General features: G+C 37.0%; 3 protein-coding genes across 13 annotated transcripts; all 3 read right to left on the bottom strand.

The window, feature by feature from the left end:
- Positions 1–20,321: 20,321 nt before the first annotated feature.
- On the bottom strand, positions 20,322–68,300 carry SLC9B2 (solute carrier family 9 member B2). 6 transcript variants are annotated; one of them, XM_082603731.1, is made up of 14 exons: positions 67,881–68,300; positions 67,489–67,681; positions 59,028–59,149; positions 55,447–55,575; positions 54,609–54,786; positions 48,947–49,117; positions 43,608–43,750; positions 42,645–42,772; positions 41,255–41,430; positions 37,617–37,723; positions 34,920–35,069; positions 26,982–27,090; positions 23,590–23,726; positions 20,322–20,681 (listed from the first exon to the last, which is right to left on the bottom strand). In XM_082603731.1, exons 4-14 carry the CDS (start codon positions 55,534–55,536, stop codon positions 20,460–20,462), a joined length of 1,611 nt encoding a protein of 536 aa, XP_082459857.1. In that variant the 5' UTR covers positions 55,537–55,575; positions 59,028–59,149; positions 67,489–67,681; positions 67,881–68,300; the 3' UTR covers positions 20,322–20,459. The 6 variants fall into 6 exon arrangements, with proteins under 6 accessions (XP_082459857.1, XP_082459856.1, XP_082459858.1 ...); XM_082603730.1 differs by lacking the exon at positions 67,489–67,681; XM_082603732.1 differs by lacking the exon at positions 67,489–67,681 and having other exon boundaries at positions 59,089–59,149.
- A 4,789-nt stretch (positions 68,301–73,089) lies between these two features.
- Positions 73,090–93,815, bottom strand: BDH2 (3-hydroxybutyrate dehydrogenase 2). Of its 2 annotated transcripts, XM_082605171.1 has the most exons (10): positions 93,725–93,815; positions 90,537–90,654; positions 90,062–90,153; positions 88,939–89,044; positions 87,276–87,372; positions 85,454–85,562; positions 79,961–80,021; positions 78,213–78,326; positions 73,959–74,017; positions 73,092–73,370 (listed from the first exon to the last, which is right to left on the bottom strand). In XM_082605171.1, the coding sequence occupies exons 3-10, from the start codon at positions 90,131–90,133 to the stop codon at positions 73,203–73,205; spliced, it is 786 nt and encodes a 261-aa protein (XP_082461297.1). In that variant the 5' UTR covers positions 90,134–90,153; positions 90,537–90,654; positions 93,725–93,815; the 3' UTR covers positions 73,092–73,202. The 2 variants fall into 2 exon arrangements, with proteins under 2 accessions (XP_082461298.1, XP_082461297.1); XM_082605172.1 differs by lacking the exon at positions 90,537–90,654 and having other exon boundaries at positions 73,090–73,370; positions 93,725–93,771.
- Positions 93,816–98,084: 4,269 nt separating this feature from the next.
- Positions 98,085–170,785, bottom strand: CENPE (centromere protein E). Of its 5 annotated transcripts, none has more exons than XM_082603686.1 (51): positions 170,665–170,785; positions 169,073–169,164; positions 166,926–167,015; positions 166,691–166,809; positions 165,196–165,315; positions 164,669–164,750; positions 164,443–164,510; positions 164,302–164,367; positions 158,569–158,620; positions 156,995–157,082; positions 156,526–156,655; positions 155,451–155,570; positions 154,418–154,576; positions 150,853–150,997; positions 150,103–150,191; positions 149,332–149,499; positions 145,496–145,570; positions 145,152–145,271; positions 143,386–143,508; positions 143,138–143,303; positions 142,595–142,749; positions 141,781–142,095; positions 141,395–141,667; positions 141,082–141,240; positions 137,609–137,812; positions 135,729–135,887; positions 133,599–133,889; positions 133,315–133,473; positions 132,126–132,416; positions 130,604–130,888; positions 130,296–130,454; positions 129,783–130,070; positions 129,528–129,680; positions 129,064–129,351; positions 128,337–128,495; positions 127,885–128,166; positions 127,052–127,210; positions 126,081–126,371; positions 125,312–125,470; positions 125,047–125,115; positions 122,521–122,628; positions 120,328–120,546; positions 118,153–118,350; positions 117,280–117,483; positions 114,966–115,184; positions 112,481–112,666; positions 106,819–106,931; positions 105,791–105,888; positions 103,464–103,647; positions 101,551–101,837; positions 98,085–98,630 (listed from the first exon to the last, which is right to left on the bottom strand). In XM_082603686.1, exons 1-51 carry the CDS (start codon positions 170,718–170,720, stop codon positions 98,539–98,541), a joined length of 8,334 nt encoding a protein of 2,777 aa, XP_082459812.1. In that variant the 5' UTR covers positions 170,721–170,785; the 3' UTR covers positions 98,085–98,538. The 5 variants fall into 5 exon arrangements, with proteins under 5 accessions (XP_082459812.1, XP_082459813.1, XP_082459814.1 ...); XM_082603687.1 differs by having other exon boundaries at positions 122,521–122,625; XM_082603688.1 differs by lacking the exon at positions 125,047–125,115.
- Positions 170,786–222,008: the final 51,223 nt, after the last annotated feature.

Raw genomic sequence — 222,008 nt, 5'->3', positions numbered from 1 at the left:
CTGAAACCAAGCCCTTCCCTTAAGCATACTACTTCCCTTACAGTCCTCTTTCATAATAGCTGTTTATTTGCTTACTTCCTTCTGACAACCGCTCTTTATATACATTATTTTTTAAAAACCTTGCCTCTTTGAAGCTTGTATAGTTTGACAATACCGCTTTCTCCCTCTTCTAGTCACTGTTATTTACTGGCCTTATCTTGGTCCCATTCCATTATTCACCAAAGACATGAAGAGCTGTCTCCCAAGTTTGTAATCCTTCTGAGTCTTAAACATAGACTTGGGTAATTCATGTACTACCGTGGCTCCACATATAACCCCTTATTCTCAGTAGATAACCTTACCTCCAACTTCCATTACAAATCTTTCTCTCCCTCTTACATTAAAGGAAGTGTCCTTCCTCCTAAGGCAAGCAGAGCACTTGTATTTTGGATTATATTCCTTCTTCTATTCTCAAGAATTTTATATCATCAATGATCCTTCTCTGCCTGTATCAACTATTCCTCCTCTCCCACTTCCTTTCAACTAGATCCTTCCCAACGACGTTTAAATGAGTTCATCTTAATAAAAGTTTCCTAGAAACTCACATCCCCATTCAGCTGCTCCTTCCCTTTACTAATAAACTTTTTGCACAGTTGATGGTTCCCACCACAGTCTTCTTTTCCTCACAAACCACTCACTCATCAATGTTTGCCACTTGAGGTTCTACTCCTTTCACTCCACAAAATAATTCTACTTAAGGGCATAAATAATCCACAAGTGAACATATGACATGATGAAACATTCTTCTTTTCACTCTTATTAAACCACTTTCTTACCCCACCCCCCATCTTTCTTCTTATTCTTTTCCTGTCTTCTTTGCAGACTCATCTTCTCTCATCAACTGCTAAAAGTTGGGGGTCATGAAGGTTCTGCCCTCAATCCTCACTTCAGTTCACTGGTTTAGTGCCCCAATACCCCTTACTGGCTTTAGGATAAAGACAAAAATATTTAACATGGCTGTGTTCACTACTACAACAAAGTACCAAATACTGGGTGGCTTGTAAACAACAGAAATTTATTCCTCACAGTTCTGGAAACTGGATGTCCAAGATCAGCATCCCAGCATGGTTGGGGAAGGCCCTCTTTTGGGTTGCAGACTGTTGACTTCTCGTTGTGTCCTCATATGACAAAGAGACAGCTAGAGAGCTCTCTGGAGTCCCTTTTATAAGGGTACTAATCCCTTTTATAAGGACTCTATCATCATGACCTAATTATCTTCCAAAGGTCCCACCTCCTAATACCATCATTTTGGGGATTAAGATATCTACACATGAATAAACATCCAGTTAATTGCAATGATAATCCTACAGGATTCTGCACAATGTAGTCCATGGGTCCCTGTCAAGCCTAAATTCAAACCATTCCCCATTCATTTTTTTCATTCCTAGCCACTCTGATGTTCTTACAGTTCCTTGAAGTTGCTAGATTCCTTCTCAGAGCCTTAATACTTGCTTTTCTCTCCAACTGAAATACTCTCCACCAACCTCCCCTTCATTTGGCTAACTCCTTTTTAATCCCTCAGCTCAAGGACCTCAGAGAAATATTTATGACACCACCACTGTCCATAGACTAAGTAAGGTCCAGTTTTTTATGTTCTTAGAGAATGTTGATCATTTTTTTCAGAGCAGTTATCTCAGTTTGTAGTCATGTATTGATTAGAGTGACTGTTTACTGTGTTTGTCTCATTAGGCTGTAGACTCCATAATAGTGTCCCACAGGTCCTTGAGGCTCTGTGCATTTTAGTTTTCAGTCTTTTTTTTCACTCTGTTTTTCAGTGAGAATGATTTCTATTTATCTATCATCAAGTTCATTGATTCTTTCCTAGTTCATTTCCATTCTGCTATTGAGTCCATCCAGTGAATGTTTTATTTCAGATACTTTTTTTTTTTTTTTGGCGGTACAAGGGCCTCTCACTGTTGTGGCCTCTCCTGTTGCGGAGCACAGGCTCCGGACACGCAGGCCCAGCGGCCATGGCTCATGGGCCCAGCTGCTCCGCGGCATGTGGGATCTTCCCGGACCGGGGCACGAACCCATGTCCCCTGCATCGGCAGATGGACTCTCAACAACTGTGCCACCAGGGAAGCCCCAGATACTGTATTTTTTAGTTCAAAAATTTTTACTTTTTTTACTGTTTCTATTTTTCTGCTGTGAATGAGTATCTTTCCATTTATTATGACTATGCTTATCTTTACCACATGAAACATAGTTGCTTCAACATCTTTGCTGATAATTCTAGCACCTGTGTCATTTTTTGGCTGGCACTGTTGATTTTATTTTCCCTTAAGACAATCATTTCCTGGTTCTTTATATGTCAAGTACTTCTGGAGTATATCATGGATATTTTGCTGCATAGACTCTGGGTCCTACTAAAATCCTCTGAGGAATATTTATTTTTTGTTTGTTTTAGCAGGCAATCAACTTGAGTTGGTGTAGATCATAAGCTCTCTCTTAGTTTCTGTGGCCATTGGTTCCAATTTCAGTTGTTTCCAAAGCCTTTGCTATCCTGCCTTTGGTTTGTCCCATGAAGCCACTGAGGGGTTAGTGACTTGCGCAGTGTTTTGTTTTGTTTTGTTTCTTAATATTACTTCAGTTTTTAAAGCCATTGTAATGCTGCTTTGGGCTTGTCTCATGCATGCATAGCTGGAGGTGACCCAAGACACTTGGTTGGGTTCATGCACAGAATTAAGGAACCCCATTCTTCAGCTTTCTCCTTTCCTGAATCCACACCTCCTCCCAACTCTATTTCTCTCAAGGTCTCCTTCTGTGGCTTCTCTAGTCAGAAGATGGGGCTTTTCTCTGAGTTTTAGCTGTCCATAATTCCATAAACAGTGCCAGCCCTTGGGGAAAAGCCACAAAAGGAAAACAACAGCAATAACAATGATTCCTCACATTTGCTTTGGACAACAGGGTCCATTACCCCAGATCTTCAGGCCAGAAAAATAGGTTTTCTACTGTAGTTTTTGGCCTCCTGTGTGGGCCTAGCATGGCTGAATGACTGGGGCCTACCTTCAGGTTAAAGCCACAAGAGCAAGAGAAACTCATCCTCATAGTTTTGACTCTCCGTCACAATCTACCTGCTTTTGTTTACTTTTCTGAGTCCTCAGGTAGTTGCTGTTTGCATTTTATCCAGAGTTTTGGGTTGTGAGCAGTGAAAAAGATGCTGTAGTGGGTTTATTCTAACTTGGATGGAACTGGAAGCCTGTGCTCTTCAGGGACTATATGTGTTTTCTTTGTTGTTGTTTTTTTTACCCTTGATCTACACAGTACCTCATAAATGGCAGGCACTCAATAAATATTTGTGGAATAAACTGAGAATAAAAAAATGCCAGATACTCAATGACAACAAAAACAAAAACATTCTGCATGGTTAACAAGGGCATCTTTGATAGAAAAGTAAGAGATTCTAACATCTAGCATAAGTGTTTCAAATACGTTAAGAAAAAGGAAACAAATTATAAAATGAGTAAGATCCTTAATGATTATGCTGTAAAGACAGATAAGAAATTAACAGGATAACTTAGAAAACAGTTCTGCTCCTATAGAACAAAAATTTAAACGGTGGAAGTTTTGAAGAACTAGGACTCTGACTAGGATAGATTTTTGGGCATAACTTTAATGGGGGAAGTTGAAGAGGAAAAACCAAATACTTGAGTAATGTAGGTATTAGAAGCAGACTGGGCAGAATATATATTGGCCTTAGCTCTCTCCCCACTGCCCCTTTCCCCCCTTATTAATATTGTGCCTGTCTGCTTTCTTCTTTGCTCTAGATATGTCCTTATCTTTATTTTCCTTTGGACTTCTCGCTCTCCCTGGACACCTCTTTCTCTCCTATCTGACTAATTTTTAAATGCCTATTTCCTTAACATAATATAAATTTTGTAATTTAAAATGTAGATTAAATTAAACTAACAAATTGTATCTTTCTCTTAAGAATTGGTTTTTTGGGGCTTCAATTTCTTGATAGAAAAACATCTTGTTAACAGCTCTATACAATTACTTGAAATATACTTGATATAAGCAAAAGCCTTCCTGTGTAATTCAGGAGTAACTGTGGTAATCCAAGTGTCCAATGGTTACAGTGAATGTATTCTGTTAGGAGTGAAACCAAGCAGGACCCTGTGGGGCCTTCCCAGGGGCAGACCACCCCCTACTTCTTGTTTGTAGAAAAGCTTTAGCCTCCTAGGCCTTCCCCAAGTTCCAAAGAGCATATTTAATCAGAGAAGTGAGAAAATGCAGAAACAGAGGAAAACAGCCAAGCAAGACAAAATAATCATAGTTTAGCCATAAAACAAAGTCAAGGACCCTTAGTTCCTCATCAAAGGCTATAGATAATATTCTGAGCCATATCCTTGAGTTGTTTTGCAGATACTAAAGGCCCCACCAGGTGGAAGAAGTTAATAGCATGCTGCCCACAAGCTCGTAGACCCCAGATTGGTTGGAACCAGAAGGTTGATGATGCTGACTCCCAAAATACCACCGTTACCTCACCACCAACCAATCAGAAGGATGTACATGAGCTGACTATGCACCCGTTGACCCTTCCCTCACCTTGCCTTTAAAAACCCTTCCCTGAAAGCCATCAAGGAATTTGAGTCTCTTGAGCATTAGCTGCCTGTTCTCCTTGCTTGGTGCCTTGCAGTAAACTTTGTACTTTCTTTCACCACAACACTGTGTCAATAGATTGGCTTTACTACACGTCAGGTGAGCAGACCCAAGTTTGGTTTGATAACAGGAGTCCTCTCATTGTATGTCTAGATAGCTGGCATAATGGAAGGAATGGGGGCTTTGAAATCAGAAATATACTACTTGTATGATCTTGGGTAAATTACAGTCTCCTGTCATCTTTTAATGGGTATAGTACTATCTACTTTTCTTACTTTGTGCTCACAGCTGGAGAAAGCAGAATAGTTATCCAAATTTAAGTTTACTGGACATCATGCTTTCTGTATACTAACAAAAAGAAGACTTCATTGTGATTTTTATTCCAGTATCTTACATTTATGATCACCTCAGTATTGAAATAAAATTTTATGCTGTATTTATTGAAATAAGCTTCTTAAAATCCTTTTTGGAATGAGGCAGAGTATAAATACATACATACTACATATCTTGCTATTAGGGGATCAAGTGAGATGTTTGTACAGTTCATAGCAAAAGCTATGGTATTCAATTGATAATTTTTTATTTTATTTTATTTTTTTCTCAATTGATAATTTTTATTACAAGTATGTACTATCACCATATTGCTAAGCTTTGCTTTTAAAGTCATGGAAAATTTTGATTGATTTAGAGGTTCTGTTTTCACCTGTTTTTATTAGATTGTCTCTGTACATATAAATAATGGACACAGTCTGTATTATAGAAGAGCTGGGCAATCTAAGCTCTATGCTTTTAATCTGCTACATAATATTGAGTAAATTTCTTGTCACTTCACCTCCCAGTACCTCAATTCCAAACCTATAAAATGGGGTAGGGAGGATGTTAGATGATCTAATGCCTTTATCAGTTTTAAGGCTCTGCTTCTATTCCCTTACGGACCCACTGTAAAACAAGCAGGGTGACAGAATACCGATACACACTGCTTGGAAATTTCACATTTTACATAAATATCATGTATGTATATATCACTTAATAGAAACAACTTCTTGTCTTTCCCCAGGTGTGTGTTCTTGTAGTGTATACTATAATTTGGATTTACTCTTTTAAAGCAATGTTCAACAATAGTGACGTCTAGTGACTACATGTTACATATCATTCAGCAAAAGTTTATGACCAATTCTTAGTCTTCTAAATGTGGACGATTTACTTTGTGACTTAGCTAATATCTGAAATCCTTCCTCATCTCTCCTTCCTATAGATTTAAGAAATATGAATTAAATTTGACAGTTGCATTAACAATTGGATATATAATAGCTGAAAATGTCTTCAAAAAATCATAATGCATACACGATTTAAATATTAACGATTCTAAGGGAGACTGCAACTTTTTTCCTTCCATTGAGAGTGGCAGAACTGGGAGTTGAGTTCGGGTGTGTTTCAATATGTAGTCCATGCCCTTAGCCACTATACATCACTGACATAATACATAATAGCCATTTAACATATATTTGTTAAATGAGAGTTAGGTAAAGCATGTATGTTAATGTCTGGGTTTATGAGTATGTATTCCTTTAGAATCTTTGGAACTATTGCTGCCTTTCAGACAGAAGTCTCGTTGAGTTTACATCAAAAATCATCAAGTAACAACAACAGTATAATTCTTTCTGAACAAATGAATTTGAGAGTTACATCCACTGAGAATACTCTTTATAAAGAGCATTGAATCTAGATCATTTCTTTTAAGACAATGACTAGCTGACATTACTATTTAATTAGGACAATACAAATCTGGACACTACTACTCCAATTCAAATGGACTCTGCCACTATTAAAATTACTATAGTATTTAGTGTTTGTTCTCATTAATCAGATATTATCTTGAATTTTTATTCTTTTCAGGTGCCTCGATTTTGTTTCCACAATAAAATGGTAAGGTGTTCCACGATTCGGAGTATGTTTTATATTCTTGTCTTTTTCTTAGTACCAAACGCAATGGCTTTTCTCACCCACAGAATAAAGTTACTAACAACTTGTCCAGAATCCAAGGTTTTCCACAACATGGCATCAAACCATCTTGTCAGCTTCCTCTGTAGCTCTCTTGACCCTGTATTTCAGTCAAACTAAACTGTTAACTGCTCTCCTATGCATTATTTGTTTTCTCTTATTTGCTTGGAATACCTTCCCACTGCATCTCTTCTTTGCAAACTATATCTGTTGCTTAAAGGTATTTCAGGAAAAGCTTCCTGCAAGGTATACCCAAAAATGGAAGTCCTCTTCCCTTTTGAATTCTCACATCATTCTGTCACTTGCTCTACCTTCCTTCTCCCTCTTTAGTTGTCTATCCTTGGCCTTCTTTACAAGCTTCTTTTCCTTTATCTCTCCCTTAAATGTTGAGGTTCCTTAGGATTCTGCCTTCTGCCCTTTTTTCTTGTCACTCTCTCTCTATATTTTTTAAGACATTTATTTTACTCTCAGTGACGAATAAGCTGATGAGCCTGGCCTAGAGAAGACCTCTTGAGATTCTAACTAGTATATTTACCTAAATATTGAATATCTCTACTTGATCACCTTTATAAGCATCTTAAGCTAAGCTCAATGTATGTACAACTGAACCCAAGACCTTTCCCCACCAAATCTATTCCTTCTTCAGAGAATTTCCTATCTCAGAGAATGAAGCTACCATCTACCTAGTTGCTCAAATTAGAAACTGAGGAGTCATTCCTTCTTCCCCCTTTTCCTTTCCTGCTGACATCTGGTGAGTTACTAAATCATGATAACACAAGCTCCTAAATATTAAAAAAATTTGCCCTTTTTCCTCCATATAAATTGCCACTATCCCAGTCCAGGCCATAAGCACCTTTCCCTCTAAACACTATAATGGTCTTTCCAACTGTTTTCCCCACGTCCAGCCTTGGTCCCCCACCCCCTGTAATTTCCATAATGCATCTTCTAAAATGTGCAGTGATTACAGCAAGTCCCTGCTTAATATTCTTCAATGGCATCCCATAGAAGAGAAACGTCCGAACTCCTCCAACTCAGCTTACAGAGCCCTCTGTTATAAGGGCTAACCTTGTCCTTGTGTATCTCCTCATTCTTCACTTGGCATTCTAAACTTCAACTGTACTAAACTGTAGTTCTTCAAACTTGTCATGCCTCACATCCCCAAGACTTTATACATCCTGTATGTTGCCTCCTCACCCAACACCCCTGCTTTTTTCCCAGCTAATTCTACATAGTTTAAGAAGTCATTCTTGTAGAAGCTCCCTTCAGTATGCATTCTTATTGCAGCATCCACCCCAGTATGGTAAGTGCTTGTTTAACTACCATCATTCTTACTTGACAAATATTAATTGAGAGTGCACTATGTAACTGGTACTCTATTCTTTATATAGAATTTAGTCAGTATAGGGTATTGTGGAAGCACGTATGGTACATGGGGTCCAAGAAATGCTTCTCAGTGACTCGCATTTCCATTTATTTTCCTCGTAGATTGAATCAGTGCTGATTTCATAATCATTTCTGGGTTCTTTGAATTACCTAACACAATAGATGGTAGATAAATATCTAATCCCATTAACTGTTGGATTTTAAACACATACAAACGTTTTCACATTGTAAGTGGACTCCAGCCAGCCATTACTTTCTACTTAGCAGAGCTTTTCTTTGTTATCACTTTGGGTATAATGGAGTGTAAAAAGTGAAGAGGCAAACTACTATAGTGAAAGATATGGGACTTATTGTCAGAACACCATGGTTAGTAATTCTGCCACTTTCTAGGTATGCGTCCTTAGTCAAGACACTTAACCTCTCTAAGCCTCAGTTTTCTCATCTGAAAAAGGTAGTTACAAAATCACATGAGATAAGAGAAAATAAAAGCATAACATAAAATATAAAGGGGTATCCAAATGCAATTATTATTATTGTTATTAGGGTGACTACAGATCAGGTCTCCCTGTTACTTGTCATCCCAGCTCTATAGGCAACAGGAGTTCCAAATCTCATCCTTCACCTTCCCTTTACTATTTATTTATTTATTTATTTATTTTGCATTACGCGGGCCTCTCACTGTTGTGGCCTCTCCCGTTGCGGAGCACAGGCTCTGGACGCACAGGCTCAGCGGCCATGGCTCACGGGCCCAGCCGCTCCGTGGCATGTGGGATCCTCCCGGACCAGGGCACGAACCCGTGTCCCCCGCATCGGCAGGCGGACTCGCAACCACTGCGCCACCAGGGAAGCCCCCCTTTACTATTTAAAAGGTAGGCTTTTGTACTTTAATAAACACATACTCATGAAAATGTTTAAAAAAACAAAAACAAAAGACAAATATTGTATGATTTCACTTATACGTGGAATCTAAAAAAATAAAACAAGCTAGTGAATATAACAAAAAAGAAACAGACTCACAGATATAGAGAACAAACTAGTGGTTACCAGTGGTGAGAGGGAAGGGGGGCCAATATAGGGGTGAGAGATTAAGAGGTACAAACTACTATGTATAAAATAAATAAGCTACAAAAATATATTGTACTGCACAGGGAATATAGCCCATATTTTACAATAGCTATAAATAGAGTATAATCTTTAAAAATTGTGAATCACTATGTTGTACACCTGAAGCTTATATAATATTGTATATCAACTATACCCCACTTAAAAAAAAAGTCAGATAACAAGTGTTGACAAGGATTTGGAGAAATGGGACCCTCATATACTGCTGGTGATAATGTAACATGGTACAGCCACTTTGGAAAACAGGCTGGCAGTTTCTCAAATGATTTAACATAGCTACCATATGATCCAGCAATTCTACACTTAGGTATATTCTCAAGAAAACATATGTCCACACAGAAATTTGTACACAAATATTTATAGTAGCATTATTCATAATAGCCAAAACGTGGAAACAACCCAAATATTCATCAATGGATGAATGGATAAGCAAAATGTGGTATATCCATACAATGGAATATTATTCAGCCATAAAAGAATGAAGTACTGATACATGCTATGATAAACCTTGAAAACATAATGCTAAGTGAAAAAAGTCAGTCACAAAAGATCACATACTATATGCTTCCATTTATGTGAAAGTACAGTATAGGGAAATCTATAGAGACAGAAAGTAGATTAGTGGTTGCTTAGGGTAAGGGGTGGGGAGGACATAAGGGTGTTAGCTCCAAGGTATGGGGTTTCTTTTTGAGGTGATGAAAATATTCTAAAACTGTAGTGATGGTTATATATATCTGTGAATACACCGAAAGCACTGAAATGTATACTTTAAATAGGTGAATTTGGTATGTATGGTATGGTATGTGAATTATATCTCAAAAAATCTGAGTTAAAACAAAAACAAAACACACACACACACACACACACACACAGTCAAAATATTTAACAACTAAATATTAAAGGGACAAGAGAGTCAGAAACACCAGCCTATGAAAGTCTAGAATTTAGGTGTATTGGCCAAAAACCATCAGGCCACAATATTTTAAAAAATGTTAACTGGAAGGGTAGGTGGCACAAAAGAGTAATGATCTGAACCATTTCTCAGTAAAATAGTAACCCATTGAGCTGGAAAGTCAGGGTATCTGGGTTCAAGGACTAGTTTAGCTACTAACTTAACGACTTATACCCAGGTAGTCTATCCACCCACCACTTTGGTCTTTCAGTTCCTTGATCTCCTTGGCTCCTACGATCTTTTTTCCACCCTATCTCAGCCACTCACTCACAAGGCCACAAATATGAAATGGCCACTCAATTCTGCCCAGCTATGCTACTATGTTTCTCTAGTATTGCTACAGACTGAATATTTGTATCTGCTCAGATTCCTTATGTGGAAATCTTAACCCCCAATGTGATGGTATTAGAAGGGGGGCCTTTGGTAGGTGATTAGTTCATGAGGACGGAGCACTCACGAATGGGATTAGTGCCCTTATATGAGACCCAGAGAGCTCTCTTGCCTCTTTTGGCCATCTATAAACCAAGAACTGGGCCCTCACCAGAAACTGAATCTTCTGGCACCTTGATATTGGACTTCCCAGCCTCTAGAACTGTGAGGAAAAAAATCTGTTTATAAGACACCCAGACTATGTTTATTTTTATTGGTTATAGCAGCCTGAATGGACTAAGAAGTATGACTGCCTTCTATCTTCGAAATGACTATTTTATGTCTTTTCTTCACTCCTTAAACCTCTTATCCAAACATTCCACCTCTCTTCTACTGATCCTGCCTCATACTTTCTTTATGCTCATTGAGAAAAAGAGAATTAACTTCAGGCAGAAACTCTCTCATCTTCTGATCACTGAATCTACTCGTGTATCTGCATCTCTGCCTATACTCTCTTTCTTCCCATTACTATAAATTTTATGTTCATGTTCCTGAGCCAACATTTCTACATATTCCCTGGATCCCATCCCCTCTCACTTTCTCAAAGACTCCACTCCTAAGATATACGTTTTCTCTCTTATACTATATTTTTCCCCTCTATACTGGGTCATTCCCATTAGGCTAAAAACATACTTAAGTATCCCCATCTTTAAGAATCCCACTTCGACCCCATATATTCTTCTATAACCTCCATTTCTCAGTTCTTCTTCATAGTGAAATATCTTGAGATGTCTACAGTGTTATGTCCATTTCTTCACATCACATTTACTCTTCATTATGCTTGTCAAAATTCAAGTCAGATTTCTTTATTTTACCTCACCTCTCATCACACTTCAGTACCATTGGCCATGCTTTGTAGTCTTGGCTTTTTAAGTCACCACACACTTCGGACTTTCTTCCTACTTCACTGGCTACCCTTTCTCCATCTCCTCTGCTTGCTTCTTTTCCTCTGCTTTACCTCTAATCATTGGAATGCTTTCTATGAACACACTATCCCTAGGTAGTTTTATCTACATCCTGATGTCTCTCAACTTTATATCTTTGGTTCCATACACAGAACTCAAGACTCAGAACTTACTTTAGATTTTTAATAAGCAGACCAAACATAAGGTGAGCAAAATAAAAAGTCCCCCCTCTACACATTTTCTTCTCTAGTCTTTTCCATTTGGTAAATGGCAAAACCATCCACTAGGAGCTACTCTCTTTTTCTCACCCCTATATTTAAAACATCACCAAGTCTGTAGGCTCTGCCACCAAATATATCTCACATCCATCCATGTTTATACCACTTTAGCCAAAACTATGGTCATTCCTTCCTGGATTACCACAAGGGTCTCCTTCTCCTAATGTTGCTTCCCATTCCCTATGACCCATTCACCATGCAACAGGTGGAACAAACCTTTATACAATAAATCAGATTATATTACTCCCTTCCAAAACACCCCCTACTGGTTTCTTATCATACTTTAAATAAATTCCTAACTTGTCCCGTGGGTAGAGCCCCATGGCCGATTCAAAGCCCTTTGGCCCCTACCTATGCTTTGGCTCCTCGCTATCTCTCCAAGTCCATCTTGTCCCACTTTCTCTACATCCCAGCTACAGCATTCTTTATGATGTTCTTTGAAAGAGTCAAGTTCTTTCCTACCTTGGGCTTCTGTAGTTGAAGTTTCCTTTACCTGCATTGCTCTGGTCCCAAATATTTCCATGGCTGGCTATTTTATTTTTTTATTTTTATTTTTTTGTGATACGCGGGCCTCTCACTGTTGTGGCCTCTCCCGTTGCGGAGCACAGGCTCCAGACGCGCAGGCTCAGCGGCCATGGCTCACGGGCCCAGCCGCTCCGCGGCATATGGGATCCTCCTGGACCGGGGCACAAACCCATGTCCCCTGCATCGGCAGGCGGACTCTCAACCACTGCGCCACCAGGGAAGCCCGCTGGCTATTTTATATCACTGAGGTCTCAGCACAAATGTCAGCTCTTCAGGGAGGCCTTCCCTAACCAATCAATCTCAAGTAACCCCTCCCTGAGGTCCTCTCACCTCACACTGCTTTACTTCTTCACTGCACTCACCATTATCCAAAATTTCTTTGTTCACATATTGTTTACCTGTTTATTTTCTATCTTCATTACAATTTAAGCTCCATGAGAACAGGAATCTTGCCAGTCTTTTTAACCGTCGTATTCACAATGTCTGGCAAAATAGTAGATTCCCTAAAAATATGTGATGAATTCCTGTCCCTGAGCGAGTCACTCGACCTCTCTAACTCACATTTGTGGGCCTACTGTTGCTAGACTCACCTCTGGGTCTGGAGAATACAAAAGTGAGTAAGACATGGCTTCTTCAAAATCTCATCCATTTATCCCTTTTTTAATATTTACTGAATGTATATTGTACTATGTTCCACATGCTGCTCTATCTCAGTGTTTAGTTCCTTCTTCAGTAAAATGGAGTTTTGTTAACCAACTCTATCTCATAGGCTATATAAACAGGATGAGTATGAAAATAATATACAAAATAAGAAGTGCTATAAAAATATTACTTTATATATTGCTATTGTTGCACCTGCCTCTTTCCTTTTGTCTGGTACTGGCCAGGAGTTTATGACAACAGAGAGTCAACTGACAAAACCAGTAGTATAAATTCTAGTACTCACGGAAGGTAATAAATATGAATATCCATTTCATAGGATATTCTGGTGCATGAATGTCTGGTGCATGAATTCTAAAATGTGATAGTAATAAGTGTCACTTTCCCACACTTCTGTTGCAGTAACAGAATAACAATAACAAATAACAATACTATTTACCCCTATGAAAAATTACAGAGTGAGGTGTGACCTCTCTCGGTGCCACCCAAGCCAATCTTCCCTCTCCATCACCCCATCTGATCTTTCATAGACTACAGGACACACACAGAGGGGCATCAGTGACCAGTTATGGGCCTGCAGAGCTCTTATAAGGACTCCTACATGATAAGCCTGACACGTGGTACCTGTGCAACAACTGTCCTTAATCCTTCAAAAGCACTGATCTAAAGGGCTTGTCCACTGTGATAGAACAGGCGGAGTGAGGGGCGTGGGAAGAGGGAGGTGAGCCCTCCCAGGATCAGCAACCAATCCTGGAAGACATCTCCAATCACAGGAGCTTAAGAACGTTCATTTGCAGATATGCACCATTTGTACAGTAGTCTGCACTTAATAAAATTAATTTTTCAGTCAGTCCTGACTGACGGACATTTTCTTACTTGCGAGTACCTGTAAAATGAAAGAAACGCAGGAGGAAGGGAGAGAATAAAGAAGAGAGATGTGGGGTGAGGGAGTAAAGACACGAGTCAGGGAGAGGAGAGAAAGAGGTCTGTGACTGTTTCCCCAGTGCCGGGCAAAGAAGCCCCCTAGAACTACGCTCCCTAGAACTGAAGGGGACGAAAAGGCGTTCCTGGGGGCTACCAGAGAGGAAAGACCGCGGGAGACAGGGGACTAGTGTCAAAGGGGAGAGGAAAGACAAATGGGCCGTACATACAATTCCTTTAGCATCCGCCGCTGCCCCGGGAGCGGCCCTGGCGCCCAGCAACCGCCGCAAAGCCCACGCGCTGCTCTGGGGTACAGGTGGCGGAACCTCGGAGAGCGCAACAGGATTCGGGACAGCGGCATCTGGGCGGGGCTGACGACGGTGGGGCGGGGTTAATGGCAACGAGGCGGGGCTCATGGCAACGAGTTGGGGCTGGCTGTGGCGGGGCGGGGCTGGCGGCGGCGGGGCGGGGCTGACGCGTTTAAGTGGCGTCATGGTCTCCCCAGGCCCCGGCGCCAGAGGGTTCTGGTGTTCTCCGCGACCGCCTGGTGTGTTTTCAGTCTGTTCAACCCTTTCCTTTCCATGTCTCAGAACACCGACATATTGTGTTGTAAAAGTCAAGGGACGGAGTTGACTTCGGAGGGGCATTAGCCAAAAAGCAGCGCCAGGGGCTGCGCGTGCCAGAAGTAACTTGTCAAAACTCAGATCATATTTCCTCTTACGTCAACTTAAATATAGTGCAGTCTTAAAAGAACATGGTCTCTGGGGTCAGGACTGCGCTCAAATTTCAGCACCGCCACTTTGTAGCTTTGGGACCACAGGCAAATACATAATCTCCCTGAGTTTTGGGTTTTCTTATCTGTAAAGGATGTGGTGGTGTTGTGAGACTAAATGAATTGATGCATGGTAGGTGTCTGCAACAGGGCTTGATACAAAGTAAACAGACGATATTCTGTTATCAGTGTAAAACCTTTGTTTTGTTTTGTCCCCGGCACCATGAAATCTTATGGGGAAATCTTCATATGCAACAAATGAAAGCAGAACTGCTCTGGTTTAAGGTGGGCCCAGAAGCTTTGGGTTCTCAGTGCCAAAGGTGGACTTCAAGTTTCCTCTATGGAACCCCCAAGCTTCCTACAATATAGACGAAAACAACTGTTATTGGAGAAAGTCTAAACTTCTTAGAAAGACAAACTGATCTTTCCTATTTTTTTCCTCCTGATACCCCAAACAACTTTTTCTCCTGCACACGCTGTATTCCTTTTTGACCCCATGTTTTTTCTGAAGTCATTCCGTCTACGCGGAGTGTTCCCTCTCTTCTTTTCTTATTTATCATTTAAGATCTCATTCAAATTACAACTCTTTCTGGGGCGACTGAGTAAAAATTCTCTTTTTATTGTAACCCCTTCCCACTTTCAGCATGGTGTAGACAGCTCAGCAAGGATTTAAAGTCATTTTCTTCCTTGTTTTAGGAGAGTAGACAAGGTCTTTTGTGATTATAGGGTTAAGGAGATGCTTTGTTCTCATGGTAGGGAAGGAAAAAGCAAGGAGATCCCCGAGGATACTGGGATGAAGAACAAATGGTAGAGCTGGGAAGAAGGACCTTTGAGAGGAATCTGCTGGCCTCCAGGACACTGCTCTGTGCCCCAGATGCAATGGACTGCTGGAGGTCAAATGCCTTAGGGTCTATTTAAGGAAGACGGAGGGCACATCAACAGAGTTTCGGAATTCTCACCAGGTCAGAGGGCTCAGGCCATATTTAATTTGAGTTAGTCAACTAAAGCATGTGATATCACTTGCTCCCAAAATGGCATGAAGAAATTCCCATCTGTTACAGAGAACTAAGTTATTCATATAGAAATAGAATGTTCTGAAACATTTCAAAAATAATGTCCTTCATTTACTTAAAGACAATATAATACAAATTTAATAATAATCACTTAAAAAGCAGCTAAAGAAACATCTGAAGCTTTTTTGGTAAAAAAAATCAATAGTAAGTTATAGTAATTAAATTGGTTATATTTGCAGCAATGCCATTAAAAGCAAAAAAAAAAACTTTTGAGGAACAAAGAGAACCTTATTCATTACAGTTTTTACTAAATTTGATATGAAAGTAGTTTCAAAAATATCTTCTGTATAAATGGTCTGTACTTCTGAAAGCATTTCAATAAAAACAGAAATTTGGCCAATGATCTATTTGGTATGATTTAAGTGCCAATTTTCTTTTCCAGTCTTACCTCTCACTAATTCCCTTTATCAACCTTAAGTGTTGGCCATTTACCCCAGGCTTTACTGTTTTCACACTTGGCTAATATGTCAGCCCGGTACCTAGCTATTCCCTTCTTCGCTTTACTCCCTAATGTCAACTCATCAATCCAAATCATATCCTTTCTTCAAGGTCTGGTTCAAGTATCACCTCCTTTAAGAAGTTTTCCTCACTGAGAACAGTTTTGAATCATTCATTTGGATTACAGCTATTTGTACACATCTTGCTTCCTTGTAAGGTTCTTGAAGGCAAGTATATTATTCACATTTGTATTCCCCTCAGAGTCAATCTCCCACTAGAATTCGAGTTCCATTAAACAGAACCCTTGAATATCTTCTTCATCACTGTATTCCCCAGCACCTAGCAAAACTGGCACATAGTAGCCAAGTTACAAGTGTATTCTGAGTGAGTGAATGAATGGATTTTAGAACATAACTCCATAAAGGCAGGGATTTATCTGTTTTATTCATTGCAAAATGAATATTTGAATATTAACAGGTGAATAAATTATTTTTTGGAAGGCTTAGGATTCATTATATACAACAAAAATTCTTCAATCTATATGCCTTCCCAGAGGTCAAATGTATTTATGTTGCCTTTCACCCAACCAATTTGGTGGATGATATATCGTTCTGAAAATAAGACATCCCCCAGAACTGCAAGAGTAAAATTTAAAAGAATCAAAATAAAATGGGTGTTTACATTAGTTTGTTTTCTTTATTGTGCTTTTCTGTGTTCTAAATTTTCTGCAATGAAAATGTATTATTTTGTAACCAGACAAAAATAATCAGTACTATTTTTAAAGAATGTAATGGATGAGATCACTTGCAAACATAAGACTGAGGACATTTTGAGAACATTAAAGTCCAATCAATGTTTTGGAGTTAATACCAGAGAGAAAAACACTGGACTGTGAAAATAACTTGAAGAGCTGAAGCCTAATCAGTCTGCCTGAAGACAAACAAACAGACAATAAACAAACACTTCTCAAAGGGGAGATTGATGGCAGCAACCCTAGGAAAAATCGGCCTCTTGAAGAACATGAATTTATAGTGTTTGTTTAGCACTGTCCTTGGAAGTATGACACCCTTGCTGTGCACTGAATTGTGTCCCCCCGCCAAATTCATAAGTTGAAGCCATAACCCCCCAATGTGATGGCATTTGGAGATGGGGACTTTGAGAGGTAATTAGATTGGATAAGATCATGAGGGTAGAGCCCTCATGGTGGGATTAGTGACTTTATAAGAAGAGACACCAGAGAGCTTGCACACTCTCTTCCATCCCCATTTTTTCACCCCACCATGTGAGGACCCAGCGAGGAGGTTATTAGCATGCTACGAAGAGAGCCGTCATTAGAGCCTGATCATGCTGGCAACTTTCACATTTGACTTCCAGCCTCCAGAACTGTGAGAAAATAAATACCTGTTGTTTAAGCCACTCAGTCTATGGTATTTTGTTGTAGTAGCCCAAGCAGACTAAGATAGACTAAGCAGACTAACATCTAAACTGTTATGTGGCAGGTAGTTTTCTGATACTGGAAGAGAATCTCCTCACTGACTCAGTTAATAAAAATTTACTAAACGCCCACTGTGCTCCATGCCCTGTGCAAACTGCTGAGGATTCAAAGATGACCAAGATAAGGTTCCCACCCCTCAGGGGTTAATTTAATAGGAGACAAACATATAAACAAACTGAAAAAAGGACTATAAGTACTATGACAGAAGTATGTATAGGGTACATACACCGTTCTTTCAGCCACCCAGAGGTTAGAGTAATGGTTTCTATCTGTGGTTGGGTGGGTGGAGTAAGTTTGGTTGGCTTGAGTCAACACTCTGTATCAAGTTAACTCCGAGTTCACCAGCCAAGTCAAGAGCTGTGACTTACAATGTGGTGACAAACCTGAGACTCCATGGTGAGCCCTGCAGAGACCAATACTGGACAGAGAGCCATAGAGATTCGGGTGTAGAGTAGAGGTAGGAAGTAGCTGCATGCTCTGAAAATGGCATAGGCTGTGGCAGTGGCTTACTGTGCCCTTCAACGATTTCTACATTCTGTAAATTTCCATTTCTAATTCTTCTTTGGGGCCTTGAATATTTATAACAACATCTCATTTACTTATACTAACCGTATTTTGTATTAGTTAAAAAGTATCCAAAGCCTGTTACATGGAGAAGAGCTACTGGTGAACATGGGAACCAGCACTAACTGCAGCACCCTTGGGCCTCACATGCCTTTTGCTAGGTCTTAATCACCCCCATGTCCTAACCCTAGTCCTACTTTCTCTGGAGGCTGTGTCTAAACTGCACATCCCCCTGGATTGATAAGGTGCTCCTGCTATGAGCTCCCTGGCACCCCTCTACTTCCTGCATCATGGCACGTATCATACTGTTTTGCAATCTCTTGTTTAATGGTTGCTCTCCTCTATCAGACTGTCAGATCCTTAAAGATGGAAACGATATTAGTCTTCATGATGTGCCTGGGTCACCAAAGGCTTCCAGTAAGTATTTGTTGGATGAATCTAGTTTCAGAGCTTGTGAAAGTAGAGGACCAGGTGAGCATTAAGTTTATGGTGCTACCACCAAGGTGCACCTGGCCAAGGAAGTTCATCCATCTGAACCTTGGTATACATTAATCCAGTCCAAATTGAGAACATAAACACTAAGGGAATACAGTCCCAGAAAGTAACCAGAGTCAGGCTGACATAAAAATGAAGATTCTATGGCTTCGTAGTATGTTAGCTTAATAAAAATTAAGCTAGTTTTGAACAAAGATGACTGTCATGGTGGAAGGGGCTGGAAGAGTAGTCTAATGATAAGATTATTTCAATATGAGATGTTAGTCTAACAACTAAATGAAGGGTATATGTACCCTATTCGCACTTCTGTCAGAGCACTTATATCCCTTTTTACAGTTTGTTCATATGTTTGTCTGCTATTAAATCAGACCCTTAGGTAGTCTAATGACATGTTTATTTAAACATGATTATTCTAACAACTAGGCAGGAGTTGACCTAGAGTAGAGGAACTTAATGGGTGACATACAAAAGCAGAGACGTTCTGTTGATTAAGTGGGATAAAATGTGACTTTTGCAGATAAGCCTTTCTTCTTATCTTCTCTACTAGCATGTTGCAATCCCTGAAATTTCTGCCACAGAAGTCACTCTTTCGGTTAAAGTTACTAACTTTAGATAGTCCTTGTTAACCTGCAAGAATATGCTATTAGGTGATGGCAACACCCAACACAATGGTACTTCTGGCTCTCCAATCTGACCTTCCCATCTCCCAGGAATGTGAATGCTTAGTGAGAGACACTTTCTCAGCCTCCTCACAGCGGGGTGTGGGGGTGTGGTCTTCACTAACATTATGTAAGAGGAGAGATGTGTCCAACTCCACATCCCTTCCTTAAAAATAAATTGCTTGCCTTGGACTTTCTTTTTTCCTTCTTCCCGAGGATTAGAAAGGGGACAGACACCTTTAACCTTTGTCCTAAGCTAGGGCATGGCAGAGCCTCAAGACAGGACATGGGTCTCTGAGTAGACTGCATGAGCAGAGTAACCCTGTCAGCTGGTTTCATAAGAGGGAAATAAATTTCTCTATTTAAGTATTTCATTTTTTGTTTCTTCATTATAGCAGCTTACCTTACCCTGATTAATATGATATCCACGAGGCTGGTGTAGAGATTGATAGAAATTGATGAGGGATTGTGTTATGGTATTTTAAAAGAAGAAAAGAGGAGGGCTTCCCTAGTGGCGCAGTGGTTGAGAGTCCGCCTGCCGATGCAGGGGACACGGGTTCGTGACCCGGTCCGGGAAGATCTCACATGCTGCGGAGCGGCTGGGCCCGTGAGCCATGGCCACTGAGCCTGCACATCCAGAGCCTGTGCTCCACAACGGGAGAGGCCACAACAGTGAGAGGCCCGCATACCGGAAAAAAAAAAAGAATAAAAGAAAAGAGGAGCCCAAAACAATTCAAGACATGAGAGGCTAGGTGACCATGAATCGTGAAACTGTGATGGTAATAGTAAGTCAGAGCAAGCTGTTGGCTAGCAGAACAGGACACTGAAATTAAATTGTGGTAGTACATTCAAGTGTATATGTCCCTGTAAAAATTAAGATATAATGATGAATAAGTGTGTGGAAAAAAAAAAAGGTAGAGATCATGTTGGAGATGTAGAACATTACCCCCATCCCCCCCCATATGGAAAGGGTAATGGTTAAAATGCTGTTTAAAGAAATAGCCACACTCGATTCTAGTACATTTTAAGCTTAAACATTACATATGTCAATATCCATATGGATAAAAGTAGCCTCTGCTAGTTGATAAAAGTAGCCTCCAAGAGCAGCTTTCTGATGCCTATATTCAGCATTCTCTCTTTTCACCTCTAAACCTGTATAGAAGTCTCTCCTTGATCTTCTTCATCTTTATTTTGATGTTCAGCTTTCTGGAGAAGTCTGGGGCCTAGCAAACCAATAAGTAGACTTCCAATTGGGGCTGTGATGAGGATGGCCAAAAATGCCACTGTCAACACATCCATTCCATATCCTTCTAACTGTTTCTCTCCATGTGATCTTGCTGTGTCCAAAGCCACAGATCCTATTGCAGCCTGTAAAAGTTTAAAGGTAAAGTTGGAAGCATGATAAGACAAGCACATAGAAAAAAAGGTTAATTATTTTATCATTTGCAAAAACAAATTTCTTGTTCTTTTGCTCAACTGACAAAGTTCTATTAGTCTTCTTTCAAAGTGTACTACAGTTGATTTTAATGATTTAAAAGCTCTGCCTGCCCTTGCACAGGGAAAGAATGATGATTCATATATACCTATTTGCATAAGGTAAACTTACAAAAATATCAGGCAAATATATTTCAGAACACAAGGCAAATACAGACTTAGGATATTAATTAACTATAACAAGATTCTATATACTAAATTCCTCCTGAGTAAAGTTGAAAGTTACTGAAGGGTTATCTCATTCTTTTGTCTTTAGGAATTTTGAATTAAGAAAGGACAAGATGAAAAAATGCAGTGATACTTACTGGAAGATGATGAAATTTTACATGAAAAAACATAAGAATATTGCTGTACAGCCTAAGCTAATTGTTAAACATCAAGAAACTTGAAAGTGGTAGGTACCTTTGAAACTTGAAGTTAACCTTATTAGGAATTTGATTAACTCTTTGCCTTAGGAGTTGGTGAAATGTTTTGTTTAAAATTTATCTACTGGGAAGTATTATGAAAACTCTTAGAGACAAAATGCAATATTATCAGTGCACATGGGGAAAATACATTAATCAATCTTGTTATCCTCTTATTGGCACAGAACATAGCAATGAAACAGAAGAGAAAATATCAGTGTGGATGAGACACAATGGCAGAGACTACTAATTGCCCACAAATATCTGAATTCCTCTTTTCCCTTCTATAATAGAACTCCTGAGTTTAGCTGGTCACATTGCTGTCCAAATACAGACTTTTTTTCCAGTCTTCTTTGCAACTAGTTGAAGCTATGTATATCTAAGTTCTGGCCATTAAGAGGTGAGCAGAAGTGATAAACGCTTCTTGTAACTGTTCCTTGAAAAGAAATGGACACTTGTACCTTATTCTTTCCCCCTTCCCATTGGATGACAAACAGTGAAAGTTGGACTCATGGATGAAAGGCATACGCTGAGGACAGCAGTTACCCTGCCAGCTCTGGAATTCCCATGCTGCACTGCTGGTTAGAGAGAAATAAAAATCTATCTCATTTAGTCCTCGTGTTTGAGGGCTCTTTGCTATTTCAGATCACCTCGTGCCATAACTAATTCAACATTTCATGAATTCTCAGCAAGAACTGCACACATTATGAGGTATATTTCTGTTTCAGCTCTCTGTCATTGTGTATATGTGTATGTGTGTGTACGTTTGGGGGTTTGTATGTTTGCTAAGTTGTCATTTAAAATATATTTCTGGGACTTCCCTGGTGGCCTAGTGATTAAGAATCCGTCTTGCAACTCAGGGGACGCCAGTTTGATCTCTGGTAGGGGAACTAAGATCCCACATGCCGCGGGGCAACTAAGCCCGCGCACCACAACTAGAGAGAAGCCCACGCATGGCAACAAGGAGCCCGCGTGCCACAATGAAAGATCTCATGTGCTGCAACTAAGACCTGACACAGCCAATAAATAAATAAATAAATATTTAAAATATATATATATATATATTTCTTATAGTAGGTCATAGACAAAAAAGTTTAAAGAACACTACTATGGAAAAAATATATAAGAAAGTCTTGTTTCTTGTGCAGTGGCAAAAGAAGAAAAAAATTGTATACAATACTTGCTTTGAAAACATGCATTACTCAAGACATCCTAGATAATTTTAAAATTTGTTTTCATAGCAGGAAAGTGCCGTCTTTCAGATTTTGATGTTAGAAACAAATCTTTCATACTAAAGCTACTAGAGCGATTATTTTGATATTTACCTACTAAAGTTACTGAAAGTAGAGTGGAGGCTGGAGAACTGTGAGGGAGAAACTGTTCTACTTACTGTGCTCTATTAACCTCACGGCATTCTTAGCCACTATGTCTCAGACACCTTTGAAAGTCTGATGGAAAGAAAAACTTCTCTGGAATAATGCCCCAATCCCATAGCCACACAAAATCTGGCATATAGTTACGCACACTTCACCCCTCAAAGCTTCCTAAATTAAGAACAACTAATTTTCATTTCATGAAACAGAAATTTACACATTTAAATAATTGCAAGATAATCAAGGATGAAACAGTTCAATCTTATTTGTTGTAATTAGTTGGAGAATACACAATACAATCAGGGATATATTACATTTGCAACAAATGATGATCTATACAGTTCTAATTTAATGAGCAATTATAGGTACGCTACCAAATACCTGGTCAACCCTTTCGAGTACCTATTGGTTACTGCTTTGTTTATTAGAGTGCACAAATTTTGGGTCATGTGATTGAGACATCTGTCAGGAGGTTCAGGTGGTTTGAAAATTTAATATCAACCAATAATCTAGGAAATAAAGCATTTTCTGAGTTATTTCTCAATAAACCTTTCTCTATTAAAGACTGTGGTCAAGCATAACTGATCATCAATCATATAGACATTGAAGTATTTCCAAATACTAAGATAGGCTATGCTATTTCTGTTTCACTCTCTTCTTAGAAGATATTGAAATGAATAGAGTTAATAACTATCTCTTTGGGTTATTTTAGAGAGCTCTGACTGACAAAAATTCCAACTCTTCCCTCCTGCTACTTACTACTGCTTTCTAGTAGTGTAGGGATTTATTGGATTTTGAGTTGCACCCTGGTGATCTAAGGAAATTTAATGAGCTGTCATATTTAATGAATCAATATACCAAAAATAAAACTTTTAAAGAGTAAATTAGTATAAAATCTTATCATAAATCAAACTTCAATTACTTATTTTCACCAAATTTGAACAAGCCCTCTTATTAAAAATTTCAAGGTATCATATAGAAATAGGAATTAAAATCCATCATTACCTGGACTGTGGCCTTTGGAAGCCATGCAAAAGAAATAAATATCTTTTCCTTAAAGTTAAAACCAGCAAAACACACCATCAGATATGTAGCCAAAATTCGTATCACTACTGCAGTGCCCAGGGTGGCAACACAAAGGCCTGTAAGAAATACTCAATTTTTAGACATAATAAAATACTGGGGGAAAAATTGAATCACATGGTTACTGATTCAGAACTCTTTCAACAGAAGTCTAAAAACATTCACAAAATTAAAAAGACAAAAATGGCTAGGCATAATTTATCAAAACATCAATATTAAGGATCAATCAGATCACTTGTTTAAAAGAAGGTATTTCCCCTTGATTTTTTTTTTTAGTAAAATGCAAAAGATTTATTTGCTCTGAGAGAAACCAGAATATTCCCTTAAACTGAAATCAGAAATTAAACATATTTTAATTTCTACAAAGGAGATTTGAATGTTCTTTTAAGCTTTATAGCAAGAAACACACTTTCTTCCATGCATTTATTTAACAAGGATTTATTCAATAACTATGCATGGCAGGGTCTGGACTAGGTACTAGTATCCAAAAATGTATAATGTACAGACTCTGCTTCTATGAACTTCAAAGACAGAGGAAGACAGAAACATAAAAAACTATTAATATACTCTAAGGTAAGTACAGTATAAACATACTGGTAAGAGGGCATAGAAGAGGAAAAAATTATTATTTTCATCAAAGTGGTTGAGAATTCTTTACAGAGAGTATAAGACCAGAGGCGATATTCAAAATATTTATGAGCCATTATGGAGGCAATCAGCCAATCAGAACAGAGCTCGCTGGGCAGTGACCAATCAGAACAGACAGTGGCAGTCTACGGCTGTTTCATCATACTGGTGTGCACACTGACAGCCCATTAGCCCCGGTTTTCAGATACAGCTACTGCATTCAGTCAGCATTTAGAATCCTTTGCTGGTAAAGGTAAGTTCATCCTGAAGTGCAAAATAAAGGATTGTGACTTGGCCGCTGCAGGCTACTGGAATCTGAGAAAGGCACAGCTAAAGTGACTGCTAAGTTATAGGGTGATTTTTTTTTAAGTAACATTTGTTGAGTATTTACTCTGTGCCAGGTTCTGTACTAAGCTTTAAGTGCATTACTTTACTTAATCCTTACAACCTGTGGGGTAATTCCTGTCATTTTACAGTTGAAAAAAGTGAAGTTCAAAAAGGCTAAACAACTTTGTCAAGTTCAAAAGGCTGGGTAAAAGGGACAGACACCGCAGGAGGCTCTACTGTAAATCTGCAATATCTTTTTTTACCGAGAAGTTTTGTGGCTTTTTGTTGGAGGATATTTTTCCCAGGTTGGTAGATTTTCGAAAATATTTGTTGCTGAAGTACAAGATACAAAAGAGATGATCCCATTCCCAGGAGGGGACATTGAAGGTTTGGGGAGAAGATGAAGAGGAAGTTTTAGACACACTGAGTTTTAAGTTTTGTGGGATTTACAAGTGGTGATGTCCAATCAGCCACTGGATTTATAGATTTAGAGATAAGGATTTTGGAATTACATAGTTTATAATCAAAGTCACTGAGTGTAGATGAGCTCAAGGAAGTGATAAAGGAGCGAGAAGCATAGAAGGTTTTGGAAAGAACTTTGAGGAGGAGCAGCACTTAAGCCATACATACTGCAAAGACTCAAAAGGCACTGGAAAATATGAAATTTCAGACTTCAATGTGAAAGTGTTTTAAAGAGGCCAGTAGTATCAAATGCTGCTGAGAGATCAAGTACAATAAAGACTGGTAAGTATTCAGTGGATTTAATAATATAACCTTGGTAAGAGCAGGATTAGTTGTGTGATGGGGCAGAAGCTAAACTGAAATGTACTAAGGAAGGGAATGAGAACTGAAATGGAAAAGGGAAATATAGACACCCTTTTGGAAAAGTTTGAAAAGAGCAATAGATAGAGTGGTAGGTGAGGGGGGAAGTGAAATGGAGGAATGATATATACATATATATATTTCATAAATATATGTGTATTTATTTAAATTTTGATTGTGATAAAATACACATAAAATTACCACATTAATCATTTAAAAATGTGCAGTTCAGTAAGCATTGAGTTAAACATTTACATTTTTGTGCAAAAAATATCCAGAACATTTTCATCTTGTAAAACGGAAACTCTGTACCTATTAGACAACAAATCCCCATCTCCCATCTCCCAAAACCACTGGCAACCATCATTCTACTCTCTATTTCTATGAATTTGACTCATATAAGTAGAATCACACAGTAGCTGTCTTTTTTTTTTTTTTTGGACCTTGTTAATTTTCTCTATTGTTTTCTACTTTGTTGATTTCTTTTTTTTTTTTTTATTGAAGTAGAGCTGATTTACAATGCTGTGCCAATCTTGGCTATACAGCAAAGTCACTCAGTTATACACATACACACATTCTTTTTTTTATATTCTTTTCCATTATGGTTTATCACAGGATAACGAATATAGTTCCCTGTGCTATACAGTAGGACCTTGCTGTTTATCTATTCTATTTGCAATAGTTTGCATCTGCCAACCCCAAAGTCCCAGTCCCTCCCTCCCCCTTGGCAACCACAAGTCTGTTCTCTATGTATGAGTCTATTTTTGTTTTGCAGATAGGTTCATTTGTGCCATATTTTAGATTCCACATAGCAGTTGTCTTTCTATGATTGGCTTATTTTACTTAGTGTAATGTCTTCCAGGTTCATCCATGTTATAGCATGTATCAGAATGGAAGGATATTATTTTAAGATAGAGATTAAAGTCTGTTTAACTTCTGAAGAGAAGAACACTGTGACAAGGATATTTGAGGATGTATAAGAAAAAGGGAAGAATCTATGTGTAAGATCCAGAAAGAGGTGGCAGGGGATGGGATCCCTAGTATGGACGGAAGAATATTGTGATGCAAGGAAAGGAGGAAATAATGAGTATATGTGTGTAAATTAATTTTTAAATGAAGTGCTATGAATTAAGAGAGTTTTAACATAATGGCTTTCAAATGTGTGAATGAATAAAAGAATGAATGAACAAACATTTTTATTCTATGGGTACATATTATAGAACTCACTAGTTATCTTTAAAATTCTGGCTCTTGATCAGGGTAAGGCTAGATGAACATTTTTATCCTTGGAAAAACATTTTAAGGCCTGCATTTTATTGATGGCAGTCAGCAGTGTCACTTTTCTTTACAAGGAACAATATTTAAAGGTATAAAATTTACTGTCTTAGATTGACAAACATTATTTTCTAACGAACTGCTCTAAAAGACTTAGCTGGTTACTTTTTTATATAATTGTGACAGTGGGGACCACTGAACACATACCTACTAAAGATATTTCAACTGAATATAAGAAGAGTTGATTTTAGCAAAATTCTTACCTACAGTTTCTGGTCTGAGAGCTGTAATGGATACCTCTGCTCCAATCAGTCCAAAAAGAAGGGGCTGAAAGATGAACCAGGCAACTGCTATAACCTTTTCAACATCTGCCTAAAAGAAACACACACACACCCAAACACAGACTTTCATTATATGAATTTAGAAGTTCTAAGAATTTTACTAATTTGAAATTTGAGCCAATTTGACCTGAGATAGGCTTTACCTCTGTAGCATCTATAAATAAGAAGTTAGCTAGAAGAGAGCAAAAAATTGCGCAAAGATATTTCTAACACAATTAAGATATATGAGGTACTTTAGTGTTGGTTTACAAGTAAATGTTAATTATAAAGAGTTTTACAAAGTAATCTTAGGACTTCTGCTTCTGAATACACAATCTGTGTGTGTATTATAATGAATAATATTATATTAATTATATTATTATTACATTATTGTATAGTTTAAAATTTTGTTAATTTTCATTCAACAATATGATTTAAAGACCTTATATCAGTGCATATATCTAGATATTCACCTCATAATTGCTGCATAGTAATCTGTGGTATGGAAGTACCATAGTTTATTCAATCACTTCTTTATCAATAGGCCTTTAAGTTGTTTTCCAATTATTTCTTTATAAAAAAATACTGTTTGTGGATATCTCAAATCATGCACAAAGATAAAATCCAGGTGTAACAAAGTGCTGTGCCAGTTATTAATTTATTGCCCTTTGGCTCCATATCTGCCTTTCCTTGTTTCTCTGCAGAAAATGGAGCTGGGCCTTTTAAGCATTTCACCTTTGCCAGCTGGTACCATATTAAATATTGTCAGTAGAAGGTGCTGAAATATATTGCAAGAGAAGGAACTCTTCCTGGTTTCTGTGGCTCTTCCCAGCAAGATCTTCCAGCACAAGGCTCCTGCAGTCCAGGTGGCTTCTCCAGTGCCAGGCTCTTGCAGTGCATGGTGCCAGCAGCTTTCCCCAGCCTACACCTGGGGTGGTTTCGTAGCCACCTCCCTTGGGCCATATACCTCCCCATGCACCCTAGAGGGTGGATTTCCTATGTTTGGAGAGTAGATTTCTAGTAAATTTTGTAGGTAGGGCACCACGGTGATTTCTGTGTCACCCAGTGAACCAAGGCTCTAACAAGGTCTGGATTCTCAGCCCTGGGGGAGGGAGTAGTGAGGTGAGGAGGAGAGGTGGAAGGGTGTGCTTTATCTCAGCCCTAGGAGTTTATAGCTGTTATTCCTATATTATTTAGGGGTCTCTTTACATCTTACAAGCCAATCCCTTGTTAACTGATCCCCAGGATGGTTAATAATAAACTTCCCTATTCCAGTTACTATGTGATTTCTCTTTCCTTAGAAGACCCTATTTGATATAAGCATAACTTTATAAAACATAATGCAAACATCCTAGGAAAAGACTGACACAATTGACCATGCAAAACTAAAATGTCTGTGGCAAAATAAACCATAACAAAGACAGTGACAAACCAGGAGAAAATAACTGTACTATGTGTAACAGAATAAGGAACAATGTCCAATCCATAAGAAAAAGATAGAGACCCTAGTAGAAAAATGGGCAATGCATATGCACAACTAATTGTACAAGAAGAAACACAAATGGCCAAAAACCCTGAGACACTAAAACTCAGTAATCAGAGAAACACAAATTAAAATGATATACCATATTTTGGGGGGAGGGGGTAATCACATTAAAAAAACACTAAAAAAGTTTTAACAATGTAAAGTATTTGTAAGATTGTAAGCAAACTGAATAACTGGTAGGAGAGCAAACTGACAACGCTTTTTTGGAGGGCAATTTAGCAGTACCCAGTACAGTACCTAAGAATTTACATTTAACAGATTTTTTCAATCAACATTAAGAATCTTTATTTTGGGGGACTTCCCTGGTGGCACAGGGTTAAGAATCTGCCTGCCAATGCAGGGGACATGGGTTCGAGCTCTGGTCCGGGAAGATCCCACATGCTGCAGAGCAACTAAGCCCATGTACCACTACTGAGCCCATGAGCCACAACTACTGAGCCCGTGTGCCACAACTACTGAAGCCCAAGTGGCTAGAGCCCATGCTCCACGACAAGAGAAGCCACCACAGTGAGAAGCCTTCACACCGCAACGAAGAGTAGCCCCAGCTCGCTGCAACTAGAGAATAGCCTGCACTCAGCGACAAAGACCCAACACAGCCAATAAATAAATAAATAAATAAATAAATAAAATGTTTTTAATCTATATTTTTGGACCACATTTTTACCCTTACAATTACATGTTCTTAAGGATATGCACTTCCATATATGTATGGAACTCTGACAAAGGAGGATTACATTGTTTCTCTGTTTTCTTCAGTTATTATTTCTGATATGTTCATTAGGGTGAAGATTCTATTTCCTCTTAGCTTATAAAGACAGCATCTGTGAGGGGATTCGTTGATTTATTTATATAATTCTATTCCTCTATCACGAAAAAACAGTTATGTTTCTACATCATAAGGAATCAGATGATGAATGAGGTTCAAATTCTGCCACCCACTAACTGCAAGCCACTTGCCCATAGCACCTCATTTTTCTCATCTGTAAAATGAGAGGTTTATATTAGAAAACATCCAAGATCCTTTATCATTTAATGACAATGACTAGTTCTGCCCCAACAGGTCCAGTTGCCACCCTTCCACGTATCTTTAAATTTTACTTTTGAATTTAATTTTTAGAGTATATCATAGCTAAAACTAGGACTTTGGTACCCACAGTTGTAAAGAACAAAATTCAACTATATTAACTTTAGGTTACTTAGCCTTTTGTTGCCAGGACTAATTGTTTAAGGAAGGTCCTCAAAGATATTTCACGTATTCAGAACTCCAATGAGAGCAGAAGTCCTAAAGAGTTTTCTCTATCAAATTATTTTTACTTCTAAACTGTAAGCTAAAGCCATGATTTGTATTTTGACTGTAACGTTTTAGACTAATTGAACATCAGATATAGGCTTACATATTATATAATTTAAGAAAGGGAGAAGAGTCACAATGTATCTTCTTGTGGCTTTTTCATAACTTCAAAAACAAAAGGAATTTGTTTATAAAGAAAATGGAGCCATAGAATAAGCTAAGTATAACAGATGAGCCAAGGGGAATGAAGACTGTGTTGTCCATTGAAAGTTAAGGCCACTTTATACATCTCTATGCATCAATGGTAAGAATCTTCAAAAATATAAATCACTTTCAAGGATGGACAAAAAGAGAAAGTTAAGAGAAATGAAGGTTTCATCATGGGTTATATATCTATGTAAGCGGACACTTCTCAGACAGATGAATAATTCAAGATTCAGAGGATCCAAAATATAACAGAAAACAAAATCCCATAACTATAAAGGTCATCTAGAAGCACTGAATTTGAAAATAGATGAAAAAATAGATGACAGGCTTAAAAAAGGTGAGTGCATTTGAATAAAATAAAACAAATGAAGAGATTAATGATTATATGGAAAACCAAGCAAGAAATAACATCAGAAACTACAGGCACAAATGAACTCTATAAAATATTTTAGCTTTTCAAAGTATAACTCAACAACAGTATTACTGTAGCACTATTGAGTTTACAAGTGCTTCATTTCCATTTCCCCAAATAACAGCCACAATTCTTCAGATGTTATTATTAGTCTCTTCATATTACAATTGAGAAAACTGAGTATTAAAGAAGGTAGGTGACATTTTTGGGATTATACAGCTTGAAGCAGGATTGGAATCCCAGTCCCCATAACTTAAATTTTATGTTCTTTTTATAATGTTGTGCTGCTCTGGAGACTGCCTGCCACATAATTGATTCAATGAAGATTCTTTTGCTTTCCTTTCTTTAGGGAACCAGTTTGATGTATTCAAATTGTGTGTTCTCATCCTGACTCTGCCACTTACTGGCTTTGCGACTTTAGGCAGTCTATCTAGTATCTCTAAGCCTTGGTGTCCTCATTTGTAAAATGGTCTGCTATCTACCTTTCAAGGTTATTGTAGAGAATACATGAGAGGACGTATGTAAAACTTTACAAGAAAGACATCTTTAAGGAAAAAAAAAAAACTATTGAGGAAAGGTCCTAATAAGAGATTCATAGATCTGATCACATGAAAGTATATGATATTTGAGTGTAAAAAATGAACAATATAAAAAGGCACAAAAATCTAACTTCATATGTATAGATGTGTGTATACACCACCAGGTGGTTCTGATGCATTCTCAAGTTTGAGAAACACTATTCTAAGCTGATGAGGGTGTAATGAGATAGGTACTTCATATATTACAGTGGAAAAGTAAATGGATACAACTCTAGAAAGCCGTTTGGTAATGCATGTCAAAAACCTCAAAATGTTCATATTATTTGACCCCAAAATTTCACTGTTAGAAATCTGGCCTAAGGAACTGATCAGAAATTGAATTTCAGCATAATTAAAAATAGCAGAGACTAGAAATCACCTAAATATTTAACTATAAGGAAATGGTTTAAAAAAATTGTGGGGCATCCCTATGTGTGTGTGTATGTGTGAGTATGTGTGTTGTGTTTTTTGTGTGTGTGTGTGTGTGTAGATAAAGAGATATACACAGGAGAGTAACCAGAGGTAAATATGAAAACAAGGTACCTAGTTGTTTCTCTGGGTTGTGGATTACATTGACCTTCTACGTAATCAACCAGGCTGCAGGTAATTCAGGCAAAGTTATGACAAATGCATTCAAACAGATGCTTTGTTTCGGCTTTAACAATATTTTCTATATAACCCACACTATATTCTGGAGAATAGCGCAACTGAAACTCATCAGAGTTTCCTTTTCCCTCTTTGTCTTTCTATGCCCACAGCTAGTAACCACTTGTCGTAGGGATCAGTCTCCCCTTTGATTTCCCTGTTGCTAAAACTATTTCCCTATTCCAAATGACATGACTCTTTTTTGTTGTTTTTTAAAATCCTATCATTTATGAACTTAATTTTAAATTGCACAGTGTAGAAGTATAACTTTTTAAATATATGTGATATGTGTTATTCAAATAGATGTCAAAATATAGGAATGTGTCCTGTGTAATAATGCTACAGTTGTATTATAAGGGTAGTACCAGTCGCTTTGGAATCAAACCTGAGCTTAAATCCCAGTGCCACTTTTTAATTTTGTAACCTTGGACTTGTTTTAGAACATGTTAAGGCCTTCTGATTTACAGTCTCTATAAAGTGGAAATGGTAATACTTTTTCAAAGTTTCTTTTGTGAAAATAAGTGAGAATACTCACTTAGTGCCTTGTATAAGGCCTTACAGAGTGGCAATAACATTTATTAGTTCCTTTCCCTCCTTTTACCCATGACAGGATAATATGAGCTGGTTGTTAATTTTTGAAAATTTTTAAGAGGTGACAACAGATAGCATTTTCCAGTAAAATTCAATTTGAAGAAACTTACTATAAGTGTATTTGAAATTTTTCTGTTGAATAAATGAACGGAAATAAGCCAAAATATTTAAATAGTTTACAGAGCTGTTGGCTTTAGGTAGAGGAATTGTAAATGATTTTTTCTTTCCTTTGCTTTCTGACTTTTTTTATTTCCCAATATTTTAAAATGAGCGTATAGTACTTTCATACTCAGAAACAAAACTAATTTTATTTAAAAATTATTCTCTTTAGTAATTTATTTCTTTTAATACTGACAAATGTTTACAATTAAGAAGTTAAGGGACAGATTCCAGTCTCAGTCACTATTTGGCTGCAACCTCATGAGCAACTCCAAGTAAGAATCACCCACCTGAGCCAAGTCTATCCACAGAAATGCAAGACAAATTAAAACAAAACAAAATTGTTGTTTTAAGTCATTAAATGTTGAGGTAATTTGTAACCCAGCAACTGACAACTGAAATAAAAAATATTTACAACAGCAAAAAAGAAACCAAACAATATACAAAAAAAAAAAAAAAAAAAACAAGTTAAGGGACAGTTTGTAGAATGCTAATGGCTGGCAAACTTCCCAGGTGTCGGATAAGGGGTCACAATGCAACTTTAGTTGCATCCCTTTACTGAGTGAAAACTGTGTTCTTGGTCCTGGGGCAAAGGAGTAGATCAGAGTGCTTCAAGGAGCAGGTGTATTAGTCTGCAGCCCAGATTAGGGTGGAAGACAGACAGTGGTGAATCCTCCGAGAGAAGCAAGGGAGGCAGCACAGCCCTTTGTCCCAAGCTGAGATTGGACAGAAGACTGCCCACAATACGGGACAACCTTGCCTCAGCCCTCAAGAAAAGGGAAGCCATGGAAAAACAAATGTTTGATGAGAGCAAATGCTTATGAGAGATGAGGGATGACAGGAGTACCCGATTTATACGAGGAAGTTTGTTTACTTTTTAGCTTTGTTCTTGTTCGATGTTATATGAAATCAGAAAGTAGAACTGAATAATGTAGGTGCTGCTGAAAAGAAAAAAATTAGACCACCTGAAAGCCTTACAGCCAAGCCTCTGACAGGGCAACAAACCTAGGTGCCCATCTAGTGTCTAGAGCAGGGTTTCAAAGGGGCTCTCTCCTTTTCCTCCAAGTCCAATCCATCTCAGCACACTTTCTTGTGCCCTCAGTACCCTTGCTCACACAAGCCTCCAGGAGCCCCTTCCAATCCTTCCCTCCTCTAAAGCAAGATGATTCATACTTATACTTATCCTAACTTTATAATCACACTGTTAGAGAATGGAAGCCTCCTATCTGAATGCTATTTACCCACAAGGAAATTCTATCTCTAGTATACCTCTGCAGAGATTCCCATAAATGAATATGATTATTTATCTAATCTCAAGATTTATAACCTTCACATGTTTCCATATGGCATCTTATTAAGGTTAATTATTTTGAGCAGTTGTCTTTAGGTTTTCCAAAAGGATATATCTTCATTTAGTTTAGGTCACATACATCTAATTTCTTTATTAAACAGAATAGCACATGATCCTGTCAAGTTCAAATCTACAAAAATGTATTTTAAAATTAAAATAAATAAATGGCAATCAGCTAATTTCCATAATACATATTAAGAAAACAGATAACCTTAATGATCTTGAAACTTGGTAAGGAAAACCAAAACAATCTTATGAAAAATAGGCACAAGCTTTTGAATACACTGGCAAGTAAACATATGAAAAGATGATTAGTTTCACTCATAAAGAAATGCCAACAGATCAGCAATGAGATACATTTTTCACCCATCAGATTAGCACAACATCTGAAGACTGAAAATAGATCAGAGAAGCAGATTCTCTCACATACTGTTGGTAAGAATGTACATTGGTACAGTCTTTTAAAAGAGCAAATTGATATTATCAAAAGTATCAGTGTGCACAGTCTTTCAAAGAGCAATCCTATTTCTAGAAATGTATCCTATAGATAAACTTGATAATATGCTATAACTTATTAAATTTTTTCTCATTTTAATATTTCTGAAATTAGGATATCAGTTTAATTGGCAGCATTCTTTTTCTTTCTTGATAGCATGTAAAATAATAATAAGACTGGATAGTGCCTTAGAGTTTACTGAATATAGTATATGTAAGGGCATTTTATTGAAGCGCTTTTTGTCTTAGCAAACTAGAAACAATCTAATGTCTGTTAGTAGGAGACGGATTAAATAGAGTATAGTACATCTATACAATGCAGTACTCTGCAGCCCTTACAAAGGATAAGGAAGGCAGCATGGAAATAGAACCATGGTATGTTTTAAGTAAGTAAATATGTTTTAAGTAAAGACCTTAAGTTCTAGATTCGTATGTAAGGGGAAAAGGATGTGCACGTGTGAACTTGGACATACATTTACAAATGTATAGAAAATAGCTTTTATGATTAAATAATTTCATTAATTTGATGTTAAGAAAGTATCTGGAAAGAAAAAATTAATCTGATCAGAAAGTGATCATGAGCAGAAGAACTTAAAATGAATTCACCTTTGCGCTGGCCCATCCCTTGCCTGCAAGGAAAGCCAGGACCAGTGTGCACAGTCCTCCTGCCCCAGGGAAACCAAAATACATGCTGCTGAACACAGCCAGCACAGACAGCCCCAAGACCAGGAATGCTCTCTTCCACACGAGCTTGTCCTAGAGGAGAGAGGTTGGTTAGCTCAATTATTTCATATAACTGATTTCTAACTATTGGTTTTTCCATATTCAGGACTTAGTAGAAAATAAAAATGTCTGTGTCTGAGCATATAAATGCATGACATAACATTTACTTTCTTTTCCTTAGTAAAATTAGAGTTAGCATACGTACAAATGTTAGGTTCCTCTCCCAGGAATACCCATTATCCTTCTCTGCAGTTATCAAAGCAGAATTTCACAGGGCTAAATGCAACAGCAGAAAAAAGCACATAGGCTTTGGGGACAGAGAGACCAGGGATAAAATTTCAGCTTTTACACCACTGACATATGTAGTTGGCCATATGACTTAAACTCTTCAAGTCTTCTTTCCTCATTCCCTAAAGCAGTTACATCACAGGGATTCTGTGAAGGCTAAAGATATGATATCTCTATTATTTTTAGGTTCTCTGTTCACTCTTTAATTTGATACTCTCCTGGTTTTTCTTTCTAAGTCCTTGAATACCAAGAAGCTTTAAGAGGCTGTAGACAGAGTAGTTTTTCGTTGTTGATTTTTTTCAACTTTTTGTTTTATATTGGAGTATAGCTGATTAACAATGTTGTGATAGTTTCAGGTGCACAGCAAAGCGACTCAGCCATACATAGACATGTATCCATTCTCCCCCAAACTCTCTTCCCATCCAGGCTGCCACATAACACTGAGCAGAGTTCCCTGTGCTACACAGTAGGTCCTTGTTGTTGATTTTTAAAGTCTCAGAAATGTGTACCTCTTTCCTTTCACTTTTCCCTGTTTGGCCTTTTAAACTTCTTGATTGCTTTAGAAGGCAGGCAGGCTTTTTAGAAGTGCTTGGCTTGGAGGCGTGCAGGCTCTGGAGGTGGGTTACCTGAGTTCATTCCCAGCTCCACTGCTTTCTAGCTATGTGACTTTGTTTAAATCATTTCTCCCTAAGCCTCAATTTCCTCATCAGTAAAATTCTCATATTAACAGTACTCTTTTCATGAGTTATTGTGTGGAGTGCACTAGATCAGCACTTTCCAACAGAACATTCAGTGACGACAGAAATTTCTGTATCTGTATTGTCTACGGTAGCGTTCTATATCTGCGATGGCCACATGTAGCTAGTGGCTGCTATATTGAACTAGTGGCACTTTATTGTACATACCATATCATTTTATACACGGTGAACAACAAAATGTAAGCTATCATTTTTCTCTTTACTTTTCTGTTTAATTAGAAAATCCTATAACTTTCTATTATGCATTCATAAAATCTACAATCTACAATTGAAGCTTTTTGCGCACAGTAAAAATTCAAACCAACATACATTCAAGTAATGTTAATATTAATGTTCTTACGTACAGTTCTACTCTAGTTAAGTTTCTAATTCCATTCAAAATGCTCTGAAATCTCAAAATAATGCCAGTTCTTCTAGGAAAAAAAAAGACTTTTATATGTTTATCTAATAGACGAGGGGGGTAAAGAAAAACAAACAAAACCTTTGTTTATTAAGAAATCACTGTGTACAGTAAAGGACTTTGATATCTTTGGTGAGAAATGGTGAACTATATGATATGAGATGATAAGGTCTGTCTATTTGATAGTATTAGAATCTAAGGTATTTTGGGACTTCCCTGGAGGTCCAGTGCTTAAGACTTTGCCTTCCAATGCCTGGGATGTGGATGTGGGTTCAATCCCTGGTCGGGCAGCTAAGATCCCACATGCCTCATGGCCAAAAAACATAAAACAGAAGCAATATTGTAACAAATTCAATAAAGACTTAAAAAAATGGTCCACATAAAAAAAATCTTTAAAAAAAAGAAAAAAAGAATCTAAGGTATTTTGATACTAAAAAAAGAGGCCCCCAAAGCCATTTTATTTATTTATTTATTTATTTATTTTATTCTTATTTTTTTATGATTTACTCATTGTTAATTGTTCGTATCAGTTTTTTTGTTTTTTGTTTTGTTTGTTTGTTTGTTTTGTGGTACACGGGCCTCTCACTGTTGTGGCCTCTCCCGTTGCAGAGCACAGGCTCTGGATGCACAGGCTCAGCAGCCATGGCTCATGGGCCCAGCCGCTCCGCGGCATGTGGGATCTTCCTGGACCGGGGCACGAACCCGTGTCCCCTACATCGGCAGGCGGACTCTCAACCACTGCGCCACCAGGGAAGCCCCCAAAGCCATTTTATATCTTGATTTAGTTGAGTATTATGAGTAATAATAAAATGAAAATAAATAAAAATATTAAACTTAAGATAAATAAAAAGACATATTGTATAATTTTAGAATTGATGTTATTTGTTTTACAGTGAAGTTTGAAGTATACAGAATATAAATTAGAGAAAAAAATTCCAGGACTGCATTAAAAATCTTATACATCCAGCCCTCTTCATAAATCTCAGGGACAGCACTAATATTGCAATGAGCAGTTTTAAAATGGGGGGCCATTTTCTAAATCACATAATTCACATCAGCTTTCAGGGGAGTGTTCTAGAATGCTCCTCCAATGACATGTTAGAGCACGACTTACCCACAGATTATTTATTTTACCTGGTCACTGCTTGGAAAATACTGAATAAAAAATCCAAGAAGCAATCCAGTTGCCATACCAACTACCACCTCCAAAACTCCTTTGAGGACATTAAAAACTGTGGAGCCTTAAAAAAAACATAAAAAGAAAAAATTGAGACAGAATTCTAAATCCATAAATGCACAGAAGTTAATCATTAACATAAAGAGTCTAATTATATAGAAGGAAAAATGTACAGATCTTTCCTGATTTCCATATTCTTAAAATGTCTAATAAAATGTGCCTACATTAAGAAAGGTATGCATATTATTGGAGATAAATTTAAAAATAGGCATAAGCTATGATTTGTATACTTTTTTCTATGTTTACTTCAGTATAAATTTACATAATTTATTATTTACTAAGAAAATATGAAAGATAAAATTCATAAATCAGGTCTAATTTGTTCTACTGTATTATATGCATAGGCTGGGTGAGCAGACAGATCTAGTATTCAAACTGCCATTTAAGAGCCTGATTTTTTAATAATAAATGCATATTGATTTTAGTAGCTCAAATATATACAGAATACAGTAACTTAAGAATTTGGCAATAAAAGTAAAATCTTTTCTTACTACAATGAATGTAGGGGACTTACTCCTTCTCAAATGTTATTTCTAAGATTAAATCTGAAAATAAATTATTTTTGAAACTGCTCTTGGAAGAGACTTTATTTGTTGCTTAGCTTCTTTGAAATATCACAATATAGAGGTAAGTAAACTATATTTTCCCCCATAGCAAACAGGATTTAGGAAACTTTAATTTAAAAAAATCTTTGCTAGCACATTGTGCAGAAAATTATATTAAAATTGCTCAATATATAAAGCCTTCCTCGCAAACCGTTTTAAGAAAATATGTACTAACCAGTTATGTGGTTTCTTGTTATTATAATTTCGGGTACAGCATATGCCACCCCCAAGGTATGCCACTTTGGCATAAGGATTATTTTGAGCTGAAGGCAATTGAGAAGAAACATATACAAGATAAGCTCTCTGTCATCTCCCTATTTGCTTTTAAAAGAAAGACATAAATTTGTAAAGCTGTCCCTCTCCCCTCTCCATCAGGAATGACAGAAGTTAACCACTGAGGCAACGTGGAACCCTAATCAGCCCAGGGACAGCACCAGAGAAATCTACATAACAAAGTGCTGAAACCAGCCCTTATCTAACAATAGTTTGCTCATATATCTGCCTTTCCACAATTTGTTGCCTCTAAAAGCTCAAAGTCCTTTTCCTTTGTCTTGCACTTCTCTACAAAATTATTGTTCTCCGCTAAGATGCTTTATAAGCCCCAATTCTAACCACCCCTTGAGTTACTCACCACTGCGTACTCCAGTGTGTAAGCACGACGCACGCACATGCTAGTAAACCTTTTCTCTTGTTAAGCTGTCTTTGGTCAGTCTGATTTACAGGGTCCCAGCCAATGAACCTAAGGTGGGTAGAGGGGAAATAGCTTTTCCTCCCCTACGGTTTCCACCATCTCTCTTATTTAAAAGAATAATTACCTCTGTAGTAATTTTACTTAGCTAGGATAGCTCTCTGTTAGGTAATGGTGGGACTGTCAAAAGCATCTAGCTGTGATAGTAGCCTATGTCTTGAGCTAATACGGTAGATAATTTACTATAAATGTGTAGAAAGGAGCCAATTAGTTTCAGTCTCTGATATAGTAAGGTTGTTTTAAAAAAAAAGACTTCTTGGGCCCTACCTCTGAAAATTCTGATTCAGTAAATCTGGCAGGGCTTGGGATCCACATTTTAAAGAAGCTCCAGGGGCTTCCCTGGTGGTGCAGTGGTTGAGAGTCCGCCTGCCGCTGCAGGGGACACGGGTTCGTGTTGAGAGTCCGCCTGCCGCTGCAGGGGACACGGGTTCGTGCCCCGGTCCGGGAAGATCCCACATGCCATGGAGCAGCTGGGCCCGTGAGCCATGGCCGCTGAGCCTGCGCGTCCGGAGCCTGTTCTCCACAACGGGAGAGGCCACAACAGTGAGAGGCCCGCGTACCGCAAAAAAAAAAAAAAGAAGCTCCAGGTAGTTCCATCCAAAAGGCCCAAGGGCCACATTTAGTGGGGCGGGGCAGAGGGAATACAGCACTGCTGACTGGGAAGGTTCTGCAGGCAGTCTACAGCCGGCAGCCCTGCAGACCCTCCTCGTTGCCCTCCCTGCCCTGCTCTTCCCCATCCCCTGTGATTCTAATGCAAACTGTTGCTCTAAAGCCATGGTTTCCATTCCCAGAAGTTCTAATTTAATTGGCCTAAGGCAGTGCCTACAAGAGAATTTTAAAAAACTCCCCACGTAATTCTAGTATGCAGCTGAGGCTGAGAGCTATTGTTTAAAAGGTGTATATCAGGAAAACAGTGCAAACATACTTCTGGATAGGTAGAGCAGAGGTTTTTTTTTTTTTTTTATCTGCAAATAAGCACTTTATTATCAAACAGTTCAGCATCAGAACAAGGTTTCCAAAAGAGAAAAAAGTGTAGATTTGACTTAATAGGTAAGAGGGAATCCTCACTGGTTCTTGAACAAGAAGGTAACCTTATGAAAGCCATGTTTTTGATAAGATTAATTTAACCAGTGACATATGGCAGGGACTGGATGTAAGGCAACTTTGGGGCAACAGGAAGAGGCGAAGTTCTAGGTACTCAGCAGAAATCATATATAACCCCCCAAAACGGGACAATAACTACAGCAGGGTGGAGAGGCTAAAAGTACATGACTTTCTATGAAGGTGTGTTCCCACTAAATAATCTGAAGCTAAATTTAAGCTACAATTACATTTTTTTTTCTTTTTTTTTTTGCGGTATGCGGGCCTCTCACTGTTGTAGCCTCTCCCGTTGCGGAGCACAGGCTCCGGACGCGCAGGCTCAGTGGCCATGGCTCACGGGCCTAGCCGCTCCGTGGCATGTGGGATCTTCCCGGACCAGGGCACGAACCCGTGTCCCCTGCATCGGCAGGCGGAGTCTCAAACACTGCGCCACCAGGGAAGCCCTACAATTACATTTTGTCAATAATATGAAATTGCAAATCTTATTTCTAACTCTTGGACATGGATTAAAAAATGAACTTAAATTTATGCTGTGCCAAAGGGGAGTAAAGGTACTGAATAATAGTGGGAGAGAAAAAAATGCCTTAAGTTCTTTTTCATTACTACTTAAAACATAATGCATCCATTTCAAACACTTGGTAAGTATGAAAAAGATACCCATTAAAATCATTGCTGCTATTACCAACCAAATGTTAAAACTGTTCCTATTTTAGAACAGTGCTGTTTCTCCCACTTGGCCTGCTGTCATGGTGCTCATTGAAAATCTACTCATCCCTTGTGTGAAGTCTCCAAGATTAAACTTACCCAGAGGCTCCATGTAGAAGCTGTTTTAGTCCTTCTCTAAATCTTCTTTAAGTCCTTTGAATCTCCCCTTACTGCACTTACCAAACTGCTTGAGCAGTCTATGTCTAGAGGGTGAAGCTACTGGTCCCTTCCTAGTATGGAACTAAATCTTGGGAGGTGACTTTTTCCATTTTAATTTGCCTTAATTAATTATCAAGCAACTATGCCATGCTTGTAACACCATAATCGATGTTTCTAGAGTGCAAGAGAACAGCACGTTGTGAACGGATCCCTGTACCTGTGGAAAAGGCCATGCCCAGGCAGGTGTTGAAGCCAGTGATGGCCAGAATATCATCGAAGCTGCCAGCAGCCATGAGCAAGGTCGGGACACCTTTTTCAACACCATAGCCTCCTTCCTGCAAAAGGAGCATTGAAGGCACCACGACAGCTGGAGATACAGCACCTAAAACAAAACTAAGCAGGCAGTGCTTTAGGCATTTATGACAGTATCTTAGTCATTATTATTATTGTTGTTGTTGAAAGTATAATAACCTCTACTCTTTTAGAGGTTACACTTTGGACAACTAAAGTCTTTCAGATGGGAGCAAAGCACCAACCCAGAAACACATACATATATGCAAGTTCTATAGAACACTTTTTTCAAAGTATGGCCATGGATAACCTGTGTTAGAACTACTTAGGCTGCCTAAAAAGTTATATTTATGGGTGGTATAGAAGACCTAATGGGCTTAGGCCCCAGGAATCTGCCTTTTTTTAAAAACAAAACATTATGGTATGAGGTTTGAAAAACATGGCCATAGACTTTTTGGATTGGAACCCAGTGACGTTAGGCCTTTTACCAAGATTGAGTATGTAAAATAAGACAACAGATTAGAAGGAAAAGACCATAATGACATTGACAGTGACACTCATAATGGCAGCAGTAGTAACACCAGAAAGCATTTTATAGTGCTTACTACATGCCAAATACCATTTTAAGCACTTTACATATATTAATTTAATCCTCACAATAACGCCATGAAAAAGCTACAATCATTATCTTTGTTTTGCAAATGAGTAAACTGAGGCACAGAGAGATTAAATAACTGGCCAAAGATTGCATAACGCAAAGTCATAGAGCTGGCATTTGAATCCAAGCAGTATAGCTCCAGGGTCCTAACCCTGAAAAATAAGAACTTCTTACTTGTTGCATACTCACTAGTACTAAATTCTAAGTACGTTCATATTTAGTTAATTCTCATGGCTTTAACCATTAGAAATAAGAACTGACGGTGGAAGGAAGAGACAGCAGAACCATCTAATCAAACAGTCTGGTGACAAAAGAAGGAGGAAAACAGTTCTGGGTGTTGATGACTGTTGATATATTTATTATCCTTTATACCAGACTCTGAGGTGAGATCTGGCATCTCTCTCACCAGTCTGGAATCACGTATAGGTAAAAGATCATTACTTCTTCAATAGTTTAAATTATTATAATCACTGCAAAAGCTAGACATACACTATACACATATACTATAATTTGAAGTTATAATATTTAGATTATGCTGATATCGATGTTGTATTTTTTGATGTCCTTAAGAAAATGCTATTATGTTTTCTCTTGTAAGTAAACAGTGAAAACCCTAAATGTCTGTGCATATTTTCATACAATAAGGAAAAACTCTTACCCCAGCATAAATCCCCATTGCCATGGTAAACCCATGAGGAAGTGGGCAAGAAGAGAAGATGCACACGCCTCCACAAGACAAGGACCCAAGGATAATCTTACACAAACACCCTTCAACTTCTTCAGGGCCTGCAATAGAAAACTAGACATACTAAAATAATTCTCTAAAGACATGCAGAGATTATGACATTAAATGCTTTTGCTTCAATATTCAGCCCACATCTGGATCATCACAAATCTTCCAGGAATGTTCCACTTAGAACATCTAGTGTTCTAAGTGTTTAGAGCTAGCTTATTTATTCCTCATAGCAGCCCTACGATATAGGTAATATTATGCCCATTTTGTAGATGTCCTCATCTAAAAAGGCTCAAGTTAAAGTGACTTGCCTATGATCATGCCATTGGTGAGTTGTGGAGCTAGGTTTGTACCCAGGCAGGCTGCTTCCAGAGTCTGTGCTCATAATCCCCGCGCTAGCTGATTTAACCCTCTCAGTGTTAGCTTTATTTATAATTTATGGTCCCAAAATGAGGCTTGGGTGAAAACCTCTGTCCCCCAAAACATGCATTTCTAAATCAAAACATTCCAAAAATTCATTCCTAATGAAAAAAAGCATTTAAAAAAACTCATACTTGAGACTCATTCTATATAGGAGGCAGTTTCCTGAGCCAGTACAGTTAGCCCTAAACTCTTATATAGGGCTTTGCATGCCAAAAATATGATGTCTTCTCTCTCATGACCATAATTTATAACTATGGTCCATATCTCTGTCAGAGAAAAGGGGGGGGCTTTATTCTTGGTGCTGTCCCCACATAGTAACTCCACCTTTCTCCAAGAAAGAGTATGGGAACATCGTCTGGGGAGAGTTCTGCATGAAACAGATTCTCTTCTCTTCTTGAGAATGTCATGCACAATGCCCACTTCCACAAAATTCCTAGTCAATAAGTAGAAATTTGTACTTCATACATTTGAATCAAGCCCAAGGCCAGCGCGAACCAATATGACAGCCAGGGCTATGCTTCTCAAAGCAGAAGACCACTTGTGCTTGATCTGTATGTTATCACTGATGACAGGGATATTTCTGATGAGAAACCCAGCAAGCAGCATGCCTAGAATGGAAAAATCAAACAACTCTTTAGTTAGTTTTCAAATACAGGCAATAGGTTTTGGCACTTTAGCTGTGAAAGAGACTACCCTATAATCTTAGGAAATACTTCCTTTTTTGCTTATTCGTTAGGTGAAATTAGGTTAAGCTTTTAATTAAAATAATATAATAAATTAGAGGAGCTAAGACAAGGCTTTAATATGAAGATAAAAACAACAGATTAATTAATAATTCCTAAATAACTGAACCTGAAAGGGAGAAACAGGATGCAGTATTTGGATAGAAAGTGTGATCAAATTCTAAATGTAAAATGTTTTAATAGAATGTCCAGGGACTTCCCTGGTGGTGCAGTGGTTAAGAATCTGCCTCGCAATGCAGGGGATGTGGGTTCAATCCCTAGTCGGAGAACTAAGATCCCACATGCCACAGGGCAACTAAGTCCACGTGCCGCAACTACTGAGCTCACGTGCTCTGCAGCCCGCGCACCACAATGAAGATGCCGCGTGCCACAACTAAGACCCAATGCAGCCAAAAATAAATAAATAAAATAAATATTAAAAAAAATACAATGTCCAATTTAGTCATCCCTTTGTGTGCAACTAGCAAAGAGCTCCTGACATTACTGACTATGTCAGATTACCTGAAATGTCAATAAATACCTATATGGATTCCATTTTACCTTCAAACAGGATAATTTAAGAAAAAAAAAACCCACATAACCTGCTCTGCAAAGGCTTAAGGTGAGTTATGATGAAATGGACATTGCTCTGTCATGTCAGCTGGTGACTCTTTTTTCATTCAGCCATTCAACATTCACCAAATGCCTTCAGTATTTTAGATACTATAATAGGCACTAGAGATATAATAATGGACAAAAACTGGGTACTACACCTCAACAAGCTTTCAGCCTCTAGGGGAGCAAGACAAATTGACAATCTGAATTTTATGGAAGCATGAGGAGGCATTGTATGAGTTGAGACGGGAGGGGTGAGTCAGAGGGGTGCAAAGAAGGAGAAAAGGGGTAAAGAGGCCGGGGAGTTGAAAAGTTTCTGAAAGAGAAAGCAGTTTCTTCCAAGGTATGAAAAAGAAGTGTGACATTCTAGGAACTGCAAGTAGTTGAGTGTGACTGAGGAAACTGAGTAGTTTGTGAGGGAATCCTGTCCTCAATGATAATACCACATGCCCATGCAAAGGGAAGGACTTCTCCGGCAGATACTGTGAGGCTTCTACCCTCCGTTCTCCAGCACTATCCTCTTCTCACCATGTCCTTATAAGCACCACCCCGTTATATGACTGGACAAATTTACTAGTGTTGGGATGTTTTGAATTAAGCTATGAGAATAGAAAAGAATTACCTGTGTGGCTTTTTGTGACTTGCTCCAGACACCGTTAGGTAAAGGAGCATCACTCCCAGGCATCTTTCATCACTGCCATTTAATCTGGAAGAAGGTCTCTAAATTCTGAATTCTGCAGTTATGGTCTTTCTAGAATTTGTGAAAATATAAACTAGCCTACAATAACTATTTTTAAAAGAATAATGAGAAGAATAATATATGCTTATGGTAAAATTAAAAATTACTGACAAGTGTAAAGTGACAAGTATATGCCCAACCCCAAGGCATTTTTTTTTTTGTGGTACGCGGACCTCTCACTGTTGTGGCCTCTCCCATTGCAGAGCACAGGTTCCGGATGCGCAGGCTCAGTGGCCATGGCTCATGGGCCCAGCTGCTCCGCGGCATGTGGGATCTTCCCAGACCGGGGCACGAACCCATGTGCCCTGCATGGGCAGGCGGACTCTCAACCACTGAGCCACCAGGGAAGCCCCAAGGGCAACTTTTTATCTTCATTCCCCAAAGGTTTTCATTGTTAAGGATTATTTGTGCCCTTCCAGAAAGTTTCTATACCTATTTAAGCATGCCTGTGTGTGTGTGCTTTTGTGTTTGGTGTGTGTGTGTGTGTGTGTATGTGCTGGACACAAATGAAAGCATGTTTATATACCATTGGATAATATTTCCCCATTTAACAATATAGCCTGGATATATTCCCATTGATATATATATCTGCCTTATTTTATAATAGTTGCAATAGTATCTCATTGTTTGGAAGTACCATAATTTTGGAACCAATTAATGGACTTTAAGATTTTTCATTACAAACAGTGCTGAAATGAGCACAGTTCATACATCAAGTATTTATTAAGTGCCTACTACATGCCAGACCCTTATGATACCCTGCTAATACAGATAGCAGCTAGACCAACATGGTCCTTGTCCATATGGAGCTTACATGTTTGTAGGTTTGTGTAAGTATATCCACAGGATAATCCCTACCAGTGGAAGAGTTAAGCCCTAGAGTACAGGCATATTTCATTTTCATAGATATTGATGAATTACCAAGCCCAAAATGCTGCACTAACCTTATATTTTATTAATACGTCAATAGTTCCTTACTGAAACTTAAAATGTGGATCTAAACCAGTCCTAAATTAATTACAGCATATAACTACCTGGAATCAAAAAGATTAATAATCTAACAAGAATTCAAAAATATGTTAAGAGGACTTTTTTTTTGGAGTTTTAGAGGGGGAAGGGGGCATTTTTTTTGTTCCCCAAATGAATGTGAAAATTTCCCTGGGAACCAGTTTCCTTTGCCAATGGTCTGGGTTGCTCTGGCCACCTGATATGGACTTGGCAGGCATCTTGCCTCTGAGCCCATGCTGGCCTCTCCCTCTCACGTAGGTTGTGGAGGAAAGAACACCTCCTTTGATATAGGACTATTCTTCTTTTTCTCTTAATTTGTATTATGGAAATTTTTTTCAATTATAATGTGCTTCAAAAACACTTGGGAGTAGATGAAATAAGATTGGTCATGTATTGATAAATTTTGCATATTTAAAAAGATTTCCATAACACAAATTAAGAGAAAAAAGAATAATACCCCTCTATTAGGAAAGGTGTTCTTCTCCCCACAATGAAAGGAGAAGACCACGTGGGCTCAGAGGCAAGAAGGGAACATCCAAATCAAAATCAGGTGGCCGCATCAGCTCAGACCATGAGCAAAGGAAAGTGTTCCAGGGCAATTGTTTTCACGTTTATTTTGGGAATAAAAAATTCTCCTTCATCCTCTATCTCTAGCAATTATTTCAATGAGCTTATGAAAATATAGAACAGGCAATCATCACACATATTCTGTCTTAACAGGTCTTTATGGGTTCAGATAATGTTTCGGTTTTAGTTACTGGCCCTACTACAATAAAAAGTGGTAAACTTTTTTCTATCACAAGTGCAACACTACAAAAACGGGATGCTAAGATATATAACGTATGTGATCTTTCAGAATAATTTCAGTTACCCCAGGAGATTTCATGAGATCTCAAAGCCCAAGTCTGTACCACTTGGCAATGTGGTATACTTAGTTTGTTGTAATAATAAGCATAGAATGGAAAAAAAAAGGATGAGGTATAAAGGGTAATTTTCATGAAGTCTAGAACAGCAGTTTCAACTTAGGCTGCATATTAGAATCACTTGGGGAACTTTTAAACATTCTGATGCCCAGGACATATGCCACATCAATTAATTCAGAATCTCTGGGCATCAGCTTTTAAAAGACTTCATGAGGTGATTCCTATGCACAACCATGTTTGAAAACTTATGATTAGCTTATTAAAAATGCAGAATCTCAGGTCCCACCCCCAGATCTGTTTAATTAGAATCTGCATTTTAACAAGGTCCCAAGGTCATTTTTCTGCATGATGAAGTTTGACAAGCACTGATTTAGATGCATGAGTCAGCAAACATTTTCTGTCAAGGGTCAGATAAGAGATATTTTAGCCTTTGTGGGCCACAGGGTCTCTTTCACAACTTCTCAACTCTGCCATTGTAGTGTGAAAGCAGCCACAGACAATATGTGAATGAATGAGCATGGGTGTGTTCCAATAATATCTTATTTACAAAAGAGGTGGATTGCCAACCCTTTATCACAGCATACAGGCATATTTAGAAACAACTCATTTTAACAATAATTCAATTCATAACTTTAGAGAACAAAAAGCACTCATGATAAATAATATGAATTGAGCAAAATAACTTTATTTTTACCTAAAATTGAAAAGTATATTGAGAAATAGTACATGGTCAAATGTAAATAACTCTACTTCTTTTTATACTTAGCTTCAACTGCTGACCACAAATTCAAAAGCAAGTAATTTTGGTCTTTGTTAGCCAATATTGATTGTCCTCACTAACATAAAATAACAGGAAAAATTTTTACTCAGGAATTGTGTGCAAATATATATGTGTGAAAGATATGTGATTTTTAAATAAAACTTAGTGACATAAATCTGTTAGAAATGGACACAAAATGCCTTTTGTGGTATAATGAAAGTGGTAAAGTAAAATTTTGTAATATGGAATTCTTTGAAGAAACATTAAAGATATGATGTCCAGTGTTAAGACTAATTTTCATGTGTTTCATGTTTGGACAGTTCTCATGGCCTCTGGAAGAATATTTTTGGTTAAATTATTTCAATAAGCATGATAATACAATACAGCCAATGGTGTGCTGGTAAATGCTTAATAAGTAGCTGGCCAAAAAAGTGTGTGTGTATTTATATTTATATATTTACATATTTATTATAAATTTTACTGATATAAAGGATGTGCAGAATACAGTTTATAAATATGCAACAATCATCACTGTAAATTCTATAGAGCCAATTGATTCTCATAGAATGTTTTCATTGTTTTTCAGTGTTGAACTCCATATCCATAACCAACTATGGTTGCAGTTCAACAATGAATTGACAAAATCAGATTACAACTAAATGCTTGACTACTATCTGGCTTAGCAAAGAAGCCATTCACATTATGACGAGCAAGTATAGTGTCACCATGAATATCGGTTGATAATTTTGTTTATGTTAATGAGTAAGATGAAAATGAACCAATGAAAATGCATGTTGGAACTTCACTTGTTTGTCAGTGATGTGAATGACTAACAATATAGTAAGCCCTGATTTGTAGCACTTGCTGAGTTCTGTCTTAAAGATACTTCCACCATGGCTGATGTTAAGCTACCAACATGGTGTCAAAGAATGTGGATTTAGGAAGAGGGCATGAGAGGCACACCATTATATATTATTTCCATAGTATGACTTAAATATGACTTACTCTGAAGAAAACAGGATGTGTTTAGCACTTACCCAGAAGGGGAGGCAGTGGAGGTAATGTAGGTAACTTAATGAGCCCCAAAAGTTTACCTCCAAAGATGGCACAATAGAATAGGATTATAATTCCAAACAGGTTTCCTCCAGGAAGACATTCAGGGCCGGTAATTGACCAAACTACAGCCCACAGAAGAACCACCATGGTAACTGAAATAAACGAGGAAAACTAGTTTCTATCAACGAGTGGTTATCTGCAGGTAAATATAACCTAAACATTAAAAAAAATGAAGACACATACAAATATTTATAATCACGTGTAAGTTTTAAAGAACATCAGTAATATAAAAAACTGGGTAATTTCCAAGCACCTTAAAAAGTAGGATATTACCACAGTGCCTTTGAATCCACCTGTGTGCTCTTTCTAAGCCCATCACCCATCTGCTTTCACACTGCCAGAAGAAACTACTATCTTGGATTTTTTTTTTAACTATTCCCTTATTTTTCCTTATAATTTTTTTTTTTTTTTTTTTTGCGGTATGCGGGCCTCTCACTGTTGTGGCCTCTCCCGTTGCGGAGCACAGGCTCCGGACGCGCAGGCTCAGCGGCCATGGCTCACGGGCCCCGCCGCTCCACGGCATGTGGGATCTTCCCAGACCGGGACACGAACCCGTGTCCCCTGCATCGGCAGGCGGATTCTCAACCACTGCGCCACCAGGGAAGCCCTCCTTATAATTTTACCATAAAAATTCATTAGTTAATAAAAAGAGAAAGAGTCACTATCTATATCCTCTTCTCAGAAACATGAGAACACTTTAACAATCACACTCCTGTATTTTAGTTCTGCCTTCAATTAAGCATTATTGTTTATTGTTTAACTATTGCTTCTTTTCTTTTTTTTTTTTTTTCTTTTTTTTTGCGGTATGCGGGCCTCTCACTGTTGCGGCCTCTCCCGTTGCGGAGCACAGGCCCCGGACGCGCAGGCTCAGCGGCCATGGCTCACGGGCCCAGCCGCTCCGCGGCATGTGGGATCCTCCCAGACCGGGGCACGAACCCGTATCCCCTGCATCGGCAGGCGGACTCTCAACCACTGCGCCACCAGGGAGGCCCGCTTCTTTTCTATTGTCGACATTTGTTTAGAATTACCCACATACTTACCTTTTTTTTTGATCATCATTCATTATGGCATCTCAAACCTTTCATCTCGACAATTACTTTGTTGCCTGAAGTATTTCCTTTAGGAGAGGCATGTCTGTTAGAATGTGAAATATGTTTCCCTGTTTGAAAACCTTGTGTTCTACAAAATTGTACACTGACAATAGAAAGGCACATGGAAAAAAGAGAGTTGGGCAGACTACTCACAACTCAAAACTTGTGACCAAAGCACTAACTGAAGCAACAACGATCCTAATAAAAGTACCAGCACAGTTAAATCTCCACTAATATTTGTATCCCCCATAGTCAACCTCTTCTTTGCAGACTTCAACACTGGAACTACACTTACTATTTCAAGATGCAGAATCTTGAGAGCATTTGCTCTAAACAGAGAGTAGTTCCATCAAATCCTATCCAGACTGTAGCCTTCTCCATCAATAAAATATTTTGTTGTTGTTAATGTTTTGTTTTGTTTTGTTTTTTAACTGAGGTAAGTGTTGGCAGCTTCTTCATCACATGTGGCTTCATTAGACAGCTTAATGTCATGGAAAGCTTAAATCTTTGACGTTCCTAAGAGAACAACTAACCACCTCAAAAGAAGGTACTTACCCAGGGTGCTCAGCTTTTTAAAAGGCTTTATCTTTAAAGTTAGTAAGTCTTTATCTTTAGTTGTAATAAAGTATATACCTGATCTTTCTTGGGGGGAGGGTTCAATTCACTTTGTACTTATCTGCTATTGCTCGATGATGTTAAATATTAATATGCCAGGAAAAATTAAGTACAAAAATGCAAACTCCATATTACACTGACACAGTTCCCTATTTACCATCGCATATAAACTAAATCATGGTACAGAAACACTCTGTAGCAGAGCATGCTATATTTCTCATGAAGATCTGCTGGTAGCAAATTTTTAGTTTTATTTATCTGGAATCATCTTTATTTTCATTCTTAAAAGATAGCTTATCTATGTATACAATTCTAAGTTGAGAGTTATTTTCAGTTTCTTGAAAATATTATTCCTTGGTTTTCTGTCTTTTGTTACTGTTTTGTAAGTCTAATTTCAGCTCTTTTAGGGAATTCTTTTTCTTTGGTTGGTTTTAAGATCTTTCTTTTCCTTTGGCTTTCTGCAAATTCAGTATATGTTTAGGAATGGCTTCCTTTTGGTTTGCTTAGGATTTATGCTTTTTATAAATTCTGAATTTCTTCAAATATTTTATCTCCCCCATTTTTCCTATTCTTTTTTTTTTTTCTGGAACTATGATTAAACAGTCACACTCTCCTCTCTGCATTGCTAACCCTAGTTTCATATTTTCCATCTTTGTCTTTGTGTATTGCATTGTACATAATCTCTTCAGATCTATTTGCTAGTTTACCAATTTTCTTTCCACTTACTCTGTTGTCTATTCACTGTTTTAAATTTCAATTACTGTACTTTATTTTTCATCTCTAGAACTTCAATTTGGTTCTTACTAAAATCTTTTCATTTTTATAAAGAGTTGTTTTGTACTCATACTTGCTATTTCCTCTTTAGCTTCTTTATAGATATCAAAAATGTTTTATATTCTATTTTCTGATAATGGAAAATGTTGAAATGTTTCCTTGTGCATTTATTTGTGATTTTTTGTTTGTTTTCTTGCAACAGTGAGCTCTTCCTTGCAACTGTATCTCTGGGAATTTCTGGAGCCTTAGGTTGAGTCTGAGTTTTTCCAGATAGGATCTGATTTTGCTTCTACCATGTGTTTAGACGCTTACAAACTGGGACCACTTTTAGATATATTTTCAGTTTGAGTTATTTTTCTGTGAATTTGGAGCACAAATCAGAATGAGGTTACCCATTTTTAGTGGAGACTCTCCCCTCCTCCAGCTAGCACCACAGTTTAGACAGACAGGTTTAGTTACTGGGCCCCTCTGCAGGGCAGGTTTACCTCAAATCCACCATCACATTGGGTTCCAACTTTGTGTGGGTGAGGGAGAATGACTTCTCCTATGATACTTCTCCCAACCTGGGCAGCTCTAGCAAAGCCTCCTATACTCTCATGGTTCTCAGAATAAATCTCAAGTTCACTGGTATTTTGCAGAAGCCTCTGGAGAAAAGGCCAGCTTGAGTGTTTATTTCTCTCTCCTACTTACACTTTGTTTTTGGTGTCCGATGACTTCCTGTTTTCTTGACAGATAAAAGGTATATTTAAAAAGTCTTAAACTATTTTCAGATGTTTTCACTGGCATAAGTGAAAGGATTATTCATTGTGTCTCCTCTACATATTGCTAGAGATCACATCCAATGTCCCATTTTTTAAACCCTTACAGAATTGTTCCAGATTTTCTAGGCTTATGATGGTATTACAACAAAATAACAAAGGGGCCTTCAGTATTTCCCAATTGGCTATAGGGGCTGAAATTTCTAACAGGGGCTGAAATATAATGGGAAATCAGGAATTGCCAGCTACTAACTTGTATCTTATCACAGCATAAACCTAGTTTTATACTAATTCAGAAAGGTAGAATTAAGGGTTTTCCACTTCAACATTACTTTTTTTTTTTTTTTTTTGCGGTATGCGGGCCTCTCACTGCTGTGGCCTCTCCCGTTGCGGAGCACAGGCTCCGGACGCGCAGGCCCAGCGGCCACGGCTCACGGGCCCAGCCGCTCCGCGGCACATGGGATCCTCCCAGACCGGGGCACGAACCCGCATCCCCCGCATCGGCAGGCGGACTCTCAACCACTGCGCCACCAGGGAGGCCCCTCAACATTACTTTTTAAAAAAATTGTATTTATTTTTTTATACAGTAGGTATCTATTTTATACATATTAGTGTATATATGTCAATCCCAATCTCCCAGTTCATCCCACCTCCACCCCACCCCTGCCACTTTCCCCCCTTGGTGCCCATACGTTTATACTACTTTTTTAAAAAAACCTCTAACTTTCCTTTTCCCTCCTCATACTCAAAATGAAATTCTGAATACATAGTGAGTGTACATGCATAAGGTTTCTCTAAATCATGTTTAATTCAATTAATAATTTATTTCTTATCTACAATTTTGAAAAATAATATTTTCACATGTAAGATTTACTTCTTAAGAAGAATATTTTGCATGATGAATGGTCACAGGAAACAGTACAGGGAAAAAAAGCAGTCTTGTAAGCCTCAGAAACGGAAGTATAAGAAAACAAGTGAGAGGTGTTTATGTATCGTGAGTCCCCATTTCTCAGGCAGCTTTAAGGACAATGATTATAGAATTTTATAAAACTAGTCTCCAAATCACATCATTCTTTTATACCCCTTTCCTTAATGCAATCCACATCCACTGTAGTGTACATGTTTTAACGAGAAGTGTGCCATAACTTGAACGGTGAAAGTTTAAAAAAAATAAAAAGAACAGAAAAGGTATTAAATTATCTGTTGCCTTCTCAACTAGTGTATATACTAGAACCTGGTTTTCTCTACATGTTTTAAGTAAAGTTTGAGATTTTTTTCTCATGCTGGTTTAGAAACTTACCTAATTTCATTAAAAACATATCTAGAGCCTGAAGTATAATATAACGTATCATACTTGGCTTCCATTGTCCCAGTGGCGAATGATAAAAATGTTTTTCAGAGCTCACAAATGAATTACATGTATAAAGAAGTGAGCCTGATTTTTCAGTAAATATAACTTCTAGATCAAACATGTTACATTCTTCAACATATTTACTGGGGGAGGCCATATATTTAATGATGCTGTCATTCCTCAACACAATTTTTGAAACTGTCTTTAAATTTGCCTTTATAGAGAAGTTTCAACCCCATTCTCCTTTTTCTTACTGTATTACACATCCTCCAATATACATGCACACACACACTTCCTTTTTGAACAAAAACAACATTACTGAAATTGAACGTCCATTTATTCATCAAATTGATATCAGAATAATGTTGGGATGCCTCCAAAGACCAAATCCATTCCTAAAAGACAAATATATCCCAACCCTAACACATCAAAATAGTGTAGAGATAAATTCCCCCTCCTTAACCCCCCAATTTTAAGTAATAGCAGCAATAAGTTGAATTGGAAACCAGGATCTTTACTTACAAAATGATGGATTTGTTTGGAAGTATAAATTGAGCTGTGTTTGCTCAAACATTAGTGGCATGACTTAACAGTAATAACAACCAACATTTATTTGGTGCTTTTCTGTTTATAAGTAATTTCTCAGTCATTTTTCTCATTGGAGGGCTAACGTAATCCTATGAAATTACTCAGATACAGAAAAGGAAAATGCCCTTGACCTCTGCTCTCTCCCTCTTCCTGCTAGCGGGAATGGTGGTGACAACACTGCTCTTGGTAGCCCTGAGTTGAAAATGGTGGAGCCCTGTCAGCCTGGGACCCTGAATGACTATGGAGCAGAGCTACATACTGTTATGAATTGTTCACCTTGTAGTTTTTATGTGAGAGAGAAGTAAACGTCTTTTTGTCCTTTAAACCATATTACTTAGGAATCTCTCATTATAATAACTTCATCTTTTACCCTCTTGTTCTGAATTCATCCTTATCATTTACATACCATTTGTTATTACTCTATCCAGTAAACCACGTGGAGGGCAAGCAAATGTCTGTCTTAGTCTTTGCAAATGATTTGGTTCAGTTGGTGTTTCTTGCATTTTTTCATTGCTATTCAGTAGGTTACTTCCTTCTGTTGGTTCATTTCCATCTATACCTCTGGGGTTCATAACTGTTTCCTCCTGTGTTTAAAGCAATTAAAAAATCCTTAAAACTATATATTTGCTGTACATTTTTATAGTTACTGAGCCATCACATCACAAATCAAATTTCTGTTGCTAGAATCAAGGCTAACACTTTACAGAGGAAAAGCACAGCTTTATTACTAGCTAATTGGAGAATGCTCAGAATAAGAATGAACTATGTGAGGAGTATTTACCATTGAGTCACTATTTGTAGCATTATAAATGCTTGAGTCACATAAAATTTCATTATGATTTTCAATACTGGGTTTAAAAATTAGCCTATTTAAAATATGATTCAAGGCCATAGTTGGTAAATATGTCAGAGTGATTCAGAAAGAGATAATCATCTGTGGCAAAAACAAATTCACATTCATTCATTTACTTTAATTTAAGCAATAAAGAGGGAAGAAACCAGAATCATTCTAGGGCTTAGGCTGGGAACACAAAGCACTTCACAGGCTCTCAATGTAGGGCCAGCTGCTAATGACTATCTAGGAAAACTGGCAGTCATACCTACTACACCAGTTTGGGGATTTAAGAATGGGGAGAATTGTTAATTGAGTGATAGAGAATGAAGAGAACACAATTCTGTCATATATTTGGAGATGTAGTCCCCTCCTTAAGGAAATGGTTGGGATGTTCTACATTTGATCATACCTGTATTACTTGACACCTGGAGGCTGTGTGATTCACCTCTGTGGATGGTTCTGAATCTTCATGCTTAATTGTTTTATCTTGATTCTCCATGATTTATAATTAAGAATATGATAGAGGGAAGAACAGGATCTGTTTTGAAGGAGAAAGAGTATAGATATAGGACAGCAATTTGAGATTTAAATGAATGAATTGTACTTATTTTTCCCCTTAGTGGCTAAAATATTTTAAATTAGACTGTTCTTAATTTTCAATTGTTAATCTTTTCTTTGATTACAATATATAATCCTAATTCTTACCTACCTTTTTACCTTTCTTGAAAAAGCCCTCGTTTACCATATTTTTATATGATTTCCTTCCCACCCTGTTTTCTGAGTTATACTGCAAATAATCCCAGCAATATTACTGTTAAATTGTCCTCTCTAATGGGCCAACTTGAAGCAGGAAAGCCCCAGGTAATTTTCCAATGTTGATATGAGGAAATGAGTCACCAAAGAGAAATCTATGGATTCCATCATATTCAGAGAAACCAGAGTCACTAATTCCTGACTAGTTCTTATTTCAAAATTGAAGCTAAAAAAAATACAACAACAATGATGGAGCAGCCACAATGTCTTAGACACTGTGATAAGTGCTGTGACAGACTCTTGGTAGTCACTGTGGGTAATTCAAAGATTACCAAAGCACATCCTTTGTTCTCTACAGACTTACCATACACCAAGAAAAATACATTTGTATGAAGTAACTAAAAAACCTGTAGGGCAGACCTGTAGGTTGCCTTCCTAAACACCCACTTGAATCTCTTCTCCCTTGGCTTCCCATGCTATATGGGCTGAAAAGCCAAATATTCCAATTCTTAGCTACTTCTGCAGCTAGAGGTGGCCATGTGTCATAGTTCTATGTAATGAGATATAAGTGGGAGTCCCTGGGGAGGGCTTTCATTCCCAAACAATAAGGCAAGACCTTTCAAGGATCACACTGTTTACTCTTTGCCCTCTCACGTTTCTTTCCCCTTCCTAGATTGTAGATATACCTCCTGGAGGGCCAACAGTCATCTTTTAACCATGAAAATAAAAACCCCTATACAAGGACAGTAGACAAGAAAGAAGGAGGAGCTGGTTCCTTGACGACATCATGAGTTGCTGCGTCAGTCTTGGACTGCCAAGCTTTGGAGTAATTGTATAAAACACTATTAGCCAAGTTTTCTTTTTATTAGTAACCAAACTTATTCCTAATGCAACAAGTACGATGAGTATTATAATAGAGGTACAAACTATAAGCGTTGGCAGAACCAAAGAGAAAATTATGTGAGAGAAGGGAAAATCTAATTCAATACACATTTGAGTGCCTAATATGTGCCAGGCACTATGCTAAACCATAAAGACAGGGATAAATTAGCTAGGACCCCTGCCTCAAGGCATCATTTTCTGTTTAACAAAATGCCAAGATGCTTGCATTTAAAATTTCAATGAAAATGATATCCTTTCCACCACCACCATCATCATTTTTCTTCCTTGAAGAATACATTGTTGGCCAGGGTGGCATCTCAAAAAGCCTTTAGTTTGATTTTTATTATATATTATATAAAATAAATACAAGTATATAGAATGATACATTACATATGTATATGTGTTTATGTATATGTATATATAGTTTTTAAAATTTAAATACTTCAAACTTTAGACCCATGAAAAAGAATGCCATTTTGACTGGAAAATGCTGGGTTCAGAGAACCCTTGTCTTAAAGGCATCGAGGCATGAAAGCCAGTGCAGTGCAAGGGAAAACTCTGTTAGAGCCTGTGGTGGGAGGCTATGGATAATGAGAGACGAGGCTGGAGAGTTTGGACATTGTATCCCAAACCATGGCACTTGGCCTTCACCCTCTGTAGAGACTGACCCCCTAATATAGTAGGTGACAAAGTCTATTGGCTCTGGATTTGGACAAACCTGGGTCTAAAGTCCAGCTCCATCATATACCAAATTTCTTAGGCTGTTTGTAAGTAATTCTCCATCTGTACAATGGAGACAAGAGTAGGTCCAACCATGGATATGGTAGGCATTCACTAGTGTTGGTTATTAGCCACTCATACTCCTCCTCCCTAATTATCATAAATCTCTGAGATTCTTTTTGCTTTTCCTCTTAAAGCAGGACAAGTTCTCCCCAGTCTTGAAGAATTTACTACATAATTCTGTTCATTTCCTTTGATCATGATTTTAACCTCTTTCTTTCAAGGCAAACTTCTTGATTAGGCGATGTAACACTACTGGCTAAAATGAATTTGAGAATTCATTTTATTAATGTTATTCTAGTCCTTTTTAACATAAAAAATAAAAATTGGGCATGTTGCACAATATATGCTATTTTCGAGAATTCATATAGTTTTGTGTTTAAAAAAATGTCCTTATTCTCCCATAGTCTCCACCATGGATACCAAAGTACTATTTGAGATCAGAGAGGTATTGCAGAGAGAAAAGGTAAAATAAAATACCAGTATTTTAATAAGTCCAGTAAAACAACTTACAACTGGTCAGCTCTGTTTGTTTATACTCTGCTATGTTTCCATTTCCAAAAGAATACTTAAACCACCGGTCTCATTTCAAAACCCAACTTAAATTTAGAAAAATCACAAAAATGTAACTTAAAGCAACCATGTTCATGGCATTTATTGTTCATAGTTACTGGGTCTTGAAATGTACAATATTTACAAATTTACAATAGTATATCCCCCATTAAGAAGGCAGAAGAAGGTAAAGAAATCAGAAAATATGGAAAAATGAGCTTTTTAAGGATAAGGACTGTAAGAAATATCATGAAGTCCATTAAAAAGTAGAAAGTTTATACTCCTTACTCATAGAGAGGCTCTCAAGTTCTCATAGTGCATTAACTCTTATTTTGAAAACAATTCTAATGATTTTGCTCATCTGACTTCCAAACCCTCTTATGATGTTGTACATTAAAATGTAGGAAGAGATTGTGATAGAGACAAATTGAGAGCAGCGTGAGTGACAGCTGACAATGAAAGACATGGAAAAGATTGCAATCTAATGCTACAAAATGTGGGAATAAATGTCTTTTTCATAGGGGATATTTATAGTTTTGGCCGGCCAAGCATCATTCTCCCCCTTTTTTTTTGGTGATAGCACACTAATTTTCTTTTGTGGAATCCATGCCTCCTCTATTCCCCATACATATGGCTCATGTGAGACTCTTATCCCCATGCTCCACCAATGCTCCAGAGATGAGGACACGCTTGGCCAGCGAGGGAACTCCTTCCCTGGTCACCTTGACCAGTTCAGGCATGAGCATGTGACCCACAGCTGGCCAATGAGAGTCAGGTTTAGGGTGTTTACTGGAACCATTAAGAAAGAGTTTTCTTTCTGTCGGGGTTGCTAAGCCCAGACTTGCTGTTGACAATCATTGTAACATACAAGAAAAGCCTTCTAAAGAATGAGGTAACTAACCACAGAACAAGCAGAGTCTTAATATGGAAAGACAGAAAGAGAAAGCTCTAAATTAATAATCACATTGCTGGTACCGCTGAAAGCAGCTCCTTTTCAGTTAGGTGAACCAATAAATTTCTTACCAGTTTGAGTTGGGTTTCTGTCACTTGCCACCAAATAAATCCTTAGTAAGAATTTTCATACCTGAATTGGTCTTGAAGGAGGCCCTGTATAATAACAGATGTTTAGAAAGGTGATTCTACATCTTTAAGAAAATGAAAAGAAAAAAATTAGGTGGAAATATTTTGTTTTAAAAGGCATTGAAATATACAGTACAGTTTAGAGCTTCTCTTTTTTTTTTCTCTAGAATTTGTTTATTTATATATGCATCAAAATGTGAACTCAAAAACTATACTCTTTAACAAGAGCACTTTAATTCTTTTCAAATTGCCTGGATGGTTCATAAATATTCAAACCTAGCATTCTGTGTTGGCAAATTTTTAGAGCTTTTCTTTAAAGCGAATGTTAAACAAAAATGTTGCATTCAGTAAAATAGGTGTCAGTTACCAATAAAATCAAGTGAAATGCTTTGTTTTTCAACAATGCTAGTTAAATGATATACTATAGTTAATGGACCCTAATTAATTTCTTTATTGTGTTCGTGGAAGTCTTTAAAAGTCTTTGGGTCCAGTAAAGGTTCAACAGAGTTAAGAATCGATGTGAGATGCTAGGTGTCTGAGATGGAAAAGTTAAAAAGTGAGGAAATATGGAGAAACTAGATGGCTTCTAAGCAGCTAAAAGTCACTCATAGTTTAATGGAATAATAAAAGTTGGAAAGGCCTTTAGAAATTACCTTGTCCAATCTCTTTCATATTTAAATAAGAAAGCTAAAACTTAGAGAAGCTAAATAACTTTTCTCAGTGAACACAGCCAATATCAGCCAAGCCCCATAGTAAAACTATAAATTTTGTGAAATGATATAGTTCTTTAACCTATATCTTTGACTTCATGTCCTTTCTATCAAGTCACTGCATTATAATTTTACATTTTTGTTATATTTTGTTTAAAATTCTACTTGTATATACCCATAGTTAATTATAAGTTTGAAAACACATTCCACAAGCAAATATAAATATTAAAATTTTCTATCTTTTGTTCAGCTCTACTTTTTTCCATTGTTATCAATGTTATAGAGTTTATTACAAACAAAAAATTCTTACTAATCCATTTAAGTTGCACAACATTGGTAACAAAATGAATGAAATAAGAACTTTTATTCTATTCTCTTGACAAATATTGTTAACATATTCTGAATTATCAGTTAACTGGCTAGGTGACAACTTGCCACTTAAATATGACTTAAGATTCTAAGAATTAAGAAGCTTTTCATTTAAAAAAATCCAGTTAAACTTAGATGGTTTGAGAGATTTTTGTATATCAGAAAATTATACTGAGAACTAGGAAGGCAAGGTACATTTTAAATAAACAGTAAAAGGGCCTATACACAGAACCAAGTTTTTTCAAGTTTTTTTTCCTGCCTCTCAATCAGGATATTGCTTTATTCAGACTGATACCCAACCTGTAAACCATATTAGAAAAAAATGTATTTTTTTCAAATGGTGAAATTTGATAGACTTCATAAATTCAGTAAATAATGTGAGTTTAATCAAAGTTCTCTGACTCAAGTACAGATTTCAATAGAAGAATGAGGCTTGACATAAGCCCACGGACATGGCTGTTAAGACTGTTGTGACTGCCCACTTGCTTATAAGTTAGTAGGTCAAGTATTTTCTAAAAACAAATGCAAAGGCTATTGGCCAATCATGCCTCTCTTTAGCATTCCCAGTATACGGAATTTCCTACAGGACTGATACACATACTTAGAAACTATCTTGATTTAATTTGAGCTTTATTTTACAGTATTAGGCACATATGCCACCAAAATCATAGAGCTGTGGACTTCAAAGGAACAGTCTGCTTTGTCTTTCCTCTAAACTTGAGAGAAAACTGCAGATCAAGAATAATAGATCAAGAATATGAGCAGTTCTGGTACGTATATATACGTAAATAAAGAGGAAAAAGTCTGTTAACATTAGTTGCCTTTGGGGAGGGAAATGGAGTTGTTGGAATTTCATTTTTATTCTCTATGTTTCTTTATTGTTAGTATTTTTACAATAAGAAGATTTTCAGGGGCTTCCCTGGTGATGCCGTGGTTAAGAATCCATCTGCCAATGCAGGGGACACAGGTTCGAGCCCTGGTCCAGGAAGATCCCACATGCCGTGGAGCATCTAAGCCCGTGTGTCACAACTACTGAAGCCCGCATGCCTAGAGTCCATGCTCTGCAACAAGAGAAGCCACCGCAATGAGAAGCCCTCACACCGCAACAAAGAGTAACTCACCACAACTACAGAAAGCCTGTGTGCAACAAAGAAGACCCAACGCAGCCAAAAATAAATAAATAAAATAAATAAATTAAAAAAAAGATTTTTAAATGCAATTTAAAATACATTTAAAAAGAATTTACGCAATTCTTAGAGCTTTAGAGAAAAGAAAATGACACAGCTTTCCTTGGTAATAATATTTTTCATAGACTCTGGTAATTTGATTTTAGGTAACTTAATTCCACCTCTCACAATTTAAGTCATTTTTTTGTTTTTGTGGTTTTCAAAGAAGATGGGGGAACTGCCTAGAAGCTTCTAGAGCAATATTCAAATATTTTTTTAAGCCAGAAATCTTCTGTTAAATGAAACCTTATCCTGAAATCCAACAAATGGGACAGATAAAGGTGGAGCTGCAGAAACCCTGTCCACTCACCCCTGTTCCTCCTGGCAAGTGAAGCACACTTTGAAAACAACTTCCATAAATATGCTTTCATATATAGAAAGAGGTTTGTTAAATCAGCCTTCTCTTTTTCAGGTTATCTTATTAATCTAAGTGTTTAAAAGTGCTTTCTGTAATATTCCAGAGGAAATGAAAGAATTATCAACTTGCAAATGTCCACAGGCTCTTGGGCAAGTAAAATACACTTACTGCTATCAACTGAATTACTGCTGAAAGATCATTACATGGATAAAGACTGGTTGTTCTTGTTATTTTCTGTCTTTGGTAGGACGGGCTGACATTTAATGGGTTGACTGTACTGAGAATTTACATATATTGCTGGAGTACTCTATGCACTGTATTCATGCATTTGAAAAAGCATCTCCATGAGTGTTCATTAAGTACTCTATAACAATTATAATAAAAATCTCCTATCTTTGGTGTTCATCCATTTATGTGTTAAAAGTGTAGGGTTTCCATACCATACGGTATTTCTATGTAGAACATATTGAAACTTTCCAATTTCTGGATTCTGTTAATCAACTCTGATCTAATACTCATTTCCCAAAAGAAGCCCTATTCCATCAGTGAGGAATTCAGATAAAGTGAAGAGTAGGGCTTAAAATTTCCTCAATAATTAATTACTGAAATGACTAAGAATGTCTCCTTGAATGAGAACTACCTTATTGGAAAGTATTAAGTGTTCCAACTGCATGCAATCAAATTATCAAAAGAAAACAACCACTATTCTATTTGGTGAATTAATATAGTGATTTGACTGAATCACTCATGAAGTAAAACACTATGCAATAAGATAGGAATAAAAGGAAATTATCCCTAGGTAAGAAGGGACCCAATACTTGCTTCTCTTTGTAAAATATCTCTCCCCCCCACCCAAAGGCAAATATGTTTAATTGAAAGTTTAAAATATTACTTTTAGGCTTACTAAAATCAGAATCTCCAGAGACTGAATCTCCCCAAGTGTGGCAATGTGACTTATTACCTACCTAAGAGCCACTGCTCAGGTATGCCAGTGGGTCCCTTCACCAGCCCTAGGAATAAATCATGACTGGTCTAAGTCAATCTCTGTAACATCATTCCTCTTTGCCAGCTGTTGGTTTAAGGATGAGCATGATTCATTTCTTGCCAATGAAATTTGCGGGCAAGGCTACTGCGGACAACTGGGTAAGATTTTCCTTCCTAATATAAAGAGAGAGAGGCAAGAGGAGAACCCTCTTCTCCTTTTGTCTTTGTGTGTGTGTGTGTGTGCGTGTGTTAGCAGGGGAGGGTGAAGCTGTGGATGGGGACTGTGTTTCTTGGAATTCTAGCAGCCATCATTTATCCATGAAGAAAAAGTCAAGATTAGCTAATGGAAAGCAACCTGGACCTTGATATCAACGTGCTACTGAACAAACCTTGGATCTACTTACCTTAGATATTTCGTCGTATGAGAAAAGAAGCTTGTATTTTTGAAGGCAATTTTGGCTGAATATCCTGTTACTTATAGCCAAAAGCATCCTAACCAATACAACAGGTGACTCTGATGCAGAGCCGTCTTTGAGAAGCTCTGATAAGGAGCAGTGATGAAGAAGCTTTGGCTTACACATGTCTCCCTAGCTTCTTGACATGGGGCAAAACCTTCACAGAGGATGAACAGATATTGATAGAACACTGCCTTCGTATCGAAATTTCTCAAAAATGTCCAGAAAAGAACATTTGAGCAGCTAAAAATCAGTGCCAAGGTTTTTAGCACCATTCTTTTAGTCTTTAGAGATTGCATAGCTTGTAAGGTTATATATTTTTTCTGCCCTATCCCTGAAGTTTAGTTGTAATATTTGAATATTGAATTTTTAAAAGTTGGGCTTATAAACATATGATTGTTTTGTTACTTTCTACTCATGAAACAAAACTACAAGAACAACAAAACACAACTACCATCACTGCCTGGGATTACATGTTTTACTTCTCTACTTGGTAAAGTTCTACGAGTCATTCAAGATCTAACCCAAATGTCACCATCTCAGTTAGTATTTCCTAACTCCATGTAGACTAACTCTGTCCCTCTTTTTTCTCTCTAAGGACTCATTCATTCAACAAACCTCTATTAAGCTCTTATCATGTTCTAGCCCTTGTGTTAGGGATTTGAATGTGAACAATCTGACACAGTTCCTATAGTCAAAGGTTGCGACCTAGTCAGAGTATGACAGATCATTCCCTTGGTAACCATAATAAAGTGTGGTTAAGTTTCAATTTAAGGCACATGAGATAAGCAACCCCATCTTTTCACAATCATTGAAGTTCATCAGCCTTTTACTGGGTTTCTATGGTGTGTAAACACAAGAGACAGAAAGATGACTGAGATGCAGTCTCTGCTCTTTAAGAAAGGGACAGAGATTGCTATGTGTTCACCAAACCAGTTTCCTCTGCTGCCTAGACACACAGATAGTTGACATTCCCAGCCTCCCTTGCAGGTCAGTGTGGCAAGTCCCTGAGTCTGGCAAAGGGATATAGGCATAAATGATGTGTTGTACTTCCACTGCTGTAAGAAAGCTCCCATGTTTTACATTATGCTCTCTCTTTTCCTGTCCATTGCCCGGAAACTAAGGACTCCAAGGTCTTAGGGGATGGCAAAACCATAATATAAAAAGAGTTAGTGTTCCTGAATCACTGAGGAGAAGGCCACCAGCTGAACACCTGGTTGGACTTTATACGAATGAGAAATAAGCTTCTACTGTTTTAAGTTACTGAGGTTTCAGAGATTATCTGTTACAGAAGCTAGTGCCACCTTAAGGTAATTTAATTATAATGTCAGAAGTGCAGGCATAGAGTTAAACAGGGGAGAGGAGATAATGCCTTACGTGGCTGATACTTGAATCAAGCCTTGAAAGGTGACTTAGTCTCGAAAAGAAAATAAAGACCATTACAGGCAGAGGAACCACATGATTAAAGGGTAAGGGGTAAAAAGGAAAGTGCAGGTAGGGAATTTTGTGCACATCCATGTCAATGAGATCATAATGAGCATCATATGCAAGCTATGTGGAGTGGTCAGAGGAAAAAGGACATGAAAACCCTGAGTGTAAATCCTTCTCGTGTCATTGCCTCCTAACTGGGCTATTTGGGGCAAGTTACTTAGCCAGTCTGGACAATTTTCTTCAACCGCAAAATGGTGATAATGCCTACATCACAGAAAACCTTAAACTAGTACTAAGTACATCAAGGAGTCCCAAAAAAGTCCCTCAGTGCGGGCTTCCCTAGTGGCGCAGTGGTTGAGAGTCCGCCTGCCGATGCAGGGGAAAACGGGTTCGTGCCCCGGTCCGGGAAGATCCCACATGCCGCGGAGCGGCTGGGCCCGTGAGCCATGGCCGCTGAGCCTGCGCGTCCGGAGCCTGTGCTCCGCAACGGGAGAGGCCACAACAGTGAGAGGCCCGCGTACCGCAAAAAAAAAAAAAAAAAGTCTCTCAGTGCTTTATCTTCCTTTCATGAGATTTTCCTTGAGAAAGAAGCATACATGTACTGTACTGAAGAGCACAGATAAGGGACACTGGTAAGCTCAAATCTTTCATCCCTCCTTATGAACCACAGAAACATAAATACTAGATTCCTAAAAAAAACACATAAAGATCTTTTACTGTATTGGCAAGGTATACTTAATAACTTTATAAGGCCCTTCAAAACTCTTTCAAACTTATCATCATTTCACTTTCCTTAACCTGTATGACCCAAGACTACAAAGAATGCTCCCTCGTTACACAAGTGCATATACAGGGAGCTCCATCTCCCCACATACTAGTTTCCTAGGCTTTGTGTGAAAAAGATGTAAATTCCTTTTCCCCAGAGGAAAAATCTGTTCTATCATTAGGGTCTGTGTGCCAACCAAGAGTCAGTGGCCTCCCAATTATCAACAGGACCCGTGAACAGTTAGTCATGAACCAGACAGTCAACAATCTCTTGTGATATACTCTGAGAATGTTTTAAATGAAGAAATGTTTTACATTATGCTTGTAGAGCAAGAGACTTCAGAGATAATCTAGTGTATGGGTAACAAACTCAAGTACCTTCAGAGGCCAACTCAAATGTAGGAGTCTGTAGCAACTAGAGAGGGCAGAGCCCAAATGAAGGCATTCAAATCACTGCCAGGCCCTGGATCTAATCTCATGGTTTCATTTCCCATCTAAAGAAACTGGAGAGATTAGGTGACTTTTAGAGGCTATGCAGCAAACATATTACTCAGAGTCAATGCAGAAAACAGACACCATGCCCAATAGTTTAAGCAGAAAGAGATTTTATACAGAGAATTAAGTGAATTGTTGCAAGGCTAGAGGTTGTTGAAAGGGCTACAAGTGCAGGGTCTTCGCTGGGCCTCTAGGAATGACTTCTAGAACACTACTAGACGAGCCACCAGGGAATATACTAGTTTTGCCACAATCAGGAGGCCTACAGGAACCAAGGAGTTCAAGAACATACTGTACCTGTGACCCTGAGAAGCTGGGATCTGGAAGCTGTCTGGACAGGGAACTCAGAGTATGTTGACTACCTCCCTCAGCTGCCTCTTGACAGCCAGAGGGCTGGTGACTCAACATGGCATGCTGAGTCTGGTTGCTGTAAGTCCCTCCCAACACCCACAGTTCTAGAGCCTGGACACTGGCACCTTGTGCACCTTCCATGCTAACAGAAAACAGCCAAAATCATCAGGGAGGAGCAGGGGGGCTTCTGCCTTATCTCTGCCTTTGAAATCTCCGGCAAGTCATCCAGAACTCTTATTTACACCCAGAACTCTAACTGGAAGGGAGTCTGGGAACTGTTTTTAGCTTTCCTGTTCCTCCTGTACAAGAAGGCACACTAGTCACAGGTAGGAATGAGTGTGAGTGCCAAACTTCCATATCCAGCACAGCAACTTTCTGTGTAGGCCCCAGGATTCAGACCTACATCACTGATTTTCCCTACTTATTCTATCATGCCTTCTATGGAAACCCTAAAAAGGCAAAAATCTAGTCAATAGGACTGTAATTCTAAAGACCTTAATATGCTAGAAAATATGTGAACCGGTCATTTTGCTCACATCATTAGTATAGGGTAAATCACACTACCTAATTAATCGTTAGGTATATTCCGATCCATTGGATTTTGAGCTCCTGAATTGTATTCCATTCTTATTTGTAACTCCTGTCCCCAGGTCTGCTTGGCCCACAGAAGATGCACAGGTATTTGCTGAATTGAAATGTTTCACTCTTGACTTAGAGAGAAACAGTAAACCAGAATTTCATGAGATACTGTATAGCAGCAATAATATCAGGTGGAGGGCCCATTATAGACGAATGGGGAAAGGGGGTTTTAGCCTTTCAGAGGTAGATCTGGCAAAGTAAAGCACCTGCTCTGTCTCTAGCCACTGGTGTCCTGGATTTCTTTCTTTTTTAAAGTTAATTAATTAATTAATTTTTTGGCTGTGTTGGGTCTTCGTTTCTGTGCGAGGGCTTTCTCTAGTTGTGGCAAGCGGGGGCCACTCTTCATCGCAGTGCGCGGGCCTCTGACTATCATGGCCTCTCTTGTTGCGGAGCACAGGCTCCAGATGCGCAGGCTCAGTAGTTGTGGCTCACGGGCCTAGTTGCTCCGTGGCATGTGGTATGTGGTATCTTCTCAGACCAGGGCTCGAACCCGTGTCCCCTGCATGGGCAGGCAGATTCTCAACCACTGCGCCACCAGGGAAGCCCGTCTTGGATATCTTGATGGAAGGCTAAAGTTAGTGGTGTCTTCCTGCTATTGATCTTTTGGGCAACAAAACACACCAGAATCCAGGGTGAGATAACAAGGCTGACATAACAAGCTGATGACTGGTAAGTAAAATAAAGCCACAGACTCAGCGTGCGCTTTGAGCAGGGGCTTATTTATATTCCCCAATCAGGAGGAAGTGATGAGTCTTTGCACATGAGGGGTGCTAACCCAGGCCACAGTAGCAGCAACGTATGATGGATTTGAGAACTAAAACAAAACGAACAAGAAAAACCTACTCCAATAACAACTAACGACAGGAGACACACACACATCCACACCCACCCACCACTCTGCGTACAACCAGAAGGCGCTGGGCGCCAGCTCCCAGCCTCTGGCCCGGCACTAGAGGATTGCCGCCACGGCCGCCGGTTTAATTTACGCTCAGTGCTCTCCGGGGGCTACTCACCTAACGCTCTCGGGCTCAGGCAGCCGGCTCAGCCCCATGGATGCGAAAAGGGGCTCAAAGGCCTGCGGTAGAGCCCGGGGGAACCGGTTTCCGGGTGGCGCATCGCTCCAGGCGGCGGCGGAGGCTGCAATTATTGCAGATAGCGGGGCGCTGGGCGCGCCGCCGGGTGTCCGCGGCCCCGCCTTGCCCGCGGCGTGGGCGGTTCCGGGAAGGCGGCCGGGTGCGGTTTGTGTGGACCGCTCAGGAAGCCCGGGCGCGCTGGGACCCCATAGCGGCCACCCCACGCGCTCTCCGCGGGTTTGGGGCCTCAGAGGGCGGGCGCGCGGCTTGAATTGGGGCCCGGAGAACCGCGGGTCCACTTCCCGGGACCTCGGGGCGGCGCCGCGCGGTGGGCGGCCTCGCCGGCCCCTGGGGACCGGACGAGCGTGTCTCCCCGGGAAGCTACCGGGATAGTTGCCCAGCGCGCGCCGACCCTGGCGCCGTCTCAGCCGGCGATGACGAGCTCCTGGGCGAGAACGCGCAGCACTGCCTCTTGCGGAGCCAGGAGTGCGGCCCGGGCAGCAAATTGCTGGCTTTATCGTTCCCTTCTACATTTTGGTTTTTCACTCCACCTTTTTAGTTGTGCTTTTTAGACGTGTCTTCTCAGGTGGGGCGGGAAGACCTCTCTTCAGGTGACCAATTAAGTGGGATAAAAGACTTGTTCTTCTCCCTTTTATCGCTTAACACTTGCCCTTCTTGCGTTTATGACTTTTTTCCCATCAGCATTCATTTAATTCTGCCTTCCATTTCCGTGTCTTCCTTTCCTCTATATTTCCCTCCCCCTCCCCTTTCAACTAAGTGTGTGTATATGCACGTGTGCCCCTTTCGAGGTAATTTTCATTTCCTACAGAAATAAAAATTTTCTTACCTGTTTTTCACTCCTTTAAGCAAGTGCCAATTTTAATCGCCGTTTTGCAGGCAAGAGGTACAATGTCACGTAAATGTCTCCACCAGGCAGAAACCACTCATTCTTCTCTCTTAGGTCCTCCCTTGTGGAGAGAATGGATGAACCTAGGTTCCGTCTATTAAGCTTCTTCAGAGCATCTAAAATGAGTATTTTCCTAAACGGAACTCTTCCTCTCCTAAAGCTCGCAAAAGTTTCTAGTGACATCCAGCTTCCTCTTATAACAGGAATCAAATATATTTTTCCATTTCTTTCAGTCATATGATCATTGATACATCACATGATTTGATCAACACGACTTTGGAGAACATTGAACTTTTTGGCTAGTTTTTACTTTGTTTTTATTGTTTATAATGTTTTATAGTTTATAGTTATCTCTGAGAGAACTAACTCTGAGGGAGCATTTGTTAATATTTAGAGCCCATTTTGCAGTATTCATCATGTGTTTATTTATTTACTTGGCTGCGCCAGGTCTTGGTTGCTGCATGAGAGATCTTCTGTCTTCCTTGTGACATGTGGGCGCTTTAGTTGCGGCACGCAGGATGTAGTTCCCTGACCAGGAATCAAACCCGGGCCCACTGCATTGGGAACGCCGAGTCTCAGCCACTGGACCACCAGGGAAGTCCCATCATGTGTATATTTACAATTCATTTTTTCATAGCTTACATATACATGTATAATGGCTCAGAGCATGAAGTACTTCATAAAAGCTTAAAAGCTTCAGTGTTCCATTACTTCACTTGATAAGAAGTTACAGCATTTTGATAATGATACATCCAAAGAAACCCAAGTCATTTGGCCCAACACCCTAATTTTACAAAGCAAAAAACTAAAATGGAAGAGAAATTGGATGACTTAGGTTCTAGGTAACCAACCAAACTGTATGTGGTCCAGTAGTGGAATACCTGGTCCAGAACCCTAAAGCAAATCTTAAAATCAATGGACTCTTCAGGAATGTTAGTCAAAATATCCTTTGCTGCCAGATTTTATTTTGTTTTATTTTTTGCTGTCGGTTTTAACTTACCTTCATCAACTGCATGTTCTTTCTCATACATATAATTTTAAACTTTCATTGTTCACTTCAAAATTTTCCTTTTTAATATTACAGTTCTGAGATGAAAGATTAACTGCTCATTTACTGAGTATCTACATGTGCATCATACCATTTGGTCTTTTGAGGTAACAACAAACAAAACACAAACATAAAACCCTGAAACTAAAAGAACAAGAAAAAACTTCTCCCTAGTAATCTGTTATGGAATTATTTTCCATGAATTTAAATTTCTTATTGAAACTTTTATTTTCTTTAATTTTATTTGTTTGCTGTTACATGATTTATTTCTGTTTCTTCATCCAGAGACTATTTCTAAGTTTCATGTTCTCGTCTGTTATCTCAGAATTTGGTGAGGAAATCTATACTTAATCTAAAAAATATTCTTCAAACTGACAATACTGTAAGGTAGTTAACTTATGTTTCTTATGTCCATGTCAAATACTGCTTATTTTAATAAAGACTTTTTAGTTAGACTAAAAAAAAGTATTTACTTATAAGTGATGACATCCATTAAGTATAAACATCTGATGATTATTTTTCTTTTACATAACAGATCAACAATATATAGTCCTGAACCTAAACCCCTTTAAGTGTAAGTTACTGAAGCCAAACTCCTTTATACCTTTGGTGTTCATTTATAACCCTGTAAAAATTTAAAATTAGTACCCACATACAGACCAATGCAGAATCGTACAAAAATATTTGAATACTGAAAAACAGAAGTAAAACAGAAATGAATAGCTTTTTTCTTAAAAAAAAAACTTCCTTTTTTCTTCATATTCACATTTTAATTTTATATACTTAGAAACTGAGGTTTATTCTTAAAATGTTCTTTTTGCAGTGAGTTCATTATCTCACCTATCTACAATGATTTCAGAAGAGATTAGAAAGAGATGAATATATTTAAAGAATCAGACTCTTATGAACAATGACATCATCAAAAAGGTCTTGTTTTCATTAATATGCCATTAATAGGAAAGAGAGGATGGGTGAGTTTTCTTCATAAGCAGGTTCACTGTAGACAGGAACGGCCTGCCTTCCCAGCAAGAAGATCCTGAAATCACAAGCTCCAGCCTCCATCGATGATAATAGGATTACCTGTTACATAGGCAGACTGCAGTGATAAACACAAGGAGATAGAACAATTAACCAGGTTGTGTTTCTTCAGTTTTCCAGACTGAGATAGCTAAACAGTTTATCCTCATAGTACCAGGAAACCACACTTTTAACAAATAGAAATTAGGAAAATCTGAATTAAATTTCAGATGATTTAAAACTGCTGAGTGTTCTTGTGATCTGGATCTGACTGGCCTCTGGCTGGTGTCTGAGCACATGTCACATCATTCTAAGAGTGTCTGGACTCAGAATCAGAAAATTAAGAAATTTTGTGATATAGAGCCATTATCCGAATTAGGATAAAGTATAGACTAAAACAGTACATTTTCATTTTGAAACTCAGAATTATTCTAACTAGCTGAGTTTTATGCCACTAATAAACCTTTGAACATAATCAAGCATGTAAGTAACAAAGTAGTAATGTCAATTACCAAACAGAATTTTTTAAAAAAGATGATTGATTTTTTAAAAAAGATGATTGATATATTGATTAAATATACATGGGTAATTCTAGGAACTGAAGCACACTAAATGTCTTTTTAAAATTTATATGAGTAATAATTATTATAATCTATTAACCAAAAAAAAATTCTATACTAGTTTCAGACATCCAAATCTGTACAAAACTAAAGGAGTTTAAAAATTACTGATTTTTTTCCCCATAGAATTTTTCATTTTCCAAAGAATTAAAGCTGAAGTGATTCTTGTGGTAGAGGTTTAAAAATGTTTTAACTTAAACATGGATAATAGACTCAAATTTGTGTTCCTAGTTTTAAATTCACCTAAAGCCTGAGACAATGGAAGAGGCTGGAAGGAAAGACATCATAACAGGAGTACAGAGTGTTTTAAAGTTCAATATATATTGTATAGCACAGGGAACTCTACTCAATACTCTGTAGTGGCCTATACGGGAAAAGAATCTGAAAAAGACTGGATATATGTATACATATAACTGATTCACTTTGCTGTACACCTGAAACTAACATAACATTGTAAATCAACTATACTCCAAAAAAAATTTAAAAAAAAAGTCAGTATATGAAGACTGATCATATAAAGTAGATAAACTAGGGGGTTATTAGACACTCTACCAAGAAACAACCCCAATTTCTCCAAGTTTTTTTTAAAAGGCAAGCTTTCTGTTTTACATATGGACTCTTCTGGATCTTTCCAGAAGAGTCCATATGTTGGACTTTCGTTGAACATTTCAAGCCAGAACATTCCCAAATATTTGGTAACCTAAGCTCTGGCTAAACCAGGGCAATTTAGCTTAACAGCAGTACCCACAAATCAAATGAGCTCTTGTGAAGATACAGATTCAAAGAAATCAGAAAGGTTAATGTACTCAGTCATTCATAATCTGCCTAGTCATTTCCTCAGTTATGAACAACTGTTGTTAATAGCTCTGAGAAGTAGTAACTGCTCTGTAACTAAAACATTTCAACCTCTCTGTCACATTCACCACCACCTGGTGTGCACCAAGTTACACTGAAGAGGGGCTAATTGATCAGTAACACATCTCCTCACTCCCGCCTACTCCTCTTTCCTTCTCTCTTCTCTCTTCCAGTTAGTTCCCTGGTCGTGTACTATTCACAGACATAAAACAGAGGGGATGTCCTTGTGCTTTACACCTTATAAGAAATATCTCTTATGAAAGAGTTTCTGCTTTCATAGCTGTTTGCCATTAAAAAATATACAGTAGCCATTAAGGAAAAAACTGATTACTAAATAGGTGCAAAATGGAAAGAGACAGAATTAGGAATTTCCGTACGTGATGATAAATAGGTAAAAATTCATAGGGAAAAAAAAAGAGGTACTGGTATTGCTCTAAACAAGTCACCAGTAAAACTGAAAACACCAGATGCTAATTCTGTGTCTCCTGTGTCAGATGCAAATCTGGTTAACCCTCTCCCCATTTCACCAGAAGCTCTCATAATTTTGGAGGTTCACTGGTTTGATTTACAAATCAAATTTACAAATGGTTTCCCAAATTGTAATTTTTGAAAGTAATTATAAAATTGAGCAATTTAATTTTTTTCAATCCTCCACCACTTCATTTGCTATCAGATTCAGTGACATGTAACGCTGAATGAGGAAGAATTGGTGGTGGCTCAGATCAAAGTGGCCTTTCTATGAGCAACTTAAATCAGAACTTATTCCTATCTTGTAAAAGCAGCATCTTAGCACCTACATGCCATCACTCCCTAAATCATACTATTTTGATGAGCAAATTGTGGCCAAATGTGATTGAGGATAATGAACCCCTGGGAAGAACAGTGCTTACTTCATCAGAGGCCAGGTACACGCAGAGCAGGGCTATTTCTTCTGCAGTTGCAAATCTTCCTGTTTTCTGTCTCTTTAGGAAATCGCTCAGTGCCTGGAACCAGAAACCATACTGGACATCAGTGATGTGAGCTGTCACCTGCAACACCTTCAGAAGGTCAAGGCAAGAGGAATCTACAAAGGTACCACTGGCTTGTTGCCTTGATTAATTATACATGATACAAGATACAGGAGAATATCATTAATATCATTAATTGTGGACCAAACAGGACTATGGTGACTCCCAATCTACTCAAATTATTTGTTTTATACTAAAACCTACAGAGACTGTGACAGATCAGAAGATAATATTAAAGAAGAGGGCATTTTCATATTTTTTGAAGATGTGGTAAAATGCACATAATATAAAATTTACCATCTTAACCAATTTGAAGTGTACAGTTCAGTAGTGTTAAGTCCATTCATATTATTGTGCAACAAATCTCCACAATTCTTTTCATCTCGAAAAACTGAAACTCTATACCCATTAAACAATAACTCCCCACTCCCTCTCCCCCAGCCCCTGGCAACCACCCTTCTACTTTCTGTCTCTATGGATTTGTCTACTCTAGGTAAAGAAGGGGCATTTTTTTTTTCTTTTTTTAACCAGAGGATTTAAACACATTTAAAATAGCAGATATACCTCTTCAGGATTTGGTCTGGCTTGTATTCTTTCCTGCAGAGATGGGGTATCAACCGTTCCTAAATCAAAGGAGGGCATTCAGCTTGGTTACTTACTTAGACTGAAAAAGAAATTGCTGATTAAATTTTAAACTTCCTTTCCATATGATACAACCATCAGTGAAAGCCTTCTCCATGACTTGGAGTGACAATTTCACCTCTACCTGCCTGCTTTTTATTTAATAGGCTTATAAATTCTTTAATAAATTTCTATGATTTTCAAAAACACAGACTATACTTCTTTGTGAAGTATATTAGGCAAAAAATGACACCCAGCATTCCCAGGACATACTTTAGTCACATCACATTGATATGATACTTTATGGATTTTAAGCACTGTTATAGGTATTATCTCAGTTAATTCTTGCAACAACCCTGAGATGTATTATAGATAAAATCATACAAGGACTATATCAGTATAAGGCCCCAGACTACCTAATGATCTCAAAAACATTCTCTGCTGTCAGGTTCACTCTGGGGGGTTCTCAGGGACAACTCCACACCCATGATAGTCCTCGATAACTTAGGTGGCTCTTAATTTTCCTCATTATCTTGCCTATTTTCATTGGTTTTAAATTCCTGTTTTAACCATTGTTTCAGATTTCTCATCGAAAAAATATAACTTTATTTTACTTAAAAACAAGAAAAATAATAATGACACTAAAATTTTTAAAATCCCACTTAGTTCACATTCCTTACAGAGTAAGTTCCCATACATTTCTGTTAACTTCTGTGATCTGCAAATTCTCTTCAGAGGGCTTTCTTCTGCTGACCATACTCCCGGAGACCACATGATCTTTATGGTCACATGATCTTTATGATCTTTAAGGTCATAGCAAGTGATTTTACAGTCATACTCTCAGCTCCATACCATGCTCCTGGGTGTGCCATAGATTTGATGTTTGCTTGGAAATCATCTTTCTTTTTTTAAAAAAATTTTTTATGGGGGTATAGTTGATTTACAATGTTGTGTTAGTTTCAGGTGTACAGCAAAGTAAGTCTTTATACATATACATATATCTACTCTTTTTTAGATTCTTTTCCCATATAGGCCATTACAGAGTATTGAGTAGAGTTCCCTGTGCTATACAGTAGGTCCTTATTAGTTATCTATTTTATATATAGTAATGTGTATATGTCAGTCCCAATCTCCCAATTTATTATCCTCCCCGCCTCGGAAACCATTTCTTAATTTTATTATCATTTGCCATTTCTCTGGAGAGACTGGGAATCTTCGAAATCTGCAAATACTGGATCCTTTTTGTTTAACAGCCTTTTCCTTAGCTTGTCTCTGTGCTCTCACATTTCACTGTAAGCAGGCAGCACTTTCAATAGGCTGGGTGGGAGTGGCCTTGGCTACATCACCTGGTTCATCAGGAACATTTTCTACCCTCCACAGTTACCACAGGCAATAGTGTTGATGAAATGTCTTAAACCATAAAGCAAAAATCTCTTTGTATCCAATTTCTGGTGATATTTTCCTCACTTGCCTCATCAATAGCCTCCTTAAAGTCCACAATTCTACCAACAGTGTGTTCAAGGCACCTTAAGCATTCACTTAATGCCCTCCTCAAAATCCTTAAATCTTTAACAGCTTCCTCCTGCTGAGGCAAATGCTCAACGACTCTTACATATGGCCGGTATTAACGACTATTACATGAAAACTCTGTAGCAAGCCTATGCCTCGCACTTAATTCCACTGTCGCCTGACTCTGCTGTGTCCCTGGCACAGACTGACACACCATGCCACTGTCCACACCAGTCTGGTGTTAAAGTGTTGTGACTATATCATCAGCACCAACCCAGACACACTCATTCCTTGTCACATTTTCTTTGTGACTGGCTCAGTGAGTCACAGCTAGTTCCTTGTTCCAGACAGTGGGAGAATATATTTTCCAATCTTCTGAGAAGTCCAGCTTCAAAACAACCACATTTCCAAATCATTTTGCCATTTATTCCACTGGGAAAATGGCACCAAGAATAGCTAGACTCAAGTATCACCAACGTGTATGTTAAAACCCAGTGAAACTCTCCTGTAACCTCCTCTTTCTTGGTGTTACCTATGTTTACCGTTCTAGTCCAAGAAAAATTAAACAGAACACCTCAATCATGGAAATTCTGTCCCTTGAAGGTTATTTAGTAGTTTCCCCCTTTCATAAGTCAGTGGTTTTCAACCTGAGGGGTGACCGTGATGAATTACATCAGAATTTCCAGTGGCACTTTCCAAACTACACACAGTGTTCCCCATCAAGCCCTTTTCCAAATGCTGGCATGCCCTTCAGGTTTTGAAAGGTCCCACAGGTAACTGTGAATTGCTTCTCCTCCCCAAACCCACAATACCAGTTGTGAACTACTAAGAGAAACCTTGATTCTGGACATGCAGTATTGAATTTCTTTTCAGAGAGGAAACTGATAATTCTTCTTAGGCAGACCTCATGTTACTCTACTTTGCCTTGCTGAGCTTCACAGCTACTACATTGTTTTACAGATTTCAGGGTTGTGCAATGCTTCTTCGAGCAAGTCTATAGGCACCATTTTTCCAACAGCATTTATTTGCTCACTTCATGTCTCTGTGTCACATTTGGTAATTCTTGCAATATTTCAAACTTTTTCATTATTATTATATTTGTTATGGGGATCTGTGATCAGTGATCTTTGATGGTACTACTGCAAAAGGATTATGACCCACTGAAGGCTCAGATGATGGTGAGCATTTTTTAGCAACAAAATTTTTTTTTTTTTTTTTTTTTTGCGGTATGTGGGCCTCTCACTGTTGTGGCCTCTCCCGTTGTGGAGCACAGGCTCCGGACGTGCAGGCTCAGTGGCCATGGCTCACGGGCCCAGCCGCTCTGCGGCATGTGGGATCCTCCCGGACCGGGGAACGAACCCGTGTCCCCTGCATCGGCAGGCGGACTCTCAACCACTGCGCCACCAGGGAAGCCCTAAAATGTTTTTGAATTAAGGTATGTACATTGTTTTTCTAGACACAATGCTATTGCACACTTAATCGACTACAGTACAGTGTAAACATAAATGTCCTTTCTACTCATAATAAGTTCTGCTTTTTTCCTTTCCTTTATATGAGGGGCCAGCATACTTTTTGGTCAAAAGCCAGACAGGAAATATTTTTAGGTTTGAGAACCATTTGGTCTGTTATAACTACTCAACTCTGACTGTAGCATGAAAGCAAACTTAACCAATATAAAAGCAAACTGGGTGTGGATGTACTCCAATAAAACTGTGTTTACCAAACAGGTGGTAGGCCGGATCTGGCCTGCAGGCCATAGTTTGCTGACCCCCTCTTTACAGCATAAAGGAAGGTATGAATCCCTCCTTTTTGTTTATGGGCCACCCCAGGTGACGGATATGACTCAGTGGCTCCCTGTGTCTGAGAGGTTCCTCTTTCTTCCTGCTGTTCTGTGAGCATGGTCTACGTTTCAACTTTCCCCTGACGAGGCCATCCTGGGCTTGCTTCCAAAACACCAAGCCCTGGCCAGTTATGTCTCTCAACCACAGGGTTTGGAATTGTCCCCATCCACACAAGTAGCATTTAAACCTTTTGCATCTGGTAAATCAAAATGGCATCACTTGTGCTAAAGCCCGTGATACAAAACCTATATTTAATGCCTAATCTAATTGCAGTTTCAACCTTTACCAGAAATGTAATCTTAGTCAACCAGTCTGGAATTTTCTTGTTAGCACCAATGAGGTAATTGGGCCCCCCGTGGGCCCTCTCTATCCCCCTAGAGGAAGAAGAGGCAACCTGTAGTATAAAACCTGTGCCATACCCTCCCCCTTAAAAAAGAAGTCTCAGCCCAGAATAACCTTTTCTTTTCTTTTGCCAATGACCTCCTTGCCCCACCCTTCTTTCTATGAAAAACTTCCATTTTTGTATATGGCTCCCTGAAGCATCTTTCTAGTTGCTCGATGGGATGCCACTTGATTCATGAATCGTTGAATAAAGCCAATTAGGTCTTCAAATTACTTGGTTGAATTTTGTCTTTTAACACATCTGTGGGTTATTCCTAATGACTTAGGATCTCTCTCCCAACTTACCATTGGACTGTTATCTTAATAAGCCTGGACTCTTTTTTCTTTGGAGCTTTTTCCCAATGACAATACAACATGTGGTAAACAAACTTACATAGATACTTTTCATAGTGGCAGCCGGGAGGTCAGAAAGGACAAGTTCATAGTCCCACAGTACCCAACTCACCTGGACACACACAGTTGCACCGGATACCCTGCTGGATGAAGTCTGCAGCAACAGACTTTGTGAGACCAATCACAGCTGCCTTGGTTGTGCTGTACACACACCTGTTCACAACTCCTGAGAATGAAGGGAAGTTCAACCGTTGAAGGAATAAAAAAACACAGTCAACTTTAGGAAGCAGGAGACCATTGTCATGCTTCCTCACACTCCACCATTTTTAAGATTTTTTTTTTTTTTGATGTGGACCATCTTAAGAAGTCTTCATTGAATTTATTACAATATTGCTTCTGTTTTGTGTTTTGGTTGTTTGGTCTCGAGGTATGTGGGATCTGAGCTCCCCGACCAGAGATCGAACCCATACCCCCTGCACTGGAAGGCGAACTCTTAACCATTGGGCCACCAGGGAAGTCCCTGCACCCTTTATAAAAATCAATATCAGATTTTCTCCTTTAATAGAGCTAGTTTCTGAATCTGGGAAAATAATATCATTATTGGCACAATTCAGTTGAGACTTCAGTGTTGAGATGCTGCACCTAAGTGACAGCAGTGGCTTTAGTTTTTCATCATCAGTTGGTAGAACAAAGAAATTTAGGGTAAAGCAAAGCAAAACAAAACACAACCCAAACAAACCCAGAGGCTTAGGCATTTCTTTGCATTCCTCTCCTGTGCAGGTTTACTGTGTACATCCTTGCTAAGAGAAGGAATGTTATCTCAGCAGTAACTACTTCATTTTCAACTCGAAATCCATCTGTGCCAGACTGTGACATTGTCCATCATCTCCACTTAAAAAAAAAAATTTTTTTTTGTCACAATCAAAGTAGCTTTATTCTAGTAATGCAAGGTTTGTTTAATGTTCAAACGTGAAACTGATCCCAGGAATGAATTAGAGTGGGAAAACAAGTCATTTAAAACAGAGGTCTTGGGAATTCCCTGGTGGTCCAGTGGTTATAACTTGGCGCTTTCACTGCTGGGGCTCTGGGGTCCAATTCCTGGTCAGGGAACTAAGATCCTGCAAGCCATGAGGCAGGGCCCCGAAAAAAAAAAAAAAAGGAAAAAAGGAAAAAAGGAAGTCTTAACCAGGAGAAGCACAAGATCGAATAAACATAACAGATAACACCTTATGAAAAGTAGGTGAAGATTATAGAATGTTCTAAAATTTAAAAAAAAAAAAAGAAACTTTTAAAGATTCAAGAGGACATCATCTCCACTTTTGCACTGCAATCTGGCCCTTCAACTTGACTTCTCATTTAGGGCTGGATCAAATGTCTTTGTGAAGCACTCCCCCAATCCACAGGCAGAGTTATGTCCCTGCTATTGTAACAGCACTTTGTACAATGCTCTGTTAGAATCTTATCACACTGTAGAAGATGTGCATTTGCCTGACTCTCTCCCCCTTTTAGACTGTGAATTCTTTGGGGTCAGGGACATACATCTAGTGGGTGTTTAATACATCTTTTTTGATTAATTAAATGTATAAATGTTTCCTTCTCCCAGTTTGATCTTCATTTCCATATCCATTAGAAGGAATAAAAGGTAGAGCAAAGCAAACCAACTTATATTTAACTTTATGACTGGTTCACATCTAAGGCAAAAGGACTGGTACTTAAGAAACTTTAGAGCAATTTTTAAAAAAAGCAGTTTTGAAGTTATGTGTGGGTTTTATGATCTCTGCTATGCTTGCTCCCCAAACCCTTAGCTCTTGAAGGTGTGTGAGGACATGTGTCATGATGCCCAGAGGAAGACACACCTACCTTTGATGCTCGATGCCACAGAGGACATGTTGATAATGTTGCCAGATTTCTGAGCAAGCATCTGCCAAAACAAAACAAAGACCAAAAAAAGATGCTATTCTGCAGGCTAAAAATACTACCTCTTTAAAAGATGCGCATTTACTTATGGTTTGCAGGACCATCTTATTAGCTATTAACATTAAGCACTGTTAAGCAGTCTTTTTTTTTTTTTTTTAACGGATTTTCTTTTCTTTTTTCTTTTTTTGGCCATGCTACACAGCTTGTGAGATCTTAGTTCCTTGACCAGGGATTGAACCCGGGCCCTTGGCAGTAAAATCACGGAGTCCCAACCACTGGAACACCAGGGAATTCCCTGTTAAGCAGTCTTTTTTTTTTTTTTTTTTTTTTTTTTTTTGCGGTATGCGGGCCTCTCACTGTTGTGGCCTCCCCCGTTGCGGAGCACAGGCTCCGGATGCACAGGCCCAGCGGCCATGGCTCACGGGCCCAGCCGCTCCGCGGCATATGGGATCCTCCCAGACCGGGGCACGAACCCGTGTCCCCTGCATCGGCAGGCGGACTCTCAACCACTGCGCCACCAGGGAGGCCCTGTTAAGCAGTCTTAATGGTCTCACCCAATCATTGCTGGGAATTGACGGCTTGTGTACACATTGGCAGGAACATTTCCCAGGGGTTTACTGCCTTCCTGTGGCACAAAAGCATCAGCAAGACCAAGAAGGAACTCTGAGCTAAATGAAAGGCTAATGAATGTTAATGTTACTGTATGTTCCTGATGGAAAATTCTTTCTCCATTCATCACATATTCAACATATAGTTGAATACCAACTGTGGTCAGGTACAGTGGTAGGTCGAGGAGATTCAAAGAGAAATGACTCAGTCCCTGCCTGCCTATAGAGCTGCCAGTCTGATTGAAGTGGCTGATATAACCTGAATCCAGCAAGAGGAAAGACTGTCATTGGTGAGGGGGCAGGCGTGGAAAGAAGGGACCAGGCTGCAGGGCACTCAGAGGAGGGCTGATTTTTTGAAAGCTAGAGCGTTAATCAGAAAAATAAAAGAGAAGCGTATTTTCTTCCCACGGAAGTGGGAAGAAGGGATGGGTCTGGCTGGAAGACAGAATGTGGGAGGAATAAAGCTGCAGAGGCCAGTGGGGCTAAACTTAGGAATTTTGGCTTTACCCTGAAGGCAATGCGGTGGAGACGATGAGGGGTTTAATGCAGAGGGGGAGTGGCATGTTCTGATTTGAAGATTACAAAGATTACTCTGGCATCTTGTAGAGGAGAGCAGTGGAAGCTGATGCAGGGATTTAGGAAAGGAGTAATGAAAGCAGAGAGCAGAAATGTCTGTGGGTAACAGAGGTGGAGACAGCTGAGGTACCTGAGCAGGACTTGGTATATGGTTACATGCAGTGAGGGCTGCTCCCCATCTAGGGCAGTGTTTCCTAAGAATACGTCCTTCAGAATCCCACACGGAAAGTGTGAAAGTCTTAAGAGGAGGGTCTGTGGCTGTTCTGTCCTCCTAGACAGGGTACACAGCAGCCAGTCAATACGTTTCAGTGAATCAAAATCTCTTGAGGTGCTAGGTTCAAGTGCAGATTGCTGAGCTCTGCCCCAGACCTAAACAAATATATCACTGAAAAAAGCTGCTATGAATTAAAAAATGTTTTCAGATGAACTTATATTTAATTAAAAGATGTATGTATGTTTTCAAGACGATATAGGTATATGCAAGGGCATGGGTGTCCACCCATCAATGTTTGGGGGGAAGAAGCAAGAGTTGGAGAGAATTCCTGCCTCGTGGGCACTAACTTACTGAAATCAGAGGCTGCCGGGACGACCATAAAGAACAAGGAGGAGGTGGTGAAGAGTTAAAATAAGTGCTGGGGGAGATGGAGAAGAGGAAGGAGAACCAGGATATGCTGTCATGAAAGTCAAGTAAAGAGCTTCTAAGAGGGAGGAGTCTCCGTAGGCAGTGTAAAGGGTCAAAGAAAAAAGTCACTTCTGCTGGGATGAGTTTATCCAGCAGCTTTCAAGGAGGTGTAGGAATGGAGAAGGTGAATAACTGGAGGATCCAGGGATGAGTTTGCCAAGATTCTATTTTGCCTTATAGTATTCTTACTTTCTGTTTTGATACTTAGCTACTAATCGTACCTAAGAGCAGAAAGTCTAAAACTACCCTAAGGTATTATGTTGAATGGATTAAAAGGATAAAAGGAGAAGCTTAGGTGACCCAGTGAAATCCAGAAGATGGCAGGGAAAGAAAATATTGAACCCAACTTGTTTGTCTATATAATAGAGAGGATCATAATGAAATGGGGTCCTCATAAAAAAAGACCAGGAAAATTAGTAAAATATAACAGTGTTGAGAACTAAGCCTTAAAATTATTCTTTCTTATCCAGTTTAGCAAGTAACATAACCCATTTAAATTAATTTATTTTCCCAGTTTCACTGAGGTATAATTGATAATATATACAATCCATTTTTAATACATATGGAATACATGTAGCCCAATTTAATATATAAAGATGGGCTATTAAATAAGTTCAGTCTCCGATCTTCTGAAATGCAATAAAATCCTCAGGCAGAACTTTAGAAAAGAGTCACCTGGGAGATGCTAGTGCTGCCCCCTAACTCTGGGACTGTCCATTCAGCCCAGGTCTAGCTGCTGATTCTAGAGCCCACAGTCCTTGCGTCCTTCTGTGCTGCCTTCTCAACACCAGCTCAGCACCTGCTGTCATGGTGTCAATGCTCTTCTTGGCTCTGCATGCAACAGCCCTCTCTGGCAGGTACAACAATAAAGTGAAGTGCCTGGATGTAGTAATGCTGTCTAGGATTGATCTCCCAGAAGCTGAGGCGGATGCTACAAAGAGCTCTGAAGATTCCCTCTAGCTGCATCTAGTTAGTCCTACTGTGACACAGCTCTTCTGCCCCAACTGACCACAGCCCAGCTCCTAAACTTGGCAGACCTTGGCTTCTTGGGTCTTCAGTGATTCCATGCCTGACCTCCACCTGCACTGACAACCTAGATTCATTTCTTCATCCAGCAAATGTTTGCTAAGCAGCTCTATGTGCGAGAGACTCTTCTAAGATACAGCAAAGAAGGAGAACACCCAAATATCCAAGACCTCCCCAATCCCTTGTTGTAATGGATCCTCTCTTCTGGTGGACCTTGGATTCTACACTGACCTCTTTTCACAGTATTTTAAATTTCTTCTCTGCCTTCTGACTGCTCTTCCAGTCTTGGAATGGTTTTCTGTATGCTTATCCATGAACAAAAATTTCCTACAAGTGTTCCTATGTTTTGACCATCTGACCTTTCAAATCTGCCTAGACTCTAAATCCTGGCTTCCCCTGGAAAGTTCTAGCTGGTATATGTGCGTCATGGTTAATGAACCTAATTAGGGCCGGAAAGGACTGTGTAATCTATCACCCTCATTTTAAATAGAAGAAATAGACACCGAGAGAGCACAGGTGCCATCTCCCAGGTCCTGTGGCGAACTTAGGGGCAGAGCTCAGGCTGTTTCTAAGGTCTTCCAATGCCAGATTCCAAAATCCCAGGTGAGGTCGGTTAGGGTCACTTTAACAAGTGGCACCAACTCATTCTGACTCCCCATCCCAGTCATTAATAACTCTTAGGATTTCTTACAGATGAGTTTCATTGGCTCATATGGATTATTTTTAAGATGCTTTAAATCACAGACAAACTCACTGATTTGCAAGTTAACGTTTGATATTTTAAAAGTTAACACTTAACAAGTTTAAATCTCAGCTCCACTGTATCTCACACCTACGTCCTTTCCTGATATTTGTCGAGCATTCAGTACTGCAAATGAGTCTCATATATGTGTAAGTCTTATTCACTTGACCTGAGCTTTCCTCTTTTACCACAGCCTCTGCTTTTCCTCATATCCTATGCTAAGGATTAGTCTTCAAAAAATACATTTAAGTTCCAAATAACAGATTCTCATGAACTGCGAATAAGCAAAAAAAAGGCAATTTATATTTTAAAAAAATGTGCTAGTTCAACATTCCATGAGCCAACCCAAAGATTCCTTCTAGGGGCTAAACAAGTAGATTAAAAAAAATTTAGTTTTTTTTAGTTACTAAGTCAATTTCTCTAATTTTCCTTTTAGCATTCATCTGTATCCTTCTTGACATTAGGCTGAATGTCCAGAGCAAAGTATCTGCCCTGCCTTGCCATCAGAAAACTCTTCTCCTGCCCTGGGTTGGGCAGCATTCAGTATGTCAGTCATCTAATCCAGCTGGAATGGAAGAGAAGCATGGCTCGTCTGCATTTCACTAGGGTTCAACTTACAACCTTGACCTGAGCTGGTCCTGTACAAAGTCAACTTCGTTCATTGTCTGAGCCTGTGTTGTCTGCTACTACTGGCTTATAAGCTCATTTGAAGTCAATGTTTTTCATATTTATACCCGCCCCCCCCCCGCCCCCCGCCCCAGAGAACCTAGTGTGGTGCTTTCCATCAAAAGGCACTTAATGCTTGTTTGTAAAATAAGATGAAAAACAGTCAGGAGTTGTGTGAAGGCTGGCAAATTCAAGGGTAGCAGACTCAGGAGGAATACTGTCTCCTTAGCACACGCTGTCTCTCACCTCTCTGGTACCTCTGTGGCTCAGCTAAAAGCAGGAGTGCAAGGAGAATACTCGGGGTACAGAAAAGCAATGGGGTACATCCACCTTGAGATGGGGGGCCTAGATGCTGACATTCAAGAAGGGGCCCAACTTCAAGGGTTCAAATCCTGGCTCTAACCACTTGCTAGTTATATGACCTTGGGCGAGTTATCCAACCTCCCAGTTTCACCCTTCTGCACAGTGGCTGTGATAGTACCTACTTCATCGGACTGCTTTGGTCCCACATGCCCCCTTGCTGTTCCAATCCCTGGAACCCTCTTCCCAGATACCTGAACGGTCAGCTTGCTCACTTCATCGGGACCTCTATGAAAATTTCACCTTATTAATGAGGCCCTCCCGCTAGACCTCACTGAGAGCCTAGCTTCTTTTTTTTTTGGCCATGCTGCGCGGCTTGTGAGATCTTAGTTTCCCAACCAGGGATTGAACCTGGGCCACCGCAGTGAAAGTGCTAAGTCCTAACCACTGGACTGCCAGGGAATTCCCTAACCTAGCTTCTTTTAAGTTCACTGTACTTATAACCACCACACACATTAGAGTTTATTTGATTACACATGATCGTATCTCGCCCCTCACAATAGGACCTCCCTTATAGAAAGGACTTTGTTTAGTTCTCTGAGGTTCCTTCTGCACCTGGAAAGCAGCCTGGCATATGGTGCTTAATATTCCTTGAATGAATGAAGTGGAAAGTTAAGTGAGTTAATTTCTATTAAATGCTTTGATATAAATGTTCAATACAGGTTAATCAGTATGTTAGCTATTATCACTCTTCTGAGTAGAGATGCTCTCTGGATGTCCAGTATGGAGACCTACTTATCCAGTGGTACTTATCCTAGCGGTGGTGGTCACCTTACTTTAGGAAGAAATGCCTTGATCATCAGGTACATGCTGCGGATGTTGAGATTCATTGAGAAGTCCCAGTCTTTCTCCCCACAGTCCAGGATGGTTCCATGATGGACGAAACTGGAAGTGTGATTAAACCGTGGGGAAAAAGATGATCATATAAAAAAATTTCTATTCAATTTCCTGATCCTTTTTATTGTCATTTATGGCCTTAGACCATTGTCCTTTCCCTTAGCAAGATGAACAATTCAAACACAGTATCACTTAGTACATTAGGTGAGGAAGTATCCCAACAACATAAGCTAAAAAAATTTATTTGAAGACAAAATCCTTCTTTTAAAAGAAGGCAGGAGTTAGAAGCCACCAAACATAAGAAACTCTATACCTACTGCGCAGGAAACATCACTGCCCTTAAAAACAAACAAATGAGAACAGGGCGCTTGTCTTAACTCCTATTTCAAGAGCAAGAGTGCCCTCAGGTGGCAGAGATTTAACATTCTCAAGGGAAATCAAAACTGCAAGGAAAAAAAAAATCTGCAAGGAAAACCAAGTGTCTCAATATCTCAGGGTAGCAAAGTAATACCCCTACTGTACAGTTCTAACATACTGAGTAAACAACGTAGAACAAGACAAAACCTTTAAAATAAACTTCACTCTTTTTGAAGTCACACTTCCTCAAGGAAGCTTTCTAAACACTGGAGTCCTAACTGATTTCACTGTCCCCTAGACCAAAATTACGTAATTAATTATGAAATATTGTCGGTTGTGATCCCTATGCACCACTGTATTTCTAGTTCAACTGAATGACAGCAAGAACCACGTCCTCTATTTCTGTATCCCTTACATTGCTGAAAATTTAACAGATGCTCAAAAACTAATTTTGCTAGTTATTTTTTTCATGGCTCTGGGTATATTCTCATATGAGGAATGAGCGGGTTATTTATAAACTAGATCAGCACAATCGTTACTTTAATTTCCAAACATTGTAACATATGATAAACTATGGATAAACTGAGACTTTTTTTTTTTTTTACTCTGAACCATGACTGGGAAGAACCACAGAAATATATTAGAAGGCTCTAGAATTTTTCTACCAATGCAGCAGTACAAATGTAACACGACACAAGAAAAGTGGGATATCGGAGGTATCTACTGATTTCCTGGTTCCTCACATCTACTGTCATGTCTGAGAAGGGACAGTGGGTACCAGTCCTCGCTGTATCTACATGTAGCTGCTCCAGGTCCAGCTTTCCATCATTCATGCAGGGTTCAGCAAGCTTGGTACCACCCTAATAAGTTTAATTAAGCCATTCTCTTTGTGCCGTGTATAAAGGTACAACATGAACCTACTTTTGCTGGGATTGATTGTCCCAGTAAGAAACACTGAGCTTGGGAGGTATAAAAGACTTACTAGAATATGCCAAAGAATTGGCAACATCTTCATTTCAGTAAACTGAGTACTTGGCTTCTGGTGTATATATACGTCCTTTTAAAGGCACTCTACTGGAAAACAGTTTTTCTTCTTATTTTATAAGTCCTGGTAGAGCATCAGCAACAAGTCCATTGGCATGAGCCTGTTACCAGCCCTGAGGAGAGCAACAGCGTTAGTGCTGGTTGCCTTGCGTGACCTTAACTGCCTTTAGGACCCAAGCCCATGTCAATGTCTATGGCTGTCTTACTTGTAATAAAATTTCTGTCCAAAATCTAGCCATATTCCCCAAGGAATATATTATGGTTCACAGTGAATAATTTTGCCATATTATCAAAATTCTTTTAGTGAAAGTTGCAGAAAGCTTTCTGTAAGGAGAGTGAAATTAAAAAGTTATGAATTACCCAGCAACATTAAAGAGAACATCAAGTCTCTCAATGTCATTGGCGAACTGATCAATTTGTTTCTTCTTTGTGACATCAAGGACCCGAGTCTGAATACCTGAAAAATAAAACAAAGGACACTCTTTGCCTATACTCATAAAGAATGGTTAGCCTTGAAGATTTAGCTGTTTCGAAGTGTGAAGATGGCAATATCTGCCCAGTTGGGCTTTGTAGGATTGCTGATCATGCGTAGGGTCTTCACAGTCTGAAGACTCTCAGTAAAAATCTTGAAGTCCTACCCACTTTGACCACCCAGTAACACGTCTCTTTCTCCCTCTCTCTCTCTCTATTCTCTGAAACGAATGATACAGGTCTTTTCTGAGTAAAGACTTCACAGTGAAGTATGAGTGATCTACAGCAGATGCTTCTCAGTAAGCCAGCAGTAATGGCTGAGAGTTGGCTCATTTTAGCCCATTCTTTCCCCCAGAGGTTGAGTCAGTGCTACAGTAGTGCTGAATTCTGTCTGTTGGAGGGAAGGGCAGGGGCGGTGGATAAGGGATTGTTTCTACTTGCGCACGTTACCTTTACGTTAATTCTATTATGTTTTAGAAATGACTCTGTTGGCCAAGGGTACCGTCACTTACTTCTGGACAAAATTACAAGTAGAAGAAATGAGAGGCCAGAAGAGGGGATGAACTACTTGAAAGCCAGACATGAGAGATCCGGCATGGGGTCTGAGAGATACATAATGTGCTACCTACAGAAAACCCCTGAACATTCTCTAATGAAAGCAGCAATCATTATTTTTATGCTTTGAAAAAAAAAAAAAATATATATATATATAATTTATTATTCTCTTTTGGATATAGAAAGAAAAGGTTATAAACAAAGAAAGACAAGACTGAAATTGAGTTTCAGAAAGACTGCTTTTCTTCTGTGCTTTTCTATTCCAACAGTTTGACTTTGACTTATAGGAATTATAATTCAGTGTAAGTCTAATGCAGTTAACTAGGTCAGTGAACTGATTTGTATTTGATCATGGAACCTGTTCTATTTTGCTGGAATAGTCGACTTCCAGGTAAATTCTCTGTTCTGCTTTCTTTCAGAGTAACTCAAACTGAAGTCTTCTGGTGTTGGAGTTAGGTTCAGTGTGGTGCTGTAAGGGGTAATATACACCTAAATAATCTGGGTAATCTCTTAGGGTTTCTCGTCATGATATTGAAACCAATATTCTTAAACTTAATTTTCGCCTGTTTCTTTTAACATTTTAAAGGTCAAGTTTAAATGTAAATTTTACTAGATAATTTAAAATTATGCATATGGCTCACATCATGTTTCCCTTGGACAGCACTGCCCTCAGATGAGGGGGGCACAGTTGTCATCAAAAGTTAACATAACGACTGTTAAATGTTCACATATGATTTTGTAATTAGCTACTGAATCCTTCGACATGTTGGATAAATTAAAAATTTTAAGTATACAGCTTAAATACTTTGTTTACATTTAAGTGTACAGATTTTTGTCTCTAGGTTCACAGAATACAAATTTGATATCAGAGAATCAGGCTCTAAAAAGAAGGCCAGTGGAGCGGAACAGCTAAGGAATTTCCTTTCAACAAGTAAGTACTAATGCTTTATAATCCCTTGTAGACTGAATCCCAGATTCAAGCTGCGGAGTTGCTTACCTGGGTACTTTTCCAGTTCCTGAAGTTTGGACTCATTGATATCTGTGGCTATGACTTTGGCGCCTTCTCTTGCAAAAGCCTGGTAGACACAATGCACAAATACATCCTTTGTTTACATGGTTAAACTGCTCTCATGAACTGAAAGTCATTTAGCCTTTCTCTTTTTTCTTATTTTCACTGTTGTTTTCCCTATAAAATGGGTGGAATTTCAAACTATCTAGTCTCACCTCATTCTTCCCATTGTTACTATTTTTATCATTATTAGAACAACGTGACGTACATTGTGCTTGTCAGCTGACTTTGTCCCTTTAATACCAAATAAAATGTTTTTTTTAAAAAAATAGGATTCTGTTATTAAACGCCTCTCAAAATACTATTATTTTTTGATTTGATAGCATGCATTCTATTTCTGAGCAGGTGAGTAAACTCCAAATAGTAAGAGAAAAATGGGTTATATCAACACTTTTCCTCCTAATAACAGTGCATTATTAGCTCTGGTGGGGGGTTTCATGTGTGAGAAGTTGATATAAATTAGAAGGCAAAGGTAACTTGATAGTCTCATAACTATGGAGTCCTATATCTGAACTGACGTAATTTCAGAAAGCCATGCACTTCTGTAGGGTCCCTGCAGTAAATTTTTTTTTTTTTTTTTTTTTTGTGGTACGCGGGCCTCTCACTGTTGTGGCCTCTCCCATTGCGGAGCACAGGCTCCGGACGCGCAGGCTCAGCGGCCATGGCTCATTGGCCCAGCCGCTCCGCGGCATGTGGGATCTTCCTGGACCAGGGCACGAACCCGTGTCCCCTGCATCGGCAGGCGGACTCTCAACCACTGCGCCACCAGGGGAGCCCCCTGCAGTAAATTTATTACGGTGCAGAGGAACTGAGGCAGGGAGAGAAGTTTCTCAGGTCAAAGGTTATCAGTGATGTCACATAATAAGCATGTGAGGTATTCATTCCTTTATCTGCCTGGAGTTAGGAGTAGCCACTTTTCTTTTTGTAACTTAAGACAACAGAAGCACTAAAGAAAAAAAAAAAAAGAGCAGAATTAAATACCCATGGAACCCATCCACATAATTCAATACCTCAAAAGTTAGTAAGCAAACAACAAAAGATAATAACTTACTAAGGTAGCTGCCCGGCCAATCCCCTGAGCAGCTGCTGTCAGGACGATGACCTTCCCATCAAGTCGACCCATAATGGAACCTGTGGTTTAATCTAAAGACATGTGTATTTAATGGCTTACACTGTAGCACATGGCCTTGTGCAATAATGTCTAGAAGGAACGGTTCAATGCAGTCCTTTAAGAACCTGACGACAGCACCTCTGTACAAATACTACTACAACTTGAGAATATTCCCATCATTCTCCAAGAATGATTACTCTAAATACCTAGCTTTGCATATGAAAAACATTTAGCAAAAACCACTGAAGTGATAACTAGTGACAGACAGACATCGGACTTTAACCCATCTTCAGGTTTTTGCAGTACCCGGAGAAGTCAGCCTCTGATGCTGATACAGCAGCATCCCCTCACTACCACCCACCCTCCCCGCTGGCCCTCCCTGCACACACTGCTATGGCACTGGGTGGGTCCTTACTACTTGGGGCTGCTTCTTGCTTCCTCTCTTGTAAACTTTTCTTGGGGTCTGCACTATTAATCATCTGTGTTTTTTCCATGTCCCTTGGGAAGATTTCACAGTTGGCCTCAGAGAATCACTGAAAAAAAAGAGTTGGAAAATCAGATCATGTCCAATACCCCCATTTTACAGATGAGGGAACTGATTTGACCTGCTCAAGGTCATAGAACTGGTCAACGGCAGAGCCAGAACCAAACTCAGGTCTCCTGACTCTTTTGCTATGTGAACATTCTACCCCACAACGCTGCTGATCCTGTTTTAAAGTTTAAGCATTCAGCAGTAACACTTTAACAGACGCAATCAGTAATTTTTAAAAGGGAGGACTGAGAAATTCCGACTTAGGGGAAATGTGATGTGCGGAAGATATTTGGTCAGTGCTTGGATTGTAGATCTCAGGGTGAGAGTAATGGCTAGTGATGAGGTTGGGGGTAGTGAAGAGTCAAATGATGATTAAATGAGGGTGTCTGCAAGGAACCAAGTCCCTTCTCTTACCCTGCTGTTCTTAGTGTGTGCCTCTGACCACACACCAACCACAAAATGGCTGCTTTCTCCCAAGACATCGTATCTGCATTCCAGGCAGAAAGAAGGAAAGGAGCAAAAGCCTAAAGTCTTTCAGAGGCCTCACCTTTCTATTCAACGAGTAAGCCTTCCTCAGAAATTCCAGCCTGTGTTTTACTGGCCAGCTCTAGCAGTGGAGGCTAAGAATCTGAGTTTGTTTTCCAGGCTTTACAAAGTAAAAAGGTGGGGGTGACGGCGTGAGCTGGGTGGATGTTCAGTGAACTAACTGAAACAGCACATGCACAAAATAACGCCCACAATCAGTCTGCTCAATTACCTGCCTGATAAAGAGTACAGGTAGCTAGCTAGCCTTGCCTGGAGGGCTCACATGATCCAGTCATTGCTTTTTGAACTTATCTCTGCTCTCTTCAGCCAGACTTGGCTTTCTGCTGTACCCAACGTGCACTCCCCGGGATTTCAAGCCTCCACCCTTTGTGCAAGCTCTCCTTTCTGAGGGCTAGTTACTCCTGTGGGCAATGGGCAATGAGGCTTTTAAGAGCATGACATGATCAGATGTGTATTCTAGAAAGCTCACAGTGGAGAACAGACCTGGGGAGGGAGTGAGCAGGCAGGGGGTTTCCTTCGGAGGTGTCGGCAGTGGTACAGAGACAGTGGAGAAACAGCAGGGACGGAGAGCTGGGGTGGATGAGGGAAGTGTTTAAGAGTTGACATAGGGCCTGGTCACCAGTGCACAGACTTCAAAGAGATTACATGGCTTGCCCAGTGTTTCACGGCTATGAATTCAAACCCAGGCCTCCTGATTGCGGGTCCAAGAGAAGACCTTGTGGTTCTGAATCCCCACGCGGCGCCAGGGGCCTGCGGCTCTGCGTACAGGTGCCCGGTAACTGACCACGAGGCCGGCGCTGTGCTCTGAAACCCATCGGTGAGTTTGTGCAGAGGCCACCTCCCCCTGGCCTTTCCCAGCAGGTGCCTGAGTGCGGCACGAACGCTAAAGCAGGCCCACTTCTGGGACACATCGAGCTCCTCCCGCCGGCCTTGCGGACCCTCCCGCGCCGTGAAGGATGCACCCACACCGCCCAGCCCAGAGTCCCTCGCTCCCTCCCTTGCAGGCAGACTTCCGTCGTGGTCTGCTGGCTCTCCCAGCCTTACCTAGTTCCCTACTCATTTTCTCTCGCACCAGCATTTCCCCTAATAAATCCCGTGCGTGTTGAACTATCGGAGTCAGCTTCTCGGAGGGCTAGACTAACAGCGCGTTTTTATAAGAACTGACTCCAGGGACTAGCTTACGACTTCACTGATGGTCTCTGAAGGAGAGCTGGGCTTTCACAATGCCTGACCTACTCTGATGCAATGAATTTTCAGCTTTTTTTTCCTTCTTACATGAGTGATACGTTTTTACTTAAAACATGGTTAAGAGTCGAAACTCCAATAATCTTTACCCTCCCCCAATCTTGAGCATGATGTTTTAAAAAGCTGCTATTTTATACTATTGGCATTAGTGACTTCTGGCCCATGGCACTGTGAAGGCACATTGCAAATGTTTCCCTAGGAGGCTTTGACACCCACAGAAGCACTTACTAAACAACTGCTGAAGCACAGGGCAGCTGTTTTGCTCACTATGAAAACCTCCCCCGAGCTGTCCTCCCTATTTTCTGGGACCAGATTTTCGAACCAAAGCCTTACTACTAGACATAACTGCACGATTATATTAAAACGGATTTGTTTGGAAAAATGAGTGCAAACATGGGCTGAAATGGTGAAATGAGGCAACTTTCAATAAATCCAACGTGAAAACCAGACATGATGGATTTCTTACTCTAAATATTGGAATCAAAGTGTTAATTTTTTTTTTTTTTTTGCCGCGCCGTAGGCCTTATGTGCTCCTATTTCCCCCACCAGGGATTGAACCCGGGCCCCAGGAGTGAAAGCACCAAGTCCTAACCACTGGACCACCAGGGAATTCCCTCAAAGTGTTAATTTTTGATTAGCAGAGACACAGAGCATTTTCAGGAACTCTTTCTTCATGAGCCAGGAAAACAATGTCGACTTTGACACTGTAAAATCCTCTCCTTTGGCTATTTTGAAAAACCTACCGGAGTTTCAAACTTGTTAAAAACCAATCCTTATCCTGAACTAACTGCTAAGCTTAATCCTGAAAAAAGGTAATGTGCAAAACTAACATCTGAAAAGAAAACCTCTCCTTTTCCCTGGCCAAAGTTTCATTTAAAATGTACTGGGAGGGCTTCCCTGGTGGCGCAGTGGTTAAGAATCCGCCTGCCAATGCAGAGAACATGGGTTCGAGCCTTGGTCCAGGAAAATCCCACATGCCGCGGAGCAACTAAGCCCGTGTGCCACAACTACTTAGCTTGAGCTCTAGAGCACACGAGCCACAACTACTGAGCCCACACGCCACCGCTATTGAAGCCCGCGCGCCTAGAGCCCGTGCTCCGCAACAAGAGAGGGCACCGCAATGAGAAGCCCGCGCACCACAACGAAGAGCAGCCCCCGTTGGCTGCAACTAAAGAAAGCCCGAGGGCAGCAACGAAGACCCAACGCTGCCAAAAATAAATAAATTAATAAAGAAATCTATTTAAAAAAATAAAAAAATAAAATATATTGGGAAATCTTACTTTACAGCAGCAAGTTGATGGCGTCCTCCAGAACTGCGCGGGCAACAAACTTAAGACCTTTGTGCAAAAGCAGGTCAGGTGCCTAATGCATGTTGGGATTTGTAGTTCAGGTTCCTCCAGTTTTTAGAAAATGATTCGCACATCCACATACTTTATATGTAATGTGCTGCCATCTAGTGGAGCTGAGGTAGAACTGTTAACTCCAATTACGTAGAAGGTGAAAGGTAGAAAAGCATCTTACTTAGAATGTTGAAATCATTTCCTTCACTAATTTAACCGAAGTCCTTCTCTTTAATTAGCACCTACTATGTGCTGCTCTGGGAGCACTCAAAGACTGAACGAGCCAGGAATTGCATGTGGAAGTTAGCAACAAAATAGAAGGAATGCAGCTCATTGAAGATACTGGAGCCTTCCTTCCTGGACCCTGACCTAGATAGTTCAGAGGGAGGGAAATAAAAATTCTCTTGTGCTTTTTAAGGTATAGGTACAGTTATTTTGGCACACGCAGTCTATTGTAACACTAATATATACTTAGTGGCAGAATGCAGGCATCCTGAGTACACTGAGGGGGTTGAGTCTGGGGAACTTCAAAGTGCATTGTTGGGTAAGAGCAAAAAATCAGGTTTGGCTGAAGAGAACAGAAATATCAGATCAAAAAGAATGGACTAGATCCTGTGAGCCCTCTCTAGAGGCTTAGTATCTCATCACTTTATCAGGTGTGTAACTGAGCCGAGACTGTTTAGGCTATTTTGTGCATGTGCTATTTAAGTAGGGCTCACTCAACACCCACCCAACTGACTTCCCCTGCCTTTTACTTTGTAAAGGCTGGAAAACAAGTATCAAATTCCTAGCCTTCTTTGCTACTAGAGCTGGCCAATGAAACATAGGCTGCAATTTCTGAGGGCTTCCTTCTTGGATAAAAAGATGATGCCTCTCTGAAAGGCTTTTGACTTTTGCTCCTTCCCTTCTTTTCTCCTGGAATGCATCTATGATGTGTAGGGACATGGCAGCCATGTTGTGACTTGGTGTGAGGTCAGACGCATAAAGACAGCAGGGTGAGAGAAGGGACCTGGTTCCTTGAAGACAGCCTCAAGACAACAGCCCTAGACTAACTCCTCTGGATTTGTTATGTGAGAAAAATAAACTTCTTTCGATCACTTTTTTGCTACGTGTATTTATAATAGTCACAGTGGCTCAGAAGAAAGACTGTGAAGTCAGAAGGATAAAGGTAAGCCCCACATCTTTCCCTCACTAGCTAAGTCACTTAACTATAAATCTCAGTTTTCTCATCTTTAAAATAGTCATAGCACTTACCTCAGGGATGTTGTAAGGAAGGACTCGGCATGTAAAACGATCAGTACAATGTTACATTTGCACTTAATGATTATTACAAATTCAGTTATAATGGATAGCAAATATTACCCTTTAAAAATTAAAAAAAAAAAAACCCAAAGTACCTTTTGGTGCCTAGACCAATGAGTTCATAGTAGATGGTCTTTTAATATTCACTGAATATGAATGGTAGGCTCTCAGTCATAATTCTGCCAGGCTCAAGAACATGTTTCTTATGAACAGTAAATATATTTTGTCTTCTCTGGTCCTAATTTTGCTTCTCAGATCATTTTAGTATTGTCTGACCATATTACTGCTTTTTAACCTTCTTGCAAGTTTCCATTGTTGATTTTCACTACCATTCCTTCACAGACACTCATCACAATATTGAAACTCAGATCATTAGAGGTTAGCAACATTCCAGCATTGATGGAGGAACAGAAGTGCCAGCTCTCTTTCCCCGACAGACACCGACTTAACAACCATATATGGACCGAAATACTTTTGTGAGAAATTCAGAAGCCCATTAAGAAATTGCAGTACCCTGGGTGAGAGCAAAGCTGAGGACAGCCACACTGAAGCGGGTGAGAAGAGCCGTTTTCTGCTACTACCCCTCTCCCAGGCTAGTACAGCTTAGCCCCTGGCTCAGTTTCCCCATCATGGGGACTAGGGGGAAAGAGGAGAGTGGAAGATTCAGCCAAAGTTCCAGCCTTTTGAGGGCTGCTTGAGTGACTGGTCACGCTCCCCTACTTGGAGTGCTGATGGAACCGGCATGGTTTGGCACCAGAGAGCCTGCCGTGCCATCAGAGGCTGGCGTGGCTCTGCACAATCAGGACAACGTGCCCAGCTCGAAGCTTCATCCTTGAGAGGGAGGAAGAAGAGTAGAGTGTGTGTCTGGTTTTCCAGCTTTTTGGATGGCTGCACAAGGGACTGGTTTGTGTTTCGCCTGACTTGGGGTGCTGATGTACTTTGGCTGCCTGGGGGCCAATGAGAAAAATGGGCAGTGGGGTGGCTTCCTGTTGTAGCAACAAAGAACCTGCGGTACTGCAGACAGACACCAGAAGGAGGAAGAGGTTATGAGCTCCTGAAAAAGGCACTGGCAACCCTCTGGAGTTGGCAAACCACACACACAAGCCCAGAGAAGTTGCAATCCCACCAAAAGGTTTCAGAGGACCCCAGCATCTATAAATGAGCTCACTGATGGTGCTCCCCTGTACGAAGCTAGAAGAGGTGGCTGTTTTTTACAAATGCATAAAACCCAGCAAAAAGTCAGAAGGCATTGGCTTCCCTGGTGGCATGGCGGTTGAGAGTCCGCCTGCCCATGCAGGGGACACGGGTTCGTGCCCCGGTCCACGAAGATCCCACATGACGTGGAGCGGCTGGGCCCGTGAGCCATGGCCGCTGAGCCTGCGCGTCTGGAGCCTGTGCTCCGCAACGGGAGAGGCCACAGCAGTGAGAGGCCCGCATACCGCAAAAAAAAAAAAAAAAAAAAAAAAGTCAGAAGGCACACAAAGAAACATGGCCCATTCAAAGGAATGAAATAAATCTCCAGAAACCAACTCCAAAAAATGGCAATCTAAGAATTACCTACCAAAGAATTAAAAATAATAGTTTTAAACGAGCTCAATGATCTACAAGAGAATGCAGACAACTAAATGAAATCAGGAAAATGATGCATGAGCAAAATGAAAATATTAACAAATAAATAGAAACTATAAAAAAGAACCAAACAAATTCTGGCACTGAAGAATATAATAACCAAATTGAAAAATTCACAAGAGGGGTTCAACAGCAGACTTGATCAAGCAGAAGAATCAACAAAGTGGAAGACAGGTCATTTGAAATTATGCAGTCAGAGAAACAAAAAGAAAGAAAAAAGTGAAGAGAGCCTAAGGTGCTTATGGGACACCAGCAAGTAGACCAGAAGAAGAGAGACGGGGACAAAGAGCTGATTTGAAGAAATCAATAATGGCCCAAAATTTCCCAAATCCAAGGAAGGAAACTGACATCCAAATTCAGAGAGTTAAGCAACATTCTGCTAGACTGGAAACCTGATGACTGATTATATTTTTAATGGCCTTTAAACTAGTTTTATTATTCAAGTGAACGTACCTACTAGACATCGTCAAGAATCAAACCTGCAGTGCTGTTATAGTGTTCTGTTTGCGTAAGGGCGAAAAGGAGAAACAGGCCCAGGGGAGAAGATTATAGGAGGGGACACTTTCCCCTCAGCCCTAGTGAACCCCTGTGACAGTATGTTAAGGTAAGGGAAAATCCAATCCAGACTTTAGAATGATGGCTATGATGCAATTCATAATCTCTTCCTTTAAATAAATATTCTAACCAAAGAGCCAAGAATGCCTTGAAATCACTAACTCTGTTCTGAACCTTAAGCATCTTGCTGTTCTATGTGGTTTTTCAAAGTTATATGCTATAAAATATCAAATACTCTTGAAAACATAGTTCATAACCTCTTGTAGGGTCAGAGACCCCTCTGGGAGTATGATAAAAGCAAGTATGGACCTTAGTACCCTAGAAAAATGAATCCACACACAAAAGTTAACATTAAATTTCAGAGGTTTTACAGCCTACATGAAGTCCACCTTAGAATGCCTTACATATCTGTGGGGACCCCAGGTTTAGAAAACTTTGATGGAAACTCTGGTTGCTGTTTCCCCATGTCTAAAGTGAAAGGGTAAAATAAATCTATGTGGTTCTTCCAGTTGGGAATAAATGTGCAATCGAGTACAAAGTCTAATAACAAACCAACCAATTTAGGGTGCTTGCATAGGGAGTGGGGTAAAACACTGAAAAGTGAGAAACAACTTTTGTAGCTTGTTACAGCAAAAGGAAGATTAAAACTAGAAAATGAAGAGGTCATATTACTTGCTATTCCTTAATAACAACCTAAGTGTGGAACGCATGTGTGTATTTTTACAGCAGAATTCTGAAAGTCAACAAACAAGAAGAGAGCCAAATATACCCTGAGTACCCCACCGAGAAACCATCAGTTAATATTACATGGTGCTGTCATTCAGAACTAAGCAAACGTTTATTGAATGTCCAAGGTACTAAAAAGGGAGTCTGTAATTTTGTTAATTAAATGATATTTCATATTAATTTATGAATCATGCTTTGGAGTTCTCTACGTCACATGTGGATAACTTTACATTAATGAAAAAGTATACATTTTATGTATACATGGAAAGATTGGAAATTTCCTTCAATAATGTTTATTCTTTACAAAACATATAAATAAATAAAACTATTCAACTTCTAAAGGATTACCACATTCAAGAAGAAGGTATTGCTATCACCATTCTAAATAACGGGAATGAATCCCGTTCCTTCACCTTCCAATTCTACCGGCAAAGTGAAAACTGAACTGAAATTAAGTTGGACTGTGACATCATTGCCAGGGATAAACACAGGCATTTTCAAACATGGAACGCTGGGCCCCCAGAAAAGTGACAGAGAGGAATCTACTGAGTCTTGCACTCGGGCACATCTTTTCCAGAGGAGGCATGCCAAGGACCTGGCTGGGGATCCACAGTCTCTGCTCCAGCAATTTGTTCTTATGATAGGGAAAAAAAAAAAAAAAAGGAAAAAAAATCAACAACAAAAGTAATCTTAGTAAAAACATACACGAATCCCAAATACAACTAAAGTGAAAAGGATGTTTGGAGTAGAGATATAAGAAGAGATGTAAGAAGAATGAAACACAGCGCTTAAACATGGTTCATTATTTTGCTTGTTAAAAAACTATATTTCACTTCAGCAGAGTTGAAGTTTTTTTTTAATAGATCTTTATTGGAGTATGATTGCTTCACAATAGTGTGTTAGTTTCAGAGTTGAAGAAGTTTATTCCCCATTTTCTCATAAGATGAATTGTTAGAAAAACCATATTGTACATAAAACCAAGAAGTAATAAAGTCTTATTTGGAATTCATCAATTTGAGATTCAAAGTGAACCAAACACAGATTAACTCAGATTTTCTCTAGTCCTATTTTTAGGGGAAAAAAAATGGTGAGCTGTACAAATACTATGTATTTTAGAGAATATTTAGCCATCTTTAAAAAGTTTTCTTTGAGCCTTTAAAAAGCAATTCAACTGCATCTATTTGTTTATAAACAATATTTATTTTCAAATTATTATATTCATGAAAGTAAATCTAGAATAACTGGTCTTGGAAATTATCTTAGGTGTTGAGATAATATAAATTTCCTTTTATAATTAAAAATTTTTGAGACTGATATTTTACTAATTCAAGCTGAGACTATGTCCTTTAATTCTGAATTGGTCAGTTTTTGATTTATATATCCCTCCAGACTACTCTTTTATTTTACTTAAAAATTGTACCAGGGCTTCCCTGGTGGCGCAGTGGTTGGGAGTCCGCCTGCCGATGCAGGGGACGTGGGTTTGTGCCCCGGTCCGGGAAGATCCCACATGCCACGGAGCGGCTGGGCCCGTGAGCCATGGCTGCTGAGCCTGCGCGCCCGGAGCCTGTGCTGTGCAACGGGAGAGGCCGCAGCAGTGAGAAGCCCGCATACAGCAAAAAAAAAAAAAAAAAAAAAAATTGTACCAGAGAGATCCATGTATTGATAAAAAGACTTAAGCATTTTTATTTGAGGTTGGATTACTTCATATTATGCATGTGCCTTTGGCACTGTCAGATAAAAATCAAAAGGTGATTATAAAACTTTATCAGTGTTTGAATAGACCCTTCTAAAATTGTGTGTGCGTGTGTGTATACAGCAAAAGTTCCACAGAAGTGTTAGCTAATGGAAGGTCCTCAAATGTTTGTTACATACTGTTCAATGAAGTGAATAGTTCAAAATTTTTTCCAAATTGCGTTGTTCCTTCGTATATCTCTAACAGCACTGTCAGAGTGCTGACGTGATCCAATTTTGACATGTAGTTGATGAGAACGGACTGATTCCTTCTTTGTCACAAAGTAGAGTTCTCATAAACCCCGGTAACCTTTGCTCAGAGCTTTAAATGATCTCTGGCAGCTGCCTCTCTTAATGTACAGTTTTGTTGCTTTAGGTTTCTACAAGTGCATAACTACACTGTCACAAAGGGCTGTGGCCATACACATGTGGGCACACGATAAATGCTATGTGGTGAGAAAGACTGAGAAACGCCATTATTAACAGAGCTTCTCCTGACATGTTCCCCACCTCTGTGTATACCACCTCCGCAGAGCTGGGGGCGATCCCTGACTCCATCCCAGTCCATCCGATCAGGCACCTAGCACTGCTCATTTTGCCCCCAAATCTCTCCCATTTGTCCACGTCTCTCCATCCCCATTGCACCTGCCCAGGTGCATGCTGTCACCCTTGCCCAGGCAACTGTCAAACTCTTGCTCCTATGATTTGTTGGTTACCTAACATCTGAGATAATGTTTTCAAAATTTACAAGTCATCACGTTCCCCTGCTATTGTTTAAAGTCTTCCAACAGCTTCCTCTATATGCCTACAGGATCAAGTTTAAATTCCTTTACACTATCTACAAAGTCCTGCATGTCTGGCTCTGAGCTCTCCCTTTGGCTTCACTGACTACATCCACAGAAGCCTGTGTTCCTTGTGCTCTGGCCACAGCATATTTCTTTCAATCCTTCCCCTGACTGTGGTCCCTCCTACCCCGATGGCGGCTGTCACTGTCCCATATGCCTGAAACGCTTTTCCCTCCCCTCTTTGTTAAGCTAACTCACATTAACCTCCTAGATCTCAGTTCCCTTTTTCAAGGAAGACTTCTGTAATATTTAAAAAACAACAACCTATTATAAGTCTCATAGCCTTTTGCACTCTAGAATTTTACTTTTTTTTGTTACTTGATTACTGTCTATACCTGTTAGACTGTAAGCTCTAAGAAGGCAGGGACCATATCTGGTTTTGCTTATTAATGTACCACTAGGGTCTAATAAGTGACACAGAGTTGAAATTAAAAATCCTGTTGATTAAATGAATAAGTAAATGATACAAGTCTATGATCTGGCTTGTGTAAAATGAATATAACACTATTGGAAATACTGGCCCATTGAATTGATAAGAAAGTCTTTTTCAGTAAAACTGGTTTTGTTTATAAGGTAGTATCTTTATGGCCTTGGGAGAGTTGCTTGTCCATTCTAGGGAAAAGCTGAGGGTTTAAGAGGCAAACTTCACTTGGGATTGTTTTCCTGCATTTCTAAGGAAATATTTTCAGATTTGATTTGCTAAGCAATGACTCACAAGTAGAATTTTTACATACCAAAGGAAAGAAAAAAAAAAAGGCTTCACGTGGGGTAAAAAGTGACAACTGCACTTCAGAGCTGTGCTTTGGAGAAACTTTCTCCCACAGAAACAGCAATGAAGTCTGTGCTCTGTGAGCCCGATCAACGACATCCTCTCTTGTCTACACTTGCCCTGTGGGGACCACATATTAAAGAGAGGTTCCAACCGTTATCCGCCCCCCGTCCCCGCCCCATTTCCAAGCAACCAGTATATTTACCTACCTGGGCAAAGGCCTAAATTTGAGTTATCAAAATAGTGAACTGGAGGAGGTACTGGCAAAGACTTTGATCGGCTATCAAAAAACCAAGATTTTGGCGATTCCTTTGGCACAGGATCTTGTAAATTCCATTCCTTGCACTGAGATGACATATGTTGTCTCTTTTTAGAGGCTGTTCCAGTCACTTTAGGAGACTTTGGAGAATTCTCACAAGTTACTTCTTTGTGAGCCTCTCTTTTAAGGGTTCTCTCCTTCCACGTTTTGACCTCATTGGAAAGATGATGATTATTGCTTAAATGTGAGGGGTCAGGGCGGGGCAGGGGTGGGGGTGGAGGTGGAGAAAAAAGGAGACCATAAGACTGCAATTCCTGCAACATACTCACGTTTAAGTTAAAAAAAAACTGCTTTAAATTGTGGTAAAATATACATAACCTATAATTTACCATTTTATCATATTTATAGTTAAGTTTCAACCTAATGCTTCCTGTTTGGACTGTTTCCACAGTTCAGAAAATGAAATGAGGTCAGTATAATTTAAGTAATTGTAATAAACCTCCGTAATCATGGAGTTTTGAAAAGAAAGCTCAGAGCATGACATCAGGTTTTTAAACAAATCAGTGATATCGCCCAGAGGTTTATCTGTTGATAATTTGTGGCCATAATTTGATAAATCAGTCTGGGTAGATGATTCTAATGTACCTTTGTTATTTTAAAAGAAATAATTCACGGTGCTTTTCTGGATTAGTTACAGTCTTGCTTCTCATAGGAAATGCCACCAGCATTTATCCAGTTTCTCCAGAGAGAACCCTGGGCAACCATCCTAGGGGCCCTTCTCTCCTTTGTGAGCCAAGTCTGTTGATACAACCTCATACTTACTTCTCAAATTCTTTTCCTTATTTTTATCTGCATTGGCACCATTCCAGTCCATGCCAAAATTATCTTTTGCTTGGACAATAATAAACAGATTCCTAAATTGGGGCCTCCTATACTGTGATGCTACCTGATCTCATCAGGCCTTGGCTTAAAATCCTCCAGTGGAGTTAATCCTTCCATTACATTTAGGATACCGCCCAAACGTCCTCCCAATGACCTTTGGGGCCTGTGTAACCTGGATCAGTTACCTCTGGCATCTCATCTTGCACCTCACTGTCTCAGTCTCTATGCCCTGGCCACAGTGGATGTCTTTCAGTTCCACCAGCTGGTCACTCTTCCTGACTCAAAGCCTGTGCACATGCTGTTCCCTCAGCCTAGAAGGCTTACCCACCTCTCCTTTCACCTGGCTTAATTTCTAATCATTTTTCACATCCAGTCTTAAAGATCAGTCTCTTGATCACCACCCCTCCCCATACCTAGATAAGGTTTGATCCCTCTGTGATATACCCTTTCATAATGTCCTATTTTTTGTTGTTGCTGTTTGCTCGATAGCACTCATTACAAAGGATTAGTTATTTGTGGAATTATTTGTTTAATGCCTATTCTTTTCCTCGTCTCATTGGTAGAGGTTAGCACAAGATTCTAGTCTTTGGTAGAAGCCAAATAATTAAATTTGTCAGAATTGTTTTTAAAGTAAAACTAAGTAGACTACGATAATGGACCTAAGGGGTTCCTCCTTGAGTAAGAGCCTCATTGACTTGGGTATATGGACCTGTGGTATATTTAAGCTGTTCCCTCAAAGATCTTTCTTTACTTCCTAGTTCTTGGCTTAGTTAAAAATAGGTCAGTTGACAGATAGCCAACATCTGGAATGGTGCTACCATATTCTTATGCCTTTTAAAAAAGACATATTTTATGAAACTTAAAAATTACTTTCTCCATATGTGTAAAGGATTGCCAACTGCAAAAACTATTTATGTATGTGTCTATATCATCCTACCCGACATGTAACTATAATTTCTATATCGTGTGAGCAGATCTTACCTTAACAGCTCATTCTTTTGCTTTATTAGCTGTTCATTTTGCTGCTTTAATTTGGAAACTTCCTTTTCCAGCCGTATATGCTCACTCTTCAGGATAAGAGCTTTCGTGCTTTGTACAATGCCACTGCCACCTCCACAGGTGAAGGGTTTATTTGAAGGCTGAGGATCAGCATGTTCTGATACCACTGTGGGAGGCAAAAATACAGACAGGTGATAATTTTAGTAGTTCCAAATAAAGAAATAAAGAAAACATTATGAAAGGTAGTAAGTCGCTATAAAAACCAGTACACCACCATCTCCCTGGAAGTCATCCTTGCCCACCTCCTTCTCCCTTAACCTCACACGGCTATTTGCTCATCAATTCTAAACAGCTCTCGAATCCTCCTGCTTCTCCCCACCCACCAATTCCACTCTCATAATCCTGCTGAGATCATTCACCATCACTGTACTAGTAACAATCCTCCCCAGAGCTGTCCTCCATTGATCTATCTTTCTATAGCAGTAGAATCACCTGGCGGGCTTCTTCCTACAGTGTGTGTGGGGTTCACCCCCGTCATTCAGTGCATCACAAGTATTCAACACATACCTGTTCACAAGATAAACCTTAGAATGATATTAGAGCATATATTATTAAGTATTCTACACTGTGTGTGTAAAAGTAATGTAAGGAACTGTTCTGTAAATTTTAGATAAAACTGCATACAAATGTGAGGTGCTTATGAAATAGAATAATCCACTGGGTCACTGACGATTTATAAAAGGGGGGTAATGTGTGTGTGGGGAAGATACTCAATGTCCATTTCCTTTTGAATTATTCTGAATTCAGGGACAATATGTACCTGAAAGTCACTTACAAATCAAGAGTAATTATCCTGACCCTTCTGTAACAACAAGGAATCCTCAGTTCTAATTTTTTTTTTTTTGGTATGTGGGCCTCTCACTGTTGTGGCTTCTTGCGTTGCAGAGCACAGCCTCCGGACGTGCAGGCTCAGCGGCCATGGCTCACAGGCCCAGCTGCTCCGCGGCATGTGGGATCTTCCCGGACGGGGGCACGAACCCGTGTCCCCTGCCTCGGCAGGCGGACTCTCAACCACTGCGCCACCAGGGAAGCCCCTCAGTTCTATTTTTATCCCTTGAAGTTGTCCAGATAGGAGCTGTGATCATCTTTAACACTATCTCTAATTCTTTTTTTTAAATGAGTGGACAATAATATACACAAATATCATCTTACATTTGCTTGACCTTTAGAATTTTCAGTGTGCATGCACACACAACTTTTAGTTTGATCCTTATTAAATACACTGTCTTCAGGATTTCACACAGCCCTTAAGTGAGGGCAATCAGTTCAGAGGCCTGTCCCTGACTGCTAGTTCAATGCTTGTCTTACTATACAAAGCTGCCCCAAGTACTGTTCAGCATTTTCTCTTTTCAAATGAAATATAAGAGACAGAACTACAGAAAAAGGTATAGTTTGAGAGATATATATGCAGAAATTTGATCTTTAAACTTGAAGACTGTTCCTAAGATAAATTTCAAAAAGTTTGCAAGTATGCATCAACTCTATGTTTTCAGTATTAAGAACAAGTAGGATAATATCTAGTTATTTTTACTGTGAACTGATAATATTTTTACTGTGCACATGGTTACAATCTATTAAGACATGTGCTTGTATTTTTATTGGGAAGTGTACTTCTACCCTGATAGTTAAGTCATTCTTTTACAGTGCTGAAGATATCTTCACTAATAGGTGAAGATCTGATTAGGCAAAAGTAAAATTTGTATTTTCTAAAAATCTATAATGGATAGACAGTTAAGATTACAGTAAACTAAAGAGATGTCACAGGATAAAAATGAGCCCAATGAATTCATTTTAAAAATAGTCTTTTCTTGGGGCTTCCCTGGTGGCACAGTGGTTAAGAATCCACCTGCCAATGCAGGGGACATGGGTTCGAGACCTGGTCTGGGAAGATCCCACATGCCACAGAGCAACTAAGCCCGTGCACCACAACTACTGAGCCTGCGCTCTAGAGCCTGTTAACCACAGCTACTGAGCCCACGTGTCACAACTACTGAAGCCCGTGCGCCTAGAGCCCGTGCTCCACAACAACAGAAACCACCGCAATGAGTAGCCCGCGCACTGCAACCAGAGAAAAACCGGCATGCAGCAACGAAGACCCAACACAGCCAAAAAAATAAAAAATTCTTTCTAAATCAGTGATTAACTTAGCTTTATTTTTGACTATCATACCTATAATAGCAGTCTTCAAAATATGTAAGTGTATTGAAGTAAAATGGAAAGATCGGGAAATATCAGCATTTTCTACTTACTTGAGGTATCTTGGGCCTGTTGATTTCTTCTAAGATTTTCTCTCAACAGCCTTATAACTTCTTTTTGATATTCCACTGTGGCTTTTGTCGAAGAGATTCTATTAAGAACAAGAGGAATATGTAAAAGCCCAGAAACTAATTTTTAATGAAGGAATAAACACAACTGCTGTCAAGAATTTTCTAAGACAACACATCACATGAACACAATGTCCTGGTAGCAGTAGATGAGCCCTCATGATACCCTCCTGATATCATGCACCTCACAGCTATAACACCACTAAATTGGAAGTATTCTGTTTGGTTGCAGCAGCAATTTTTTTTTAACATTGAGAAATCAATTCTTTTTAAATTTCTGGAAGCCCAATAGCTATTAACCAGATATTGTGTAAAATTATATCTGGGGGCACCATAAAATAAATAATTGGTCTGTTACCATGAGGTCCTAGAAATATCTTGAAGGTACAACAATTACAACATATTTCTAATTTAGTTTCCCTGACACTGGCTAATGTTCTTTTCATTATGCTATACCACAAAGAACTTGAGGCATGCTATTACGTATATAGTACTATATATAAATAAATCAGTAAAAAGAGGATATGCTCTTGGGTATTAGGTATTATAATTTAAAAGGAATTACAACTTTTTCATAAAAACACAATGGGAAGAACACATAAAATTAAGAGAACCAACAGAGACCTTAGTCAAACTGCTAAATACACCACAGGTTCTTAACATTTACTTTCAAGCATAAAAAGGATATTTTAAAGCTATTTAAATATGATTGAGCAAGAAGCTTCCAAAGACATAGTGTGTTAGTAATCAGAATTGTGCTTATTTTAAAAACTTTGCATATGTAATGAGAATTTAATAGATTTAAAATCTGTGAATGTTTGTATTTATTTTTTTTAAAAGCAATAACAATATTTTCATATATTTAAAAAAGTTAACTAATGCAAAGAAATTTATATAGTTTTGAAAGGAAATTTAAGCTTTTAAAGTCATGTTCAATTAAGGCAAAGACATACTCCTTTTCAAAATCCTTGGCATTTTTCATCTTCTCTAGGTCTATTTTCACCAGCTTTGTTTTGAGCTCTTCAATTTCTTCTTTATAGGGCTTAGCTCCTAAAGCAACTTTGTCCTAAATTTTTTAGAGAAAAGAAAAATAAAATAATTTTAGAGCAGTTCTGAAGAGTTGTTAACTGCCTTGATCTGGTAGAAACATTTTAAAACAGCAATCTTCAAATATATCAAAAAGCAAGGAAGGCACAAATTTTAACACTGAAATGAATAACAAATAGATATATGATGTGAAGTATAATTTGAAGCTCTTGGAAGCTAATACATACTTAGAGAACATATAACTTTAGTTTCTTAGAACAATTTTTTTCCCAATTAAAAAAATCTACCTAAACAAATGAAACAAAGGTTGAAAACAATGAAATGGGCAGATGAAGGTTAATCAGGAAAATGAAAGAAAAAGATGTCAGAACAGCAATATAAATATCAAACTAGAACTGAATTTAAGGCACAAAGTATTATGTAGCATTGTTGAGGATATTTTGTAGTCAGATGGTTCAATCCAGTGATATACCTACTTTCTACTCAGAGAAAAAAAATCCATATATAAATCTTTTTTTTTAATGAATAGATTTCATTTTCAAAGTAATTTTAGGCTTATGGAAAAATTGAGCAGAGAGTACACAGAGTTCCCATAAACTGTACCCTCCCCCTGCCCCAACTCTCCTGTTATAACATAACATATTAATGTGGTATATTTTTTACAAATGATGAGCCAATATTGATACGTCACTATTAACTAAAGTTCATAGTTTACATTAGGGTTTATTGTTTGTATTGTATATTCTATGGGTTTTAACACTTGTATAATGACGTGTGTTCATCATTACTCTACCATACAGAATAGTTTCACTGCCTTAAAAACCCCCTGCACTCCACCTATCCATCCTTCCCTCCCTCCCCTTAAACTGTTGGCAATTACTGAACTTTTTACTGTTTCCCTAGTTTTGCCTTTTCCAGAATGTCATATGGCTGGAATCATCCAGTATGTAGCCTTTTCGGATTGGTTTATTTTAATTAACAATACACATTTAAGATTCCTCCATGTCTTTCTGTGGCTTGAGAGCTCACTTCTTATTACTGCTGAATAAATTGCTCTTTTTATTGCTGTACCACAGCCACACAGTGGAATACTATTAGATATTGAATACAAAAATAAACCCATCTAAATAGGAACCCAGAGAGCTCTCTATTCCTCTAGGCTTTCCCACTCCAACCCCTATAAAAACATCTGTACACACACAATGACTAGCAAAGACTAAAAAGATGCAAAGCTTCTAAAAATGACAGATGCTCAGCTTAAGGAGGTTGATGACTGGGTCAGATGAACCCACTGTTTGCTCAGTCAGAGCACCAGTTCAATACCCAGGCCTTCTGGACCAGACACTGATATCAGGGACTCCCTGGGCATGTGTCTGGCTGAAATGGTGTCAGTTTCCTAAGAAACTGCCAAAGTTTCCTCTGAAGTAGCTGTACTATTTGCATTCTGCCATGATGACTGAGTATTCCTGTTGCTCCACATCCTCACCAGCATTAAGTGTTGTCAGTGTTTTGAATTTTGGCTGTTACGGTATTTTGAGATACCATAGGTATGTAGTGTTATTCTTGTCATTTTGATTTTCAATTCTGTAATAACATGATATTGAGCATCTTTTCTTATGTTTATTTGCCATGTGTCTGTCTTCTTTGGTGGGGTGTCTATTCAGATTTGTGGCCTGTTTTTTAATCGGGTTGTTTGTTCTCTTATTATATTTAGTTTTAAGAGTACTTTGTATATTCTAGATAACAGTCCTTTATCAGATATGTTTTACAAACATTTTTCTCCCAATCTATGGTTTGCCTTTCACAGGGCTAATGTTTTTAATTTAAATGAAGTCCAACTTATCAATTTTTTCTTTCACGGATCGTGTTCTTGGTGTTGTGTCTAAAATAGTCATTGCCAAACCCAAGGTCAGCTAGTTTTTCTCCTATCTTATCTTCTAGGAGTTTCCTAGTTCTGTGTTTTATAATTAGGTTTATGATCAATTGAGTTAATTTTTGTGAAATGTGTAAGGTCTGTGTCAAGCCTTGTTTTTTCTCTTGTGAATGTGCAATTGGTCCAGCACCATTAGTTGATAAGATTATCCTTTTCCACTGAACCACTGAATTGCCTTTGCTCTTTTGTCAAAGATCAGTTGACTATATTTGTGTGGGTCTATTTCTGTGCCCTCTATTCTATTCCATTGATCTATTTGTCTATATACTGTTTTAAAAATTCAAAGAACTCCAAAAACAATTATCCATTTATGATATCAAAAAAAATTTTAAACATATTCTACAAGTGCAGAAGTTACAGTAACTTTTTACCACAATATAATGAAATAAATTAGTCATACACAACATTGTTTAAAATAATTCTTACGTAAAAAAAAATCAAAATTGGAAATACTGCCTTAGAAATGAAAGACAATAAGAATTCCATATTTCAGACGTTTGGCATGTGATGGAAGCTGAACTCAAGACATACCGATCACCTTAAATAGTTTTTCTAATAAACTGAAAGTATAATTTTTAGTTAACATGATCTATTTATCATCTATATTTTAGATGGATTCTGTTAAGAAACTTTCCTTGTTCTACCAGAAAAAGAATTCCTTTGGGAGTATGAATTAAATTACATCAAATTTAGAAATTAATTTGGGAAAAACTGATGGATGTACAGTATTTAGGTTCCAAAACAGGAAATGGCAAGTTTCAAATCTTAAACCACACGTTCTCCTATATTACTCTTTGAAATTCTGTTGTTCCTTTCATATATGTTTTCCTCATCTTTTGTTTACTCTTCAAACACTTTATTTTAGATTCTGTGGCCATTATAAGATTTTTTTCCTATTGTGTAGGATGTCCATAAAGTTCTAGTGCCGTTGAAATTTTTAACAAATTCACTGCTATTTGACATAAACAATTTGTAAAGATACAACACAGGAAAAATATAAAGATTTAAATGAAATTGTTAATGATTCATTTGTTCAAACTACTTTCTTCCATATTCCATTAATAAACCCTACATTATATTGGATAGGTATTTTCAAATAGTGGTAAATAGTTTTTTATTTTTTTATTATGCCAACTCTTGAGTTACATGCAAAAGATTGTATTTCATAGAATATTTATATAATACACAGAAACAAATTTTTCAAAAATTCAGACTGTACAAAGGTTTTTATGGATACCCTGTATTTTGCTTTCTTTCCCCAAGGGTGCTGTACAAGCCCCCCCAGACCCCGCTATATTATCTAAATGGTTACTTCTGGTATGCAGTAAAGATACTTGTCTCTCCATAATATAGGTATCAATCTATACTGAATGTGAAGTTTGCTGCTCACTCCCTCTTTCTTTATGCCCTTTCTTCACTTATATGAGGAAATTAGAACCACTCTCTCTTGCCCCCCACCTGCCCCTTTCTCTCTTACTCACGCCTGCTCCATCTCAGTATCTTTTAATTACTCCACATCTCTTCTCCATATGTTCATGCTCCCATCTAGTCTCATGACTTTTATATGCTGACAATTCCCCAAACTTACACCTCAAGTTTAGATCTCTCTCTCTCTCTCTCTCAGACTCACATATCCAACTGCCTAAGACATATCTCATATCTCAGCTTGGGTGTCCCCAGTAGGCAGTTCAAATTCAACGTGCTCAACACTGAACTCTGAGTCTGCTCCCACGTTTTCAAACTTGCTCTTCTGGCAGTCTTTTCTATCTCCATAAACGGCAAGTCCTTTTTCCAGTTGCTCAGGCCAAAAACTAGGGAAATCATCTCCGACTCCAAGAAATATGAGAGGAAGAGATGTGTGCCACTTCTGGGCTAGAGCCTTTGAGAGTAGAGATTTTAAGATATTTTAGCTTCTCCATCTTGTCCCTTTCTTGTTAGCCCAAGCATGGACAGCTTACAACCTGGCTTTAACCACTAAGATGAAAACAGCACCCAAGGGCGTGACAGAGAAACAAGATGGGAGAAATGTGGGCCTCTGATTGATCATGTGGAATGAAGCCATCCCCCAACCTGGAATTCACGCTTTTATATGAGTTAGAGAAATAACCTTCCATCTTATTTGAGCCATTGCATTTTTGGTTCCCTTTGCTGTAGCAGCTAGCATGTCACACTAACGCACCCTTCTGTATTCTATCTTCAAAGAGCAATTTTTAAAAAATTAAGTAAGACCATAATATCCTTTAGCCAAAATCCTCTGATGATTTCCCATCTCACCCAGAATAAAAACCAAAGTAGTCTGCAAGACCCTTTATGAGTTGATTCTCTGCTACTTCTCACCTTATTTCCCACCTCTATTCTCTTGCTCACTCTGCTCAGGAGACAATGGCTTTCTTGTGGTTTCTTAAATATGTCTAGACTGTTTCTGTGTTGAAGCCTTTGTGTTTGCTATGTCCTTTGCCTAGAAGGCCCTTTCCCTACCACATCACTCACCCCATCACTTCATGTCACCTTAAAGGTGTGGCTCTCCTCAATGCCCTTTTATAAAGTCACATCTCTTTCCCTTATACCCCAACTCTCACTCAGTATCCATGTACCCTTGTCTGGATTAATTTTTTTCCATTGCACTTTTCACCATTTGACACACATATATACTTCATTATTTTCTGTCTTCCTGAACAAGAACATAAACTCCTTAAAGGAAGAGAGAAACTTCTATTTTTTTTCCCATTGCTGTATACATGGCATCTAGAACAATGACCAATACACAGCAGGTACCCAAAAATATTTGTTGGAAGAATAAAAATGTGGTCATTTAATTATTTGAAATATTAAAAAATTACTATCAAAAATTCTAACGCCTCACAGTTGATTTTCTTGGTTTTTAGCTATACCAACAATTGTTGAAAAACAAAACTGAGATTATTTTCTCTTGCCTCTCTGTTTCATGTCTCACTGAATGAATCAGAATTTTTAGAACAATGTTAAATAATGGAAAGAACAGACATCCTTGACTTATTCCTAATTTTAACTGCAATGAAGAGACATTGGAGCAGGAATAGCACAAACACTTATTAGGGCTGGACTCGAGTAGCAGAAGTGTGAGAAGTGGCTGGGCTAAAACAAAAGGGAGTGGTAAGGATATGATGAATGAGGGTGCAAACTGTGTAATGGCATTCATGGTCAAAAAGATTTATACTACTGCTCTTTATAAAGAAAATAGGTCAGAGTCAGCCGAAAGGCTGGGACTCAATAACAAGGGATTAAGCAGAAGAAAAGAGAATTTTAAAATGCACTTATCTAATAAAGAATGTTAAATATTTAGATAGCAAGCCTTTTTTTAAAAAATAAAAATATATACATTTTAAACTATAAAGAATAATATTTATATCTCTTAAAAATAATTTTTCTAGGAAGATAAAAATCATTATATTGAATGAAGATATACTCCTGCATTTCATTTCTAAGTTGTCACTTGCTTTTTAAAAGTTTGAGTACTGAACTTCAGATATTCATAAATAATAGGAAGTTGAAGTAAAAGTTGAGTCCTAGATTATCTGTCAAATTCAACAGTAAAAGAAAAAAAAAACAACAACCAAACAAACCCTTTTATTTATAAAATGAGTTTGTTAAATTACCTGAAGTACTTGGATCATTTCTTTTGTTTTTTCAAGGCAATCATTTGATTCATTAACTTGCCCTTGAAGTTTTTTTATTATGTCATTAGTCATCTCAAGTTCTTTCTGCATCTTTATAATCTTGCCTTCCTCATGCATAGCGCTTTCTTTAGCTTCATGGAGTGACGTTTCCAGCTCTTGAGTTTTCTATTAGAAAAAGTACACGTTTAAGGTCTGCCATATAGACAGAGTCACAGTATATAAGTTTAAGACAAAAATAATCATATATAGGAATTAATTTTCACAGATTTCACTAACAAAGGATAGAAAAGAAGAGAAGCCAATGTCACTCAATTTACACATGTATTTCTTTTTATTTATAAGCTGATGTCTTTTGGATTAAAAAATGCCCACATTTTACATTATAAGGTTTAGTGTTTATTAACTAGTTAGCATGGTGCCAAGCATATTAAATAGGTACTCACATTTTAAATTAACACCACTTAGAGAAAGTACATTTGATAATTAGCTTTTTAAAGTAATACATGTCTTTTCCTTTATTTTTATTACCTACTTTTTAACTTGAAAAATACAAGCATATGGAAAAATTCAGAGGCATTTGATGAAGAGTAAGTTTCCCCACCTCAGAACCCTAGCTGACCCTGAATGAAGCAATGACTAAACTCTTTCAGGTGTATCCTTCCAGAAGTTTCCTATGTGTATCTAAGCGTAAGTGAATATTCAGTTCATGAAAACAGTCATACACACAGTAGGAAATAAATATATAGTTACTAAATATATAGTATACTAAATATATAGTTCTGCATTTTAAAAAAAATCTAATAATATATTTTTCAGATCTTTCCATTATCGATACATATAGATCTCTCATATCTGTTTTCATGGATACATACATCTTGTTTCACGGAGATCATCCACTAATGAACACTTAGGTTATTTCCAGTTTTTTCCAAGTACAAAAATACTGGAATTTAAATACCTGAATTTGTTCATATTTATAAGATTATTCACATACATATATATGCAGGTTTTCCTGGAAAATGTGTTTTTTGACCTACTCAGAATTTATTTTTGTTTCATGAGTGGGGTAGAAATCCAGACTCTTCCCCCAGATAGCTAGGTCGTTGCTCTGAAACAAACATTAAGTAAATCGTCTTTTCCCCACTGAGCTGACTGTTACCATTATCATATACTAAATTCTCATACTTATCTGAGTATGCTGCTGAACTCTGTTCTGTTCCAATGCTCTGTTTACCTATTTCTGCATCATTACCAAGCTACTCTAGTTATCTATTCCTGTATCATTACCAAATTACTCAAATTTGGCATAGTTACCAAACTAATGGCATATTATTTCTTATCTGATAGGGCACTTCCTGGGTCACTAAAGACGTAATCTCCCTCTGCTTCTTTATCTTATTGCTTTGGTAGATGGGTTTCAAATTTCTGCTATTTTATCTCTGCCAGCTGACTGAGGTAGTGTAGTGCGGCAAATCAATCAATTGTATACTAGTGACCTTCTAGTTTCCACTGGTAATGATTAAACTAGTGGTTGATATTTTATTATAAGTATTTATTTTGGTAAAAATGATAAGTTATAAGTTATATAAGTGTATAAGTGTATAAGTTATATACACTCTTGGGTGCCCTACTAAGTCATTTTGTGTGCTAACAAAATAAAATAGCATGTTTGCTTTACAGAGTCCCACGTAAGGGTAGTTAATAAAGTAACTGAATTATTCAAATAACATACTGATTCTTGGACACAGGTTAATCTGCTTAAGAAATTTGTTATATTTTTGGCCTCTTCCATTTTGATCTTGATTATAACACTAACCAGTATGAAAGACACTGATGATAATTAGAGAAAAACTAAATTGCTCTTTCCCCCTAAACTAGTTCTGTATACAGACACAGATTATATTTTAATAGAAAGTCACATGATTTAGGAAACTTACACTGTATGGTAATAATACTTTAAGTGTCTGTATCTAGTAATCAAATTAAGCTATGAGTTACTTCTGTTTTATAATCCAAAGGGAAGTTCTTATATAATGTCTAGCTTCATAATTAGTTGAGTGATAGCCACGATAGAACTATATTTAAAAACAAACCTGGGCTTCCCTGGTGGCGCAGTGGTTGAGAGTCCGCCTGCTGATGCAGGGGACAGGGGTTCGTGCCCTGGTCTGGGAAGATTCCACATGCCGCGGAGCGGCTGGGACCATGAGCCTGCGCGTCCAGAGCCTGTGCTCCGCAACAGGAGAGGCCGCTACAGTGAGAGGCCCGCATACCGCAAAAAAAAAAACCAAAACAAGCCCATCACATGGACACAAAGATGGTCCATGTTCCTTAACACACTCAATACTATAATTTTGCTCTGAAGTGTTATATAAGACATGTTATATATAAATGTTATATAAGATGTTAAATGCATTTTTAAGTCTTTGATGAAGTTGCAAATTGAAAAACATAAGAAAGTACATACCTCTGTGGCTTGTTGTGTAGTTCTTGATGTAACACGAAGATTCTTATTGTCTTGTGTAGTAGGATTAACAAGGGCACCAGAGGTCAGGGAGATCTTCAAAGTTTGGTAGATTTTAAACAGTTTTTCATTGTTCTCTCTCATTGATTTCAGATCATGTTCCCATTCTTTGGCTATGGTGGCATTTCTTTCTTCGAATTCTGTTGATTCATTCATTATAGCCTATTGGATAGTAAAAACACCATTATAGCTCTAAGATGAATTACATTAAAAAAAAACCCACTATGAAAATAATAGATTTCTAGGACAAGGCATATGCCAAAATTATTCAGGATATTCCAGAACAGCACTTTAATAGAATGTGAACATTCTTTGTGGTTTGCGTCAGGTCCTGAAATTTCAAACGATGTTGGATGTTGGTGATGAGAATAAAAGAATAAAGGCTGGGGAGCATTCGTGTTGATTTGCAAGATGATAATCTTACCTTATTAGATCAGTACTAATGTATGAAGAAGAATCTGAAGAATTGTGCAGGTTAAAGTTATTATGTATGTTATGACACATATCATGTCATATATAAACATTAACTGATATCTAATAGCAGAGCATAACCAATAAACTTAACAACAAGCTATTTTCATTCCAAACCTCAGTGGTTCCAGGGAAAATCATTCACTGACTTTTGGTAATTAATCTGAAAACCTTGTATTTCTGTGTAGGGAATAATGATCAACCAATGTCTTCTTTTACATCAAAGCCTAACTAACTCTGAAATTAGTCATATCATCTTTTTACTTCCTAATTCCTAAGGGATGTACTTTTTTTGCTCTCATCATGGATGCCTTATTGGTCTTACCTATAAATTTCTTTGTGGTTTTATGGCAATTCTGTCAGACTTGGATCCTAAATTAGCTGTGTTCTTGCTGGCATCCTGGACCCTCCATGGCTCTAGACTATGGACCTCTCACCATACAGAATTACCAGTTCCTTCTTTCAGGGTGCTGGAAGAAGCCACATATCCATGCTGATCCATGCTGATACCCACAGCAGGAGTCCCTACTTTCTTTTCCTTTTTATTGAAGTATAATTGATTTACAATGTTGTGTTAGTTTCAGGTGTACAGCAAAGTGATTCAGTTATACATACATATGTATCTTCTTTTTCATATTCTTTTCCCTTATAGGTTATTACAAAATATTGAGTATAGTTCCCTGTGCTAAACAGTAGGACCTTGTTGAAGGAATCTCTACTTTCTAATCACAACTGGGCCCTCAACATTACAGAACAACATGGAATTATATGGAAATTATCTTATCCAAACATCAGTTATGCTTATCTCCATTGACTGTGGACTTTTTTTTTTTTTTAAAAAGCTCATTTACTATTTTGCTTGGGGTATTCAACAAATGGATGAACAATCTAGCCACAGGAAAACATTTTTTTTTAAACATTATCTATATTTCAATGTGATTTTAGTTTCCAGATGAAGTTAAATTCTTTGTCTGGAAATAACTACCCAAACATAGGAATATAAAACCAATATTAAAAGCTGTAATATTAATCCAGGTCTCTTTGTTCCAATTACATATAATAACAAGCAACTTTCTGATTACTGCATATTTTACTAGGTATATGAGATAGGGATTACTTCAGAAAGTAGAATGAATATTCTGATCAGTGGAAAGTAAAACAAATTAATAAACTGGTCGTAAGCAATGTTGGTTCTTATGAATCTGTCCACTAGGGCTGATCACCTTGGGAACAATGATTACAAACCACATTTTTGAACATCAAAGTTGAAGGATCAGGGCATGTGACAGTGACACCGCTGAGACAAAAAGCATGTGAGTGAGGCCTTATTAATAACGCAGCTGGCTAGGCTTGTCCAGGGCTTTCCTACAGTTGCTGCCTGTAGCCCTGAAACAGGCTCATGCCTCACCTTGTCTGAGCCTACTTGGGGAAAAGGCTCAATTCCTACAGAAGCAGTGAGAAGTGAGAAAAGAAAGAGGAGAATCGCAAGAGGATTCCGGATTCCACAGATTCCAAATCTGTGTGTAACAAACTGATTACTACACACCAAGATTTTGTTATCTTCTTTACAAGTATAAATATATATTTAATTATTCTAAGGAAGCATAATACATTAGAGGCAGAAGATGTTTTACATAGTCAATTTTTTTTTCACAAAGCATATACAAATAAATTTTAAGAAAATACTTAAAATTAAGTTGCTCTAAGTATTTTTACAAATGAAGTATAAAAATTAAAGCAGACAACAACAAAAAAAATGAGGTAGCACAAGAAAATTACTACTTACAATTATTTTGTTATTATAGAAGTTATTCACTTGAAAAATACTATCAGTTTCTTTCTGGATGCCATTTTTAAGCTTTTCTATATCAAAACGAGCATTCAACCACTCTTCCAAAAACTGGGTCATTTCTTTTCTATTACTTAGTACTTGCTGAAATTCAGTCTCTATGCTATGGCAATCACTTTCTGAAAAATCCTTGAGAATTTCCTGAGAAAAATAAGCATTGAATCACATGAACATTAGAAAAGTTTTAATCTAAATATCATAAAAAGGGGAAAACACCTTATTGAACTCTTATTCTTAATATTTTGAAGTACTGTAAATATAATTCTAATTTAAAACTTTAGTTATTTGATAAAAAAATTTTAGTGTATAGCCTAATGGAGGCACGTCTACAAATCTGCATGTTAGAATTAAAATCCCTCAAAACTATAAAACTGTGACTAATAATCACAAAATATGAATTGTTTCTGGATGTAGTTTTTCTGTGCATAAAACAGGCTGTACATGGTTTTGGGAATTGAATGCCAGCCTCATACTGCTGAGAGGGAGCAGGACACTTCATGCAGAGTTGTTGTATGAAAAATGTTTCTGACTCCCAGTCACAGATCTAGGAAGTTTTAGAAGGCATTCGGAAACTTATTCTGGGGTTCCATGAATTCCCACTTGATGATATTACATCTATTTTCTGTATCTTTGGGGTTCTGAAAGGAGGTTAGACTATTACTTGGCACTCTTTACATCTGACCAGCTGTCATTCTGCAACTGACTTTTAATTTTTGGTAAATAAAAATGACTCTAAACATATGAAAAGGTACTTTTCTACTTGATAAAAAGGCTTGAAATCTAATTAAACCCATTTTAAACAAATTGTACCTTAATATGCAGATCCATACTCTGGCTCAATTTGAGGTCCCTTAGTTCTTTGGGCGGTACATCATAATCTTGTTGAAGGTGCCGTATTTTAATTAGCAGTTCATTTTGCTTTTCCACTTCATCAATAAAAGCCACTTCAAGTTTATTGATGGATTCATGTTGTTCTTCCTTTATCTTTGTAACATGGCTTAACACATACTTGCAGAAAAACATTAAACAAATTGGGAAATGAAACTTGTACCACATTTAGATGAAGTTTTAAACCCCTGAGACTATGAGGCAGGATGGCATCTCTTATTATCTATATCCTCTGGTAAGTGAGGGAGAAGGAAAGAGCCTCTCTCTATCCCCAATTTTCTCTTCTCAGCAACTTGGGAGAATAACTTCCAGGCCTCCATCTAGTTCCATATTTCTGACTTGCCCCTGGATATACCTCATGGCTGTCCTACAGTTACCTCAAATTCAATAGATTTAAAATGAAAAAAAAATAAAAAATAAATAAAATGCACATGATTCCTTTCCCTAGAAACCCACCTTTGCCTGTTTACCCGCCTTTTGGTTAATTATGTCATCAATCACCCAGGTCCCAGCTAGATACCTGAGATTCATTTTCAACATCTTCTGCCTACCTCGATTGGGTAACCAAAATGGGTATGACATGTCCCCAGATTTACTTGTCAAGCATATTTAGATGTGTGGCTTTAAGGTGACAATAATTTGAATGCCATATGCTTCACGGATCTCCTCAATAAGTTCTGGATATCTGATTGCCAGGGTTTGTGGAAGAATATCAGGGCGTAAGGGGCAATTTACCTAGGAAGGGCAGATACCAGCTCCCTACTTCCTTAACACCCACCATTCCTTAACTCTTATAATTTGGCCTTTTCCTTAACTACTCAACTAAAACTGCTCTGACAGATGTCACCAGTGAGCTCTATGATCAACAAATTGAGGAGATCTCTTCAGTCCACATTCTAGCTGACTGAAGCATCTGCCACTCTTGATTACTTCATCTTTGAGGTACTCTCCTCCACTGACTTAAGTAATAGCACTGTTGCTTGACTCTTTCCTGTCACTTTCACTTTTCTAACCTTGAACCCATGAGTTGCTCTTTTCTGCTACTGTCTCTTGGAGAACTATCTTTTCTGGAGTTCGGATCTTATCCGAACTTATCCCCCAACTCTTATTCCTCTCTTATGTTTTCTGGGCGACCTTACACATGTTGTGCAATCTACCATCTATATGAATACCAAATCTTTATCTTTAGTCCTGACTTTTCTCCTGACAAGCCTCAGACTCTTGACTAAATGCCTGCTTGGTCTCCCTTCTTAGACATTCTGTCTTAGGTATCTCTCTCTACCTCAAAACATCTCAAACTAAACACCTAATCTCTTTTCCCTCTCTATCTCAGTTAATGGTACCACTCTCCACAAACCTGGCTAAGCCCAAATCCTGGGACTCAGTCTAAACTTCTCTCCCATACCTCCACCACCAATCACAGGAACTACTATGTTAAGCTGCCAAATGTTTCTTTAATCTCGTCTGTCCTCTCCATTCCTATGAATCCTTCCTTAGCAGTAGAGTCGCTCACCATAGCTCATCTGGACCACTGCAACTGTCTCTTATCTCCTCTCTCTGCCACTAGGCTTATCCTCCACAAACTCACTTCTTCTTTGTCTGCAGTGAAGTATCTAAAATGAAAATCTGATCATGCTACAGCCACCACCTTAAAATAACTGTCCAATGGCTCTGCCTCATTTACAAAATGAACTCCAAGCTTTATCATTTGAGTCTGTCTTCTACTACAGTCTTATCTTCTTTAACTTTTTATCTGGTATGTCATATAATCTAAACGTACTTCTTTCACTACACTTATTACCTGTTTATATGTCTGCCTAACTCACTATGAGATCCTTGAGATGTTATTCATACTTGTCTCCTGAACACCTGGACAGTGTTTAGGCCCATAGGCAAAGCTCAGGTTTTGTTGAATAAACAGGTCCTAGGTGCACTGAGGACTTGCACACACTGTTCTTAGACCCAAATAATCTTTAATTCAGTTGTAAATATACTAAATAACAAATATGTCAACTCTCAAAGCAGGACTTAAACACTAAAGTTTGTAATGGAAATTTATAATGATATTTACAAAGATATTACTAAAAAAGATGGTACCTGAAGTTTCTTCATGACTCTATGAAATTCCATGGAACATCTTTGGTTTGCAGTGAGAAGTTTTTGAATTTGCTTGCTTTGTGGACATGGAAGTGAGAGGTTTGCTTTTACTCTAATTGAGAGCTCTTTTTGTGTTTCGATTTCCTTCTTCAAGTCAAGAGACAATCTATTTAAGCACTCATAATGATTATCCATCTCTGAGTATCTCTTAAGAAGCTCCTAAAGAAAATTAGAATTTATTCAATTTACCAATTCACTCTAATTTAATAAGAAATAGTCTCAGCCCTAGAATTGCAACAAAACTTAATTCTTTAATACTTTTTGTAGGAGAAAAATAAATTACGACCTTCATGTTTATAAACAAAAGCGAACTCTTATTGTTGATTTTGGATTATAGAAATTATTGTGGAAATTTAAAAGAATTTAAACAAATATAACAAAGAAAACCAGAAGCAACCATTGTTATCATTTTGCTGCATTTTCTTTTGGTCTCTTGAACATCCATGATTTGAAGGAGCATTTATTTACAAAGTCTGAAGAGAAATGTGAGTGAATTCAATCTAGTATGTATTGTAGCTCAAGGCTGAATGCTGGCTTCTATGTACAGAAGGAAGTGTAAGTGAGCAGATAGGTGACTAAGAATCAAACTAGTTATATGTCAACTTGGTGGAGCCTCTTCACATATTTCTATTATCTGCCTAGAATCCAAGTTTTCTAACCTTTGATCAGAGTTTGTGTTCAGGTTCTAGCTCTGCCACTTGCTGACTGGGGAAACATTGAGTCATTTTCACCACTACAAAATGAAGACCACAATAATTGCCACAAAGTTTTCTAGGGGATCAAATATTAAATAATATCTATATCTATGCAATCTATAAAATACATAGACATTATAGTTTAAAGGAAATAAAATTATATTTGTAAAAATACTTCTATGCCCAAGTTTTACTTTGTCAGACCTGGTTTCAAATCCTGAGTCTACTAATTTACTACCTATGTGACCTTGGGTAACCACTAAACTTCCTCTCTGAGCCTCAGTTTGTTTGTTTATAAATGGAACAATAAAACCCATCTCATGAAGTAAAGCACCTAGTACAGTGCCTGCATGTGGAAGGCACTCAATGAGCCTAGGCCCATCAACACAAATGACGAGAGGCTAGGCAAGTGACCCCTTGGTCAGAGTACAGGTGGAAGAACAGATTAAGTTCAAGTTGTTACAGTCATGTAATAAATAACATGTTTAGTTCAGGGTGTTAAATTATAGAAGGGGCTTCTGACAACAACAAGCTCTCTTTTTTATAATTTAAGGAAAAGCTAGATAGATGTTCATTAATGTGGGATGTTGGAGGGGGGATTCTTCCTTTAGTCTTAGAATGAATCACATTATGGCATGGAACAGCACTGTATGGTCATTCATTTGCACTTTTAAGAAATACGTACTGAATGCTGATACCTGTCAGGAATTTTTCTAAGTGATATAGCCATAACCAACACAAAAAAGTTTTTAGGGACTTTGCATTCTAATAGGGGTGAGAGTAAATCCTGTTGGCTTTACCCTCAATATGTATTCAGAATTCGAACACTTCTCACCAGTTCCGCTGCTACCTCTTTGGGCTGAGCCACCATTACCTTTGCCTGGGCTACTGAAATTAGTCTTTCAAATGGTCCTCCTGCTTCCACACATTTTCAAAAACATTCCTTTAAAATGTAACTCAGATCATGTCTCTCTGTACTCAAAATTGTCCAAGGGATTCTCCATCTTACTCACAGTAAAACCCAAAGTCCGCTTAAGGCCCCACAGCCTGCCTCTTCCCCATTAACTCCTGACCTCACTTCTAACTGGCTATCCTCCTTCTTGATGTTCCTGGAACCCACCAGGCAGGCTTCTGTCTCAGAAGCTTTCTACTTGCTGTTCCCTCTGCTTATACTACTCTTCCCCTGTATACCTGTGTGGCTTGATCCTTTACTTTTTTCAGGTGTTTGCTCAAACATCACCTTTCCAGTGAGGCCTGAAAATCACAAACTCCTTTGTTTTCTGTGTGTGGTGTATGCACGTATATATGTACACATATACATATTTGTACTAGATTATAAAGTTTAGAAAAATATTGAGCATTATCTATTCATTCCACATTAGGCCTTTGGAAGGGTATTACAAATAATCATTTGTAATATTAACAGGAGAGCACTTACTTTTATCCTGAAGCACTTTTCTCTCAGGCTGTCTATAAGGTGTTGGTTTCCATCACACAGTAATTTTTTTTCATATTTTACTACCTCTTCGTGGTTCTGTTGATTCTGCTTTGATACAAAGAAATAAACAAGGCTTCAGCTATAACTATATTAACATATAATGTCTAATCATATACTTTGATTACATTTTTATCTTTTCAATAATGGAATTAAATATCACACATGTAACTCAAAAGCAATGTTAAAAATGCTCAGAAAATGAATAACAGTAACACTAAGTCTTATGCTGAGTGACCTCAACTCATTGGAAAAAGTGGGAAAACCACATATTTTTTGAAGATAGGATTTGTTGCTTTACTATCTATAGTTGCGAATTGGATTTTAGATATATCTCTGGTTCCTACTCTTACAAATCTCTGTCTTAGAATCACTGCTGCCAACTCATATATGCTAGCAAAATCAAGTATACTACCTATGGTGTTCCAAGCCCTGTTCATATATTCTTTCCAGCACCTTGGAACAGAAAATTCATATCCTGTTTATATTTTGTATTTCTGATTAAAAGTGCAAAATAAAACATTATTCAATAAATATTTGTTGAATGAATTAAGCCTATAAATTTAGTTAGAGCCCACATAAAGATGATTTCCAACTGTCTGAAATTTCTACTGAGATTACAAATGGTATTGCTTTCCATTTTATTATTTCTTTACTATGAGATAATGATGAACATGAGAATGAAATATGAAAATAAGATTTTTATAGATTTCATACAATTTATTTGTCTGAATTTTATAGAGGGATTCAGTTCAGTTCTTTAAGATATGTGATTCTGAATATCTATAAATATTAGTAGAACTTCCTTTTTTATACTCATCTTGCTTTTCTTCCTTCTAACTTCACTAACAAGAGCCTATGTTTAAAACTCTATCGTGTAGAGGTAGAGAAATGAGATATTTAATCTTTTACAAATATTTCTCCACTGAGAATAATGTTATTTCCTGGTTTAAAAACCCCTTTAAAAATTACACTGAAGAAAATAGTCTGCTTTATTTAACAATTTTTTTCTTAAAACTAAAGAATTGGGAGGGGAGTTTGGGGGAGAATGGATACATGCACATGTATGGCTGAGTCCCTTTGCTGTGCACCTGAAAGTATCACAACATTGTTAATCGGCTATACCCCAATAGAAAATAAAAAGTTAAAAAAAAAAAAAAGGTATTTTCTGAAAAACAAAAACATTAATTCGAAAAGATAAATGTACCCTAATGTTTATAGCAGCATTATTTACAATTGCCCAGATATCGAAGCAACCCAAGTGTCCATCAACAGATGAACATATAAAGAAGATGTGGTATATATATATATATATATATATATATATATATATATATATATATATATATATACACACACATACACATACACAATGGAATACTACTCAGCCATAGAAAAGAATGAAAATTTCCCATTTGCAACAACATGGATGGACTTCTAGGGTAATATGCTAAGTGAAATAAGTCAGACAGAGAAAGACAAATACTGTATGATATCACTTACATGTGGAATCTAAAAAATATAATAAACTATGAATATAACAAAAAAGAAGCAGACTCACAGATATAGAGAACAAGCCAGTGGTTACCAGTGGGGAGACGGAAGGGGGAAGGGACAATATAGGGGTAGGGGATTAAGAGGTACAAACTATTATGTATTAAATAAGCTACCCGGATATACTGCACAACATGGGGAATAGACAATATTTTATAATAACTATAAATGGAGTATAACCTTTAAAAATCGTGGATCACTATATTGTACACCTGTAACATATAATATTGTACATCAACTATACTTCAATTAAAAAAAATGTTCTTACCAAAAAAAAAAAAGTGGTAATATCTGAATAACATCGTTTTGGCTTCTTTTAACACTATTTTCTATTTGTGTGAAAAATTATAATTAATAGTTTCCCTCGGGCTTCCCTGGTGGCGCAGTGGTTGAGAGTCTGCTTGCCGATGCAGGGGATATGGGTTCGTTCCCCGGTCCGGGAAGATCCCACATGTCGCAGAGCGGCTGGGCCCATGAGCCATGGCCGCGGAGCCTGTGCGTCCGGAGCCTGTGCTCCACAACGGGAGAGGCCACAACAGTGAGAGGCCCGCGTACCGTAAAAAAAAAAAAAAAAAAAGTTTCCCTCATTATCCTTTACTGTCTGTAGACGTTTCCAGGAAATATAAAACAAAACACTGTTACCCTTTCCAAGAAAGCTTGATTCTTATAGTTACTAGATAGGGGAAGATTCTGAACTCACTCTAGCTATCATTTCTCTCAATGTTTCTCTTAATTGGTCTCTTTCCATTTTGAGAGACTCTTATTCTCTTTAGCTCATCTCTTTCCTTAGCTACAATTCTTATTTCTTCAAGGCTTTCATAGTTTCTTGGTCAAGTATAAGTTATCCATTGTCACATTTTGCACAGATAAATTTTGGGCCTCAAATTGCTTCTTCAACTGTTCCATTTCACTCACTTTTTTATGAGTTTTATTGACATCTTCCATTCTAAGAAGTTGAAGCTCTTTTCTCTGAAGTTCTGGTATCTTGACATAATTATAAAACAAGTTAGAATGCAAACAGAATTCCTTAAAGAAAGGAAAATAGTGTCTATGTACATGTACATATAGTATAGTACATGTACATATATATCTATATTGACATATCTGTATCTATGTCCTTTCTCATTCCATAAGTAATTTTGGGCACAGTCATTCCCCCAAAGAACAGAACAACACATACCTTTCTCAGTAATTTGTCTTTTGATTTATTTAAATCCTTCTGAATATTTGAAATCTGAGATGTCTTTTCTGAAACTCTCTCTCTGAATTTATCAATAGTTTCTTGGTGTTCTTTCAAATGCATATGGGCAATTTTTAGTTGCTCTTGTGTTTCCAGATCCTTTGTTATTAGAAGAAATTGAGAAATATGATATAAAGGCACATTACCTTTTTTTAACAATGAACTAGTTAAACAAAATCTTAAAAAACACATGTTCATAGTTAAAAACAACCTCCATGCCACCCCCAAATTAGAACAGTACAGAAGGACATAAAGTCCAAGTCCCTGTCCCTAGCCTCACCCATCGCAGTCCTATCACACGCTGAACTCTGCCACTTATTTTTCAAATTTCATACCACTTGGACATCTTTCTAAATCAGTATCACATAAAGAGTGTCCCATTTTTATGCTTAGTTTTCCACTATACAGACAAACACCACTTAGCCAGTGCCTTACTGGTAGATACTTGGATTGTTTCTGATTTTGTTCACCACAAACAATGTTGTAGTGAATGCTGCTGTATTTCTGTCCAGATATGTGAATATACTGGTAGGATGAATTTCTACAAAACTGCTGTAGCAAATATATGTTGATAATTTTTAAAATGCTATTATCAAACTGCTTCCCTAAAAGGTTATAACATTCAAATTTTCACCAACAGTATCACTTATTTTCAAACTTCTTGCAGTAAAAACATGTTTACTTGACAGGAAGAAAGAGCACAACTCACTCTAGCTATGGCTTCTTGCAGGTCTGCCTTGAGTAGGTCCCTCTCCAGTTTCAGAGTCTCTTCTACTCTCCTTAGGTTATCTCTTTCTTTCATTACAGATTTCATTTCTTCAAGGTTTTCATGAAGTTTCTGAGCCAAATTTAAGTTCTCCATTTCTATTTTATCCAGAGTTAAACTTTGGGCCTTGAATTCTTTCTTCAGTCGCTCTATGCCACACATTTTTTTCTGTGTCTCACTAACCTCTTCTTTTAACTTAAAAAGTTGATGTTCATTTGCTTTAAGTTCTTGGACCTTAAGATAATCGTAACGTTAGGATTAGATGGTTTCTTAGGGAAGGATAAAGAATAGTTTCTAAGCTGATTAAGACAGTTTTCCCATGTCACTCATTAATATTCTGTGTAATTCCATACAGGATTTACTTCTTTTTGTGGTATAATTTATATAACTACACACTAATCTTAGGTGTATATGGCTCAACTATTCTTGACTTATGTATACAGCTGTGTAACTACAACTCAGATTAAAATACAACTCAGAATTAATACAGAACATTTACTTACCTTACCATAAGGTTCCTATGTGCCCCTCCTAGAACAAACCACTATTCTGACCTTTTTCATCCCAGATCAGTTTGCCTGCTTTTAAACTTATAAATCACAATGTATTTATCCATTCTCCTGTTGATAGGCATTTGGGTTGTTTTCAGTTTTTTGCAATTATGACTGAAGTTGCTGTGAACACTCTTGTATGTCTTTATGTGGAAGTGTGCACTTTTTTCTCTTAGGTACATAGCCAAGGAGTGGAAATGCTGGGCCACAGGCAGGTATATGGTTCAGTACTAGTAAAAGCTACCAAGCTGTTTTCTAATGTGGCTAAAGCATTTTACATCCCTCAGGGATTTAAGGCATTACTTTTTATTCTAGGAATAAATCAGGTATCCAAACATATAAGCGCCACGAGCCCCTCAATACCTTTTCTTGTAATTTAGCATTTGAATTTTCTAAATCCAATTGCATGTTTGATATTTCTTCTGTCTTCTCACAAACAACCCTTCTGAGTTTATCAATAATTTCCTGGTGCTCTTTCAGATGCATGTGAGCAATTCTTAGTTCCTCTTGTTTTCCAAGGTCCTTTATTATTAGAAAAAGTTAAAAAAATGACACAGCTTAATGTTAACTAGTATTTTCTTTTTTATGAAAGTGACACATTTTCTTAGTAAAAATAATACATTTCTTATTTCTTACTCTACATCTTTGATGTTGTTAGAAAGTTGTCGGCTTCCCCTCCCCTGTCCTCATCTTCCCACAATGTACTCATATTTTTCAGAGGTAAACATGCTATACACATACTATTCTACAACTTGCTTTTCCCCCTAAGAGTTACTTTGAGCTTCCAAATTAGAACATTCAAATCTATTTCATTTTTTTAATGGTTGCACGTATCCTGACATATTGCTTACATCTACCCAGTTTCCTTGTGATAGGCATTTAGGTTATTTCCTATTTTTTTATCACAAATTGTTATAATGAACAACCTTATGGTATATGTGTGTGTTATGAATATACACACACATATATATTTTTCTTTACCTTAAAAATTGAGTAAGTGTACATGTAGGGTAAAGTCCATGAAGAAAATGCTGGTTACAGAATTTAAAATTTTCAAAAATAATACCAACTTACCTGCCTAAAAGGTTGTATCCTGTTACTTCTCACCAAAAGTACCACTCATTTCAAAGAAGGGTTCATTGATGTAAGGAAAACATCACATTAACTCGCTGGGAAGAGGAATGAGTGTAACTTACTTTAGCTTTTGTTTCTCTGAGGATTTCACTGAGCTGGTCTTGCTCCATTTTGAGGGTCCCCTCCACTCTTCTTAGGTCATCTCTTTCCTTAGTAACAGATTTTATTTCTTCAAGGTTTTCTTGAAGTTTCTGAGTCAACCTTAACTTCTCTGTTTCTATGCTTTCCAGGGTTGAATTCTGGGCCTCTAATTGCTTCTTCAACTGCTCTGTTTGATATGTATTTTCCCTGAGATCATTTTTTACCTTAAGAAGTTGACGTTCCTTCTCCTGAAGTTCTTGGATCTTGAGATAATCATACAATAAGTTAGGATATAGATAGATATAGAGAAAAAGCTAATAGTTTCTGAATTGAATAGGTAAGTCTCTATGTATATTAGGCTAACTGATATCCTGTTTCATAACACAAAAGACTTGATTCAAACACTCAGTTACTTAGATATTAGTAGAAATACCTGTGCTTTTAAGGCAGTATTTGTGTTTTCTAAAGCCTTTTGAATATTTGATATTTCATCTGTTTTCTCTGAAACAATTCCTCTGAGTTTATCGATAGTTTCTTGGTGCTCTTTCAGATTCATTTGGGCAATTCTTAGTTCCTCTTGTTTTTCCAAGTCCTTTATTATTAGAGAAAGAAAAATAATACGTTCAGAATAATACAATTCAACTGTGTGTAGAAAGGTACAGGGTAAGAAGTAAAAGTTCCCCTCTCTCCTTAGGCCTCCCAGTTCTCATCCTCTAAATGACTTTTAGATGTCAATATATTCTAGATACACTACTCTGTAACGTAACCTTTTTCTCTATCAGGATACTTCCAAATCAGCTCTATCTTGTTCTTTACCTATGGGTTGGTATTCCATGGTCTGAATGTGCTGTATTGATTCAACCAGTCTCTACTAACGGACAGTTAGAATTTGTCCTGTTTTGGGGTTTGCTTTATTTTGTTATTGCAACTTGTACAAATATCTTTGCACAGTTGTGCTAATGTGTGCAGGATAAACAGCAATAACTGGACTTTTTGGGTCAATGCATACACTTACTGAAAACTTTGGAAGATATCATATATCCATCCCTCCAGCCTTCCCCAAGATTGGACCAATTTTACAACCTCACCAACTCTATCAACCATGGCTCTTTTAGGACATGATGTCATATTTACTAGTTGGGGGAAAGATGGTAACTCACTCTACTTGTGGTTTCTCTTAGGTTTTCCTTGAGCTGGTCTATCTCTACTTTGAGAGTCTCCTCCACACTCCTAAGGTCATCTCTTTCTTTTGTAACAGATCTTATTTCTTCAAGATTTTCATGGAGTCTCTGAGTTAACCTTATGTTCTCCAATTCTGTATTTTCCAGGGTTGACTTTTGGGCCTCAAGTTGCTTCTTCAAGTTTCCCATTTCACATATTTTTTCCTGAGTCTCACTGACATCTTTCATCTGAAGAAGTTGATGTTCTTCTTGTTGAAGTTCTTGAATCTGAGAAAATCATAAAACAAGTTATGACATAGACAGAAAATTTTAGGAAAAAGAACTGTCTCTAAAATTAAGGTAATCATCTTTACATTTTAGTCTAACGTATGTATTATTTTCTTCCATAAGGGATATGACAAACACAATAACCAGATGTCATTTTCCAACTTAACAAGACCTACCTTTGCCTGTAATTCAGCATCTGAAATTTCTAAGTCTCTCTGAATATTTGCTCCTTGATCTGTCTTCTCTGAACTTTTCCTTGTATTAATGGTTTCTTGATACTCCTTCAGAAGAATGTGAGTAGCTTTTAGTTCCTCTTTGATTTTCTGTCCCTTTATGATTGGAGGAAAATTAATCAAACTTAGCAGTGAACATCATCTTTATCACTTTAACACTATTTTTATATCCAAAAACATTACAAGAGGGAAACTTACTTCAGCTACAATTTCTTTAATGTTTTCTTTGAGTTGGTCTCTTTCCTTTTGAAGGATTTCCTGCACCCTTTCCAGATCATCTCTTTCCTTAATTATGGTTTTTATTTCTTCTTGACTTGCCTGAAGTTTCTCAGTCAACTTGAGCCTCTCGCTTTCTATTCTTTGTAGTGATGAATCTTTGGCTTTGAGATGTTCCTTTAACTGTTCCAGTTCACTCATTTTTTCCTGAGTTTCACTGATTTCTTTTATGGTAATAAATTGTTTCTGTTTCTCATGAAGCTCTTGGGTCTTAAAAAAAATAATAAAATAATAGCCAAAAATATAATTATGTGCGCACACACATAAAAATGTGTGTTTATATCTGTATATATATATGTGTGTGTATGTATATTTTTTAAGGAAAAAAATCCAGTATGCTTTCTAAAACAATTTAGGAGGTAAACAGTAGTCTTTGTAATCCAGTTAGCTACCTCCCTTAAGTTTTCTCCCACTGTTCCTTTACTCCCAATTTACCTTTTTCTGTAATTCATCATTTGTTGTTTCTAATTCTTGTTGAATGCTTGATATTTCAGTTTCCCTCTGTGAAAGATCCACTCTCAATTTACCAATAGTTTCCTCCTGTTCTTTTAGGTGACAATGAGCAACTTCAAGTTCCTCTTTGGTTTCTAGGTGCTTCATTATTAAAGGAAATTGCAAGAAATTTATGAAAACGTTATAACCATTACACTGTAACTAATTCCTTTCCCCAAAGGTTTAGTTTTTACCAAGATATCTGCTTACAGAATACTAAGCACACACACATGAAAAAGGATGAAACCTACTTTAGCTACCATTTCTTTTATGTTTTCTTGGAGTTGGTTCCTTTCAGATTGAAGAACTTCTTGTAGCCTCTGTAGGTCATCTCTCTCCTTAGCTATAGATTTCACTTCATCATGACTTTCTTGAAGTCTCTCAGACCACTCAAGCTTTTCCATTTCTAGTCTTAGTAGTGCTGAGTCTTTGACTTTGAATTGCTCCTTCAATTGCTCCATCTCACTCATTATTTTCTTAGTCTCATTGTCTTTTTCTTTCATATGGAAGGACTGTTCCTCTTGAGATGCTTGAATCTTAAGAGGATCATAAAACAATACAGTTGGTATCCAGAGATACTTTATTTTATTTTAGGGGAAAAGAAACAAGGATACTTTCTAAAACAATTAAGTCAGGGATTTAACAGCTCATTTACAGAACAATATTTCCAGTCACCCACTCTTCCATTATTCAGATATTTAACACATTTACTGAGTACTCATTGTGTTGTCAGTATCCTATTAGAGACTGGAGATGAAACGGGAAATGACACTTTACATGATCTGTCTTTTTGAGACTTACGTACTTTAGAAGGAAAGATACATATTATACCAGATCTTACCAAACAGAGGTGCTGGGTTCTTTCAGGCTACCAGTGGCAAACCTAACCTATTGTGAGTGCTTAGGAAGGGCTTCCTAGGGGATGGAAAGCTTCAGTGGAGATCTAAAAGATGAGAGCACTTGTTAGGCAAAGAGGACTATGGAAATACTACAGGAAGGGAGACCAGAACATCTGAAAGCCATGAGATGCAGAAGAGCAACAGACTAGAGTTGCTGGAGCACAATAAGCAGGAGGAAGAGTGAGATGAAACAGGGCTAGAAACCCGCAAGTTCTGGGATCTAGGGTCTCAAAGGTCATCTGAAGAAGCACGCTGGTATGTATTTCAAGAGCAATGAGAAGTTATTAAAAGGTTTTAAGAAGGAAAGATCACTTGGGCTCAGAAAGGGGAATGAATTAGAGAAGTATGATAATGAATGGGGAGACCAGGTAGGATGCTACTGCACAAAGTCAGAGAGAAGTAATTGTGACTTGGATTAGGGTATCAGCAATGTGGAGAGAAGAGTGGGAGGATTTCACACACAGGCACACACCTTAAAATCAACAAGGTTTGGTTCTTGGATTATAGAGTGAGTGGGGAGGAAGGGATAGTAGTAGGAATGATTCCCAGATTTCTGACTGGATCAGTGAGGAAGATGGTAACGCGTTATGGGATGCTGGGGAAATAGGTTTAAACAAGGGAAGAAAACAGTGTTTTTGACTTTATCCTTTCCTGTAATTTAACACTGCTTTTTCTAAATCATTTTGAATATTTAAGAAAACTCATTTTCCATAGTTTCTTAGTATATATGCACAATTTTTAGTGGTTCTGTTTCCAATCACTTCATAATTAAGAGACATTTAAAGAAAATTGGTAGGAACATTATAAATGCCACTTTTCCCAAAGACTTATTTGTGAAACACTTATTAAAATGGGAGGAAAGGATGAAACTTACTTTAGTCAAAGTTTCTCTAATTTCTTCTTTCAGTTGGTCACATTCAACCTGAAGTACTTCTTTTGTCATTTTAAGATCATTTCTTTCCTTAGTGAGAGATTTTATTTCTTCGTGACTTCCTTGCAGTTTTTCAGTCAACCTGAGACTTTCCATTTCTACACTTGCCAGTGTTTTTGAATCCTTGGTTTTGGACTGTTCTTTCAATAGCTCTGGTTCATCCATTGTTTCCTGAATATCACTGACTTCTTTCACATTAGGAAGTAGCTCCTGTTCCTCATGAAGCACTGGGATCTTGTGATATTCATAAAATACCAAGGTTACTATCTAGAGAGTGTTATCATAATTTTTTAAAGGGAAAAGATGAGGCTACTTTCCATAGCAATGAAAGTGATTTTGTACCTTCATGGCCTATCATGGACCACAAACTCCTATTTATTCATTTTCTCTTGATTCCTACTCAAGCTATTCATGACTTTTCTGCTAGTAATAGTGTGTCATAATTGTTTTTTTCTCCAGCTTACATCCAAAGCACACTTTACCAACAAATTATCAATCCAGTCAGTTGCATGCTTCATTTCTATACCAGTTCCCAAATGCAACAGGAGAAAAATCAGAATTGAGCAAATTATAACTCAATAAATGAATGGCCCCCATTCTCAGATGAGTTCTAATGCTACTTCACAAATTTGTTATGCGTACAGATTGATTCCCCCTTTCCATGATCACTAGTGGTACCATGTAGCTTTGCACAGCAGATTTCTGCATTTATCATACTGGAATTGAGAGATTTTTTTATATGCCTATCCTGGGGAAAAAGAACAATGTCTTATTCATTTCCACAGTCTCAATGCTTGGCACATAGTAGGCTTTCAACATAGGTTGGTCCAGTTACTCCAATGTTTCATTTTCTCCATAGTATTTGCTATTATCTAAAATTATCCTGTTCATTTGACTGCTTATTTATTGAGAACCTCTTTCCACTACAAAGTAAGTTCTATGATCACAGAGATTTTGTCCACCTTGTTCCCATTTTATTTCTATAATCCAGGACTGTACCTGCTACATTAGACACTCAACAAATACTACCCAATAAATGAATGAACCATAACTCAGTCACTACCTACTGCTTATTTTTCTTTCAGAGAAAGAAAGGAAGAGGGGACAAGGAGCAAAGGAAGAAAAGACAAACCTTTTCTTGCAATTCAGTAGTGGATTTTTCTAAGTTCTTCTGAATATTTATTATTTGAGCTGTCTTCTCACAAATGTTTCTTCTTAGTTCTTCAACAGTTTCTTGGTGCTCTTTTAGAAGCATGTGGGCAACTTTTAGTTCTTCTTTTGTTTCTAGACCCTTTATTAACAAGTTAAATTTAAAGAATAATTTTAATAACATCATCCCAACATTGCCTCCCCCTTTCCAACTGACTCAGTTTTTAAAGAAACATTTAATAGATGAAAGAAAAGGGTATGACTTACTGTAGCTTCTATTTCTCTTATGTGTCCTTTAAGCTTATTTCTTTCTATTTCAAATGACTCCTGTAATTCCTTTAGATCATTTCTTTCTTTGGTTATGAATTTCATTTCCTCATAATTTTCATCAAGTTTCTGAACCAACTCTAGCCTCTCAATTTTTATACGTTCCAATGTTAATTCTTGGTTCTTTAGTTCATTCTTTAAATTTTCCATTTCATTCATCTTTTTCTGAATCTCGGTCATCTCTCCTTGTACACTAAGAAGTTGTTGCTGTTTTTCTTGGAGTTGTTGGCTCTTAAGAAATATAGTTTTTATAATTACCATTTTGTCTATATCCTCTTAAAATTCTTATGTAAAATGTACTTTGCCAAACTGAAATAATCATTATCATAGCCCTGCCTACTACTCCAGTATAAACAGACAAGTAACACTAAAATTAAAGTAACCTTATAGACAGTGCCTACAGTGGATCAAATAGTGTCCCATCCCAAATTCAAGTCTGCCCATATTGAGAATGTGATCTTCTTTGAAAATAGGGTTTTTGCAGATGTAATTACTTAAGGACTGAGAAGAAATATTCCTGGGTTAAGGTGGGCCCTAAATCCAATGAGAGGGTCCTTATAAGAGACAGAAAAGGACACACAGAGACACAGAGAAGGTCATAGGTAGATGGAGGCAGAGACTGGAGAGATGCAGCTACAAGCCAAGGGTACCAAGGACAGCTGGGAGTCAAGGACAGGAAGAGGCAAGAAAGGATTCTTCCTTAGAGCCTTCAGAGGGAGCTTGGTCACCAGCATCTTGATTTTGAACTTCTAAGAGCCAGAATTGTGAAAAAATAAATTTCTGTTGTTTAAAGCCATCAAATATATGGTAATTTGATACAGAAGCCCTAGGAAACTAATAGAGTGCCACTAGGTTAATCAAAGAAGTAAAGTAAAAATGAGAAAAATTTAAAAAGAGACTAAATATGCAGCTATAACTGCCAAATAACTATAATTCCACTTCTCCTAAAAACTTGGATAATTTACTTTCATTCCCAATAAGGTCCATATGGGGTGGCCCAAACAAACAATGAGGCATTAACTTTTACATAAACTTACTGATTTCACTTATTTAGGAGGAATATGAAATAGATGTAAGGTTTTAATATATTCAGTTAAGTTATAGTAAAAAGGATGAGAATTAAGAGAACCCATATTAGGAAAAAAAAATACAGAAGCACAATGGAAATCACAATATATTATCTATAATGCATGTGGCACTACTCCTAGAATATACAGAAAGATCTTGGTGGGTGCATTTTAGAATTACTTGGGGAGTACAATTGTTACAAGGGTCTTAGCTCTTCTATAAATTTTACAATAGCACCTTATTGTAAATATCTAAGAGATGGTAATACAGTTATCCCCTGGTATCCATGGATCCCTGTGGATATCAAAATCGGTGGATGTTCAAGTCCCTTATATAAAATGACATAGTATTTGCATATAGCCTAAGCATACTCTCCAGTATACTTTAACTCATCTCTAGATTACTTATAATACTGAATACAATATAAATCTACATAAATAGTTGTAAATACTATGTAAATAGTTGCCTGTGTGTGGTAAAATTCAAGTTTCACATTTTGGAATTTTCTGGAATTTTTTTCCCCTGAATAGTTTTGATCAGTGGTTGGTTGAATCCATGGATGCAGAATGTGCAGATATGGAGGGCCAACTGTAGAGATAAATTTTACATTTTAGAGAATAACTAATACATCTTTATAAGGGCAGAATCTTTGTTTTGTTGACTAATGTATCTCAAGAGCCCAGAACAGTGCCTGGCCCATGGTGGTACTATATGAATGTACAGTACTTGATGAATGAATATATCAAATGATTCATTTAGATGAAGGCCCCCTCTCTCATTTAAAGACTAAAAAAATATAATCCTCACAAAGGATGTTAGTTAACATCTCAGTAGGAGTTGAAATTGTCCAAAATATTAGCATTAAGATCTGTTCATTGGCAAGGTATATATTATTTCTGGAATTTAGGTCTGCTGGAATCAAATTTATTACAGAAAAAAAAAAAAAAAAAAGAAAAAGTTTAGTCAGAAAAAATGACCAGGAAGATAACTTAAAAAAGTCACCTTTTCCTTCAGCTTTTCCTCAACTTCTGCCAGTTTTTCCCAGTTCCTAGAAAGCTCTTCTTCTTTCTTTATGGTGTGGCTCTTTTCTTGTGCAACTATCTCTTGTTGCTTTTTAAGTTCATTCCTAAGAATTCTTAATTCTTCCTGGTTTTCAATGGTCTAGAATTTAAAAAAAAGCTGAGATTAAAATACTAGCTTACATTTATGAAATCAGGTAAAAATCAGCATTTGCCTTAGCCTGAAAATGAAGAAATCATGGCAAACTACATTGGAAAAGACTAATTAAAAAAAGAGTCTTAACTTAATCATATAAAGGTCAAGCATCTGCTTTTTTAATACTGTTTCTTTATTGCTCATCTTACATTCTTATCATGAGAATTAGAAATGGATTTTGTATTCTGTCACGAAAGGTTTGCTCATTTTCTACCCCTAAGCCAAAAGAGACTTTCTAAGTTTTTGTTGACAACAGATGATATATGAGACATATATATATATATATATATATATATATATATGGTTATGGGCATTTCATATGCTGGAATGACTTTGGTTTTATACATTGCTTAATAGCAAGCTCAAAATGGCAGCATCCTTTGCTAGCATAAAGTGGGTTAATTCTAGTTATTAAGCTTAAACAGTAACTTTCTCAAGTATCAATATCACAAAAACATCACAAGCCAGAGACTGAGAAACAAATATGACTTTTGTCTGTATTCTTATTTACATTCAGCAATTTTAACCAAACAGACAATCCCAAGAAACATGGAAAACTACACAAAAGGTCAGGTTCTACTGTGATCCATAGTAAACTTCTCAAAATATTAATTTCAATCTAGACACATTATATTGTCTCTAAATTTAGAAAAAAAAATAAAGTAGGTTTGAAAATATTGGCAAACATTAACTACAAATAATTAAAAGTGAAATAAAAAAATTACAACAGCGTTAATAGAAGAGAAACATTTAGGAACAACTTTAACAAAATATGGAAAAGACCTGTACACTGAAATCTATAACACATCACTGAGACAACAGATAATTTATAGAAAGATACACAATGGCAAATAAGCCATTTCATGCTAATAAGCATGAAAAGATGCTCAATATCTTTAGTCATTAGGGAAAGGCAAGTGAAAACAATAAGGTACACACCCAATAGAATGGCCAAAATTAAAAACACCGATACTATGAAGTGTTGGTGAGGATGAGCCCTCAGTATTCTCTTAATTTGCTGATGGGAATGTAAAATGGTACCAACTACTTTGGAAATCAGTCTAGGAAATTTTCATCAAGTTAAATATACATCTACCTATGAGCCAGCTATTCCATTTAGATAGTTACCCTAGAGAAATAAAAAAAATATGTTCATAGAAAGATCTATATATGAATGTTTATAGCATCTTTATTCAAAATAGCCAGAGAGTGGAGATAACTTAAATTTCTACCAATAGGATAAAGTCTAAACGAATTGTGGCCTGTTCATACGGTGGAACACTACCCAGCAATAAGCAGGAAAGTAGAAGAAGACACAAAAGAGTGTATGCTATGTGATTCTATTTGTATGAAGGGAAAGGCAAGTGAAAACAATGTGATTAAGTGATTAAGGTAAAAACAAATAAGGACAGTGACTATATGGGGCAGAGGGTAAGATTAGGATCAAATAGATCAGAACTCAAAGGAACTTTTTGGGGTGATGGAAATATTCCATATCTTGACTGAGGTGGAGGGTACACAAGTAGAGACATTTGTCAAAAGTCATCAGACTGTGCTCTTTCATCAGATACATTTATTGCATGTAAATTATACCTCAATAAAGTTGGAAAGATCTAAAATGTACAAAGACAAAACTGTATTGCTAAGTATACAGTGCTAAATCCTACCATTTCAATGCTTTCCCTTAGGTCAGTCTTCAGTTGTTCCTTTTCTGCTGTAATACTCTCTAACATTTGTTGCAGTTCATTTTTCTCCTGTGTTAAAGAAAATATCTTTCTCTGTTGCTCAATTAGCTCATTATCCTCAACATCTGCAATCAGTGCTTGGGTGTTTTTGGCTTCCAAATTTTGTTTTTTATCTATGCCAACCATCTAAAAGATAAATACATTAAAGAAGAATTTCTTAGTTAATAATAATTTTGATAATAATAAAAATGGCCAACATATATTACTTATTATGTACTAGGCACTATTTTCATATATTGACACGTTTAATCATCACTATAACCTTATGAGGTAGCTACTAGTATTATCTCCATTTGACAGATGAGGAAACAATACCAGGGAGGATAGGTCACTTGCCCAAGGTCACCCAGGGAAGAATAACCAGGTTTTGAATCCAATGGTCTGTCTCCAGACTGTGTGCTCTTGTGCCTGTTCACTGATAAGAACTACCTGGACAGCTATAGATAATTAACAATTATCTTCATGTATGATGGGTTAACCTGAATTTACGAAAAAGTAAGCTGCCTTGAACTCTGTCACTTTATTTTTTTCCTTAAAAGCTGGAAATCATTCCCAGCTATAGCCCCTATTCCCAATTAATCTTTTTTTCAGAGCTAGTCACACTCACCAAAGCTGGAGTTTTATTACATGTAGAGGGTACAATAATTTTGGTAGAAATATATCTCACATTATAATAGCATAATTCGTCTTTTCTTAATATACAGTTTTCATTTACTGCTTAAGAAAAGCATGTTATATAAATTCATTTATCCATAAATAAGTCTTAACCAAAGGTAACTTAAAATGTGAACTCCTTGCTAAAAGGAGATAAAGACTGACATTACAATTGTTGGCATGAAATTAGAGTGTCACTATATAACCTTATACTAGCCCAACAAATACATTCAGTTCCATACTGGCCACATATGTTTTAAAAAGTTTTTATAGTAATCTATAATTAACATTAGAAAAAAATTTGAAAAATAAAGAGAAAAAAATGTCATCCAGTGTCACCAACACAACCACTATTAGAGTTCTAAAATATTTCATTCCAGTTTTTTCCATTAACTTTTTTAAAACATAGCCATCATAATTAATTTACATACAAAGGATTCATTTTAGCTTTTCTTTTTCACTTAGATCATATGCAGTTTCCCATACTGCTACGTAATCTTCAAATTAGTATTTTTAGTAGTTGCTCTATTCTCTAAAGTGGATATGGACAAACCATACTTTGTTTAGTTAACCTCTTAGTGTTGGCAATATTCATGAGCTTCTGACATTGGTGCGCACAGAGCTAACTACTGGGTTGGCCAAAAAGTTCGTTTGGTCAATGAATACGTTGTTCAATACATTTCTTGGTGAAAATGAAAAATGTGTCTTTTATTTTTACTTTAAATCAAACGAACTTTTTGGTCAACCCAATACACCAGGTGGGGAACACATAGTTTTTGGGAGCAGTTTGTCAGATATTATAATTCAGAAGCCTGCATCTTTACTCCTAAACAAAGGAATATACACAAAGACAAAGCAGACGGAGAGGAAGTATTCTATAATGATACCCAAGGTACATTTCAATACTGAACTCAGCCTAGGAAGTATTTCAGCTACCATGGTTATGAGTAAAATCTAATTTCTGTTGAGACACACTAGAGAAATTGCATTTCCAAAGAGACACATCAAGCAGGACTGAAAACGGGTACTCCAAGGAATTCCCGATAGACCTACTTAATGGAGTTCTGTGGTACCCAGATGAACAGAGGGGCCCCTGGAAATTCCCAGACCCACTCACATGGGTGATTCCAGCATGAACAAGGTTATCACAAGAACAAGGTGATCTCAGACTTCCAGCCCAGGTTTCAAGATCTCTAATGAACAGAATGGCCCCTGAGAATCCCATCAGACTCTTTTATCACCATGGACGCTTCTAGCATGAACATAATACTACAGGAGCCAGTTGGTCCCAGTGAGTATAACTCTTCCTTTCCCTCACTTCTCCTCTACTGCTTCCTTCTCATGGGGCCCTATGATTGCATTGTTCATTTGTTTAAAAGCAGCTATACATTGTTGTATCTTATTCTAAAAAAACTGTTCAAAAAACCTTCCCCCTGTGAAAGTAGAAGTTATAAATTTCAAATCAAGGTCAAGAACCTTTGGCCCATGGTTGATCCAAATTATAGATAAGCTGAGAACACAAGATAATAGTGGAAGTGAAAATGCTTTTCTAGGAGAGAAGGACTCAAGAATAGGGAGAGAGAAGAGAAAGTTCATTTTTCAAGGCAGGAATATTGTGTGCCAGGGGTAAAGGGGGAAAAAAGAAGCTAATCAGACTATATCAAAATTTAAAGCTTCTGTGCAAAAAAGGATAAAATCAACAGAGTGAAAAGGCAACCTATGAAATGGGAGAAAATACTGGCAAATCGTATAACTGATAAAGGGTTAATAACCAGAAAAATACAAAGAACTCTTACAACTCAACAACAACAACAAAAAATTTAAAAATGGGAAAAACTTGAACAGACATTTCTGCAAAGAAGATAAACATATAGCTTACAAGCAGTCTGTGATATTTTCTTATGGCAGCCCTAGCAGGCTAATATACCTCTCTTTAAAAAGTCACCATTAGCATCCTAGTTTTTCTTATATATAATCGAATAACTAGTTAAGCAGTTATTCTCCTAAGGTCTCAGGACAAAATGAACCATTTTACCTAGAATGAATTATTGAGGTAAGATTTAAGCACCTAATAGTAAAATTATGGTCCAAACCCTAAAAATAGACACAAATACGATACATACATTGATTCTATAGCAAACTCTAAACAAATACAGTATACAAAATCCAACATAAACCAAATATTTTAGCCATAATTAATTATAAGCACTGAATCTTTCTTACATTCTTAGAATTCAGAGGGGCTTTTTTTTTTTTTTTTTTTTTTGCGGTATGCGGGCCTCTCACTGTTGTGGCCTCCCCCGTTGCGGAGCACAGGCTCCGGATGCGCAGGCCCAGCGGCCATGGCTCACGGGCCCAGCCGCTCCGCGGCATATGGGATCCTCCCAGACCGGGGCACGAACCCGTATCCCCTGCATCGGCAGGCGGACTCTCAACCACTGCGCCACCAGGGAGGCCCCAGAGGGGCTTTTAAAGATGTGTAAATTACAATAGGCCTCAGAAAAATATCAGCTCAAAGTCCGAACTAGTATTTTTTTGTCTTTTCCTTTTCAAAATGATTGCAAGCAGTTATATTTGAAGTTATTTCAAAGATATTAGACTTAAGCATGTAAATTATTCTGAGTTATTACCACTGTGAATAATAAATAAGATTGAGATTACTGTTCTGCACTTAAGTTGTTGAGGTTAAGAGAAAGCTCATATACAAGCATATAAAAACTTTGAACAGAAACACCCCTTACCTTCTCCTGAAATTCATCCTTAGTTTCTCCTAAGTTTTCCTCTATATGCAAATTCTTGGAAGTTTCTTCAGAAATTTTCATTTTTAGTGTGTTAATTGTTTCTTGGTGTTGTTTCAAAGACTCAAGAGCATTTCGTAGTTGTTCCTGGGTGTCTATATTCTTTGTCAGAGAAATAGAAAATAATTTCCATTAGAATGTGAAACAAGGAAAATAATTTTATAGCTATTGCTTGATCATAAATAATAAATGATGGCTCCTGTAATGTTTTTAAAGAGGCTCTGAGATTTCAAAGTTTAATCAGTCAAAACCTTACCATGTTTATAGTATCCTGAATGTCATTTTTGAGTTGGTCCCTCTCAATTTGCAGGCTCTCTTGGAGTTGTTTTTGATCATCCTTTTCTTGGGTTAAGGTTTTTACTTCTACTAAGGTTTGTTGAAGTTTCTCAGTAAGCAGTGTTTTCTCCTTTTCTACAGTGTGCAGCCTAGAATCTCTACTTTCTAATTGTTCCTTCAGCTCTTCCACTTCTTTTAACCTTTTTTGATTCTCATTTGTTTTCTGCTGAAGTTCTTGGGTTTTGTGAGAGAGCTTTAAGATAAGAAAAAGTAAATGTGAAAAGCAGAGCATTCTGCGATGTACACATGGAAGCTAAACCCCATTAAGACTAAAGATCATTTCCCTAGAGGGTGTCTTGTACCAACCTCTGTCTTCAAAGCATCCAAATTTAAACCAAGTTCTGGAGTTTCTTTAGACAGATTTTCTATTTCCTGTTTCAATTTTGCATTCTCTTCAAGGACCATCTTATACTTTTGCTCAAATTCAATATGATGATTTTTAACATCTTGGAATTCTTGATCAGTGCTTTCATAATTCAACTGGGAAGTTGCTAGGTCATTTTTAGTTTTCCCAATTTCTTCAAGTAAATCTTGAATTCTACTTTCCTTATGAGCTACTTCAGAAAACAATTTATCTTTTTCTGATGTTATTATACAGAGCTCTTCAGATTTATCATGTATCTATGGAAAAGAAAGCAAACTTAGTTATGTTAGCAATATATGATCTACTTAAGCAATTTTCAGGAAAAAAGCTTTCTCTGCCTCACCTCAGTTTCAAGACATTGAAATTAAGCAAAGGTTTGACTGAGGAAAGGCAATATTTTTATTGTGACATCTCTTTAACAATATATTATCCTGTTTAACTTTACCTTCAAAGTTTTGATTTCTAATCTCTGGTTCTAGTAAGGATTGCATGGAGAAAGACAATCAGTAGAAACACAATCAGCATGTGCCTTTAATTCCTCATCTATCATTTTAAAGTGTTTTCTAACTTTCTGGTGTAGCAGGCATTTCATGGCATTTCTTAGAATTTGACTTATATTTCTATTGCTAACAAACTGAGTCAGACATTTACAGTCTCTTGGCTGGTACTTTAAAATAGAATATGGCAAAATATTTAAGGCACTATTGCAAAGGTTTTTATTTCAAGGTAAGAGTAGTTTACTTAAAAAGTGTTTACCTCCTTCCTTAGCATTTCTACTTCTGAAGGTAAAGATTTCAATTCTGAGAGCAAATTAACTTCTTTGCGCAAAGCTTCATTTTCTTCGACTTCCTTATTCAGTTCTTTCTGGAGATGGGTAATTTTCCTTTCCAATTCCATATTAGAGAGCAAATCTAGGAAATTTTTAGTAAGTTAAATAAAACAGCTTGTAGTTGTTGGGTAAATCTAAATTACATACATGGTTAGATTATTTAACTAGATTATATAAAATTTATTAAAGAAAGAGCCAGTGTTGGTAAACAACACATCCAATTGTTAATCACCTTGTCCAAGATTGGGTTTAATTTATTTGAAAAATAACTTTTAAACCCTTATGGTTTGAGGTCCAAGGAAACATTTATAAATACTGATACCAAATGACATTAAAACTTCACATTAGGCAATTAAAAACACCAGAGAATAATGGATTTTTAATTACTGCAATATAGTTGCAAAATCTTTTAGGTACATTTCTGTATAAAGTCAGATTTGCAAAGAAATAAGTCTGAAATGATAAAATACCTTTTGGAACTTTGCCATCTATAAGGGAGGTGAGTTTTGTTATTTCATTAAAAGAAGATTGTAATTCTTTCTCCAGATCAACTTGCATTTTCTTTTTCGCCACCAACTGGCTTTGATATAACTCAATATCATTTTCCATGTGCTTGCACGTACTTGCAAGTTCTTTCTATTGAGAGAAACACTGCAGATTCACAGAAATGTACTGATCATTGTACCTGTTTTTACAAAATATTACAAAAATAACTTACCATTTTTTCTTTCAGCTTTAGATTTTCACTTCTAAGAAAGGCTGATTCTCTCTTGGCATCAAGAGCTACAGTTTCAGCATCAAGCAGAGTCTGTTTCATTTGTTTTAAGTCTTCAGTATTTTCCTATACACATGACAAAAAGAATTTAGTGAAATCTAACTTTATTAGAGTTGGAAAAGACTTAACACGTACATGTATGTTATTCCTAACAAATCAAAAATGGATAAAATATGCGAATTGCCAAATGTATTTTTAGAAAAGATTAAAAAATTAACATTTCAAATAGTAAAAATATTCTAGGGAATTCCCTGAATTCTAGTGGTTAGGACTCGGTGCTTTCACTGCTGGGGCCTGCGTTCAATCCCTGGTTGGGGAACTAAGATCCTGCAAGTGGCACAGCGTGGCCAAAAAAAAAATATTTAAAAAATTCTGGCTATATTTTTCAAAAGGATAAAAGCATTGTATAGAAGTACTATAATAATTCTGTTATTGTTTAAAAAGGTTAACACAATTGTTGCTCAGCTAGCCTGTTAAAGTTTCCTATGTATTTTTATTTTGTTACTCTGCAAAACATGACAGGTGACTAGCTAATAGTTAAAATTAAGGATGTTAAATCACAAATTAAAAAGAAAAATATAAATAATCCAATAGAAAAATAGAGAAAAGATATGAACAGGCAACTCACAGAGGAGAAAATGCAAATGACTGATAAATACATGAAAAAAAATCCACAGGCTCATTTTTAGAAAGAAGTGGCATTTCAACATGACTTGCACTTACATGAATTCAACCATATGTACTTGGCAAAATATTAATGCAAACATGCATGCATGAATGAATAAATAAACTGGATGAATAAAGAGAAAGAAATAAACAACAATTTTAAAAAATGGGCAATTCTATTTGCCATTCTATCAACAGATACCCCAGGATGATATGAAAATGCCTTCTTCCCAGGGCCTCAGAACAATGAGAACACTTTTAAAAAGAATCACTTGTCATTAATAGAAGGTAGCAAAAGAGTACTAATAGAAGGTAACAAAAAGTACTCTGAAAAACTCAAATGAAAACAAAAGAAGAACAATAGAAACTAATATTCTAAACTTTCCAGCTAGTAACGGTTGCCTTTTTAAAAAAGTGTTAAAAACTAGAATCCAACTGAGAGGTTCTTGAAGTAATCAGGTGGATTGAAAGCAAATAGAAAAAAAAAGTGAATTTCACCATGAGATTCAATACTATTTAATGCCATGATCTTATACCAACTAAAATCACCTACAGCTATAGCCCTGAAAAATATCAAACGGTTAAAATAGTTACATAATTATAACGAGAATGCATTAATATCTATTAATGAAATTTATGAAATCATACTCAGTTACATGTTTTACAGTTCTAGTTACTAATCAATGTTAAGTGCTCACCTGAAGATATTGACTATACACTTCTGCATTTGTATAAAACAATTGAAAAACATTAAAATTTTTTGAATTACTGATTTTTAATGGAAGCTCATCTCTAACTTACTTACATTCAAACAAAGGATAATATCCTTAACTCTCTATGATTCTTTATCCATAAAATGGCAATGATACTAATAGTGCCTCTTTCATAGGGTTACTGACAGGATTAAATAAAATACTATATTTAGAACAATTAGAACAATGCCTGGCACACAGTAGGCTCAATATAAACATTTGAGATGATGATGATGACAGTATACTACAAATGCCAAAATGATGACACAACAAAATAAATCTGATTTTTACCGATGAGTATGACAAGTCCATTTCCATACTTTCTGACTTCTGAGAGTCTATGTATTTCTGTAGCTTCTTAATCTGGTCTTCCTTTTCTCTAAGCAGCTCTACTTTTGAACTTAGTTCATCCTAAAACAATTAAAGGAGAATGAAACAATTTAATTGGGTTTGAATTCTAAGGAATTAAAAATAAATTACATTTAACAGTTTAAACTGGTAGATAGGAAAATTCAAAAAGTTGATATTTAAAGAATATAATTCCTTCTATTTTCTGAAATCATGCTCAATTACATATGATGTATGTTTTATAGTTTTTGTTCCTTATCAACAGAAATACCAACATAAATGCTCACCTCAAGATCTTGATTATACACTTCTGCATGCTTAACTAAATTCTTTAAGTTGGAAATTTCATGAATTAGTTGCATCTGTAAGAGCATGTGAACAGGCAACAGAGCAAACCAATAGTTAATAAAGCAAAAAAAAAAAAAAAAAAAAGATAGCATTCATTCACCGCTTTAGAATCACCCAACACAATAAGAAAGACTGGGAGTTCAGTCTAGTTCAACTACCAGAGATCAACTGTTCAAGCTACTGCAGTGAAGCGCCTCGTTATTTAAAAATAAATAAATAAAACCCTAACTGAACCAACCAAAACAAAAAATTCCCCAAACCCCACAAAACCAGCAAATAAGAAAAAAGCCTAAGCATGACCCCCAAAACAGTTATGTCATGTTAATAAAGCTACAATAACGTCAAAAGCAAATTAGTACCCACCACTGTATAAGACAGAGTGGTAATCAAACCTTTATAAATAGATTTTTGTTTTGGGTAAGTTAAGTGCAGAAATGTATTTATTCTATAAGATTTTTTTTCTCTTCCCATGAATTATCCACCTAGCTTTATACTGGCATACTTTTTAATGAGTTGTGACTTGGAATTTAGGTTTGAATTATGACAGTTTCATATGGTACCTTTATAATATTATTACTGTTCACCAAAGCTAAAGAGATATGTATGGCATTATCAACTATTACCTTGCTGGTTTATTCTACAGGAAATATTGGAAAGATGATGTTATTGCTTTATATTGTTCAACTGTCTAAAAGTATAAAGAATACTTAAAGATACAAGTATTTCTATTAAAGTTTCCTTTTTATCGAAATATCTGTAGCATTAAATATTTGAGTACCAGAAGCTTCTGTGTTCAAACGAAGTAAACTACAGTTTAACAAAGATAAACATAATTTCCCTGAGAATTATTTAATCATAATCAGATGAGTCCTTAAAGAGTAAAAGCAAATTCTAGTCAAATGTAAGGGACTTACAAAAATAGCACCTTGTTTAAATAATATTTTCTGGATGTCTAATTCAGTCCTGACTAGTTTTAGATTTTAGACTAGTGCTGGTTTGACATTCATATTTTAGGTCAGCATGAGTCAACAGAAATATAATGTGAACCAAATTTATAATTAAAATTTTTCTAGTAGCCACCTTTAAAAAAAGTAAAAAGAAGCAGGCAGAATTAATTTTAATATAATTTATCTAACCTAATATATGCAAAATATTATTTCTTCATCAGTATTAAAAAATTAATGTAATATTGTATATTCTGTTTTTCATACTTAAGTCACTTAAGACTGGCCCCATTCCAAGTGCTCAATTGTCATATGTGATGAGTGGTTACCATTGTTCAGCAAAGTTTTAGACATCTGTATTGATTATAATTTAAATTGGCTCTATCTTTTACCTTTTCTCCTGTTTCTAACTTTTGTGCAAGAATACCACATTTGTCAGAAATGAAGAACTAAATAATCAAACTTAATCTTTGAAAACATCTAGAAAGGAAAGTTCCCCCACTTCTCATTTGCAATCACTCTTCATTTTAAGTACTGGTTCACATAAACAGAAAAAGATTAAGTAACTTTTGAAAAGAGCTGAGTACACTCTCCCAATGATGTATTGTTTAAGATGCAGAGCATAGAGAAAGTACACGATATGATCAAGTTAATCCACTGTTACAAAGAAAATATTGCATATTTCAACTGTAATTTTCAGCAGGTGAAATGAAATAATTAACTTCTTAAACATCTCCAAGTTGTGAAAATTATAAAATTAAATCAAGTTAAAATAGGTAGAGAGATGAAATTTCTCTTGTTCCCTGATCGTGATAATACTTGACCTTGTTTATTCCTTTCTCTAAAATTACTATTTAAACATCTTATATTACTGTATCCCCACTTGAAATTTATCCACAGCTTTAGTGATTTTTGACAAAACGCTTAGGAAACTAGGGCAATGGCCACATGTCCTAATGCTGTAATTTGACCTTTACTCCGTTTTGGTTAAACTTTTCCCCAAAATGTAGGTTTCAGAACATATTTTGTTGCATACACCTACACTTGTATTTGTAGTTTAACATGAAATGGCTATTGTAAAACTGTCTTTGAACAGAGTAAGTTTATATTACTTAAACTTTTAGGTTACCTCGCAGAACCTAGAATTTCAATGTGTGTCCAAGTAAAAGTAAAGAGAATAGGATTATTTTCCCCCTTAACTGTATAAAGGAAAAAAAAAAAATCGAGATGTGAGATTCAAGGCATATACCCTGTGTTATTTTGTAATCTTTTCGTGTGTGAGTCAATTCAGTGAGCTTTGCTTTTAATAATTAATTGAATGTATAAGTGATGTAAGAAAAATTAGAGAAATTGCTGCTACACATATGCCCAAAGGTAATTTTATACCGTATTATTTACAAGATATACACAAAAAATTAGGTGAGATTTTGGAGTTAGAAGGGGACTTGGCAAGCTCCCGATCTAACTTCAAGGAGGAAGATACACAAAAAAGTAAGCCCTGAGAGATGTGATGACTTGCTCAAAGCCTTGCCAATAATTCGTGACAGGCTCAAATCTGTGATGAGCTAATAAACAGCAGAACTAGGGCTTCATTCCAGGTAGTTTGCTTCAGAGACCGTGCTCTTAACCACAACACTAGAGCACCCCCTCTCAATAAAACCATTTATGAAGTCTACTGTTCTTTTCATGAAATTCACATTCTGTGAATTCACAAATTTTAAAACAAATTAAATGAAAGTCTGTAGAGAAGTTATAGACTTTTGCCTCTCAGGATATAATACCTATGAAATGTAGGAGTAAATGTAATTTGTAGGTAGAACAGAAATAACAGTTTTGGCACATAATTTTTTTTAAAAAAATTTTCTTTTTAAAAAAGAAAAGTAGGTGAGAAACTATGATACTGAGGAAAAGGAACTGTGTCCCTTTGGGTTCTCCATATAGAAATAAGTAGCTGCAAATTAACTCATGTTTTACCTACATCAAAACACCAGCTCTTATTTTAGAGGGGATTCGTGGATCATGTCACAAGTCTGATAACAGCTATGGATTCTTACTCCACAAAACTGAATATGCACTCCAAAATTCTACAGAATAATTTCATAGGGTCTATGAACTCTAGGTTAAAGACTTTCCACACTAAGAAGTTGCTTAAATCTTCTGGACAGTTACCAAGTCCCCAAAGTCTGATGGTTTATGGATTACGTTCTCTTAACATGTAGCCTAATACTACACACTTGAAAAATTTAAGTGATCCATCTCATTTCTAAAAATTCCATTAAAACTATTTAGTATTAATTATACTAATTTTCACAGTAACTTTCTTATATGGAAAAAGAAATGCACAAAATTAGCTTCCCTAGCTATTCTAATGTTCTAGCTATTTAGGAAAGTATTTTCTAAAGAAAACAAAATCCATTAATAGGTAGTATCCATATATAAAACATTCAGCAAGATATTAAAATTCATGTCGGTCTCAGTAGGAAATGGCTACATTCTAGGCAGGACTTCTGATACGCTAATAAATTAAATATTTTAATATACAAATTATAAGGAAATAACTTCTTCAAGACAAATCCATCAATAGGCACATTCACCAAACCTTCCTAAAGATGTTCTTAATTTCTTCTTCTTGTGCATAAGCACAAGTGAAACAAATATGATTCAACTCTTTTAAAAATAGAAATAAATTATTTCTCAAATTCTCTAAATTGTGTATACATATGGAAAATGGTTGGATCCCCAATATCTCAACCTTAGAAATACCTTTAAGAGAACGATACTTCATTTAAACGTGTGGTTTTAGTTTAGTTTCATATTTCCATATCCTTTACCTCTTGATCTTTCTCTGCTTTTCTTTCTAGAGCCTCAAATTCATCCAAATCATTCTTTTCTTTTAATTTCAATTCCATTTCTTCATTTTCTCTTCTTAGTTGTTCATAGTCTAACACCAGATTATCATAGTTAGCACGAAGTGAACTCAATTCACTTTCTAAGTTTTCCTATTGCAAACAAAACCAAATTTTCAAGTCAGAGAGAATTCCAATCATATATTGTCTGTTTCTATAACAAAATTTGGATTAACCAAATAATTAATTTAACCTTGAATCATTTGATGGTTTAGGCCATTTCCTTCTTCAATACCTTTTTAATGGTCTAGCTTGATCCAGAGTAAGATAAAGGATCTGCATTTTGGTAAACTAGCTAACTTAGAATAGAAGACAACTGTTTTGAAAGGGTTAAAATTAAAAAAAAATCACATAAACAAATGCTCTCTCTGTGTCTGACTGGAAAAGTTGAGTCAGAAGTAGGAGGTAGGGCTCATAATGGGATACAGATCCTTAAGCTCCTTAGTAATAAGGCTGATAATTTAACTCTCCACTTGTCTTACTGTCTTATTTCTCAGGTAGCTCTGAATTTAGGAAGTGAAACTGAGGGATTATTTATTGATCTTTAAAACTCTAGTGGCCTTAATTAGAACCAAAACTGTTACTGAAATTAAGTCAGAGCTAGAAATGTGTTATGACAACAACAATAAACCCTGAAAACAAATGAATTTTAAAAAGAGTAAAAGGATAATGCTCTGTAAAATACATTTAAGTTACCTGACTTAGTAGCTTTGTTGCTGGATTCCACTCTATCTCAGTTAATGTATCAAGAGTGTTACTGAAAATATCAGACTCTGAACAGAGAGCTATAATTAGAGGGAAAAGAAATTTATCCATAAACTTGTTATTAAGTTTCTTAAAATTCAAAGATAAAAAAAAATCTGATCAGAGGTAATAAACTCAAATTAGCTAAATTGTGCTCACAGTATGATCATAGCCAGAATACATTAACAACAGATGTGATCATTTATATTATTGTCAATTAAGATCACTGGTTAGAAAGAGTGATAACATATAGCGGTCCTTAATACAATATAGGTAAAAAGGACAAATTCTAAATTTGAGATTTGATTATATTAAGTAGATTTAAAAATGCCCCTACAAAATATTTATAACTATGTTGGAGACATAATTTTGAAACGGATTCCTGTGTAAATGCCATCCTTTCAAGGTTAGCAGAGTTGAAGGCTGATGTTTGTTATATGGATACTAATTTAACTGGATAATGATTAGAATAAAAACATGTGTTTCAACTATAATGCATTATTTTTAAGAAATCTAGAAATCGAGAACTTCATGAACATTCAGTTTCTTAAAATTACTTATTTTTATCATTATCTCCATTGTAATTACACCTAAAATATATACATTTTATTTAAATGTGTTTATCATATTAACTGAGTTATAAATAAAGTCTCTCTTCATAGGGATGTTTTTATATTTAAAAGTAATTGAAAAAGTACTCACATTCATCAATTTCTCCTAAAGTTACAGCAGCCTTATGTGTTTTTGTTGTTACATTCACTGGCATATTAAATTCATTTACATAGTTTGAGTCCTTCATTTTGTTAATTTTGCCAAGGCACCAAGTGACTCTTCGTTTTTTTTTAGCCTGAAGAGAAAGAAATAAAAATTACCTCACACAGATCTGGGCTCAAACATCATAAAACAAGGGAACTCGTTTCCATTTTAAAAAAACATTGGGACTTCCCTGGTGGTCCAGTGGTAAAGAATCCAGCTTCCAATGCAGGGGACGCAGGTTCGATCACTGGTCGGGAAACTAAGATCCCACATGCTGCAGGGCAACTAAGCCTGTGCCACAACTACTGAGCTCCTGCACCTCAACTAGAGAGCTTCCATGCTGCAAACTACAGATCCCATGTGCTCTGGAGCCCACATGCCACAATTAGAGAGAGAAAACCTGTGGCCACTAGACAGAAGACTGCACACCGCAACAAAGAGCCCAAGCGCAGCAACAAAAGATCCTGCATGCCTCCGTGAAGATCCTGTGTGCCGCAACTAAGACCCAATGCAGCCAAAATAAATAAATAAAAACACCCCCCCCAAAACAAACAAAAAAACCCCACTGACTTGGCAGAATTTTTACTAAGTCTACTTTAATATCTTACCAGTTTAAGGATAACCTGAGATAAGAAAACATATTCAAACTTTTCAAATCAGTATTTAACCCCATAATAAATTTGATGAAACTACTATTTAAATTACATATTTTATTAGAAGGTTTACTTATAAGCTTCTCTGGAATGTAACTGAAAGGAATCGGTTGACTCTCAACTCTTCAAGTAACCTGGTGGTATACGGAAGCCAGTTAATCCCATTATAGTTATTTAGCTTACAAGATACCTTACTTTATTCCTGTTTTTCTCTTCCTATCATTTTAGATTCCATAGATCATCACTTCAACCATGTTTCTGGGTCAACAGCCTCAAATTATTTGACCCAATCTCTGTTCCCCAAACCTATCCCAACACAGTGTACACTCCGATGAATTACAGTGTCTTTTAAGACTTAGCCTCCTGAACACTGCCAGGGCATACAGTCAGAAGACTGGCTGCCACCATCATCTGGGTCCTTAATGCTTCCTGGTAAGACTCCTTTCCTCCTTGTTGGCTTTCTTTTCTATTCCTTATAAAGGCTATACTATTTCAAACTTTTAGCACTGTCTATGAACTTGTGTCTCCACCATCTCCTGCTATCACAGCAGAAAAATTAAACTTCCTACTTCAGAAAGACAATATAAGCCTAAACTTACAAAAGCATTACTTGAACTGACGCCTATCCTTTCCTCTGTCCTTGTTATAATGAATAGATGTTTCTCTTTCTATCTAAGGCCAGACCCTTCTACTGTATTCAAGATCCCATCCCTTTGGGTCATCTCAACCCACTGCAAGGTGGCTTTCACTACCAACACATAACTCAAAATTGCTTTTGCAAATGAGCTTCTTATTTCTAAATCCAAAGCATTTTTGTCTATGTGTATCTTATTTAACTTCTCAGCAGAATGTGACACTGCTGACCACTACCTCTCTGAAATACTCTGTTCCCTTGGTTACCCCATTCAGCTGGTTTCCTTCTAAATTCTGAGCTAAACATGGGTTCCTTCAGGGATTCTTCTTTACTGCCTTTACCTAAAAAGTTGTTGTTTCTTGGAGTTTTGTGTTTGACCCTCTGTTTTTTTCCATTTTCAACATGCTTCCAGAGCAAGCTCATCCATTCCCAGGACTCTAAATTGGATCTGCAGTAGTTAATGCCAAATTGATACCTCCATCTCAGACCTTTCACATTTTAGACTGCCTGACATCTTAAAATGGAGATGTCCTGAATCAAACACTGAGCAGCTCCACTGCTCTTCATTCAGTGTTCCTCAACTCAGTGAATATGCTACCAGCTACCCAGAAAGCCTAGTAATGCCAGCAAGTCATTCTGGATACCTCCTTCTCCCTTTCCCTGCCTCTGTGTCTACATAATCACAAAATCCTGTTGAGTCTACCTCCCAAATAGCTCTCCAATTTATCCAATTTCTTCCATCTCCAGAGCCAAAATCTTTGCAGAGGCCCAATCTATCTGATGCACATAGCAGCCTCACCTTTCCAAAATGCAATTCCGATTATGTTCCATACAAGGCTTTTCCTTGTCCTTAGCATAATGCAACATTCAAATCCTTCACTGAGGTTTTAAAATGCCCCTGCCACCAGAAAGTCCAAGAAATATACTGTTTTTCCACAATTTTAAGCTTCTGTACATTTAAGTGTCTTCCTGAAACACTATTCCTTACACCTTCCACTGGGCTATTTCCTACTCATCACTCAGTCAACAAATTGATCTAGAGCATCTTCTAAATACTTAGAATGGTGACCTGAACATAATGTCTATTAATAATTATCTTAATAGTATATATTTATTGAGGACTTGCTGAGCAGAAAGTATAGTGTTAAGCATGTACTGTATGTTACTTCACTAAATTCTCACAACAATCCTGTGAGGTGGGGATCAAGCTATATATCACAGATAAGGAAACTGCAGCAAAGTCTATTTGAGAAATTGCCCAAGGTCAAGTGTCAGGAATTGATAGAACAGGGATTCAAACCCAGGTAGTTCAAATCCAGAGGCTGTCCTCTTAAGAAAATATCTGTTGGATAAATAAATCCCTACTCTACTAAAAACAAAAACCACAAAAACTGGAAGCCAGAATTTTGATCAGTATGTTGATCTATATTCTGGGTCAATTTCCTGATATTAATATTTCTGTTTCTTTAAACAGAAAATATTCCCACATACTCGAGACATCTGTGGTTTCCAATCCCTAATTAATTTTATTTGAATTTCTTAAGAAGCATATTGCAAATAGATTCCTTGAATATACTCTAGACTCTAAACCATGAAAGACTCCAAATAGCCAAAACAATCTTGAGAAAGAAGAGCAAAGCTGGAGGCGTTATGCTTCCTGATTTCAAACTGTATTACAAAGCTATAGCAATCAAAACAATATGTATGATAGTACCATAAAAACAGACACATAGACAAATGGAACAGAATAGAGAGCCCAGAAATAAACCCTACACATATATGATCAATTAATTTACAACAAAGGAACCAGGAAGATACAATAGGGAAAGGACAGTCTGTTCAGTAAATGATGTTGGAAAAACTGGACAGCCATATGCGAAAGAATGAAACTGGGCCTCTATCTTACACTATACACAAAAATCAACTCAAACTGATTAAAGACTTGAATGTTAACACCTGAAACCATAAAACTCCCAGAAGAAAACATAGGTGGTAAGCTTGAATCCTTGAATTAGGACCTCTACATTAGGGATCAATATTTTTTAATGAACCTCTTCTCTTAGGTGTTTTGTTGCTATATAGGTAAATAGCAACACAAAAGTTCTGGGTTTCTTGAATACACTGTATCAAAAGATAAGAAATGCATAACTATGTAATGAACACATAGGAATACCCGTTCTATTCTCTGTATACGAAGTTTAAGTTGTCATCTTTTAAATTTTACCTTTAATTCCTGTTGTAATGTGAGGGAAGAAGAGGTCACCAGCATCCGTGTTAAGTTTTGAATTTTCTCAATCTGCACTTTTTGAAGTAGATCTTTTTCTTCCAAAAGTTGTGCCATTTGGTCTTTTTCCATTGCCTGGGCCCGAGTCTCTAAAGAAACCTACAGAGTGTAATATTGGGTTATGTTAATAACAAATGTAGTTAGATTTTAAAACCTCGAAAGTAGCTTAAAAGAACAGAATAGAAATTTGTATGTGAACTAAGAGAATTTTAATTTTATTGAAATACAATATACCCTACCTGCAGAACACCAATACACAGTTACCATAATCAGTAATTTCTCAAACTAAAAATAAAGTCAAATATACGTTTCTTCTCATGTCACTATTCTATATGCCATTACAATGCTGTTAAAGCAATTCTATTAGTTGCCTAAAAATATATAAATAGTAGGCAGAGAAGTCACAAAAGCAGATATTTGAATACCTACAGCAAAGGAAGAGATGTTTTCATAGGACTACCATTGATATTTTAGCTTATTCCTAAAAAGATCACAAAAATGCAAGATTTATATAAAATAGAGGACCATAATAGTTAAAACAAACAATGACAAGTGATTATGCTATATTATTAGATTGCTATCTCAGGGTTGGAAGAAAAATTCAAGTTAACATGAAACTAGACAAAGTAGTTTTAGGTACCTATACATGGTCTCTCTTTTTTAACCTAATTCCCTATGTATAATTTGTGACAATTAAAAAAAAAATATCTCCACTTGGCCCATTTGAAAATATCAAATTTCCCCCTTTGAAAATGAAAAACAAAATCTAAAATAACTTCAAGAAACCAAATCTTTCAGTTTATAGTAAATTAAACTAAGATTTTTATGAGTTGATTTCTTCTTAGTTGAAAGCTGTTTTAAATTTAGGTTGAAAAACTCAGATATTGATGACTTAAGAATCTCTGGGCAATTAGGTAGATCTCAATTCTAAATCTGTCCCTACTCTTTACTGAAATACATGGTTCACACATACCTCCTCTAATTGCTTTTTGAGATCCATTATTTCTTTTCTGTATCTTTTCAGGAGAGCTTCATCACTTGATACCTCATTAACATAAGGAGTATTCTTCATATATTTAGCAGTGCTGGCAAACTGGGAAAAAATACAAGAGTGTTATGTGCTCTACACACAAAAATTAAGTAAATTAATAATATTTGGTCTTCTTGTAATTAAGCTTTGTAAAGAAAAATCAGTACTCTTCCAAGGTAGTTTAATACTTTTGAGTACAGAGTGCATTTTATGCCCCTGTAACAATGCCTGTAATGCTGCAGTCAAAAGCCTCTCTCCTTCCTTTGAACGCTATCCTACTTACTAGCTACTTAAGTATTAATCCAAGGCAATCATGTTGGAAGACAGGTCTTATCTTCCCTATGAGACTATACATTCTGTGAAGCCAGGGACTCTATTTTCTATCTTTTTTCTCTGACAGTACCTCCACCCAGTGCTCAGTAGCTATTTAAAGCAATGTTTCTTAGAGTATGAGTATCAGAAGTTACTTTAAGTGGGTACATGATGGTATCCATTATATCAAACATTGAATCTTTCATTGAAACAGCTATTCTACTGACAATTCAATTCCCCCCTACTCGCCCTTCTCCTTTTTTTAAACATAAAATGGAGGCCTTAGGCTCCGTGCAAAGGTAGGCAACAATTAGCTAGCAGGAATTTAGGAATTATTTTATTATAAGCACATACACATGTTTTTTGGGTCACCTTCTATTTGTTGCAAGTAATACAATTTTTTCATTTATGGAACTGATATAACGTTTCCTTTCATAATCAATTAAGTAAAAAAGTGAGTTTGTAAAAGAAAAATATCAAGTCAATTTCAGTAAAATAGTGTTGGATGTGGCAAAAATTGTGGAGATGGGATATGAATGACTGAATTTTGGGAAAATTAAGAAATGCTATTTAGTAGACAACACATAATTTTATTTTAACAGGTAGTTATGTGAATTAAAAAAACTCTGCCTATTTTTAGTAGGTAATTTTTCCTTCTTAAAGATGATATCCCCTCCTATTAAGTTGAGATAAAAATCACACTCACCTGGAGAGTAGTAAGAGTTTCATCAAAAGACACCGGAGTAATTGTGCAGATAATACGTGTTTTTGCATTTCCTCCCAAGGAATTCTGGAGAATTCGTGTTAATTTGCTATCTCGATAATTTATGAAACCACTTAGTGAGAAATGAGTTTGGGAAGAAAAAGAGTAAGAATTTTTATATAACAAAAGTGGTTGGTTCTTAATGTAGAACCTTAAAATAGCTACAGTTAAAAAAATTAATTATTTACAGGTTACATGAGGCAGATCAAAAATACTAACTAAAAAATATTTAAAATAGAGTAAATTTAGTAGGACCCAATCATATGTATAAGAAGCCACGCATGATCAGAGTCATGAAAACTTTTGAATATATGAAATAAGAACATTTATTTGAGTGTCACTAAAATATTACCATTTTTAACCTAATGAAAACATAAGCATTAACAGGTAGAGTACAGTAGGATAAACATACCCAACTTGTCCATCACTAAGTTTCTTGATCACTTGTCCCAAAATAAATAAGCTTCGATTTATATTACAGCCTTCTTTGAGTCGCAAACCTGCATTTATTAAACAAATATAAAAACTAAAATCGAGCCCTGTACTGGATGATGAACTTATCAGTAAACTATGAGAGAAAGTAGAAATTAAAGGGACAGATGTTGAAGTCTATGCTTTGGACTAGATCTGAGCCCACCTTTAATACCACTGGTGGAGGAGCTCTCTCCCTAACCCTCCCCTAATTAGGTGAATCGGAAAGGTTATCACCTGAGAGAATTGGCAAAATGAAAAAGATGACTAAGAAAAGAATAAGAGGGAGGGAAAGCCCATTGCCTAAAAGAGCTCCTCTAATTCCTCCATTCAAATCTATTTTTTCCAAACCTTCAAATATAGGCAACTATAGGCTCAAAACCAAAAAAAAAGTTCTCATTTTAATATTGTGAGTATGCTCACATGACTCTAACATTAAAAAAAAGTACCTGGAAAAAGCTCTACTCCAGTTTTATGCCCCAACCAGTTCCTGTTCCCTCTACCAGTAAACCATGTTTATTATTTATTCTTCTAGATTTTCAGAAATACAAGTTCATATATATTCATTTCTCCCCTTTCTTTTTCAGACATATAGTAGCATACTATACACACTATTTTGCACTTTGCTTTTTTCACTTGGCAGTATATTGTGCATCATATCAGTAAACACTGGCCTTTTTCATAGCATAGACTTCCATTGTATGGATGTATCAGAAATTATTTACCTAGAACCCTGTTGAGGGATATGTAGGTTTTCAATCTACCATGTATACAAAAAATACTGCAACAAATAACTCTGAATAGCTATTATTTCACAGGTGCATTATTCAGCTATTGCTGTAATATTGCTGCTTAACAAGCCACCTTAAAACAACAAGCATTTATTTCCTGTTTATGGGTCTGGTTTGGTGGATACAGGCCATGCTCAGCTGGGTGTCTTTATGTCAGGCTGCAGGAAATGAACACAGAAAGAGGCCTGACATCTTTATGATTTTGCACCTTCCCATCTAAGTATGCTTTTCCATTTGTTTAAGTATTTGGTTATGTCCTTCAGGTCTGTTTTGAAGTTTTCTTTATTTTGGCCCTGTGCAATTTTTGTTGAGTTTCTTCCTAGGTATTACACCTTTTAAGCCATCATTGTAAACTGAGTCTTTTTGTACACTAAATATTCTAACTGGTTATTTGTATTATAGAATTATTAATGTCTGTATATTAATTTTGTGCCCAACGTCCCTTCTGAATTTTCTTACTGATATGGAAATTTAGATGGTTTTCATGGTACTCTCATGAGCTTTTCAGCTATACAATCCTATCAACTGTACAGTTCTAGTTTTTTAATTGATGCTATAGTAGCCCAAATTAGATAATTAGGCAGATACATAAGCTGCTTTTTCCATGAAGGACTTTTATCACAAAATTATTATTGTCATTATTTCTAAAATGCATGGTAGCACTTTTATTCTGTGAAAGAACAGGAAGACACTCAGACCAACATATTTCATAAGTTTTCATTACCTTCAGCACCTGTTTGAGCAGCTCTTTCACTGCCAGCAAGATCAACCAAATTCTGTAAGATAGATGATAATAAACCTTTAGGAAGCATAATGAGATAAAACCCAAACTACTGAAAGAATATTTAAAACACATAGTTTACTTGAATACCCCATCTGTACCCTCATCTTTCACCCCACTGTTCAGGCCTTCCCTTGTCAAACCAATCTGTAACCCTTGTTCCTTCTTTGTAATACATCCTCCATAATGCCGCCAGAATAGGTTTTCTATTTCCTACACAAAGTTCAAAACCTTATCATATGAATCTGATTCTTTGCAATCTGGCACTTGTGTGGCCCCAGCGTTATATCTATTCATTACTTACTCCTAACTCTAGCTGAACTACTCACAACACCCTAAACGCCTCATGTACTTCTACACACCCAAGTGCTACCTTTTGCCATTCTCTTTGTTAATTCTAAAGTTCTAGACTGCCCCTAGTCTTTATTCAGGACCAAAGGCAAATGTTACCTGCTCAATGTAGCTTTGCTGATTTTATCCTTCCTCCTCCCATACCTTGAATGAATTGCTCTTTTAACTGTACCCAGAGGTCATTATAGATATGACTTATTCTTACAGCACTTATTGTGTGGAGCTAGTCATTTGTCTCTGACTCTACTGTAGCATTTTAAAAAGCACAGACCTCTTTCATTTCACAAATATTGTTGGAAAAAAGTGACTGTCATGCTTCAGGCAGTATGTTAGGTGCTAGGGATATGGCAATGAATTCAACAAGTAAGATCCCTGTCCTGATAAGAGCTTATATTCTATATGGAGTGGTAAGAGGAGAGGAGGAAGTTGGTAAGAAGACAGATAGGTAACATAACCTGGTAAATGTAATACAGATAATTTAAAGAGAGTCCTGGAAGAGGAAAGAAGGGACAGAGTAGGTTCTCTGGACTGAGTGGTAGGGGTAGGCTTCCCATTAAGCTAAGATCTGGAATGACAGAGGGAGGCAGCCATGTAAAACCAAGGGAAGCACAGTGCAGATTAAAAGAGCAGCCAGTACACTCAGTCACAAAACAGAAGTGAGCTTGGTATGCTCAAAAAATAAAAAGGGCAACATGGCAGAATTGGTGAAGTGGCGATGGGACAACATGGGATAAGAAGTAGGAAGTAGGAGTCAGATTATGCAGAGCTTTGTAAGTAGGGGTAAGAACGTTGGATTTTCCAAGTGCAATGGGAAGCCAAGAGAGGGCTTTAATCAAAAGAGGGACGTATCTTGATTTAACTTTCTGAAAGATCAACCGTGGCACCCTAGATGGAGAATGAACTGGAGAGGGGCAGAAGTGGCAGCAGTTAGCCCAGTTAGGAGGTTAGTGCGGGAATCTAAGTGAGAGATGATGGTGGCTTGGGCTAGGGACGTCGTAGTGGAGACAGTAAGTACTGGAGGGATGTCCTCTTTATTTTTTAATCTGAGAGCCCAGTAAATATTATTAATGCATTAAAAGAAAGTCAGAGATTTAAGTTACCTCGCTCTTTGAGGATTAGGCAGGTAATTATGTACTCCGGCTTTACAGTCCTGTCTCAGATACTGCTCTCTCTAAAATACTCAAAGAAGTCTAATCGTTGTTATATAGTATCTAGTACAAGTGACCTAGATACATAATAAAGGGGAAAAGTGGTGATAAAAGCATGAATTAAGGTAAAAAGATGAGAACAAGCATTAGTGTTCAAAGGCACTAAAAAGCTCAGTCTATCTATAAGAGAGGAGCTTATGTGGAACAGAAGGAAGCAAAGTAAGACTGGCTAAGCCAGATCTTGTCCAAGGAAATGCCACAAAAAAAGTAGTGCTTAGTAACATTAGAAATCTGCATAACAGACCAAAGAAAGTTAGACCAGAGTCCTAGAGGCCAGGTTCAGGAGAATGATAGAGTAATTCAAGACAGATGAGAACCTAAATGAGTATGACACCCAATGGAATGATGACAGGTAGAATCAGGAATAAATGGTGATGACTGGAGAAAAGGGAAAGCAGGAAAAAATGAGCCAAAATAGACTTGGGTTTCCAGCCTAGGTGACCAGGATAATGCTAGTATTACTGGAAAAAGGAATATTCATTATAATAGGAAGAAATTAATTTGGTTTTAGACCCACTGAAGTTTGAGATAATAGTGGGACAGTCTTTAGAAAGACATGAATTAGAACTCAGAGACTCAATGGTGAAAAACTGAAAGCATTTCCACTAAGATCAGGAACAAGACAAGGATGAACACTCTCACCACTATTATGCAACATAGTTTTGGAAGTCCTAGCCATGGCAATCAGAGAAGAAAAAGAAATAAAAGGAATACAAATTGGAAAAGAAGAAGTAAAACGGTCACTGTTTGCAGATGACATGATACTATACACAGAGAATGCTAAAGATGCCACCAGAAAAGTACTAGAGCTAATCAATGAATCTGGTAAAGTTGCAGGATACAAAATTAATGCACAGAAATCTCTTGCATTCCTATACACTAATGATGAAAAATCTGAAGGAGAAATTAAGGAAACACTCCCATTTACCACTGCAACAAAAAGAATAAAATATCTAGGAATAAACCTACCTAGGGAGACAAAAGACCTGTATGCAGAAAACTGTAAGACACTGATGAAAGAAATTAAAGATGGTACAAACAGATGGAGAGCTATACCGTGTTCTTGGATTGGAAGAATCAATATTGTGAAAATGACTACACTACCCAAAGCAATCTACAGATTCAATGCAATCCCTATGAAATTACCAATGGCATTTTTTTTTTTTACAGAACTAGAAAAAAAAATCTTAAAATTTGTATGGAGACACAAAAGACCCTGAATAGCCAAAGCAGTCTGGAGGGAAAGAAACAGAGCTAGAGGAATCAGACTCCCTGACTTCAGACTATACTACAAAGCTACAGTAATCAAGACAATATGGTACTGGCATAAAAAGAGAAATATAGATCAATGGAACAGGATAGAAAGCCCAGAGATAAACCCATGTACCTATGGTCAACTAATGTATGACAAAGGAGGCAAGGATATACAATGGAGAAAAGATAGCCTCATCAATAAGTGGTGCTGGGAGAACTGGAGAGCTACATGTAAAAAGGATGAAATTAGAACACTCCCTAACACCATACACAAAAATAAACTCAAAGTGGATTACAGACCTAAATATAAGACCGGACACTATAAAACTCTTAGAGGAAAACATAGGAAGAACTCTGACACAAATCACAGCAAGATCTTTTTTGATCCACCCCCTAGAGTAACGGAAATAAAAACAAAAATAAACAAATGGGACTTAATGAAACATAAAAGTTTTTGCACAGCAAAGGAAACTACAAACAAGATGAAAAGACAACCCTCAGAATGGGAGAAAATATTTGTAAACGAATCAACGAACAAAGGATTAATCTTCAAAATATGTAAACAGCTCATGCAGCTCAATATCAAAAAAACAAACAACCCAATCCAAAAATGGGCAGAAGACCTAAACAGACATTTCTCCGAAGAAGACATACAGTTGGCCAAGAAGCACATGAAAAGCTGCTCAACTTCACTTATTATTAGAGAAATCCAAATCAAAACTACAATGAGGTATCACCTCACACCAGTTAGAATGGGCATCATCAGAAAATCTACATACAACAAATGCTGGAGAGGGTGTGGAGAAAAGGGAACTCTCTTGCACTGTTGGTGGGAATGTAAATTGATACAGCCACTATGGAGAACAGGATGGAGGTTCCTTAAAAAACTAAAAATAGAATTAGCATATGATCCAGCAATCCCACTACCTGGCATATACACAGAGAAAACCATAATTAAAAAAGACACAATCACCCCAATGTTCATGCAGCACAGTTTACAATAGCCAGGTCATGGAAGCAACCTAAATGCCCATCAACAGATGAATGGATAAAGAAGATGTAGTACATATATACAATGGAATATTACTCAGCCATGGAAAGGAACGATATTGGGTCATTTGTTGAGATGTGGATGGATCTAGAGACTGGCATACAGAGTGAAGTTAAGTCAGAAAGAGAAAAACAAATATCGTATATTAACGCATATTTGTGGAACCTAGAAAAATGGTACCGATGAACCAGTTTGCAGGGCAGAAATTGAGACACAGATGTAGAGAATAAACGTATGGACACAAAGGGGGGAAAGTGGTGGTGGGGTGGTGGTGGTGGGATGAATTGAGAGATGGGGATTGACATGTATACACTAATATGTATAAAATGGATAACTAATAAGAACCTGCTGTATAAAAAAATAAATAAAATAGAACTCAGAGACTTTAGAAACAACAAACATTTGACCATCGTCAACACAGAAATGGTAACAAGGGCAAACAAGGGAAGAAAAGCTACAGAACACTCCTGTGCTTTGATTAGGAGCGTAGGAGGAAAGAAGCCACAAAAGGGAATAAAGGAGCAGAGCTAAGAGCACCTGGATGTTACTATTCCAGAAAGGCCCGGAGACACTCATAAAAAGACCACCTCCAAAGAGCCAGAAAAAGACTCTTTGGGGAAGACTTCTTCCAAGAAGATACTTAGAGTAAGTGGGAAGTCTGGAGTGTTGGACCAGATGGTATCTAAGGTCCCTAGATGATGGAGCATCAAATAATATAAGAAAAGACACCAAACAGATCACTGAATATGTCAAGCTAAATTATAATTAAATGTAATTATAATTAAACTTAATTTATAAGTAAAGCTAAACTATAAGAGAAAAGTTAAAATTGTAGTGATATATCACAGGCTAGGTTTGGAAAACAAAACAGAAGTTAGGTTTTGTTTTTTGTTGTTGTTAAAGACTAGTCTACTAAAATAAATGATATACTTGTATAGTAAAATAACTGAGGTGAACTAGAATTAGATACTTAATTAAGACTCTGATTTTTCAAAATCTGAAAAACAAACATATTATAGATTTATTACTTTTTCCCCTGAAGTTTTCAAATCAAATCGAGAAATCTTACATCATATCCCACATCAAACTAAAGAATTTAGGCCTCGAAGGCAGAGAATAAAGCAATAATGGTAAGGAATAGAAAGGAAGCACAGAAAAAGAGAAGTGATACAGTGCAGCAAGGAAGAATGTTTGCATAATGCTTATATTTACTTATCAACAAATAGGTATTGAATATAAACTATGTACGATGCGTTGGAGTTACAAAGATGAAGGAGATATCACTCTTCCCTTCAAGGGATTTATAGTCTAAAACACTGTTTATAATACAAAGCTTATTTTCTTATTGTACTTAGCTATGAACTTGAATAATCTGATTTATTTTTTAACTATCTCACCCAGGTTTTTGTTCATCTCATAAGTCTCAATACCATTGGCAGAGACCAAAAAAACCCTCAAAACCCCAAAACCACAAACACACACAAAAAAATCACCAAATTTCAAGATTACTTTAACTCTTAAATGTGCATGGAATCAACCCTTCCTCAATTACTAGTTAGGAAAAGCCTCAACTCCTACAGTTCTTACATCTAAAGTTCAGGAAATGGCAGCTATAAGATCACAGGAAGTAAGATTCTCTGAACTCTTCCTACATTTCCGCTAGTTATCTCATGTTAGTGATGAGACTAAACTACCAATTTATAGATGCTTTTGCCAATTAGTTAACAGTTCTCATGAAACCAAACATACAGCAGCTAAATTAAATTTTGGTTCGGCTCATTTAGTACATTATCACAGTTCATCAATACTCACCAAATGGGACACCTTGACAGATCCTTCAAAATTAGAAGGTTCACCTTTCTCTCTACTTTCCAAAATCTAGAAAGAAAAGGCAACTTGTAGAAAAAGTTGTGTATTTTTAATTGGAAAGACCAAATATAGAGAATTACCTACCATCCTAAAAATGGTATGAGAACGACTACTTCTTTGATTCATTTTTGTAATTCCATAATGCCTGTTCTCTGTAAAAGAATCATATTTCAGCTGTGTATATTAAAATCCAAAGAAAAACACTAACTTGTATTTAAGTTTAGAAGTGAAAAATGTGATTTAAAGCCTAAATATATTCAATTAAATAGTTTTTAGACGTGTTTTGAAGAAATACAGTATAAAGTCTTACTTTCTCCTTTTGTGATCCACTTCAAAGCCATTTCTGATGTATAAACAACTTCTTCTGTGAGATCAGCCACATACACATTCCTCTGAAACAAGTTTAATTATGGGAAAAGTAGAGAACTATAAGTCACTTAAAATTTTGCATTTCAAAAAGAAAGTGCAAACTATTATAGAATTCATTTGTGGAAGTTAAGAGTAGAAAATGGGCAATTTTATTCTGTACAAAAATAAGAACTAAATCTATGCTATTTACAATTTATTTCCTGTACCAAAATACACCGAATTCTAAACTGATACTTTCAGCTTGCTCTTTTTAGGTACTTATGCCACAATATTATAGCTGTCAATATTTAAAAACTATACATGTTACTTGAGATAATCTCTATAAATGTTTAAGAAAGAAAATAAAAAACAAACCATAGTAACAGGAGACACTTTAAAATATATAGAAATTAAAGGCAAATGTTCAAGAAAAATAATCCCAATGAGTAACTCTATTTTTTGAGCCACTCTGTTAACTCTGTTACTTACATTGAAGTCTTCCCGAATTATTAAAGGCTTCATTTTTTCAGTGTGACAGAGTAAGTCTGTAATGGTTTCATTGTATATCTCCATGTAAGACACACGTAAAAGAAATTCCCTATCAGGAAACTAGAAGAAAAAGATATGTGAAAACGTTATCAGAAAACATCAGAGATCATCCAATTATGAAAACCTAATAATGAATGCTTATGTGCTAATATTAAATATTAAAATATTCTTTGAGAAACTATCTTTTAAATATTTTTATTGATTGATTGATTGATTGATTGATTGATTGCGGTATACGGGCCTCTCACTGTTGTGGCCTCTCCTGTTGCGGAGCACAGGCTCCTGACACGCAGCCTCAGTGGCCATGGCTCATGGGCCTAGCCGCTCCATGGCATGTGGGAATTTTCCCGGACCGGGGCACGAACCTGCGTCCCCTGCATCGGCAGGCGGACTCTCAACCACTGCGCCACCAGGGAAGCCCTAAAAATATTTATTTAGTTTTTAGTTGATGTATAGTTGACCTATTCCACTATGTTAGTTCCTGGTGCACAACATAGTGATTCAATATTTCCATACATGTCAAAATGATCACATGATAAGCCTAGTTACCATCTGTCACCATACAAAGATGTTACATTATTGACAATATTCCCCATGCTGCACATTTCATCCCTGTGACACATTTATTTTCTAACTGGACATTTGTACCCTTTAATCTCCCTCACCTATTTCTCTCATTCCTCCAATTTCCCTCCCCTCTGACAACCACCTGTTTGTTCTCTGTATCTATGAGTTTGTTTCTGTTTTGTTTGTCCATTTGTTTTGTTTTTTAGATTCCACATATAAGTGAAGTCATGTGGTATTTGTCTTTCAGGAAATTATCTTTGTAAAACAAACAAAAAACAAAACTTCCCCTGTGCTTCTATATTGATAATAACAAGCAATAACAACAGCAAAGCATTGTTTCAGAAATAATGAAAAGTATAGTATCATAGAATTATAACAGGAAAATACCCAGTCCAATTCTCTAACCTCAAAATAAAACCTACATATATTCAAGACATTAAAAATAATTAAAATAATGATGAAAAAACTAATTTAAAACCAACTCAACTAATTAGCTTGCCTATTCTGACCTTCTGATTCCCTTGTCTTTTATCTAGTCTACTTTTTACTGCTCCTTAATAATCACTGGTAGCTAAACAAAGGCAATGGCGACCTAATCATTGTGATAAGATTTTCCTGTTCCTTAATGCCCACTTTTGGTGGGAGTACTGTTTCATGATTCAAAGGAAAGAATGAAAGAACTTTAAGCTTTGTAAGTTAGTAAGTTTGTGGGAAAAAAATGAATCTATGCTATGCCTTCCTTCTTTCCTCATGGATAATCAAGAGATAACTATAAATATACTTCATCATTACAAGAGAACACTAAGGTTGCTATCCTATTATCACCACTTTTACCTGCATGTACTAGAAATTTAGCTAAATTATTTACCTTCTTAATTTTTTGGAAAATGTCATGAATTGCCCTGGGTATTACTCCCAAATAATCTTGTGACCCCAACATAGTATACGTTTTTCCTGATGCAGTCTGCCCATAGGCAAATATAGTACCTGCAAAAACAAAACACACACATGCAAAGATTAAAAATGAATCTACAGTGTATAAAACTATCAGTACTTGCTAAACGGACACCCAAGACTGAAATGTTTTTGCAGTGAATACACACCATTGTAGCCTTGTATGGCAGAATCTATGATTGGTACTGCTATTTCTTCATACACATGTTTAGTAGTTTCATTACTATGAAAGACACGATCTAAAAAAACAAAACATAAAAGTTAAATCAAACAAATTAACTGTTTTCATTCTGAATTAGTAGTTGCCCACAGAAATAAAATTGTCAGGATATGGTATGATAAAAGATTTAAGACACAATATTTCCTTCAACTTATTGGTCCTCTGAAAATACTCTTCTCTTTAGGTAAAATGTGTTGGTGCTCACACAGAAAAAATACAAGTCTGTTACCCTATATGCTTTCAAGAGGCAGTAGGGCATGGTGGCTGAATATGGGCGTCCAGAATCAGACTGCCTGCAAATCTTGGTTCTGCCATTTACAGTGTGATTTTGGCCAAAGTGGTTGATGTTTCCGTGCCTCAGTTCCCAAATGTGTAAAATGGATATATATTATCTTGCTCATAGAATTATTGTGAACATATGTTAATACTTAGGAAATATAGACTATATTACTATTCTTTGAGAAATGTTCATGTTTTTAACATACCTAGCAAGAAGGTCTAGCTCAAACGAAACCAAAAAATGCAGATATTTGGAAGAAAAGTACTGACCAAAGCTGAAGTGCTGCTAAAGGCTGGGTTTAGAGTAGCATTTGCACTGATAAATTCACAAGTCCAGTATGTGGTTCTCTGCTTTTGTTAGCACATTAAAAATAGACCACTCTTTTAGCGGTGCCCTCACATTAAAAAGCTCACAAGAAATGGATTTGTAAATCAGGAGGGAAATTTACTGACTTACAATGAGAAATTCAGTGATCACACTGCTTGCACCATGACCACACATCTGCCCTATGGGCAGAACAATATGGAAAACCAAAGTGCCATCCGAGGGCTGCTTAAGGGTCATGATTTTAGAGCAAGGAGAAATGGCAGGATGATTCAAACTTTAATGTTATCTGTTTCAGACAGCTGGATGAGTCCAAAACCTTCATGGGCATATATGGCTACTGAGAATCTGTGGTACTTAGGTTTTATAATCTCTGGCACATATTACCTTTTAAAAATTATGTTAATACCACCAAACATTCCTTTACCAGGAATCATTTTCTCTTCTACGTATCTTTGTGGCTTTCTAGTTAACACTAATTTGACAACTTAATCACTTACTCCTGAGGTTGGTGACAGGCTGTCACTGTTGCTCTATGGTGCCTAAGTGGCAGCATGGTAGTGTGGCTGGAACACAGATCTTGAGCCTGACTCTTTCATTTGCTGGCTGTGTGACTCCAGGCCTCTCTGCTTCCTCATTAAAATGGGAAGGTAGCAAATATATAGGCTTGTTAGGAGGATTAAATGAGTTAATATATATGAAGTGCTTAGAAGAGTGCCTGGCACATTGTCAGCACTATATACATGCTAAATCAACACAAAAATCAACCTAGTTAACCGTTAGGTCCTCCAAGTCCCTTTGTCCTAGCTAGCTCTCACTCATCCTGCAGGTCCCAGTGTAAGTGGTACCATTTCAGACACCTAGATTAGTTAGATCCCTGCTATAAACTCCCACAAAGCTTATGTCATCATAAGTGTAAATACTTGTTTAAAGCCTTTCTTTCCACCAAATAAGATCCACAAAAGCAGAGGTAGGTCCCTGCTGTATTCTATCAAAGAAGGAATATCTTCACTATTTATTCTTTAAAAAGTTTTGAAAAACAACTGAAAAAAAAAAGAAAAGAAACAAACAACAACAAAAAAGGAAACAACAACAACAAAGAAACCAAACTGGAAGATCTTAAAGATGACTTGACATTAAATAACATATTTTGGGCTTACAGAGTTTTACGCCACAAGTACGTTGATGAATAAGAGGAAAAATGTTAATTTCAGTTAAAAGGCACTATGACTATAACTGTGTTTAATTTTTTATTTACTTATTTTTTTTTTATCATTGCTGTTTTAAGTGTCAGTTTATTATCTTACTTAGCACACATGAATGGATGAACAATTTTTCAAAGTTTCCACTGAAGCAGTTTACTGAAGGCTTAGTTTGATCTTTAGTGACAAATCCAGTGTTATTCATAAGGCTTTTGTACTCATAATAGAAAAATGATACCAGGTTAACTTTTGATGCTGTTATAAACTTACCAAAATTGAAGGATTTACTCCCATCGACTTGATAAACTGTATTATTGTCAGTTTTCCAGCAAACTTGAGTATCTTTTCCAAGCGCCTCTTCTCTAAAAGAATAAAAAAACTGCATTTTAGAATAACTGGTCACAGAAGTTGTGTTACATGAAAGATAACTGAAAAGACCTCATCTTCTGATGAATATTTTAAAAGATGGTAATGACGTATACCGTAAATAGGATAAATGTGGAAAATCCAGCTTTGAGGGGTCAAAGGTGGATTTTAAATGGGGCTTTGTGACCTCCTGCACTTTCATGGGAGTTTCTTTGCGAAGCTCTTCACTTCCACCTTCCAACCCAGTACTGGCTACTGAAAAGATACGTTGAAAATGCAACTCTGGTTATGTCCCTCTTGCTTAAAGCCTTTAAAAACCATCTGAAATCCTTAATTTGGCACATGACACCTGGATCATTGTAATTTCTCTCTTCGACCCATATCTTCCTCTAAATTCCTATATACACCGTAACTCCATACAAATCAACTGCCTGAAGGTCACTCCAAAATAAGATTTGACCCCTCTCTGCCTGGAATACCCTGACTTATGTTTCCATTAACTAACTTAACTTTTCTTTCATTCATGAAAAGTATCAGGAGTTTCCTACACAGCCCTGTCCCTCCCCTAAACTTTCACACTTAAGGACTAGACTCCTCTAGCAAACATTCTCCACCTGTCTATCATAACACCTGTCATGATGTATTATAATGCTTTCTTTATGTAGCTTTCTTCTAATGCATTAATGAGCTTCTTAAAAATAGGAAATTCCTCATTTTGATATTCTTATTTATTAAACACCCAGTAATGGTTAACAAATGTTTCTCAAACAAAATGTGTCAGCATTCTGGGGCAAGGACCCGAGACAGGCAAAGCAAACAGACTTCATTTTCATTTCTTCCCCTTCCTGTTTTTTCTCTATAGCATTTATTACTCCAGTATCATCACTTAATACTTCATATTTTTCACTTTATTTTCTGTCTACCCCTTCAGAACGTAAGATCCACTGGACAACGATGGTAGTGTGTGTTTAGTACAGTACACTGTACTAAAAAAAAATCAATTTTGATGAATATCGGTCATTCAACCTTCTGAACGTGGAGTTCAGTCACTGAAGTGCTGAGTGTCTACCGAATACAATGGAAGAAGACTGACTAGTTCTTGCGCTCAAGGAGTATACAGTAAAGGGGGAGAGAGAGTCAGTTAAATGTAAAATGACTAGCTGTGAAGAGTGCCAATAAGGATTTTTCCTATGCGACTTTCCTGGGGGAGGGATGGGGAGCGCAGATGGGGGGACGGCAGAGTAGCGCAGGGAGTAGGGTCTTTAATGTCGGCGAGCCTGAGTTATAGACTTAAGAGAATCCCACAGCTGGAAAGTATCCTCTAGATCCTCTAATCCTGGCCCGTCACTTTACACATAAGAAACTAAAGCACAAAGCGGGTCAATGGCCGAGTTTCTAGGCAGCGGAGCAGGAAGGAGCAACGAGGACTCACTCCTCCGGCTCAGGCCTGGGCCGGAGGCCCCAACGGGAACCTGGGCAAGGTCTGGCCCACCTACCTGCTGTTGAGCGGCCGAACCCGCACGCAGACGGCGACGGCTCCTTCATCGGCCATCCTGCCGGGCTGGATCCCAGGAAACGGTACAAAAACCTCCGCGGCCGGCGCTTCTGAGTGTAAGAGCCACCCCGCCTTTAAATTTAAAATTTCCCAAACGCCGCGTCTGATTGAGCCGCGGCCTCGTGACGTCATAGGCCGTTCCATTTGCGTCGCGGCGCGGGGGACGCCAGGCCGGCGGCGCGTCCACGGTTAAGGGTTGGGGGAGCAATTATAAGGGTCTGGAGGAAAAGGAAGCTTGGGGCTCGCAGACAGAGGGTCCGGGGAGCCCGCGGCCAAAGGCTCTCAAGGTAATAGCAGAGATAACTATTGTTTGCTAAACGCCGTTGAAGTGCTGACAGCCGTTTACAAACGCAGTCCTCCACCCCACCCTTAAAGAGTTTGCAATCCTCCACCCCACCCTTAAAGAGTTTGCAATCTGTGGAAAAACAAAGCCGAGAATTTTTTCTTCACTAACAAAAGAGAATTAGGACCTTTAAAGAATTACACTGTTATTTGGGTTTTTTTTAAAAATTTAAAACAAAACAAAACAAAAACACCTCAAATCCCAAGAGTTGAAAGTTACTGCCCAGCCCAGAAACAGAAGAATCTTGTGCTCCTTGGAAACTCTTGAGTCTAAGTTTTTCCTTTCCCTCTCTTTTTTTATTTTTATTTTTTTGCGGTACGCGGGCCTCTCACTGTTGCGGCCTCTCCCGTTGCGGAGCACAGGCTCCGGACGCGCAGGCTCAGCGGCCATGGCTCGCGGGCCCAGCCGCTCCGCGGCATGTGGGATCTTCCTGGACCGGGGCACGAACCCGTGTCCCCTGCATCGGCACGCGGACTCTCAACTACTGCGCCACCGGGGAAGCCCCCTCTTCTTTTCTTTAAACTCATTTTTTCCATTTTCTGTGAGTTCCTAAGAGGTTGACTTAGGAAAAGAATTATTGAAGACTGGAAAAACTCGTTTAGTAGTGAGGTGAAACTTTTTTTTTAGCAGAAATGGGAAAGTGATTCTAAATAATTATTTCCCAGAAATAGTGCTTGGTTTCCTTTGTTTTAAATATGTGTCATAGTAAAGTATTAACATTTTCTTTAGGAGTAGTTTCAGTTTTAGTTGATTTAAGAAGGATAAAGAATTATCCCCTTTCCCTCACCAAAAATATGACCTGCAGTTACTAATAATTGTTCATTATTTAGAGGATTAGAAAACTACTGATTTAGTAAAACTATTTTGGAAGGTAATCTGGCAATATCAATAAAAAACTGAATTGCTGTCCTTTATGCCAGCAATTCTGCTTTTAAGGATTTATTTATAGATATATGAAGACTCTTGCTATATAGCCATATAGCTATTACTGTAGTTGCAGCATCACATATAGTTAGCAAATGACAGGAAGCATATTAAGTGTCAATTAATAGGAAATGGATGACATTTTATCACTACAGTGAAACGTTATGTGGCGAGTAAAAAGAATGATACAGCTCTTTATGTGTACTTTAGAAAGTCAGCCAAGATGTTTCATTAGCTGGAAGAAACCCAAGATGCAGAATTGTGTGCACAGTATGGTGCTATTTGATATTTTCAAAGGATATTTATATATCTGCATATGCATACATAATTTCTGGAAAGATACACAGAATATACCTAGTTTCCTTAGAGAGGGAGGACTAAGTTAGATAAAATACCTATTTTTCATTGTATACTATTCTGTAATTATTAATATTTTAATCATGCAAATATTAAGTAGTTTCATTCAACTTAAAGAAACTAGCTAGTAGAAAAAAAGTAAATAAAAATGAGTTTGTTCATTCAAGATTTGTTTTGGTTAACCAAGAGTAGCCTAACCAAAATACTACCCTTTTTTTGCAGCTGAACTGTGAAAATACTTGGCTGTATCTAATAAGATAATACAGAGTTAAGAAAAGTGTCTTTTAACTGATTTTTAAAAAACGGTGGGCAAATATTACACATTTTTAGCTAAAGGGAAGGAGCCTGTGAAGAGGAGGAAGGGACATATAATTAATGAAAGAAAGTCTCTAACGACAAAAGGGTAACTGATTCAAGAGCACAGAGGAGGATTAGCCTTTCATATTTGTGCTCATGATTGATGCCATGGCTGTTTTTGTTATCATCATAACAGCTGACGTTTATTGAAGATTTACTATTGCCAGGGGCTCTGTTATATGCTCTACATGCATTTTTTTCATTTACTTTTTCAAATATGTCATTAAGAAATTTTCATTGAGCACCTACTATATGCCAGATGTGGTTCTAGGCTTATGAGGCACAGAGTGAATAGACTAGAAAAGTACCTGCTTTCATAGAGTTATTATTCTCTATGAAACGTTCTTGTGGGAAGAAGCAGACAATGCATAATAAATATGTAAGTAACTTATGAGGAGAGCATGGGCCACTGTAGATAGGGTACTCAAGAAAGACCTAGGGGGGATGGTTGAGGCCTTGTATGATAAGAACTAGCCAGACTTGGGAGGGTGGGAGAGAGGGCTTACCAGATGGAGTGACAAGTAAGTCAAAGGACCCAAGGCTTGTATAAGTTTGTAGTGTGTCTGAGGCACAGAAGGAAGGCCCCCATGGCTTGAGTATTTGGGGCAATGGAGAAAGGTCCTGTGGGATCTTGTCATGTTAAAATGTTATTCTAATGGTGAGGGGAAGCCTCTAGAAGGTTTTATGCAAGGGAATGAAAAGGGATTCACTAATTCCTTCAAACAAGATTTTCTTTTCTATTTCATTATGAAAATAGAAGCAGCCAGAAGAAACCTTGCACTGATTCCTGCCAACCTGTCTACCCACATAACGTCTGTGCCCATTTACCTCGTCTTCCAGATTTTAAATAGGTGAAGAACTGTCTGTCCTCCACTCTGAAAATCTCTCCACGTGTGCACTAGATCCTACCCCTTCCCTCTTACTCTTGTCTGTCTCGCATAGTCATTTCCCCTGCTTTAATAAACCGGTCTCATCAGCAAACATATGCCTTTATTTCTCCCATCTTGGATATTTAATAAATACTACAAACTTTCTAATATCAAAACCTGCTGATATCAAAACTTTCTAATATCAAATTTTCCCCTCAAAACCTGCTTGCTCCACAGTTTTCTGCAGGTTAGTTTGCGGCAAATCTACTCTTTCAGTTACCCAGGTCATAAACTATGGAATCATGATGCTTGACTTCTTTTCTCTCAGAGTTTACATTCAATGTGTCTGAATGTCTGTTGGGGCTACCTAGAGAATATTCCAGAATATGAGCATTTATCACAACTTCTGCTATCTGCCTGGTCCAAAATACCATCTCTTCCTGGTCTTCACATTCTACGTTTGTGCTGCCCCCTGCTACCCCCCAACCCTAGTCTATTCTCAACGTAGCAAGTTGAGTGATCTTTTAAAAATGTAAGTTAGGTCATGTTAATCCTCTCTCAAGACCCCTGGTGCCACCCCACCCGAATTTTTTTCAGAATAAAACCTGTAGTCTCAGCTGTCTCCCAAGCCTTACGTGATCTTGCCCCTTGTTGCCCCTCTGGCCTTCCCTGCTACTACTCTCCCTTTTGCTCTCTCCCCTCTAGCCACAGAAGCCTCTTTATAGTTTATTGGATACTGGACTGGCTCCCTCTTAAGGCCTTTGCACTGGCTACTCTGCCTGGTGGGCTCTTACCCCAGATTTCCATGTTTTCTTCTTCCATTTAATTCAGGCATCTGCTCAGATGTCACCTTCTCAGAACTCTGTCTGTATAAAATAACAACTCTCTTGTCTACTACTTCTGTTTCTTTACTCTTCTTTTAAAATATTACTTAATGTCTTTCTGTTATAATATATATGTATTAATTTATGTCTATGTTATCTGTCTTCTCCCACCAGAGTGTCATCTCTGTGAGGTTAGCAACTTAGTTTTTTTTTTTTTAATAAATTTATTTTATTTATTTATTTTTGGCTGCATTGGGTCTTCATTGCTGTGCACGGGCTTTCTCTAGTTGCGGTGAGCAGGGGGCTACTTCGTTGTGGTGCGCGGGCTTCTCATTGCGGTGGCTTCGGGCTCTAGAGCACAGGCTCGGTAGTTGTGGCGCAAGGGCTTAGTTGCTCCGCGGCATGTGGGATCTTCCCACACCAGGGCTCGAACCCGTGCTCTCGGCATTGGCAGCTGGATTCTTAACCACTGCGCCACCAGGGAAGCCTAGCAACTTTGTTTTTATTTACTCCTTATACCCTGACCTAGAAAGATACTTGCAGTTTAATAAACATTCAATTTAAAGAATTGCTTATTCAATTACTCAATAAATTGATATATTTATTATTCAATGATATTGCCTATAAATTAAAATATTCAATTGCTCAATAATATTGACATAATTTCTGAAAAGATACATGGAATACACTTAATTTCCTTTGGAGGGGAGGACTGAGTTAGAAAACAAACCTACCTTTCATTGTATACTATTTCATAATTATTAATATCTTAGTGAATATTGATTACTTTCTCCCAAATTTAAGAAATTATTAGTAGATAAAAACTGTAAATAAAATAGTCTACTCTTTTGTAGTGTATTCAATATTGCTTTGGTTAAGCAAATGTGAGCTAGTATAGACTACTTTTCTCACAGCTAAATTGTGAAGATGCTGGGTATATCTAATAAAATAACACAGAGTTAAAGAAGCTATGTTTTAATTTAAAGTAAGTGGTTAGGGAGGGCAAAGAAATTTGTTAATTGTTAAAGATAAACAATTTGTTAAAGATAAATAAGAGTTTATTTGATCAAAAGCTGATTTGAATCAGCCAGCATCCAGTCTAACAGAAAGGAGCTCCAAGGACCAATATAAAATGAAAGACTTTTGTAGGCACAAGGGGACAGGAAGTTATACTGGGCAAAAAAGGGGGTTGGTAATTGAAAAGTTACTTTCCTTTAGGGGATGGCCAGGTTCTATCAGTCAGATTACCTAACTGATTAGTCCATTCCTGATTGACTGGCTTACAATTCCATTTCTGGGTGAGCTAAAATTGTAATTAAGTTCAATCTCAGTTTGTGGATATGGGGCTTAGCATAAGTGACTCCATTTTGGGCATGTTGTTTTGTTTTTAACAGATTAAAGAACTTGTCTGAAGTTAAGGAACTTCTGGAGAGAGAGGCTTAAAATTTGTATGCATACCGTTTCTTTAAAAGGTAATCAAAAATTTTATTGATTAACATTTTTTCTTACCTGAAAGATTAATACATGCATGTGATGAAAAATTTAAGTAGTACCAGAAGAGTCACAGTGAAAAGAAATCTTCCCACGTATGATCCCCAGGGTGCTAGTTTATCTCCCCAAAGGCAACTGTGCCATATTCTAGAGTATTATCCTCAAATTAATCTATAGATACACACATATATGTATCTTCTTCTATATTGCACATCTTTTACACAAATAGATACCTGCTATACATGCTGTAGTGCATTTTGCTTAAAATGTGATCTTTACATACATATTTTAATTCAGTTTAAAAGTAAAGTGAATTTCTGAGGCATGTTAATTGCATACACTTCCACGTTGACATTTAAATTACTGGGTTTTTTTGTTTGTTTTGTTTTGTTTTGTTTTTAAATCAAATTTGTGCTTATTTCTGCTGAAGCTGCAGAGGGCACTGTAATCCTTCCGAAAGCATGACGAAGCCTTGGATAGTGCTTTGCAGTTCTTGAATGTGGTGTAAATTTTAGGATTTGGAGAAGATCCTGCATCATTTCAAATTACTTACTTGTACTCAGTTCTTTTATGCATCTCATATAAAATTAATTGCAGTATATTTGTATTATGCCATCACCTTCAACAGGAGTAATTTTTGTTTAATAGATACTATGTTTAATTTCCAAAGCACAAGTCTTGTTTTAGTTTTGTGACAACTATTTGTGATGATCGCAGGCATAGTATCCTTTTCTTTTTAATCATGGTTACACAGGGTTTGTGTGGCATCTTGGAAACTGCCCTGACCTGGGTCAGTCTAATTCCACCATTTATAAACTATTGCCTCACTAGAAAATCATTTATCTCTGTGATTCACCATTTTCTCATCCACAAAATGGGGAAATTGGTATTTCTAAGGTTCCTTTCAGCTTCAGTAAGTGTATAATGTGTTCATAAAAAAAGAAACTTGTTAAAATCGAGTATGGATGAGTGTCAGGTAGAATATGGATGTGTGATGGGGTGGGAAAAGCGATCTAGGTTACAGACAAAATCTAAGGTAGTCATAGTGCCCCAGAGACTGATGGCAGTCCACCAAAATCCATTCCCCTCTTCCTGTCCAGAAAGTAAGACTACCCTCCCAGCCTGTCTTACACCTTTCCTGTTACTTCTAGGACTAGATAATAAAAACTTCACAGGTACACTTTTCCTCCCTTGTCCTTGGTGAATATCCCTCCTCTTTCCCTCATTGACTGTTCCAAACCTTGACCACTCTCCTCAACCCTGGGTCCCATCCTCAACCTTACTGAGAAATCACAGCTGTCAGGCAAACCATGTCTCATCTCCCAGCCCTCCCACCCCTGCAGCCTGGACTCCAACTGATCTATATCCCCACCGATTCTTTCCACTTTTCATGCCCTTCCTGAGAATGAGGTGTCTGCCATTTCTGAGATGGATCCTTCCATTTATGGCCTCAATTCTTTCCTCTCAGTCTCCCAGGACTTTGCTTCAGCAATTATTCTTTATTTCAGAAAAATGCTAGAAAACAACAAAAATAAGAATCGTCTGTAATTCCAGTACTCTAAAAAATTATCTAGGGCTGTCAAGTGAATATTCCTTACCACCCGCCCATCAAATTTCATCTTCCCTAAAGTGACTTATGTTAATTAAGTTCCTTTCCAATCTTTTTTTGAATAGATGCAAGAAATCTATATAGAGAAGGAGCCACATTTATATTTTCAAGAATGGAAATACTCTCTCTCTACTTATTGGTGTGCAATTTGCTTTTTACACTAACAAATCAGCATGTAGATCTTCCTTATTTATTCCTTATGTAGATCTTCCTTATTTTTGTCTGCCTAATATTCAATTGTATGGTTACATTGTAGTTTATTTAGCCAATCTTTTATGGAAATTTAGACTGTAGCCAATTTTTTCATTATAGCTTATAATTCAAAATCCATCTATGTATTGATACATCTTTACACTTTCATGATTTTATTTTCATAGAATAGATTGCTAGAAGTTGAAATACTGACCTAAATGATATATTTGTTTTGAATTATAAGTACTACCAAATTGCTTCCTAAATAATTTGTATTACAGCCAAGAGTATGTGAGTGTTCATTTCTCCATTCCTTCACCATCACTTGATATTATCAGTATTTCTATTTTTTCAATTTTATGGGGAAAAATGATATTTTATTGTTTTAATTTGCAGTTCCCTGACTGCAAATAGGATTGAATGTTCTTTTATTGCTTATTAGTAATATTTATATCTTATTTTTGAATTCTCTATTTGGATTAAATAGTCCTTTGCTTCTGTGCCCATTTTTTAAAAATATGGATTGTATATCTGTTCAGATATTTTGCTTACTTTTTAAAATTTGGCTGTTTGTTTTCTTACTTTTGAGTCTTAAGAGTTATTTATATATCCTAGATACAAGTCCTTTACCAGCTGTTATTTACATATATATGCTCCCAGTTTATGATTTGTCTTAACCATGTCTTTCACACAACAAATGTTTGTAATTTTTATGAAGCCCAATTTATCATTTTTTTCTTTTATGTATTGCACTTTTGGTGCCGTATCTAGGAACTGTTGGCCTAACCCAGGGTCACAAAGGTTTTCTCCTATGTTTACTTTTAAAGTTTTACAGGTTTAGATTTTAAATTATGTCTATGGTCTATTTTGAGTTAATTTTTATATAAGATGTGAGGTATGGATTTATGTTCATTTTTGGCGTATGCATAGTCATTTGTGCCAGCACCATTCATTGAAAATATTCTCTATACTACATTGAATTGCCATTGTACCTTTCTAAAAAAGTCATTTGATCTTTTTGTTTATGTCTATTCCTGGACTCCCTATTTCATTCCATTGATATATATGTCTATCTTTAGTTGTTATTGTTTTAAGCTACTAAATTTTAAGGCAGTTTGTTATACAGCAATATATACCTGACAGAGTCACTGTCAAGAATGGTGAAATGTCTGAGATTTTACCCTTCTTGTAAGCTAACAAGTTAGCCTGCCACAATTTCATGGATGCTGGTAGAAGACCCAAGACTTCTGGGTCAGGGATGAGGAAAAGTTTATTACCTATAAAAAACAAAAATGTATTACTTATTACTGCAATAACAGTAGCCAGAATATCAGCATTTTTGTAGTTTTTTTTTGTTTTTTAAATTTTTATTTATCTTATTTATTTATTTTTGGCTGCATTGGGTCTTCGTTGCTGCGCGTGGGCTTTCTCTAGTTGTGGCGAGCGGGGGCCACTCTCCGTTGCGGTGTGCGGGCTTCTCATTGTGGTGGCTTCTCTTGTTGCGGAGCACGGGCTCTAGGCGCGAGGGCCTCAGTAGTTGTGGTGCACGGGCTCTAAGCACGCAGGCTTCAGTAGTTGTGGCACGCGGGCTCAGTAGTTGTGGCTCACGGGCTTAGTTGCTCCGTGGCATGTGGTATCTTCCTGGACCAGGGCTCGAACCCATATCCCCTGCATTGGCAGGTGGATGCTTCTTTATTTTTTTTTTCTTTGCGGTACACGGGCCTCTCACTGTTGTGGCCTCTCCCGTTGCGGAGCACAGGCCCCAGACGCGCAGGCTCAACGGCCATGGCTCACGGGCCCAGCTGCTCCGTGGCACGTGGGATCCTCCCGGACTGGGGCACGAACCCGTGTCCCCTGAATCGGCAGGCAGACTCTCAACCACTGCACCACCAGGGAAGCCCCTGTACTGGTTTTTTAAACCCCAATTCCCACAAGACATTGCAAAGAGGGTCAAGTGACACTTGCACACACAGTGGATTTAATCACAAAAGAGGAACCCTGAGCTTAAGAAATCTATATCTTTTATAATGGGTAGTAAGTAAGTATGCCTGTTCTTTGTTCTGCAATGAGACATCTTCATTTTCCAAGGCTTTTTCTTATACAAATATCCTTGAAAATATATGTTGGAATAAAGGGTACACAGTGCTTTACTTACAAGATCTACAGAAACATGAGATCTATGGAGAATTGTCTCCCTACATTCATGGTTACTTCTTTCCTGAAATATTCTATGTCCAACAGAAATAAAATGAAAGCCATGATACCTACTAGCCACTTTCAAAAGTTAGAAAGATAATCAAGTGAAATTAACTTGAATAACATTTTAATTAACCAAATATATCCAAAATATCGTTTCAACATGTAATCAGTATACAAAAGCTTTAATGAAATATTTTTACACTTTGTTCTTCATACAAAAATCTTCAAAATGAGTGTATTTTATATTCACTGTATGTCAAAATTCTGATGCTAAATTTTGATCAGAACACTTAATCTTGTTGAGAGTTTATAAAATTTATCATTAAAAAATAGATTCACATACTCAAGTTATCTTAAACATACTTAAAAGTTTTTAAAAAACTGAATCAATTATCAGTTTTTAAATTAAATTAAAAATTTAATTCCTCAGGTGCACTAGGAACATTTCAAGTCCTCAGTAGCCACATGGGACTGGTGGATACTCTGTTGGACGGTATAGCTCTGATCCCTTCCCTGGTTCCCTTCTTTCTGGCCATTGACCTTTGGTCTCCTTGGTAAGCTCCTTATCTTTGCCTTATTCTTAGATGTTATGGTTCCCTATGGCTTCATTCAAAGTCCTCTGCTGTTTTTATTCTCTGTCCCCATCATTGTTTTAGTTATCATTTGTAGGCAGATAACTCCCAAATCTATATGTCTAAACCAAAATCTTTTCTAAGCTTTAGAAATATACATCTGACTCTTTACTGGACATCACATGAACATCTCAAAATTTCCTAAACTAGCCTCATACTTTTCATTAAATTAGCTCTGTCTCCTTTGTTGTAATTCTCAATTGGTTTACAACAACCCAGTTATCTAAGAGAAAAAAATGGAAAGTTACTTTTAACTCCTACTCTTGCTCAGAGCTCACAACTAACAAATCAACAAGTCCTATGGGTTTTTTTCCTAAGTGTTTTTTGAACCCTTGCCTTCTTTTGCATCACTAATACCACTGATATATTTCAGCATCCCCTTCCTTTTGTGACTAACTCCTATTTTTTTTTCCAGAATCAGTTCAAACACCGTTTTCTAAGAAGCTTCTGGTTTCTTATCCTCTGTGTTCCTGTAGTACCATAGGTAGTACTTATAACTTGGAGCATCATATGACTTCCCAACAGGCAGTAAGCTCTTTGAGAGTAGGGCTCAGTCTCATTTTCCTTATATCCTAGTTTTTAAATTATTTAAATGCTTGATGTATATCTTTTTGAAGCATCAGTTGATGACAGTTATTATGCCCTCAACATCTTCATGATATTTTAAGAAGTGGAATACAGATACCTTAATACTTGTAAAAAATGATTGTCCCCAAAGAAGTTATTTCTGTACTGAGAGGAGCATGAAAATACCCATGAAGTAAGTTTCTTCCTAAAAATGTTAATTGTTACACTACAACTAGAATGGACCATAATACATAATTCTTTAAAAGATTTTTTTGATGTGGACCATTTTTAAAACCTTTAATTGAATTTGTTACAATATTGCTTCTGTTTTATGTTGTGTTTTTTTGGCTGCGAGGCATGTGGGATCTTAGCTCCCTGACCAGGGATCGAACCTGCACCTGCTGCATTGGAAGGCAAAATCTCAACCACTGGATCACCAGGGAAGTCCCGTAATACATAATTTTTTAATGTTTAGAGCCATCTCTGAAATGCAATCTCTGAAATGAGTATATAATCAGTAATATTGAGAACCACATCATTTTATTCCAGAATCTATGAAGGGCATTGCATATGTAATTAGCAGAACAAATTGACAAGTGGGGCACATACATTACATTTGCATGGTGGGTAAGCGTGATTGTTTTGATTATGATTTCCATGTATCTGTTTTTTTGCTTCTTTGACTTTTACAATCATTAATGTATACATCCTAGTACAAGAGGATACACTGAATTTTTATAATAAAACACTTATTTAATTTGGTGAAGTGTAAGGTCTGCTCAACAGTAAAATGCCCTGGTTTCACTTTATTGTTCATATGTTTCTCTAAGTATTTTGAGCAAAACTGTTTACTTTGGTTTTTGAAAATTTATTTTTGAAGTTCTTTTGCAAATGTATGTGTGAGAACAGCCTAAATTCTCTTAGTGCACAGAATAGTAATGTTTATTTGAAAACCTAATAGTAGTGCTCATTACAGCCAAACACTGACCTCTTTGCTAGAGTGTACCCTTGATTGTTTATTTTTCAATTTCTTCTAAACAAGTTTGTAATTAGAATTTTCTGTTTGTGAGGTAACCTGTCATCTTGTGAGGAACTATTGGAGAGTTAACTGAAAGTGGAAGCAAATCCCAAGGAATCCCTAAAAAATAGCTCACCCCTTTACCTGGCTTCTTCAGACTGAAAAAAACCCCAAATAAACCCACTGATAATAACCCAATCCTGTAGGAATTTATGCATCTATTATTTGGAAACAGAGTTCAATGCCCACATTACCTAGGTAAGGTATTTGAAAGCAGCTGCCTCAGAGGAACAGGAGTGGGTAGTAGATAAGGAGTAGAAACTGCTGTTTCTGTTTTAAGCTTTTTCACACGATTTGATTTGTAAACTCAGTGCACACAGTATTTCAATAAAAATAGAACTTAACGTAGAACAAGAAAACTTATAAAGAGAAATTATCAACCCCAAACCTGGACATTAGTTCCTGTGTTTTCTTATACACTAGATGTACACCCATTGAAAGAAAGCTGGAGTGGTTCTCCTTGAGGGGGACTTCTCTCAAAGCCCCTCCTGGAGATCAGTGGCTGGGGCAGGAGTCAGTCATGAGCAAACAGCTGGGGGGAGTCATTACTTGTATCAAGGGAACCACAGGTGAGAGATTCCTCAAACACCCCCAAAGAGAAAAAGTTCTTCCCAATGTAGTCCTTTCCACTCTGCTTCCAAAAGCCAGTATGATGGACTGATGTTTCCTGTGTAAAAGGGGAATGAAACTAGAAAGCCACTATTTCTGGGATTCTCAGACATGTGTATCCTTCATAAAACCCTGGTCTCTACTCTGAGAAACATTAGAGCAGAATCCACTTGCATCATCCATGTCCTTGATCTCCTTTGCTTGATAATTGAAGAAATAGTAAAATAAAATGAAAATAACTCTAGCTGGGTCAAATTACCATTCTTACTAATCTTTGCCCCTTGACCAGATTCTGTCATTCAGCTTAGCATGATTGATGCTGGGGACAAAGTTGCCAGAATGAATTCATGATTTATGACGAGAGCCGGGAAAAATAGAGACAAGGATAAAATTCCCCCTCCTTTGCCTACCTTCTGGGTGTGGCGTGCTGTGAGCCCATTGTCTTTGGAGACATTGAGCTCTGGGTTCTCATCAGTGAGATCCATTTGGGTAGCCAGACAACTCAGAGGATGTCTCCAGGTAGAGTAAAAAGGAAAAGAAAGATAGAACTTTTGCTGGTTTCTCTGGATTATGTGGAGAGCAAGCTGTTAAGACAGAAGGCAACTCATGGATCTAATGACCCTCTGTTAGAGCAGGTGCCTCTAGATGGGTTATATCACCTTTTCCAGATGATGACTGTGGATAGTATTCTCTGAAATTAGATTGTCTGAAACTATTTTATTTTCATTTTCATTCAGGATGACTTCAACCTACTAATAAGTGAATATTGAGAAAGATCAGTAGCTAATGATTAGTTTACCTAATTGTACTTGTTATTCAGTTTTATTTCTTTAATTGTTTCCAAAGTAACACGAGCCTTGTCAACAGTATTTTTTTAAGTGACATTATTCTGTTTTACTGTCAAGGACTATCAAGCTTTAAAAATAAATGTCAAGAGCCTAATCAAATTTAATCAGAAAGTCTTTTTACCAAATGTATAAATATTTATTGTACATTGTATACAATGCTCACAAGTGTACATTATATATAATGCTCACATTGACATAAGATTACCAGCTCTATCTCAATACACCATGTCAAAATGGACATTGACTAATTTTCCTCTTCATGAATAGGTACATACATAGTGATCATTTTCTCGAAAGAAGTATCAGTGAATTCTATCATTGGGCTTCCTTCAGCAAAGAGCTCACAAAGCAAGTATTAGAGCCAAGCTTACCAAGTGTGCTACAAATTTAAACTGGTAAGAAACCATTGTCAGAAAACTTTTCCTTCCTTTTTGCCATTTTAAATGGTTCAGAGTACATACCAGCTGATTCCTGATTGAGCTTTCCTGACACCATTGAATATCCTCACTTCCTCTTTTCATATATAAAATTGAGGGCAATGAAGTTGAGGATCTTTTTCCAAAATGACTCTTCCTGCTTTAATATGCTCCTCCTTTGATTTCCATGAGAATATTTCATTCTCTTCCAAAATTCTTTTTAAAAATGGATTTTAATTTTTATTTTTTAAAGTATAGTTGATTTACAGTGTTGTGTTAATTACTGCTGTACAGCAAAGTGATTCAGTTATACATATATATATATTCTTTTTAAAATATTCTTTCCTGTTATGGTTTATTATAGGATATTGAATATTGTTCTCTCTGCTATATAGTAGAACCTCGTTGTTTATCTATTCTATATATAAAAGCTTACATCTGCTAACCCCAACTTTCCACTCCACCCTTCCCCCAACCCCCTCCCCATTGGCAACCACCAGTCTGTTCTCTATGTCCGTGATTATGTTTCTGTTTCATAGATAGGTTCATTTGTCTCATATTTTAGATCCCACATATAAGTGATATCACATGGTACTTGTCTTTTTCTGACTTACTTCACTTAGTATGATAATTTCTAGTTGCATCCATGTTGCTGCAAATGGCATTATTTCATTCTTTTTTATGGCTGAGTAGTATTCCAAGTACCACATCTTCTTTATCCATTCATCTGTCGATGGACATTTAGATTGTTTCCATGTCTTAGAAATTGTGAATAGTGCTGCTATGAACATAGGGGTGCATGTATCTTTTTGAATTATAGTTTTGTCCAGGTGTATGCCCAGGATTGGGGTTGCTGGATCATATGGTATTTCTGTTTTTAGTTTTCTAAGGAACCTCAGTTTTCCACAATGGCTGTACCAACTTACATTCCTGCCAACAGTGCTGGAGGGTTCCCTTTCCTCCACACTCTCTCCAGCATTTGTTATTTGTAGGTTTTTTGTTTTGTTTTGTTTTTTATTTGTAGGTTTTTAAATGACGGCCATTCTGACTGGTGTGAGGTGGTACTGCATTGTAGGTTTGATTGGCATTTCTCTGATGATTAGCGATGTTGTGCATCTTTTCATGTGCTTTTTGGCCATCTGTAGGTCTTCTTTGGAGAAATGTCTATTTAGGTCTTCTACCCATTTTTGGATTGGATTTTTTTTTGTTATTGTGTTGTATGAGCTGTTTGTATATTTTGGAAATTAAGCCTTTGTCCTCTGCATTGTTTGCAAATATTTTCTCCCATTCTGTAGGCTGTCTTTTTGTTTTGTTTATGGTTTCCTTTGCTGTGCAAAAGCTTGTAAACTTGATTAAGTCCCATTTGTTTATTTTTGTTTTTATTTCTATTGCCTTGGGAGACTGCTTGTCAACTGTACTGATGAGGTCAAGAAACATTATATCAATCACGTATACCAGACTGATCCTTGGTAATTGAGTATCTCTTTATGCCAGAAACTAAGAACTTAGGATACATCTTGATCAAAATAGATAAAAATAGATTTCAAATTCAAGAGATTTGAAATTCCAACTACATTTCCATTCCCTGTAGACCTATTTTTCTTCTCCCTGCCCCCCACATGCACACACTATTTAAAATTTAAACTATTTCATGGTAAATGTTGAAATACAAATATATTTTTAATTTGATTGTTTCCTATCACTCCTACTTTTTTCTGGTAAAGGCCATCAAGTATATTCTTTTTGAATTTTTGTTAGGCTTGTTTATCATTTTTATTTGAGCTAAGATGTTATATTCTAGGAGATGTTCTTAGCCACTAGATAGCAAAAGTTAAATGATCATTTATAAGATTTTGATTTTATGTCTCTCAAGCAAGATGTTTTTGCTTTTGAAGCATTATGTACACTCCATTTTATTTCTTTAAGTAGTGATTAATAAAGATGGATTTTGTCTTATATAGTAATGAAGATAGTTCCCTTATTCTATAAGAAGTATTATCTAATAAATATAAACAGAGGGAGCAGGGATTATAAATTCATGCTTTTGAGCATTCCCTTACTTCACTCCACTGCATCCAAGCATATTATTCATGATGAATACACCATAAGAGAAAATTAAAATAAAATAAGAATTTCTATAAACCAAAAGTGACACAGCAGTATACACGAATGAAAAGGATGAAGCCAAGGTTCTGCTGGGAGTTCAGCTCTTATGAGGTAAAGGGAAGAGAGCAAAAAACCAAGCCAGGTTTGGTTTCAATCCAGGGACTGAAAGAGCAGCAGAGGAGACTGAATATTTACTAGGATCCCTGCCTGAGGTTGTGACTTATGCAAAGCCTGAGTCTGAGGAGGTTTCTGGATACATGTTTTTTTGTTTGTTTGTTTGTTTGTTTGTTTGTAATCTCATGCTAAATTGTTTATTGTCATTGTTATATACAGAATCCTGAAAGAGGTGTTGTTCACTTAAAGGGAATGTATTAAATTGGGAACTCTGCAATCATGTTTTCTATGAAGGAGCCGAGTAAATTTGGAAGCTCCGATATCATATTCTTTAGGGTTCGCATGATTTGATTTAAAGACTATTGTTTCTAAAAATCTTTTCTGATAGAAAACTAAGAGACTAACAAATATGAGTGAATTTAGTTTCACTCCCTCTAGTGAAACTTTTACTAAAATAACTTAATCAAATTCTGAATTGTTTTGTTATTTGCACCAGGTATATGAGTGGCAGTTAGCTATCTTCCTTCTGTGATGTTTATTAAGGTCTGGAGCCAAGCTTCCCTCTTATGCAGCAAGTTGATTTTCAGTATGCCCAATATTATTGGGTGGAAGGAGCTCTGAGCAGCCAGCCAGTATGCTCTTTGGTTCTGGACTGCCAAACTATTGGGCAAAAGAGAGGTGAGCAGAGAAAACAGATAGTCAACAAGAGAAACTAGAGAAAAATCTCCAAAATCCAAATTCCAAAACATGTGGAAAATTAATTTTAGAAAACACATCTATCAAAATCAATAAGTGGAAGATGAATTCATCTTAGATGCATGAAAATAAAAGAATAATCCAAAAAGTCATTCAAAATAAGTATGTTTAAGATCCTCAAAGATATGAATAAAGGAATAATGCAGAACAAGAAAAAAGAAAAAAAAACTACAGGAAGAAATGAAGTAAGAACATGTGAATATGAAAAAAAAATAGAAATTTTGGAAATGGAAAACACAGTAATTGAATTAAAAAAAATTAGTCTTGGAAAAAAGAAAAGAACTATAGGAACTGGTGGAAGGCCTATATGGTGGAAGTATAGTGGAAATGGGGATAGGCTGGTGATGTAGAAGGAGGAAAGGATTATGTTCGATCCTATGTATGTCAAGTCATATGAGTATATGAAAAATCAAAATAAATGAAATAAAACCCTTATGAGCACATAGGATAAACCCTAGACAGGTCAAAGTCAAAGAGAGAATCATTGAACTGCAGGATCATACTCAGGAATTTTCTCAGAATTCAGTCTAGATAGATAAAGTAATTTAAAAAATATTAATTAAAGGAAGTTGAGGAAATGGAGCTAAAGAGGCTCCAACATTCATACTGAAATCTAACAGGAATTCCAGAAGTGAGTAGAGGAAATAAGAAGAAATCTTCAAAGAGGCAGTGGCTGGGGAATTTTCAAAAATTGAGAAAGGTGGAATTCATTAGATTGAAAATATACCCCATAAGGTTGGGGGGAGGAATAAACTGGAAGATTGGGATTGATATATACACAATACTATATATAAAATAGATAACTAATTAGGACCTACTGTATAGCACAGGGAACTCTACTCAATACTCTGTAATGGCCTATATGGGAAAAGAATCTAAAAAAGAGTGGGTATATGTATATATATAACAGATTCACTTTGCTGTACACCTGAAACTAATACAACATTGTAAATCAACTATACTCCAATAAAAATTAAAAAAAAAAAGAAAATATACCCCAAAGGGCAAGTAAAGTAATTAAAAGTAACTCTGTACCTAGCCATAAATTGTGAAATGGGAGAATATCATGAATAAAGAGAAAAATCTTAAAATCTTCCAGAAAGGAAAAAGAGGATTAACAATTAGACCGAGAACAAACTTCTCACTAGGAATAGTACACGACAGAAGATAAAAGAGTATCCTCAAAATGCTGGGGTAAAACAACTACCATGTAGAATTTCATACCTAGTTAATCTATGACAAGATTAAGGGTAAAAATATAGATATCTGCAGATATAGAGATAATAAGAGAATTTATATACCTATAGATATTCACTGAGAAAACTACTAGAGCATGTGTTCTAGAGGGAAGAATTGGAATGGAAGAAATGACAAGTGCGTGAAGGGGCAAATAGTAAAATATTGTTCTGTTCTTCTGAATGAGAAAATATATATCAGGCATATGGTTTACATACAGTAAGTGCTGAATTAACATTAGCCGTTAGCACTTACTGTATGTAAAGAAGCATGTGCTTAATATACATTTTCACTAATTTCAGTACATTGATCCTACTCTTCCTTTGTGGATGATACATTTTTTTTGTCCTCTTTTGTCTTTCTTTCACATGTCAGCCCTTCAGACATGTGAAATATTTAATTATGGCTTCCACAGGTAAATCACTTCTAGTTATTTAGTTCGCATGAACTAATACCTTATGTATAATAGTTTCCATACACTTCATTGTCCTTGTCACTGTTATTTGTCAATATCCTTCCTAAAGTCTGGTGCCCAGAATTAAACCAATCAATGTGGCTGTTCATTGTTAGGTTACAGTGAGTATTGAGTACTGTGACCCTCTTTGATCTGGATGTTAACTTCCTGTCAATACAAATGAAGAATTGTGTTTTAGATATCATGAATTATTATTTCTTAATGTTGTAGTTTTGGTAATTTAAAACTTTTTTGGTTGTTTTTATGGGAATTACTGTTACTCTTTTTCATCTTGTACCTGAGTTATTAAGGTTTTATTCTTATGTTTCAGACTTTATGTTTTCCTTTCATATTTTTTCATGTTAATTTTTAGCTTACTTAAATTTATGAGGAATAGTTTGAATCCTCATTATGTCACCCATTATGTTAACAATCTCTCTTATAGTCATGTCAAACACAGTTTTGAGAAGCATACTTTTATGTTTTTATTCAAATGATCAATAAAAATATTGGACAGGGGGCTTCCCTGGTGGCGCAGTGGTTGAGGGTCCGCCTGCCGATGCAGGGGACACGGGTTCGTGCCCTGGTCTGGGAAGATCTCACATGCCGCGGAGCGGCTGGGCCCGTGAGCCATGGCCGCTGAGCCTGAGCGTCCGGAGCCTGTGCTCCGCAACGGGAGAGGCCACAACAGTGAGAGGCCCGCATACTGCAAAAAAAAAAAAAAAAAAAAAAAAAAAAATATATATATATATATATATATATATTGGACAGGGTAGAGCCAATAATAGAGTTCTTCAGCAAATCAATAGACAACACTCTCCAGGTTGACACTAATCAGCAAACTAGTTATTATTCTCAATAAGCAAAGTGTTAACAGTGATTTCCTCTGAAGAGTAGGGTTTGGGAGGAGGTGGAAAATTTTAACTGTCTATATTTGTTGGTTTGATGTTTTTCAGTGGCTGTTTATTTATTTAGAATAAAAAAATAAGAAATTAGAAAAGAACCTAGACACTCTTTTTTTAAACATGTTATGAGGTAAAATTTATATGCAGTGACATGCAAAAATATTAAGTTCAGAATTCCAGGAACCTTGACAAATGTATGTCACTTGCATAAACACAAATCTACCAAGACAGAGCATTTCCATCACTTCAGAAAATTGGCTCCCCTAGGTATGCTTTTCTGAGAGGGCTTCAATTCTTTCTTTCTTTCTTTCTTTCTTTTTTTTTTTTTTTAGTGGGTTCAATTCTTTCTTGATGGTGTTTTACTCTTCTGATTCGCGGTAATCTATGTTTCCCTAGTCTATGTCAATCTAAGCTAAAAATAGGAATTCTCAAACATAATAAAGAAGTGTTCCAATCATTATAAGGGAAAGCTACCCCAACTCAAATTCATCTGATATTTAGTAAAATAGTAGGTTATGTAATCAACAGGCAAAATCAACAGCATTCATATTTATACATAATAACCTATTAGAAGACATAATAGGAAAGGAAGAAGATCCTGTTTATGATGAAAAATGGAATGAATTTAAATAGAATATCTAGGCATGAACTTAACAAGAAATATTCAGACCTGTGTGAGGAAAACTATGAGACATCTCCAAAACGCACAAAATTAGATTTGAACAAATGGAAAGACACACCATATTCTTGTCTAGAAAGACTGAATATCATATATATGACACTTTTTTCCTAAGTTAATTTATAAATTTAATGTTATCCATATGAAAACTGGAGCTATACTAGTTGATTAAAATTTTTATTTGGAAGATCACTAAGCAAAAATAGTCAGGAAAACCCTAAGAAAGAAGAGAAATGACTGGAAAGCTAGTCCCAGCAGATATTATTGCTGCATGAATTCGACAGACTAATGTAATAGACAAACTAATGTAATTAGACTAATAAAATAGAATAAAAAAATCCAGAAATAGTCCTAAATGCATACAGAGATTGATATAGGATAAAGATAATATATCTAAAGCAGTGATGAAAGGTGGATATTTTAATAAATGATATTTGCATAGCTGAATAGCTATATGGAAAATGATAAAATTTGATCCTTCCTTAAAGCATACACCAGGATGAATTCCAAATGTATCAGAGAAATCATTCTACTAATATGGGAGAATTCCTTTATAATTCGTAAAATGGGAAGACTTTCTTGGTTAAGATTTAAAAAATCTAGAAGAAATAGGGTAATGACAGATAAGTTTGACTGCACCAAAATAAAAAAGAATTTGTGCATGAAAAAAGCTATAAGAAAATTAAAATAAAAAACAAACTGGGAAAAGTATTTATGAATTATATTACAGATAAAGGGTTGCTATCTCTAATATAAAAAGAGCTTCTAAACATACAGTAGAAGAAGACCAGTAATCCTAAGAAAAATTGGCAGAAGTTAACTAATAAAAGTAATAATAAATACTAATGGTCCTAAATAAAATTAAAAGATATTCAACCTCACCTATAATGAGAAATGCAAATTAAAATTACACTGACGTACAATTTCTCAACCATCAGGAAAACAATAGTAAAAATTTTGGCAATATACTCTCTTGGCTGGTAAAATGCAGAAAGATACAAACTCTATGGAGGGGAATTGGCAATATGTAGCAAAGTTGTATTTGCATTTTTTCTTTGACCCAGCAACTCCAGTTCTTGGAATTCATCTCAAATATATGGACATTGCAAAAGTAAAAAAGAACACCTACACAGAGCTTTTCATTGTAGAACTATTTTCAATAGAAAAAGATTCAAACAAGTCAAGTATCCATGAATGAGAAATAGTTGAATAAACTATTATGCATCCACATAATAAAGTACTATGCTCCTGTAAAGAAGAATAAAGAATATATTTATATACTGCTTTGAAATGAGCTCCAGGGTAGATAATTAAGTCAAAAAATCAAGGAGAAAACTGTGTATATTATGCTTACTGTTTATCTAAGGAAGTAATTTTTTTTTTTTGGCTTGTATTAGAAAAATGAAAGAGCAACCCAAAACTAAAAGGAAAAAGTTATATAGAGTAGGATTTCTCAATGGCAACACTATTGAGACTTTGGACTTAATAATTCTTTGTTGTAAGATTGTCTGGTGCATTGTAGGATGGTTAGCAGTATCCGTGGCCTCTACCTGCTGATGCCAGCAACTCCTACCTAGTTGTGACAATCAGACATTGCCAAATGTTCCCAAAGGGGCACTATTTTCTCACTTGAGAACTTCACTGATTGTGGAAGAGACAAAGTGGAAGGGTAGAAATAGAAGCTGGACTTCTCAGAATATATCCTTCTTTTTTTTTAAGATTTGACTTTGGTAACATGTAAGTGTTTTATAATAACTATATAGTAAATTAGTCCAAAATAAAAAGCAGTTCCTAAAAATTGGGAGCAAAATGAAACAAATTGAGTTGCTAGGTTAACCACACAGAGAGTAGATATTTCAAGTGACTTTAAAACATAATAATTTTACTGTACAACTCTAATGAGTGTACTGTAAGGAGAAAAAGAACTGCAAATAAACATTAATTTTTCTTTTTTAGTAATCAGTGTTAGCCATAATATTGATACTGTTGTTCAAAACTAATTAATAACTAATTATGTTAATGCTGTTAGGAACCAAATATTTTTAGCAAAAGAGAAGAGACATATAAAAGTACAAACAAAAAATTAAGTAAAAACATCTTATCCTAAATTTAAGTTGGAGATATTAAGATGAGTTCATGATATATTTTCTCTTAAAATAAGTGTTTCCTAGCCCTGTCTACTGAAAAAGTCCTGAGACATTACTTTATAGTACCCAAGCTGTGGTCTTTAAATAATTCTTTCCTCATAAAAAGGAACCAGAGTTTCTTGCAGAAATGAGTGTTTCCAGGTACAGGGTAGAAAAATGTACAAAGAGAGTCTGAAAGATTTTGCATACCAGAAACCGAGGAAGCACCAAATCCTACTATGAACAATGATAAAAATGACAGAGAAGCCAAATTAAAGAGGCTTCACCAGACAAGGAATAATAACTGTGTTAGATTAAAGCACAACAGATATGTTAAACTTCATGACTTCATAATGATGCTCAGATTAAAAGCTTCATTGGTTACTTTTGGAGAATGTTACAGAGCCAACTCATTATCCTGAAACTTGGTAAATAAAGGAAAAAGGTTCAAACATGCATCTGTCTTTGCTTTATGAAAAACCTCAGAGTATTAGCCATATAGTTAATATGGGAAAGTTTTTCTTTATTGAAGCATTCTAAATAATAAATTTTAAAAATCAAATTATTAGAATATTCTCATTTTCTAATCTCTAATGAGAAATAGATCTAGGCAAAGACCAACAGTAGATGCAAAAAATATTTTAATGAACGAATCAGGCCAGCAACACCAAAACTCACAAAAAGTGGAACAAGCAAATATTATATACTTCCTAGTAGACGTACATAACACCAACTATGATGTTTTCTTGAAAACATATCAATCTGAATGTGAACAGACTTCTATATCTGACTACCCATTTACAGGAAATATAGGAGACAGAATGGCATACCACTAACTGACACCATGGGGGTACAATCAGCAAAATCTAGAATATGGAAAACTCTATAGGAGTAGCAGTCTTGTTTCTTCAAAAAAAAAAATTACAAGGAATAAATGAGGGAGAAGGAACGTATGAATTAAAGAGATTTAAGAAAGTCAGCCAAATGCAACATTGAACCTAGCTTGGTTCTTGATTGAGACAAATCAACTCTAAATAAAACACTAATGAAGCAATTGGAGGCATTTTAACATTGACTAGACATTTGATAATATTAAAAATATTATTGTTAATTTTTTTGGAGGGGGTATGTGGATTATTGTTAATTTTAAAGAGTTATAATGGTATTTTTAAAAAATATTTTTTAATTAATTAATTTTTAAAATTTATTTATTTTTGGCTGCATTGGGTCTTCATTGCTGCACGTGGGCTTTCTCTAGTTATGGGGAGCGGGGGCTACTCTTCGTTGTGGTGCACAGGCTTCTCATTACAGTGGCTTCTCCTGTTGCGGAGCACAGGCTCTAGGTGTGCGGGTTCAGCAGTTGTGGCGCTTGGGCTTAGTTGCTCCACGGCATGTGGGTCCTTCCCAGACCAGGGATCAAACCCGTGTCCCTGGCATTGGCAGGCAGATTCTTAACCACTGCGCCACCAGGGAAGTCCCAGTGGTATTTTTTAATAAAAAATAATCCTTTTCTTGTAGACACATATATTAAAATATTTATGGGTGAAATGAAATGTCTGATATTTGCTCTCCATTGGAAAGGACTACTTAGTCCTGCCTTATTGGCCCCCCAGAATTTGTTTAGAATTTGTTGTTGGTATCTGAACAGCTCAGGCAAGTTGGGGTAACATATTATAAAGATTGTACTCCTTGGAGAAGATAAAAATGAAATCATTTAATGGATCTTTCTGCCTTTCCTTTATTATCCATTAACATTCTATTATCTATCTCCAGCAGGGAAATAGACATTCCTTATTTATTGCTCCCCTGGAATTAGGTAAAAACATCCCACTTGTTTTCATGTTTCCCAAAATTTCAGGACATTTTGGGCTTAAACCTTTCTGGAGCTATTTAAAGGTTTTATGTCACTTCTGTAATATTTGTGTTTAAAACTTTGAGATCCTTTCATTTCTCAATAGATTTTAAAACCTGCAGTTTGACTGTATTTGACTATGTCCAGTATGTCCAGGATTTCCTTCCTTTGCTATTATTTATTCCAAAATGAAGAGGTCATTTCCTTCCTAAATTTCTATCTTGTATGTATCACAAACTAGTTTAAAATAGAATGTTAATAGCAGTTTAGCATATGTTTTCAATTTTGTGCATGAGGATATTATCAGAAAGGCAAGAAATGGGAGAGAGAAAGAGAGAGAGAGAGAGAGAGAGAGAGAGAGAGAGAGAGAGAGAGAGAATTTCTGATGCAGAGTATTTTTTTAAAGAAGGATTTGACATTAGCAGATATCCAGATTATTGAAACACCCTATCACTGCTGTCTTTTGCCTTTCTGCTGGATCTGTAAGCTGTGTTAGGGACGTGTCACTCCTTTCTTCCATGTGAGAATCTGTAATGACATTATTTCTTTTTCTCCCTCATCTAAATGCCCTCAACTAGACTGGCATAGTAGGGCTTATGAATTAGCAAACCCTATTCTTGTATGACATCTGGGTAGCTGCTGTTCAGTTTTCATTTCCAGAATCATGATCTTCAATAGAAGCAGAAGGAGCAGCACCACCTGTGTCCCCAAACCCTCCATTTTCTAAGTAGAGTTTCAAGGTTGCTCAAGCTGAATTCCACTACCTTCTGACCATGTTGTTTTTCACAGTGAATCAGCAGAAATCAGTCTATATCCAACATGGGTTTTATATTTTGCCCTACTTATTTTAGAACTATTTCTTCTCTATTAGATTTAAAAAAATAATTATTGTATCTCTATCATGAATATTATTCTGTAATAGTTTAGTGATCTAACTAATGGAGGCCCTTTAATTCCTTATGTCAAAAATTTGAATTGATTTAAAAATTTTAATAGCCTTTATTCCATATACGATTATGGAGAGGCAGCACATTTTAATAGAAAGAACACCAAAAAGAAAAAAAAAAAAGGAAAGAACACCAAAATACATGTCAAAAATAAATGCTGACATTCTGGCTCTGGAATTTACCAGCAGTGTGACTTGCTAGTACACCATTAAGCTTCTCTAACACTGTAAAGTAGGAATGATGATATTTGAGAGTTTTATTATATCAAATAAAAAAATAAATGCAGAAGTAATTTGAAGACATTTTATGTACATATGCAACTATAAGTTGGTGTTATTACTATTGACATATCAGTCCTTGAGGCCATGGTTAATTTTTCATTGTTGTTCTTTTATTGTTTCCTTCATGCTCACGATTAAGCACCATCTCCATCAGGACCTTTCATTATTGGTCGGACTTCTGCCTTAGAGGCAGGGTGCTGAGACAGTCTCCTAAAGTTGGGTTTTCATTTTGTTCTATAATTTACTGATTATTTCCTCATTTGTCAGATTCTCATGGGGTGTCATGAAGGTTAATAGAAAGGTGATAAAGCAATCTAGATTTTTTGTATTGGAATCTCTCCTGAACCCATGTATTGGCTCTCTATGTCCATGGGCTCCATGTCCACAGATTTAACCAACTGTGGATGGAAATATTAGAAAAAAATTCCAGAAAGTTCCAAAAAGCAAAACTTGAATTTGCCACACATTGACAACTATTTACATAGTATTTACATAGTATTTACAACTATTTACATGACATTTACCTTGTATTAGGTATTATAAGTAATCTAGAGATGACTTAAAGTATATGGGAGGATGTATGTAGGTTTATGCAAATACTACACCATTTTACATAAGGGACTGGAGCATCCTCAGATTTTGGTATCCTTGAGGGACCTGGGGATGACTGTAGTCCCTCTTTGGTTTTCAGTATTTCCTCTAACTCAAGTTCTTTAAAATTAAAGTCATTTTCTTACATAGATGTCCCACTGTGTTCTCTGTCTTGATGAATAACATGTGATGCACCAACGAGCCCAAGCCAAAAATCTAAGCTTCATCTGTATATTTCATCAATGATTAAATCTTATTAGGTTGATTTCCTTAATTTTTTTTAAAGCTTGTGATTCTCTATTCTTCTTATCACTGCCTTGGTTCAGGCACTTTCCCTTTTATTCTTGAATTATTGCAACAGACTTTTAACTCTTTTTTTTGTCCTATAGAATCCTTTGTCCTGCCACCAATTCATTCTCCTCATTGGTGCCCGTAGGTGCTTTTTGGAATGCATATCTGATCATCTAACTCCCTTGAAATGTTAAATAGTAATGATGATGAGCAAGTGGCCTTATTCCTGACTTGTGCAGAAATTCATCTAATGTTCTCCCATTAAGAATCAGGACAGATTAAAGAAGCATCCAATGAGTCCTGTTTTCTTTTTCTTGGCTGTGCCGCGCTGCACACGGGATTGAGCCCCTGCTCCTTGCAGTGGAAGCACGGAGTCCTAACCACTGGACTGCCAGGGAAGTCCCGAGTCCTGTTTTATTATTTTCTTCTATTTTAAAATCCCGAATTGCTATTAAATTTTGCTGAATGCCTTTTCAGCACCTATGGAGATATTTGTATGATTTTTCTCTCCTCTGAGCTATTATTAGTGGATTTCCTAATACTGAACGATTTTTGCATTCCGGGAATAAAACTTACTGGTCATCCTGTGTTTTACTTTTAGTGTACTAATAGATTCCATTAACTAATACATTATTTAAAAATTTTTACATTGATAATCATAAATGGGATTAGTCTATAGTTTTTTTTCCTGTATAAACTTTGTAAATTTAGGTATCAATATTATCCCTAATTTTTAAATTAAAATTTAGTTTTTTTTCTCTTTTATATGCTTTGAAACAGTTTAAATAGCATTGGAATTGTATGATCTTAAACTGTATAGTAGAATTCTCTTCAGAAACATTTGGGTCTGGTGCTCTTTATTGGGGTAGCTCTTTTATATTTTTTTCTTATTTCTGATGAAGATTGACTTATTTAGTTTTACATTTCTTCTTTCTTTTGTCAGCTGTGTTAAATTGTAATTTGCTAGAAAATTTTGCATTTAAATTTTAAGTTTTAAAGTTTATTTATTGTTCAAAGTAGCTTTTTAAGATTTTAAAACATATATGTATTTATTTATATATTATCATTTCTTATTTTGGATATTTATGTTTTTCCTTTTATATTAAGCTATTTAGTATTTTTAAAAAATACTTAAATTTTTTTTGTCCAAGTATCAGCTTTTTATTTATATAGTGGCTCTACTGCTTTTTGTTTTGGTTTGTTTTTTTGCTTCCTATCTCATCAATTTTGAATTGATACTTAAAGTGCACATGCTGGGTGACTACAGATGCTCAAGTTTGGCTATAATATTCATAACATAATGCATAAAAAGGTATATATTCAATAAATTCTTATTGAATGGAATTTTGATCTTTGGAATATTGGAGAATATTTGAATATATTGCATCCTTAGAAAATACACTTGATTTTTCTAGTATATCATCAGGTTTGCCTTTTCTGTTGAGTGGTTAATCTGTCCTTATTTTCATTTAAATATTTCAGATATAATTTTGGGATGTTAATATTTCTGGACTGGAAGGTGGTAGCTTCAGTGAAAAGTGTTCCAAATTTGCAGCCATACTACTTTTGGGATATTTGAAAGAAAGAAACTGGTATTAAAGGCTACTTACAAAAAAAAAAAAAAGATAATAATAGGACATATTTCCAGATGATATGATTAAAGTTTAATGGTATTGGTGGCTTCTCCATAGATATTTTATTTTTATAAATTTATTTATTTATTTTGGCTGCATTGGGTCTTCGTTGCTGCATGCGGGCTTCTCATTGTGGTGACTTCTCTTGTTGTGGAGCATGGGCTCTAGGCACATGGGCTTCAGTAGTTGTGGCTCACTGGCTTCAGTAGTTGTGGCTCATGGGTTCTACAGCGCAGACTCAGTAGTTGTGGCGCACTGGGCTTAGTTGCTCTGCGGCATGTGGGATGTTCCTGGACCAGGGCTCGAACCTGTGTCCCCTGCATTCGCAGGCGGATTCTTAACCACTGTACCACCAGGGAAGTCCTCCATAGATATTTTAAATCTTTTGGTTTAATATAGGAAGAATCACTATGAAGTAATTGATCAAGTAATGTTTTATGTGACTTATAGCAAATGTGCTACTGTACTCAGAAGTGATTCTAAGAATAAAGAACCCATGATGAGAGTACACCAAGAGGTATACAGAGAAGCATTGTAGCTAATAGAAAGAGAATTGTAATAAGGGCAACAGGAGTTGGGTATAAGCACTGACTGCTAACTGCTGGCTGTGTGAATGTGCACTAATCACTTGGCATCTTTTACCTGTCAAATCAATGGATTGTCCTCGTTGATCCCTAAGACTCTGTTTTATGTATTATGATTTTAGGTTTTAAACAATTTTCATGACTAATAAAAACGTTGAAATGATAATCATTCAAATAGCTAGCTAATCAGCTCAGAATGATTGATATCTGAAAGATTAAGTGTAGATAAAGGTTGTGTGTGTGTGTGTGTGTGTGTGAGAGAGAGAGAGAGAGAGAGAGAGAGGGAGGGAGGGAGAAGGAAACTTGAAAAGGATGACTATTTCTGTACAATGCAAAATGGAAGTAAAATTATGCCATAATCTAATTTGAATTTTAGAATTGAGTTACTTTGCAAGTTTCACTGAAATTGAAAAATATTTGGATCAAATCTAAAATAATATGAGCATCTCCAAATTCTTTTTACATATACATACATATATATATATATATATATACACACACACATTCTTTTTAATATTCTTTTCCATTATGGTTTATCCCAGGACATTGAATATAATTCCCTGTGCTATACAGTAGGACCTTGTTGTCCATCCAGTCTATATGTAATGTTTGCATCTACTACTAGTAGAACTAATAGTACTATCTACTACTGTTTGCATCAAATACTTTTTTATTAGTTTAATTTTTACTGGGTTAAAATTCAGGTGGAATGAGATGGGAAAAGGAGAGTGTGGAAAAAAACACTGGAAGAAAGCTGAAGCTAGAGGACTTAGAAGCACCATTTAATTTGTTAATTCATCTCTCTTGCCTAGTATCTGTCACAATGCCTGGCTCATGACAGGTGCTCAATAAATTTCTGTTGGATTAAATTGTGTTGATAAATGTAAGTAAAAATAAAATACAGAATATGTCAGCCACTGTTTTAATGTGATATCTATTCTCAGATATTTATGTTTCTGTAGTACATGTAGTTAAATTTCTCTTTGCAGTACTAACATTTAAAGTTTTTAAGGTTTTTCTAAAATGAAGCATTTTTTAAGCTGGTGGTTTGTACTTTAGTCTAATTCATTCAGTGTTTTACATAAAATGCAGATTAATTTTTCTTTAAAAATGTAAAACACCATGGTACATAGCAAAATTAAATAGTAAGGGAAATATTTTTACAGTGTTCTTAACAGGATAAACACAAACTTCTATAATATTTGGCACTCTCCTCCCTAATTCTTATTGTTATTCACTTATTCCAACTACAATTTCATCCACAGACTCTAATTGGCCTGCATTTAGTAAGACATTTGAAATACTTGGAGTGGTAAGCCCCTCTTGGATGTCTGCAGTCCTCTGGACTGTCAGTCACTCTGGGTAAATGCTTCTGTAAGTCTTCCTGGCTACCACCTGCAGGTAGTAATCAAATTAGTCCTCTGACTCTATTTCTATCTTCTGTTGAAGTAATTCCTCACAGATTTCTATTTCTCTCTCTTTCAGAATTCTTTCAGCTTTTGTGTATCATAAACCCAAATTCTCTACTTTTCAAGAAGAGTGGAAGCTAGTAATCTGTTTTGTTCATTGACCTTTGCTTAGAGTCATTAACCCAATATTTACATTTAATGTAATTGCACACCCATATTGCTCACTCATTTTTTATGTTTTTAAAAATATATCTAAAATTCAAAATTGTTGAGTAGAGAGGTTATGTGTCACATGAAGTTTTTTGTATTCTCAACAGCATTTATTGAGATTTACTCAATTTATAACTGCTATTTTTTGATTTACAAGTGAAGATGGTTTCAGGTTTTCCTTACTTTTCTTTTGTGAACCTGTTCAGCAGCCTGTAATGAATATTTATTAATGGCTTTCAATACTGCTGATTTGACAGATTTAGAGATAGTACATAATCTCTCATCCAGTTTCTCTTTGACTGCAGAATGGATGAACAAAGCAAATTCTTTATTGTGCTTGGGTGACTCATTAAAATATTTTATAAACATAATACCAGAAATAATAAAATCATAAAAACATAAGCCTGGCTATTATTTTGAAGAGCTTAACATTTTTTTCTGTACTTGGCTATGTCAGAATATCATTCCAGAGAGAAAACTTCTATTTCTTTCTTCATAGTTTATAGAGGATGAGTCTTGTCTACAATAAAAATGTTATTTTCTTTTCTTGTTAAAACTCTGTTACTGGCAGAGAGTATCTGGTCTCAGTTATACATATGGAAAAAACTAATCTTTTAGAAAATTTATATTTTACCCAACCTGATTTCTACTTAGTTTTGTGTGTACCACATAGTTTACCCAAATATAGCCACTGGTTTCTCTGAAATGTTTGAAAGGCTCAATATTGTATGTGGTTTGTGGTGTATATTAGTTAAGAAGCTTGCAAGTATAAGAAAGTATATAATACTTATTAATTATGTATCCTCTTTACTTGCTCCAGTTTTGCTATGGAAGACATGGAATGTTGAGAGTAATTGGAATACTAATATAACATATTTTCATATTTTTTGCATATCCATTACAACTTAAGTAATTTTTAGTTGACATTGCCTACAATTCTCCCATTTTGGATTGTATTTATCTATAATCATGCATACAAATGACAACTATTGGACACCGATGCTCTCCGTATTAGGTGCTAGATCCTTAAAAACTCATGGCCTGCCAAGTTTTGAAATATAGCTGGGAATCTAATTTGAGGATGTCTCGATCACCTCATATAATTACCTTTTTTGGGGGGATGGGGAGGTGAGGACATTTACTATCTACTCTCTTAGCAACTTTCAAGTATATAATAGTATTGTAAACTATAGTCACCATGCTGTACATGACATCCCTAGGAAGTATTCATTTTGTAACTGGAAGTTTGTACTGTTTGATCAACATCTCCCTGTTTCCCCCACTCTCCTAGCCCCTGGTAACCTCTAGGTTGGGTTTAGTTTCTACCCTGCTACTTACTAACTCTGTGACCTTGAGCAAATTACTTAAGCCGTGCCAGTTCTCTGTGTGTGTTTTTTCACTTACAGAACTCTGGAATGGATATTAAGAGAATTTTGGGAAAGTCCTTGCTATACAACAGACATTGACTAAATGTTATTTGTTTCCTTCCTAGTCTATACTACTTCTTGTAGTCAAACTATTTTTGTTCCTTGGATGATACCACAAATTAATAATTCACCTCAGACACAGTGTGTATATGACACTGCGTTAGTGCTGAATGTCTGATGTGAAAATGAAGCCCTTTCTTAGAATCACAGTGGGTTGTTTTCACATATATTAGGCTCTTTGTTTTACCTGTTGACTACTAGACAATTAGGATCATTTACAATTCAGTCTTGAACAAGTTCAAAAGTCACTGAACTTAAGCTGAAAGACTAATGAGCTTAATGAGTCTGTTAAGGATTTGTGAAGTTAGAACATTTTATCCTGTAGAAATTTTATATCCCAATTATTGAGGTTATAATAGAGCTAACATATTAACTTGGATTGGAAAATGAATTGTTTTCAGCCATTTTGAGGGCATTGAATTCCAAAAATGTATCAGACTCTTCAGAACACTTATGTTCATAATAAATTAATGATTGAGAGGGAGTTACGGGAGAAGGTTCACCAAAGAGTAGAAGTCTTTTTCAGTTCTTTTACTCCTCCCCTTACCTAGTTCCTTCTCACCCCGCCTCTTAGCCCACTGTCTTTTATGGACATATATTCTTTTGTTCAGTGAGACATATCTCAATAGATGTTGCCAGGAGCAGAGAAATCACTATAGGGGATAGTACCACTACCAAACAGATACTTACATCCAGATGATTTTCTAATTATTCGGGGTAGATATTTTTGAGTAAAGAGCTCTCTAGTATTTCTAGTCATCTCCAGATTACAATCTTCACACTGTAATAGTCCAGTAGACCAGGTAGTTTTCATTCAGTTCCCCAAAGTGAAGGCACATACCACTTGTAAAAGAGAATTTTAGATAGTATACCTGAGGGACATGGCATTAAGAAAACATCAAAATCACAGATTTTTGAACTTTAACAATTCCTCTAATTAGTGAAGAAAGAACCTCAGTTTGATGGCAGCATATATTTAATAACTAGTACTACATAATGTAGCTTTTTATAAAGGGAGAGCAGGTCTCAAACTCTGGGCTTTGGCAGCTAAAATTTAACAACACAGTTTACTTTTCATTCCTTTCTTTTTTCTTTCTTTTTTTTTTTTTTTTTTTTTGCGGTACGCGGGCCTCTCACTGTTGTGGCCTCTCCCGTTGCAGAGCACAGGCTCCGGACGCGCAGGCTCAGCGGCCATGGCTCACGGGCCCAGCCGCTCCGCGGCATGTGGGATCTTCCGGGACCGGGGCACAAACCCGTGTCCCCTGCATAGGCAGGTGGACTCTCAACCACTGCGCCACCAGGGAAGCCCTTTCATTCCTTTTTTAACGTTTACTTTTTGGTTTGGCGAAGTGATGCTGTACTTCCTTTCATGGCAGTGATATAAAGTTTCTGTTTAAAATACATTTCAGTTAAATGGTGATTTAGTTGATTTAAGCATAAATGTTAAGAAAATAATTGTATAGATCATTTAAAGCACAAACTGTGAAGATACTGTTGACAGCAATTTAGCTTTAACCCGTATTAGTGCTTTCCTTTACAATTAATGTATCTTGTCACCTGAAACCCAGAACTGGACACAATGTTTCTAGTGAAGACTATGACGCTACTGTTAGCAACTCGGTTCTGCGAAATATACTTCTATTAATACCATCTAAGATTGCATTAGCTCTTTTGCAAAGCTCGTTATGCTTTTGTCTCATATGAACTTGAAGTCAACTAAAGTCCTTCGGTACTTTTCATAAGAACTGCTGCCAAGCTGCGATTTCTCCTCAAGATACCAATACAATTGCTTTTTGAAGTCTAGGATACAAAATATCTCAATTACGGTTAAATTTCTTCTTGATTGCTACATACCAATGATTCAGCCTATTCAGATCCTTTTGTTGATTTCCCTTTTTGATTTATCATCTATTATCTCAGTACTGTCCTTCTGAAAATTTGTTAAGAACGCTTTCTTTGCTTTCATCCAAGTAATTGCTTTTTTTGTTGTTTTCTTTTTTTCTTTTTATTGAAGTTTAGTTGCTTTACTATGTTGTGTTAGTTTCTACTATACAGCAAAGTGTATATATGTATGCATATATGTATGCATATATCCCCTCTTTTTTGGATTTCCTTCCCATTTAGGTCACCACAGAGCACTGAGTAGAGTTCCCTGTGCTATATAGTAGGCTCTCATTAGTTATCATTTTATACATAGTATCGATAGTGTCTATATATCAATCCCCATCTCAATCTCCCAGTTCATCTCACCCACCCCTTCCTCCTTGGTATCCATATGTTTGTTCTCTCTGTCTATGTCTCTCTTTCTGCTTTGCAAATAAGATCATCTATATCATTTTTTTAGATTCCACATATATGCTTTTCTCTTTCTGACTTATTGATTTTAAAAAGTTAAGCAGGAAAGAGCCAAGGGTTGAAAACTACTGTATTTCATTAGAGACTCCCTTTAGGTTAATGCCAAACTTTTGATCATGGGAAAATTCCTTTAAATTTATAGATGAATAAACTAAGAATTCAGTGCCTCTATCTTTAGTTGTTCAGGTTGTTTCATGGATAGATAAATGGAGAAAGAAGATGTGAGATACCTAGATGAAGGGAATTAAGGCATACAAACCTTCAGTTATAAAATAAATAAGCCACAGGGCTGTAATATAAAGCAAATGGAATATAATCAATAATATTGTAATGGTTTTGTTGGGGATGATGGTTACTAGATTTATAGTGGTGATCATTTCATAATGTATATACCAATGTCAAATTACTATTCAGTACCTTTAAAACTAACATAATATTGTACATCAACTATATTTCAATTAAAAACTCCCAAACCGAAGCAGCCGCAGAGCACAGGGAGATCAGCTCGGTGCTTTGTGACCGCCTGGATGGGTGGGATGGGGAGGGTGGGAGGGAGGGAGATGCATGAGGGAAGGGATGTGGGAACAGATGTATATGTATGACTGATTCACTTTGTTATAAAGCAGAAACTAAAAAAAAAAAAAAAAAAAAAAAAAAAACTCCCAAACCTAGATATGCTTGAAACCACTGAGTAATAGAAAGTCTGGGCAAAATGAAATTCTCAGCAAAGAACTAGAAGATATAAAGAAGAACTAAATGGAAATTTAGAACTAAAAAGACCAATAAGCACAATAAAAAAACTCAAGGAGTAGGTTCAATAGAAGAATGGAGAAGACAAAGGAAAAAAAAAATCAGTGAACTTGAACATAGAACAATAGAAATTATCCAGTCCGAAGAACAAATAGAAAAATAGATGAAAAAATAAATAGAGCCTCAGGTACATATGGGACTACAACAATTCAAGTCACTGTAGTTCCAGAGAGAGATAGGAGAGGGTGTCTGTTGTTATTATACAGAAATACAATTGATTTTTTAATGTTAATCTTGTATCCTGCCACCTTGGTTAACTTGCTTATTAGTTTTAGGAGGGTTTTTTTTTTTATTAATAGATTCCTTGGAATTTTCTATGTAGACCATCATGTCATCTGCAAATAAGGACAGTTTTATTTCTTCTTTTCTGATCTGTTTGTCTCTTGTTTCCCTTTCTTGCTTGTTGCACTGGCTAAAACTTCCCATACTATGTTGAATAGCAGTGGTGAGAATGGACATCCTTGCCTTGAACCCTCTCTTAGGGGAAAGCTTTCAGTCTTTCACTATTAAGTATGATGTTAGCTATGGGTTTTTGTGGATGTTCTTTAAAGTTGAGGCAGTTTTTCTCTATTCCTAGTTTTCTGAGATTTTTTATCATAAATAAATGTTGAGGCTGAAATAAAAAATACAATGCCATTTACATCACTCAAATACTTAGGTGTAAATTTAGCAAAACATCTGCAGGACTTTATTCTGAAAACGACATAATTTTGATGAAAGAAATTAAAGAAGATCTAAATAAATGGAGAGACATACCAAGTTCATGGATTAGAAGAATCAACATAGTAAAGATGTCAATTCTTCTGTAATTGATATAAAGTATTCAAAATCCCAAGAAGACTTTGTTATAGAGATACACAAGATTATTCTAAAATTTATATGGAAAGGTAGAGGAACTAGAACAGCTTAAACGATTTTGAAAAAGAAGAATAAAATGGGAGAAATCAGTCGAACTGATTTCAAGACTTATTATCTAGCTGCAGTAATGATGACTACATGGTATTGGCAGAGGGATAGACATGTAGATCAGTGGAACAGAATGGAGAACCAAGAAATAGACTCACACAAGTATGGCTGGCTGACTTTTGACAGAGTGCAAAAGCAATTCAATGGTGGAAAGATAATTTTTTCAACATAGTGCTGAAGCAATTTTATATTCATATTATCCACCCCCCCAGAAAAAAACAAACAAAAAACCAAAACCAACGTCAGATTTCAAACTAAATCTCACACCTTATGCAAAAATTAAGCTGGAATGCATCATAAATTTAGGTGTGGAATATAAAATATACAACTTTTAGAAGATAGCATAGGTGTAAACTCTTTGGGATCTAGGGCTTAGTGAAAAGTTCTTGGACATGACACAGAAAGCACAATCCATAAAATATAAAAATCAATAAATTAGATGTCATCAAAATTAAAGACTTTTTCTTCTGTGAAAGATCTTGTTAAGAGGATGAAATGATTAGCTACAAACTGGGAGAAAAGATTTGCAAATCACATATCTGACAAAGGACTCATTTTTAGAATATATAAAGAACTCTGAAAACTCATATTAAAAAACAACAATGTGCATAGAAAATAGGCAAAAGACCTGAAGTGGTATTTCACTGAAGAGGATATATGGGTGGCAGATGAGCACATGAAAAGATGTTCAGCATCACTAGCCATTAGGGAAATGTAAATCAAGACCACAGTGAGGCATCGCTACATACCTATAAGAATAGATACATTTGAAAATATGACAATACCAAATACTAGCAGGGATGCTGAGAAACCGGATCTCTCATACATTACTGGGGGGGGGCATGTAAAATGATACAGCCAATTTAGAAAATAGTTTTTCAGTTTTTTAAAACACTTAAATATATGCTTACCCTATGACACAGAAATTGTACTCCAGGGCTCTGAGCCCAGAGAAATGAAGACTATGTCTACACAAGCAGCATTATTTACAATAGCAAAGACATGGAAGCAACCTAAATGTCCATCAACAGATGAATGGATAAGGAAGATGTGAAATTATATATATATATATATTAGCCATAAAAATACAATGGAATATTAGTCATAAAAGGAATGGAATTCTGCCATTTGCAACAATGTGGATTGACCTAGAGGTTATTGTGCTTAGTGAAATAAGCCAGACAGAGAAAGACAAATACTGTATGTTGTGACTTATATGTGAAATCTAAAAAAACAAACTAGTGAATATAACCAAGAAGAAACAGACTCACAGATATAGAGAACAAACTAGTGGTTAGCAATGGGAAGAGGGAAAGGGGGAGGGACAAGGTACAAACTACTATGTATAAAGTAAATAAGCAACAAGGATATATTGTATAGCACAGGAAAATATAGCCCTTAGTTTGTAAAAGCTTTAAATGGAATATAAAGCTGTAAAACTAGTGAATCACTACGTTGTACACCTGAAACTAATATACCATTATAAATCAACTATACTTCAATAAAAACAAACTAAAAAAAACCCTATGTCTGCAAAAAATTTGTACGTGATCGCTTATAACCGTTTTATTTAGAGTAGCCCAAACTAGAAACAATTCAGATATCCTTCAGCAGGTGAGTGGTTAAGCTGACTCAGGTACATCCATACCATGGAATGTTACCCAACAAAGACCCAAAACTGAAATAACAACAACAATAACAAAAATGAATGAGCTATATAGATACATGTAATAATTTGGATGAGCATTACACTGACTGATAAAAAAGTCAGTCTCAAAAGGTTACATATTGTATGGTCCCATTTATATAACATCCTTGAAATGTCAAAATTATAAAGATTAAAAAAAAATTAGTGGTTGCTGGGTGATTAGAGGTGTTGGGGTGGGGGCAAAGAAGTGGGTGTGACTGAAGGAGGAGCATATGGGGGAGATCTCTGTGGGTGGAATAGTTCTGTATTTTGATTGTGTTGGTAGTTACATAGGTCTACATAGACCATAAAATGACACAGAACTACACCTCATATATTGTATCAATGTCAAATTCCTAGTTCTAATATGGGACTATAACTATGTAAGATGCAACCATTGGGGGAAGTTTAGGGAAAGGTAAAGATCTCTGTGCACTATATTTGCAAATATGTGTTGTGAATCTATAACTATTCCAAAATAAGATGTTAAAAATTTAATTGTCAGAGGGAAGCCATATCATGCAGTTTCTATGCTGGTGGGAGAGATGGAAAACAAGTAAATAAGTAAGTACATATGTAAACATATAAATACATACACTCTCATCTTTTCCTTGGAATGGATAACCAAGGTTATATATGATTCATAAAGCAATGCTTTTCTTCTAAAATATGTTTTTAAATTAAGGTACTTAAAAAATCTTCTTTGTAATGAAGTGACATGCATTAGACATATTAGGATTTATAGAAATACAACCACCTATGTATAAATGTAAATCTTTGTCCTTAAACTATCCCTATCACTTTTAATCCTGCTTTTTTAATAGGAATATCTTCTTTAGTAGATGTCAGGTATTTCTCAGAGTACTGTATCATTCTAGCTTATTTTTCATATGGCTCCATTTGTAAGAAGGCAAATATTTTGAGTGTAAGTCTCCTGCTCTGATGGCCTCTTTCTAATATGGTGGTGTTTACTCAGAGAGCAAGGCAATCATCACTCAATACTAAACAAGTCATGGGTGACATATTACCATGGCAATAATTCCCTTAATTGAAGCAATTTTTCTTTAAGTTCTGAAATCCTACTTTAAGTCCTTTGTTTCAAGTTTGTTTTTTCTTAAAAATTTTCCTTCTGAACATATAAAGGCACAACTGAACAAGATTCACAGTATAAATGTTACAAGTAGACAAATTTTGGTTCAGCATAAACAAAAATTCTCTGATAATCAGACATATTCAAAGATGGGGTATGCTGTTTTGGGAAGAAGCAGTTAAACTAGAGAAACTTTCAAGTCCCTTACAACTTCAAGGTGCTATAAATAAAGAAAAGCTAAAATTTATACAGTGATTTCCTCAAGAGAGAAATTTTTTAAATGGCAAGAATTCCTTTTCAAAGAGAAATTATACTAGCTGAAATCACATAGAGAAGATGCCATAAATGATTAAAATTATACCTGTTGTTAATGAATCCATTTATCCATTAATTCAACAGATATTTTTTGAGATGCTGCTATGTTCTAGGCATGATTCTAGGTTCAAGTTTAGAGGATTTAGGATAAAGCAAGTATCTACTTTTATGGGGTTAATATTATAATGGAGGGAGGGAGACATATACATACAAATAATAAGGCATGTGGTGATTAGTGCCTAGAGAAGCAAAAATCAGGATAAAGGGAATAAGAAATACGGGGGGTGGGGTGACTTGCCGTTATTTAAAGGATGTTTATAAAGGTGGCCTCTTTGATTTGTTGATATTTTAATCGAGACTTAAAGGAAGTGAGGATGAGTGAATCATGACAGTATCTGGGGAAATTAAATTGTAGTAGGGACGGCAACTGCTGAAAATGCTCTTGGGTAGCGTGATGGTTAATTTTATGTGTCAACTTGTCTGGGCTAACAAATGCCCAGATAGTTGGTAAAACATTATTTCTGGGTGTGTCTGTGAGGGTATTTTTGGAAGAGATTAGTATTTGAATCAACAGACTGAGCAAAGATGTTTGCCCTCACCAATGCCAGTGGGCATCATCCAATCTGTTGAGGACCTGAATAGGACAGAAAGACAGAGAGAAGGGCAAATTTGTTCTCTTTGCTTGAGTTTGGGTGCCCATCTTCGCCTGATCTTGAATATCAGTGTTCCTGGTTATCAGACCTTCAGACTCTGACAGAGATTTACATCATTGACTCTCCTTCTCAGGCCTTTGAACTCAGACTGAATTATATCACTGACTTTCCTGGTTCTTCAGTCTGCAGACAGCAGATCATGAGACTTCATGACCTCCATCATCACATGAGCCAATTACTATAATAAATCTCTTTTATATATCTGTGTATATCCTATTGGTTCTATTATCTAGAGAATCCTGGCTAATACAGGTGGAAAGCAGTTTGATATATTGGGGAAATAGCAAGGAGGCCAGTGTGGCTAGATGGAGTAGGAGAGTAGTATAAGAGGTTGGAGAAGTGTGGTAGAGCAGAGGGTAGAAGAATTATGTAGGAGACTGTGGATCATGGTAAGTCTTGTGGCTGTTACTATGAATGGGATGGGAAGCTGTTAAAGTTATGAACAGAAAGGGATATCATGTCTCCTATGTTTAAAAGGATTGTTCTGATTGCTGGGTTGAGAACAGATTATAGGGTATAAGAGTAGAAGCAGAGAGAGAGTATTTAGGAAGGAGGTTCTTGCAATAATCTAGGATGGAGATGGGTAGTGGTGCAGGTAAGAAGTGGGTTCAGCATGTAATTTGAAAATGGAGACTGGAGGTTTTACTGGTGAATTGGAAGTGGAGTCTGAGAAAAAGAGATAAATCAAAGATAGAAATCTCAAAATTTTGGGCTGAGCAATTGGAAGATCATAACACTATATTTGATAAAATACATGACTGAAAGGTTCACAGGTGTTGAAGAATTTGTCTTTGTGTTCAGTGAGCTTCAACATATGGCTGTTGCTGCTCTTTGGCTCAGATTTGTAGACTTGATGAATATATTTACCTTTTCCTTCTTGCCAGTTGCCACCGTATATGTGCCTGTGTTTCCCCATAATTTATGGAGGGTGAATATTAGCCACAGCTTGCATAAGTCATACCAGTGACATGAATTTAAATATTATGAGTGCAATCAAAAGCACTCAGGCAGGATAATTTAGAACACCTGTCATTTTGTAATTGGGTTTTATATCATTGTGTGAAAAATCTTATATGACTGATTAACTTGGCCCATTATTCTTTTTGTTCCCTTTTTGTCTCTGACTGTCACATTCCTGCCTACCTCTACCTCCCAGGCTAGGTTATCAAAGATTTTCTTTCCTTAAAATACACCTTCCAAACCAACAGAAAAAGGCTGGAGGCTCCTTTTAGGAAAGGTAGCATATGTCATCTTTCAATGTGTCCAATGGAACGTTATTGTCTAGGGTAAATGACAGTATCCATTTTTTACACAGAAGGACTTTAGCTGTTTTCTCTGAATGATGTTTTTGGGTTTCTCTAGGGCATATTCTGAGTATTCTGATATTTTAATTTTAATTTGCACAAGAGTTTAACAGTTTTTTGTATGCTTGTTTATATGGGTTAGTTCTACTAGAAAATCTGTGTAGGAAAAACGCTTGTTCCTAATCTCATAAGAATTGGAGTATAGTATTGGACTTTAGGATACAGTGAGAAAGAATATGAGTATGGGTCCAGGGGAACAAGAGAAAAAAAGAATCCAGAAATAATTAGAAGGAATCAAGTTAAACATACAGTTATATGTCAAGACCATAATAATCTATAATGCAGTGTTGAAGTAGATTTTTAGATTGGTCCTCAAGACCATTAGGAATAGGGTTGAAAGCAGAACTCCAACGTAGAAACATATGTAAAGGTTTCAATGAATGAATGAAATAAGATCAAAATATGTACAAAATATTGGATTGGGTCCATGCTAATGATCTCATATTAATTAATTACCTCTCTAAAGACTCCATCTCCAAATACAGTCACTTTCTGAGACATTGGGCATTAGGACTTCAACATATACATTTTTTGGAGGAGGGAGGATGCAATTCAGCCCATAGCAGAGCACTAGTTTGAAAATTAAAAATGAAAAAGTGAAAACTGCATTCAATTTCTTCTAAAACAAATTCCCTAGACGTAATCTACTTGCACAGTTCCTATCAGCCTGCAACTGGACAAAATTTCTTTTTCAAACTGATGGCTTCTGTGTGAGCTCTCTGGACCACTGGAGCCTGAATCAATCAGTCAGCAATATTTATTTAGTACCCACTGTGTGCAGAAAGCTGTACCAAGAGTTATAATGTCTGCAATATTGATTGTGCCTGCCAGCCATGGTCAGTTTATATTGTGAAGTAACTCTAGCATTTGCTTTGTGCTGTGAAAGGGAGCAGAAATATGGAGGTATGAATTGGGCATTTTAGGCCCTGAAATTTAAAGGTCCTTATTGCATGAAGGAAGTCTCCAAAGATGTCTTTCATCCATCTTTTCTTTAAACCTATGGTTTACACACTGATGGTGTCTGTAAGCAAAAAGGGATTAGGAGTTCTTTGTGAAATATGCACATTAAAATCCATTCCATTTACAAAGCATGTTCACAGTATAGTAAAGAGAAAACACTGTATATATTACTTTCTAAGCTAATTCAGAGTGTCTATCTCAAGGAGAGAACTGTCTTTATTTAGGGACCTACATTAGTGGATATGTTTGATTACCAAGATGAAGCCTTCCGGAGTGCAGTAAAACAGAGATTGATAAACTGCTCTGGCTAAGAAAGAAAAGAAACTTGGGGGGTTCGGAGCAGAGGGATCCAGGGAGGAGAGAGGAGGAGAGAAAAGGTGGGAGGAAGGTGGAGGATCTGTAGAATGATTGGGAGACTGGAGCCTGGGAAGACGCAAGTATTGAAAATGCCTCTGAGGTGGAAGTGGCAGAAGGGAGGTCTAATCCTTAATTGTAAATTGTTGGCAGTGCTGTACGGTGCTGTGAGACTGATCTGCTCTTTCCAGATTCCTGTGGAGTCTCCTGCAGGCACAGCTTTGAGTCTTTGGTTGCCGAAAGATAAAAGGGTGAGGCCAGATGGAGTGAGAAAAAGGAAAAAAATATAGTAAGCAAATAAACACCTGAATCTACCTAAACTAAGGGATAGTATGACCGATAATGCTGAGGCTGCCTTTGCAACATTTTACTAAAGCAAGCAGCAAATTTCCCCAAATTGAGAAGCCTACTTTATTTTGTTTTTGTTATCTGAAGCCTAAACTGTTATTTGGTCTTTGGAGGCTTCCTCTGGGAAAGTGGGCAGCAGGGAGCCAGCAGGGTATGTGGTCGGGGCAGCGGCAGTGGTTGTGGGGTTATATTTCTGAGGCCTGGGTGAGTGAAGATTCCTAATTTGTCTTTAGCTTGGCTTAAGAGTGCAAAGTGAGGGGCTGTTTATCTTATTGAGGTAGTCATTTTCATCCGTCTTTCTGATTATGAATGTGCACACATGAAGTTAATAATGATGTGGGAAAGGGCAAGCCCTTGTGCCTGCTTCTGCCGATTCTGTTTCCTAAGAGTCCTTATGCAGTCAGACTGGGGTCTTGAATCGCTCATTTTCCATAGGCAAAGACTTGTATTTCAAGGCTTGATAAGAGTCTTCAGCTCAGCGATATGAATATGACGCCCCAAAGGGGACTGTATGTGCCAGGGTCTTGCCAGGAAAGAGATGGCACACTCAAAATGGGTAACTGACCAGAGTTCAATAAAAGAACAATTTATAAAGGTGTGGGCAGGGCTTAAGGAAGACCAGAGAGGGTAATGCAGCTCCTCTGGGAGCTACACTATACTACACTAGAGTATTTGCTGGGAACCTTTGTCCTCCTAGGCTGAAAGGGGCAAGGAAAGAGGGTGAACCCTGAACCTGGTGAGAGAGCTGTGTGGAGATGGTCCTAGGACAGGAGCTGGATGTTGCGAAACAGACACAGATAATCTGGGTGGCCAGCAGGGAGGAAGCTGGAGCACGAAAGACTCTGACCTCCTTCTCCTCCTGCCTTCAGCGGTCCTGCTGGTGCCTCAGGTTGACTGAACCCACCTGGAAGCTTGCTGCAGTCAACACAGGCCAGTCTCGCAGGGAAGAGATGAGGGTGGAGAGGGTGGAAGAGGATCTGGAGAGAAAATCAGAAAGATCAACCTATGGCCACATTATTTTTCTGTGTTTTGAGGGTTCAAGTAGTAGGCTGTCTCATATCCAAGGAAAGCCTGGGTTACTAACTTTAGCCCTGCTAAGTGCCATTTCCTCCAAGAAGGCTTCTTCCTAAGCCCAGGCAGAGAGAGCCTTGCTCTCTATTGAACACCTCTAGTACTGTGTTTGTCCTAGTCGTTAAACACAACAGATACTGCTTTGGATTCAATGTGAATGAAAACCTCTCTATTAAATTTTTAGCTCCTAAGGCAGAGTTGGTATCTTGCTCATATTTGTTTCCTCCAAAATGCCTCGCACTATGCCTTGTTTCAACTTTTTTCATTAAAAGTTTTTTGGTTTTGTTTTTGAAGAGGCCAAGCCGACAGCAGCAGGAAGAAAAATTATGCCATTTCAAATATGACCAGTGTTTGCCTCCTGTTTTCACTGTCACTGAGATGGTCCAGTCTCTACCTGGATGGAAATGACAGCATTTTTTTTTTTAACATCTTTATCGGAGTATAATTGCTTCACAATGGTGTGTTAGTTTCTGCTTTACAACAAAGTGAATCAGCTATACATATACATATATCCCCGTATCTCCTCCCTCTTGCGTCTCCCTCCCACCCTCCCTATCCCACCCCTCTAGGTGGACACAAAGCACTGAGCTGATCTCCCTGCGCTCTGCGGAATCTAAAAAAAAAAAAAAAAAAAAATTGGTTATGAAGAACCTAGGGGCAGGACGGGAATAAAGACATAAAGATGCAGACATAGAGAATGGGCTTGAGGACACGGGGAGGAGGAGGGGGAAGGGTAAGCTAGGATGAAGTGAGAGACTAGCATGGACTTATATACTACGAAATGACAGCATTTTTAACATGATTCATGCCACCATCCTTCCATGCAGTCTCTAAAACATACAGCAGCAAGAGGAATCATAAACTTGGAACGGTATTCAGGTGATTATCTCCCTAAATGGTATTGATATGATTGTTTCCCTTGTTCTGAAGTCTCTTGCTGTTTACCTGCTTCCTGCCTTAACAGTTACTCCCAGATTATTCTCATCATTTCTTTCCTCCAGCCAGATTCCTCTTTCCTCATTTCTCATTACCTCAGGCTTTTTGCTCCAGTTCAACAAAGTTGCTTGCTGGCTCCTCAGCATGAAGAGCATAATTTGCTCTGGTCCTTCACATGCATCTTGTTAAAGGTCTAGCACACTCTCTTTTTACCTCCCTGGGTAAAAAGGAAGTTGTTGTTGCCCTGAGGAGGTGGGCAAGAGTCTCAGCAGAATTGTTAAAAATGGCTTAGTTTCCCTAATTTTGCACTTATGTTTTTGAATTTTGGAATCTGTAGGTAGTATTTTAGATTTTTCCTTAAAAATTAAAAAAATCTTCCTAACAGGTTTATTAGTTTAGGCTGTTGCATATTTTGGATCTTGACTATGCTCTCAAACATATTACTTCTCCAATTCTGTTTATTTGTAAATTTTATAAACAGATAGTTAAATTTTCCATCCAACTGTTGGTGAAAGCATCAAAATAGACAATTTATTACAGCTTGAATTTGATCAATTAAGCAATGTTCCGTTATCATTATTTATCTAGCTACTAAATCCACTCACTTGTAATATTATCCATATCACATTTCTCCATGGAATTAGTAAGTACATAATTAAAAGTTTCTAAGGTCTTGCTGCAACCCCAATATAACATTTTATGCTGGCCTTGTAATTAGGAAAGGATATTAGGTTAACTTGCGTGAGTTTTTCTTCCTAAGGCCCAGCTGGCTCCTAGTCATTAACACTTACAAATTTCACACACCCTATTAATGATTTGTTCAAGTTTATTTATTTTTTGCCAGTGATTGAAATAAACCTTCTAAGTCTGTAGTTTCCAGAAAATAAACAGAACATTGGCTTGATAATCTTCAGTCTTTTGCCATTCTCTTTTATTGACTACAGTGTCTCAAATGCTGATGTGTATCTTGTATTGCACTTGCAAATTCTTTTAGTATTCAGGGATAAAATTCATCCTGGTTAGATCCACTTGAACTGAAAGCAAGCAAGCCCTCCCCGCCCCCCTGCCCCCCCACACACCTAAAAAACTAACCTGATGGAAGCTCTTCAACTCTCATATCACCAATTTTTGATTTCAATTCTTTTTCTTTTAATCATGTAAACATTGAACTTACTCTCTGTTAGACTCAACAGTAGTCTGTCTGTAAGTTAAGATGAAAAATTGGATGCTATCTAACATCCACTGTGAGGGAAGAGTAGCTATCAAATTCAGGCACTATGTTTAAGTCTAGCTCTGAATTTGAAATTTGAATTATTTAAAGACCCTTTTACTTACAAGGATACTGAAAACACAGAAATGAATTTGTTTTTCACAGAGGCTCCTTATTAAAACACATACTTCTATAAAATGATGTCTTAGATTTGTTGAAGAGGTAAAGGAGCTTCATGGTCTTCATGGTGATGTATTCCTACTCTCATCTTAGACCTGAGAAAACAGTGAGTGAAGGGGAGTGCCAGTCTAAACCCCACCTGACACCAGCTCACTCTCTTTGCTACAGTGTGCTTGTGACCTTATGTGAGGAATTAATAAGTGGACAGAAATAATAGCAAGCTAGCTATCACATATCTGTTATATTCCTCAAACAGATTTGAAGTAAACTTTGGAACTCTTGCATTTTTTATTATTTAAAAAATTATTTACTTATTTATCTTACCTTTTGACCCCTTTCACCCATTTCTCTCATCCCATCCCCCCCACTTCGGGCACCCACCAATCTGTTCTCTCATCTATGAGGTTTTTTTTAAAAATGATTTTACATATGAGAGATTGTACTATATTTGTCTTTCTCTGTCTGACTTACTTCACTTACCATAATGCCCTTGAGGTCTCCCCATATTGTCACAAATGACAAGATTTCATTCTTTTTTATGGCTGAATAATATTTCATATACACACACACACACACACACACACACACACATACGCCACATCTTCATTATTCATCTGTTGATGGATACATAGGTTACTTCCATATCTTGGCTATTATAAATAATGCTGCAATGAACATAAAGGTGTGCATATCTTTTCCAGTTAGTGTTTTCGTTTTCTTCAGATAAATACCCAGAAGTGGAATTGCTAGATTGTATGGCAGCTCTATTTTTAATTTTTTGAGGACACTCCATACTGCTTTCCACAGTGGCTGTACCAATTTACATTTCCAGCAAAATCAAACCAAAAGTGTTCCCTTTTCTCCATATCTCGCCAAAGCTTGTTATTTCTTGTCTTTTTAATAATTCTAACTGGTGTGAAATTATATCTCATTGTGTTTTTATTTGCATTTCCCTGATGACTAATGATGTTGAGAGCCTTTTCATGTACCTGTTGGCCATCTGTATGTCTTCTTTGGAGAAATGTCTGTTCAGATCCTCTGACCATTTTTTAATTGGATTGTTTTTTTGTTTTGTTTTGTTTTTTGCTGTTGAGTTGTATGAGTTCTTTATGTATTTTGGATGTTAATCCCTTTTCAGGTATATGATTTTCAAATATTTCCTCCTACTCAGTAAGTTGCCTTTTCATTTTTTTGGTGGTTTCCTTTGGTGTGCGGAAGCCTTTTAGTTTGCAGTAGTCCCACTTGTTTATTTTTGCTTTTGTTGTCTTTACTTTTGGTGTCAGATCCAAAAAATCATCACCAAGACCTATGTCAAGGAGGTTACCACCTATATTTTCTTCTAGGTGTTTTATTGGTGTCAGGTGTTACACTGAAGTCTTTAATCCATTTTGGGTTAATTTTTGTTACTGGTGTAATGTAGTGGTCCAGTTTCATTCTTTTGCATGTGGCTGTCCAGTTTTCCCAACACCATTTATTAAAAAGATTGTCCTTTCCCTATTGTATATTCTTGACTCCTTTGTTGTAAATTAATTGATCATATTTGTGTGGGTTTATTTCTGGGCTCTCTATTCTATTCCATTGATCTATGTGTCTGTTTTTATGCCAATACCATACTGTTTTAATTACTATAGCTTTTTAATAGAGTTTAAAATCAGGGAGTATGATGCTTCCAGCTTTCTTTCTCAAAATTCCTTTTTCTATTTTGGGGGTCTTTGTGTGGTTTTAAGAAGTTTATCCTATCCATTTTTGTTTAAAGATTATTCTCCTTAAAGCAAAGGTGAAAGCAAAACAAGAGACCTAGTTCTCTCTATTCTGTTATTTGTTGGTAATGTAGTCTAGTGTAATAAATGGTTCCAAGTAGTGAACTTCTTGCTTTTTTTCTTTGTTGTGTCTATATTGTTTATAATCTCCTCACCCCTCAAACAATGACAACAAACCAAAAATTCCTATAATAAGCCAAGCCAAAATAAAAATTAATAAAAAAAAAAACAAAGTAAAAACAATCTTCAACTGGAAGGTTTGGTTCTGGGTAGTGAAGGCCCAGAGAACAGGGCTTCTTCTAACCTGACTCTGGAATTCACGTGACATTCAGCTATTTTTGTAGTGTTTATTCTGCTCTTTTTATGCACCTTTAAAATGTATTTAGATGACCTTTAAGTGTACTAATAATATTCTTCTTTTGTGGGTTAAGAATAAAACTGTAGTTATCCCAAGAGCCCAGACCTGTAGTAATAATAGCAAGCATTAACAGAGAGGTGTTATCTTGACTCTATTTACCCAATATCAGTTTGATTAGATAATATCACCATAGCATCATTTACAAGTCATAGTATTAGTTACTTCCTTTTTAATTTTACCTCTCAAAATTTGACTCTTTTGCTTTCCTCTCAGTTCAAGACAATAAAATTCCAAGTCCTATTTTATAAGAGTCTTTCAACTATGACATCTAAGGAATTTAGCATAAAGAAAAAAGTATGTACACAGAAAGGTTATATTATGCTATGCTCCTTCATTTGTGTTATGTTTATTGGTGTGTGTGTTCTAAGTTTGTATCTTTGATCCAATTGGTTGATTTTTGTAAACAATGACCTTGATATGGTAAACCAGTAGAGTTGTGCATTCATTAAAGATACTAAAACACAGCTGCTGAATAGGAGTACTTGGTCTTCTCAATGATTCTACCACCTGATACACAATTACTGGAAATGACGTTTTTTCTTATCAAACTGAACACTGAGGAACAATTTAATAATGTTTTCAACTGTAAGAAAATCTTCTCAGCAGAGTGTGGTGTTTGTTTATCGTCCATTTTCTGCTGAAGAAAGACAAAAGAATTGATGTTGAATTACACCTGAAGGACTGAAATATATTTTAAGGAATAAGCCTCAACAATGAGTGTAATTCAATATTAGAAGGATATTAGAAGGAAATTCTATCTGCTTCTGGGGAAGTCAGGTGAGGAGAGAGAAGGTAGAAGTGGGGTCATTGAGAGATAGTATTTGGGGTGAGAAATTATATCCTATAATTTTCAGAGGGGCTTTCCCAATAGGCTATATTGAAAGAAGTTTAAACTCTCTCTGGGAATTCAAGGAGGATATTAGAGAGAGACTGGATAACAGCATTTTAAGATCTTGGTTAATATTACAATTTTATGATTAACTAATCCTTTTAATAATTCAGTTGCCAGTCTATTTTACAGAAATCACATTTTCTGTTAAACCAAAGCATCACTTAGGTGTTGAACACTGTTATGCAGGAGGCTCTTTTGGGTTCATATATTGCTAAATGCAGGCATTGGTGTTTAACAAGTGAAACTGGTTTGAATATGATTTTCCAAGGTTGAAGGTGATTCAACTTTATCTTTTGTTTTTCATATTTGGTGTATCTGTCTTGTATGTTAATTCCATAGATGGCTAGTGGTAAAGATGACTACTTTCAATACTCAGGGTGGGTTTACTTGTGGAACTTCTTCCACTCCACCCAAACTCCCAACTTCCTGTCTATTTTGTAGAAGTTTAAGATTACTACATGGGGGCTAGTCTCCATGTATAGTGTTTAAGGCAGTCTCACACACAGCAACTATTCTATGTTGATCATGCCCTATCTGAAATCCTCCAGGCTATATAGTAATATCTAGTACCACCCTTAAACTCAGATAAGAGAGACCCCTTCTTTGGGTTTTGTTATGGGCTGAATTGTGTCTCCCCAACTCCCAAATTCATATGTTGAAATTCTGATCCCCAATACCTTGGAATGTGACTGTACTTGGAGATAGGGCCTTTAAAGAGGTAATTAAGGTAAAATAGGGTTAGGGCAGGCCTGAATCTAATATGACTGGTGTTCTTATAAGAAGAGATTAGGACACAGAGAACAAAGATAGAGGGACAGTGAAAATGTGTTCATCTGCAAGCTAAGGAGAGAGAACTCAGAAGAAACCAACGCTGTGACACCTTGATTTTGGACTTGTAGCTTCTAGAATTGTGAAAAAAATAAATTTTTGTTGTTTAAGCCACACAGTTTGTGACATTTTGTAAATGAGAGCCCTAGCAGAATAATATCAATATTATGATTCAGAGTGCCTCATTCTGGCTCTTCTGCCATTTATCTTTGTAAGGGACTAGAGGTCTGCAGGACCGAGGGGACATGCCCACTTGAGAGATGGGACCACCTTGTACCTATGCCTGCCTTCTAAACTACGTATGTGGACCTAGACCCTGAAATTCTATAAATAAATGGCCTGGGTCCCCTTTCAGGGCTTGAGTGGGCCTCTTACCCTTGTCAGTTCTCATGAAGGCAGATCTGTCCACTAGAAGTTGTAACCTTAGACCCAGGCTACAGCTATGTAAGAGGATTCTGGGGGAGCTTGAACAAGTGGGCTGGGGTATCCACACACAGATGTGCAAGATCCTTTACTCCAAATGTGCAGGAATGGGCTAGGGATAGAAAAAGAAGGGGTGGGGGGAAGCCCTGGATGTGATGGAGGCAGAGAAAAGGGAACAGTTCTCTTAGTGTCTTTGTGTTCTGATGTGGAACTTTGAGGACTGTGAGAATTATAAATTTGAACCTATCTTTCCAGGTTTTGGTAAAGGTATATTTTTCAAGTAGCAGGATATATCTTATTTAGAGGTTTGTAAGCTACGTGTATAATTTTAAATATTTAATTGTATGTTTTGAGGATCTCCATTTGTACTCTTATCCAGCCTCCACAATATGTTAGGCATGGGTCTGGTATCACCAATTCTTCTATTATAATTTTCTTCTCTCCATGTTAGAAACAATGTAAGGAAACTGGATTTGTGGTTGATATGAACAGTATAATCAAATAATATATTTGAACATAGTTTATGCCAAGCTTGAGGAGAGATGTAAAGACTTTAGTCACTAAAGTCAGAGATATGGGCAGAAGGAATCTGGAGTGTTAGCACCTGGAGAAAGGAGGCACTGTTTATATGTCCAGACTTCTGGGTTCAGATTACCTTTGATGACTTTTAACTTCAGTATTTTTGGACCATGATTGTGTCAGCTCAGGTCCTCTAGGAAACATATGTTAAGATGAAGTTAGAAGTCTCAGAAATTTATTGGAGAAATAGCCTGGGGAAGAACAGGGGCAGAGTAAGCAGGTGCATGTGGGGAAACACTTCAGAAAATGCTATTGCTCTGAGACTGTGAAGGGAGAATGGGAGGAAAGAGAAGAGGGTAAAAAGAGCTTCAAATTATAGAGCAGTTCTGAGAAACCTCAGCCAGCCCTATGGGGAGCTCCAGTGCACAGGATCCATAAAGGAGTCCTGATTTGGGAAGAAAGGGACAGGCCCTAGTACCCCAACCAGGCCCAGTCATTGGCCGGGAACTGCTGGGGAGGGCATTGCTTCAGCTCAAATAGTGTAACGATTCCTGAAGGTGTTATAGCTGTTATCAGCAGAATGCACTCCTCACTACAGGTTCTTACTTGGAACAAGACCTGAGGGGTACACTACATGGCTGTTACATTTATCATTTTTAAATGATTGCAAGTATAATTTCATATTTATCATGAAAAATTTCTAAAACTAAAATAAAACCCAGAAAGTTTCAGAGAAAGTAAAAATGACCCATGATCCCATCCTGCATGGATAACCATGAACATTTTGGTAAATGTATTAGTCAAGGTTTGCCAGAGGGACCAAGAAAACAGGTTTTATATATATATATATATATATGTGTGTGTGTGTGTGTGTGTGTGTGTGTGTGTGTGTGTGTGTGTGTACACATGTGCTTTATGTATGTTTATCATAAGGAACTGGTTCATGTGGTTGTGTAGGCTGAGGAGTCCCAAGGACTACTATCCACAAGGGAATGCAGGAGAGCTGGCGGTACAGCTCCAGTCCAAGTTGGAATGCCTGGGAACCAGGGGAGCCAATGGTGTCATCCCAGTCTGAAATCTGAGTACAGAAGAATAATGTTGTGGCTCAA

Source organism: Mesoplodon mirus (genome assembly GCF_964341445.2).
Source record: "Mesoplodon mirus genome assembly, chromosome: 2".
In the NCBI taxonomy this organism is placed as follows: Eukaryota; Metazoa; Chordata; class Mammalia; order Artiodactyla; family Ziphiidae; genus Mesoplodon; species Mesoplodon mirus.
The sequence above is the reverse complement of the archived record's forward strand: the minus strand, read 5'-3'. Positions and strand labels throughout refer to the sequence as shown.

Excerpts from the sequence above, each read along its gene's own strand:
- CENPE (XM_082603686.1), bottom strand. The coding sequence starts at position 170,720 with ATGGCCGATGAAGGAGCCGTCGCCGTCTGCGTGCGGGTTCGGCCGCTC. Across the intron at positions 154,577-155,450 it reads TCAAAAAGCAATTAGAGGAG|GTTTCTTTAGAGACTCGGGC; the intron begins GTATGTGTGAAC and ends TACACTCTGTAG. Across the intron at positions 125,471-126,080 it reads TGCAAGAAGCCATAGCTAGA|GATCTGGAAACACAAGAGCA; the intron begins GTGAGTTGTGCT and ends CTAATAACAAAG.
- SLC9B2 (XM_082603731.1), bottom strand. The coding sequence starts at position 55,536 with ATGGAGAATCAAGATAAAACAATTAAGCATGAAGATTCAGAACCATCC. Across the intron at positions 41,431-42,644 it reads CAATGGGGATTTATGCTGGG|TTTTGTTTTAGGTGCTGTAT; the intron begins GTAAGAGTTTTT and ends CTGCCTGCTTAG. Across the intron at positions 23,727-26,981 it reads TCTCAGACCAGAAACTGTAG|GCCTTTGTGTTGCCACCCTG; the intron begins GTAAGAATTTTG and ends TATTTCTTACAG.
- BDH2 (XM_082605171.1), bottom strand. The coding sequence starts at position 90,133 with ATGGGTCGACTTGATGGGAAGGTCATCGTCCTGACAGCAGCTGCTCAG. Across the intron at positions 85,563-87,275 it reads GTTCTCTTTAATGTTGCTGG|TTTCGTCCATCATGGAACCA; the intron begins GTAATTCATAAC and ends TCACACTTCCAG. Across the intron at positions 78,327-79,960 it reads TGTGGCATCGAGCATCAAAG|GAGTTGTGAACAGGTGTGTG; the intron begins GTAGGTGTGTCT and ends CTTCATTCTCAG.